The sequence below is a fragment of the Cnephaeus nilssonii genome, assembly GCF_951640355.1.
Source record: "Cnephaeus nilssonii genome assembly, chromosome: 1".
NCBI classification, from domain to species: domain Eukaryota; kingdom Metazoa; phylum Chordata; class Mammalia; order Chiroptera; family Vespertilionidae; genus Cnephaeus; species Cnephaeus nilssonii.
Window position 1 is genome coordinate 55,249,611 of NC_137072.1, and position 288,358 is coordinate 55,537,968.

Sequence of the window (288,358 nt, forward strand, 5' to 3'; positions counted from 1 at the left end):
CTAGTGTAACAGATAATATACCACATGAATTACAAAGAACATAGAAAAAATATGTTATTATAGACCCATGGGGCTTTATCCTTCATGGTTTAGTTTATTGAAAAAGGGAAATTATAAATATGTTTGCTTTCAATTACTGAATATGAAAATAATCATTTTTATATGATAAGGGTTTAGGTTGATACATACAAACTTCTAACTGAAATCTCAATTAACAAACCCAAATCTTCAATTAAGGTTTTATTAGTTTTAACTATAGGAAAAGCATTACAGTATATAATAAAATTAACCCATTAAAAACCCATTGCTTATTTATTAGCACAGATCTAATTAAATCTCTGAAATCTTTAGAACTGTTTGATTATAACGGATGTTTAGAGGACAGACCTTGAAAAACACAACCCATGAAACATTATGTTTACTTTTCATAATGAAGATGTAATATCAGGTTTTTTATAATAAAAAAAAAAGAGAGAATTGAGTGTTGACTTTCCAGTTCCCTAAAAATATGCATAGATGTCCTGGATTATGAAGGTTTCAATATGGTTGAAAATCTAACGTTCTTATTCTGCACCCAGACGTGCCAATTGTCAATTTATTTTATTTTATTTTTAATATATTTTATTGATTTTTTACAGAGAGGAAGAGAGAGGGACAGAGCCAGAAACATCGATGAGAAAGAAACATCGATCAGCTGCCTCTTGCACACCCCCTACTGGGGATGTGCCCGCAACCAAGGTACATGCCCTTGACCGGAATCGAACCTGGGACCCTTGAGTCCGCAGGCCGACGCTCTATCCACTGAGCCAAACCGGTTAGGGCCAATTGTCAATTTATTGATTTTCAGTTCCAAGTTTACCCTCGCTACCTGCTCTGTGACAATAAACTGGACTCCAAGCTTTTCTCCTTGGCAGTGTGTGACGCTTGTCAGCCATGAGCCGAGGGAAGTGAAGCAATGTTTCAGAAGTAAGATCCTCTCCTGGTCCCAGGTGCTGCACTTTGCTTTTTCTTGCTCCAGCTGTGTGGTCCACCCGTGGTGTGTGTGTGGGGACATCTGGTGGAGCTCTGCCCCGGAGTGCACGCAGAGTGCACACATCGGTGACTTCACATCCCCGGCCCGGGCCGGTGGCCACCTTGCTACAGCCCCTGGATGCGGATACCCTGTGTTCCAGGCCTCAGACCCACAGCAGCACCCCGACTCCCTTTGCACACCCACCCCCCTTGGCTTACCTGCATTCTGGAGGGTTGTTGCCTTGTTCCCAGCCCCAATCTCAGCAGAGAACTCTGCCCTTCGGTCCAGGAAACCACAGCCACTCTCTCCAACAAGGACTCCTTCTAAGGTTGTCCTTCCCTGGGTCAGCCCTTTGGAGTTCTCTCTCTATTTTCACAGTTATTTTCTTATCACGGCTTAGTAATTCTTCACATTAAACTTCTCCTAAGTTGCTGTGTGATTTCTGTCTCCTGATTGGACCCCGTCTGACCCCCCCAGGAGTAATCGAACACATTTTCCCAGGAAGCTCTGATTTACTCTCAACGTCTATACCACGTGGATATTGTTAAAGATCATCTAGAACTTCCTGGATATTCATGAATAAGCAAATTATAATAGATTCACAATACTGATTTATATCTTTTCTTGGGACAGAAGCACTGGGTTCACTTTAGTGCTTATTGAATTCACGCTTCATTTGAAGCACTGATAATGGTGCCAGAAAAAAAAATTATTCAGCAGCAGCAAAATCATTTATGCAGAGCAAAATGAATGGCGAGTCTCAGTTTGTAAAGCCAGAATTACTTTAACTTAGATTTCCGAGTTCATACTTGAAAAGCTCCATGCTTTCTTCTGCTCTCCATGTGGTCCAAAGAAGGAGGCCTGAGGGCTTCAGGATTCGCAAGCACACAGGGACGGAGCACGCTTCCCGGGTCACGTGACGTCTTTATCGCGTCACCGAAGCAAAGACTTTTATTTACATAAAAATTCATCCCTGCCCTGACCGGTTTGGCTCAGTGGATAGAGCGTCGGCCTGCGGACTGAAGGGTCCCAGGTTCGATTCTGGTCAAGGGCATGTACCTTGGTTGCGGGCACATCCCCAGTGGGGGGTGTGCAGGAGGCAGCTGATCGATGTTTCTCTCTCATCGATGTTTCTAACTCTCTATCCCTCTCTCTTCCTCTCTGTAAAAAATCAATAAAATATATACTTTTAAAAATTCATCCTTGTGTGGTAAGTCACTGGAGTTCAATCTACCGTCTTATTTATCAAGGGAACAGTTTGCCATATCAGTGATACACTAGGAAAAAAAATTAAGACACCTCTGAAGACATTATAGTCCATTGAAACACTTTAAACAATGGCATTTTTGAGTAAGTGCTTAGAATAGCACCAGCTGTGTGTGCTTTACAGGCGAGAGAAAAAAAAAGGAGAAAAAACAAACCTAAGTATATTTGAACTAGAGAGCCAATGTGACAATTGAGAGCATGATGATGAAAAACTCATTTGGAACCCAATTATTAAACAGAAACCTTGTCCCTTGAAACACTGGATGCATTAGAGACCATGTCAATCGGTTCAGGGACCTGGCACAGAAGTCATTTTCCTTGGGAACTCTATTTGCCTGAAGAGAAATTGAAAAATTATACTCTCGGTGAATGCTAAGTTGTTTTACTTTTCTCCCTGCGGTCAGTGATCGGTGGTTTTCTGACAAGGAAATGTTTTATCCTTATTCTTCTATGCTAAGCAACAGCTCCCGGCTTTATTGTATGTGATCACACACAGTTACCAACACAGGGGGGAAAATGCCCTCTTGGCAAATTCATTTACTAGGGCTTCCCCAGTGCTCTGCCCTTGGTGCCCATCACTGAACACACCTTGCTCTCCCCACGTGCGGCATCCAGGGTGTGGAAGCCACACCTTTCCCTTTAATCGTGGCTGTGATCTGGCCACCTCCTCGGACAGCTTCAAAATCATGGACTCAAGAGTCAAACTTCAGAAACACAATACGGCAGACAGACGGTGTGTTCTGCACTCTGTTCACAAAACAAGGAGTTGAGCGAATCAGACACTTGCCACATTCAAAATACTATGCGTATCTCCTGGGTATGATCACTACACAGCCCACGGCTGACTTTTGGGGGAGAAACGGGTTCTTTCACCAACTTCTGGGCCTGGTGCTTCCTGAGCTCAATGCTCTCATTCATAAGAACACCACCACACGGTGTGAGCCTGAGAGTCCTGTCGGGTAGCCCTGTGTCCTAGCCCCTTCCTCTTTTAAATTTTAAATAGTGCAAAGGAACCATTTTCCCCGCGAGGCTCCCACACTCGGGATGAAACCTCCTCTGCGGAATTTTGGCACCCTATTAATTAGCGGTTATGAGTGGGAGCTGCTCTCTCTCAGCAACTCCTATTCTGCCATCAGTCAAGTGTGATTCTGTAATAAATTCCCACAAAGCAAACTATTTCTGGTAATTCTCCCTAATTAACACCAGGCCCGCTAATAATACATCGGTACCTATGTGTTTCTGATATAACCAAGATCTTGTCTGAGACTACTCCAAAAGGGAAACCGCCAACCTAAATTAAGCTTTTGCAGGCAAAAAGGATTTTATATGTAGTTCTGTAAGAAAACCTTTGATAATCTTATATTGGGGACATTTGACCAGCAAACATTGAACGACAGGCAGGCTTGTTCTGGTTTGAGCACTGAATGGGGATTTATTGTGAACACACACTGTTGAGTCTTAAGCCTATAAATCTTGTACTGGATTACTGTTTCTTAACGAAGGAATGACAGATCTCTTATTTTGTCGGTGTATTTTAATGTGCAATGACGTGATTGATAGAAACCAAACAGCAGCTATTAAAATGTCAGATGCAGACTTGATGCCCTTATAAGTTTGGCTTCTGGAGTTTAATATACTGTGAGCAAATAGACTTGAATTTGTCTTTTATTCCCAATATACAGCCTGCGACAGAAACATTCCTCTTAACTTTACACAGTTGGGAGAAAAATTCTTACTCAAACCAATAAACAAATGAGGAATAGGTGAGCCTATCTAGTTATAGAAAAGTTAGCTAATGAGAGCGGGATGAGTTAAGCATGAAGGAAAGGACCCTAGTCAATGAAAAATGTGAAAATGTAGACTTCTGTTGTTTGAATATGATATATGACACAATAGAATGCTTGATAGGACATGCTGCTCCAATAAATTTCAGTAATAAATATTTTTAAAGGACAAAAAGCTTATTTATCAATAAATTCACAAATATTTGTGTATGTGTGTTACATGCAGAGTGTAAAAAAGGTTAAAGTGTCTGGCCAGTGTTGCTCAGTGGTTGAGCATCGACCTATGAACCAGAAGCTCACAGTTCGATCCCGATCAGGGCACATGCCTGGGTTTCAGGCTTGATCCCCAGTAGGGGGCAGCTGATCAATGATTCTCATCATTGATGTTTCTCTTTCTCTCTCCCTCTCCTTTCCTCTCTGAAATCAATAAAAATACATTTTTTTTAAAAAAGGGTTAAAGTAAAATAAATGTGACACTATTTTCAAATGTTTTGTTTATGGGAAATTTGATAAGCAAATTTCATAAGGGGATTCTCCTGAGAATTATTACATCTCTTCCTGTCCTTTGAACATGATTTTTCCCCACGATAACTTAATAGAAACTACTTGCCACCCCAAAAGAAAGACCAGGAGAGCTAGTCTACATCATTGCAGCCATTTATTTGTTATGTGCTCATTAAGGTATTTAATTTCTCATGTGATTTTTAATTAGAAAATACATCCAAAAGCAAAACAGCACAGACATGTATATATATATATAAACTTAAAAATGTAAAGAAACAGAAAATAGAGATTAATAGATAAGGCAAATGATACACTGAGAACCCAAACCCAAAACCTTAAAACACCTGGGGGATGAAGAGTGACAAACGGAAGCCACGCTGGATGTGTGTGTCATTACTCAGCACGTGTCCCCCTCCCTGCCTGCAAGCCTCTCCTTCAACGGGGACCACGAGTCTGCAAACATCACCGACAGGTTAACGTGCTGCTAGCAGGTTCACGCTTGATCAGGGACAGGAAGGCAGGATTCTCTATAGAAGTGACCCGAATAGAGTGCCCCTTGAAAATGGTACTACAAAGACATTTTTGTTGTAGATAATTTTTACACATAATGCTGGACTGATATTTTGAAGATTTAGACTCTTATTTCTGTTTGTCTTAATCCTGATCAAATGATTAGGTTTTAGCTTTAGACTCTAAATGTAACTTGAATCAACAGGAAGTATGCAAGCTACTGTAAGCATAAGCACAAGCACAAGCACAGCACAGGGGATTCTTGTTAGGCTGCTCCCTCAGGGGCAACGTTCTGTCCTTGTTATTCAAACTGGGAGGTCCTAATAGGGGGTGTTTTAAAAGTCCGGTACTATGATTTTAATCTGTATTGTACCAGGTACAGCTTTCCAAAATATACATCTAGAGAGATTAAAAGTAAATGCTCTACAATAAAGAGGTAATAATTTAAAAATGCTACTGACAGGGAACATTTATAATCAGAAAAATAAATATTCAGGGAGCTCACCAGAATAAGAAAGTGCTCTGCCTGAGTTTTTAAGAGATTAACGCTGGGGTGTTAAATATGGCATTCCCCACTGGAAAACAGAGATCCTTCTGGGTTATAATCAATATTTATTTCATAGAATTAACTGTTTTAGGAACCGACAGTAGAGAAGGATATAAAGCACAATGATGATGATAAATTAGGAAGTAATGTTACACACTCTTAGGAATAAAATTTAGAGAAATGCAACATTATGCTCTATGAATAACATGCAGAAAAAAAGTCTAATAAAATGATATATTAATGTAAGATAATTTTATAAGCAATCCAGGTCAAATAAAAATTTTTGAAGGAGATATCCAAATGCCATTGACTTATCAAATACTATCTTGGCATATAAGCTATAAAGGCAAAACTAAATAACAAAAAGAAACTTCTACCACACCACAACAAAACCACCAACTTCTTTATATTGTGTAAAGCAAAAGACTGACATTAAGATATGACAACGCATATTAGTCAGTATGTCTTCTATAGGTGGTTTCAGCAGCAACAAGAAATAATACACAATTCAGTTCCAGCACTTAAAACACACACACACAAACACATCCCGCTTCCCTACAAGATGCAGGGTGAGGAGATGGTTTGGGGTTGCTACTGGTGAGGCATTCCGTTTGCCATTTTGTGTCACTCTTCTCATTCTTCTATCCCCAGTTAATAATTATCTGCATATAATTTAAATCTGCTAGACCATAAATTAACAGCTTTCAGGACAGATGCCTTAAAAAGTTCTTAGGGAAGTTCAACAATTATCGTAGCCTAAAACTCCCCTCTACAACAAACATGTACACAATGGAAGTGAAGTCATTAGTAAGTGATAGGAGAGGAAGGACTTGGGGCTCCATCTCAAATTTAAAAGCACCTTGCTCCTAACAAATTTAAATTATAACTTAGTGGAATCATGAGCTTTCATCCATTCTGGAAACAAAGAGGAAAAACTACCAAACGCTGTAATTTCTTTTCTTATTTTTCCACAGTCCTCTGTCTTCATGTGGTAGCTACATATATTTTTCCCCCAAATGAAGAAAACAAATAATGGGCCAGCCTGAATAATTAACCACCAAACCTCTGTGCATAAAAGTTTTCAAACTTCGTGATCACATCTGGAAGTGGTTCATTTATTACTGAAAGAGAACTATCAAAATTTAAAAAAAAAAATCTAAATTTTATCATATGCTCAAAGCAATCTTTTATTTTTCTAATAGAGAATTCAAGAAAAAAATTATTCTGCAGAGTCTCAAACCTTCATCAGTCAGTAGTACAACTCTGAAACTAATTCACTGTCAAAAAAGGGGTAATTTTGAGAGGGGAATATACCATAATTCCCAACCACTTTCTTTCTATTCATTCTCTTTAAGAGAGAGAAAACTCTTACAGTCCCAAGTTACTCAATTAGCTCTTTACCAGAGCATGAAGGAAGAGAGAAAAAAAGAGTTTGACTACTATAAGTAATAAAACAATGAATAAAAATGGTAGTATTTTTAAAAAGGCAAAAATTTGAGACTTACAAGTTGTATGGTGGCATCTCATTGGCATTACACATTTTGATCAAAATCTCATTGACCTTTCCTACTGGAATGATCAACTGTAAAATTTAAAAATGCACATAGTTTTTAAAAAGGGACACCTAACTACTACTGATAAAACTCTGTTTAAACTCCTATTTACTGTTTGAAAGATGAACACTAATTTTTAAAAACACAATGTTTTGCTTATTGATAAAGTATAAGGCATTTTCATTGCCTTTTACAGATTTACTTTTAACTACCTAAGAAGAAGAGCATAATTATTTCAGCATAGAAGTTGTAGTTTTTATTCTAAAATTCAATTCTTCGCTAATTTATTCTAAGATGAATTTAATAGTCAACCAGGAAATTGGTTTTTATAAAAGTTACTTTATGGGCAGAAAATACAAGGAAAAAGTAATAACAAATGTCAAACTGTCTCTTTACATTACGAAGCCAAATATTTCCTCATAGATTTGGTTTTTAAAGCTAGAATTTATCCCTTCAGAGTTACTATTATTTTTCAAAAATCCATATAAATATTAAACCTAAAAATTAATTGGTAATTTTAATTCTTCTCTTTCTCTTCAAATTTCTTTCTCTTCTCCTGAACTGTCGACTTTCAAAAATTCACAGAATGAGCATGTTTCTTGCAAAGTGGCTTGTCCTTCTTGGAGAAAAAGGTCTGACCTTCCAAACTTTCACAACATACCTGCGGGGGAAAGCATTATATAAGAGAATATCATTAGTTTATCAAGTGTGCATGAAGGAGAAAATGATTTTTCACCCAATAGTTAATAAAAGCACTTTAGTTGGTTGTTAGACATCCTGACATTCACAATGACTATATTTCATGTAATCTTTCAAGAACAATGAAGAATGACTTTTTCTGGAATGCATTCTAATTTATTTAAATTATTTATCATTATTTCTCTTTATTGGGGGTGAAGCAATCGGCCCTAAAGAAAAACTAACACCTAAAGAGGTCACACTAAATATAATTCCTCTTCCCAAATTCTAATCAATGCTTTTAATCTGCCTCCTGTTGTAGAGAACCAAAGCATTCAAACAGAAAACACGATTGCTTTACCAAACATTCCCAAGCCCCCCAAAACACAGGCATAGAATATTTGAGAGTTCTTTTTAATACATCCCTTTGTTTTTTATAGTGAAAACCCTGGTCAACCATCTCACTGCTGGATGATTATGCAGTCAGTTAGCTATCCACGTATGTCTTCTTGTCTTTCCTAATGCCTTTGTTAATTATAATGCTCATGAAGACAAATCTGCTAAAAGTTTTCATTAATTGTTTAAAAATAGGTTTTTACTGATTTCAGAGAGAGAGAGAGAGAGAGAGAGAGAGAGAGAGAGAGAGAGAATCATTGATTTGCTACCTCCTACCCGTCCCCTACTGGTGATCAAGCCCATAACCCGGGCATGTGCCCTGACCAGGACGAGCATGACTTCCTGGTTCATGGGTTGATGCTCAACCACCTGCCGGGCTAAAAGTTGTTCTTTAAATAAATTTTATAACATCTAAGAGACAAATGAGGTAAACTAGAGAGATGAATGGTAACATTTGGAATAATCATTTGACTTCAATTAACATGACTTTTCTCCCTTCACCCAATAGGTAATAAAAGCTATTTAGATATATTAAAACTAATTTTCAAAAATCAAACATCTGAACAAAGTATCTTTATTGATATTTACTTGCTAAATTTCAAAAATATATCTTACGTTTATGTTAATCTCTGAATCTATGCTCATAAAAAATAAAATAAAAAATATGAAAATGTCAAATGCAATAGGTAAACATATTACTGTATGTTTATTATAGTCTCAAAAAATATTCATGGTCTATTGCTAATGGAAAAAATCACCCTATACTTTACTTCCAATGTTAATTCAATATATTTTTTATAATTATTTATTTCTATTTTAAGAAGTACCTGTGCTTCCAAAAATTACTAAAAACATTCCATTAAGAGGTGGTTGTTGTTTTTTTTAAGTAAAGGACTTTTAACTGTTTTTAAAAATATATAGCTTCTCCTTATAAACAAAAATGTATTAAAAATAGAATTTTCTCTAATGGGTAAGCATCTTATTCTATGCCAAATAATTTTTAAAAGTGCCAAAAAATTTTAATAAACAACTTTCAAAATCACTGTAAAAATATTTTTAGGTTTGAAGTATTGGAAGATATAATCACTGTTATTTCCAGTTAGTGTTTATGCTTGAATTGGCCATACTGTGCTCCTTTGTTTGGGGGACGAATTCACTTACTGAGCACACAAAGCAAGTGTCATGCCAGGTAAAGCCCAGGGCTTCCAGGAACATGTCGCCGGCTTCTATGGGAAATTCACATCCACGGCAGATAGTACCAAAGAGGGCATAATAATCTGTGTGGGGAGGAGGAGACGTAATTTAACATGACCGCTGTAGAATGACAGTTCCTAGAAAGCAGCAACAATATCTGAATTGAATGAGATGATGAAGATAAAGTCACTAGTAACCAGAAAACTGTCAGATGGCATATTTGGCTTGAGATACACTTGGTAAACATTATTTATACAACTTAACATCCTTTATTCTATTTTTCCATGTAATATCTTTCATTTCTCTCCAACTATTTCAATGCCCAAATATGTATAAAAAAGAACACATAAGTTATCGATAGACATGACTATCTCAATATAATACAACAGAACTTCTAATAACTAGCAATAATAAGACTAATGAATTTAAATCAAGAAGAAATACCTGGCATTAGCAAACTTTGTAGTATATCAGATTTGGTAAGGAAGAAAAAAGTCACAGAAGACTTCCATGAATAAACGCCACAACTGAGTTTCTAGCTGGACTACATTACAATATTAGCCACTAAGTTTTTTTTTGTTGCTATATTTTCCTTTCAATTTTATGACTTCATGCTTAAAATCATTAGCTAGAGAACACCATTTACTTGACAAAGGTTGTAGTTATAAAATATTAATAGGACTTCCTCCTGAAGAAAGCAGTTTTGACAAGATGTTTCTTCATTATTACTAAACTAGAGGCTCAGTGCATGGAATTTGTGCACAGGTGGGGTCCCTAGCGGCTGCCGGCTGCTGGCTGGGACCTCCCTTCCCACGGCTGCCTGCCGTCCCCCGGGGCCTCCCTTCCTGCGGTTGGCCCGCCAGCCCCACCCCCTGGTTCAACTCCCAGTCAAGGGGACAACTTGCATATTAGGCTTTTATTACACAGGATTAGATTTATTGGCATTTTAATTTTCTTTTGTATGTGTGTTTATTCATGGTTCACTTTTTGGTCTTTGATGTTTTTAATCCAATCTGGGTTGGAAGAGGATGTAGGCTATCTTGTGCAACTTGATTCACCTTTCTTAGCAATCTTTAATATTCCTTAGCACTATTTGTTCAACACAGCCACAGAGTTCTACTGTGTGCCAGGCACTGTTCTAGGCTCTGGTTGGAGGTATGGTGGTGAAGAAGATAGATGTGATTGCTCTCCTCATGGGGCTTATATTCTCCTTGGGAGAAGACTGTCCTAATTTATTGTGTTTTTAAAATAAATAACAAATAATTTCAGATTCTAAAAAGTACCATGAAGGAAAGAAAACGGTGATGTGATATAAAATAACTGAGGTATGTAAAATAACTGTTATATAATATAAAATTGTAGGTGGGTTAAAGAAGGCTCTCTGAGGAGGTAATAGTTATGTTGAAACTTGAAAAGGGAAAGAGGGACCACCACGGAAAAGCTGGGAAAAACATCCAGTCAGAAGAAAGAGCAATACAAAAGCTCTGAGGTGGGAAGGACCTTAAGATGCTCAGGAGCAACACAGGGGCAGGTATGGCCTGAGCTAGAGGCCAGTGACTGGAAGGAAGGTGGCAGGAGTGAGGTTGGCAAAGCCGGCCCTGGGAAGGAATCTAGTTTTTACTCTAATGGAAGCCACGAAGGTATTAAGCACTATCGGATTCACATTTAAACAAATGTTCCCATAACTGCTATTTGAGGACTGGGGAACAGAAGATATACCATTTAGTTGGCAATTACAATGCCCAGGCAAAGGGTGAGAATGCGTTGGATTTAATGTTTTGGCTGAAAGGAAGAGAAAGGAATGAATTCAGTATACAGATTGGGGGTATAAGTTAGAACTTATTAATTAAATTGGACACAGGGAGAAGACGGGGAAGAGCAGAATCCCAGATGGCTCCTAGGTGTTGGAATAGTGGCCTGGGTTAAGAACAGGTCTGGGAGGTTAAAGAAAAAGAACAAAAATAGACCAAGATGATTAGAAGTGACATTTAAATAAGACTTCAATAATGTTTTTTCCTTCCTGCAAGCAATTTCAGGGTTTTAAAAATATGACTTCTTAGACTATATTAAATATTATATTAAGGCTAGTTTTATATATGTTTTGACTAGATAGGAATTACCTGACAGTCAAATTGTCTTGCAAAGCTTTTAAAAGAAACAAACAGCTCTTTCTTCAGAAGAATTAAGTGCATTACAAAATGTGAAATATTCTGGTTGAATCAGGGCAGACAGCTTATAGCCAACCTGTCCCCCAAAAGCTCATGGGGTAGGTAGTTCACTGGAATTTCCACAGGGCTTCTGGCCTGACATAGATCAAGATTGGTCCTAACTAGGGAACTAAGAGAAAGGTGAAAACAAGAGGACAATGAGCGAGCAAAAATGGAGTGGTGTTGACCAGCCTCAAATTAGAAGCTGACTGCTCCTTTAACTTGACTCTGTGAAATAGTTCCTTCTTCTAGCACCACATTTTGATATTCAAGGTAGAACAACAATAAAACTCCATACTGGGAATGCAGTATAGTGAGTGAAGGCATGATAATATTTTATTTTTGAAAAAAATGTGTATGTAGTAGTAATATCTAGGTAAGGGTAATATTAATAAGTAAGCATTATGAAAGTCCACTTACAGCCTTTGGGAAGGAAAAGGAAGTGTCCAGAGTTAGTAGATTGGTCCTTAGAGCCTAGTTTATTAAAAATAACTTTACCAAGGGAGTAATCCAAGCCAGGATTACCCTCCTATTCAGTAAAAGTAACACAGGACTTCTAATTTATTGTCAAGGTAATTGTCTTAAAGAGAAAATCATTATCATATTCAAAAGTTGAACATCTGTCACGTTTATAACCAATCAAATTTTACTTACTGATGTTGAAGCTGTGGCTGTAAGCTACATGATTTGTTAGAATTTATAAACATAAATTATTGAAGATTCAAGAAAAATATTTTTCTCCTAAGTAATGCTTACATGCTCACATCTCTTAGGCTGGGAATATCTATTTTGACAGAGTCGGACAAAATTATATATAGATTTTTGCTATATATTTAGGGTAACATTAAATGTTCCTAAAATAATTGGGAAAATTATTTTGCCTAATATTTCCTTTCAGCTTTATAGCAATATAAGGGTTGATGTTTTACCTTCATTCAAAACTTAAGAAACTACCGGCTTCAGAAGCTTACCGGTCTCACAGTAAGGCTCGCCATCCTCCAAGTGGAAAACATTGTTACGAATGGGCTTTCCACAGGCCACACACACAAAACAGGAAACATGCCAAGTTTGTTTCAAAGCATTGATGACTTCCTGTTATAGAAAAATAATTGGATGTGAAAAAAGATGACAATATACAAATACTTATTCTACTAGCTAAACCAAGAGCCATTCTAAACTGACCCAAAGTAGACAGCTATATGTTGTCTTTGTCTTGAGCTTTCCTCCCAAGTAACAGGGGATACGTAAGGACAGACTTGAAAATCATCTCAACGAATGCACTTTTTGTGCATTTTTCACAAATACTACCAATAAACTTATTTAAAGAATAAGCTTATTGGTAGTATTAGTGTGTTAAACATTATACAAGTGGTGATTAAAGGAAGCATTTCATAAGCGCTTGCTATAATACATTCTGCTTTCTCTCAAAGGGTGTCAGGAAACATTAACTTATAAAGGTTTCATAAGATTATCTTGAAAATCTCATGGATGAAGGGCAAACATTTAAAAACTAAAACAAACCTATACTTTGGTGCATTACGAAAACAATAACCTAATCAGTGTGATCCAATCAGTTTAACACGTGTTTATAGTGTTTTGGGAATCAGCTGTGACTGTACTAAGCATACTCAAAAGAGTATCTAAAATTTGAACCATAAAGCATGGATTCTAGCCAACAATGGCCCTATGATTAAATATACCAAGTATAAAATATTTTAATTAGTAAAAGTCTTGGGCAGTTGGTTTTGCAAGGAATCATTTCTTTGGATTGAGAGAAAGAGATGGAGCCATTAAAAATCATTTTTGAAGAATAGTTAATAATATGGGAATTTACTCTTTCCATAATATTTATGACAAAAAGAAGATGCTATACATGAAGTATGGTTATTATTTTGTAAGTTATTTATTTATAAGGAGCAAACTGGAAGAAAATCCATCCTAAGGTTAACAGAAATTACCTGGGATTGGTAAATATATAGGTCATTTTAATTTCATTCTTTACCTTTTTTTTGTATTTTCTAATTGTTATAAGGAGAAATGTTTTCTTTTAATAAAAATATTATGAAAATAAAAGAAAATGATATAGAATACATTAGCCATAGAAAATGCCAGAGTTCACTATTGAAGGACAATGGAAAGAAATGACAGTTATTTAGATCCCAAAAGATTACCATGAACATGTACTACAAATGTGCAATCAACCAAATCATTTCCCAAGGCTTCAAGTATATCCTTCCCTTTATCTACTTGAGACAGGTTACTATTCCTTCTTTAGTAGGTATTCATGTAACAGTGGGGATTGTAACCCACCTCACCATTCTTTTGACATTGTTTCTGTCAATGCTGACTCTGATTAATATGTAGCTTATAGATAAACAGCATGTTTGTATAAGAATCCTAGGAACTAACTTCAGAAGATACAGACTCGGACCTTTGGTCATCCCAGTTCCGGGAGATTTGCTGACCTTCAACCATACAACCAGGATAACGCAGAACTGGATGACACCAGACCATCACCGGACCAGTTCAAGATCCTTATTGGAATGGACTGTGCTGGTCTGCACGTAGAGAACTTTTTAACCCAACCCCCTTGATTTCTTTGTTCTGCTTTCCCTCTCCCTCCTTATGAAAACCTCTGCTTTCACTGAGGTGGGGAAATGGGATTTACAACATGAGTCCCCCTGTCTTCTCAGGTGACTGGCACTTGAATAAGCTTCTTTCCTTTTTACCAGCATTTGTCTTGCGAGTTTGGCTTTCGAGTGGCAGGCAGTCGAACTTTGGTTTTGGTGACATTTGAACAAGTAAAACGCAATCCAGAGGCTCTGTCCTTTAGTGAAGGGCTGGCCCACCTCTGAAGCAATGAGCGTAAGGCTTCCATTTCCTAGAGCATCATTTGGTTCTAAGACTGTTACTTGACTTTGTTTTATTAATTATTCTAGACTCCTTAGGTTTATATACTAAAACAGTATTAATGTATTAATTTTCATTTGGGAAGGTACAGCCTGAATCATTCTATCCTTTTGTTCCAAAAATATTGTATAAATTAATAATATAGAAATATTTCATGTGGTATATTATTGATTTCTAAGTGTCCTCAAAATTTTAGGCATACTTAAAGATATATTCTAACACTAAGACTACTCTATAATTCATGCTCACTTTTCTCTTGATATTAATTTAGAGTTTCATTATTATATTTTCATACTGAGAATAGCAGAATTCAGCAATGCCATTTCCAAATTTTGTGTTACTGGTATGAGTTTCGTATGAGACCAGGCAACTTGGCTGCTTCTAAAGTAAAATTCCAACTCCTGGTCGCCCATAGGAAATGCCTGACTCTTACTTTGTAATTGCAAACTGGGTATTCCAGGGTAGGAAATTCATTCATTCATTATTATTCATTATGTAACTGACACCTAAATTACTCCTTTTTTTTTCAAAAAAAATTAAAAAGGTGTGGTTTTATTATTTTTCTATACTCTCATAAAACTGAGTTATATTTTTAAACATGATATGCATTCAAGAAAAATATATCATTTATAAGCCTGTTTTATATACTTCACGAGATCTGTGCCCTGTGCTTGAACCCTGACAAATAGGGAAATGCTGCTCTTATAAAAGCTATGGAATTTAATTTAAAACAGTGAAGGTGTCAGTTCTGAGAACTCTGATATGTGTGTGGTCCTGTACGACCTCTTCATTCCTGAGCAAACAGGGTCCTGTTGAGGTAGCACACCCACAGTAAATTACTTTTCCTCACAGTGGCTAGACTTTCACCAGACAAGCCAACACTCAGTAAGACAAAACCAAAGACAACTTACCACCCATAAGTCCTATCTACAGAGGTCTGTTTAGTGTTGCTTTACAATAATAAATAGTGGTGAAATAGAGAAGGTATCCAGCAAGAAGGAAAAAAAAATGTCACAATGATAGAAGGGGTTCATAACAAAAATTATTCTATTTTAAAATTCACTCAGAATGAAAAGATTTCCAATACTTACTCCAAGGATCTTCCTTTGGCATCGGCCACATTCCGGAGCAAAGAATTTCTCATAGCACAGCTCACAATACAGGGCTCCCTTTTCCTCCACAAATCCGATGTAGGCCATTGTATTTTTGCAGTGAGCACAGTTAAATTCTTCTGGGTGCCAGGATTTCCCCAGGGCCACTAGGAACGGTCCCCTGCCAGAAGTACAGAGATCAAGTTGGCTCAGGAATCAAAGTTTCTCAGGTTTGCCTGGATCGGACCTCTTTTATACAATGTCTAAACAATGAAAGATTTGCTCACTTCTCCTTCTCAAGGACTCAATGCATGGGTGCTGTAAAGTTACACAGGAACTCTGTGCATTTATGTGAAAAGAGGGGAGGGGTAAGAACACTGAAGGGCCATACTCCCGCCCCTTTATTCTATCTTCAAGAGATCTGGTAGTTATGTGTTTTGAGTTATAATGAGTGAGTCTGTCTGTGTCATGATTATGATTAAGAATGAAGATGTTAACTGTGATAGAAAATAAAATAACGAGAAAAAAATGTGGTTTAGGCAGAGATGAGAGTTTGGCATTTCTATAAAATAAACAATATAAAATTCTCAATTTGGTAATGTTAGGGTCTTAAAAATAGTACTGCCCGATAAGACATCCCAGTCAATTTCTCTTCCCCACACATAGTTTCATATTATTTCTCAACTTTATTAAACCCATCAAATCCTCACCCTCCAAAATGACTGCAGAAATTGTAAACTTGTATCGGAGATGGTTTGAAGCTACTTGGAAAGGTTTTATTTAATTGAAACATGACTTATTTTCAATGCACATGTATATCAAGGTAACAAATGTTTGTAAAGAGATTTTTCCCCTACAAAATGCCATACAGTCATGAACTGTTAGGATGGATTCCATTTGCTTGACAGGAATCCATTATGAAGCCTTATCTAGTCACGAAGCCTGTAGAGATTAACCATTTCAGCTTCTGCAACATTCTTTTCAGTAGCTGTATCACACTAATTTTTATTCATAGAGCAGCTTTACCTCCAAGGCACTTTTACATTTATCTAATTTGTCCGCACAACATCCCTGTGAGATAGTCCAGGGCAGTTATTAAAAACTCAGTTTAACAGATACAGGATGTTCAAAATATATGACAAATTCCGTAAAATCACTGATTGAGTGAAGGCCAGAAGCTGAATTTCCTGATTCCCAGTATAGCGCGCTAGTGAACTGACACTCTGCTTTTGATATCCGCACCGTCGGTTACCGTCACTGAGCCACCACAGGGCAGTTGTTATTAAGATCAAATACCTGACTTCTAGGCAGATTAATAGGAAAGTCACAGTAATAAGCATCATAAAGTCACACCATTTTTATTTTTTTAATGTTTTTAGTTTTAGCCTTATGTTATTTAGGCAATAATATAAACCCTGATATACAGTAACTATCTCCCATTAGGAATTCTTTGCGAATACATTGATGTTTACTAAGAACCAGCACTTAATTCTGCAAGAGTCAAGAAAGTAGAAGGGCTCTTGATAATGATTAAAATGTGTTCTGTGGGATATAAGAGGCTGTTTTCTCGTCCCACTTTTTGTTGCCTTGTATCTTTTTTAAAAAAGAACTTAAATTTTTATTTTTCAATTACAGTTTACATTCAATATTATTTTGTATTAGTTTCAGGCGCACAACATAGTGATTAGGACAATCAGATACTTTACAAAGTGTCCCCCCCTCTGAATATTTCCAGTATGCACCTGGCACCATACATAATTATTAAAATATTATTATTGACTATATTCCCTAGGCTGTACTTTACATCCCTTTGACTATATTGTAACTACCAATTTGTACTTCTTGATCCCCTCACCTTTTTCTTATTAATGTGCAATTTTGTATAAGCTAGTGCATGCAGTTCTCTTAGCACTTGAGACTAGTCCTTTATTATTTTTAAAAAAATGTTAGGGTACTATAGTTTTGTTAACACTAACAAGGAATGCCTTTGTTAACTAATTCCTGGGGTGGGGGAAGAAGGGCCACAGATCACCTACTATGTAACCAATTATGTTACTTTTGGTAGGTTGCCTCCCTCTCAATTTTGAACTGGTTTATAAGTAACAGTCCTGCTCAACAACTTCCTTCTTTCATTTTTTCAGTATATATTTGGCAAGTAGTTTTCCTTCAAAGACAAACCAAGAAGTCATAGTGTTCAAAGTTAGACAGAGTTTTTAAGAAGCTTAAGCTTTTCCACCAGGTGGGTATCTGGTTATATATGCCAGGCTAAATTTATTGTGACTGTAATGTAAGATATGGTAGAACTTTAGGGTTTCATGCTACCACTAGAGGCCCGGTGCAAGAAAATTCGTGCACTGGGAGAGGAAGTTCCCTCAGCCCGGCCTGCCCATTCTCACAGTCTGGGAGCCCTCAGGGGATGTCCTACTGATGGCTTAGGCCCGCTCCTCTGCAGGAGGTCACCAGGCTGATCAGGGGAAGGTGCCGCCTCCATCACCCCGCTTCTGCTGCCACTGCCGGCCCTCACAGCCTCCGCGGCTGCCGGCCCTCCTCGGCCCTCACAGCCGCTGTGGCTTTGTCCAGAAGATATCTGGTCTAATTAGCATATTCCCTTTTTATTAGTATTGATTGATTTGGACATTAAAGTAGTTCAAAACAATTTACCAGAGTGATTTTTTTATATACATACTAGTAGCCCTGCGCATGAATCTGTGTGCCAGTAGCTCTCTGCGGGGCCTGGCCGCTCCGTGCCCGCTGCCTAGAGGCTCTCGTGACCCAGAGGCCCATCCATGGCTGGGCGTGGAACACTTGCCTGGTCGCCAGGCTGCTCACGCTGCCTGCTCTCAGTATCCCCCCCTCCCCCGCCCCCCGGACTGGGGGAGCTGGTGGGGCTGAGAGGACTGGGCGCCGCCATATTGTGGTTATGGGTGCCGCCATCTTTGTGACTGAGTGACAGTTAATTTGCATATTACCCTTTTATTAGATAGGATGAGTACATCTTTAGTTCATCCACAAGCCTGGATGGCCCCATGAGACCAGTACCCTTAGGCTTCTCAGTTTGTAAAAGAAGTCAACCAACCTCAAACTCTGAATACTGTTAAAGCAAAGGGTTGGTATGCACTTGGAATAAAGTTTTACTTCTGGAACACATCTATCAGTGTTACCAAAGAGTTAACAACATGCATCTTAGGGGAAAAAAAAAAGAGATTTAAGAAAATTGGTTAAGAACAATAAAATCCATTTTCTAAAATATGTGTTGAGATCAACTCAAGTCCAGCAGAGAAACGGGTTCTGCAAATCAGAGACCCATTCCACAGAATTATTCCTTTAATGGCCAGTGTTCAGTGTGATGCCATCAGTCTGCACTGACACCTGCTACAGAACCCACCTCTGCTCTTCCTACTGTTCAGTGTTCTTCGTTAGACCACACAGGGCCATTTTCACAGGCTTCCTTGGAGAAATTCCTTTCAGATTTTTGCAATAAGAACAGTTTTGCTTCTTCTGAGTAATAGAAGTATTTATCTCACTGTATAGTAATTTGCAAAATTTAACTCCTTTTTTGTTGACTGTTAGAAGGCTTGAAGCCAAATTTAGTCTAACCATAGCAAGTCTGTGTGTCATTGTTGTAGGTCTTATCCAATCTCAATGACAAATTTCTGTCCAGTGTTCATTTTTAATAGTCCCATTCAAGACTTTTATTCTTCTTTTGATCCCTTTTGCAATTTAGAAGGTTTTCTTTATTACATGCATTCTTTTTTTTGGAAAGCTTTCTGGACTAGAGTCCACTACAAAAAAATAGATAAATAATATTGTCCATTGAAAGGGTAATTTTAAGATATGTCCTTAGTTTCTTTATCATATTTGAATAGTGAATGATCTTAACAACAATAAAGAAACTCCCTCTGCACCTTTAAAAAGTGAGTTGAAAATGACCCTTGTTCCTGCCAAATCTCCTTTCTTAAACAAACACGCTCTGTGCAGATTCTGACCTAACCTGATACTCCTTGGCTGCACTGAGAGTATCTTCCATCAATGCCCTTAAAGTTATGTAAAAATTAAACAATAACAACTTTTGCTTATAACGAAGTACTCTCTTCTCTGTGTCAGCAGAGACTAATTTAACAAATTCATTAACACAGGATTAGCACTGAAGCAGTTCTTCTAGTTCCGGGTAGGACTGGGTTTCCATCTGTAAACTGGAATGACAGGCTTGGATAACCGCAAAGTGGAATTAAGTATTCAGCTACCTCTTATGATACTCCGCACCTCATGAGCCCTTACTAAATACTTGTTGACTGACGAAGGGAGCGAGGGGAAAGAGTTAAAGCACTGATTGGCCGGGGGAAGAGCTTTGCATGAAACTTTTCTCCCTGTTTCTCTTCTGTGAGACTTATGCCAAAGAGCTAGGGAAAGAAGCTAAGAGAAGAGGTCAGAGAAAAAGAAAAGATTACAAATAGGTGAAAAGAATTGCAAATTCATTTTTTAAAAAGATTTTTTTAAAATTTGATTTTTAGAGAGAGAGACAAACATAGATCAGCCACCTTGACCAGGAATCAAACCGGCAACAGGATGACGCCAACCAAATGAGATACACCAAACTGGCACAATCTAACAGGGATTTAACTTAGAAATCAAATGCTTACTTCTTGCTTCCCTTTGTTATTTAGTTTTCACAATAACTCCCAATGACAGACATGAACTCTATAAACAGATGAAGCTAACATCTTAGAAGTTTGCTAACTTTCCTAAGATCTCGGTGAATGATGACTGTAAAGCTGGACCCTCCAAGGCCCAGCCACCATAGATTAAACATTGTATTTGACTAAAACTTTCTGCATCAATAAATGTTAAAAACAAAAGAAGTTTTTAAAAAAATGAAAAGTTAATCAACAAAAGTTTAAAACAAAGCACATAAAAAAGAACGCACATGCTCCAAACTAAATATGGAATCTAATGTTCTACTTAACTAGATATAATAAATAAGAAAAATGTATAAGCCAGTATGTATTATGCTCAACTTTTAGGGAGGGCCTACCATGAGCAAACAATCTTAGAAAAACAGAATGAAATAAAAAAGATTATTGGGAGAAAATGCACAGCACACACATACAGAGTCATAAATACACACAAACGCACATGCAGGAAAAGAGTAAAAGAAAATGAAACACAGAGATTATCTTTCAAGATTTATAATATTTCAAAGTAGAAATTCTAACAATCCTTCCAAAAATTTAGAAACATTGTATTTTGACACCCTTAATTCTTCATTCTCAGTGGGTTACGCCCAAACTTTCCAATTTGGAACACAAAAAAAATATATACTTCTTCTTTTATCGAGTACCATCTTTAACTTAATAGTCCTTTAAAATACTGCATTTAAAAGGTTGTAAGGCCTTTTTATTTTGAAAGACATGCTTGTTAAGAATAAATGCATAGGTAAAATGAGCCCCAATCATAATAATGAATCAAAAGAACAAGTTCTAAAAAATGGTAATATTGATAAGTTAAAAACAAGTTTATTGGAGGCAATTACAGTCAATTCTTTATGTTGAGGTTATTAGAAAATTAGAAAAGCAGGAGAAATGTGTGATTCCATATGAGACAAGTGGAATATAATTTTAATTTGGCAATACTAATATCATTCATTCCTCCAAATATTTTTAAGAAGTTCCTTCATCAACTGAACAAGTATTTACTAAAGGCAGTGATATGTGCCAGGCCTTGTTCTGGGAGCAGAGATCATAGCAAGAAACAAGGCCAGAAAAAGCCCTGCTTTCATGGACTTACATTCTAGTATGAGGGAGAGAGACAACAAAAGGGATAAATAAAATATACGGTATGTTAGATTTTAAATGCTGAAGATACAAATGAAGAGGGAGGGAAGATTGGGAGACTGTGTGTGTGTGTGTGTGTTTGTGTGTGAGGGGAGGGGTAGGCCAGGAATACCCTGATAATTGAGTAAAGACCTGAAGGAGAAAGTGAGCTAGGCAAATACCTAGGGGAAGAGAATTTAGGCAAAGGAAACAGTAATTTTTCAGTACAGTAACTCTGAAATTTTGGTCTATGTTTTGCTCATAAATCTTGGTCTGTGTCTTTGTTTCCTTAAATTCAGGGACTAACACATTAGGCCAAAAACCTTTTATTTTCAAGTAAAATCTTAACCGGAAGGGAAAACAAAACCTATTAATAAAGGAGTGCTCAGAGATTGGAATGGATGGTGAGGTAGCCAAAACACTCTGTTGGCCTCTCCTTGGGATAACTGAGATGGCTCTCCTTATGAAAATTACTGATCGAGAAACAATTCAGTAATTTAAAATTCTCTTTCTCACTGCAATCAACAATGGGTTGACTGAATGTGATTGTTCTGGTGCAGGCAAACACAGAACGATAATATTGGGGAAATTTTTTTAAAGCATTCCATATCTAAGAAGAAATTCAAGCACCATGAATCCCTTACTTCTTTCAGAAAGATGCTAAGAGGCTAAACATGAACGGCTCATTTAACTCCATGTAATGCATGCAAGTGGTCAACAGATTTTAATGCCACCAGATGTGACAGGCAAAGAATAAGCTAGAGTTTTCATAAGCCCGTTCGACCAGGGAAACTAAAATGTGGTTTTGGCTACATTAGTCTGATTTTCTGTTTCCCTATTACACCAGCACTCCAACAGTCAATCTATTCATGAGGTAAGAGTGGAAGAAATGGTACTCCTATCACAAATGGATTAGAACTGTTCCATAGCAAACTCAATCAAAGTTGCAGTAGAATTTCCTAAAATGTAACACCCTATCCATCTGTAAAAAGCAACTAATTAAAGTAATGCTGAAATAATACAATTTAGGCAAAAGATTCATAATCTTTTCTAGATTCAAATTAAACAAAATTTTAAATATTAGATACAAATAAAATGATGTATGGAATTTTAAGCTAAATATGGACTAAGAGATAACAGTTCAGCCCTTGCCAGTGTTCCCAGTGGTTAGAACATACCGAAGGTTCAATCTTGGCCTGGTCAGGGCGAGTGTGGAAGGCAATCAATCAATGTGTCTTTCTCACATCAAAGTTTCTCTCTCTCTCTCTCTCTCTCTCTCTCTCTCTCTCTCTCTCTCTCTCTCTCTCTCTCTCTCTCTCTCTCTCTCTCTCTCTCTCCCCTCTCTCTACCCCCATTACCCTCTATCTAAAACTCAATGGAAAAAGATTAACAAAAAAGAAACAAACAAAAAGATAACCACTTCAGCACTAACATTTAGTGATTGGGTTTCTGAGGTTTTAAAAAACAATTAACTTTGCTAAAAATAAAATAAAACAGCCCTAGCTGGTTTGGCTCAGTGGATAGAGCACCAGCCTGCAGACTGAAGGGTCCCGGGTTCGATTCCGGTCACGGGCACAAGCCCAGGTTGCAGGCTCAATTCCCCGCCCCCCGCCAGGGGGCATGCAGGAGGCAGCCAATCAATGATTCTCTCTCATCATTGATGTTTCTAACTCTTTCTCCCTTCCTCTCTGAAATAAAAATATAAATAAAAAAATAAAACACAAAATTTGCCTCAATCTGGCTTCATTAAAAAATGTTTTTGAAAATGTCAAATATTTAGAAAAGAAATATAAAATAAATAATATAAATTTAAAACAAACAAAATAAATTACACTGCGGTAAACAATATTACATATTGTAAACAAACAATATAAATTCTGAAATCTTAAACTTCTTAGAGTTTGCCAGGTTGCAATATCCTGTATGGAAAGTATCAAGCCTATAACTGCAGCTTGTTTTTAAAACAGGTGTACAAGAGAATGTCACTTGATCCAACGCCTCCTTGCTTTGGTAAGTGATACTGGCATTGAGGCCAAGAACTAGAATTATGCTTTGACTGGGCCTATGAACTGACACAATCTATTCAAGCTGCTTCAGCATTTGAGCACCAAGCAAATGTGCTGTGTTAGTTACTGTTAGAAGATCTTGACATGAAGTAATCCCGGGTCCTATTAACTTCCCTATAAACGAAGCGTTCAAGTTTAACTAATAACAAGTGCTAAGATAATTCAGAGCCATATAAAATTTAACAGATGGGGGAGCAATAAGCAATGGCCATTCATGTCATTAACATAATATATATTTATTTCACATGACAAGAAGATTGTGCATTAAAATCACATCCTGATCTAGCATTAAAACTGAAATAAACCAAGGTAGGAAGGGTGGGGAATATAATTTCTCTCCAGACTGTTTTTCAGATGTGCTGATGGTGGTGATTACAGGCTGCCACAGAATTTGATAATCAGACAGCATGAATCAGCAACTGATATAGTTTGACTTTTTGTTAACCCATCCAATTACATGCTTACAACAACACACAAATAGCAGCGACTCCTGCCTGCATGGAGGGTGTCTCTGCCCACCATGTAGTATCCCAAAATACCAGTCTACATAACCAAAGCACCATACTTAAAGAAGCAATGTGACAAGTTAGAATTTTTTATTTCATTCATATTAAACCTAATATAACTAAAAACTGTCTCATTTACTGGAGTAAAACAGTACCAAACTAGATTTTGTAATAGTTTAAATATTTCTGCAAGGCAATAACCCTATATGTAGTACTTGTAGAAAAATGAGTCTAGCTGAATTAATATTGCAGCCTGAACGATGAGTGGGTCTCGAGTCCTGCGTGCCCTGTTCCCGTCAAACATCCACTGAGTGCCTCTGTGTGCCGGATACTGCTCTGGACTGTGGGAACCTCTGATTTCTCCTCTTCCCATAACCACTGCCACTGCTACCACTGCTCCTGGCTAATTCCTAGTAAGCAGGCACTACTCACTATGGAAAATCCAAACAGCTTACAAAATATTGTATTATGATTCCATTTCTGTAAACAACATCGGTCCTGTGTTTGTTTTAAAAGTGTGAATTAAAATACTAACAGTGGCTATCTTAGGAAGTGGAATTAGGGGTGAATTTTTGCTTTCAGTTTTTCTATATTTTTGATATGTCACAATGAACATGGACTACCTTTAAAATATAAAAGCTATTTTATTTTTAATCACTTATTATTTAATAGTGGGTTCAGGAGAAGTATATTTATATTTGGTTCTTAAATAAAGTATTGAGGCTTCTTGGGCTCCCTTGTAAGTATTAATTAGACACATTATCCTAAGCAATAATTATGTAATAGAGGAAGGGAAAATACAAGTTAAGTCTCAACCTTAGGGAAACCATCGTTTCCACTATTTCAAAACAGGATAAATTAAAAACAAGGGGAGAGCATGAGCAGTCATTTCAACTGGTCATTTGCTACTACCAACAAGGCAACTCCCAAAGGCAACAGGTCCTGCTGGTGGGATCCCTGCAGTCAACATTCACACCTAAACCTCGGAATGTTTTAAAAGCCACTTATTAAGAAACTAGAGGCCCAGTGCATGATTGAATCATGCACATTTAGGGGGGGGAGCTGGGTGCCTGTCCGCTGGTGCACCAGGCCTTTCAGAAGCCTCCAGCGCTGTGGAGGCTTCTGAAAGGCCTGGTGCCTGAGCGGACAGGCACCCAGCTCCCCCGCTTTTGATGGTCTGCGGTGGGACGTGAGCTCGCTGCCCCAGAGGCCCCTTCTGTGCTGCAGCACAGCCATGGCGCAGACGCTGAGCTCGAGCCTCCGCTGGCGACTCGAGCTCAGCGTCCCGCCGGCGACGTGAGCTCAGCATCCCGCCGGCCCAATCGGCCACCCCAGCCACCCCGAGTCCTGCCCCCCCCCACGCCTCCTGGCCAATCACGGGCATAGCGAAGGTATGGTCAATTTGCATATTTGTCTATTATTAGGTAGGATGCTCAGAGTAATAAGTACCAGTACAGTGCACTCACTTAAGATCTCTGGGCCTTTTTTCCTACATAGAATTTAAAAGACAATAAGGTAAGATTTGGATAAAAATATTATAAAGAAGCAAGTTTTGACATAATCTAAAATTTAAAGCATTTATGTATATATAGACCTGGAGGTAATTATATCTTTCAGTGCTTAGGTCTTCAAAAACCCAATCTTTTTCCCTATAGGACTCAACGTTCTTTAGTTTATGTCACCAGTTATTTTTCATCTAAATGGAAGTCCTCACTTTTATGATTTGCAAAATAATGAAGTTCAGATAAATGATCTTCAGGGTCCCTTTGAGTCTTAACATTTTATTATTCCTTGAAAGGCCACATTAGTCATTATTTTTCCTTAGGAATAAATAACTGAAAAAAATAAAGGTATTTTTAGTTTTAATTTCAAAGGCCCAGAATTACTTTTCACTACAATAAATTTTAACAAATATATTCATATTTACCTACTTCAATAATAACATTTACATAGAAATGTGACAAGAGTATTTTCTCTAATAATATTGTGAATCTTTCAGAAAACAAAATATAAATAAAAATCAACGTTCTTATCAAGTACTCCCGAGAAATTCCCAAAACAACCAACCTGATGACCTGGTTGCAGTGAGCGCACATGGGAGTCCGTTTCCCTGCTGGGATGTGCTCCGCTCTTTGCACGAAGGTGTCCTGGTCGCCTGGCTGGGGCTGCCCCGCAGCGGAGTTGGGCGGGGCCACTGCTCCTGAGGAAGTGGAACTATTTGAGATTCTTCCAATGGAAGGTGCTAGGGGTTCAAACACAGAAAAATCAGAATGAGAATAAGCCAAATATAAACTTTCTCTAACAAATAATAATAGTACTTTTAAAAATAATCTACTCACTGTCTTATTCACTCACACACTCACTCACATTTTAGGGGAGGTTACGTACCAAACACTGGACTGTGATTACAGAGATTCATAGAAATGAAAATCAAGGATTACAACACAAAGAGTTATGACAGATGCATGCATAGCATGTTGCAGGAAACAGAGAAATACTTCTGTATCCAGGAGGAGATAGTTAAGGTACTGACAACGAGGTATTTCTAGTCATATAGACATCTCTGCTAAGCGTTAATTAGATTTCACTTGAACTATATCACAGGCACATTAAAACTCTCGGTGGGTTGAAAATAACACTTCTATATTGTTATCTATATTCTCCTCCTATATTCTCTAAGACTGTGCAGTCACCCAGTCATATAAGGTAAAGGTCCTACGAAAAATCGTCCTAGGACCTTCTTCTCCCTCATCTGTGGTTGTAATGGGTTCTGTTCATTTTATTTCACAATAATTCTCAGTTTTGCCCTCTCATCTCCATTCCTACAACATTGTTCTGGTTTAGGTCCTCAACGTCTGCCACCTGGACTAGCTACCAAATTGTCCTGTCCTCCACAAATGCATCCTCCCAACTGCCACCCAAGACTGAAATCTGGCCTGATCTCAGACCCACTGGCAGGATTTCCCTGTTCTCTGAGCACTGAGTGTAGTATCAACTTCTAATCACCGCATGCAGGTTCCACTAGCAGTCTCTGCCTGGTGCGCCACGTCATTTTTCACTACTGCCTTTCATTTTGTGCCACAGTAACACCTAACTGCCTCACTTTTTCTCGTGAATGGGTCTTCACTGTTGTTTCTCTATGATTCTTCCTTTTTACCTAGTAACTACTACTTATTAAGATTCAGCCCAAAAGCCAATTGCTCCAAAAATCCTCCTTGAATTATCTCTCCCTGTTGCCCCTTCCATGTTCGCATAGTTTTCTGTGAATTATTTTATTATTATAAAATTATTATTAAATAATTTTATTATTATTAAATAATTTTATTATTATTAAATAATTTTATTATTGCTTCTACTACACATATCTGTGTCTTTTGTTCTCCAACCAGCTAGTAAGCTCCCTGAAGGCAGGGACTACGTCTTATTCATTACCCTCACATCTAATACAGTGCCTGGAATAAATAAACAAATGAAGGAATGAACGAATAAACTGAAACCAATACCTAAGTGAATGAATGCAAAACTGTAAAGACTGACACCAACAGAAGGCCAGCTCGTTACCCACAGGCAATTAAAATGTAATGGAAGAAAAAAAAATACATTAAAAAGGTTTAAAAGGAATAACTTTTAAGAAAAGCATGCAGAGCCCTAGCCGGTTTGCCTCAGTGGTTGGAGTGTCAGCCAAGGACTGAAGGGTCTGGGATTCAATTCTGGTCAAGGGCATGTACCTCAACTGCAGGCTCAATCCCAGCCCAGGTCAGGGCATGTATGCGAGTCAACCAATCGATGTGTTTCTCTCACATCGATGTTTCTCTCTCTGTCTCTCCCCCTCCTTTCCATTCTCTCTAAAAATCAATGGAAAAACATCCTCAGGTGAGGATTAACAAAAAATAAGAAAGAAAGAAAAGCACGCACAATACAAATTAACATAGTAGTATATGTATATATACACGGGTGTGTCTATTGACAGGATCTATATTAAAGGTGTGGTCAAAACTGGACGAGACTAGTTAGGATAATTGAAAGGACAATTCTCCCTCCCGGAATAGAGCCTGTCAGCAATGACATGCAAGCACAGAGCCAGAAGCCATGCGTTTATAAACACTTCGCACGTCTCCTGCGGAGCTCCGCCTGGCACTCGAGCTGTGAAATGGCACTTTGCAGGCCAGGGAACTCGACTCCTGCCCATGTTCTAAATGAGTCCACTGGACTAGGAATATGTGTTCATTCCCTTAAACTCACACTCTCCCTTCTAGAAACGGGAAAGAAAATTACTATAACATTCACTGTGAACACTCTCTTCCTTGTGACCTCATTTACACACACAGTGAAACTGGGGGTCTTCCATTGCTGTGTCCGGTCTGATTTCTCTTGGAGCACCAGGTGAGCACTTAATGCCCCATCTTGCCTTTACGTTCCGGACATACAGTGTATTTCACCTTCTTGCACACATTGGCAGCTCTTCCCAAGAACTATGGTTTGAATTTTCCCACGTACTCAGACATGGCCCTCTGCCTCCCGGACACAGTCCCCAGATGCTAACAAGGGTTTCACTATAATTGTCTGCAAGGTCTGTCCCTTCTTGCTTATCCGAACCCATCCTCTATCCCTTGAGTCCTGGTTTGAATCCCTCCAGACCGGACCATTACAAGTCTCCTAAGCAGTGTCTCCGCTGCACTCTCTTCTGCAATCTCTTCTGCTAAGTTCTTTTCCCAAATACACTAGTCTGACTAAGCTTTTTTAGAAAGCTTTCAGTAATTCCCTGCTATGAACTATATGCAGTCCTGACAGTCCAGCCCCTTAGCGAGCTCACTCCAATCTTTCTTACAACCTGGTCTTTTATGATCACCCGCGTCCTTGCCATCATCATCATTCTTGATTTTATTTATTTAATATTTAACTTGTGCTGGCACTATTCTCAAATCCTTACAACAGCCCTATGATTTGGGCATAATCAGTACCACTCTTTTACTCTGAGGTCAAACACAGAACAAAAGGCAGTCCTGAATCCAGGCGGTCTGGCTTTGGAGTCTGTGCTCTTAACCACTGTGCTACAGTCTAGTCACTGTCCCTTGAACTTGCCATGTCATCCCCTGCTTCTATGATCCTCAGCCAATGAAAGGGCCCTTTCTGCTCTGCTACTCAGTTTTTCCATTCTGCGAGGCCACGAACGTTCCATTTTTGTCCCCAGTATTCCCTGAGCACTCCAGCTAGAAGTGCTCTCTTGCTCCCCTTAATGTCTATTAACACCCCCGCCTGTATAATTTATTTGTTATTAATCAGTAGGTCCTATAATGCCTTTTCCTTATTAATTAAGTCAATTACAAACTCTTAAAAGACAAACTATATATTCCTTTCTAGCCACTACCAGAAAACTGCCTTAAAAACTGAAGTCAAAAAATTAATACTTAAGTAAATGAAAAAGGGAAGGTTCTGAATCACTTTCATTTTGCCTTTTTAAAAGGACACTATAAAGAAAGAGGTTTTTAAAACATGTATTGGGTTCAGGATTTCAAACAGTGGGAAAGCTACCAATTGAAAAATCTGAAAATGAGACCTCAAAGAGAGTCCAACCCTTTCATCTACCATATGCCTTTATTTTATCACATTATCTATGCATAAGCCCTAAAGTCCCGAGTCACTGAGACAGTTTTAGCAATGAAAGCCTGTAGTAATTCTGCATCAGTCATTGTAAAATGGGACATAACCCATCTGGCCCATGCCTCAAGGAGAAGGTGCATGGGGAAATAACTTATTTAACATGAGAAGCCGTTCTTAAACTTGAAACATCTGACCATCTTAAACACATATAGAAAGGCTCTCAGCTCACTGCTGTTCCTTGCTTGTGAAGAAAGCCTCGCTTTCTGTGACTGCCCCATTTTCGCCACGTTGGATAAGACCAGAGTTCTCACACCTCCGTTTTGTTGCTGTGTTGCTAGCACACTGGCCCGCACACAAAGCTCCCCAAACCTGTTAATTACCAGGCCCTGAACATGCCCAAGCCCCAGTTATTTCCCATATGAATAAAGTGATGATGTTTCATTTCTTCAGATTGAATTTCTCACTACTCTCGCACAGGAATGGGCAACTTTTGAGCCATCCCGTGCCAGCCCGGCCTCTGCTCGCTTGGCTTACTGGGGACAGGGAGGTGTAAAGAGGTGAGGTCCTGGGCGTGGGGAACAGCACAAAGGAGCCCTGCTTCCCTTAGAATTCCGAGGAGCACTGAGCTGCCATATGGGGCAAACAGTCTTCCACGGTAACCGTGATAAAACGACTTCAAATTTAGAGAACCTGTTCTAAAAATCAACCACTTTAAGGTAGAAAATAAATACATTTCTTTAGAGATAGCAGCTTAAAGATGACAATCTACTTATTTGTAATAAAAGGGGTTTCTTTTCTTTTAAGTACTAGTAGAACTATTAAATAAGAACATGGAATTAGCCCATTTCATAAGCTAAGGATCTAAGTCACAAAAAACTTAAGTGACTTACGCTAACTGAATAATGAATGAGTCCGTAAAGGGTCACAGTGGGAACCTTAGGGAGTTCTTGACTCAAGTTTTCCTTTTTAACCTTAATCTTGAGGGACTTTTATTAAATTTGGCTTCTTTTGTGGCTAATCTCTACCCCATTAGGTTCTTGTTTTAAAAATATTTTTTTCCTTTTGTATCAGATACACTTCAGCACCACAAAACTCATCTAGAAATTGAGAGCCACTAGCTACTTTCCAAACCAATGTTGGTGAGAATACCTTCTATTCATTTTAGAATGGTTATTTGAGTTTTCTAAAGTTTTGAATGACATGCACTCATAATTATTCTATGCTTCTGTTTTTTAGCACTGACAGTCAAACCTAAAATTTCAAAGATTATCATTAAATAAGTAAACATAAATTAGTGGGAACATCCAGCAGCATAATAGACTACTTTCTTAGTGTATAATAAGTAAAGTTGTCAAATTAATGGGTAAAATATACCCCCTAGAAAAAACAAACTTAAGCAACAACAGATATTGCTCTTACTAGATGCAGTGCTTTTTAAATGCTGAACGTATCATTCAGTAGAACAAGTGTGGTGCTGGAACATGAACTGCTCACAATGCAAAAAATGCATAACTTGATGACTTCTTACCAGCTCCACAGTACATCCTGGTCCAAGCCACTATCATCTCGTTTGGCTTATTACAGTTACTGCCTCTAGATTTTACTTCCACACTTGCCAACAACACAGAGGCCAGATTATGCTGCTACTCTGCTCAAAACCCTCCAATTGTTCCCTCCTAAGTGAGAACTAAAACCAAAGCTCCTATAGAATCTGACTCCTGCTATCTCCCTGCCCTGATCTACCCCTCTCCTCTCTGCCCACTACGTATGAGCCGCACTGGCCTCCTTACTATTCCTCTCAATGGCCAGCATGCTCCTGGTTCAGGGCTTTTGTCCTTTCCATTCCTCTGTCTGGAAATCTTTCCCCAACTTTTGCACGGCTTGTTCCCACACTACCTTTAGGTCTCTGCTCAAAGGCCATTTTATCAATGTGGCTTTCTCTGACCATCCTATATAAACAGCATCGCCTCCCCACAAACCACATTCCCTATACTCCTTAACTGGTTTACCTTTCTCCGTAGCATTAATCTAACCTATTTTACACTATTTTTATTGCTTTTTACTATCTATCTCTTCACAATTTGAGGCCAAGGAGACTGTATTTTATTTGTTGCAGAGCAGTATTTGGCATATTGCTTAATAAATCTTTGTTTAGAGAGCGAATGACTCCAGCCCAAAATAACTGTCTTTCCACTAAAAGGAACCAGACTTCTTAGAGAAACTGCTGACTCGAGGACTGGGACAAAAAATGAACAAGGAATGTCTAGAATATCTTGTCAAATTAGAAAGCTATCAGGGAGTACTACAGTTGCATCAAATGGACTTGGCAAAGCAGATAAGACAGTTTCTGCATTAATAAGAATAACAACTCCAAAAGATCTAAATGCTTCCAATATGTTTAAACCCAGGAGCTCACAATTCTGGATTTTTTTTAAATTGCATTGGTCACCTTTAGAGGATGCTAAGGAACCAATTCTTTATTTTAAAAACCAGCAAAATTAATAGAGGGAAGAATCAAGCTTCAACAAAGTATCGCCTCATCATAGATCATGTGTCATCTATACTGAGTGGCCAGATTATTATGATCCCTGAATGCATAATAATCTGGCCACTCAGTGTGTGTGTGTGTGTGTGTGTGTGTGTGTGTGTGTGTGTGTGTGTGTGTATTAGAGGCCCGGTGCATGAATTCGTGCATGTGTGGGGTCCGGCCAGCCTGGCCAGGGGGAGGGGACATGGGCGGTTGGCCGGCCTGCCTGCTGGTCGAACTCCTGGTCGAGGGGACAATTTGCATATTAGCCTTTTATTATATAGGAATACACTGAGTGGCCAGATTATTATGCGTTCAGAGATCATAATAATCTGGCCACTCAGTGTATATCCCTCACTCCCTTGCATCTCTGAACTATTTTGAAGCAAATTCAAGATTTATCATTTAATACAGATTATTTCTGTATGATCTCTATGAGAACTCTTTTTTTAAAAAAAACCTAACCATAATACCATTATTGCACCTAAAATAACTCATCAATTTTCAATTTTTTTTCAGACTGCCCTCTGTATTAGTTTTCTACTGGATTGAGCTAGAAGAACTGATTCCAGAGTCGTCAGTACATTGCTAACATTTGAGGCTGTGGAAGTTAATGAGATGGCTCGAAGAGGAACATGAAAATAGAAGAGCTTCCAAGGCATAAAGCAAATAACAAATACAAAGAGAGAGGCAGTTGGAGGAAAACCAGCAGAGAGCACCATGGAAGCCAAAAGAGGAGAGTGGACAATTGGACAATTTGGGATCCAAGACCACATCTGCCTGACTCCTAAGCCTCTGTCCCTGTGCAATCATCCATGAAATACTTATCATGTGCCTACTGTCAGTCAATCGAAATATGAAGGCAGATCTCCATACATGTGATCTAACCCAGGAAGTACTAACTTCTGGACCAGTTTAGAAGGAGAGGATAATGGTAATTGAGACTATTAATTTCTCCTATTTTAATTTCTTTAATGAGCTTGGTAGGATAGATTAAGGAATAATAGATGAAAAAATTATTTTTTATTTGTCTTGATGCCTAGCATGCTTAGATATCACTTTTAAAACTTTCCTGTATTCTGTAAGAGATTAGTTTAGCGTCCTACAGAGATGTTTCTTTCTTTCCCTAAACCTGGCTGCCGATACTTTTCAGCCATTATAATCAATGGCTGCAAAGTTCTTTAACTAAAATATAAAAATATAAAGCTAGATTTTTCACATTTTGAGATCATTTAAGAGGCTTCATATAAACTGCTTCAGAAATGGAAATATAATTTATAGATCTAATACTACTTTTACTGAGGATAAAGAGGTTGAAACATTAGAATTCTGTGTCTATTTTGTTGTACACTCTATATTGGTCTAAATATTTCAAATACTACATTTGAATTAAGATACAGCAGCAGAAAATGTAAATTTAGGGATAACCATACTATATACTTTTAAAAACCCTATAATATTTCATTCTTATTAAGTCCGAAGTAAGGCTATCAAGAACACTAATGGCCCCCCACCCCGAAAAGAAGAGAGACAAATATTGACAGCCCTGAGAAGGCAGAGGTCACCTGTGAGGTTTTATGGTGTGAAAAACAACTGTTCAACTGCAAGGGGCACTCCTGTTATAAACGGAAGCTAATGCTGTCCTTATAGAAATAACTGGGCTACATCAAAGTGGCATTCTGGCACTCTTGGGGGGATAAAGTATTGTAATTCAACATCTCAGAGAATATGTGCGCAAAGGCATGGTAGAAATTTTACACATACTAAATTGGGTAGCAGCGATGGCAACACACTTGCACACCACCATGCTCAGCCAGCGCTTTCTTCTTCCTCCCATCCCCAGCCAGCTCAAACAGATGGTGCCGAGGGAGGCATAGAATCTGCGCATTTTTTCTGTCAAGCTCCTTATGTTGAAAGTATAAACAACAGTCTACTCTTCATAATCCAGGCATGAAACTGTATCCAGTACAAATAGAAAAGGTTTAAAGTTAAGCCAAGATCTAGGATCAGAGGGAAGTACATTCTGCAGAGGTTTCTGCAAATTTTATTAAATGGAATCAAGGAGTTTTTAATTCAATGATTAAAAGCAAAACTGGACAGATTAAACTATTATCATTTCTCTAAGTAGTGGAGAATGCTGGTATGTACGCCATAAAGAATTGGAACAGGTGCGCCCAAGACTAAGTATCAAATATTTCCGCAACTTCAGGAGGTTAGTTTCTTCCATTAGCAACCAGCCTTTGAACTCTAAGAACTCCGATTAAATTGGATCTAGAATGTCTTAATTAAAGTGAGTGTGGGGACTTGGATAAGGTTCCATTCTCTTCTTTTTTAATTTGTTGCATTACACATCATCAACATTCGGGAAACACAGACTTGCCTTTTTCTCTTCCTTACTGACCTGACAAAGAAAACTTGCATGTGGTTAGTTACAACTAAAAGAAACCCAGTCTGTATCTTGTAAAGAGATGAAATCATAAAATATCTAGTTTACCACTATTCATTTAAAAATAAATTATTTATCACTTATACATAGTAGTTTCTAAATAATCTCAGTATCATGTTCCAACTTCAAATTTTGTAACAGAAAGACAAATCCACGCTCTAACTGGCAGCGGCCAACGTGCTTCTGTGAAAGAGCAGGGAGAGAGGTAATGGGTAAGAAGGAAAAAAATAATCTCAGATAAAATATTTTTAAAAACTAAAACAAATATGAGGCATGGTTCACAACCTCAGGAATGCTGAAGAGAATCACTGCTGACTGCATAAAGACTGTGTAATCTAAGAAGTTATTTAACACTAGAGGCCCAGTGCACGAAATTCGTGCATGAGTAGCGTCCCTAGTGGCTGCTGGCTGGGGCCTCCCTTCCCATGGTTGGCCAGCCGGCCCCACCCCCTGTTTGAACTCTTGGTCAAACTCCTCGTTAAGGGGACAATTTGCATATTAGGCTTTTATTATACAGGATATTACATTTCTAGAATTTTGCTCATATTTGGAGTTCTGATATATCTTATTTCCAAAACAGTCTGAAACCCAAATTGGGCTTGGCTTTTACCATTTTCCTACTGATGTTCATCTACATAAGTGAGAAAGCAGCCTAACCTCATAAATAAAGGAGAAAAGTCCCTCAGGTTTGAACTGCTCATATACATAAAATTCTTCTAATGTGAGCAACAACAAAAACTGAAGCAGAAAAAGAAAGAATACTTAAGTAGATTTCCTCATGTCAAGTAATACCAATAACTGTAAAATTTAAAACCTGGGACACTTTTACATTTCTATCACCACTACGAATTCTCTAAGATATCTCTCTCAATTAAAGTCATTAAGTCCTGAAATAAATACAATTTTATTATCATTATCCAAAGTTATGTCTGAATTTCACATCTTTTACTAGTAAGAAAGCAGAGAACATTGCTGAGCTATCTTATGCTGGAGGAAGCAGTATATATAGCGAAAGACTGATGTTAAGATACCTTGTTCTGTTCATTTCTGGCTGTGTGAACTTAGAAATGTCATCATTCTGGGTCTTAGTTTCCTCAACTGTAAAACAGCAATCATAACAACTCCCTCCAAGTGTGAGAGAGTTAAATGAGGTAGTATAAGTAAAGGGATGACTTACAGTTCCTTGAATGTGTAAGATTTGCTTCATAATTGTCAATTATTACTGCACTCTCTTACCTGATTAAAAAAAAATAAAGTGTCCATGCACTCATTCAACAACTACTTACTAGTAGAGGATACATACAATAATTCAAATATAGGAACTCTTCTGGTATGAATGATACACCCAAGAATAAGATTTCTGTCCCAGAAGAGTTTAAAGAGACAACGAAGTGCCTTACTGCTCATTAGTATTGTCCAGAGTGCGCATGATGCCCAATACAGTTTTCATGTATTGTGCAGAATTATCAAGCATAATTTTTCTTATTCCTATGGTTTAATTTTGTTGGCAATTAATATGGTAGGCAAATTTTTTTCTGTAAATGACCAGAAAATAAATATTTTAGATTTTGTGGGCCATATGATTTCTGTTGAAACTACTCAGCTCTGCTATTGTAGCACGAAGGAGCCTTAGACAACATGCAAACAAATGAGCATGGCTGTGTTTCAATAAAGCTTTATTTAAAAAGCCAGGTGGTGGCCCAGATGTGACCAAGAGCCAGTCTGCTAACCTCTGGTTTAAACCATATGCATCAATTAATAAAAAGTATTAATTCTTTATTAAAAGCATATGTGAGTAGATCCAGGTATCTTCCCTTACAAAAGATGTAATATTTTAATCTCAGGTTGAACGGAAAATGGGGAGAAAGACGAGCTTTTACAATGTGCACTGGAAAGCTTCCAACATGGAAATAAACCCCAATAAGACGACATTTAGAAGAAAATAAAGAAGGCAGTTTATGGTTGTTACTTTTTTCTCCTGAGAGTCATGATTCTAAACAAAAATCTACTTGCTATATAAAGAGATACAGCATATCGACATGCTTCACACCAAGGTTTTGACAATGGACGGCTCCAGCCAGGCCTTTGTGGCCAGTGGACTGTTTAGTTTAATGATGTCAAAAAGCAGGGGAGCAGATGGCAATAAAACATTATTAGAAGAGATGAAACATAAGAAACTGGTAGCAGTTTACTTATTCATATAAAAATGGAACCAATAAATCTATCCATCTTAGCTAAGCAAATCTAGTTATCTCGATTTATTACTGCAGCGTAAAGCCTACAATGAAATTTGGGATGGTTGGAGAAACAGTAATTTCCTTTCTCACCCCTATCTCCTTTAGACTTCAAATAAAAGATAGAATTTATATCCACTTACAACTGAGATGCACATCATTCAGTTTTTGATCTAATCAGATCTCACAAATATATCTGAGTCTTCCTTGAAAAAAATCCCTACAAACAATATAAGGTCTCTCCAAAGCTCTTTCCGTAATGAACAAATAAGCTTTTCTTTATTTCTAAAATGCAGCACACATCAGAGACAGAGTATAATAAAGGGTCATGCTAACTAGAATCTTAGCTAAATTTAAAGAATGGACTTTAGATGCAAAGAAAATGTTACTTGAAACATCTTAATAGTTGTTAGTCACTAGTTTATCCTCCCTATGTAAGGCAATAATCCTTTCTACACTACCACTAAGAGATTCAGTTCCCCTTAAATATATTCATTGATGTTATCTTCTGACACAGGAGAATGAACTACTTAGTCAAAATAACTGGGTTCAAATCACTAAAAGACCCTGGAAAATGTTTTTGACTTCTCTTAGACTCTGTTATTAGCTCATTGGTACAATGATGTCCGTTTAAGTTTTTCAGTCTTATCTGATTGTACACTCTAAATAAAAAAGATACTTTTAAATTTTGAAAGAATTATATGCCCAGCCGGTGTGGCTCAGTGATTGAGTGTCGACCCAGGAATCAACAGGTCACCAGTTTGATTCCTGGTCAGGGCACATGCCTGAGTTGCAGGCTTGATCCCCAGTAGGGGGCATGCAGGAGGCAGCCAATTAATGATGCTTCTTTCTCATCAATGTTTCTATCTCTCTTTCCCTCTCTCTCTAAAAATCAATAAAAACATTAAAAATATTGAAAGAATTATAAAACCAATTATTACTACCTACCATTTTACTGTTAAATGAGGTTGGTTGCCCCCTTCAAGGCTACCCATTATATTTTTGAGTTCCAAATGCCCAAATAAGGATGGTAAGTAAAGTATTCATTTTAAAAAGTAATTCTGTGTTTTTTGTCATTGTTTACTTCATCCCTCAAAAAGTTCTGTGTCCCTAAAATACCTACAAATGATCTCAACTTTTCTGTTTACACATTACTTGTACTGAGCTTCTTCAAAACACAATTTATATTTTTAAAAGAATCACCAATTTTTACAAATCTGTCAATTAAGAGCTCTTGCCTTTACTACATATATTAAAACTGTTTCATAAAAAAGAAAAGCAATTCACTAATAAAAAGTTTATAAACCTATTACATGATACATATAAGGGGAATAATGCCCTAAGTAGAATACAGGGAAATTAATATTTGTTCAATATGGAGTATCAGAGGTTAAGCATGTCTACTACTAAATGATAAAATACTACGAGCGTACTGAGTATGTCACCATATCAGCTAAATGCGCCTGTACTTTCCTCAGTGGAATGTTTGCCTCCATGAACACATTTAACAATAAAAGTAAAATAAGATAAAATAAATCCATTACTTTCTTGCCAACATCACAGGACATAAGAATAAACAGGGAGTTATGTGTATATATGATTAAAGAAAACATGAAGGTAGCATTATTTTATCAGGCTATAAGTATAGCTAATGAAAACAGCTAAAAAGGAAAATATTTGAGCACAGCTAGGTAACACTAACTACAGTGAAAGAAAACATAACAAAGTTGTGTGTGTTTTTCCCAATGGCTCTATGAAATAGTCACTTTTCTCTATAGAAAACTGTGATTACAGTATTAGCCAATATTGTAAAGATTGCTCAAAGAGTTTTTGAGTAAAAAATCATATATTGTATACTAAACATTTATAATGGTAATACATTTAAGTATCATTACAAATGCTCTCAAAATCAACATATTTTAAAGGTGAAAAAGAAGAAAAAAACCTGTAATTAATGAAAAAAAAAATTAAGGCCTATCTACAGACAAAGCTTTCTGTGCTACATACAAATGATAAGCATTTAATTTTTGACCAAAAGGGTTTTACAGAATTTTTCTTCTTTTGTCTTGGAAGAATCAATCCTTTTTCTATCTCATCTTTGTTTCCATGGCAACAAGTAGTATAAGTGCTTTGTGCAAAGGCAAGCAGTACAAGGAGGATCATGCCAAAGTTACCAATCTCATATTTGCAGATAGAAAGAATGGAAAGAGTCAATATTTAGAAAACGCTAATTTCGAGGAAATAAATGCACTCCCCTGAAGAAATGCTATAAAACTGAAGAAATGCTATAAAAATAGACTAGTTATGTTATAAAAGTAAACTTTAACTTATTTCTCAAGTACAAGATGCAATCCACTCAGACTTAAATTTTGTAACTAGATACATTACATTTATAAAACTAAAGATGCATTCAACCAGTTTTCCTGCCATAATCAAAGACTTACTTAGAATGAAGTATAGTTTCTCCAAACTGAATATATTCTCTACCATTTTAATAGAAGATACATTATACTCTATAGGGAATAAGGCCCCCTGGAAGAGCAATGTCTAGAACGTGCATCCCAGTCAGGTGAGAGTGTAAGCACTTGCCATTCTCTTGCCCCTAGAATGCTCTCCACTGCCATTGCCACTGTCATTGCCCAGGCTGATACTCCTTATCATCCTGTATATGCTGGATTACCTCAGCACCTCTTAGAGCAAGCATGTCAAACTCGGGCCGCATGAAGCCCACAGCAAATATTTTTGTGGCCCAATCAATATAACGGTATGTAAGAAACATTTTCATAAAAATTTCGTAACTTAATTTTTACAATATCCTGTTATACATAATCATCATATAAAATAAAGAGCTTATACACAAATGGTCATCACACCCTCACACCATCATGCCATAACGGCTCAGACACTCAACACTGGGGAGAGAGGAATGGGGACCTGCCAGGCTGCATCCTGGGAGAGGGATGAGCTGCCCGCTCCGCGGTCCCGGGCGCCAGCGGCTGAGCCTGTGGCCTGGGAGAGGGACAAGCCATCCGCCCTGCGGTCCCGAGCGTCAGTGGTTGCATCTGCACCTGCGGCCCAGGAGTCCCAGGTGCCAATGGCTGCATCTACGCCTGCGGCCCAGGAGAGGGACAAGCCGCCCGCCCCATGGTCCCTGGCGCCAGCGCCTGTGGCCCGGGAGAGGGACAAGCCGCCCGCCCCATGGTCCCTGGCGCCAGCGCCTGTGGCCCGGGAGAGGGACAAGCCGCCCGCCCCATGGTCCCTGGCGCCAGCGCCTGTGGTCCGGGAGAGGGACAAGCTGCCCGCCCTGCAGTCCCGGGCGCCTGCAGCTATGGCCCGAGCGAGCCACCTGCCCACGGTCCCCTAGGGCTGTGGCTGGCCCAGGCAAAGCCGGCCCGGGTCCTGGGTGCCTGTGGCCGGCCAGAGGGAGGGAAGCCCAGGTCCCAGGTGCCTGCAACTGGCTGGAGGAAGGAATCCTAGGTCCCGGTGTAGGGAGAGGCAGAGGTGGTTAGGGATGATCAGGCCAGCAGGGGAGCAGTTATGGACGATCAGACCGGTAGGGGAGCAGTTAGGGGCGATCAGGCAGGCAGGCAGAGGTGGTTAGGGGCGATCAGGCAGGCAGGCAGAGGGGTTAGGGGCGATCAGGCAGGCAGGAAGGCGAGTGGTTAGAAGCCAGCGGTCCCAGATTGTGAGAGGCAGTCGTACATCCCCTGAGGGGTCCCGGACTGGAGAGGGTGCAGGCCGGGCTGAGGGACAACCCCCCCCCACCCCGTGCATGAATTTCATGCACCAGGCCTCTAGACTATATCATAAAAGGCCTGTGGTCATGATGCTATAACGGCAGAACAACCAAACAACTGGTCACCAGTTAGTGCTGGAGCACCTCTCGGGCCCTCCCCCCACCTCCACCCCCCCAGGGTGCTGGCAGTATCAACGGAGTGTCGCGGGGTGCCGGCAGCATCCCCAGAGCGTCACAGGGCGCTGGCAGTGTCCGCGGAGTCTGCGAGGCGTCACGGGACGGGGCACCGGCAGCGTCTGCAGAGCGTGCGAGGCATTGCGGGGCAGCAGACATGGCCCTGATGGCAGGCTAGGCCTAGGGGACCTACATGCGCACGATTTAATCGTGCGCTGGGCCTCCAGTTATTACTAACGAAATACAATGTTCACTAATGACTGATTACTATAATCGTGTTGAATTAATTTCCCTTACGCACCTTAAGGGCAGGTGCACCATTTCTCTCACTAATACTAGCAGTGAATATTTTAGCAGCCGACTGCCATGTCATTAGTCTTGTGCTGACTTGTTTGGTGTGCACAACAGGAAATATTTCACTTCAGAGAACAAGAAAAATAGGTTTGTGTTACGCTTATTAATTTGTGCAGTTATTCAGTGTCTGATAAGTTAATGTTCAAGAAAAAATATTAATTTTTATTAAAATGTTCTATTATTTTATGTTAACGATTACTCACTTATTTCAGGCCTTTGTATTCAGCATGTCTCTACAGAAATAAACCTATGTTTCTATGAAAATTGAAGCTTTTGTTTTTTACAGCCCAATTACTTAAACTTTATTTGGCCCGTGTTACCCTTTGAGTTTGACGTGCTTGTCTTAGAGAGTCTCCAGGACACCAATCTTAATCTTTTACACAGAGAGCATAATGATCTTTTAACAATGCAAATCTGATTTGTCATTCTCCAGTTTACAAATCTTTTAATAGCTTCCTTTCCACATTTCAAAGACCAGGCCCCAATAACCCATCCAACCTTCCTTCTGGCTACTATGCACTACTACACCAAACTACTTGCCCTTTTTCAGAAGCAAAGTTCTCTGTGAGCTTTTGCACATGCAGTTCCCTCTCCACCTTGGCCTCTTCCTAAAAATATTCACGGGGCATTGACTACATATGATTTTATTTCAGACACAAACATTAACACTTGATTCCTGCATAAAATTTGACTCCATCACAAAAAGGGACATATTCTACCTCGAGATTGTATCACTGAATTTTATTGGTCCTTTAGATTGATCCAGACCTCCATGCCTTCTGACCTGGGCTTTGTAATCTGATTTAACTCTTGGCACTGTTTTTGTGGATTTCTGTTATTTACTGATGCTTTGCATCCAAGTTAATTTTCCCACAGCGACAAAATGAGTGACCATTCCTAATACTTCCTCTGCACTCCACTGCTTGGTTCCTTATATGCCATAAATTTCCACAGTTTTGAGGGGGGGGGGGCGGGAAATGCTACCATAGAGCTTCAGATCTATTATTAATTATTTTTTTAATTAGTGAAAATTAATAGAGTTCTAGTACTGCCTATAGTCACAACTATTAAATCTTACAGGAGTTTAGTGCTTCAAGGAGAGTGAAGTCCCCTTGTCCTTAAGCAATCTGTGTATTTGTAATGGCAGCTTTTGGCAGACAGCATGTCCACCTTCGTTCAATGACTGTTGTAGCAATTTCAAGTCTGGTAGGAAAAAAAGAACAGTATCTTGGGAATCCCTCAAATTATATGAAGATGTACAAAACAAGACGAACTGACCTACCCACCCACTCATTTATTCCCTCATTGACACTTACTTAGGGTCTATAAACTGAGCCAGGTATTTATTGTTTTGATGCCGTAAAACAAAGACTAGTAAGACTTGGTCCCTGTCTTTAAGGGGGTCTAAAAAAAACAGCAGTAAAAGACACATATGTAAACAATTAAAATTGTCATTATGAATGCTATAATAAGGTCATCATCAAACAGAAAGGACCAGCAACTATTTATAGGGCTCAAGAAAGGTTCACGAAGGAGATAATGTCTGGTCATAAAGAGTGAATAGAAATGTTCAGGGGGAGAAGGGTGTAAAATGCAGAAGCATGTCGAATAAAAGGAGCCGCTGGTGCAAAGCACAGAGGTGTGTGCCCAAGGAATGGCAAGACCTGATGAAGCTGGAGAAGGCTGGCGCAGGTTGTAAAGGGACCGCCCTGTTAAGAAGCCAAACATTTAATGTGCGGGCAGCAGAGACCCCAAACATTTTCAAGCAGGAAGTCACATGAGAACTGTTTTGTTGGATGGTAACATCATAAATTATTGATGTTATTCCTAAAAAGAATAAAGGGGTGAAAACGTAACCTTTTTTGAGTATTCTCTATGTATCAAGCACTTTGTTCTATCACATGAGCTTCACAAGAAAGCTCTAAGGGACTTTGTTACCTTTATTTTAACAGATAAACAAATTGAAGGCTTAAAATGCTCCACTTGGGGAACATCCCTGGCCTTCTGAAATTCAACTCCAGGGGGTGGGCATTCCTGTTCTTCAGAACCTAGCAAACTGGGCTCAATGGACAATAGGCCTGATCTAGAAAAGCACTTATAGTCTAACAAATTGGTCATCCTCATTTTGTATACAATTAAACTAAAGTTGGAAAACTGATGTGCTTCCAACATATAATGGCTCTTTATGGCTTTAATACTGGGTTTGGGGAAAACACCTGACTAGATTGGGTAAGACAGTAATATTTTATACATATACTTGCATTGAATGAACTAATCTGGTATCCATAACCTAAACAGAATCTAGGAAAAACATTACATAGCAAATTAGGTCACCTACATAAATACAAGAACATATTTTTAAACTTACACCACTACATTTACAAAAGCCTTGAAAATATCTATCTAACCACTTATAATTATATATAATATGAAGTTTTCAAACATTACAAAATCTATTAGACATACAAACATAGTGAATTAAAATATAAGTTTAAAAAAGTATATATCCCCAATTCTGAAAAATGACAAGAAGAATCTCACCTATTTTTCTAGATCAAGTCAAATTTCTAAAGGGACTATTGCTTCTGAATTATGGAAGTCTAACTAACCAAAGACACAGGTGAGTGGAAAGTAGCTTTGTAAAATTCAAGCTTGGATTCTAAATTCTTTTGTATCTTAATTCTTTCATGCATACTATGAGCTTTTGGACATTTTGCATCCTAAACTATTTAGCGCTTTTTAAAAAAAAAAATGATTGCAGAGAGAGGAAGGGAGAGGAAGAGATAGGAACATCAATGATGAGAGAGAATCCTTGATGGGCTGCCTCCTGCACACCCCCTACTGGGATCGAGCAGGCAACTGCAAACCGGGCTCGTGCCCTGAACCAGGATTGAATAACTTCCTGGTTCATGGGTCAACGCTCAACCACTGAGCCACACCAGCCAGGCAAAATATTTAGCTTTTTGTCAGTCACCGGCAAGTTCAGTCACTTGTGTCAGTCACTTGTGTATGTGTGGTAGTGTATACTAAACTACATGCCTGAGGAAAAGGAGGTCCAATCTGAGCTATAACGCTGTTACTGGTATACACACACCTGGTTCCTAGTTATCAACTGGTATAGCAATGCTGTGTTCTGAAAGGCTTCTGGTACGCAGGCTATGTAACACCACAAGGGAAATGATCGAAGATTTAAAGTCAGAACTTCAGTGGAGGTAACAGAAACCCATGACAGGTTCAGAATATACTAGTAGGTCTTCAAATTCCAATTAGCCCTTTCAATGCAGTCTTTTTTTTTTTTTTCAAACTATCATTTCACAACTACATTAGTCATCACCTAACAAAGTATGACTAAAATACTACTTAAATAAATGACTCCCAAACTTTTAAACTATAAAACACAGTAGTAAATATACTTTATCTGCTGACCTAAAATGTTTGTATGAATATATATATATATATATATATATATATATATGTATAGTTACTTATATACACATTTAACTAACCACATTTTCACAACTTGATACTTCCCTTAATATATTAAAATATTCTTATATTTTCTATTCTATTTCATTTTTTAATGAAAATATTATCTATGATCCATTAAACTAATTTCAGGATCAACTAGTGGGTCACAGGCTGCAATTCTGTGATTTTGATACCATCCTTCTGTAGGAATTATTTTTAAATGACATCACTAGTAACAGTCACTCTTTGGTGATGGAGGGAGAGGAGGATAAAAAAATTTACTTTCCCTTTATTCACTCACACTAGTGCACAGCTGTGAATCATCGAGAGGAAGAGCCTGAAGTTCCCGTGTGAGAGGAGTAAGGCCACCTGCCTGATGCCTTACCTAAGTCCTCCCGGCCCAGCAACCTGCCTCTGTAGTTCTTTGGATGACAGTGCAGTTTTCACAGGTGAACTGTGAGGAACACAAGAACCCACGAGGCACCTATCACCTTCTAAATCAAAAGAACTTCTCATTTGCATTAGGAAGCTCTTGAAACTGTTTATAAGACTCAGCGTAGATTCTGAGGTGTTTTATTTTGTTTTAAAATATAGTACACTGTTAGGCAGAATAGAAGAATTCGAGGAGCAGGGAATTTTTTTACTTATTTCACAACTTTTACAAAATAGTGTAAAATAAGTAACATCTATAGTAATAAAAGCTTAACATGCTAATTAGACTGGACAGCTGAACGACCTTCCGGATGTCCTTCCAGACGACCTTCCGGACGAAGCCACGGTTGCGAGGGCCGAGGCAAGCTGCCTCAGCTGCGAGGGCTGAGCCCCTTGCACGAATTTCGTGCATCGGGCCTCTAGTTTACATGTAACATAATAACTCATTAAAGGTCAGTATGAAGCACCTAGAGCAAGATAAACAGCAGGTGTCCTGCAAATACTTTCTCATTTGAGCTGAGTAAGCATCATGATGAAATTCAACAGACTTCACAATGGCAAAACATTTTTTTTATAATATTAATGCTTTACAATGTGATAGAATGTTTAATGTTTTATATTGTTACAGTTTTGTTCAAATTAAATTCACTTATATGTTCGTAAAAACGTGTAACATTTTAAATACTGACCATGTGAGTCATGACTAATTATATTGCCTTCCTTGATTATTCAGAGAAGAAAGGATTCTGTCGCCCTCTTGTGGTAATTTTGCTGTAGTGTATTCTCCAGAAGTTCCACATCAAGTGAAATTTTTCCTTTTCACTTTAATAGGTGAAGTGTTATTTTGACCATAGTTTCTGAATTTCCAGGTTACATACGTTTTCTGCCCTCCACGGTACATATACTTTGTGCCCTCCTTCAGTTTCTATCTCAGAAATTTAGTCTTGTCCTTGCTCTTTTAGGACATATTCTCTGTCCCCTTCCAATTACCATACCAAATAAATCTTTGAGGTATTTTCTGTATTTTAATGCACATACAAAATATTTACAGCAAACCTCCATGGTCATGGATAAGCTTTAAGTAAATGGAAATAATTAAAAATGCATGGGCTGAGCTGTCGGCATTTTTCACCAAGGGAAAAGGTCTGGCTAAGTTAACTAATAGTCTAGAAATTTCAGAGGCTGATGATGTTAGTCTAAATATTTTAAGTTTTAAAAAGTAATAAAATTGTGTATTCTTTCAAATAGTTTAGATCATACCCAATTGGGAGCAGCCGGAGAGGAGCTTGAGGAAGGAGATGGCTGGGCCACAGTAAACAAGGTCTTAAATGGCAGGGTAAGCAAAGCACCTATAGCTGGACAGTGACGGGTAAGTTGGAGCTGCAGAGAGATCGCTGGCTGGAGACAGACAGGAGGGGGCAGGGAAATTAGTTACAAGTTGTTTGAAGGACAAGGCCTGAACCAACGCAGTGAAGAGAAGAACATAAATTTGAGAAAAACTAAGAAGTGGAATCATTAGATGTTAATTTCTTTGAGGATAGGTGTAGGGAGTGGGAGGTGGCAAGTTCACGTCCCAGCTTTGGTGACTGGGTGCGTGTACCATTCAGAGATAGGCAGTGACATTTTCGGCCATGCTGCATTTGAGGGGCTACCTGGAAACAGCAAGTAGGGTCAACATGGTTTGAGGAAATGAAGTCCGGGAGAGAGGACTGTATAAATCATCAGCGACTAATAGAAATCTGGATGGAAATTCGTCCAGGGAGAGTGCAAAGAATGGAAAGAGATGAAAGCTAAGTGTGGGGCTGGCAACCTTTACTAGTAAGTACAGTCCCATCTTCCTGTTGAAACAGTTACTTTAGTCCGACAGTCATAAACTTTGTTCACGTTGGAACAGGAGATCATTTAGTCTTCCTACATCCCGAAGATCGGGAAACAGGATCAAAGGGGTTGAGTGACTTTATGTAAAGCTACTTATCTATAGAAGAGACTGAAAGCTCAGGTTTCCAGACTGGCCCTACGCTGCTCCACCCTAACACCATTCAAATGCTCCCTTTCTAGTACTGGGTCCTCCTTCCACGCTGCCTTGTGAATCTTCAGAGGACAAGAAGTCAATGCTCCTTCCTTCAATAATGTCTGATGGCAATCAATGCTTCTGTTGTTATGTTTCACATATCATCAAAACTAAAATGTTATATTTACAAGGAAACCTCCCAACAATATAGTTCGTTAATAAGACCCCAAATTTCCAATTCTACACATGCTTCCTGAGTAACTGGGAAACAAGAAATTGCCCAATTCTGCAGTTATGCATAGCAAATGGCAATAATACCAAACACACAGAGAAAATGTTTATGAAACACTTCAGAGAGGAAAACAGCTGTAGCTGTTCTCTGCAGTCCTTTTAGATAGTCGAGAATGGGTTTCACCAATGGAATCTATCATATATCCCAGAACGCATTTTCATAATTACACTTAAGGAAAGCAAAAAGCTGGCGATTTCCTTGGCGTACCTGCTTGGCTTGGCCGCTGCCAGCTCGGTGACTTGATAGCGCTGGTGGACCCCAGAGGCTTAAAGGCAGCAGCAGTTGTGAGCCCGGCCACCCCTGGTCTGGCGAAGGCTGGGCTCTCCGGCCTCTCAGGCATACTCTGTGCTGACGCTGCTGATGGTGCCAAGTGTGGAGAAGGCTCCTGGGTGTTGCTGGAAGGAAAATAAGAAAACATTTTTGGTGAAGTGGTAGCAAGCTAACCTAGCACTGATCATTTGATTTTCTCAGCCTATTAAATATCTAAGGAAAACAAAAATAATCATCACTTAATTGATATTTTAAAATAAAATACTCTAAAACCATGACTCAGGGATTGCCTCTCTAAAACACACACACACACACACACACACACACACACACACACACACACACACAAAGATAAGAAAAAGAAAGGAACGGAGTCAGAATGCATTTGTCCAATACTTTAGAAATCCTCTTTTAAAGGTCTACCATGAGAAACTAGGCTATTAAAAAACTTACACAGCCAATCCTTTGATTTCCTATTCCTCTCTATCTCAACAATCATCTAGAATAAAATAAGCAATTATTAAAGAATCCCTGAAAAATCTCTATGAAACAGCACAGATGTTTTTTTACTGCTTCCCACATTCTTCTGGTATTTTATGAACTAAGTTTCTCTGACATCTCACCAGTCACTCTTTTGCTCACAGACTCAGTCACTCTTTCATTCAATAAATATTTAAGCACTTGCGATCTGCCAGACATTGTGCTTCACACTGTTCGCACAGTGGTAAACAGAGAGAACATCTCCCGTCTAATAGAACATCCACTCTTCTATGTTCATTGCACAGGCAAACAAGAGGCAAGACCACCACTGTCTGCTCTCAGAGTTATTTGCCTAACAGGGGGCCTTATCTGTGCTTGATTTAGAGGATCATGTGGCTTTTACCACCCAGTTATTTATTATTTATGATTATATGTCATTTCCAAAACAATTTTAGATAGCTCAGATGATAAAATATGCACTTTGGAATGACACAATACAATAACAGTTTTTCTCCATTGAAATAATAACAGTTGTTATAACAAGAAGAATACATCCTAACTTTTCAATAAAAATTGAGGTCCTGGTGACTTAGATAATTTCATGCACAGAAACTCAATTTCTTCACTATCTGAAAGCAACAGCTGGAGCAACCCACTGACAAAGATAGGCTACTATATTAAGGGACTTCAACAAAATAAATACTGCTTAATTATTTGGTTTGGTTGAGATCATTTCAAGGAAAATAAATTTCGAATTCCGTCGTGTCCGCTATGCTCACAAATGAAGAGGAATACCTGATTTCCCCGATGCCTCTTGAATCTGGGATAACACCTAACTAAGTAGGCCCGAGGCTGCCTCCCCTGAGGAAGGCCCACTTGCAAGGCTGGCCTTTGACTGGCCTTTGGGAGTTGGCTCGTAAATGGTTCCCCACAGTCATATAAAACTTTCCCTCAAAGATAAGAGCTGCTCACTGTGCCCAAACAATATATACAATATTGTTTATGCTGAATACTGCTTTCCTTCTGAGAGTCTGGAATTTCAGTAGGAATTAGGCACAGTGTGCCTACATAACGAGCCTCATTAAAAACCTTGTCTTAGGTACTCAGTTCCTAATGAGCTTCTGGTAGACAACACTTTGCACGTTTTGTTATAACTCATGGCTGAGGAATCAAGCACATCCTGTGTGGCTTCGCTAGGAGAGGGCTTTTGGAAACTTGAGTCTTATTTCTTCCAGCCTTGATCCCACAACTTTTCCCATTGCTGATTTTGCTTTGTATTTTTTTCACTGTAATAAATCTTAGTCATGAGTACAAGAGTTCTGTAATCCCTCTAGTGAATTGTCAAACCTGGGGGTGGTCTTGGGCACCTCTGACACTGAACAGTTTTGAAAAATCATACTAATTCTATTTTAACTTTCTTGAAATAGTGTTCTCCTAAATTCAGGTATAATAGAGCCACTACCTTCTTTTATAAGTTCTAATCAATTTTTAAAATATATTTTTTTATTGATTTCAGAGAGGAAGGGAGAGGGAGAGAAACATCAATGATGAGAGAGAACCCTCGATCGGCTGCCTCCTGCATGACCCCTACTGAGGATTGAGCCTGCAACCCAGACATGCACTCCGACTGGGAATCAAACTGTGGCCTCCTGATTCACAGGTCCATGCTCAACCTCTGAGCCACGCCGGCAGGGCATCTAATCAGTTTAATGAAAAACCAAAACCTGCTTGATGTTAAAGCATACTACACAATGAAAATTTTAAGCACTCTGATAATTTTCATAATAAATAAAAAGACAAAGATTGCTTACTTAATGGCAATGCTGGACATAATAACCAAAAAAGATGACAGAATAAGTAATATTAACAGAAACAGCTTAAGCATTATAGTATAACTAGAGGCCCAATGCACAAAATTCGTGCAAGAGTAGGCCTTCCTTCCCCCGGCTGCCGGCACCGGCTTCCCTCTCGCACCCGGGACCCGGGCTTCCCTCGCAGCCCCGGCTTCGTCTGGAAAGTCGCACAGAAGGGCGTTGGTCTAATTAGCATATTACGCTTTTATTATTATAGATGGCTATGAGCAGCTTTTAAAGCTGTGTGATGGACAAATTATTTTACGTCTCTAAGCCTCAGTTACTAAACTTTAAGTGGGGATAAAACTTTGATCAGTTGCCTCCCATACACACCCTGATGGGATCGAACCCACAACCTGGGCACATGCCCTGACCAGAAATCAAACTGGTGACCTTTTGGTGCAGGAGACAATGCTCAACCAACTGAGCCACACTGGTGAGGGAAATAGCGAAATACTTTTAAATTAATGACTAATTTATTAAGCTAGTATGTCATAATTATCTAAATTAGATTGGTATCTTATTTCTAAAGACTCATATTTTTTCTAAATTTAAATTATTTAAGGTATACCTAAATTCTAAACAAAATTAAAATGCTTTCTAAAAGATTCTAATGAGGAAACCAGAGTAAATCCACAAACACCCTTGATTCATGCCACAGAAGGTAAGAATCAAATATAGTCATGTTCACTAGTTTGCCAGATAAACAAACATTGAAATGAAATGTTAAATTAATATTACTTCCATATCAAGAATACCACAGTTTTGTTTCATATTTCAGAAACTGAAAGTGGAGAAAAATATACTAATAAAGCAAAGATTTCTTTTTAAAACTGAGCTAATGAGGAAAAACAGAAAAAGGGAGAAAAGTTTACTTTCAGTGTCAGCAACCTGATTTATCTTGAGTTTACATTCCTTTCCCACATTTGTTTAACTATTAAAACAAATAAATTTCAGCTGCAGATTGAGAACATTTGGAAATTTTAAGTCTATTTTCAAAGAAAAACTCTGTTTGAAGAATACCCTTGAGGAGACTTTACTCTAATTACATATCTAAATTTTTTAAAGGGCCAATTGTATAGCATGGGTTTAATTATCAATGTTTAAATTAAACAGTTTTTACTAAATCTTATAAAAATTTATATACTAATACACAGACTCTGAAGTGGTAGGGAAGGAATATTTCTAAAGGAGTCATAATTATAAGCAACTTTTTTATTTTATAGATTTCTCCAAGAGAATTCTGTAAATGAACATGGACATATATAGGAGTCACGAGTCTCCTTCCTTCCAGAATTCTGTTTACAAATTTTTTTTTTGTATTTTTCTAAGCAAAATTCTTTAAGTTAGACTTTTGTACCAAAATTCAAAGTGTTAAATACGCTATAGTGGGAAGAAACAAGTTTGGTATTCTACGATACTTTACTATAATTTTAAAGATTACTGTTACATAAAAGTAAACATCCAAGATAAAACATCTCTGACACCGTCCCTCCCAGCTGCTCTTCGGTCCCTTCTCACTGCGGTAGCAAGGCCTCCTCGGTATCCTGTGCTCCTGTTTTTAAGAATTCCAACTGGCTAACCTGGTACGGAACCACTTTCCTTTCCCAAATATCAAAATACATTTAGTTTGTGCCAATTGCTGTTAGTAAACAGTGGTGACAATGACTACTAACACTAGCTCAATCAGCCCATAACACCATTTTTTTTTTTAACAAAAAGTTTATTTAAGCAACAAGATGCTTGACTTGAAGGAAAAAGTATCTAGGATTTATTTCTTTTAGAGTAATTCATTGCTGCTTAAAGACAGATTGCCCTATATGTAGTAGCTATATACAAAAAAGTTATAAAACTGTTCTTAGCTTTACAATAATAAGTGAAAAGCATTAAAATTCTCCAATTGAACAAGGTATGCAAGAATTTTTATGTTGTCCTTTTTTTTGTTAAACAGTGAGAGCAAAATAACTTACTGGAATGCCAGAAGTGGAAAAAGGGAATATTTTCACAGAACCAGTATTTTTCCCTCCCCCATCTCCATTTGTTGTCAATCAAAACATACCACTGGCCATTTAGTGTGTATGGGGTTTTTTAAATGCACCAGGTGCTTTTCTGGAAAGACTATTCCAAATGTGGTCAGTAACCTGTCACTGTGCAGACTTAACCCTGACAATGAAAGAGGACTGCTCCTTTATTACTCATAACTCCACAAATATAACATAACTTCAGATGTTTCTTCTTAGAGCAAAATGGACAATGATCTCTCTCTCCTTGTTTAAACACCTCCTTAAAGTTACCCAGGATTATAATTAAGTATATCAAAAATCTCCATAACAGTGGGCAGGATACACACCCATGATCAATAGAGAGCCCATGTGATACCAGGCTTTTACTAACTATAGTCACAGTTGTTTACACTGCCATTAATTTATGTTCTGTCAGAAATCGTTTTATAGTTATTTCACTAAAATTATACCATTAGTAATGAATACTTGGGATATATTTACTTTTGATTATACACAATAATTTTTGCCATGATTGTTAAGTTTAGGAGAAAATTAATTTTGTTTCAGTATTTCCCAGATATGGCCCAAGTACAACCTTCATATTTGAGAACTGCAAGACAGTAGACAAACAAACCAATTATTCTATTATTGTTTACCATTTTTTCAGAAGGTGTAAAGGTATGTCTTATTAAACATTTAAATATTCTAGTATAGCTATACCCAAGAAATAAGAGACAGGGTTCTACTATGATTTAAATACTTGCACAATGACTCATACCTTCATACCAAACACAAAGTGTGCTCACAAAAGATGTCACAAAGGGTTAAAAGGCAAGTTAATAATCATACAAAACTGCATGCTGTGCATTAGCAGTGCATTGAACGTAGTTAAGTGAAAACTGGACACAAATCCTTTCTAGGAATTTCACATCTGGCCTGTTAATATGGTGGTTAAGTGTTACAGAAAGTGTCTTTTACAGCAAACCACCACTGTGACATCTGCTCCCATCGTACCTTGTTTTCTTAACCTGGATAGAGCCAGTCGATTTCCTCGAGGGCTGGAGATCTGAAAAAGCTAAAGGCTTGGCAACAGGGCTGATGCAAAGTGCATCCAGGAGTGAGTGATACTTTTCAGGACTGGAGAGCCTGGTGAGCAGTTAGAAAGACTTTTAAGTAGGAAAATCACACTACCATTAGCAAAAAGCAGTGAGAGATAGAGACAGACAGAACTAAGCAGTAGAAGAGGGTGAAAAGAGGGCTAAGAGTGTATTATAATATTATTTCACTCATTAATATAGAGTTGATTAAATTTTCACTATTTATCAATGCAATCTTAAAAGCATTTGATGCTATAAAAAGACACTAGAAATTATATATAAACAAAACCCCACAAAAACAAAAATCTTTTATTCTTTTACTGGGAGGAAGGGGTATTACAAAGAATAGTGATCACTCTCAAATATAATAAGTTTGTGGGACAAGATAAAACCAGTAAAAACTTAAAATACCTATTTGTACCTGATTCTGTTTAAGATATAAAAACTACAAATTATAAAATCCCCTAAGTCAGTGGTCAGCAAACCACGGCTCGCGAGCCACATGCGGCTCTTTGGCCCCTTGAGTGTGGCTCTTCCACAAAATACCATGTGCGGGCGCGCACGTACAGTGCGATTGAAACTTCGTGGCCCATGCGCAGAAGTCGGTTTTCGGCCTGGGCGAGTCTATTTTGAAGAAGTGGCATTATAGCACTCAAGGGGCCAGAGAGCTGCATGTGGCTCGTGAGCCGCGGTTTGCCTACCACTGCCCTAAGTCAACAGGCACACAACATGCAATAACCTACATAACTGAGAAGTATCATAGACAGATGGCAGTAAAAAGATATAAGGATGATTTAAAGCACAATCTGTCACACACATTGTGGAATGTATCTACAACCTAGACAATATGGTGATGATCTCATAACCAAAGGGATGTTTTCTCTGATGTGATGTGTAAGGCAGTGAAAAGTGTTGGCATCGCAGCAGACACACACTGTACACACAGCTCTACCTGGTTTTTGCAGCAAGAACAGCAGACACGTGAGCGGCTGTGCTGCTCAGAACCGCCACACTGTATCTAGCAGGAGAGGAGAAGGTAGGAAAGTTTTGAAAACCTTCCAAGGAACTTGTCACCACATTTCTTGTAGAGCTGCTTAAATTGATAGGTGGGGAAACAGAGAAAAACAGAGAAGAGGAACAAAAAGGAAAGTGAGAAGAGGCAGAATAATAAAGATAAGCGAGCAACCATCCTATATTAACAATTAGACATACACAGGTGTGACATGTCAGAAAGGCCATAGGAGTTCAGGTCATTTGTTGTTGCTGTGATTTTTTTCCCCCAGAAATTGACATTTGATACATTATAATCCTCCATAAAACTTGTTTTTGAGGTACAAACATTTACGAATGTATTTTCACTGTCTCTAATCCTATTTAAAATTAAATCAATAGCACATAACAGCAAACATTTGAAGACTGAGTTGTCAACAACTAAGCAGAAAATGAACTAAACGTGAAGTGTGAGTTTCTATAAGCAGAGAAAGAAGAAAGGCTATGTCGACCATTCCAAACTGTCTCTCCAGAAAGGGTTTAACCTTAGAGATGATATACTCCCAAAGCCTGACATTTTAATGAGACTTGTGTTTTCAGGGGCAGTAGGTACCATCAGCTGCCTATTCAGAAGCAGTAATACATAGTAATATGACCAAGAAATACTGTTTAAAATGTTGAGAGTAAAGCTGTTTGGGAAGGGCAAGCACCTTTGTAAAATAAAAAGTAAGTTATGACTAAAACAGCACCTTCTGTGTTGATGTTCTATAATTTATTTTCAATTTGCTCTGTAAAGATTAAAAATGCTGGTATGAAATTTTATCTTCAGGACATTTATTACTTAAAGTAATAATTATTTTCCTTTGGTCTTTGAAAAATGGTCAAACACCTGGACAGGAATGAACATCCCATCATCAGGACTGTAATGATTTCCAAATTCGATCATCAAATTGGAATTGAGAATTTCTTTTTTATTAAGAAGAAAGTCTAAAGTGCATAGTGTAAAACCTGTAACCTCTCTTCTTCATTTATGTCTACAAGCTATTAATGGATATCCTCACCAGACTATGACTACTTTTGTCAAAATTCATGACAGTGGCTACTTCCAACACAAAGTAATTACGTGCCAAACTCATCCCAGGTTAATGAGAGCTCAGATGTAGAAAACTGTGAGGTTGACATAAATCTCTTCTCCCTGTCAGAAGCTTTTGATAATCCATTATTCCTTATTCCATTGGCTACAACTTTATAAGCCATTAGTAGCCGAATTAAAGAAATGGTGGCAAGCCAGGTTTTTCTTTAAAAGTTATGAAGATTTAAGTGTAGGAATGAACTTTTTGGCAAGTCTGTACTTTAATTGAACTGTGAGGCCACGTTTTAACAACTGCTGTGCACGGCGAGGAGAGGAGGAATGGGGGCTGGAAACAGGAAAGAACGAGGCTGACAGGGACAGAGCAGGGTAGCATGCAAAGTGGAAGAATAAAGTTACCAAGTAATGCAACTTTGAGTTTCTCAATTACTCTGCATCTTTGAGGCAATGGCTACTATTTGGGAGAGGTAATGGTGAATAATAACCAGAAACGTAAGTCTATTTTAAAAAATCAGCTAAAAGAGAAATCAGATAAATTATCCTTCTCCTTTAAGAAGAAAAGGAATTTCTTTCATCTTACTGCATCACAATCCTTACTAATAAAAGCCTAAGTAGTCATCACGCTGTGATGCCCTTACACCATCACAGGTGGGCGGGGCGGGGCTTGACGCTACATGCTCTGCATGGAGCCTGCCTGGGAGTCCCGCCTCCTCCCAGCTCCACACACAGAGCCAGGAGGAGGTGGTTTCCCTGGCTCCGCACTGTGAACCCTGCCTGGGGGTCCTGGAGGTCCCGCCTCCCGGATCCGCATGGTGCAGAGGCGGGACCCCCAGCTCCAGCCTAACTCTTTGGGGCAATCCATTGAGGAGCCCCAGATGGGTGGGTGGGGCCTACCTCTTTGGGGCGATTGATTGCGGACTCCTGCACAGTGAGAGGGCACAGGCCAGGTTGGGGGGGGGGGGGGACCCCCGCCCCCAAGTGCATGAATTTCATGCACCAGGCCTCTAGTAATAACATAAAAGGACTTAGTATCAGCAGAGTCCAGCAAAATCTTATAAGAAGAATTAACCTGAATACCTTTAGAATATGTTTGGGTACCTGGAATGTATGATCTCTCTTGTTCCTTTTTTGTTTATTTATTTATTTTTTATTTTTTTGAAAAAATATTTTATTGATTTTTTACAGAGAGGAAGGAAGAGGGATAGAGAGTTAGAAACACCAATGAGAGGGAAACATCAATCAGCTGCATCCTGCACACACCCTCCTGGGGATGTGCCCGCAACCAAGGTACATGCCCTTGACCGGACTTGAACTTGTGACCCTTCAGTCCACAGGCCGACACTCTATCCACTGAGCCAAACCGGTTAGGGCTCGTCCATTTTTTAGAGGTGAATGCGTTTGTTAGTTAAAGTAGACTTATGACAAACTCAAGCAAGTTGACTTTCCAAATCACAGTGAATAAATAAAAGGCACAGCTTTCCTGACTCTACATTAGAACTTAAATCTAGACAAAAAGTGAAAAATATAAATGCGGTGTAAAGCGGTGTTCCAGGGCTGAGTGCCCAGCTTCCTTGTCTACATATTAATGATGTCAGTTCCGTACTCTATGAGCTCTTTTGCTTTTTAGTCAAACAGTTTTAGCATTTCATTTCACCACAAGCATTAAAATTTAGACACACCAGGAAGAAAAAAACTCTACCTAGAATGCGTAGTCACTTTAGAAAGTGTGGCTACTTGGCTACCTCTATGTAAAACCCGAGGGGTTGCAGGTGGGTGAGGCCCGCTCTTAGGTGGTTCTCCCAGAGAACTGTCAAACCTAAGTTTTCAGAAGTAAAATAAACAAGGCAAAGGAAATATTAATGAAAAGTGCAGGTATTTATCATCTATATTACCTTTTAAATGTACATTGCTTTTATTTTTGGAAACTGCTAGTTGTTGTTTTTTAACTTTATATCTGTATAATGTTAAAACCAAAACTAACACCCTCACCACTACCAAATAGAGGCCGTTTCCCCCCACAATTTTTCAACATGGTTACTTCCATCTGATCAAAGATTATGACTACAGGGGAAGAAAGGATGGGAATTCCCATAAACTATGTATTTTGCATGCATCAGGGAAACTTTGCCTCTAAGAAATTAGGTTGTCCAATATCACATACCTAGTAAGGATTAGATGGAATTTGTACCCGACCTGTCTGTACCATTTATACTCCAAAATGCTCTCCAGTACACCACAAAATAGTACACCACAAAAAGCAACTAGGGGTTTTCTTCCAACTCAGAATGCTGTGTTTGTAGAATTGGAATTATATGGATGTTGTTTGTTTTGCTGTAAATAAAACATTTTTTCCAGTCACACAAATTGTTTGCCTGCAATTGTGTTACTCTTAGTATTTTTTACTTTGTTTTTCTTTCAAATGCCAGAATTAAATTTTAGGAGAACTATTACCAAGAATGAAAAAGATGAAAATTCAGTGTGAGGTTTGAAAGAAGAAAGCACCAAGTATAACACTTTGGGAAGAAATAAATGAACAGGAAACATACAATATTACCCATTACTAACAAATAAAAAATAGAATGGGTCAGTCATGTTAAACTGATTTTCAAATGGAAAATGTAATAATAATGTAAAGAAATTAAAAAAAGGGGTTATAGGGTGGGGTGGGGTGGGGCTGGGCCTCCTGGTGCTTACCACAGGCTGTGTGCTTACACTGACTGTACAGAAATAGGAGGCAGAGTAAACCCACCCCATATACACCTCAGCTCAGGCTCTTTGTCTGGTCTGAATTGTGAATGGGGAGTCATTGAGTCAAGGAGGTTTGGGATCTGACTTGTTTTCACTTCCTCTGGGCAAGGAGTAGATGGTGACTATAGCTTTATTTGATACGTGGCAGTTCAACCAGGGAGTGATTGTTGCTCTTTGCAGAAAAATAAATAAATAAATAAAATAAAAAAATAAAAAAAGGGGTTATGTTCCCATTTTTTATTTGGCATTGATCAAACCTTTACCAGTGCTGAAAAAAAAATGTAGACAACTTAAAGTAAAATTTTGTGGTAGAACTAAAATATCATTTAAGAGGCAAAGCAGAATAAGTTAAAAGGGGTCAGAAAACCTGGCTCTCAGGCCAAATTCAGCCGCCACCTGGCTTTGCATGTCCTGGGATCTAGGAGTGATTTATGGTTTAAAAAAATAAAAAGAAGATTTCATAACTCATGGAAATATATGAAATTCAAATGTCAGCATCCATAAATAAAGTTTGATGGAACACAGCCAACTTCATTCACGTCCATACGTCTATGGCTACTTTCACACCATGCACAGAGCTGAGGAACTGCGACAGAATTTATGGCTCCCAAAGCCTAATATATTTACTATCTGGATCTTACAGAAAACGTGTGCTGACCCCTGTCCGAGAGAATAACATCTCCACACAGCTAGCAGAGTACACTTTTAACAGTACAAATCTGATCCTTCCAGCACAGCTCCGCGGACAACTGTGATCGTGGGTTACCTGTTATATTCTCCAGCCACATCTGTCCGAGCTCTGCCTCGCCCTCTGGCCTGCTCCATCCACCTGGTATCCATTTCTCCTTAAACAGGCCAAGCTTCTTCCCACGTGAAGCCTCTGCATAGTCTAATACATCTCACTTTCTACACCCATCTCTCTACCATACCTTCACTGGGCTAATTCCCAAGTGGCCTCAGTTTAAATGTCACCTTCTCAGGAAGGCCTCCCCATTTCCCCAAATCCCCATAGGTTGCCCATGTCATATGCTTTCAGAGAACCCTGTACATTTCCCCCCTCCCTCCACAGATTATTGTGCTTGTAATTATACAATTTGTGTGGTTATCTGTTTCGATCTGGACTTCCTCACTAGATCAGAAGCTCTCTGAGGTCAGGGACCACCATGTTTAGAATATAAACAAAGTGCTTACCACAAAGTGAATGATAAATAAGTATCTTTTGAATCAATGCATGAATGAAATTTATTATTTTTAAGTACAGAACTTACAATTATACATATATCTCTTTTTCTTTTTTTAGGTAGATTTGCTTTATTTATTTATTTATTTATTTATTTATTAAATTGAACTTACTGGGGTGACATTAGTTCCTAAAACCATAGAGGCAATTCAATGAAACATCATCTGCACACTGCATCGTGCATCCATTGCCCCAAGCAAAGTCTCTTTCCATCCCCATTTTCCCCCAACTTTGCCCACCCCCACCTACACCAGTACCCTTCCCTCTCATATCACCACACTGTTGTCTATGTGTTTTATATATATGTACTAGACACCCGGTGCACGAAATTCGTGCACAGGTGGGGGGAGCGGTGTCCCTCAGCCCAGCCTGCACCCTCTCCAATCTGGGACCCCTTGAGGGATGTCCAACTGCCCTCCCCTGCTGGCCCGGTAACCCCTAACTTCCCTCCCTTGCCAGCCTGGTCGCCCCTAACTGCCCTTCCTGCTGGCCTGATCGCCCCCACCTGCCCTCTGCTGCAGGCCTGGTCTTCCCACCTGCCCTCCCCTGCAGACTTGGTCCCCCCCAACTCTCTCCCCTGCAGGCCTGGTACACCCCAACTGCCCTCCCCTGCAGGCTTGGTCCCCCCAACTGCCCTCCCATGCAGGCTTGGTTCCCCCCCCCCCCCAACTGCCCTCTCCTGCAGGCCTGGTCCCCCCCAACTGCCCTCCCCTGCAGGCCTGGTCACCCCCAACTGTCCTCCCCTGCAGGCCTGGTCCCTCCCTAACTGCCCTCTCTTGCAGGCCTGGTCCCCCCCAACTGTCCTCCCCTGCAGGCCTAGTCGCCCCCAACTTCCCTCCTCTGCTGGCCCGGTCACCCCTAACTGCCCTCCTCTGCCAGCCTGGTCCCTCTCCCAACTGCCCTCCCCTGCTGGCCTGATCGCCCAACTGCCCTCCCCTGCTGGCCATCTTGTGGCGGCCACCTTGTGTCCATATGGGGGTGGCCATATTTGACCACATGGGGGCAGCCATCGTGTGTGCTAGAGTGATGGTCAATTTGCATATTACCTCTTTATTATATAGGATACTAGTGACCCAGCACGGGAAATCGCGTGAGACCTGGGACCCTAGACTCCGCGTGCCACAGGACTCCCCTAAGTCCCGCTGTACCGTGGGACCCAGAGTCAAGTCCCCGCCCACCCGCGCACACCTCGCCGTGCATGCAGCCTCCTGGTGACCAGTCTTTGGTCATTACGGTGTTAGGGCCACTGGGTTTTTATAATATAGATGTTTTTTGCTTAATCCTTTCACCTATTTGTACCTTCTAGAGACTGTATCGCAATTCAGGTTAAATAGTTATTGCTGCCTAAGAAGGGACACATTATCGACCTCAAGGAAACAACCAGAACTCCAAAAACACCATTAAAATGTCCTTTATGATATAAAGAATTATCAATAATCTAGGAAAAAGAAAATACAGTTATAAAGAATTATCAATGTCTACATTATTATTATACAACTAGAGGCCCAGTGCACGAAATTTGTGCATGGGGGTGGGTTTCCCTCAGCCCAACCTGCACCCTCTCCAATCCGGGACCCCTCAGGGGATGTTGACTGCCAGATATCCCCGAGATCGGGCCTAAACCAGCAGTCGGACATCCCTCTCACAATCCGGGACTGCTGGCTCCTAACTGCTCACCTACCTGCCTGCCTGCCTGATCGCCCTTAACTGCCCCCCCCCCGCCTGCCAGCCTGATCACCCCTAACCACCTCTGCCTGCCGGCCTGATCACCCCTAACTGCCCCCCCGCCAGCCTGGTCGCCCCCAACTGTCCCCCCGCCAGCCTGGTCGCCCCTCACTGCCCCCCCCTGCCAGCCTGGTCGCGCCTAACTGCCCCCCCCGCTGGCCTGGTCACCCCCAACTGCCCCTCCCCCCCTGCCGGCCTGGTCGCCCCTCACCGCCCCCCTCTGCTGGCCTGGTTGCCCCTCACGGCACCCCCCGCCAGCCTGGTTGCCCCCAACTGCCCCCCCTGCTGGTCTGGTCACCCCTTACTGCCCCCCTCTGCCAGCCTGGTCACCCTCACTGCTCCCCCCTGCCAGCCTGGTTGCCACCAACTGCCCGCCCTGCTGGCTTGGTTGCTCCTCACTGCCTCCCTCTGACGGCCTGGTCGCCTCTCACTGCTCCCCCTGCCAGCCTGGTCGCCCCACACAGCCTGCTGTTCAGTCATTTGGTCGTCCCTCACTAACTACCCTGCCGGCCTGGTCACCCCAAGCAGCCTGCTGTTAGGTCATTACTGTGAGGGTGTCCTGACCAATTTGCCTATTACCCTTTTATTAGTATAGATGAGAACAGGTAAGAAAAGGGAATTGAAGTTGAGTTTGCTAACTCCTCCAGGAACTATGTTGACTGGAAAAATGAGAGCTACTTGAGAATAAAGCCAGATTTCCAATTTCTAAACAAATGCACTTGGGAGGTTTCCCACGTGTGACACACTTATCACCTATTCCTTTGCTTAGCCAATCTTTAAAAATACTAGGCTTAAGAAAATCTTAAAACTACCTCATTTAATATGGAACAGACATCAATATAGACTCTCATTCCCTAACATTTATTCTTTTTAGGGTTGGAGGAAGCTCTGGTTAATAGCACCTCTACAGCAAACAGACTTTTTGCTTTGTCTGTTATATAAGTGAGTTTTCATTTCTCACCAGAGAGGTATGAAGGCTTTCTCCTTCCCAGATACGTCTGGAGATTTGGGCTTGCAGCCTTTTGGCCTGCGTTTCTCAGGAAAAATGAACAAAGAGCTATTTTGGCATTATCTTTCTCTGTACTGTGCCTTTCTATGCTTTTCAGTGGAGAACCATGTGAGCAATCTGTCCAGGTTAAAAGCAGCATGAAGTTGCTCATCTCACTACCTTACTGTCCTGACCACTCTGCAGGGCCAGTGAGAGGAACTGTCCTTCAGCTCCACAGTCCCAACAACAGTCAGATAGCAACATCCTTATGCTGTGTACTCCATCTCCTCTTTTTTCTCAAAGGCCTCAATTAGTCTATCTCCATTTTCCTTGCATTTCCCATCTCTCCTTCTCCACTGCATGCTTTGCATCTGTATTAAAAAATGCTCTCGTTTCTCTTAAAAACAAAAAGAGCAAAACTGCCATTGCTTTCTACTTCCCTATTCTGCTTAACATCCAAACTCTGTTAAACAGTAATTTACTCATGTAGTCTCCATTTCCTCACCTGCCTGTCACTCTTCAACCTCATCCCCCAACCTCTAAAAAAACATATTCTTGCTGAGGTCACTAATGGTTTCTTTGTGGCTAAATTCAATGGCATTTTCTTTTTATTATGGTAAAAAAATATATACAACAAAAATTTTCCCTCTTAACCATTATTATTAAGTGTACAGTTCAGTAGTATTCACATTGTTGTACAACAAATCTCCAGAACTTTTTCATCTTGCAAGTCTGAAACTCTGTATCCACTAAACAACTCCCATTTCTTCCTCCCCACAAGCCTCTGGAAACCATCATTCTACTTTCTGTTTCTATAAATGTGACCACTTTGGTTGCCTCATATTAAGTGGAATCATAGTGTTGTCATTTTGTGTGCATTCCTCATGAACTTAGTGTCTGTATCTGGCCCAGTAGACCCCTCCTCTTCTCCTGTCTTCTGTGACTCAGCCCTATCCACTTGCCTGTGTTTAGTACTATTTCACTGGCTATGCCTGGTTGCAGGGTGTTTAAGCTCTCCATTGGTAATAAAATTGCAAAATGTTAATCTGGCTCATCCATATTCTGATGAAATGATATGTAAACTATATAAGCATAACTTCTTCACAAGCTGATCTTTAAAATACCTGAAAAAGGATGCAGAAATTTTCTTTTGAGCATGAAAACATCAATGAAAAATTTCAATGTCTCCTTAACTCTCCATACAAACATCATAAAATAATCAAACAGTGTGACTTATTATACCCCCACATGGCAAGTTTTCCATTAGAGGAGAAATTCAGAAACCTTAAAAAAATGTCTTTTATAGTAAGTAAAGCAAAAAAACTATAAAATTGTCCTTGGTGTCTTCACTCTTCCACAAAGCAAACATTCATACAGTAATCCTGCTCAACAGAGAGTGGAATATATCCGGGTCATATCTGCATTCTAAACTTTTGGGAGTCATTGGCATAGCAAAGCTATTTATTTCTGCCAAGGAAACCTCTAATCATCTGGAAAAATGAGTATCTTCCACTGGCTTCCTGACAATAAATACGGTGAGTGTGTTCACCTGCAACCATAATTTATTTCCCTTCTAGAAAATAAACTAAATGAAACCGCAGCTGGAAATTTCTGGCACTCTTAATCACAAGCTAATTGATTGATTTCAACAGCTTTTGTTTCCTTAGCAGTCTAAAGTTTATTTGAACCTCCATAATCCATTTATTATGCAGGGCATCTTGAAGAGAATTTAAAAATCAGCAAGTAGGGGCATCCTTGCTCCATACAGACGGGAGCAGAGAACGCTGACTGGCAGAGGTTAAAGATCATGAAGTAAACATGAAAATACCACCCAAAATGAGGTTTAACTTTTGTGAGAGCAAAGAAAAAGGACTGACTCAAAGAAATTCTTTTTCTTGGAGTTTTCAACTTTACTGAAGCAAGGAAAAGAGGGGAACAAAAGTGAGATTTCTAAAGGAAGTTGAACTTAGTATTTGTGTTGGAGTAAGAGTTTGCTCTTGGTTGATATATCCCATTTTCTTCACTATCAAATGCTGCCTTAACTCTGACATGCTTCTCGGATGCTGCTTTCCCTAATGATTTCACCATTATTAAATGTCTGGTCTTAATATTATGTGAACTCTTAAGTCATCTATACTGTTTCTTGATCTCTTCAGGAAAAATGTAATATGGGTTCTAAAGATAAGATAGAAAATAAGCATGTATTATACTATGCCTATCTAAAATACCAATATAATGTAAGGATTTTAAGGTATAATATCAACTTAAAAATCACATGGAACAATGCCCTGATAATAGCCTGACACCCTCAGTAACTTGCAGGGAACTTCCCACTAACCCTAGCCCCTCTCACTTTGCATCATCAATTTCTTCCCTGGATCATTCCTGTAAGTGATTTCAGCAATTTCTAGCAGTTAGGAATAGCTTCTTTTATGGGGAAAAAAATCTGCCATTTTATAGTATTAACATAAGCCTAATGTTATCAAAAGAATTTATGTCTGATAAAGGTAGATTTTCAGATTCAGAATAAAAGGATGCATTATTCAATAAACAATGTTGAGTCAATCTGTTACCTATTCGAAAATATAAATGAATCTGTCTGAATGCCACTGTGAGTCCAGGGGTCTTAATAAAGCCACCATAGCACCTCATGCTGCAGCGAGAGTGTCCTGCCAATGTTAAAGAACAAAAGCCAAGGGCCACATACGTACTCTTTAACTGAATATTTTGGGTCATGTATCCTGAGTTCTGCCATTCAGTCAAACCCTGCATTCACTGATTCATTCAACAATATTAGTTGAACTGCCACTTCATACTAGGCATTCTCACATACTCTATGCCCACTTTAATTCCCTGCCCTCATGGAGCTTACAGTCCAGTGCCCACTTTCTTCAAACGGACCATGATGCTCAAGCCCATCCTAGTTCCCATCCTGCTTACCCGCCACAACCAGAGATGCAAACCCCTTGAGTCACCCATCATTCCTGGACTCTAATTTCTTCACTGTTTTGTGCATCTCCTAATCTGATCAATATCGCATTCCTCTCAGCCCTCAAAAACCCTCTATCATTCTACATCTTCCTTGCAATTCCTTCAGAGATTCCTTTTCTCCCATATCACACACGTTTATAAACCTGGAGGTGATACGAGCTCCTCCTCATTACTGTTTCTAACATTATGAGTCATCTTTGACTCTCTAAAATCCCAAGTCCATTGAGGCTTCTGTCATCAGACTATCTAACTCACTAGCTACATATGCATTTTCTTGCCTCTACCTCACCTATTTGCTTTAGCCCCTGGCTCACTGCCTTTCTCTTTACTCAATTCCAATCATCTATCTTGCTGACTTCAATGTTATCACGTTGAATCACTGAATAGCCAGACTGCTAAATTCTTTGATTTCTTCACCTCAATCATAATTCCTAGGTTATCTTAATTCTGCAATACCTCGGCCATGAACTCCAGAATTCATAATCTTAACTTTCTTATCAACAAGTATAACATGTCTAAGATCTGTACTTTGAGAACCTTCTTTTTTTCTAACTCACTCGTTCCTCTACCTCTTGATTCTATTAGCTTTTTTACTATAATGAATTGACTCTTACCAATTTTATTGACTGGATTAATTCTTACCAAATTTGCTGACTCAGCAATATCCCATTATCTACCCCCACAACCCCTGATATTGCCACACTCCTGCAAAATACAAACCCATCCAATTCTCTCTCTACATCTCCACAGCCTAACCCACTATCCTTTCTTGCCTGAACTAAGGGAATACATAGAACTACTCTCCAGCTTTCATTATTTCTCCCTTACAATCAATTTTCCATAGTATTCAGAGTGACCTTTTAAAAACATACACCAGATGTTACTCCCATGATTAAAATCCTATATTTGGCTTCCTATTTAATTGGGACAAGAATCTGAATCCCTTAACACAACCTACAAGGCAATTATTGGATTTATTTATCTATTATGTATAATATATTGATATGTAATAAACATGAACAGAGACCACTGCTAATCTCTGAGGCCTGAGGCAAAAGGAGAATGTTTGGGGAAGAAGAAGACATGGTTATGAATTCAGGTCCAGAAACTAGCCCATATAAACAGCTAAAATCAATTACTCATATAACTTCTCTGACCAGAGACAGCTTAATTATTCCATGATTTTTCAGTTTATTTTATTGGGATTATTTATGTAATTGTCAGAGATTAATGCCAAGGATTAAACATAATATGTGCCAGATGAGATTTTCCCAGTGCTAGTGTGGAATAGAACTATGGCTTGCCTTATAATTTTAGGAGGCATATTATACAACTAACTCATATTGGGTTTATTTTATTCTAAAATCTACAATTAAAAAAAAAAATCTGTGTTTGCTAACTTTATCTTCGCCCCCCTCCTTATGTCTCACAAAAGTTAGAATGATTTGATACAAACTGCATATAACCATATCAAACTTTTCTTTTTCTTTCTTTCACTTTCTCTGTTTTTAAAAAAACTAGATATGGTCCACTGTCCTAGACTTCCAATATACAGGTTATGAAACATGTATGCTATTCCTTCCTGCTTCACGATACCACAAATGTAGGCAGTAAGCGGCAGGGCTCCTCATTCAAGTCACTGACTGAACCTTTAAACCATATCCTTTGGTTACATTTCCTCAACCTGATAAGAATCTACACCTGACAGTCATTAGCCTCATTTCATTTTTAAATTCAACTAAACTTAAAAGTCTTTCTTTGGTAACTTGTTAAAATTAGCACTTCCCCCAATCTATCCTAAATGTGTTAATGAAGTTGGAAGTGATTTATTTCGTGAGGACTTAATTCTAGGTCTTGGCCATTCTGCCTTCTGTTCTTAGTGCTCCCTAGCCGTGCTTCTAAGAATGCCTTCTAAACTTTTTTCCAGGTGACCTCAAGTTCAAATTATAGTTTGAAAGTTAACCTTTTGCTTTCTTTGAAAATCAGTACTATATTTACCTGTTCCCAGTCTTCTATTTTCTTTCCCATTCTCCAGGATTGCTTTTTTTTTTTTTTTTAATGCACATACTGTTACTTAGCAAATCTCACTTGTAAGTTCTCTAAATCGTTGAGAAAAACAGACTACAGAGAGTTCATTTCAAAACACTTTTTATCTGGGGCTTCAATTCCCTCCAGAATGTAAATAAAGCAAAGTCTTTTCAGTTTTGGGTGATTTTTATTTGCTTAGTTATAGCTTTCACAATGAACATTTATTAATTTCGTAACAACCCTGGACATCACTACTTTAGTGTATTACTTTTTATCTCCTGAGTTAACGTTATCTGGTTTTATTTTCCACATTTAAATGTGTGTGTGTGGTTTGTTTTTGTTTTTTTTGTATGTGTGGATGTACATTTTCTAACATTCATGTGGTATTGCTTCAATATCCCTGCTAAGAGATTTGCTGATTTTAATGAGATTTTTTATTCCAGTGCTCTAGGCCAGTGGTCAGCAAACCGCAGCTCGTGAGCCACATGCGGTTCTTTGGCCCCTTGAGTGTTCTAACGCCACTTCTTCAAAATAGACTCGCCCAGGCCGAAAACCGACTTCTGCGCATGGGCCACGAAGTTTCAATCGCACTATACGTGCGCACCCGCACGTGGTATTTTGTGGAAGAGCCACACTCAAGGGGCCAAAGAGCCGCATGTGGCTCACGAGCCGCGGTTTGCTGACCACTGCTCTAGGCAAATGCTCAGTTTGAGTCTAAAAGTGTTGCTTCTTTGTGTTAAAACCTCAAATGCATCCATTATCTAAGTAGTGATATACAACTACTTGAAGCCATTAAAATCTTTCAGAAATATTCTCAAACATTTTTTTCTTATGAACTACTTAGGATATTGGGATAAAAAATTAAAGGGCCTAGCTGGTTTGGCTCAGTGGATAGAGCCGTGGTCGGCAAACTGCGGCTCGCGAGCCACATGCGGCTCTTTAGCCCCTTGAGTGTGGCTCTTCCGCAAAATACCACGGCCTGGGTGAGTCTATTTTGAAGAAGTGGCGTTAGACGAAATTTAAGTTTAAAAAATTTGGCTCTCAAAAGAAATTTCAATCGTTGTACTGTTGATATTTGGCTCTGTTGACTAATGAGTTTGCCGACCACTGGGATAGAGCATCGGCCTGAGGACTGAAGGGTCCCGAGTTTGATTCCGGTCAAAGGCACATGCCCAGGTTGCGGGCTTGATCCCCAGTCAGGGGCGTGCAGGAGGCAGCTGATCAATGATTCTCTCTCATCATTGATGTTTCTATCTCTCTCTCTCTCCTCCCTTCCTCTCTGAAATCAATGAAAAAAATAAAAATAAATTAAAGTATGTTAAGACAAAATAAATGTGTGCCACTAACTCAAAAATTGCAGAAGTGTCATCCTAGCTTTAACACAGTCTTCTGGTTAAAGAAATAAATACAGACATTTCAGGAGTAATTAATTAGTTGCATCTGGGAAATGAACACCCATCAATAAAGTTGGACATAGAAGAGGCACCCAGCATATAGTTGTTAATAGATATAAAAATAGAGAAATACAAAAGAGGAGACATGGAAAGTTGAGAATGTTTTTAAGATTAATTTAATTTGAAAGTAGTTCCTTAATTTGACTAAGAAAAATAAAGATGCCAAAATATACATACCTGCCATAGGTTTTATACTATATTATGTAAAATAATTTTAATTTTTTTATAATAATCTTAACATTATTATAACACATTTTCACATAACATAAAGGTAGAAAAACGTGGGTTTCTGAAACTTTCAATGTGGTTGAAGCAGTAAAATTGAACAGTGGCAAAAAGGAGAAAATTAAGCCTTCCATCATTGTAGAAATTGCCTAATATCAGTGCTCCTAATTCATTTTAAGTTATGATTTTCTTTTGAATTTAAAAAAGTAAACTGCAGGAGGTGTCTTCAATATTGAGTTCTAGTCAAGAAGGAGAGTTTTTTATTTTCTGGTTTAATTCAATAAAATAATTTTGTTGTGTTATTTATCTCTCTAGAGGTAAAGTGGACAGAATTTATCCAAACAGCATTATAAAAGAAGTGTTGCTGATCTGATAAAACTGCTAAGAAACTTAATGCATATTCTGGACTATGAAAGTCAATTTTTGCATATTACAAACACAGATTTTTGTGAAAAAATCTTCATGTGATAGTATTCCCAGTGTAATTTGAGAAACGTACACGAGTGTTTCCATAATTAAGCAGAGAATTAAACAACTGCTGTGTGAAAATATACTGTATATGGTAAACAAGAACTATGTTTCTTGCTTCAATAATTTTAAAGTACTACTCTCACAAGGAAGTAAAGTGTAGTAATTATTTATGTTCAATAGATGGCGACCTCTACATGATAGTCACAAAACCAGCATTTGCATAGTGTAATCCAACAGAAAAAAAATGAAAGGAGGTAAATTATAAATATTCCACATTTTACAATAGACAAAATTATTACTTGGTTATATACCCATTTTTATTTTGTCGTGTGGTCTTTTTTCCAGGTTGGTGAACATACTTTGCAGGACTGTGCTTTATAATACCAGCTAAGAGATTCTATTTGGCTAATATTGTTTTATTTTTATTTTTAAAAATTAAACTATGCACCCTGGACAGTTTGGCTCAGTGGATAGAACACTGGTCCATGGACTAAAGGGTTCAGAGTTTGACTCCAGCCAAATCGAACTCGGTTGCAGGCTTGATCCGGCTCTGGTCAGAGCACATGGGGGAGGCAACCATGTGTCTCTCTTACATTAATGTTTCTTTCTCTCTCTCTCTCCCCCTCCCTTCTCTGTCTAAAAATCAATGGAAAAATATCCTCAGGTGAGGATTAACAAAAAAATAAATAAAATAAAATTATCCTGTGGAAGGATTGGTGTTTTTTTGTTTTGGGACTAATTCATTTGTTAAATTCTTACCTCATGAAAATATGTAAGAATATGAGATTAGGGAATGATTTGTGATTTCTTTACATAGCTTATAAAGGATAGTAGTTTTAGGTAATTTACTCAAATGGCATGAGTCTTAATAAGGGTATGCAGCAAGAGTCCAGTACATTTGTGAAACACAACAATAACAAAGACATGGCACAGGTCAGCAAACTGTGTCTTCATTAACCTATTTTATGTGGGTTGTATGATATCTGTGAACAAGCCACAAATTTTTAAAAACTTACTGTAAAAAAGAATATGTTTAGAAATATTTATGTAGTTTCTGTTCAAGAAGTCACTTAAGATCTGTTCTGACAGCCTTCAGCTAGAAATCATGCGGGCATTATTTAGTGCTATGGGACAGCCTGTAAGAGGATATTTTTTCCCCATAACTGTTTCAGTTTTGTGTAATGTAACTGGTGACTGGATTAGAACCATTTTCCTACTGAAAGGATAGGCAGTCACTTTTCCCTTGATAAGTATTTTAAATGTTTGAAAACTGCAAGTCCATATCATATACTAGTATTAATTCTTAATCATATAAAAAATCAGAACCTATCATTTTTTTTTTCTTTCACAATATATGTAGAACCTATTATTTCTTAAGCAAGATTTAGAAGACTGATAAAAAGTATGTTTTCATCATGATAACTAATATACATTTTTGCTAAATAAAATTACTACCACATACTTATTTATATAGACCTAAGCATGAAAAAAATTAATCTGCTTATTAGATAAATATTCCCTACATAGTAAAAACTCTTAATAGGGTGAGATAAAAAAATCACCATTTAATTTAAAATAAATTGTATGATGTTTGACAATGATGTATTTTATTTTAAATATATTTTTATTGATTTCAGAGAGGAAGGAAGAGGGAGAGATAGAAGCATCAATGGTGAGAGAGAATCATTGATTGGCTGCCTCCTGCACACCCCCTTTTCGAGATCGAGCCTGCAACCCGGGCATGTGCCCTTGACCGGAATCGAACCGAACCCTTCAGTCCCCAGGCTGACACTGTACTCACTGCGCCAAATTGGCTAGGGCATAATGTATTTTTAGTATATATGTTTTTTTAACCCTCACCTGAGAATATGTTTTATTTTTTATTTTATTGATTTTTTTAAAGAGGGAGAAAGAAAAACATCAATATGAGAGAGAAACATCGATCAGTTGCCTCCTTCACACACCCTGACTGGAGACTGAACAGGGCCTAAGTATATATGTTTTTAAAAGAATTATCTTTTAATGAAATTTTCTATGGCTTCCCATAATTCTCTATGCTGATAAGCCATATATTATTAATTAGCTTTCCATTATTAGTAAAATAGACTCAACTTCAAACATTTCCTTGAAATGATAAAATTATTTGTATTGGTTTATCCAATCAGAGCACTAAGCTTCTCATATACTTGTTTCTAAAATTAGTCCTGTATTGTCTCCTCTCAGGAGTCACTGGGCTATTCATGTTGAAACAGACAAAAACACAAAGAAAGATGAATCCAAAAACAAAATTTCATTTAATTTTTTAAAAAGTCTTCCATGCCTATTTAACAAACAGATATCATCAGGGGAAATGTGTCAACTTTTGCCAATTAGAGTGCACAAAGCACAGCAATTCTCCTTTTAAACAACGTAGGTTTTGTTCCACTTTACTTTCAGTGTAGATATTAATGTGTTGGCATTTTAATGAAAATCTGACCTTATACTGAATTTATATTCAATTAAAAGTTGTGTATACCGTGCTGTAAACAATTTCCTTAAAATTCAACAATTAAGGAATTGGAGAAATATGCAATTATGCACCAGTAGAAACCATTTTTTAATGCTAGCTAGTGCCCCATATGGTGGGATACTAAAATCCTTGTGTTCAAAGGGCTTATATACTCTAGTTAGGAAGACAAATACGCCACCCAAAGTAGAAAAAGAGGCACCAGAGCAGAGGAACAATGCTTCCAACTAGGACCAAGTCAGTGATACTACTTAAGAAAAACTTGTTTACATGCTAATCCATCAAACTGAGTATTAGTATGGAAAGCCAGCTGGTGTTAGGAACTGAATTGTGTGCAATACCCAACCTCCCAATTCATATGCTGAAAGCCTAACCCCAATGTGACAGTATGTTGAGAGAGGGCCTCAAAGGAGGTAACTAAAGGTAACTGAGGTCATAGCAGGAGGCCTCTAATCCAGTAAGGCTGCTATCCTTGTAAAAAAAAAAAAAAAAAAAAAGGCAGAGACACCAGAGCTCTTCTGTGTGCACAGAGGAAAGGCCACGTGAGGACACGGCGGGAGAAGGTTGCCATCTGCAAGCCAGACAGGCCTCACATAGCACCTCTGCTAACATCTTAATCTTGGACTTCTACCTTTTAGAACTGTGAGAAAATGAGTTTCTGTTGTTTAAGCCACCAAATCTGTGGTGTCTTGTTATGGCAGCCTAAGCTTATACAGTACATTTCTAATTTAAGAAGTAGTTCACCAGAAATGAACCTTACAATCCTAACACCCACTTTCAAATTGAATTTGTATATATTTGTATATTATCCTATATAATAAAAGGCTAATATGCAAATCGACTGAATGGTGGAACGACCGGTTGCAATAATGCACACTGACCACCATGGGGCAGATGCTCAATGTAGGAGCTGCCCCCTGGTGGTCAGTGTGCTCCCACAGGGGGAGTGCCGCTCAGCCAGAAATTGGGCTCATGGCTGGCAAGTGCAGCGGCACTGGTGGGAGCCTCTCCCACCTCCATGGCAGCGCTAAGGATGCCTGCAGGGAGTGGGCCTAAGCCATCAGTCGGACATCTCCTGAGGGCTCCTGGACTATGAGAGGGCACAGGCCAGGCTGAGGGGACCCCCCCTCCCCACCCCAGTGCATGAATTTCGTGCACCGGGCCCCTAGTATTTATATATACATTTCTAATAAATTTCCATTTATATACATGGAATTATATGTTCAATGTACAGAGCTTTACTTACATAACTGTAGTTGCACCCAGGAAGAAATACCATGCCTATTAGAATGCCTTTTCCTCCCAGTTTATACTATTACACAAATATCCATAATACAAATTAGAAAAGGAGGTGCCAAAAAAGGATGACAATAATATAGTATGTAACTTCAGAAGTAAACAGATTTCTACTGCTGAGGGTGGTGCACTGTGGGTAACAGTGCGTGGTTGGCATTTCAGGAAGGAACAAGGAAACCTTTGGACGAGGGAGCACTCGCACTCAGTGCCGTTCTCAGTGGCACACCCCTGGCATTTTGAGCAGCATGGTGCTCCCATCTGTTGGATGACTCAGAGCATTACACTTAGCGTCCCCAGTCCCTCAGGAGCACTCTCCTGGCCTCGTCGTATCTGTGTTATCTACATGTTCTCAAAGGCTACTCAGCACCAGCATCTCCTCCCAGAGAACAAGAGGTAAACTTTAAAGGATGTGAAGAAAACAGCAGAGATGATCAAATGAAATGTTTTAAGTGACGATTAAATGACTAATACATTTGATTCTAAAATGCTGCATATGGAAAATTATAACGTACAAAATCATAATATTTTATTAAGTGCTGCCTTCCAGTTACAAGTGTTCATTACATTTACTCAGAGTAAATCCTAATGTTCTATTTTAAAGCTTCCCATTTCCCTGACTCATTCATATAGCCCTGACTCTATTTGATTTCTAAATACCTTTACATACTCATTACTCCAGGATACTTCCGATGCAGTCAACAAATATGTTTTCCTTTTGACTTCCATACAACTTTCAGGCTGACTTACCTGGTATCGTCTCTTTCACTTAATTATTTCCCTAATGGTGTTTGCGATCTGAGTTGAAGATTTAAGGAGAGGGGCTGGTGACCAAGGCAGAGCGAATGATGAGAAGATGAAGACAAGAACCACACTGAAGAGAACCCGCGCAACCCAGGTCCCAAGGGGGATCTAAAAGCTTATGATTCTGTTGCAGATCAGGTTCTCCAGAAAGCAAACATCAGGACAGAGTTCAGCATGGAGGGTGCTTATTAAGTGCCCGTAGGGTCAACAGGGAAAGGAAAAGAAAGCAAGCGCTGGATCTAGAATGACCCTTCTAATTTGTCCCTACCTGGGCTGAAATGACCAGGCTTTTAACCTCCTTCTCTCTCCAATCAGGTCACTGCCGTTGGACAGCTCCATGAAGGCTCCAGTATTGCAGGAGGTGCTATGTGAAGGTGCTGACCCTTGAAGGCTATCATGCCCCCCTACTCACCCAGCAGGAGTGGTGTCAAGTCCTCAACTGAAGCAGTATCTGCATCACAGTGTCCACCACGGATCCTAACCTCATATTTTAAAGTGGAAACTCAGGGGCAGAAAGGAGTCAGTCAGTTACAAACCTGAGTCTAAAACCCTGAATTTATCACTCCCTGTTTTGTTTTGGTGTTGTTTTTTTCCACTATTTTAACCAGAAAAATATAAAATAAAATGTGACTGTTTTGGAAAGGGTGAGCAAGGAAGTACCATATTTACTTGGTTTAAGGAATATTCTTTAATGGCATAAACAAAGGAGACCAAACAATGGTAGGAAAGTTTATAAAGAGTACTAATTGTATGCCCTAACCGGTTTGGCTGGGTGGATAGAGTGTTGGTCTGCGGACCCAAGGGTCCTTCCTGGGTTTGATTCCAGTCAAGGGCACATACCTCAGTTGCTGGCTCCTCCCCAGCCCAGGCCCTGGTTGGGACTCATGCAGGAGGCAACCAATCGATGTGTTTCTCTCACATCGATATTTCTCTGTCTTTCCCTCTCTCTAATCAATGGAAAAATATCCTTGGGTGAGGATTAAAAAAAAAAAAGAGAGAGAGTACTAATTGTCAAATTCACCATTTAATTATGAATATAGCATTATATATCAAATTTCTATACATGAATGTTTTGTTTTTGAATGGCTTTATATACACTTCTGTTCCCTACATACATGTTACCAACATATACTGTATTAAATGCCTGCTTTTTCCAGGACTTTAATGGATCTCAATGGGAAAAGCATTAAAATGATTACTATGCTCAGGGATGACACCACCCAGGTGAGTATATGTAGTTTATTTAGCAAACTGGTTAATCTGCTTGGTTCTTCATTTTCTAATTTTACCTGAAAGTGGCTGGAAATGATAAAACAACTTCAAATTTATAAATAAATGAAGTAAAATGCCATGGTTAGTAATGAGAATAAAAATTATTTGCTATGTGCATAAATATCATGCTTTTATATCATGCTTCCTCTCATATGCCGCATTTTGGGCACACTGTCCTTTCTGTTTTGTACACTGATCCCCAATATATCACATGACCGACCCCTTTTCCTCTCTCAGGTGATGGCACTAAGGTGATCTCCTCAGAGGCCCACACAATCTAAGTACTCCCTCCCTGCCTAAGCCAAATTTCTTTTATGTTAACTTATTTTATTATCTTGGTAGCACAATTATCTCCTATTATCTTGTTCATATATTTATCTATTATTCACTACTGAATCCCAGGCACATATCAGTGCTTGGTATTTAAATATTTAATAATTACTCATGTGGGGAAATGAATGCAGACAATGAATGTTTATGATTTATAGAATTTTAAATACACATCAGAAATATAACAATTGCAAAATTATTTGTCTAGAGGAAATCAATTCATTCTATATTTCTGAATAAATTTGAATTAAAAAAAGGAACTGCTACTATTTTAATAGCAATATTTTCTTAAGCTTAGATATTTTTAATCTGAATCTTCTTAAAAGTCATAATGTTGCACAAAATGGTATGTTTGTTTCCACAAATAATGTATTTTTTAAAATATATTTTATTGATTTTTTACAGAGAGGAAGGGAGAGGAATAGAGAGTCAGAAACATCAATGAGAGAGAAACATCAATCAGCTGCCTCCTGCACACTCCCTACTGGGTATGTGCCCGCAACCAAGGTACATGCCCTTGACCGGAATCGAACCTGGGACCTTTGAGTCCGCAGGCCGACGCTCTATCCACTGAACCAAACCGGTTAGGGCAATAATGTATTTTTTGAGGTAACAAAACTACTGTGTGGGAGACATTCCATCTTCTGACTGTTAAAAATTTTTTAAGGAAAAAAATGTTGAAAATTCTTAAGAGTAACTTCCCAATTTTACATTAAACAACAAGCCTATGATAAAGAAAGTCTGTACAAGAGAGACAAACAAAAACAAGCTATAAATTAGGCCACTAGACTTACAATAATATTTTTGCAAGAAGCTTTTATAACTGTTGGCTAGTTTCTAAGCTAGGAATATAAGATGTCCCAGAAGATTAACTGAGTTTCGGAATTCACCCTCTGACAGGGTCAAGAGGAATGTCCTTTGTGATCTTGGCTAAACATTTACCCTAACACTCAAATACAGACCATTCCATTTATCTAAGTTTATACTTTCAGTGCGACATTAAAAATACTTAATTTTCAGCTGGACAAGGTATTAAATTCTTATTTTCATCTGCACCAATTTCAAGTTATAAAGTTCTATACACAATTCTCTTCTCTTGATTAGGGAAACATTCTTTTATTTACTTAAAAACTCTCCTAATAGTTCTTTCTCTCAATTCTGTAGTTATTCTAGAAGTTTAGTTCTTACTGGAAAATACTATGTTCACTTTACCCACACAATTAATTTTCATGAGAATTTGATTCTATCTTTTTGCAAATGTCATCTTTTGAGATCAATAAGTCATTATTAGGTATAGGAAAATCTACACCTAATTTCTTATAGAGGTCAGGCACGCAGTCATAAATGGGATTGATGTCAGAATGATAAAATCACCACGGTATATGAAGAAGAACTGAAGCAGTAAAAGAAAGACATTTTAATATCTTATGAAGTAGAGCAGATATGAGCAGGGATAAGTACTAGAATTATTTTTTAAATGCATTAAGCAGGCCAAATTTTAGATAGTAATCAATCACTAACTGAAATTAATGTTAGTTTCTCTAAATTATCAGGCAGTTGTCCTAGTCAATGGTAACATTAAAGTAACATGGAAAAATTAAAATAGAACCTTGAATTCAGTCAAGATCCTTCAGTAATCATTTCTACACAAAGAGTAATTCTAGGTTGTGCCATAGTCTATGATACTTAAGGTATGCTAAATAATGTAACAATTCGGGGGGGGGGGGAGGAGGGAGCGTTAAATAGGGGCCTTTATCATATTCCACCCTCACATTTTAGTAACCTCACAGAATTAAAAAGGGTTCCCAAATGAAATGTCATGATAATTCTTTATTTTACCCCAGTAACATTGTAACAAATCTTGGCTGGCATTGTTATCAGCTTAAAGGAAACAGAAAACAAGGTACAAAGCTAAGTTAAAAGCAACTTTATTACAATACTTTTCCAAACTTCAAAATGCATTTAGAATTGCATTTAGACCTAATAATATTATACATTATATTACAAAACAGAAAGCATTTCTGGTCAGATATTTAGCTTGAATGTATTGCAAAACAGAGCTTACTAGGAATAGCAGCACACACAATAGTTTATATCACTAAGTGAAATGTTTCTCAGATATCTCAGGAAGAATCACTCATATTTCAATTTATTTTATATTTACTCCTCTGATTTAGAAACAAAGCAAAGCTATATTTTCTATCACTTACTAGTTAATGCCTAGAAGTTGTCTATATCCTAATTATATCCACCAGCTTAGAAATATTTCCTTTGGTAGAAAATATGATTTTTTAAATTAACCAAACCAAACAGTGTATTTTTTCCCCATTGCAAACAGCGGCAGAAATCTTGTCTTTCCTTTTTTGGGGAGCCAAATCTTGGCTTCCTCCTCTTCATGTAGCCATCCTATATTATAATTAACTGCTTTAAAAGATACCCAAATCTATAATGAAATCTATTCTAATAAAGTCTTCTAATTTTAATTCACAAACCACTCTGAACATTATGTAATAATGAACTTAAAAGTAATCTTAGGAAAGGTAGTACCATAAGGAACTATTTTCCAAATTAGACAAGGACATATTTGCTCACCCACCTCTGCTTCAAATGACTAACCCAATTCACCTTACGAAAATAATTCTTTTTCCAAGGTTACTACTCTGATAACAGTAAATCCACTAAACAGCTCTAGTCCTTTAATATACTCTGTTGGTTTAACATCTGTGAGCTACCGACTAGCACAATACATGTTCATCCTCCTTATTTTCACAATAGCAGGAAATGGTTAGAAAAGTATAGAAAAGGTCCTATTGTTTTCTTATGGCAAATTTAATACAGATTTTGTTCTGAAGTTGGAGAAAAGAAAAAGTGAATGAAAAGGTATGTGCTGGCTGCTTGAAGGGGCAAGGCTCATAAATCACTGTACGTTAAGAGCACGTGCTGAAACTTCATGGTGCCAGTCACGTAATTTTGTGTATTTGGGGCTAAACACGTGAAGGGGTATCTTTTCCCTGTGGAAATAGAAGAGAAGAAAAAAGAAAAAAAGAAAAGTGATAGAAGAGTCATAAGAAAGAGCAAGAAAAAGTTTCTACACTTCGTTCATCATGCAGAAAACATGCCTTCTAAAGCTTAATTGCACAAAGCTGTGTTATTTAAGAGCAAAAGATTTTAAGGGTAGAGAGCATTTTTTAAATATGAAAATTAACTATTAGAGCCCTCTTGGAAACTTCCATTTTTATGCCCAAAATAAAGTGACTGCAAGATCACATGAATTCATTCATAGACTACAGCGTTAAATAAGCACTCCAAACACACCCTTCCGCCTACTTATTTCAATACTAAAGAAAAGAAACTTTAGACATAAAATCCAGACAATATCTACTAATTATGAAATCTGTAAGTTGTACATTTAAGTTCCACAAAAGGCACCACAGTTAAATGCTTAGCTTCTGGTTGCAAAAACAAAACGCCATACCATTACACTTGCAAATGCAAATGACAAACTGAGACCATTCATGAAAGGAAACCATTCATTCAATTTACAAAAAAAAAAAAAAAATGGACAACTTACTTTGCCTTCTTTGTATTATCAGTTTCAGCTTCTTTCACTGAAATATAATAAGCAATATCCAATATTAGTTTGTTTTCTAAACTTTAAAATCACTTAAGCCAGTGATCTTCAACCGGTGTGCCACAAGAATTTTTAAAACATGAAATACCTGACTACTTTAGTCAGGGGCACTGGCCTCTTTTCCCTTAGATTGTCAAATAAAAAAATGACAACAGCCAACACAATAAATAGTCATCAGATGTAAATGAATCAAAATTATACCTATTATTTTTGTCAGATCAGCAAAAAACATACTTTTTGGTGTGCCATAGAATTTTACTAGTTTGTGTGTGTCATCAGATGAAAAGGGTTGAAAATTGCTGATTTAAGCAATTACATGCACCAATCAATACCAAATGGCCAAGTTGCATAGAGCCACTAAAAAAAAAATTCTATATCATCTTGTCACCGGGTCATAGACTACAATCAGTACTACTATTACTGCTGCTTCTACACTTTTCAATGAAACGCTCCTGGGCTGATTTCTTATTTACAATAGCCATATTATGTATGGCATAATTTAAAAGCAAACTGCCTCAAGAAAACTACCGTTTCCTAATAACTGTTTAACTGTCTAAATGCTACTTCTCTGTAGCAAAGAACATTCACCTACTAGAGTCCCTAGGTATTCACTTACGATTTTCAGTCCCAGTGATCTGGGCCAGGATTCGGAAGGAGCGAGACTGAGTCGTGCCCGTCCTCGGGTGCCAGTCTTCAGTATCCTCAATCAGTCTCTTCTTACTGGCATCACTGTGAGTAGGTATGTGATAAAACTCTGTGTTACGCTCCACAATGTGTTTTCTCGGTGGGCTAGGATTAGGAAGGAAAAATGAATGAAAAATTTATAATTACATTAAGGATAAATATTCTCTGCCAAATTATTTATAATGCATATATTAATCCTTAGTGTTCCTTTTATGTATTTTGCTTTTGCAAGCATGCACAGCTTCAATTTTTTTAAGAGCACCCTTCTAAAATAAAGTAGATGGAATTGTTTTTTAAGTAGAAAAAAGGTACATATATGCTAATATAAAATAATAGTATAAGTAACTATTCAACAGGAAGGTTACCGTTTAGGTGGGGTTTTCCTTTTTAAGTGACAGAAGAAGGCAGCAGAAGAGAGAATCCCAACATGAAAAGGAAAAGAGAAGATTAAGAAAAGAAGGAAACAAAGAGAAATCTAAATATCCATAGAAGTAAAAATAAAGCAATTTAAAATTATGTACTTATATTGTTCATCTATTGCCTAACAAAACACAGATATGCACTACATTCACAACCACTGCTAAACACCGATATGCTGCTAAAATGTATTAGCTTTCACAAAATTAAATGATCATGTCTTCACTAGACCCAGGAAACAAGAATGGTTTAGTACAAGCTAAACCAGCAATTCCAAACGCAATTTTGGAAAGGGACAGAAGTGTCATTTTCTCATTCATGTGTACAGATAGATATCCCTCATCCCTATTAAGACTGTGTACAGAATCAGCATAGTAAAGAAGAGCTATGGTATATGATAAACCAATGAAATATTTATCAAAGGACCCACATATAAATCTTAGCTCTATGATTTTTCAGAGGTGGGATTTTGGACAAGTCAATCTCACTAGGACTCACTGTTTTCATTGATAAGACAAGAATATCACATACAAAGTCACATTGTTCTGAGGATTACATGAAATAATAAATGAGTAAGGGATCTGTAAACTACAGAGTTTGCTAAGAACATTTATTTTTCTCTTAATAAAGCATAAATATTGGGGAATTTACAAAGTCCACTTTACCACTTTACCCTAAGGTACCTTATCAAAACTGTCTCAGTACACTAGAAGTGTTTTTGTCCATCGAAGAACATGATAGAATTAACGTTAACACTGGCTTTAGAATCAGAAAGATAAAAGCTCAGGTACTACATCCTCCACTCAGTGTGTGTTTAATACAAGTCATTTAATTTCCCCAAGTCTAGATTTTTCCCATCTGAGAAATGGGGACTACATCTATCTTAATGGGTTGTTTTGAGGAATAAATAATGTATGTAAAGTGCCTAACAGTAATGATTTCATATTGTTTTCTTTTATTATTACCAAAATAACTATTTGTTATGCATGCTCTAAAACTATGGATCATCTGCATATACAATGAACAGCATCAAAAGTATTTATAATACAAAATTAGTAATACCTACTAAAATTTATGGTAAGTTTTTAATATACCAGAAGTGAAATCTCTAAAACACCTTTTACTAATATTGAACAAAATCAAATCCTTTTTAAAACAGACAAAATTTTTAAAAATTAAAAAATAATAGGCATAGATAACTTCATAACAACATTCTTTGGCAAATATAAATTCCTAAGCAGACAATACTTAATCTTATGCAATTACCTGAATAACTTTATTTTAGTATTAAACTTATAGCTTTAAATTTCTCTGTAACTAGTGATTGCAGTTTATGCTTAAATGTCACCAATTTCAGTATAAGACTATTGTATAATCTATAAAAGGTTTGTTCTATAAAAATATAAAACAGCAGTGTAAAATTAAGACACCAAGAATTGTAAAATGACACCACTTAAGAATGATTTTAGCTGCGATTCACTTGTGATACTCTGTGACATTCACCACAGCAGAGGTCTTGTGTTAAAATATGATTCATTTAGTTTTTTTCAAGCTTTGAAACTCTAGACTCTGATTACTATGATTAAAAAAGAGAATAATCTCAATGATTTTTTTAAAGTATTTGGGATAGAATATAAACTTAACTAGCAAGAGCAAATTATTTCAAAATACAGACATTAAAAATCAGCAAGTTTGTTCAAATCTTTTAAAAAAAAACACTAAATGGCAGAGGCTGAACTACAACTCTCACAATATACATGGTGTATAATATTTATCTACCTCCTTAAGGGTTAACTGAAGTGTGGGTGCTGTAAACATACCCCTGATTCATATGAAGTTCTCTAGCAGGAAAAACATGTTCCTGGGCTCCTTAACATATTTGAAAATTCTTGCAATGAGAAGATATTATCAAAATTTGCTGGTGTTAAGTTGAAAGCAAGATGGCAAGTTACAGAGACAATGATGAAAATGACAAAGGGAACCACTGATTAGGTACTTACACGGTGCCGGGGTTACTGAAAGAGAAATAATACACACACACACACAAATGTGATAGAGTAGAGAAGACATTGATGTTCCCAGGATGATGTAAAATCGACAAAGATGAGGCCAGAAAAAGAAGAAAAGGAAAAAATGAAATAACGAAATTCAAAACAATGAATTTACATAAAGATGTTACACAAGCATCATGCGTCAAAATAACCATGTAACACAGACAAATAAAAATGAACAAATGTTAGTCAAAACTTTGTTACACTGTTATTATTGGGACAACAGTCTTATCTGCGTTTTTGTTTGTTTCCCAAAACACTGAAAAATACTTTATATATCATTGCTAATTCAAGTCTCAAGTTACTAATACCAAGAGAGAAAGATTCATTATTTTAAAAAATTTTTCTAGGTTTTTATAAATTTCATTTCAGTATGAATCCAAATTCCTACTATGTTCCTAACAAAAGGCACAGAATAAAACAATTATTAGATGTAAGATGTGAAATCAAATTGTTTTAGAATCATTTTTTAAATCAGAGAGATTAGGAGAAAAACACTTTTACATAATATAAGTAGTATATAGTAATAGCAACTGTAATCACACATAAATTATCCTGAATTAGCAATTATGCACTATTTGAAAATTTTAACATTTTTAATGTGGTAATTATGATGAAAAATACAGAAAGCACAGGTCAAAAATAATGGGCTATTATTCAATCTTCATACTCTCCCCTGTCCACCACTACTACTACTCTCAATCACAAGCAAATCCCAGGGAGTTTAGAACTGAATTTCAGAAACTCCATAGTTCTGTTTTACCAACGACCTAATTTACCCAGAAAGGCATGTCTGATATTATATAGTAAAGGACCTAGATTAATAACATCTAAAGAGGGAAAATCTCAAAACATAATTCACTCACATAGCCTATTAGTTAACAGAATCATTAAAAAAATATAACCCTTGAACAATGTGAGGGTTAGGTGTGCTGACCAACCCCCCACCCCACCCCACCCTACCCGACCCCGCTGCAGTTGAAAATCCAAATATAACTTTTGAGTCCCCCAAAATAGTGTTGTTCCCTGGTATCCTCCAGGGACTGGTTCCAGGACCCCTTTGGGTACCCAAACCCACAGGTGTTCAAGTTCCTTATATAAAATGCATGGAACAATACATGCAGTCATCCTTCCGCATCCGTGGTTCCCAAAAATAAGGATAAAGAGAGTCGACTGTATATTTACTGAAAAAATTCTGCATGTAAGTGGATCTGTGCAGTTCACACCCATGTTGTTCAAGGGTCAACTGTATATTCATATTCCATTAAGGACAGAAAAGATAAAGTATAAACTCTAGCTTTTCTACACTGTTTAATCAATCGTTCCACAATAGAGTTTTAGTCAGAGTAACTAATAATTCATTATAAACATAGTGAGAATAACTTCCTACCAGTTTTAATACTAAGACTGTGAAAGTGCCTATATTCCTAAACATCAAAGTCAGTTTTATAAGTTCAAGAGAGGTTGAGTTTCACTGAATGGGGTGGGATGTAGGAGTAAGTTTATCTCAATAGTTTATCAATATTTATTCTTCTCTAGCCCCAGTGCAAAGCATTCCCTCCTCTGCCTTGCTGTTTTAAGTAGTAGGGAAATAGTTTTTCAAAATAGTCTCCCCTCAACAGAGTAGAATTTTAGATACATAATTAATCATTATAAAGTTTTGGGAAACAGTTGTATGTCAACATGAAGTTGGGGAGGATGTTCTATAGTATGGTGAGGAGCAGCAAATGGAGGGTTGATTGCTTTCAACATAAAGATGCCAACTTGAATATGCCAAGTATTTTCATGCATTTTAGAAAATTTGCCCAAGTGGAACAGCCCATCATACACCACAGTGCCAATGTGGCAGTCAGATGACTTAGCTTTTTGCCCTGCCTGTACTGCCCACTTCCCCTCTGCCCTGGGCAAGCTGCAATCTACAGAAAGAAGCCTCTTTTTCCTCAACAGTGAAATGGACTGCAATTTCTCTCTCTCTCAGTCTCGTTGTAAGGGCATATGTTTAACATATTTATTTTAAGGCACTCTGAAACTATACAAATACAGGTGTGTTCTTAGGATAGATACCTCAAATGCTCATTATTAAAAAGTAATAGCAAACCCAACTGGAGTTTATGCACGTTATGTACTCATATAGCCTCAATTCACTCAATTTAGCCTGAAGTCTATAATCATTAAAAACAAGTATGAATTCAAAGTAACAGAAATAAGCCCAGTTCACAAACAGGTGATATAGAAGGTACACCAAAATTTGCCTTCAAAGGAAGTAGGCTCCAATCTTAGCTCTATCACTTACAAGCTGCCAGATTTGAGAAACTTGAGTAACTTCTCAGAATTCAGTTTAAATGAGAATTAAATCACATAATGCATTTAGAAACACCTAGCACAATGCACAGTAATACCTAATAAATTAATTCATCTGAATCTGAATCTTAAATACATATTTAACCTAAATGCTTAAATTTCTTTTTCCAAGTACCATTCTCCCCCCCCTCCTTTAAAGTCAAACTGTTTCATTGGAATCTAGTAACTAATCAAAGTCTTTGTGCATAAGAATTTAACTTTAAATAGACAAACAAAAAATCAGGGTTTGGGGATTTTTCACCAGCACATTGGTGTGCAATATTTCTTGTGTATATAATATGAAACTATTCAGTTAGCAAGACCAAAGCCACACTGGAATATAGTTGCTCTAATAATTCAATAGTTAATTCTTGAGTATGGCTAAGATATTCCATATTTCCAATTCTACTCTCTTAGAGTAATGATAAAGAAATTTCAGCACAACTCAGAATAGTCATAACTTAAAACGAAATTATTTTAAATTCTAATCTAATATGATTGTAATCTATTTTAAAGCTAGTAATCACAGGCAGTTTACTATCAATACCAACAAACAATAGCAAGGTTTTTTCAAGTTATACTACAGTGATTTCCAATGTTTATGCCAACTACCTGTGACATTTAATAAATTGATTATTATTTCTCTTAACTAATTTAAAAGGTGTATAGACTTTCTATCATCCAGGGACACATAACTGCACATATAGAGGTTTAAATCTTTCAGCCTTATTGTTTGAAAAATCAAAAATGTTCTTAGAGACTTTACCTGGAAAATACTTGTTTTGTTATATGAATTTGGAAATCAACTCAGTATTACATATGCCAATACTAGTGGTATATGTTTTCTGCTTTCTCCACTACCTTTACTTTGTCTTCTAGTAGTCTAGACTGATATACATTCCATTCCCCAAAGCATTACTTTTTTTTAAAAAAGCCATTACACAGCAAACCCCACATATATTTTAAAACAAAAGTCAAACACTAATATTTATTACTATAAAACAATTCACCACCACATAGCAATGCAAACCAAACTCACTGAAAAGACTAAATGTGGTTATTCTAAATTATAGCTGTTTTGCAAAATTTAACTTAATTTTGCAAAAATCGGGCATTCATGCTGTTTACTCATATATAAATCACCATATTTCCTCTCCAGTAATGTAGATACTAACTTTGTCACTTGTGTTTTCTGCAAAGAGAAAAGCATTTAAAAATATTACTACCATATCATTATTATATGTTGTATCTCCCAAGGCCAGGTTCTTCAAAATACCACATAGGAACTGTTAGGAAAAATTACAGTCCAAAGAAATTGAAATTAATAAGGATACATGAAAGACTTACCTTGAAAGCAGTGGCCATTATAATGCAAGGGCATATGGAAGGGGAAAAGGTAAATCACTTACACTACTTGATGCAAAACAGCTTATCTTCCAGTTTGGAATATAAGTCCCATTTTGCTCTAAGTAGAGTACAGAGAGTGGTAAAAAAAAAAAGTAGCAAGCCAAGACCAATAATTTTTATATGTTAAAGAAAGATTAAAAATTTCTTCAAGTGCCTTGTTCACTATTATTTATAAGAAACAGGAATGCTGACATCATATTATTAAGAAATATTCTGAAACTATCAACATAATCATAGATTTCATATTATTAGATAGGATGAATAACTATTTCTCAGTTATGGTACATAATTAATAGGCACTTGTTTGTACCTTATGTTGACTAATCCTATATAAAATTGGATGAGATGTCTATCAAATTGGCAAAGTAACTAATATATATATATATTGATTTCAGAGAGGAAGGGAGAGGGAGAGAGAGATAGAAACATCCATGATGAGAGAGAATCATGGGTCGGCTGCCTCCTGCACGCCCCCTACTAAGGATCGAGCCCACAACCTGGGCATGTGCCCTTGACCAGAATAGAACCCGGGACCCTTCGGTCTGCAGGCCAACGCTCTATTCACTGAGCCAAACCGGCTAGGGCACTAGTTACTTTAAATCACTTAAGAACTAAGACATCTTGCTTTGAGGAAAAAGATAACATGAATTGAGCTTTACAACCTTCTAAACTCTTAAATTTTTGATTATTGGTATATCTTATCTTTTAAATAAAAAGAAAGTAACAATTCTCAACTTTGAAAATGTTTTGTTGCAAATCTCTTGTAACATTATAAAAATATGGAAAATTTAATAATCACATAATTAGTAAAATATCTGACAGTAATTTAAAAAACAAACAAACTGTTTGGCACCTGATGCAGGAAATGCATTGATCAATATCACAAAACACCTACCCTTCAAAATGACACATCACAGACAAGTGTGTGATTTATTTTCTTTTATTTCTTTAATCTTACATGTAGTAAGAGAAAGGGCGCTGCAAATTTGTTTTAGAATTTCAGACACCACATTTGTTTTCAGAATAATCAAATTTTCATTGCCCTAACATCTGGACAACATTTGAAATCAAGCTATTTTTAAATACACCCATTTGCCAATGATGCCTGTTAAAGATGCAAAATGCATAATGATCCCTTTTCTCCTGAATCTTGCACAGTGCTGGACACCAGGCCTGTGCTCAATAATCACATGGCGATGGACTAAGAAGCCACCATAAAGGTCCTATAACTATACCACTGCCTACAGTTTCAGTTTGAAAATAATACGCTTTCAATCATTTCAAGTTTGATCATCCAAGCTATACTTATAAACCACAAAATTTAAAGCTTGGTATTTTCATATACTTTAAAGGTAGTACTTTTCCATAACCTCAATTTGCTTTTAACTCTACAACTTTCCATTAAGAAGACTTTCATTTAAAATTTCAAGATGTGTTAATAAGGAGAAAAGATTTTAGTTCAAACAGTTCCTTCAATGGACTTTTTCCTAGTGAACCTGGAATTTAATAAACGTAGTAAATTTCTGCTTTTAGTTTTCTGAGGGGCTAGCATTTGAAAGGCAGCATCTGTCTTTTCAGAATATGTACTCTGATGACTCTAGAATCTATAGTTTTAAATCAAACAGAAAAAACAGACAACCAAACACACCTCAACACTACATACTATTCTTCTTCCTCACATGAAAGAATGACATTCTTAGAAGGACACTAATTTTCTGCAATATATATATATATATATATATGAAAACTTTACAAAGCCACCCACAACCACAGAACCACATGCAGGGCCCGGTAGCTGTTCCTTCAGACCTCTCCTTCTCTCTCAGCAGCAGCCTGGAACCCTGCCACCTCTTTCTCAAAGCCCCACGGTTGCCATGGTGGCAGTGCTACCCAAAGCACAGTCCCTTCATTACATGAATTACCATTCGGAAGGGATTATCTCAGAAAGAACCTATCTACACAATTATTTTAATTATATTTTCCTGGGAACTGGCATTGGTAAAACCAATCAGGCATGCAGATTATTTCCCTTTGTTTTCCTTTTTAAAGTAAATTTTTGCCACAATAAATCTGATCAGATAAATTACTGGCTTAAAGTATGATCAATGAATTCAAAGAATAAAATGACCATCTATAAATAAAGACTGTTGAAAACAAACTTCAAAAGGGAAAAATTGTAAGAAATAGATTTTCAAAAACATCTAACATTATATATTTAGCGCCTATTAATTTAAATCCATTCATTTTAGAAAAATCTTTACAATGAAAGTATCTCCTAATTTGCTTCTAAAGTTTTACATGCATCCCTGGACATTATTGTTTTGTCATTACTGTTTGCTTTTAAAGACTAAATTCTAGCATGAGCTTACCTGAAAAGAACAATGCTTGCATTTTAACCTAAGCTAATGCATCAGGCACAGACATGAGTCAAAACTTTGATTTCTATCTTTGTAAGACTTAATTCCTAGAAAAAAAGCTTCTTACAAACTCCTCATTTCCTCTCTACTTAGGGTATGATACATAAGCTGATAAACTGATAGAACTGCAACCACTGTTTAAACTTTTGGTGACTAATAAAGGAATGGAAATTTTGAGGAAGAAAGATATAAGATTTGCCTTGCATTATAAGTGCCAGCTGCTCAATGCTGTGCCAGGACTTGGACAAAAAGAGTTACAGCGTATGTTACATGGTTCATAACATGTCAAAATGCATAATTAGGTTTTGATTAACCTATCATTGCCTTGCAGAAAGTGCAGTATGTATATAATATAAAGCTACATGCTAACGAAGCAAATAAAACCTCATCTCCCTTCTTTCAAAGAACAGCTGATTTTGAGGGGATTTAGATTGTTGCCTGAAAGAAGAGTTTTGATAAGAGCAGAAAGCACCCTTGGCCACCTACCCATTTTGCTGTTTACTGTCACCCTGGGATCCTCTTCTCTGTCCCTCTGCTAGCTCCTGAGCAGTCTCGGAACACACGCTGGTGACTGTGGGCTGCCGTGGGACATTAACTGCAGGTTTACCAGCGCTCAGTGCAGGTGAACGCTGGTCAGCGCTAAGATTGGCATTAGCATGCAGTCCAGATGCAGCGAATGGGGGAGAAGTGACAGCAGCCACGGGTGGAGGGGAAGCATGTGATGAAGTGGTGGCATGGGCTGGGGTGAAGGCAGACGATGGTGATGGGATGGATGTGACTTTTGGTGAAGACACAGAACCAAAGGGCCGTGGTGCCTTATTGTAGGCCATGTTGGTTGTGGAAGTGACTTTGGACACAGCAGGAGATGTAATGGGCACAGGTTTAACTACTTCTTTAGGTTCTCCCTATGTAAAATAAAAATAAACATATACAAAAACACACCAGATACATGCAAACCAGATTCTCTTAAAAGAACAAAGCTTGTTTTTAAAAAAGACAAACACAATCATGTTAGCAGCTCAAACTTTACAGGTTTCCAGATAAAAACAATTAAGTTGATATAGCATAACATGCATGCTAACTGCTCCCAACATGCATAACACAGATGCACACACTGAGTACATTTTTAAAAATAAAAATGAAAGGAGTTTCAAAATATTTAGAAAATGGAGCAGGAAAGCTATCAAAAAGCCTAAAGGCCATCATAAGTGTCAATTTAGACATATTCCAAAGGAAAAATTTTCAAATTCCTCACAATAAATAATACATTGCTAACCAAAATGTTTATTTTAAAATATCCAGAGTCTCAATTATAATTCCATCTTTCAAACACATTTAATTAACTCTCCAGAGTACAACCATTTGATTCATGCAGAAGCAGCAGCATATTTCTAACCCTACAAGTAAAACAAAAGGAATAGGACTATTTTCAACTAACTCAGAAATGTGCACATTCTAGTTAATTATTTTGAATCAAGAAATTGCTTTTTAAAAATCAACATAAAAACAAACAAGTGAACAAACAAAATCAATCCTTTTCTTGTCCTGCAATCCACCAGTTTCTCTCTCTGGAATGTTTTGAGATATCATTCAGGAAATAAAAAGGAATAAAATTCTTTTCCTTTTCCCAAAAAAAAAAAAAAATGTTTAATAGTTACATGAGGAAAAAAAATAATCTTAGATGTTTCTTCACTGCTATCAGCTAAAGAAAAAATAACTAGTAAGAAAGATCAATTCTTTCTAAAATTAACAGAATTTGTGCTTACAAATCCCTATTCCAAAGCAAGTATAAAGTTTAAAAAAAAAATTAAAGACATCCCTACTCATCCTACCATCCTGAAAAAAAAAAAAAATTTTAAAAGCATACAATGGCAACTCTATTTACTTAATTTTAAGAAAGCAAAGGTAATCTAAAAAAATCTTATAAAAATTATAAATCTAACTGATGGGTAAAAGTAGCTTGTTACCTCAGTAAATCAATACAATAAGTATTTGATAGTAAGGTAAAAGTAAAATTAAAGAGAAATCCCCAAACAGCATAAAGCAGATGTATACGAATAATGGTTTGGAACAATTGGAGGATATAGATGAGAGAAAAAAAGGCATTTGCCAGTAACCTAATGCAAGAATACTCAGCATATGTAACTTAAAACTTATTAATAGTATGAATAAAATAAGATTAAAGACTTATAATATTAATTTTTAGTAAACACTTATTATCTTTAGAATATATGAATAAAAACTGGCAAGTTAAAAGTAATGTAAAAATTTTGTATATAAGTTATTAAAAATACATGATACTGGAAAAATGTTTTAAAATATAAGTATAATTAGAAAGATGGTAATTCTGTGTGTGTTGACTTCCATTTTCCCGTCATCTTTAAAGGAAAAGAACTGTAAGGAAAACTGTATTGAAACTGTACATTGTCAGTATGGCCTGAGAAAGGAATGGAAATTATAGTAGCTCAGGAGGGACTATCAAAATGGTACCTTAATGACAGTAGGTTAGAAACATACCTTTTGAACAGGTACTGGTTCCGGCCTGGATGTAGCAGATGCTCTGGGGGGAAAAAGGAGAGAAAAAATAAAAAACATGAACTTTTACAAACTTATTAATGGAATTTATGTTATTATATACCTTAATATACTAAATCATCAAAATTTACAGTTTTATAACTCATTATTTTTGACTATTCACAATCTACTAATTAGTTTATGGAAGTCAAATGCTGCAAGATCCAATAATACCCCTACATTCATTTGTTCTCTACACACTCAAAGGAGGAAAGACAAATACCAATCATGTTTACTACTGCACTCAAGTTTAATCTTTAAAGGGCAAGGATAATAAACGTGACTTTTTGATCCTTGAGTGGCTCCTGAAACATCATCTGAATCATCTCCAATAGTATCTGCCTTTTCCCCTCGCATCCATGAAACCATCCATAGGATATTGGCCTCTTTGTGAAGATACTGAATAAGCTCAGGTTGAACTGAGTCACCAAATGAATATTTATTTTGCATTCAGATTCTCATCTGCTTGTGCAAGTTTACTCATTATGTTGATGCTAAACTGTAAATTCTTCCTTTAAGCTATAATTTCAGCGAAGGTGATGACCATGTACCATTTGTTTCTATCAGTACTGTGCCTGCCATGAAAGAGTATTGAGTGTTAAAAAGAGAGAGCAAGAAAGCAGGACAAAAACCCATGTACACTATAGACTTGACCATTTCTAAATCCAAATTAATTATTTTTAATATATGCTTTCTGTATTATTACCGTTCCTTTGGTTAGTGTGGATTAATAGTAGCAATAATTGATTTATAGGAATTATCTCATACAATCATAAAAAATAACCAAGTGGAAACTGTCATTATCCTGACATTTTAGATGAGGGACTTCAAAGTTAGAGTGAATAAATTACTTATTAGGATGGAGCTGAGGCCACCAGTTCTTATATATTATAATACACTGGCTGTAGTCAAGGAAAGTAACTAAATGATTGGGAAAGCTTCTAGTGGTTTAAAGGCTATTTACCCAGCATTAAGGTACATGTTATGTTTAATAAGCAGTTGGGCTCTTCTTACATCACACAAGCCTGAGGACAAGCCATGAAGTGCAAAATTCAAGAAAAGTAACTATAGTAAGTAAATGAGTGATCATTTTAAACTACAAACTACGAGATTGTTTTACTTACAGAGAAAGAAGATGCCAGTGAAGGATATTTGGTCTCTATGAGCATAACCTAGTAACGAACTCCAAACATTTTAGCAGCAACTGATTTTTCCAATATCTAATTTGGTTAGCTAGGGTAAGCACTGACTGAATAATTGGCTAACCTAAGGAGAGGCCAGAATAGATGCTAACACTTGGTTACGGTTATATAGAATTATATACAATTGCATAACTTTCCATGTGTACTCTCAGGCAGACTTTCCATTCATACTCTCAAGTTTCTCTTTTAGCTCATAGGGTCATTATAACAAGCAAAGGAAACAAGTTCAGTACAGAACAATGGAATCTTCCTTTCACCGAAATTTCACAATAGGCTGCAAATCACAAAGGATCTATATTAAAAACACCCAAGGCATTACTGACAGTTTGCTATAATAGAGAAGATGGTATCCCATTTTTACTTCTGGACACTTAAATTCTTCTAGCAACATAAAAACTATGAAAAAGAACATGTTTACAAATAGAATAAAATGCACAGATCTATATATATATATATGAAAACCAAAACCTTATTTTTTTCCAGATGTTTCTTCTTTTAAAAAAAAAATGTTTGATCTCAGAGAGGAAGGGAGAGGGAGAGATAGAAATATCAATGATGAGAAAGACTCATTGATTGGCTGCTTCCTGTATTCCCCGTACTGGGAATCAAGCCCACAACCTAGGCATGTGCCCTGACCAGAAATCGAACTGTTTTCCGGGGTTTGTAGGTCCACGCTCAACCATTGAGCCATGCTGGCTGGACCAGATGTTTCTTCTTATTTAAACAGTGTTAGCAACAGCAGCAAAAGCCACATAATGGTTAGTTTTCATTAATTTTTTTGAAAAAGCATACAATAAGTCCTGATATACTTTGTGCCTTGAAAGTTCCACAAAAATACTGTTTGAAATTTTAAATTCACAAAAAATTTATAAATCAGAGGCTTAAATCTGTTTTCCCTTCTTGCCTTCTAATAAGGTTTTACTAGTGTAGTGACATGAACTAAGACAAGTAATCAGAGAAAAGAAGGGCAACATGCCCTGAAAACCCCAGGATTGAGTCCATTACACATTAAAAACACAACCGTTTAATAGAAAAAACATAAGCTGACTTACAATTAAATGTAAAATAAAATGGTTGACACCCGATGCAATAAAAATTAGTTCTGTTGGTTTAAATTTTTAAATAACCACAAAATTAGTCATAGAATCATTGAAACCTGGAAGGTTCTTTAGTGCTACTTTATCACATGCCAATCAGGTACTCATCTGACTTCAGCTTGAATGTTTGCAGGAGCTCACAATTTAAGCCATGTATTTTCTGAACACTTCTATTTAACCTGGCCTTCATTTTTGTGTGTTGTTTTGCTTCTTGGAGTAAACAGAATAAGTCAATCTGTCCACATTAAAAATATTTGGAAAAACATTTTTTTAAAATATATTTTATTGATTTTTTTACAGAGAGGAAGGGAGAGGGATAGAGAGTTAGAAACATTGATCAGCTGCCTCCTGCACATCCCCTACTGGGGGATGTGTCCGCAACCAAAGTACATGCCCTTGACCAGAATCGAACCTGGGACCCTTCAGTCCGCAGGCTGACGCTCTATCCACTGAGCCAAAATGGTTAGAGCTGGAAAAACATTTTGACACGCAGATTATGTACATAAAATCTATAACATACATTAATTATATTTTAAAAGATCAGTCGGCTACAAAAATCTTATAAATGTATTTACATACTCTTATGACACAAACTATTGTGGTTAAGGAAATTAAGAATATAGGACAAGTGAAATCTGCCAAACTAAATTGTAATAACACTAGTATTTTTTTAAAAAACTTTACTAATGGAGCTCCAGTGGCACAATCGGTTAGCGCGCGGTACTTATAAAAAACTTTACTAATTATCACAGAATAAAAAAATAAAAAGATTTTTACTTTCAAATATGTAAAGACTAGAGGCCCAACGCACAAAATTCATGCAAGAGTAGGCCTTCCTTCCCCCGGCTGCCGGCACCAGTTTCCCTCTGGCACCCAGGACCCAGGCTTCCCTCACAGTCCCAGCTTCATCTAGAAGGTCATCTTGAAGGGCGTCCAGTCTAATTAGCATATTACACTTTTATTATTATAGATTGGTTTTAATGTTAATACACAATGCTTGTGCGAATAACGCTAAAAGTTGCTGGAAGAAGTATTATCTTACGGTTCTTTTGAAAACTAATTTGGCATTTATTTACAAAAATACTCATGACTTTTGATATAATAATCAACTTCTGGGAATCTATCATAAGGAAATAATCTGAAATATGGAAATACTTATGTATAAAAATATTTGATCCTACAATGCAACTTTTACGAGTGAAAAATTGAAAACAACTGATTACACAATGAGAAAATGGTTAACTTAATAAAAACACATGATGAATCAGTATGCAATGACTAAAGTCATTTTCAGAAAGAATTCTGAATTATGATAACATGGCTTTCTTTATAATGTCAAGTGAAAAAAGGAAGATATAGCACATACAGCATGAATAGTGCATGGGGAAAAGGGGATGGAAACACATCAACATTTTAACAGAGGCTCCCTTTGAATAATATTTGTTTTTTCTCTTTTGTGTGTGTTTTCCATATTTTATACAATACACATGTGCTACTTTTTATAAGTAAGACTATTTCTCTAAGCATGCTTAGCAGAAAACTACTTTCCAAAACACAAAATAAACAAAAAGTTTCTGTTTTCAAAGATGTTTGGAAAACTTGAAGTTAAAGTTACAAAAGCATCTAAGCAACATGACTTCTCAGAGCCTTTAAATGCCTACAGAAGAAAATACTGTGGATTGTTGTCCATACCCATTTGAAGTATGGAATGCTTATTTATTTAGAATACTCATTCAAGAAACCCTTTACAAGAATGAAGTTAGGAAGTTAAAAAAAAAACTCTCTAGGAAATGTTAGTTAAGAGAAAATAAATCTATGTAAGTCTGAACTGTTTACTCAGGTCTTCTAGAAGGGGATAAAATTAAGGGAAAGAAATATTACAACCCATAAAATCCTAGAATATCATTCTTATCCAACTAGTACTTTCTCAAACTTTAATAAGATACCCAAACACTGTGTGCATAATTTAATCAATGTTTAAGAAGGAAAGTCCCATTTCCTTCATCAAACTAAAATATATACTTTCTATAGTCCCTGAGAAAATCGTAATGTATGAATAAAGAAAACTATTTCTCAAAATTAAAATTTTTATAGTTGTCTTTCTTTCTAGAAAAATATATTGAGCATCTGCTCCTTTACTTAAATGTCATAGATTACTTAAAAGCAAACACTTTTTGTGACCTGATTTTATAATAATTTTGCCAACTCAACACCAACAGGAATCTCCAATTTGGGGTGCGGTGAAGAATGAAATTTTACTCAGTGCAAAACAGCTCAATTGTGATATAGCATGGTTGTGGCTATGATGCCCCTCTCTGGCTAGACAACTCTGCTCTGCTCCTCACAAGTCTGCTTTATTGTGCACTGGTCTGCTCCACTTTGCTCTGGTCTGCTCCATTCTGTGCCAGTCTACTCTTGCCTGTACTGGTCTGCTCTGCTCTGTTCCAGCGAGCCATGTTTGGTGTTTCAGCTCCAGCCTGGGAAACACAGTCTTCAGTGGAAAGGGAAAGTGCACTCTCAAACCCAGAGGGGCACTGACTTAACATAGACAGAAGTCCCCACCCCTGGTCCCCGCTTGGTCTGTCATTGTGCAAATGAGGACTTCAAATCCTTGCCATTTGATTGGTCGAAAGGCACTGACCTGATTGGTCATAATGGAGCCACTCTCATTGGCTAGCGAAGATGCTGATGGGGGACATAGCTAAGCAGCTCTGACTGGATGGGGAAAGCCTCAGTCCTATTAGTTGAAATAGGATCCTAGGAACTCCTTTATAAGGACTGGCTCAGATGGCAGAAACACAGTGCAGGCAGGCAGTTTAGTGCAGAGGCAAGTACTAGTAGTTCAATGCAGACTTTTCTCTGAAGTGCAGTTTGTATGAGAGGCCTCTGTGTAGAAATGGCTGCTAAGTTCTGTGTGTGTGTTTTAAATTTGAGCCCAGTTAGCCACGAGGAGCCCTTCTTAGTAGTTGTCTTCTTTCTTAGGGTCCACATTTAATAAAGACTTTTAAATAAATAAAGTTTGAAAACTAAGGTATAATTGTTAAAAAGTATTCCTACATTTTTCTCTTCAAATCCTGGGAATTATGTAATGGGATAATATATCTTCCTTTCAACCACAGTGATCATCACAAGTCACTTTTGTGTAGTGTGTGTTTCAAACCAGCAGAGATCCTGGCCATGGCTTAGTGCCATGCACTCAACAATTTGCTCATTGTTCTCTCTTCCTTAGTGTGAAGCCACTGTACAGGAGTAAGCCATAATGGTGAGAGCCTACTGCCTTGGCTCAGGACTATCCTCAGCTCATGGAATTCAAAGAACAAAGACGTCACTGTGGCTAGAACAATCTATTTTGAAAGTTGATTGATTTTTATAAGAATGGTATCCAAAATAAAAAATCCCTGATACATTACAACCAGTTTCAGAACTTCTAGCTGAACAGTTGAAAGGAGTTCTAAGTTATAAAAGATCATATTAAAAACTAGAATTGTGATGCCCTGGTTAGAATAATGTATAGGAAAAATGATGCCATAAATAAGCAATAGTTCTATCAAGGACAAGATTCAAAGGAACCGAACACCCAATGAATGTTTTTATATTTAAGTTATATTTTTCATTAATAAATGCATTTTAATACTGCTTTATAAAGTAACATGTTTTAGTTAATAAAGTAGCCAATGAATGGCCACATTAGTCTTTAAGAATGAGGAATTAAGCAACAAAACTAGACTGATAAAGGTTATTCACATTACTCATTATGTCTTCGTAACTCCTTCAACCATATCTAATATGCTTAACTCATAAACAATTGTACAGAAAAGAGGAGGATTTTTGTTCATCTTCTGTGAGATGAGCTCTATCTAAGTTTCCCACAGTATGGCCATCTTTGGGCTCAGTGACCTCAGGACCCATAAACACTAGGGTACATCATTAATCACTTTAATTGCAAAGTTGTCAATTTGCAATAACAAAGCAACTCCAGAGGGGGAAAAAGTGAGCACTCAAGTGTGCAGAGGGATGTCTCTTTATACAATTTTCCCATATTTTATTGTACTTCCAGTCAGTCTACTTTCCTAAAAACTTAAACCTTAAACATTTAAATCATATGTCAAAGTACCAGTGGCTTTTTTCTATATAATTTGAGAATATGTGAAGATTATGTTTTCTATAAGCAAAAGTACAAAATAGTTATGTATCAGCACCTTTCAGCTTATAAAAAATTATACTCATCACATACACATGCACTCATACACAGAGTCTCTCTTTCTCTTTCACTGTTTGCATCTTTCCTGTCTTACAATGGGAACTAATGAAGTATATATTTTTTTCCCACCAGAGAGAAAGAAATAAGCCAAACTGGACAGACTTTGAAGAGTGGGATAAAGACTGTAAGAGGACAGAGCAAGGGAATTACTTAAGCCCATCTCTGCGTGGGCTTGGCTGGAAACTGCGTGTGGATCTGCTATATCCAGAGCAGGCAGTTGCTACTTGATAATTACTTCCCTTGGTAAGGGCAAGGGCTTCTGTTATAAAGATCCTTTTCAGGTTAATGGGGTTTGAGGAGAAATTTTCATCAACCAGTTCTAAAAGCCAGAGAGGGTGAGAGGGAAGAAAGAAGAAAGACACCTATGAGCTTCCCTAATCCACATGGTTACACTATTTTCAAGGAGGGGGTGGGGGGGATTGCAGAGGGGAGGAAGGGTGAGTAGACAAGGGAACATTAGGCAAAATTTAAAATAAAGTATTTCCCATTATACAAATAATGACAGCATCAGCATTATAGCTACCATTTATTGGGGTCTTACTAGAGGCTCAATACTGAATTAAAGGTCTTATGCATAATATATCACTTACATTTCAGAAATAAAGCCTAGAAGTGTTAAATAACTTGACCACTAAAAAATTTAACACTAATGTCTACATAATCCTCCCTCTAATATATCCATCTCACCCAACAAGAGCCAACAAATTAACAAACATTTTTCCCTCTCGTGATATACTGTTTTATTTTCTACTAGAGGCCCAATGCATGAAATTCGTGCAAGGGGTTTCATCCGGAAGGAGGTCCAGAAGGTCATTCGGCTGTCAGGTCTAATTAGCATATTATATTTTTATTATTATAGATAGTTGAAATTCACCAATTCAATGCTATTAAGATCTTCAGAAATGTACACTGAATACTGGTCAATTTAAATAACTAGTTTTGGTGACAGTTTTATACACTGAGTGGCCTGATTATTATGATCTCTGAACACATAATAATCTGGCCACTCAGTGTGTGTGTGTGTATATATATATATATAAATATATATATAAATATATATATATTTATACACACACACACACACACACACACACACACACACACACATATACACACACACATACATATAAATTTAGAGGCCTGGTGCATGAATTCGTGCATGAGTGGGGTCCGGCCAGCCTGGCCAGGGGGAGGGGGCATGGGTGGTTGGCCGGCCTGCCTGCTGGTCGAACTCCTGGTCGAGGGGACAATTTGCATATTAGCCTTTTATTATATAGGATGTACACTGAGTGGCCAGATTATTATGCATTCAGAGATCATAATAATTTGGCCACTCAGTGTATATTACTTGGCATCCTTCACTTGAGATCATCCTTCCATCTATACAGTCATCAATATTTGTTGATCCATGGGCCCTGTTCCAGGGTTTAGGAATACTCTGGTAGACAAGTCAAAAAAGGTCCCTGCCTGAATCTGTATTCTAATGGAGGAGACAGATAATAAGCCAATAAGTAAGATAGTTTCAATAGTGATAAATGCAAAATTTCACATTATTCTACTTGATTTTAGAACTTTATTTTTACTCAACATTTATGTCCAGAAGAACATTTTTATCAGGGAAGAAAGTTTCATCTGTCAATTATGTCTCATGTCCACATTCAAAATAAGCTCAGAATCATTTAAGAGGGTGGGGGAAAGCATTTTTAGAACTAGTATTTATAAAATAATTTCTATAAAAAATGTTGAAGCAATTAGATAATATTTTAGATGTGTTCAAGATTAAATAAAAGGAAATTCAAAGTTCAAGATAATTTATTCTTATCTGGGTAAAGTTCCTCTACAATGAAAATACTATTTTAATAAAGGGTGTTATAAGGAATCTATTTTATATGTCCCATTGTTAAGAAATGGCTAACTTTACTGTAGAAGTCCAGATAGTCAATATTTTAGGCTTTGTGGGTCTCAGGATCTTGATTCAACTACTCAGCTCTGCCATTCTAACAAGAAAAATAACAGACAAATTCTAAATAGGTGAGCATGGTTATATTCCAACAAAACTATTTATGAAAATAGTTGGGAGGCTAGGTTTGTCCTGTAGGTCCTAATTTGCCAATCCTTGGTTTAGGTCATTTTATAGTGTTGACTATAACAAACTTTCTGGGAAATAGTCCAACATGACCACGGCTCTTTTGGACTCTAAACCTCATAATCATTTTGCATAATGAAAAACCCCTAATTATAATTTGTTCAGAAATGAGTTTAACTTCCCATTATTCTTTCTGTGGTTGCATGACAGAACCTTTCAATTCCTCTTAACTCCTCTACCTCAGACTTTCATATACTACTTCCAAGTGAATGATCCATCTAAACTTCCAAACTACCCAGCACTGACACCGAAACTTGGTAAAGGGGGAGATTTAATATTATTGGTTTAAGGATGACATTTAAGCACTATTTTTAACTCTTCTACTCAGCACCTCACTTCACTTCCTAATAATGATAAAGGCTACTGAAAAGCTTCACATCTTCTGCTTCTATGTATTAGAAATAGAACTATTAGTTAGTTATGTAACTGAGGTTTCTTAAATCCTAAAAATAACAACTAAAAGGGATACACATGCATTCTGTAAAGGAAGCTGTAAAGTATAACAAAGTCTTTCCCTTTCTTTTTGACCAAAACTATATACTTTAGTTCACATTAGACATGGATTATAATACTTGAATTGCATTTTCTGAATAGTACTTCATTACTAATATGAAAATAATAGTTTGCAAAGCAAATAAACTGCCTGTGAAAAATTAGGAGTTCCATTTATAGATATACAATTTTCTGGCTCTTTCATGATACTATTAAAAATGCCATTGAGCAACAAATGTGGTACAGATTCATATTAGGAGAGTAGGCATCAATAACAAAACAAATACATAGGTGGATTTTCAGACTTCTAGCAATGCATATAAAACTAACTGCTTCAGGAAAACCTTAATAAGGGTCAAATGCTAGAGAATAGGATAAAAATAGTATATGCAAAAAAAACTGGCATATGCAGGCACAATTCATAACCTGATGTTTGTCTACTTTTTTCTTCTTCTTCATTTTAGGAAAAGTATAGAATCTTAAAGAACAGAGCCTACTTTTCATATTCAGGTTTTCTCTTATCCTGTCTTTTGTTGATAGAGGAATTCTTAAGAAATAGGAGAAATAGCTATTTGGAGGTTGCAATTCTAGGTTAACAACAAAATAACTTAGCTACTCTAAAGTTTTCTTTGTTGTTACAATGAGGATAGTATTCCCTCTTTTGCAGAATTGTTTTGAGGATGCAATGAGGTCTTGGATACAACACACCTAGCAGAGTGACGGGAACAAAATAAGCAATGGCAGACATTATTTTCCGACCCCTTATGTAGATGTGGCCCTGGAGTTCTGGAAATTATTCTGTTTCTAATTATATACTGTTATATTCAAACCAAATTATCCACCAAGCTAAGTTTCAAGAGAAAATAACAACAAACTCAAAATTGACGAGAAAATATTCTTCCTGAGAATGTAGTATTGTTGTCATTTTATATATAGGAAAGAAAAGCTAAAATAGGTCAAATAATTTGACCACAACTTAGAATCTGAAAATGGCAGAACCAGGATTTAAACCCAAGCCCCCCAGATGCTTTATATGCACTCTGCCTTCTAGGAATAATATCAAACTGAAAGTCACAAAAGTAACTTTGGTAAGAAACTTGAGAGATAAATGGTTTCAAACAGTTAATAATTAACTTTCTGTTAACTAATAACTATTTGTTTTCTATCACATTATTTATAGAATGCCATCTTAGATTTGATTCCTGTAAACACAGAAGTTAGTGTAATACATACATATAGGTATATATGTAGTTAATATAGATATATAGAGAGCTAGGTAATATATGTAGATATCTGTCTACCTGTTTCTTTAGCTATAGAAAGGCATATTTTACAGCTTGAGTGATATATTCATAAATAAGTTTAAGCTCTTCAGAAAATTCCCAATTAAAGCTTAATATACATGCAAAAACACAAAAAAACAAGAGCCTTCAATCCATCCTTCCTTATTTTTCCAAAGAAGAGGAGGATTTTCCCCCATAGCAACAGGAATTCTCTAATAACTTCACTTCCCAGCAGGATGGGGCTTGTGGTTCCTTAAGGAACATCATCTGTGTACAAAACGCGATGTTCTGTACAAACTAACAACCAGCTTCTGATATTAGTGGCAATGCAGATCCCAAGATACCATGTCACAGGATATTGTTGTGGGTATATGTCAAGAACCTTATATTTATATCTCCTCTTCCTTGAGGTCTTGAGGAAAATAAATAAACTGTAATCATAGTCCCCTATTACAACTACTGATGGGATGTGCTACCAATAGGCCAGACTAAATCAGACAGCAGGCTGATGAATGCCCTGTGATACAGGGGTTATACTGAGCATGTAAAATTACAGAAATATCTGTGATGGCATATTTTCTATTTGGTTTTGGCTATATATTCACATATACCTAGTCACTGAATATATATCTACATACATAAATATACATACATATATACCTGGTCATTGAATAATACATTTTTATAATATTCAATTCATTTTTAAACACTGTACTTTATAAACAATCACACACTTTTAACTTATGGTCAGAATCTATCTACTGTTAACCACCAGATTTGTTATGACTTGGCTTTCTCTATTACCATAAATTATTTTATCCAAGTACCTTCTCATTCTGACCAATATGTATTTTTTTTTATTGATTGATGTGTTCTTGAGAGAGAGAGAGAGAGAGAGAGAGAGAGAGAGAGAGAGAGAGGGAGGAAGGGAGAGAGAGAGAAACATCAATTTGTTATTCCACTTTATGCATTCTTTGGTTGATTCTTGTATGTGCCCTGACTGGGGATCAAACCTGCAACCTTGGCATATCAAGGACAATGCTGTAACCAACTGAGTTACCGGGCCAGGGCTCTGACCAATATCTATTATACCCAATGTCACTTCCTTCAAGTTCAAGGGCACTCTGTGCTTCATATGTTTTCATTAAATTAATTTATCTAATTAATTTGTTCATTAATTCCCCAAATATTTATTAAGCCCCTAACAAAGCAGGCTCTATTGTAGGAGGTGGGGCAACAGTAGTGAATAAAACAGACAAAATCCCTACTGGGAAGGTGTTTACATTCTACTTGGGAGAGGCAGACTAAAAACAAATAAGCAAAGTATGTCACATGGTAATGAGTACAATAAGTATAATATAGCAGGACACAGGCAGGAATATATTATTTTATATAAAGGAGTGAGAGAAGCCTCCACAGTAAGATGAAATCGGAGCAGAGATCTGAAGTAGAGAATTCCAGGCCGACCACAGCAAGTGTAAAATCTCCAAGACAGGAATGTGCCAACTGGGCTAGAATGGGAGTGAAAGCTGGGGGAACACAGAGATGAAGCCAGAGAGATAAATGGGAGCCAGAACACATAAGCTACATTTTGCCACATAAAGACCTTGTGTTTTACTCCTAAGTGAGATGGAAAAGTATTCCTAAACACAGTATTTCATTTTGCAAGAAAGTTAAATCCAAATATCAAATTAAAGAAGATAAAATCTAAATGCAGTGTTGAGCAATAAATTGCCCTGTATACATGTTTGAACTGTATAAGCCTATTTAATAATTAGGAAGGGGAAGAGAGGGACGAAAACTTGCCCCAAACCTTAAATATGTAACAAGGCAAACAACTATGTATGAAAAAAGCAAAATGTCTATCTAGTTTGTTCTTCATATACCCAAAGTGTAAGATAATGCTCTTTGAGTTTCACATTTATAAATGCTCTCTTGCTAATGTTGTAGGCAAACTTTGCTACTAACTGTTTCCAAATACACTTCTTTTTCTATTCTTGCCTAGGCTAAACACATTAAATTGGAAACATTTTTTGTAAAATGGGTATTTTTAGGTATTTCAAGTCAGGCATTCCAGAATTTAGCACAGCCTTATTAGGAAAATCAAGTCAGTCTGTTGTCTTGTGGAGAGCACAGAAATGAAAAACTTTTCATTCTTCATAGTCTGAACTTAGGTCTTTCCATTTATTTAACCTTTGGGTAGGTTTAAGTTTTTCTTAAAATTTGGAGACTCAGAGTCAAGGAATATAAAAATTAATGATCAAATATGGCTATATTAGCCATAGATAAAGCCAGATCTACCTTTGCTTAATATTGAGCCCCTGACTTCACATTTAACGTTTAGAAGTATAATCTTGAGTATCATCCTCAATTCTGAATCTCATTTAATTTAATGAGAACTAATTTGAACTATAATCTGTTCTAAGTATTCAGTATGATAGTAGTATCTAAATCAAGGAAGGAAAATTTAAAGTCAGCAAATGTTCAAATACTTATTCATTTTTAAAAGTTTTCATTATTTGTGATTAACTTCACATTTATACTATCACAGAGAAAGGACTAAAACACATTCAATTGTTTCTTTTATTCATTAAGAATCTTTATTTTTGTTTATAGAAACTAATTTTTTTTTTCTAAGACAGTATTGTTTATATTTCTGATTGCTAATTTCATGGATTTTGTTGTAAAATTTAAGCCACATTAGAATTCCATAGTGTTTCAATGTTTAAAAAGTACGGCTTTTTACAAAATAAATTATATCCTCTAATACCTCTGTCATTTCAGGAAGAAAATCTGAACTGCAGCAAATTAGCAACACATTCCACCTATTTTACCAAAAGGTAAGCTTATTATCCTGAAAGAACTAATTCTCTCCACCACTGTTTGAATCTAATATATTAGAAAATGACCTTGGAATAGTGCTTCTTAACAGTACACAACTCACAACATATATGACTCATCACACAAGTTCAACACCACCCAAACTGGTCTACAACACCTTTCAATGGGACAAATACACTGATTAGATGCTTGAAAATTGTGGCTATGTCAAGTTGCTACAAAAATTTCTAAATGCTTATTCTCAATTTCAGCACTTATTTCGTTGTAGATCAGGATCAAACAGTTCAAACTGGCATCATGTCCAGAGACAACAAATTGTGTAACACTGACACAGACCCCTATTTTCAAACTTTTTATCACAATATATAGTCAGAAATGTATTTTACTACAGGCCTGGTGCATGAAATTCATGCACTTGGGGGGGGGAGGGAGAAGGTTTCCTCAGCCCGGCACACGCCCTCTCACAGCCCACAGGGAGCATACCTAAACCCTCAGTCAGACATCCTTAGCGCTGCTGTGGAGGCAGAAGAGGCTCCTGCCACTGCTGCTTCGCTCACCAGCTGTGAGCCCGGCTTCTGGCTGAGCGGCACTCCCCCTGTGGGAGCACACTGACCACCAGGGGGCAGCTCCATGCGTTGAGCATCTGCCCCCTGGTGGTCAGTGTGCATCATAGCGACCAGTTGTTCTGCCATTTGGTCGATTTGCATATTAGCCTTTTATTATATAGGATATCATGAACTACCTAATGCAAATATGAACTAATAAAACACTCTTTTTATGCATAATCTATTAAAATATATTCTGTTCTAGCCCACTTCATTTACAAAACAAAAAAGGGGGGATGCTCTCCTGACTCAAACTGAATGTACAATAAACCTCAGTTTGATATACACTAACCTTGACTTAAAGGCAGAGATCAGAAGGGTCTAGAAGCCTAATAGGTCCGTAATAAACATGATGGCTGGCTAAGAGTGGTCCTATAATAAATGCTCACTAAACTGAAACAGCCCACTCATAAAACAATATAAACTAGTTTTAACTTTTGAAAAGTACTGCATTCTATAATATTCTCAAAGGCACAAAATAAAGAGACCTAGCAACAATAACAGTTAACATGGGGTTTTGGCTAGGACACATTTGTAAAACTCAACCTCACCAAGTTTGTTTTTGACAGAATTATCATCACTGAGAAGAACAAAAGTGCTCATCATAGGTTACTATTAGCATGATTCTAACAATGATATCCTCTAGGCAAGTACTTATAAACTGACAGAGATTTTCCCTATTTGATAATGTGTGAAAATTAGAGAAGCCAAACACTAGTTCCTAACTCTTAAGACAAATAATCTGAAAGGTATTAGATTCCTTAGTGGGAGAAAAACACATCCTTTTATCTGATGGCTCCCTTACGTTAGTGCTAAGCATCCCTAAGAGATCTCTAGAGAATGGGAATAGAAGATTCTTCCCACATTTAATTTCTCTTTTATTAGATTCAAAGAAGGGCCTGAAACCTCACAAAGAATTAGAACTATTTCATAGAAAAACACACAATGTGCTCTATACTGTGATCTTAAAAAACAAACAAACAAACAAACAGAAACACCAATTATTTAAATGAAAAAGTATTTATGTAACTTTGGCATCAAAGTTCCTAATTCCTTTCAAGATAACTGCAATTCTTTTCTTCTGTAACTATTCTGATATTTAGCTCTTTTGGATGCTTTTCTAAAATGTTCTTGCTGAATACCAACAGTGACATCCTAATTAAAAGGACTTTCTCTTAATTAGAGTTGTAGATCAGGATCAAACAGTTCCAAATGTGTTGATACTTGGAATGGGTGATCCAGGGAAATGTTCACACAGGAGCTGTAACAGTGTTTCAGGGATTTTTTTCATAGGAGAAGGCTAGACCAATTGGCTCATAAGTTCCCTTCAAGCTCAGGGGAGCATATACACCTCTAACAGTTTATATCATATCATGCAGTATTCTTTTTCATTCTCAAAATCTGTCTATATTAGCTAATTCTTTCATTTCTCTTAGGAATGCATTACCTATAACAAGGTAGAAGAGAGTCAGAACAGACTGGCAAATAAGCCAGGTACTAACACTGGCCACAAGAACATGGAACATGGAACACATAGATACATTTTAAAAATTCTCCTAAGTCTTAGCTTGGCCACTTTGATAAACAGTGCAGCTGCTGGAATGTTCCGTATCTTACAGAGTTAAGAGCAGATTGTCCAGCCCTTACCGGTTTGGCTCAGTGGATAGAGCATCGGCCTGTGGACTGAAAGGTCCCAGGTTCGATTCTGGTCAAGGGCATGTACCTTGGTTGTGGGCACATCCCCAGTAAGAGGTGTGCAGGAGGCAGCTGATCGAAGTTTCTCTCTCATCGATGTTTCTAACTCTCTATCCCTCTCCCTTCCTCTCTGTAAAAAATCAATAAAATATATATTTTTTTTTTTTAAAAAAAAGAGCAGATTATCCAGATTCTATCCTAGCTCCTCCATTAGTTATTCAATGTAGGGCAAGTGACTTAAGCTCTCTCCCCCTTAGTTTCTTAACATGTAAGATAAGAATAACAATACTTATCTTATTGGGTTACTGTGAAAACTAGGTGAAAAAAAGTCCCTAGGTGCTTGCCATATAAATAGACCCTATTACAGTGTCTGACATGCTCCATGACATAAAAACCGAACATAAATGGCAGTTATAATCTTCTAGGCTCTAGCATTAAACAAGATATAGTTCTGTGAAAGCCACCTCAGCAGTCTCATTTCAGAAAATGCAGTTCTTAGCTGCCATAATAAATAGGGGAGAAATGGGGATGATGGGAAATGGGAGAGATAACCCAGTTGCAAATCATTCATAATATACAAAATCACCCCTTAGTCCCCAGAGTGAAACTAAACTTGACTTGACTTTGTTTTAAACAGGCTTTCAAATAGCAATCCGGGGCTTCGTTCATTTCTCAAAAGTGAGATGGAGGAAAAAGCAGTATGTATTGAATCTCCAAGGTAAAGTCAATGATTCTCTCCATCTGAATTTCCCTCAAGCACTTCACCGAATCTAAGTTACAAGAACAATACTTAGGCTCACCATGGCATGCAATTATGGGCATTTCACTCACAGGTAACAATTAGGGAACAGTGTGAGTCTTGGATGCCTCTGAAACGATCCCATTGATTGGTGACAGTCTACAAGGATAATAAACTATCAAAAACTGGCCAGAGAACTAGCTCTGTTCCCAATCACTATGTGAAAATCCAGCATATTAAAACTTTCTCCAAAAGTACCTCTAAGTACTATTGGGGGGGGGGGGGGGGGGGGGGGGGGGTAATGATGACACAAATAGCCAAAGCTAAAAACATGTATGTTACCATAATCCAACATGTTTCCTTCTCTCTCATTTTGCATCAATGGTTATAATGCAAAGGCCCAGTTAAACATGGCAATAAAATATAATAATTACAAATCAGAGTTAGCAGCTGTGTTCACGGGCCACATCCAAGGCTGTGGGTGAGCAGCATACTTCAATTAATGTTGGGATCCATATTTGCGGAAATTAAACTGGCATTATAACTTTTGTTCCCGTTTTGACATGCACAAGGTTTAAGAGTTTGGCTGATTGCACACATGGCCTTACTTTCTGCTGTCTGTCACATAAAATTGCAATTTAGCATCTCACTGAACTCCTGTTTTCTAGGGAAGCCTGCCCCAAAGCAAACACTGGCATATGCTTCTGCTTTGGTGCTCCTATAAAAGCAAGATGTGGTACGACTCACTGCTCTTCCTGTTGAATTGTGTTTATGTGAGTTCTGAGAAAGAAGCCAGCAGTTAAATATGCGGAAATATTGATGAGCATGGCTATAAGAAACCAGTTATTTAAAAGGAGCATTTGTAGAGATAGAGCAACCTTGTAAAAAATAGCACTAGATAGAAGGTCTGGTTCAGATAATTACAGCTCTCCATTTCAGAGTCACCAAAAATATTTGCTGTAACCTAGATATCTGCTCAATAAAGTTGAATACTAAGAAAATTAGAACAGTTTCTGAAAATTGACATAATTCTCAATAAAGGCTTGAGGAATGAAACAATCACATAGATCTTCACAGATCATCTAATTTTACACAAGATCAACATCAAAATCATAATAATTTTTCTTTTTAGTTTTTCAGATTTCCTGACAGGCAAATAATAATGACTTAGTCTATGTCAAACTATCACAATTTTCTACTAGTCTCATCAAAACCCCTTTCTATAATGTAAGTTTATTTTATTTAGTTTATCAAAAATAGTGAGCATGACTATCTCTCTGTACATAGCTCAAATATCATTGCTCTAGACCCAAAAAAATTCATAACTACTTGCAGAGGAAACCCAACACAGGGTTCTATTAAAACACTCATCAAGATTTTTATTCCCAAACTAGGTTAGCATTGTAATTCCTGGTTACACTTGAATATATTTCAAAATCCAACATATAAAACCAAATAAAATGCAGCCTCTCTAGCTGAAGTACAAATATAGGTAGAAATTCAGGACGCACTCCACTGGCCTCCTGGTCTCACCACTCTAGGACCCTTCAGGAGCGAGTTCGATAGACAGGAAAACTGAAGTTCAGAAAGAATAGGCTGACTACTCTTTCACTGTCTTTTCTACTACATGAAATCTTTGTCTTTTCTATGCCTCACTTTTCTCATTTGATAAATGGGTAAAATAATTCCCATCATCTATCTCATCATTACAAGGAGGGAGTATAATATCAAAAAAATTAAAAGCATGAATTTTATTTGGAGCCAGCCGCCCCCCCCCCAAAAAAAACCACCATTTCATACTATCCTCACAACAGTCAGTTTGTCTAAGTTAATTAACTTCTCTGAATTACTTTCCTCATCTGTAAGAGGGGAGGGAGGGAAGGAAAAAAGGAGAAAGAAGGAGAAGGCAGGGGAGGGGAGGGGAGAGGTGGGGAGGGGAAAGGGGGAAAAGCCGCTCTCTCCCTATTCCTATAAGAACCATGAGCTTGAGCAGGAAGAGGAGATGGTCTTTGAGAAGGGATTCCACCATTTTCCCAAGTCACCGCACCTAAATAAACCTCTTTTCTTTAGCACCAGCACCTGTTTCACAAATTTGGTTTTCATTGTGGCAGCTAAACTTGTTGGTTTCAGGAAGATTTGGCTAAAAGGACAGATGGCCCAGCAGTTTTGGTGCAAATTATTATCTGCTAACAGACCCTTGTTATAGCACTTTTTAAATAGTATGCCTAGATACTAATGACTGACAGGGCAAAGGAACAAAGAATGCAATAGTGCCAGGGGCCATACCTCCTGGTGGTTTTATGATAGACAATTGTTTGTAATAAATACTATCACTGGTTTGATATTTACCTGGGTTGTCATGCCATTCTGACTGCTACTAACAAAAATATTTATGGCTACATTTTAAGGAACACAGATAATTATGAACTAGAAATCTTTGATATGCTTGCTAAGGACAGTGAAGTTGACCAAAGGTCACAGCATGAAACTTAAATCCAGGACACAGAGATGGAGTTGATTTTGTTCATATCTACATCTAGACACATGATTATCTGGTTCACCTCTGTATTCTTAAAGTCTGTGTTGAAAGAATGAATCATCTGTGTGGATATTTGTGGTAAGGCTAGAAGAACATATAACAAAATATGTTTGTTTTCCCTGGAGGGCACATAAATTTCTTATTTTCAGTATCTTCCAAATGTTCTTCAATATAAAGATAAAAATTCTCTAAATAAAAATAACAGAGAAAAAGGAAAACAACAGCATTGATTTGAAAGTCACTTATACTCAAATAATTTGTAATCCTTTGATGGAAGATGGCCTCTTAAAGGGACTATGACATGTACTCAGGAAAAGGGACCAAAGAAAAACAATTAGTTACTTTCAAATAATAAAACAATAAAAATTGTATAAAAACAATAGAAAGATTAGAAGTTCAATGACAAAAGGAAAGATGAATGTTTTATTCCTGGCAATCCATTCATCTTCCAATGCCTCTGAAATGCTGAATTTCTTCATACACAAGATGGGGCAAAATTAACCCAACCAAGATGGCTTCGGCCACAGAGAGAGCAGGAGGCTTGGGTTGCCCCCGGCAATGGAGGAAGCCAAGCTTTCCGCCTGCCCTGGCAGGCCCAGGCCTCCGCTCAAGGCTACAAAGTTTCAATTATAGAAGATAAATAAATCCCTACAAAAATTGCGGCAGCCACGGAGCTGGAGAGAGCAGGAGGCTTGAGTTGGCCCCAGCGAAGGAAGAAGCCAAGCTTCCAAAGCCCTGGCCTGCCTTGGCCTCCTCCATTCAAGGCTACAAAGTTTCAATTATATAAGATAAATAAATCCCAACAAAAATGGCTGCGGCCACGGAGCGAGCAGGAGGCTTGGCTCCACTCAAGGCTACAAAGTTTCAATTATAGAAGATAAATAAATCCCAGATACCAGGGCCTCCACTTGGGTCGCCAGGGGGTGTGGCCAGCCTACAAACCACCACAGGCCCCTCACCCAGGCAGCCCCACGGGAACCTCCACCCTGATCCAGGACACCCTTCAGGGCAAACCAGCCGGCCCCCACCCATGCACCATGCCTCTATCCTATCTAATCCTATCTAATAAAATGATAATATGCAAATTGACCATCACTCCAACACACAAGATAGCTGCCCCCATGTGGTCAAAGATGAATGCCCCATGTGATCACAAGATGGCCGTCACAAGATGGCCAGCAGGGGAGGGCAGTTGTGGGAGATCGGGCCAGCAGGGGAGGGCAGTTGGGAGGGACCAGGCCTGCAAGGGAGGGCAGTTGGGGGCGATCAAGCCTGCAAGGGAGGGCAGTTAGGGGTGACCAGGCCGGCAGAGGAGGGAAGTTGGGGGTGACCTGGCCTGCAGGGAAGGGCAGTTGGGGGGAACCCAGGCCTGCAGGGGAGAGCAGTTGGGGGGGACCAGGTCTGCAGGGGAGGGCAGTTATGGGTGACCAGGCCTGCAGGGGAGGGCAGTTAGGGGTGATCAGGCCTGCAGGGGAGGGCAGTTTGGGGCAAACAGGCTGGTAGGGGAGTGGTTAGGGGGTTATCAGGCTGGCAGGCAGAAACGGTTAGGGGCAATCAGGAAGGCAGGCAGGTGAGCAGTTGGGAGCCAGCAGTCCTGGATTGTGAGAGGGATGTCTGACTGCCCATTTAGGCCCGATATTGCCATAAGAATGAAAAGACTGAATATAGATTTCAAAAATTTATTAAGTAAATTTTTGAAATTTCCCAACAGGATGACACTGACAAAATGGTAACAGAAGTAGAGCTATTAATTTTCACCTGCCAAATAGGGAGCCAGTGAATAATAGCCAAAACTGGTGATTAAAAAATTTTCACCTGCCAAACAGGGAGCCAGTGAATAATAGCCAAAACTGGTGATTAAAAAATTAGCAGATGATTATTATTTAGAAATATGAAGGAAAATACCAGAGTAAATAACTGGTTGCCTCTGATGAAAGAGACAAGGTAAGGGGAGGCACGAAAAAGGGACTGCTGGGGTTTTTTGGCATACAATCCTTTTAATTTCTTATACTATTTGCAAAATATATTTTGATAAAAATAAAACTAACTTTTAAAAAGCACATTTGGTGATTTAAAGTATGAAATAAGTATCTACACTAATAAAAGAGTAAGATGCAAATTAACTGTACCTTTGCAACGCCCACCAGCCAATCAGGAGTGAGTATGCAAATTAACCCAACAAATATGGCGGGTTAATTTGCATGCACCGATGCCGAACATCCAGGGGCAGGGCGGGACGCTTGCATCGCCACCCCCAGCCGCTCTGGGCCTCTGGGTAGCATGTGAAGGCAGAAAGGTGGCTCCAGGCCGGAGCAAAGGCGGTGCCGGCAGCCAGGGGAAGGAAGGCCCATTCTTGCACGAATCTTCATGCATCGGGCCTCTAGTATATATATAAAAAGAGAGTCTATATGGCTAATAATTTCAAATATCATATACAAAAATAAGATTTACTAAAAAAAAAGAAAAAAAGAAAAAAGAAAACCCACAAAAATGTACATATCTATCAACATCTGTTTGAAATAAACAAACAGATGAAATAAACAAACAGATGAAATAAACTCCCCTCCTACTTCAGTTGCACTAATCAAACTAAACAAACTAAAATCACCAATCTAGCCCTGCTTTTTCCAGGCTCCATGACCACGTACGTCACAGATGTGCCTGGTGTGTTCCCCTGATCTGCCTTTTTTCCTATTGCAACCTTATGAAACTAGATCAATCTTTTTTTTAGCCAATATCAAATATTTTTCCCTTAGCCCGGCCAGTGTGGCTCAGTGGTTGAGCATAGACCTATGAACCAGGAGGTCACGGTTCGATTCCCGATCAGGGCACATGTCCCCATTTTGGGCTCAATCCCCAGTGTGGGACATGCAGGAGGTAGTCAATCAATGATTCTTACTCATCATTGATATTTCTATCTCTCTCTCCCTCTCCCTTCCTCTCTGAAATCAATAACTATATATATATATATATATATATATATATATATATATATATATATATGTTAAATAAGACCTTTAAAATATTTTTCCCTTATATTTTGTTTTATATTTTCCTCCTCTGTGATTCTATTCTATCTTAAATTTTTTTTTCTTATGGAAAATTTCATATTCTGACATATTTGTATAATATTAGTAGTATATACTAAGACAAAATTTTATCTAGAGTAAATTTTGATATACTTAAGAGATTTTTGTATCTATTTTTTATTCAATTAGTCAACAGTCTACTGAGCACAGAAAGCATTATCAGAAATTAATTTTAATACTGTCTCTTTAAGAGACTTCTATTTAAATAATATTTACAGAATTAGAATTTAGACTGTTTTCATTTTGAAAAAGACTCTAAATCTCAGCTATAAGCCATTTCATAATACAAGCTTTTAAAAAATCTTTTAAACAATACTTTCATTTTCTCCCTATTTTTTCCGACCCCAAGAATGTTGCCCACATTTCTTTAAACAAATCTCTCAGCCACTCAACCTGACAACTTGTGGATATTTTAAAATTATACTACAGTATATATTACACTGACAAGGAACAGTTGTTACTAAATGGAATAAATGACTTATAAAGGAGATTAAAGGCCTCAGATTCTGAAAATAGTTAACCGTAATGACGCATAAAAATTAATCACCAAAGTGTTTGTTTTACAACTGCAGGAAAACACATGGGCATATTATCTACAGGTCATCTCAGCGAGAGAAGCACTCTCTCGCTGGGCATTAGATAGCTACGAGGACAGTGATTAAGCCAGCTTTAAAATTGTTGGCCAGGGTTAAAGGCTTACCTCAATTAAGTAAACTTTACTATACAGTGTCTTTGCCTATTTAATGTATAAGAAATAATCAGTCCTTATATAAGGAAAAAAGTCAACCAGTCCTTCTGTAGAGAAGGAGTAACATTATTTTCTAAAGCGGTAAGAAAGGACACTTCCTCCACAGCTCCATTTTCTGCTGGAGAACAATTTATACTCACTCAGCTGCCCAGGAAGACTTCCCTTTCTGAGCTAACCTCAGTTGTTACCATTTTTTCCTTCATGGGTCAGATACTGGATATAGTGGCTAGTGAGGTAAATCACTATGTTGCCTGGATTTAATTCTTGTTTATGCATATTTCAGTGTGGTAAGAACATTTATGGGTATTGTAGGAGATATCACATAGCTGAATAAAAAATTAATCTCTCCTTCAAAGATCTTAACATTTATTTGGGGAGATGAAATAAACAAACAGTAAGAGCCAGTGGCTAAATATTTGGGCTGTGGAGTGAGAAAGACTTGTCTTAGAATCAAAATCTCTGGGGATAGTACCCAGTAACCTGCTTCAAGCATTTTTAAAGTCAATATAATTTCAGGGCCTTGATTTTGGAGAATCTAAGGGAAACCCTTGGATTTACTGAACACTCCTAAATTCATTAGGATCCAGTTTTAACACAAGAAGTTTACGGAAGCCCTTGCAAACAGTAAATCCAACACTCTTCAGTCAGATTACTAATTTTTCTATCCTTAGCATTTGGCAGAATGGTTATCATAAAACAGGTACACAACAGTTTACTAAATAAATGCTAGTCGATAAATTAAATAATTTTAATTTAAAAAAACTGTGGGCTTAACTAAGCTGGAAACAGACTAGCTTGAAACCTCTGAGATGGAATGATCTTTTCTAGTGGAAGTATTAAAATTATTCTACAGTGTCATATCACCAAGTCTGCACTGCCCTTAGCTTTACATTGTGATACATGGTACAGTAATCCTCTCATCTTATTCTTCAAAATTTTCTAAACTCTTCTGAGTGTCTGCTCTTCCATGTGGATTTTTAAATCCAAGTGTGTTAAGTTCAAGCTTTTATTCTTTTTCTTTTTTTTCTTTTCCGTTGGCATTTCTCATTCTCTTCTTTCTGTATCTAATTTTATTCAAAGAAGGACTTCAACCTCATAGCTCAAATAGTGTCTACTTCTAAGAAAAGTTACACACTATTTTCAAAGATTTCTTACTAGTAATGCTTGTGCAAATAAGATGGGTAATTTTTAATAAGAGAAACAATAAAAGCATCATTAATTATAAATATCAGAACTATTCCCTTTTCCTCTTAAATGAGAAAACTGCTATCAAACACTGTAAAATATCAAAAGTAGAGTTTTAGCATTCAAACTTTTTTCCAGAAGTGGACATTTATGGAACTGCAAGTCAAAACTTAAGTCAATCTGTTGTGTGTCTGATGGATAAGCTAAAACACCACTGAAGATAATACAGGAAAGTTATTCTGAGAAGTGATAAGCTCTAGCCAAAGTCACATTGTTTCCTGCATCTTCCAGTGTGTGACAACAGACAGAGCTTAAAATAACTTTACAAGGACAATAGCACATGTTAAACACTTGGTAACAAGTCTTAAATTCCTCATCTTCAGTGATTCATTTAGTTTTTACATATTAGAAAGTAATTGGAAGGTTTCTACTAAATAATGCAGATATTTTTCTGAAACAACTTAATTTTGAATACAAAAAGGGTAAAATGGATTTTATATAGAATAATTCATATGCAATAATCATTGATTAGGACAAGAATGATAAGTTTAACACTACAGAGATATCTTAAATCAAACTTTATTTAAAAAGCAAAGAAAATGTATCAGTTTACAATTCTATTGAATCATTACATAATCATGTATACTACATGATAATATAATTAATTCCCATATAATTAATATGTGTGCATATATTTTATGTATGTTGGATAATGTATCACTGACTTCAGCAAGGAAACATATAAAAAGCTTTATCTACAAATTATCATGCAAATATGAGCTAATGGTATCATTATCATTTCATTGGAGATTTATATTCCTGAAGATTTACTGAAAAATTTTAGAATCAAGGCATGTATAAGACCTCTCAAGACTCCAAGCCTTCTGTTCATGGTACAATTAACCAATCTCAATTTTCCTAGCAATTATAAAGAATTTGGCCCAAGAGATACTTAATAAGTATTTAAGAGTTAGCATGTAAAGTAGCTAGCAAAAACTCCTCCTTCAAGTTTTAATAATAAAACTCCTCCTCTGATAACCAGAGCTATTAAATATAGCTGAGAAAAGTGATTGCTCCATTCACTGGGCCAAAAGAGAGAAGTGCTCTAATGGATTTACAGCCTCAGTACAATACTCGTAAGTAACAGGTGTTAAAGATTTAAAAAAGAATTCAAAAAGAAGAACAATACTTGGAAGGTAATAAACCACATTGACAGTGACAAGAGACAGTGTGGCAAAAACACCACCACCACCAGGCATTCACTGCAGAAAAAATAACAGAGAATAAAAAAGTGAGTGAAAGTACAAATCTAAATTTAGTACCACAATAGTACTTTGGCCATAGGGCATTTGTGCAGAGCCTGTGTTTGCGCAAGACAGAGGGAGGGGAGAGCACGCAGGTAGAGATAGGCAATAGGAGGAAGCTGACAGCCATTTAGATTTCAGGAGTCCTTAAGAGCACCAAACTACCACTTTAAAAATGCATCTGCTAAATAAAGGTAGTGTACTATAGGGACTACGGACTCCATAGCTAGGCTGCCTGGGTTCAAAGTAAGGTGCTGCCATTTACTAAAGGGGTAACCTCAGCCAAGTTACCTAATCTTTCTGTGCTTTACTATGCTCATATATTAAGGGGGGAGGGAATATCATTTACTTCACAGGGAAGATGCTGTATTATATGAATTTCTCTATATAAATTAGTTAGAACAATGATTTAGCTATTATTAATTATGTGACAGGTATTCCAGAACATGGTTCTTGTTTTCGTTTTTACCATCTTCCTATAAACCCAGCAGCAAGGTGTGCCTCAGACAATGGATGTTACCAGAAAAGTTCATTCATACAGGTGAAATACAAAACTCTCAGACTATTATAACATGTTAATGGGCCTAATATCAAGAATTCAATTCAAACTAGAAAATAAAAATTTTGCAAATGCTCAACATTTTTGTGATATGGTCATATGTCAAAAGCAGAAGAAGTGCATCTTCTGAAGCCTGAGGAAAATTTGCAAGCACTGGAATCAATAAAGGTGAGCCTAAATTCTTATGCTCATCAAGATTGCACTCCAAGAAAACTCACATTGCAAGTAAAACAGAGTATGGGTTATAGGAAAGTACCTGCTTTCCACCGTGATAGCGAGATTTTAAAAACATCAAAGATAGTGTTTTCAGTCTTGGCATGATACGATCACATGTCAAAGGACATAATGTAACTTCAAAGAATTAATTATTTTTAAGGAGAAAGCTATTTTGGAAATGTTTGCTTCTGTCTCTGAAACACGAACTACTTCTAGAGGAGAGCAACCACATAACCAAATCCAAAGGGCTCATTCTATGAGTAGGGGCATATTAAAAGCCACAACAATGCGGACATTCATGACTTCTCAAAAAGCTGGACTCAACTTGTGTTCAGCTGACCCATGCCCCACAATATCCTGTGCTTGCTACAGGAGGGACAAAAGAGAAGCAATGTTATTTGAGCACACAAAACACTATCCAGACAGCACTCTGATGTCTGCAGGGTCTGTTCCCTTCTAAAGATGAAGGATGGACATACCCTCTGACCTCCCAATTCCATTTCTAGATATTTACCCCATTGATATACTTGCACATGTATGAAATGAAGCATAAAGTAAACCATTAAAGCACTGTTAAAAGCAAAATGAATGTTTATAATAGGAAACCAGTTCAATGTATGTTGGTAGATCCATATAACAGAACATTATGTACCTATTTTTTAAATGAGCAAGTTTTTATTATTAATACTAGAGTCCCAGTGCACGAATTCGTGCACGGGTGTGGTCTGGCCAGCCCAGCCCCAATTGGGGTGGATCGGGGCTGGGCCTGTCAGGAGGAGGAGATCGCGGAAGGTTGGCCTGTCAGCCCACTCTGACTGGGGCCGATCAGGGCCGGGCCAGCTGGGGGAAGGGGCCAAGGGTGATTGGCCAGTGGACCCCACCCCCGATTGGGGTTGGGGGACCAATTGGGGGTGGGGCCAGCCATGGGGAGGGGCTGTGGGTAGTGGGTCAGCCGGCCCCACCCCCGAATGGGGTCAGGGGAGGGGCCATGGAAGGTTTGCCAGCCAGCCCCACCCCTGATTGGTGTGGGAGAGTATGATCAGAGGCAGGCCAGCAAGGCAGAGGGGCCACGAGGTTGACCGGCCAGCCCCACCCTCTGACCGGCCGGTTCAGAGGGCATCATAGCGACCAGTTGTTATGGTCGTTATGGCTGTTATGGTCACTGGCTTTTTATATATACAGATAGAAAGAGGCCCAAGATAAGCTATGTTTAAAAAGTTTAAAAATATATAAGACAGTATGCAGAGTATCTACCATTTGTAGGAAAAGAGAAGAAATACACATATGTATTATTCTTATATGCATAAATTATTTGCAAAGAGATAACTGCATAGTGTTTCAATATATGGTTGTATCAAAATATACTTAACTGTCTCCTATTGTTTGCTCTAAAGGTAAGAAATGAATGACTAAGGGACAAGAGGGAGGAGAATTTTCATTTAAAAAGCTTTGTATCTTTTGGGTTTTGAAGAGTATGAATATACTACTCATTCAAAAATAAATTAACAAAATTTTGCCTTTTAAAAAAGAAGAAAAAAAAATTTCCTAAGGTCCCACAGCTAGTAAAGGGCAGAACAGAGAACTAAATCTTGGACTTACAGCCAGATGAAAATTTTTCATTATACCATGCTGCCATCTACAACTGTATCTTTGGCACCTTATAATACATGTTACTTATATAACTCTCTGTCAGAAATGTTAAACCATGCACGTTCTAATATAGAAATCAAGTCAATGTTACCAGAATATACTTTCGGCTCTGACACTGAAGCCCATGTTCTTTCTATTGTATCATGTGTTCTCCTTCAGCTAAAAAGAATAATTCATTTATCCAGGAGACGCTGAGAGTAATAATTTGCTATAGCCAAGAAGTTTTCTTAGGTTTTAATTGAATTTTCTAAGCCCCGAATTATCATATATATTTTTTCAAAACACTTGCTAGAGGCAGTAGCTACTTGCAGGATATTGACTTGAATAGTTTAGACCAGTCAGATGCCAAACCTCTGTAACTTCAGTCACTGTTATGGTTTAACCAATGAGGTATAAAAGATTTCTAGATCTCTCTGAAAGAGTTGTCAAAAAAAGCGAAGAACAAGAATCCTAATTTCTAATACAGTTTCCTATTTAAAGAATTTTTTTTTTATTGATTTCAGAGAGGAAGGGAGAAGGAAAGAGATAGAAACATCAATGATGAGAGAGAATCACTGATCAGTTGCCTCCTACTCACTCATACTGGGGATTGAGCTCGCAACCCAGCATGTGCCCTGACCAGGAATTGAACCATGACCTCCTGGTTCATAGGTTGACACTCAACCACTGAGCCACACCAGCCAGGCGAGAATATTTTTTTACATATTCTCTTCTACAAAAAGAAAAATTCTCAACTAAAGTAATGTAAATATGTTAAAATATAAGTTCCCATTGTCTAAACTCATATTCATCAAGTGTCTTTTCTGAGAATATATACAAATAGGAGAATGAAAATGCATATAGTAAGATAGAGATAAAAGAGTATAATAGATGTGATTTAGCAACTAACCATATATTACTCAATAAAAAAATCCCCGCACTGTATGCACATAAGAATATGAAGCTTGCAGGCACAATGCCCCAGAGTACTGGCATACAAATAAAGTGTCCTAAACTTTAGGACAGAACAAATATGTATAAAAGGTATGTTTTCTGCAAATAATTATTTGTGAAAACCAAGAATGTAGAAAACTAAGAAGAGCAGCCAATTAAAGAAAAACATGAATTAAAGGACAAAATGAGCACCATTATATACTTAGTACCTTTGATGGCTTTTTCAGCTCACAGAAACATTGCTAAGGCAATGGAAAGTTTGGGATTTGGTGAAATATTTGTTAGTCAGGCACTATTTGTATAAGGAAGAAACTGAGAACAGGAAGAATTTGGCCAGTAGCAGGACATCAAATCACCGCTGGCAAGGTGACTGCATAGCAAAAGTGGTGAGAGGAGTAAGACCACTTTATCCATGAACTATACTAGGCTTACAAGGAAGTGGGTGTGCCACGAAGAAGATTAGATGAATTCCTAACGTGTTTTTAAAGCAGAATAATGTGAGTGACTCACAGGGAGTAAACAGGCACTTTAAATCCTGATGTCTTTTGGTTCACCCTTCCATTTCCTCTCTTATCTTCCCTTAGAAGGTCATGAAAACAGCCCAATTCCTTATCTCCTCCTAAAATGAAAATCGGGTGTATGTGAACTGTTTCTACTGCATCTACTAAAACAGGCATTATCCCTTGGACTCCCTCTAAAGGGGTCCTGCAGAGTGAAAAGTATTCCATTTTACTATCTTCCTGGCATTAATGTAATTTACATTCAATGTAAGGGTCTCCCTTCCAGTTGAAAAGGCCTCTTTATTAAAATGTTAAAATAAATGGATTTCAAAAGAAAAGGCTCAGGGCTTGAAATGAATGTTAGATAGCAATTCAGTCGAGTGATAAGCATGGGCTCTCCTGGATTAAGTAACCTGGGTTCAACTCCTAAAACAGCCACTGATGAATAACCTTGTGTAGTTGCTCAAACTTCCATTTCTTCATCTTAAAAAAAAAAAAAAAAAAAAAAAAAAAGTACTCTTGTGTAAAGAAAAAGGTGTGAAGAATGAAGGGTGGTGCAGCAAACATCAAAAAGACTAGGGCAAGACCAGAATCTAATTAAGGTGAGATGTTTCAAAAAACTGTCACCCTAAGTGACCAGGAGTCGGACATATCAACTGTGGTAATAGTGAGAGATCTAAGATGGGAAGAGCCTTTTTTTAGGTAATAAAGACAGCAAACAGCTAAAAGATGACTTCTCAGGAGTGAAAATCGGTGTCAAACACTGATCTTCATCCCAACAATAGCCCTTAATGACTCTGGTATAGAAAATCTCTACTGTGTTTGTAGAAGTATAGTAACCTACAAAAAATACAAGAGAGCCACAAAGAAGGCCCACCAAACACGCCGAGGGGAAACCCTGAAGTGACATTTAATTTCACTCCTGGGTAATATATGGTGATAAAGTAAGTCCTCCTATCTCATGCAATCTACATAGCTGCAGTCAGTTCAGTATATATAATTCAACGCTTTAAGAAGGCAAAGTGTGGTAGGCAGAATAATGGTCTCCCAAAGATGTCCCTGTCCTAATCTCCAGACTTATAAATAATGCTAAATTATATGGCAGTGCGAAATTAAGGTACTTTAAAATGGAATTTAAACTGCTAATCAGATGACCTTAAAATCGGGAGGTTATCCTGGGTTATCCAGTGGGCCCAATGTAATGACAAGGGTCCTAAAATGTTAGAATGATGTGATGTGACAGACTCCCTAGCATCTGCCACCTTTGAAGATGAAAAGAAGGGGAGCCAAAGGAAGCAGGCAGTCTCTGGCAGGTGAGAAAGGCAGAACAGATTCTCCCAGGGAGTCTCCAGAAAGGAAGACAACCCTGCAGACACCTTAATTTCAGCTCACTGAGACCCTTTTTGGACTTCTGACCTCCAGAATTATAGGATAATACATTTGTGAGGGGTTTTCTGCTACCACATGTGCAGTAATTTGTTATAGCAGCAATGGGAAACTAATACCAAAAAAAATTTTTGAAAGACTTTTATGAAAATGTTAAAGAATTGAGTAATGATTTTAAAGAATTGAGGTATACAATGATTATTTAATTAGAAATTTCAGGTATTCAGAATTAGCCATGCCCTGAAGTTTTCGGGATAACAAGTTTCACCACCAACTTTAGATAAATGCTTTTACTTCTTAAGCCTAAAATCACTAACAGTTAACTATATACCTAGATGGTATTATGCTAACTGAGATAACAACAGAATAACCCAGATGTGATTTCTAATAACTTAAATCCACTAAATTTTTTTAAAAGAATGGCCTGTTGCCAAAAGGAATATTAGAGTTGAATATATTAAGTAAAAATTATAATATGTACACTAACATATTAAAGTTTAAAAATTTGACATGGCTGATGTTTTCATACCTCTTACTATAGATTAAAATTAGCTTTATATTTTAAAAGTTACTTCAAATTATACCTGGGATGTTATAAAAATCAAGAACACCTACATATACATATGTCTCAAAGCATCTATTAATTACCTATTAATTGTTTATATTTAGTATAATATAAACAAACACAGTATTTCCCTAAAGAGTAAGAGTATCAGGAAACAGAACATGTCTGGGACCTTTTCACAGAGCCTTCCAAAGATTTCCAAATAGCTTTTGTTTGATATAAAATAAAATAGCCCTAGCTGGTTTGGCTCAATGGATAGAGCGTCAGCCTGTGAACTAAAGGGTGCAAGGTTCGATTCCTGTCAAGGGCACATGCCCAGGTTGCGGGCTCGATTCCCAGTAGGGAGTGTGCAGGAGGCAGCCGATCAATGATTCTCTCTCATCATTGATGTTTCTATTGCTCACTCCCTCTCCCTTCCTCTCTGAAATCAATAAAAATATATTTTAAAAAAAATAAATAAAAATAAATAAATAAATAAAATAAAAGTAAATACAAAGAGGAAAAATACTACTTACTAGTATATGTACTTCTCTAGGTAAAGTTTATCTTCTTTTTTCTACATTGTTATTTTCAATTTTCAATTATTCTTCTTTGAATAGAAATGTGAGTATATGCACATGGATATGGAGGTCCTGGTGTTTAAATGGGTTGTTGTAGAAATAAATCATTTTCTACTCCAGGAGGAAGTTAATAGTAAGTGGCAGTTAGTAATGCAATATCATTTGGGTCAGGATACTTTTAAAAATCCATCACTGTATTCACTTCTGTGACAATATATTCTTCTTAAAACATCATAAATGCCAATGAACAAAGCAAATTTTGCATCCATCATTTGTATTATATGTGCAAAAGGAGAAAACAAATATCTATAAATACTACTGAATTGGGCTTACAACTTCACAGGCTTTTGCATTATGTAACCAACAGCTCCATTTAAAATAAATTACATTAACTCCAAAACTTACAGAGAACTCATACAACTTATCAAAAGGAAGATAAACAATCCAATAAAAAAAATGGGCAGCCCTGGCCGGTTTGGCTCAGTGGATAGAGCGTCAGCCTGAAGACTCAAGGATCCCAGGTTCGATTCCGGTCAAGGGCATGTACCTTGGTTGTGGGCACATCCCCAGTAGGGGGTGTGCAGGAGGCAGCTGATCGATGATTCTCTCTCATCGATGTTTCTAACTCTCTATTCCTCTCCCTTCCTCTCTGTAAAAAATCAATAAAATATATTTTTTAAAAAAAAGTGCTCTAATTTGCATCAGTCTCAGGTCTGATGTCCCTCTGACGAGTCAAAAAAAAAAAAAAAAAAAAGGGCAAAGGACCTAAATAGACACTTTTCGAAAGTGGACATACAGAAGGCCAAGAGACATATGAAAATATGCTCAAAGTCACTAATCATCTGAGAGATGCAAATCAAAACAACAATGAGGTACCATCTCACACTTGTCAGAATGGCTATCATCAAAAACAACAAGTGCTGGCAAGGATGCAGAGAAAAAGGAACCCACATGCACTGCTGGTGGGAATGCAGACTGGTGCCGCCACTGTGGAAAACAGTATGGAATTTCCTCAGAAAATTAAAAATGGAACTCCCATTTGACCCAGTGATCCCACCTCTAGGACTATATCCCAAGAAACAAGAAACACCAATCAGAAAGGATATATGTACCCCTATGTTCATAACAGCACAGTTTACAATAGCTAAGATTTGGAAACAGCCTAAGTGCCCATCAGCAGATGAGTGGATTAAAAAACAGTGGTACATCTATACAATGGAATACTATGCTGCTGTAAAAAAGAAAGAACTCTTACCATTCACAACAGCATGGATGGACCCGAAGAGAAAAAAAATATATCATATGATCTCACTCGTTTGTGGAATACAATGAACAACATAAACTGATGGACAAAAATAGATCCAGAAGTATAGAAGCATCAAACAGCCCATCAAACCTCAGTGGGAAGGTGGGGGTGGGGAGATTAGAGATCAACCAAAGGACTTGTATGCATGCATATAAGCATAACCAACAGACACAGACAGTAGGAGGGTGAGGGCATGTGCTGGGGGGTGGCAGTGACCAAGGAAAGGCCAATGGGGGAAAAGGAGATATATGTAATACTTTAAACAATAAAGAATTTAAATTAAAAAAAAAAAGTGAGACAAAAAAAAGAAAATAATCTATAATAATAAAAGCCCAGGTTGCGAGGGAAGCCCAGGTCCCAGGTGCCTGCCTGTGGCTAGTGCCAGCAGTCGGGGGAAGGAAGGCCTACTCTTGCACGAATTTCATGCATCAGGCCTTTAGTCCTATATAATAAAAGCCGAATATGCTAAGTGTCCAACTGTTCATTTGACTGTTTGACCAGTCACTATGATGCACACTGATCACCCGGGGGCAGATGCTCCGACTGGTAGGTTAGCTTGCTGCTGGGTTCCAGCCGATCGGGATGGGCGAGACGGCTGGACACGCCCTGGAGCCCTCCCGCAGTCCCTCCCCTGCCCTGATCATGCACTGGTGGGGTCTCTCGGCCTAGCCTGGGCCCTCTCACAATCCGGGACCCCTCAGGGGATGTTGGAGAGCCGATTTCGGCCCGATCCCCAAAGGCCAGGCCAAGGGACCCCACTGATGCATGAATCCGTGCACCAGGCCTCTAGTACAATAAATAATAATACAAGAATAAATTCTATCTTCCGTGTACTCAAAAATAAAATAAATTACATTAAGATGAGTCTTAAGAGTTTTTATTAAATGCCAAGAAATGACATATTACAAAAAAGTTTTCTAAAACATACATTTTTTATTTTTTTCACTTGACAGTAATTTAATAGGATAAGAGAAAACAATATGTGTGTGTGGGGGGCGGGGGGAAGAGGAATCAGGCCTTCCATTAAAAAGTAGATGATAATACCTGGAAAGTATTATGCTAAGCAAAATAAGTCAGTCAGAAAAAGATAGGTATCACATGATCTCATTCATGTGTGGAATCCTATGAACAAAATAAACTGATGAACAAAACAGATCCCGAGACATAGAAGCATGCAACAGACTGTCAAATCACAAAGGGAAGGTGGCAGGGGTCGGGGGATATATGTACGGTAATACTTTCAACAATAAAGATAAATTTTTTAAAAGATGGTAGATTTCTCAATAATGTCAAATTCACTTCCTAATAATAAAAATATATTCAAATGTCAAAAAAAAAAAAAAGATGAAACTATATCCGACTACCATCACGTTATCCAATAGGCATATGCAACCATGAAAGACAAACAAGAATAAGTAAGAACAACTAGACTGGGGCAATTTGTTTTATCAACATCCAGTTCTCTCTACAAACATCTGCTATAAAGGACAATAAAATGAAGGATGGTCACGTTTCCTGTCTAGAAAATACTATTCAGAATCGGAACACAATGCTCTTTAAAAGAAACAGTGACCAACCTTAATTAGAATGTCTCCTTAAAAAGGAGCTATGTATCACTGACAAATTCTGGAACTATGATGATGAGATATAACATTCTTTCGGATAATTTTTCCCTGTTTGGTATATGTGTATGGCACTTGGTAAAAGGAGTGATCCTTTTTAAAAAAAAAAAAATACACAAACAATAAAACCAATGTGTGTTGAAGGAGATAACACAGACAGGCAAAGTAAATATTATTTGAGCTTTAAAAAGATACCATATATGTACATGGATAATGAAAGATGCTGACCGATAAATTTTTTAAAGGAACAAGCTTCATCATTTGTGATATGAGAATTGTTTTAAAAGTATAACTTTTATTACTAGTTAAAGATGCCAAAATAAGCCTGAAGAAATTCATAGACATAGGAATTATTTTTTAACTTACTTATTAAATGTTCAGATTTAACATTTTCAAGTAATCTAACTGCTCTACAAATTAGGGATCCCTAATTTATCAGTAAATAAACAGAAGTTCTAAGAATTGAAATAACTTGCTCATACTCCTAGAGCCAGTAAATGATGAAGTAAGGATTAGAACTCTGATGTTTCTGGTTGGTTCCACTGACCCAGAAAACAAGACCACCCTCTGTCAAAGCAGTGAGCTGCCTTTTCTTCTACTGGAGTTAACCACGGCCAAGTAATGCCTGTGTGTGCACCAAGAAAATTCATCAATGAATCCCATGCATATCCTTCCCAACACACACACTATGCAGTAAGTAGAAAAAACTTAGCAGGTGTGAGTCCATTCCTAGTGAAATGACTAAATATACAAGTAATTCCTCAAAACAGACCATTTACAAATAGAGCTGAATAAATCAGCATGACATCACAGAGTGGTGGTAGAGAGGCACAGCTCCTGTACTTAAGATTCGCCACTTAATGTCTCCCTGGAAAATGGGGGTGATGAGTATGTACTTGTAGTGGGTTGAATAGTGCTCCCCAAAAAGATATGTTCATGACCTAATACCCAAATCCTGTGAATATTACCTATTAGTTAAAGATCTTGAGATGAGATCATCCTGGATATAGAGTAGACCCTAAAGCCAAGGACCAATCTCCTTAAAGAGACAGAAGTGGAGAAGACACAGACACTCATGAAGAGGAGATAAAGTGACCATGAAGGCTAATCCTGGAGTGACACAGCTTCGAGGAATGCCCACAGCATTTTACAGCCACCAGAAGCTGGAAGGGGAAAGGAAGGATTATTCCTTAGAGCTTCCAAAGGAGTGCAGCCTTTCTGCCACCTTGAGTTCAGACTTCTGGCCTCCCAAACTGAGAGAGAATAAATTTCCATTGTTTTAAGTAATCCAGTTTGCCGGTAGTTTGTTACATCTTACACAGGAAATGCTTACGTACCAAAACAGCGTTGAAAGGATTTGACGAGTGTATTCAAAGCACTTTGATATCTATCTATAATAATAAAAGCATAATTTGCTAATTAGACCAGGCAGCCGAATGACCTTCCGGACATCCTTCCGGACAACCTTCCTGACGAAACTGCAGCTGCGAGAGCCGAGCCCCTTGTAAAAATTTTGTGCATCGGGCCTCTAGTATACAGATATTAGCAATAACTATTAATGAATATATGTGGGGCAGCCATTCTACAAGCAAATGTCTGTTTTTGCATTTTCCCAATGTGGAAAATATCACCTATTTCTTTCTTCACAGTGACATGAACTGCCAAACTGTACCTTGTGCCCCAGTAAATACAATATAAAATTAGAACTTGTCACCATTAAGCTTTGTTTCTAAGAAAGACAAATAGTTTTTCCTCTTTTAATGATTTTTCTCATTTATTTCACTAACTTAGACTAAAATTAAAATTACAGTAGCCTCAGAAAAGGTACCATTCACTCTTAACCTATTAAATACACAAAATAAAGATATTTTATACCATTGGAAATAGTTGGAATTATAAAATTAGGGTAGTGATTTAACAAAAGAAAGGAAAAAGACTCATTACCCAACAAGTGAAATATTGCTTTAGTCCAGTGATGGGCAACCTTTTTGAGCTTGGTGTGTCAAACTTCGCCAAAAAACTGAGCATAACTCGGGTAGTGTGTCACTTTGAGGAAAAAACATTATTTCGCAAATGTTTCATCCTCAGGAGCAGCAAATGTTTCATCCTCGGCATGCGGCCGCCTCAGCGGCCGCGTGTCATCAGAAATGGCTACGCGTGTAAGTGCTGGCATGCGTGTCATAGGTTCGCCATCACTGCTTTAGTCAGTGTGTAACTATCGAAGCACAACGATTTCTTCTTTAACCCAAAGAGACACATCAGCCCCAAACCTCCTCTCACCTAGAAGGTAGGTGTGTCACCAAAATCTCCTCTGAAGGGCTACGACCTACCAAAGACTGGTTGGTAAGTGAGAAGTAAATGTAAGACCTTTATAAGTGCAAGCCCCCTTTAAGGCCCAAAATGCAGGGCTTCTGTTTTGTGTTGGAGCAAAGAAAGGACTCTCTTGTTTTAAATTCCATCTCCTTGACTCCATTCACTTATCAAAACAATAGATAAAAAAAGAAACAGGAAGTGAGAGAGAACAGCAGGCCTCTCCCCTGCCCAGGCACCTGCCACACCTGAAGAGAGAAGGTGGAAAAGTGGAATTCAAGAGACTATAACCCTACTATGAAACAGTTTATTCCCTCGTTGGTAAATGTGGCCAACTGACTATCAAATTAGGACCAATGAGGCACAGACTCCAACTCCCAGGAGAGGAGCTGATCTGGATGGGCAGAAGTTGTATTGTACATCAGCCCCTCTCAGGTGGGCAGAGAAGCTATGAATGAAGTACTGTTCTCACAATGCACAGAGGCAGTAGGAAAGAGAATAAATTACCTCACTCCCCAGCTAGTAATCCTATCTAATCCTACCTAATAATAGACAAATATGCAAATTGACCGTACCTTCGCTATGCCCATAATTGGCCAGGAGGCGCGGGGGGGCGGGACTCGGGGGGGCTGGGGTAGCTGATTGGGCCGGCGGGACGCTGAGCTGCGTCGCCAGCAGGGGCATGAGCTCAGCGTCTGCGCCATGGCTGTGCTGCGGCACAGAAGGGGCCTCTGGGGCAGCGAGCTGACGTCCCGCCCGCGGACCATCAAAAGCGGGGGAGCTGAGTGCCTGCTGCCTGAGTGGACAGGCACTCAGCTCCCCCGCAATCGAAAGCAAAAGTGTGGGAGCTGGGTGCCTGTCCGCTCAGGCAGCAGGCCTTTCAGAAGCCTCCGCCACACCGGAGGCTTCTGAAAGGCCTGGTGCACCAGCGATCGAAAGGGAAAGCGTGGGAGCTGGGTGCCTGTCCGCTCAGGCTGCAGGCCTTTCAGAAGCCTCCGCCATGCCTGAGGCTTCTGAAAGGCCTGGTGCACCAGCGATCGAAAGCAAAAGCGTGGGAGCTGGATGCCTTTCCGCTCAGGCACCAGGCCTTTCAGAAGCCTCCGGCGCCTGGTGCACCAGCGGACAGGCACCCAGCTCCCCGTGATCGAAAGCGAAAGCGTGTAGGGGACCCTACACGTGCATGATTCAATCATGCACTGGGCCTCTAGTAAAAGAGTAATATGCAAACTGACTGTCACTCCAACACACAAGATGGCTGCCCCTATGTGGTCAAAGATCCTGCCCCCATGTGGACACAAGATGGCCACCACAAGATGGCCAACAGGGGAGGGCAGTTGGAAGGGACCAGGCCTGCAAGGGAGGGCAGTTCTGGGCGACCAGGCCAGCAGGGGAGGGCAGTTGGGAGGGACCAGGCCTGAAAGGGAGGGCAGTTGGGGGCGATCAAGCCTGCAGGGGAGGGCAGTTAGGGGTGACCAGGCCAGCAGGGAGGGGTAGTTGGGGGGGACCCAGGCTGCAGGGGAGAGCAGTTGGGGATGACCAGGCCTGCAGGGGAGGGCAGTTAGGGGCAAACAGGCTGGCAGGGGAGTGGTTAGGGGGTGATCAGGCTGGCAGGCAGAAGCGATTAGGGGCAATCAGGAAGGTAGGCAGGTGAGCAGTTGGGAGCCAGCAGTCCTGGATTGGAGAGGATGCAGGCTGGGCTGAGGGACACCGCCCCCCCCCCCCCCGTGCACGAATTTCGTGCACCAGGCCACTAGTGGACATATAATCAAGGTCTAAAAATGTAGGCATTTAAGTACAGCTCCCCAGAGAGGGACATGGCATGTGGGGCGGCCCCACAAAGCTGTTCTTACCAATCAGCAGCTATGACTTAGTGTAGTATTTATTATTTAGCATCACAAACTTGTGTTCAAAGCCTAACTCATTTCTGAACTTTTGTGTGCTTTCATGTCCTAATTATTGGTACAAGTATTTAAGTAAACTTTCACTCTCAGATGCAGTTTTCAACAAAAAGTTTTGCACACACCCTGAGGCAAGGCTATAGAAAAGGTCAGGACATACTACTGTACATAGATAGGTATGGCCTTTGCCCTTAGGAATTTATAGACCAGCAGCAAATGTGAGTGACATTTTACATTAATGAGATTTTTTTTCTCTTAAGGCCACAATGTTGGGGAATCTGGAAGGGGTATGTGGTGTGTGTGTTAGAGAACACTGGGGGACCCAGCTCCAACCTTTAGGAGCGGTAAATCTCAACGGCCCAGCTGAATTACCTCAAATAGCTTTAGAAATACAAATGGAAGATGAAGTATACGGTCAAATGAACACAGCTCTCCCAGAAGCTTGTATCGTTTCTCTGACCTCTCTCACGCTGACTTGAATTACAGGTTCTATATTTAATCTTACTCGTCATACTACATCAAATCTCTCCTTTAAGGCAAGAACTATGTCTTTTTTTTTTCTTCTGTAATTACACTAATGCAGACTCACACCAACTAAAAACCAGATAAATATGTGTTAAAAGAATGTGTAAATAAGTGTTACTAATAGGAGAGGAGGAGAGAGAAAAACTAAACAAAAGGAAAGGACAGAGTTTTCAATGGAGATAAGCAATAGAAAGGAGGGAATAAGACATGGATCAGCACAGCTGCTCAACAGAAAGTTACTCAACCAGTTTTGGAACCTTCAGCCTTCATCAGAACTCTCACTCCTCCACCCCAACTCTGTCCTAGCCCAGGGCTTCCTCAGTTCCCACGTACAGTTGTGAAATGTCTCCTGTCTCCGCCCTACACACAGTAGCTCAGCCAGAATACCTGGGCTCGTCATCCAGGTGGGTGACCTTAGGTATTGTTTCCCTTCACTTCCTTATCTTTATCTTTCATAGGAGACTGGTAAAAGCATCCATACTTCACAGAGTTCTTGAAAGGATTAAATGAGTCATATGTAAAGCATTTAAAAGAGTGTCTGACACCTACTACCTGTTCCATAAATATGAACTATTGTTATTATTAAATCTGTTAATATATATGCTAATAAAAGGGTAATATGCTAATTAGACTGGATAGACCACAAAGCTGCCCGGAGGTCCCAGTGCCTCGGCCCCTTCCACAGAGGTGGTGGGAGAGGGGGTGCCACAGCCCCTTCTGCAGAGGCGGCGGGAGAGGGGGCTGTGCGGTCCCGCTCCATCGGTAGAGGCAGCCATAGAGGCAGTGGTGCGGGGCCCGGTCCTGGCGCCATGCCTCCGCAGAGGTGGGGGCGGGGAAGACAGGGGGCAGCACGGTGCTGGAGCCTCCACAGAGGCTGGACAGGGTTCAACCATGGTGTCTCAACCTCCCATAGCCCCTCCCCCAGCTGGCCTGGCCCCAGATCGCCCCCACACACACACACACCAGTGGGCGGGGGGCGGGGCCAGCACTAAGAAGCAGTGAGCCTGGTTTCTGGTTGAGCCACAATCTCCCCCTACCCCCCGCCCCTGCTCAGCCAGAAGCCGGGCTCATGGCTGGCGAGCACAGCGGAGGTGGCGTGAGCCTCTCCCGCCTCCACGGTAGGCGGTAGGTAAGGAGCAAGAGGTCCTGGACTGCGAGAGCCCCAGACTGCGAGAGGGATGTCTGAGTTCCTGCTTAGGCCGGATCCCTGGGGGGTCCCGGAGTGTGAGAGGTCACAGGCCGAATTTCGTGCATCGGGCCTCTAGTCATAATAATAAAAGGCCAAGAGGCGTCACAACCAAAACGATCAAACGACCGGTCATCAGGAGGTGCATGGAGCACCTCTCGGCCATAACGACCTAACAACCAGTCGCTATGACACCCACTGTGGCCGGTGAACCAGCCCGATCAGGGGATGGGGCCAACGGCCAACCTTGCGGCCCCTCCCCCCTGCCAGCCTGCCCCTGATCAGACTTTCCCATCCCAATCAAGAGCCAGGACTGGCCGAAAACGGCTTGTCTCAGTGGATAGAGCATTGGCCTGCGGACTGAAAGGTCCCAGGTTCGATTCCGGTCAAGGGCATGTACCTTGGTTGCGGGCACATCCCCAGTAGGGGGTGTGCAAGAGGCAGCTGATCGGTGTTTCTCTCTCATCGATGTTTCTAACTCTCTATCCCTCTCCCTTCCTCTCTCTAAAAAATCAATAAAATATATTTAAAAAAAAAAAAAGAAGAGCCAAGACTGCAAAAAAAAAAAAAAAAAAAAAAAAAGAGCCGGGCCTGCCGGCCAAACGCTCCCTTCCTTCCTCCCCGCCAGCTGCGCCCCCATCAGCCCGCCCCACCATGATAGGCCCGCAGCCCCTCCCCCTGGCCGGCCCACCCCTGATCGCAATAGGAAGCAGGGCTGGGCAGCGAACCTCCTGCAGTCCCTCTCCCTGGCCGGCCCACCCCTGATCACACCCCCACCCCAATAGGGCGCAGGGCTGGCCAGCCAATCTCCTGCAGCACCTCCCCCCGCCAGCCACGCCCCTGATGGGCCCCCACCATCCTGATCCGCCTGCAGCCCCTCCCCCTGGCCACCCACCTCAATAGGGGGCAGGGCTGGCCGGCCAACCTCCTGCAGCCCCTCTCCCTGCCCGGTCCCACCCCAGATCAGCCCCCCCACCCTGATCAGGGGCAGGGTCAGCTGACCAACCACCCATGGCCTCTCCCCCAGGCCGCTGGCCCCCAATCACCACCCGCCCCACACGCCATTTGGGGGTGGGGCCAGCCAGCCAGCCCACCACCCACAGCCCCTCCCCATGGCCAGCCCTGCCCCCAATAGGACCCCCAACCCCAACTGGGGACAGGGCCCACCATCCAATCACCCGCAGCCCCTTCTCCCAGCCAACCTGGCCCTGATCGGGGGCCCTGATCCAGGCCGGCTAACCTCCCGGCATCTCCTCCTCCTGACAGGCCCAGCCCCGATCCTCCCTGATTGGGGCCAAGCCAGCCGACCCCACCTATGCATGAATTTGTGCACTGGGCCTCTAGTATATATATAAAAGGCTAATATGCTAAGTGTCTGACCATCCGACTGGTCGCTATGACGTGCACTGACCACCAGGAGGCTGACGCTCAATGCAGGAGCTGCCAAGCTGCAGTGACTTGGCAGTGGCGGTTCTTGGGTGATGCACCCCAAAACCAGAGAGGAAGGAGCATGATTCTCGTGGGCCCGCACGATTCCATCTTCAGCCGTGGGTTATGTTGTTGCTGGGGCACTGTCGACCCCGAATCTGGTTTGCAGCACACTTGTGTTTACGTTCCACATCCTGTATGACAGCAACTTTGCAGAGTGCCCTCTCACACTCCGGGAACCCTCGGGGGATGTTGGAGAGCCGGTTTCGGCCCGATCCCCACAGGCCAGGCCGAGGCACCCATGTGCCAGAGGGACCGCGGGAGGTTGGCTCCAGGATGTGTCCAGTCCCGCCCCACCAGCCACCTTCTAATTAATTTCCTTTCAATGTGCACAAATCCTTGCACCAGGTCACTAGTGTTATTATAATACAGCTCTTCAGTAGTTTCCCATCAACTAAGAACCAAAATTCACATTTCTATTTATGGTAGCTGAGATGCTTTATAATAATCTGAATCATCTCTCACTGTTCCTGTTCTCTCAAAAACTACAGTTCAGCCACAGTGAACTACTGACAGGTACTCAGAACAGAGTTGTGCTTTTGCTAATCTGTCCCTCTGCCTAGAATGCCCTTTCCTCATACTTTTGAGCACCTGGCAAGCTCCCATTCAATAGTCAAGCTTCTTTTTTGCCTCCTTCGTCTACACTCTAGATGCATACCCATATTCTAATAATCATGAACCTGTACTATAAAAATGTATGCTTCTTCCCTGGCCAGTGTGGCTCAGTGGACAGAGCATCGACCTTCGCACCAAAGGGTCTCAGTTTCAATTCTCAGTCAAGGGAACAAACCTGGGTTGCAGGTTTGATCCCCAGCCTCATTTGGGGCAAGTGCGGGAGGCAACCAATTGATGTGTCTCTCTCACATCATTGTTTCTCTCTCTCTCTTTTCCTTCCTTCCCTCCATTCCACTCTCTCTAAAAATCAATGGGAAAATATCCTCAGGTGAGGATTAACAACAAGAAAAAAGTAAATAAAAATAAATAAATGAAAATGTCTGTTTCTTCCCATTAGATGCTTATTCCCTGGTCCTAGCACAGTTACTGGCACACCAGTACAGTTAAACTAGAGGCCAGCGCACGAAATTCGTGCCCGGGTACGGTCCCTAGGCCTAGCCTGCGATAAGGGCCATCTTTCCTGGGTGCCAGCAGCCAGCCCCATCCACCACCACCACCCACCCAGGTTCCCAGTTTGCCATCAGTGATCGGAGCCTGACAGCCGAGCGGGGGGAGAAGGAACCGAGAGGTCGGCCAGTCCCGCCCGCTCGTGGCCCCCGTCCCCGCCATGGGTCGCTCTCTGTGTATGGGGTGACGAGTGGAGTGGGGGCCTTGGCCTGGCGGCACCCACATCCCCCGCAACCCACCCCCGGGTCCCTGTTTGCCATCAGGCCATTGGAGCCTGCCAGCCAGGGGGAGGGACCAAGAGGTCGGCTGGTCCTGCCTGCTTGCTGGCCCCACCCCCGCTGCAGGTTGCCCTCTGTGTGTGGGGTGACCAGCAGTGCAGGGGCCTTGGCCTGGCACCGCCCGCATCCCCCACCCCTGGGTCCCTGTTTGCCATCAGGTGATGGGAGCCTGCTGGCTGGGGAAAGGGACCAAGAGGTTGGCTGGTCCCGCCCACTTGCTGGCCCCACCCCCACCGCGGGACGCCCTCTGTGTGTGACTGGTCGAGGGGTTGTACTGTCATTATGGTGGCTGGGCTTTTGTTATATAGGATAATTCCTTTTCAGAAGGAATTATAAAGGAAATTGGGGGATATGAATTATATATATATATATATATATTCACAGAAAATTCAGTACCTCTTGTAACTCATTTATATATTGCCAAGGTTTTTACAGTACTTTCAATCTTCTTAATTTGTGCTTTATCCCAACCTCCAGCCCAGCTCATCTCATTTGATTCTTGGGAAAACTGAGTACTTTCTGTACTAACTTTTAACTTGCTGTGGATGTAAGCATGGGATCATTCTGAACTAGGCTCTCCCTTCTCTCAGATCCTGACAAATTTTCTCACTAGCCTTAGTCTAAAAAAGTCTTCCTTTTTAGAACTTCAAACTTCAGGTGACTGAACAATGCTACTCTACTCCTTCCTGCCACCACATTCATCCCACCTGTGTATGTTTGGGGGAAATGAGAGGAGGGATGGCTGTACTTCATATTTTTAAGGTCTCTAGGTCTCTATGTTCACTGAAATTAACAAATATTTTTTCTATTATATGTAAATCAATTACATATGGTTTATTCAAGCTCCAGACATGTATCATTTGGAGAGGACATTTTTGAGACTTCAAAGTGGAAGGGTTTCAATGCTCTAAAGAAAGAAAGAAAGGTATAAAGGAAAATGAGCAACTTAAAGAAAGTAGGAGAAGGTAAGAGAAAACATATTGGTTTAACATTCACGGTATTTGCTAGAAACCAATTTACCACTAAATCCAGCATATTTCGCACTCTCAGCATAAGATACCTAAAAGAACATTGTAATTAGACCACCAATAGATGAAGAAGAGTACAGCTCGCATGTAGGAGTAGGCTGGCATGGCTCAGTGGTTGAGCATCCATCTATGGACCAGGAGGTCAAGGTTCAATTCCCAGTCAGGGCACATGCCCATGTTGTGGGCTCGATCCCCAGTGTGGGGCGTGCAGGAGGCAGCCAATCAATGATTCTCTCTCATCACTGATGTTTCTATCTCTCTTTCCCTTTCTCTCCCTCTCTGAAATCAATAAAAATATATCAAAAAAAATATTGAGAGAGAGAGAGGGGGGAGAGAGAGAGAGAGAGAGAGAGAGAGAGAGAGAGAGAGAGAGAAGAATACAGCAGGGAGCACGCATGTCAGGTGAGAAGGTTAATAAACTCGTAGGGTAATATCTGTCTGTTCTGCCTTTTCTCCTCTGCTGCACAACTCCAGTCCCGGTGTCACTACGGTCACAGAGCTGTCACTGTCAGTATGTTTTTACTCAGGTCAAGAAGAAATTTCCAAGTATAAATACAGACAAATGGCATAGATGGATGGACTAAGAGCTCTACTGGTTGATAGTTGGAGTTGCTTCAAACTCTAAAATGCTATGAAAATATGAAGTCTGTTCTCTATACTTGAATTTGGCCATGCATTTTAATTCAACTGCAAAACAGTTTTACAGATGAAGTTACTTTTAAAGCTGCTTTAATTTACCCAGAGAATGCATACATTGGCGCTGCTAAAGGAATGAATGAGGTAATATTACTGCTGGAATATTTTGTGAGCTTTGAAAACAGCAAATTTTTCAGAGCATTCATTGCCTTCTTGCTAGTATTTTCCATGGCATTTGAAATTACTGGAATAGCAAACAAATGTCTCCATAGCTGCCTCTTGCTCTGCCTCCTATGGAACAAACTTAATGGTAAAAATTCTTTTGTGGTGTATTAGGAAGAGCAAAATGAACTTTTAGACAAAGGCATTACAATGACTACACAATAAAAATATTTTTAATTCCTTTATTTAAAGAGACAATGTGATATTGTAGAAAAACCATTATGTTAGGAGGGAAGCAGACCTGAGCTTGAATTCTGGCTCACTTACTTGCAAGTTGTATGACTCTGAAGTACTTACTTGACCTCTCTGTGAAGTGGGGTGATAATTTCTGCCACAATAATTGCTATGAAGGTTAAATGACTAAAGAATATAAAGTTCCTAGCTCAGTAACTTGTTAGAGTAAGAATTTAAAATGCTAATTTATTTTTAATATGCTTTACTTACTGAATTCCTACTATGTGTATTAAGAAACAAGACAAAAATAGCTTCCCTAGCAACTGTAACACTTTTTCCATCAGATATCTCAGAAGAAAAACTATTATCTAAATTTCTTGGAAACATGAGTATTTTCATAACCAATATAAGCTTCTTTAAATAAATAAAAAGGACCTCTTTTCTGCAATTACTGAAATAATCTCAAAAAAATATACAACAACAGCAAAAATTAAAAACATCACAGCAAAGTTTCAATAGAGGAACAATTCACTTTGATCCCTTGGAGATAATACTTTGCCTCACTAGAGTGAACAGACTTCTCATTAGAAAATGAAATCTAAATGAACATTAGAGAATTTATGAATCTGGAAAAGAGATATTGCTCTATAATCCAGGGTGGCAAGAGATTAAAATGCTACTTTGAAAAAAAGCAGTTAACTAGCCTATTTTTCGAATACAAAAAATGTTTTCTTACTTTTAAGGATAATTTGGTAACCAAACATATTCTCAGGATAATAAAAATATTCTGAACTAATGGATAATCCATTGTTTCCAAGCACAATCCATATAACATAATTCCAGTAAAACAAAAGAATCTGGAAAGTCCCTCATGTCCATTGTAACAGGATGAATTACATGGGAAAACAGGACTATACACTTCAGCCAAAACAATCAAGATAAAGGCAGACTCAACTGTAAGGGAGGTCATTGAATTCAGGATTATCATAGATTTTTGTTGTAATGCAGAAATGAATCCTTGATGTACTACCCAAGAAACTAAAATTCATACATACCCAAAAAACAGATGAACAAAAGACTATTTTTCATATCCATTTAAATTTCAGAGGAAAACTGCTCATGGCTGGTAAAAGAAATTATTGGGACTAGTGACATTGAGAAACCTGTTTATAAAGCTGGCTTACCATGAAAATGCAGGCTTTAAAATACATTAAAGAAAAAGTAAGCTGCAAAGTTTGACAGTGTAAATACTCTGCCACATATGTGCTTTATACAATCACTCCCATTTACTTTTAAACTCATATAAAGCCTAAGCTATTTCAGTCTCTGAAACCCTTAATAGCAACAACAGCCACTGGAAACAGTTGGGAATGACTTGAATTTCAATCCTTTCAAAAGCTCTGAACAAAATTTTTTATTTGGAACTCCAAGGAGACTGCTGTCGTTAAATACACAAGAATGACCAGTCTGTCACTCTATCTCACTAATAAACTGCTTGTGAATTATTTCTAAATTTCTCAGGCAAAAGCAGAAATACTTTGTTTTTAAATGCTCTACAAATCAAGGTAATGAATATTTATTATCTTCTATGTCCAAGCCATGGTGGTAGGCACTGGAGAATGTAATAAATAGAACGTTATTTCTACCCTTCAGGAGTTACGCGTGACCTTCTTGCCACTTAATCAGTGTTCACATTACATCGTACTCAGCTATTCCTTTTCATACAAAGACACACTGCATGCTTCTCATTTTAAATCTCTGAAATTTAACTTTTTTTCTTTCTTAAAATGATAATGAAGGTTAATTTGGTATAATTCGATGCGTGGAATCATGGTCCTTTTAATCTATTAAGCAGGCGTGACCAGGAGAATCTTCTCGTGTTACTCTCCTCCTCCAGCTGTCCTGCTGTCTGTGTCCAGCTCCGGTTGGTTCCCTCCACACCCTCAGGCTGTCTCTCCTCAGTCTCACCTTCCCTGTGGCTGTCTCTGCTTCCCTGTCTACTTTCAGATGGCTTACAATGTTTTTGGCTAGTGGTTCCCAATCGGTGAACCACACCTGAAGCAGGTAACATAGTTTTAAGTTTTCACAAGTGATCCACAAATTTATCTCTGTAGCAAACTCTGTTTAAAATCTGCTTAAATCATGCATATATTTGGATTTTTTAATAAAAGCAGATTCCTGTACGTAGATGTAAAAAATCTTCCTCTTCATTTAAAATGGCAGTATTTGTAAAATCTGCAGTTACTAAAAATGCAATTATTAATGTGGTGGGGGAAGGCTTGCCCAAGAAATATTTGACTTTTTTTTTTTAAAGGTCCTTATTGAAGGTTAGAAACTAGGGGGGGTCCACTCTGTGGGCTCCCTGACGGCAAGAGTGAGGACTTCCTTTCTATCCCCATGGATGAATCAGCTCAGCAAGTATTCAATTAGTAAATGCTAACAAATTAATCTTAAACATTTCTGTTTAAGATATAGGCATTATGACTACGAGCTGTGTCTCTCCCCACCACCACAGCCTGAAGCCATGCTAATTTATTCTACTCTATTCACAGTCTGCTTTAAGACATATACAAGCTACCTAACAGGTGGTTAGAGATGAATGTGGGAGGTTCAGGCAAGGAATGGGTGTTTCTGATCTTGGTTAATGGGGTGGCTGGTGGGCCATTCACCAAGATAAATTCAGCAGGAGGTGCAAATTGGTGATTCAAGGTGTTGAGCTCAGTTCTGACCTTGTTGAGTTTGAAGAATTTGTGAGACATGCAAGTGTGAAGTAGTTCCAGTGACAAGACAGGAGGAGAAGCCAGACACTGGTAAGTAGAAGAGCAGGGGAGAGTGAAAGAACAGCCTGAGTCTAGCAGCTAAAACCTGCACGACCTTTGGCTCTTCCCTCGTATCCACACTGTGGCTTTTAGAATTCCTGTTCACCAGTTCTAATTTTTCTCATTTCTCCTGTTTTCCATTTCAAGCCCACACTGAGCCAAGTCACTGGCATACTTGCCTGACCAGCCTCCCTGTCTCCAGGGTCTCTCTACCTTCTTCCAAAGTCTCTCTAAATATCATCCTAAAAATGCCACTTTTCTGATCAAAATCTTTATTACTTCAGTGTCCAAGACCCTGCAAAGCACTATTCTAACCTAACTTTCCTTTTATTCTTGTCTCTATTCCCAACTGGTCAATATCAACATGCTCAATCCAACATATGCTGGGGAGTGGCCACCTCCACACTCCCTCAGCGGTATTCTCCATCTGAGATGTCCTCCTCATCTTTCAAAGATGAACCAAGTTTCAGCACCCCCAGGAAACCTTTCCATTGGAATGGAGTGTTGCCCTCTTGGATGGCCCTGTAGTACTTTCTGTCTGTGCTAATCCCAATGAATAGATATAAATTCCTAAAAGGCAGAAATCATAAATCATGCTCATTATATCTACCCTTTATGATTGCTAGTCATAAGGTAAATCTAGAGGAAAAGTCCAATTTTTAAAAATTTGGAACATTGTGAGATTTTTCAACTCAAGTAATTACTGTAAGTGCTGATGAAAGATGGAGAGAAATTTCTAAAAGTATTAAAAACACAGTCCAAAAGTCCATATTTTAACTTGATTTTAATGTTACTCTGGGAATTAAAGGGAAAAGACATGAATTTGGATGAAAGAGTAAGAGAGAAAACTTTTTTTTTGCGGGGGGGGGGTGTCTTTCTGAATCAACTAACCTCAGTTAAAGAGAATTACATCTGCCTGGTTCCTCTGAGAACAAGAGGAATCAGCAAAACAAACAAGACTAGGTGTGTCCTGGTTTCTCTTTGCTGCCATAAATCACTGGATAAGACAATAACTTTAAAGGAAAGCAGCAGTTAGCAGGCAGTAAACATAATGTTTGTAACCACTCTTTTAAAAAGCTTTAATTACAATTGTATGATCAAAATCACTCACTAAACACACCTTTCTTCTAACACTTGCATCATCATCTGACTTTCTCAGATAACTACTTACCACACTGCCCTCTCATTTTCTATTTCCCTCTAGTCACACCCATTTTGTTGCTAAGAAACAAAATAAATATGGTCTTCCGGAAGTAACTTGACGATGCATACTCTTATTAATACTCACTTATCAATTAAGGAGAGAAGTAGGAGGAAAGGAGAGAAAACTTATCTTTATTATGTCCTAGGTTCTTTACATGTGCTATTTCACTTTATCTTTATAATAGCCCTACAAGGTAATTATTACTATACAAATGGCTAACTGAAGGTCAGCTACATAACTTGCCTAAGGTCACACAGCTAAAAAGTGGTATAATCAAGGTTTGCACCAAGTTTGCCTTATTTCAAAGCCAGTGTTATTACCATTCTCCTTCCTTATATTTCCATTTTGGGGCCTTACTTAAAAATTCTGCACATACGAAAAAAATTGTGCATGTTAATATTTTACAATAAAGCTTTAAAAATAAACAGGTTTTTTAATGCTTCCTAGGATTGTTTCCCCAAAGATTACACATTGAAATAATTTTTCCTTCAGAGGAATAAGACTTTTATGTTAAAAAATAACCAAACACTTTCAAGATGCAAAGTTCAAAAGGAAAAATTTCAAAATGTAAAGTCCACCTTGACAACCTATGTTTGCCAAATCTGCAATGTTCAAATTACTACAGACTATCAAAAAAGATGAACTAGCATGAGCCTTCAAGTTCTTTTTAAAAATTTTTATCCACACTGAATAAAAGAAAAAGAGATATCAGATAAATACTTCTACACATGCTGATTGATTTGTTGATTGACAATCTCTTTTCTACAGTGTCATATTGAGCAAAAATTCCTGAATCCTTAATTACTCATGGAACCCAATGATAGAAGCCTACTGAAAAACTAAGTCTTTAAACTTTAAATTTGAAAATAAATTAGCAAATATAGTCAATAGGCTTATAAATTTGGGATGGAAAAATAAAAAATGACATTATGATAAAGGTCAGCAGCCATATACATAAGTCAGTATCCAAATGAATGTTCCTATCTGGTGGCCCACAAGCCTATTAAGCCTCCTTTTTTTCTCTTACTTTCATTCTAATATATAGGGTCTATGAAGCACATAGAAAATAATTTAGGTATAATATTTATTATAGAATACTGACAGGTAAGGCTGAAAATGTAAAGTGTGTTTTGAACAGAGATGCTGTTGCTTACAAGTACAAGAGTCAAAGAGTCTATCTTATCAAATTTTATTAAGAAACTACAGTCACTAAGGCCCTTGCTACACAGGAAAAGTAGGAAGGGCATAGGTTTTGAACTGTTCTGGGTTTGTTAGGCAAATAACATAAATTCTCAAAGCCATAATGTACTCATCTGAAAAATGGGCATGTTAACTCCTTCCTGAATGAACTGATATAAGAATTAAATGATATATGTGAAAAGTCTTGCACAAAAGAGATGTCAGTGTGTGCTTGTCTTCTTCTCCTTTCCTAAGCAGCACTTCTAATTTTAATAATGGGGAGGATGCAATCAAACTCAATCCTACTGAAAAATAATCATCCTCCAACTGAAGAATTAAAAACCAAAACTAAAACTAAAAAAACAAACAAGCAAACAAAAAACAGTAAAACCTAAACTGTAGAGCAGACATTTAGAAAAGCATGTAAAATACCCTGGGGGGAAAGTAACTTGAAAAGGGATAACATCCAACTCCAATGAAAAGAAAACTGAACTAAACATCTTTTAATTCACATGAATTGAAATATCACAGATATAACTGAAAACTTTGACTAAAAAAAAAAAAATACTTTCTGAAGTCTAGCCTCTATGCTATTAGTGAAAGAACACAGTTGAACTCATAAAGCTAACAGCAATAGAATGTTAAGCAATCATTAAAATGAAACAAAAGATGGCTAAGAGCCTCAGTCGGTACAATGGCTACTTTTTCTTTTTTATCATAACGAAATGTACCTATTAAATTATTCCAAGTTGTCATTCATTAGTAGTAGTTATTGGACCTCTGACAATTTTCTCTGTTGTTGTTTGAAGGATAAGGGAAAAGGGGGAGTACATCAATATTTTTTAAAACTCAATCCTTCTAGATCTTTCATTTCCAATCATAGCAAGGTACACACTAAATGAATTCTAAGGAACAAAAACAAAACAAAACACATATATGCCAATACCAATAATGTAAAAAACAAGGAAGATTAGAAAAGCTATATTCATTCTCTGTGATACTAACAGAGTTAATTTAAAAATATAAAATAAGAGCAATTATATAAAGTATTTTTAAATGATTACATGCTTTTTGAATATCCATATGACCAAGCTTTCATCTTAAAGTCAGCAGAATAGTACAAGTCACTTTGCTAACCTGGCACAGTTTAAGATAACTACAATGAAGCAAGTCCAATTTCCTGATTCTCTCAGCCAAAATAAGCAAACTTAAGTTAGTTTGATCTAATACCAAGCTCTAGGGAACTTATCATTTTACAGCTAAGAAACCAGAACAAGAATCCGAATTTAAAGGAAGTTAGAAATCACCCATGACCTCATTTTATGGTCAAGAAAATTAAGGCCCTGAAGTTTAGCAACTTGCCCCAATTCATAGAGTAAGTTAGTAGCAAGTTTATCTGTCATGTGGAGAATTATGGAAATAGATTGAAATAGTAAAAAATCTTACTCATAGATTCAAACTCTAATATATATTTAACAGAGTTGTTGGACATCAAAGTTTTAAAAAGGTGCCCTCGCTAGTTTGGCTCAGAGGATAGAATGTCTGCCTGCAGACTGAAGGGTCCTGGGTTCGATTCTGGTCAAGGGCACATACCTCAGTTGCAGGCTTAATCCCCAGACCTGGTCAGGGTGTGTGCGGGAGGCAAACAATCCATATGTCTTTCTCTAATCCATTTCTCTCTCTCTCTGTCTCTCCTACTACCTTCCACTCTCTCTAAAAGTCAATGGAAAAATATTCCCGGGTGAGGATTAACAAAACAAACAAACAAACAAAAATGAAAGATGGAAGGAAGGAAAAGAAGGAAGGAAGGAGAAAGAGGCAGAGAAACAGAGAAAGGGGGAAAGAAAGAAAAGCTTTAAAAAGTTATTTTCTTCTTTTTATTAGCCAAAATAATATAGTTTTTTAAATGATCCAATTTGATTCAAATCAAAAGCATAGGTAAAATGAGTTTCAATATTTAAAAATAAACACATTGCTATTTGCCTAATTTGCACAGGAGGAAAAATAATTCCAAATAGAATTTTTCATTGTCAACTGTAGTAGTCTTAATCAGTTCCAGCCTGGCCCAAGTGGCTCAGTTGGTTGGAGCATCGTCCCTGATCAGGAGCACATACCTGGGTTGCAGGTCCAAACCCGGGTCGGGGCACATACAGAAGGCAACAGTTCAATGTTTCGCTCGCTCTCTCTCCCTTTCCCTCCCTCTCCCTCTCTCCCCCAGCATGTCCTCAGGTGAGGACTAAAAAAAAAAAGAATCAGTACCAGTTGCAGAAATTTTTTTTTTTTTCGAATCCTTTTCAAGGATAAAGGACAAATCAAAATGAAAACTTCTAAACCTCTGCATTCATTAGCTATCCAGAGTATAGTGAGTCAGTCTTATTGTTTTAGGATATCACAGAGAGATAATGTTTGGTTTATTACATATCCCTAAATTAAACTAGATAGAAAAAAACGTTACAAATAACCTTAATCAAGTATCTTTATTTTACTTTTTCCCTCTTAAATTCTATTTAGGATGCTGAGATTGGACCTAAAGCAGAGACAGGTTTTTAATTTTTATTGAATTTATTGGGGTGACACTGGTTAAAAATATATATATAGGTTTCAGGTGTACAATTCTATAATACATTATCTGTTTTTATGTTGTGTGTCCACCACCCCAAGTCAAGTCTCCTTCCATCACCATTTATCACCCCTTTACCCTTTTCTACCACACCCCACCCCTTTTCCCTCTGGTAATCACCTTTATTTTTTTAATAGATACATAACAATATTTATGTCAAAAAAAATCACAAAACAAACTTGCTGGCAGTGTTCATTTCAAAAAACAAAACTGGGTTTTCTCTCTTATATTCTCCCCCTGGGATTCTTGGGTGGAGGTGAGCAGGAATGCCGCAGAAGTGGTTTCTACAGGAAAAGGCAGAGCTGCCACTACAAGACTGGGACAGGCTTAGTCTGCTCCTTCTTCGAGCCCCTCTTTCCAATAATGAAGTCATTTCTCTCCCAAACCCTGTCCAAGCACGGCAACTCTCCAAGTCTTTCTCACAATTGTTTTATAAGCCCAGGAACACTGAAATTTGATTACAATAGTCAGTAACCCACAGGCCCTACACATTGTCCCACCCATTTCCTGCCACCTCTCTGGCCTCACTTCTTACCAGTCTGCCCTCACCTGCTCCGCTCCAGGCCACTGGCCTCCCTGACAAGGCCACTGCTGCACAGGCTCTTCCATCCGCCTGGGACACTTAGGACCCAGATATCCAATCACCTTCTCACTGAGGCTTTCCTGACCACTCCGTTCTCCATTGCAATTCCCTACCCTGGCATCTCCTATCTCTATTACGGGCTTTATTTTTCCCCATAGCACTTATCTCCACGTGACATACTTACTATACGTTTCTACTTCTTGTATGCCTCTGCTCACTAAAAAGTCAGCACTAAGAGGGCAGGAATTTTTATCTGTTCTGTTCAATGGTGTGTCCCCAGCATCTGTAACAATGCCTGGCACTTAGCAAGAGCTCAAAAAATATTTGTGGAATAAATAAATGATTCCAATTTGGGGGAAAAACCTATAAAATATTTATTGGACATTAAAAACACAAAACCTATACAAATAATGCAAAAAGCATGTTCTTTGCTTTCAAGATGTCTGGTTGGAGAAATAGAACTAATACACAGGGAGTAATTAGTTAATTAATAGGCAATATTAGGTATGACTATTAACTAATTAGGTTTATTTGTATATAAATCATGGAATCTGCCTTGTTATTCCTAGTGTATATTTAAATACTGAATGAAATGGTATAAACTTGTCACAGGAGTTCAGAGGCAAAAAAATAACTAAGGCTGACATTACCTAACACAAGAAGCATTCAAAAACTTGAGAAGAATTACAATGAATTACAACAGGATTCTAAAATTCTTGTATTTTGGGTCCATGGATATTCAGAAATATGAAGACAAAATTAATGTATTTAAGTAGCTTAAAAGAATCTTTATAAGAGGCAGCAGCAGATTACTCATCAAACTTGAAATGTATCCAAACAGGGTAACCTCTGGTTTTCATCTTATGGGACCTAGAAATGGTTTCAACCCTATATAATAAAAAGCTAATATGCAAATCAACCAAACGGCAGAATGACAGGTTGCTATGATATGCACTGACCACCAAGGGGTAGACGCTCAACGCAGGAGCTGGCTCCTAGCTGTCAGTGCGCTCCCATGGGGGAATGCCGTTCAGCCAGAAGCCGGGCTCATGGCTGGCGAGCACAGTGGCGGTGGTGGGAGCCTGCAGCCCTAAGGATGTCCGACTGTCCAACTGCCAGCAGTCGGACATCCCCCAAGGGCTCCCGGACTGAGAGAGGGTGCATGCCGGGCTGAGGGACCCACCCCAAGTGCACGAATTTTGTGCACCAGGCCTCTAGTAGAAAATAAAATACTGGGTCCTGGGTCATAAAATAGGGAGCACAATATGAAAACAAGTAGGCTGGTTTGAAAGAAATGATACACAGCCCAAGAAAAGAGCTTATACTCTACATAAACCTTCAACTTTAGAATTTGAGAAACAGACCATCATCATCTGTATTTGTTTTGCTTTGTTGATATCTCACACAAGTTAAGCTTCTTGACTTCTTGATTCCCTTTCAAAATCATACTTAGTAAAAATACCCATAAATAAAAATGAGTACTTTCATTTATGGGCAGAAAGGATACTATCAAAATATAACTTTTTAGCAAGGTTATATTTCACATTGATTACTTTTATATGCATTAAAATGTATAATTAATAGTTATCAAAATTTAAATTTACACAACCTTTGACTCAACAGTCCCACTGAAAGGAATTTCTCTCAAGGGGAAAAAAAAGAAACTGGTTAGAAAATCATGATACAGCAAAGTAAATCTGTAAGTCTAAGTTCATAAAAAATTTTACTATTCAGTTTTAAGACCAAATTGATACTCCAGACAAGTACATATAATTTACCCTGTATATATCCTTTAAATAGTCCCAGGAGAGATTAAAAAAAGCGGCCATAGCTAAATACATTTGGAAGGCACCACATGTTATTCCCCTCTTAAAAGATTTACAATACACAAGATAATTTATGGAAGACTTTGAGATGTTAGGGGGAGAAAGGGTGTTTTCCAAATTTTATAGAATAGAAACACTTTTGCAATCATTAAAAACAAGACCTGTTTAAAACTTTCCATAGCCACATGGTAAATGACAGCCACCTTCCTTATAAACCTAAAGGTTCAAAGCTACACTCAATCACCCTCTCTTCATTCCTTCTTTCTCCTCCCCATAGCCAAGATACTGCAGTGGTTCTAACTTTATAATTCATAATAATCACAGCGAATTTATTGAAGTACTAGAGGAGGCCTGGTGCACGGATTTGTGCACCGGTGGGGTCCCTCGGCCTGGCCTGCGCCCTCTTGCAATCCGGGACCCCTTGGGGGATGTCAGACTGCCGGTTTCAACACAATCCCTGCAGGCCAGGCCGAGGAACCCCACTGGTGCACGAATCCGTGCACCAGGCCTGCAGTATGCATATAAGATCTTTGGTTAATCTTTTCCCACCCTCCCCCCTCCCCCCTTCCCTCTGAGATTCATCATAGTTTGTTCCAAGTTTCCATGCCTGTGCATTGAGCATCTTCCCCCTGGTGGTCATTGCGCATCATAGCTACCAGTCGAACGGTCGGACAGCTGGGTGGTCGCTTAGGCTTTTATATATAGAGATAGTTCTTGGCCCTGGCTGGTGTGGCTTAGTTGGTTGGAGCAACATCCCGTATACCAAAAGGCTGCAGGTTCGATTCCCAGGCAGGGCACATATGTAGGTTGTGGGTTTGGTCCCAGTCGGGGAGCATACAGAAGGCAACTATTCGATGTTCTCTCTCACATTGATGTTTCTCTTTCTCTCTCGGGTGAGGATTGATTGATAAAACTTAATGAATATATATAAAATTCTTGGTTCTTTCTTGCAGATAGTCTGAATCCCATCAGTATTTTTAACAAGCAATCCAGGTGATTTCAATGTAGGTCAAATGTTGAGATATTCAAAATGCCTCACACATTATCATCATTATCATCAGCTATTTTATACTTAAGGACAGGTAACTTTAAAAAACAAAAGGAAGTTCAGAAAATCTGAACCTCATATGAGTATATTAAAATTTTATTTTTCTACCCAGGAAACAAAGAGAAAAGACATACTAAGAAAAGTCAAATCATACCTTAAAAGAATACTCTCAAATATAATAAAGATTCTTAGCCTGTGCTCCACTGAGAAATGTCAGGAATTCTTAAACTTACTGAGCTATACACACAATTTTTGTCAGTATAAGAATACATGCCTTCTTATGGAGAAATAATCCAAAGCTTTTACCAATTCTTATACTGCTCGATAACTCAATTTAAGAGCCATCATATTTCTTATTTAACTGAAAAAAGGCTAGTAAAAAGTGCTTTTTAATTAACACTATGAATCAGATACACGAACACACATTCCTGAGTTGCTTTCTGTCTCAGAGCCAAACAAAAAGCAACTTACCTTTGCAGAGTCATATTCAAAGAGCCTGTACAACCCTTAATCTTGTTCTGGGCTTCAAGGTGAGTCATTCCATGGGCACTTATTCCATCAATGCTAAGAAGCACGTCGCCTATTCTCACATTTGCCTGAGATGCTTTGCCACCATCTTTTAACTGTAATAAATAAATTTAATTAAAATTTAATTAAGAAATAATAAACAGATGAAAATTATACTTTTGCTTACATCAAAATAAATATATATTAATATACTATTAGGCAAAGTAAAAATTATCTTAACAGGTAAAGTTAAAAATTAAATAACATTCATGTTTATGTTCTTAAATTTTATCTGCTCTATAAAACTAAAATCATTTTATGAGAAAGGTTCCCTGATAATTTCTCCATTTCTTTATTGTGTAACAGTAGAGTGTGATTGTTACAAATGAGGAAGAGAAGTAGTGAAGGAAACTACATATTAGCAAAATAAAAATACTGTAAGCTTAATAAGGTATTTAATATTAGCTTTTAAAAGTAATTTTAAAATTCTTTAGACGGCTGCATTTTTGTTTGAGCACAAAAAGTAATACAAATGGAAGATCTACTGAATAATCTTTCCTGTTGAGTCCAATTCACATCCAGTGTTGGGGGAGTTGAATTCTTTTAGATCACAGGCCCAAATTATCTTTTCTAGTGATGTGTTTCCTGCTCCAGGCACTTAGGCGGGGAAGGAAACAAGTGTGTCTGAGACTGTCAGACTTTTTTTTGTGTACCACAGTCTTTAATCTCCAATCTTTCTGCCTTTCTCTGTAAAATTTTTTACTAGAAAAAAATATCTATTTGAGCAAGGATATGTAAAATCTAACAGATATAAGAAATATTTCAAACCTTTTAAATGAAACATTCTTTCATATACATGGTATAGTGATTTTATTTTCCTCTTTGTACTAATAGAAAAAAAACAATTCATTTCAGCTGCCCAGATATTTGAAGGTCAAGAAAAATTAATGAAATGTTGGCACTAAAGAAATAAAATTTCCAGACTAACAAAACAGATCAAAATTTAACTCATTACAACTTACCAACTTTAATATATATATATATATATATATATATATATATATATATATATATGATGTATACATATACACACTTTTATTACATATATTGTATGGCTGTCAAAGTAGTTTTGAAATTTAATGAAAATTAAATGAATTGGACTTCAGGATCACAGGATCAAGAATAAAATAATTAAGATAGAACTTTATTATATATTTTTAAAAATAGTTTATCAGCAGTATTTTTAAAATATAAAAGGAATATGTGCATGTCTATTTTGGATTTAGGAAAAAGTCTTTTAAACTAACAAGTACATTAAGTGATATGGTTTTACTACAGTCATGCACTGCATAAGGATATTTCTGTCAACAACAACAACTTTTATACAGTAGTGGTCCTATCTATACTAATAAAAGGGTAATATGCTAATTAGACCGGACGTCTTCCGGACATCCTTCCAGACATAGCCATGGTGGCGGGGGCTGAAGCAGAGATGGTTAGGGGTGACCAGGCCAGCAGGGGAGGGCAGATAGGGGTGACCAGGCCGGCAGAGGAGGGTAGTTAGGGGCAACCAGGCCGGCAGGGGAGGGCAGTTAGGGGCAATGAGGCAGGCAGGCAGGTAAATGGTTATGAGCCAGCGGTCCCGGATTGCGAAAGGGATCCCAAATTAGAGAGGGTGCAGGCAGGGCTGAGGGAACTCCCCCCCATGCACAAATTTCGTGCACCAGGCCTCTAGTAAGATTATAATGAAACTATAAAGTTCTTACCACCTAGTAACATCATTGCTATAGTAACATTGTAGCCCAACCATTATTCATGTGTTGGTGGTGATGCTGGTGAAAACAAACCTACTGTGCAGCCAGTCTTATAAAAGTACAGCACATACAATTATGTACTGTACATAATACTTGATAATCATAATAAATAACTATGTTACTGGTTTATGTATTTACTATACTACACTTTTATTGTTAGATTCTATTCTTTGTATTTATTAAAAAAGTTCGTTGTAAAATATTATGCCATGTTAGGCTGGTAGCTGCTTCATATATCTCATATTTACCAGTGTCTTGACTGCATGTATCTCTTTCTTTTGTGCTTGATTTAACTTAACCTTGTGTTGTTTTGTACAGTAACATGCTGTAAAGCAAGCATGTCAAACTCAATGTTCGCTAATGACTGATTACTATAATCATGTTGCATTCATTTCCCTTACGCAAAGGTGCACCATTTCTCTCCACTAATACTAGCAGCAAATATTTTAGCAGCCAATTGCCATGTCATTAGTCTTGTACTGATTTGTTTGGTGTGCGCAACAAGAAATATTTCGCTTTTGAAGAACAAGAAAAATAGGTTTATTTGCACTATGCTTATTAATTTGTGCAATTATTCAGTGTCTGGTAAGTTAATGTTCAAGAAAAAAATATTAATTTTTATTAAAATGTTCTATTATTTTATGTTAACAATTACTCATTTATTTCAGCCCTTTGTATTCAGCATGTCTCTATGGAAATAAACCTACGTTTCTATGAAAATTGAAGCTTTTGGTTTTTTTGCAGCCCACATAAACTTAAACCTTGTTTATTTGGCCCGTCTTAGTCTTTGAGTTTGACATACTTGCTGTAAAGGCTTGTAGCCTAGGAGCAATAGGTTATACCATAGAGCCTAGGTGTGTAGTAGGCTATATCATATGGGTTTGTGCACTCTATGGTATTCTCCCCACCAATGAAATCACCTAACAAAGCATTTTTTAGAATGGATGCCAGTCGTTAAGCAGCGCATGGCTGTATATATTAAATAATAGATATGGCCCATCATTTAATAATTAGCATTTCTTTTTATTAATTTAAATATCTTAAAATTATGTAAAATCTAACAAATATAAGATTTTAATTTAACACAGAAATAATAATTGCTCTTCTCTAATGTACGGAACTAAAATAATTCCTGAAGTCAATAGTTTTCTATTGGACTTATTCATATGATTATTATAATGACTATGTGAGATTACAACTCAATAAATGTTGGCATTATTACTATTCTCTTGACCTCAGATTACTAATCTGAGAAACATGGTTGCTGTACTAGATGGGCTCAAAGGCCCTCCTAGGGTCCCTTCCAGTTTTACGAGTTTACCTATTTGTCAGCTCTCTGCATGCACAAAGGTGTATAGATCTAATCCCCAAATAGGAGTCAAATTTGAAAGACTTTGATGACAGTACAAAGGAACATCTATTCCCTATTAAAATCAACAAATGAATTAAAATTGAATACTGAAAAGAAAAAGTATAAATATAATTTATCCTAGATTTTATTTTAGCCAAGAAAGGCAAGCATAAAAATAATAAAAATAAAAAACAGAACATAGCTAAATTACATGACCATTTTTAATATAAAGTAGCCTTAATATAGAAACATTGAAACCTATGGAACATTTTTCTAAATGTACCCAACAAGAGCAATTTAAATACTCCCTCCTGTAATAATATAAAGACAATGAACAATGTAGAAAGAAAATTATCAAATCTAGTGTCATTACTAGATAAAACTTTTCTTACCCCTTTGTTCTAGTTGCCTCACTCGATTCTAAGATCCTATGACCTCAAGATGTTCAAAACCAACTTCTCAAAGTTACCTTTTTAGGGCTGCTTTTAATCTGCCACCGTCTTATTTGCAGATAGTAGAGCACAGAAATCCTATAACTCCTATGAATTCTGCCTCTTCCAAGTACCACATCTAGGGAAGCTACTAAATTTTGTATATCCTTCCATTCCCCTCCCGTGCTAGTCCACACCATGATCATCTGTCACCTTGATCTTGCCTACAGCCTACTGCAAGAAGCTCTGTATTCCTCCCCTCTCCTCCATCATCACATTTCATAATGGTGGCCCTACTACTATTTCACACTGGGACTACAATCATGTTAAAATAAGGGTAAAACATCTCCAAATATCTTCTTCCTACAATGCAGAATAAAACCGTAGCCTGAAATACATGCCATCTATAATCTGTCACCACGGGTTTCTAATTTCGAAACAAGCACCAGAAGGTCGGGAATCATGCTTTAAAATAAGTTGCTTTTCTCCAAGAACCTTGATTACTGCAGATATTAGAAAATATCTGATTAAATCGTAATAAAGGAGAAATCAATAAATCAGTACATCAGTTTAATATACTAAATTCTAGAAGGATACTTAATTCACCAAAGAGCCAAAATATATTCTAATCTGAAAATGATCATCTTCAATTAATTAGGCTGAACTGACTTAGTAAGGTAAAAAATCAAACCACATTTCCAACAGGACAAAGTAAATCCAGTTTGGATAGTAACGTATTTTTCCTAGGACCTCCAAAGTGATATCACAATCCCCCTTGGTAATTTTATTGAACAAGTATTAGAAAGAGCTTAATTATATTTCATCTCAACCCTTTCTCAATAAATTATCAGACATGGAAACAAATACCCATCACCATCTGTGTCATCTTTCATTATTATTTAAACTGTCAAACTCATTTTTGTCTACAGTTCTTTTAACTTAGTAATATTATCTTGGCTTTTTCACATTAACTTTTTTTCTTAATCTCGAACTATCTTTATTATTAAATACTCAGGTTTTGTATCACATGATTTAAACTAAGGATCATGAAGAGCCTGAACTAATGCTGTATGTATAGTGCAGTGATGGGCAACCTTTTGAGCTTGGTGTGTCAAACTTCGCCAAAAAACTGAGCATAACTCGGGTAGTGTGTCACTTTGAGGAAAAAACATTATTTCGCAAATGTTTCATCCTCAGGAGCAGCAAATGTTTCATCCTCGGCATGCGGCCGCCTCAGCGGCCGCGTGTCATCAGAAATGGCTACGCGTGTCAGTGCTGACACGCGTGTCATAGGTTCGCCATCACTGGTATAGTGGGAAAGGACCAATGCCTAGAGACAAACTTAAGCCTTGTATGGGTCGCATATCCTTGAATACTCCTGAACTTCACTTATCCTCAGAACCACTTCCCCAAGCCATGCACTCATTACAAAGACAAATCCCCGCCCCCCTTAATTGGGGATTATGCAGCATTATTATGAGTTGTGAGCAGCTAAGGAAAAATGACAAGGTCACTCATTATTTGCATAATTCATTTTTCCTTTGTTTGTACAAGTCTAAATAGCTTGCATTTGTTTGAAGCAGTAACAAGTTCCTGTCATCAGTAAATCTTATACATGTTATATGACAGCCATAAGGGGGTGTGTGTTTCATAAATGCACAATTTGTAGGAAGGAAACAGTTGTGGGAAGCTCCTGGGTCAAGCCCAGTATAAATCAAACTAATCAGAAGCAAATGCTTCTCTTTTGATCTTTAAATGCATTTTTCAGTGCTGCTGTCCAATTTTCCATAAACTTAACTAGAGCTGTATGCTTCTTTAAAAGCATTGCTTTGTGGTCTCACTTTAAGTTGCAAGCATACATGTTGGAACTACTGCTGAGCTTCTGTTTATTGATGCAGATGGGTAGACTCTGTGTGGGGGGGTGAGACGGGGTGCAGGGAAGAATATAAGGGAAAAAATATATCATAGACTTACGCTTCTCCCACTTTACTCTAACTAGAAAATGCCCAAAGATAAATTTTCTTCGGTTATTTTAGGGGGGGGGGGGGTGTCCTCTCACATAGTCTTTTTCTGCCCCGAGAAAGAAATGACCCGGAGAAAGTAAACTGGACTATTTACAGAGCACCAACAGTACATCAGGGACTTTGGAGGCCCTTTATCATTCTTTATACCGCTATCAAAATTTTTACAGGACGGGGAAAGGGAGCTTCAAAGAGATTAAATGACTTGCCTACATCCACATAGCAAGTAAAAACACAGTACTGAGCAGAGGCTTTGAAGTTAGGCAAACATGAGTTCATATTCATGCTCTGCCTATTAACTGTGTGACATGAATTTAATAGGCCTAAACTTCAGCTATCTCTCCTTGAAAATGGGGACTATAATCCCATCTGCCTCGAAGTGCTGTTGAGCAGATTAAATAAAATACCAGCACAGCACATATCATACAATGCACAGGAACTGTTTTATTATTATTATTATTATTATCTATCAGGCGTCCTCAAACTACGGCCCACGGGCCACATGCGGGTGTTTTTGCTGTTTTGTTTTTTTACTTCAAAATAAGATATTGCAGTGTGCATAGGAATTTGTTCATAGTTTTTTTTAAACAATAATCCGGCCCTCCAACGGTCTGAGGGACAGTGAACTGGCCCCCTGTTTAAAAAGTTTGAGGACCCCTGATCTATATATATAAAAGCCAAGTGACCGGAACGACAGAATGACCAGAATGACCGGTCGCTATGATGCTCACCGCGGCAGTCAATTGCCCTGATCGGGGCCCCAACTGGACCCCCAACCTCCCACGACTCCTCCCCCCGGCCAACCCCGACCCCGGTCAGCCCTCCATACCTCGATTGAGGGTGGGGCTGGCCAGCCAACCTCCTGTGTCCCCTTCCCCCCCACCACTGGCCCAGCCCCAATCGGCCCCCATTGGGACAGGCGGCCAGACCCCACCAGTGCACAAATTCGTGCACTGGGCCTCTAGTTAATTATAGAATGCCACCAATTCACACAGGCTGGACACCTGCTTCAAGGACCTAAGGGACAGGAAGACAGTTTTTCAAACTGACCAGTCAGACCTTCTGGCTTTTCCCTTCTCTCCTTAAAGGAAGAGCAAATATTCCTCTTCATTCTCTTCTCTCTAACTCTCTAAGCCTAAATCTTCCCCTCACTCGGCAATAGAGTTCAATATGCCACAGAATTAGGAAACCAGCTGACTGTGTCCTCCTTCCCTGTCTACCACTATCCAAGTCTGAATTTTCCAAACTCAATTCCCACAGAATGGTGACCTCATATCACCACTTCCCAGGAGTTAGGTGTTGACATTGTACTAAGAGCCAAAGGATAAGAATCAATAAGGTGATGCTCATGAAGAGACTTGAATTTGGGGGTCAGGGAAGGACAGGAAGGAAAGAAAACAAGAGAACATACAACAAGGGGAACATAAGAGGATACTGGTATAGGGAGGAAGTGGAACAGGGAACAAGATCATGAGGGCAGAAAGGGTCAGGAGGTATCCCAGGCTTGGTAAGCTGGATTCTGGCCTTATCTCTAGGTGTGTTAATCCATCCGTGTGCATATACACAAAATAATATTTAAATTGAACAGAACATCAAAACAATAACTCATTACAGAAGAAAGATGTTGCATTTTGATTTGAATAACTAAAATAATCTAAATGACTATAATTAATAACTATAATTTAGAACTAATTAACTCACAGTAATACTTATGTGTATCATTAAACACGTCAGTAACTTGATTGTACTTAAATAAAATTATAATTAAACTTTCCCCGAATGCTTAGCCTGCATACAAATGTGTGGTTCCAGCAGCATTCCATTAAATTTTTTATTTATTTATTGATGAGAGAGAGAGAGAGAGAGAGAGAGAGAGAGAGAGAGAGAGAGATCCATTTGTTGTTCTACTTATTTATGCATTCATTGGTGGATTCTTGTATGTGGCCTGACTGGGGATCAAACCCGCAATCTTGGCATATCTGGACAATGCTCCAAACAACTGAGCTACCGGCTAGGGCTCTTCTTAAGACTTTTTAATAAGAGAAAAGTAGCACTGCATACTTATAACACTGCTCGGAAAAGAAAATATTAGTACCTCAAGATAGCATCCCACTTAGACAAAGATCTAAAAATTGTACTAAATAAAAAATGTACCTTATCTTCAAAGAAGTATGCTATTTGGGATTCGTAAGGAGTTAGATATATACCTACTAGATTAACCCTTCCTGTAACTATTACCTCTTGACAACACGTCACATAAACAAACCAATCACTGAACTCAGCAAAACAAACAAACAATAAAATCAATGAAAGCACTATGGAGTTTCATTTTTAAAAGAACCCAATGTGGCAGGTATTATTTTAAATAACTCAAACTGCCTAATATTTCTCTTTAAAATAACTATTTAAAACAGCTGCTATATCGCCCTAAGCTTTTTCAAAAGGCAAAATGTTTAGCTATAGCAGCAACTACAACACTGTTTTAGCATTCTCTAATAAAATGTATCCTTCCAAATCATAGGAAATTCTCAATATACACCCCAAACCTTCTATTTTCCCTCCCTTGGAAATGAACCAGCAGTTACAAATTTCAAAAAGTAGGTATCAGCAATAGAAATGATTTATTGAAGATAAACATGCCCAAGTATATTACAGAGATCATTTTATAATGTAGATAATACCATTTTAATAGTTAGATGTTCACTAAGAATGATCTATGCTGGCTGAAAAGAAACTGACTCTAGTACTTATCTGTTCACATACTATGGGTAGCAAGTAGGAGACAAATACCTATAAAATGAGCCACTACCAGTGTACAAGTTTTCAACCTTCTGCATGTTTTCAACAAATATGGACTGCTTGGAAATGTATGACCCTAACAACATGGGCATGTCAGGAATGCTATCAGACTTAGTAAATGTGAAAAAAGAATATATAAATATGACATCTACAGAAGGAAACACTAACAGAAATTTCCCATGTCCGAAAACCATGGGAACTAAACCATGGGAAAATAAAGGCTATTGTTTTTCTAACAGTGATGTTACTAAAATTTGGAGAAATATACTAATAAAATTATACCACTCTGACCAACAGAATTTTCTTGAGACAGAGGAAGCACTGAGAAAAATCTTATTTTAAAAAACACCTGATTAATGGTCAATCTTTAATTTTGCTTTAGAATGTTATTTTGTAATACCTACTTAAGAATAAAAATTTGAATCCAAACATATGAGCCTATGGTTGAAAGTCTCCAGGGGTTTATCTCCCACATACTTCCCAGAAAACCATGAGTGTGACTTTTTGCACACACCCACCCCCCAAAAAAAACACACAAGAACTTTGGAGTATTACACCAAAATAGAGAACTCACAGATCTTGCTTTCCTGCTGAATGATGAGTGCTACTCAATCACTACCAAATATCACAAATGAACAAAAGTGGTGAAGGTTTTAGCCACTAAAGTGAGAAGTAAAAAAACATTTGCAAAGTGCTGAATTTCTGCCCCCTACCCTCAAACATATCCTTTAAGGTTTTTTTCAAATCCCAATTTATTTACTATCATTCTGGTGCTTATTAATCGGCCCTACAATGTTATTTAGCTCTTAAAGTTGTTCTGTCTTGAACTATTTATTGCTATATAATGTTGGTGCCTTGACTGGAAATGCTACTTAACTATATATAAAATGCCAATCTCTTGCTTGGATGTCTAATGTGAACATGCCCCTTAAAAACTTGAGGCTACATTGGCTCAGTTGGTTGGAGCATTGTCCTGGACACCAAAAAGGTTGTGGGTTCAAATCCAGGTCAGGGTACATCCCCATTCAGGGTGCATACAGAAGGCAACTGATAGATGTTTCTCTCTCACATCAAAGTTTCTCTCTCTCTCTCTCTCTCTCTCTCTCTCTCTCTCTCTCTTTCTCTCTCTCTCTCTCAAATCAATAAACATATCCTCGGGTAAGGATAAAAATAAATAAAATAAAATTGGAGGCTACTCTGCATTCATTTTAATACCCTTTTCTGTGAAATAAAATGATTTGGCGTTTTGGAGGTTAAAATGGTGAGTTAACACAAGCGATTACTGATGTCTGTCTGTGAGTAAAATCCTGACTCATGTAAGCACTGATTACTTTAACTAAGGGCCTTATTTTTTGGCTTATGAGTCAAACTGTAGTCAGTTTTACCCAAAAGTCTGAGCATATACCTTATATGGTAGCAATGGAGCAAATACCTCAAAGTATATGTCATTGTGCCCTACAAAACCAAAGGAAGTAAGCCAATGATTATGCTCTTTCCCTATATACCCACTGGGCTACCTAATTTAAACACAGGGCTTCTGCTTAGAGTTTGTCCCAGTTGTCTAAATGCATTTCCCAAGATGAGTCCTTCTTTTTTGAAATAACATCTTTATTTTTCTCTACCACCATCCTACCAAAATTGACACATGCCTTCTTAAACTGTAATTCACTACTAGGATACCACATAACACATTCATTTGATAGCTAATCCATGTGTTTAAGGCAAAGATTTAATGTGCTTTTCAGTTAATGTTTGACTATAATTCTACCAGAAATGTAAAAAGTAAAAAGTATGGTGGTTAGTTTAAGAAAAAAAAAAAGAGCACATCTACAAACATCTCAAAATCAAGCAAACTTGTTAATGAAAGAGAAATTAGTGTTTCTTTGTATTCACTCCATAAAAATAAGGAAAATGGTAAAGAAAAAAATTAGATAGCTACAATGGTTAAAAATGAATTAGTGAACTCTCGTTTACCTGGGAAGAGATTAACACTGAAATCCACATATTTCAACCCTCCCTGTTCATTCGGTTCTGTTCAATGATGAGATGAATTCCTTGAAATTATGTATATGTATGCATAGCTTTCCCCAAATTCTCTAAGGCATCTATGACCAAAAAATATTAAGAACTAATGATTTAATGAAACCTTAGAACAGTGTTTCTCAAAATGTGGTTTCTAAACTACTATTGCAGCACACTTCTAGCAAAATAAATAAATTTTAAAAAAATCACAAACCCTTCAATATCCACAAGAGTAAGATGTTCCAAAACAAACAAAAATCCATTAACATCCAGAAAATTTAAGAACTCAAAGCAAAATTAATATTTATTCAAAATGGCACAAAATCATGATTTCACATGTTAGTGGGAGATAAGTGTAGCTTAAAAAAAATTACTTGCTTTTAAAAGAAACTTTCAAAATATTCATAGTGTGATTCATTAACATTTAATAGCCTATTGTAGAGATTTTCAACTGGTATGCCACAAGAATTTTTAAAGCATGCAATACCTGACTATTAAGTCAGGGGCACTGACCTCTTTGTCAAATAAAAAAATGACAACAGTCAACATAATAAAAGCTGTCTGGTATGAATGATCAAAATTATACCTATTTTTGTTCAACAGGCAAAAAATATAGTTTTTGGTGTGCAGCAGAAGTTTAGTAATTACTTTGTGTGTGCCATGAGATGAAAAAGTTTGAAAATCACTGGCCTATTCTAATAAGGCACTAGCTTCGATAGTGAGTCTTAGAAAAGCCTAAAAGAATGGGACTGGGCCTTTCCCTCATCTACTGTTTTACACTATTTAACCTTTCACATGTGCATGCAACTCTCCATAAAGTGGAGTTCCTCAAGCCATCTGTGGTGGAAGACACTATCTGTGGTGAAAAGTCACCCACCCCCTGACTCTGCCACGTATCAACTGTTCTGGAACCTATAATAACGATAAATTACTGGAAAAACAAAATTTAAATTAGTCAGACAAAATATAAGATCAAATTTTTTATTATCAGATTCAGTAGACATAAAATTACTCTGTCAAACTACAAAAGTGTCTAGATACTTATTCATTTCGTCTGTCCTTATTTCATCTCAAACTATAACCATTAGACCAACAAGGATGCTCCTTCTAGGCAATGACTATATTTCTCTTTAGGTTCATTGTACATGGACTGAAACATAATACAAAATATAAATATTTGATGAATTACCACACTGGAAATGAAGGGTATTTAATATATAGGCTATTATTTAGTAATTTAACTCATTTCCAATTTGTTTTACTCTTATGTTAAACATAACGTGATTAATTATATTATACATTTATTTTGGCACACTTATCTGACTTTTCTTTGGGAGTTGTTTTTTAAAAGGTATGCACATTAAGTTTTGATTCATGACACTAGACTGCCACAGGGATATCTGTGGCCATTAATAATTCTGCAAACTGTGTAAGAAAGTGTCTGTTATCCATAACCTTGCAACTTAGTATTATAAAAGAAACCTGAGGGTAATTCTAGCTTTACCACTAATAAATCCTGTGACCTTGGGCAACTCATTTACATCTCTGGCCTCATTCTGCTCAGCTATACAAGAAAGTTAGATCAAATGTTCTAGGGTCCCTTTAAACTCTAAACCAGGGGTGGGGAACGTCCGGCCCTGCCAAGGCATTAGGGCTGAGTTAATTAAATGTTTGACCAAATATAGGAGACTAATTTTTAAGATGATAATTTTGTATAGCCCACGAATTATGTTATAAATATCTAAATGGCCCCTGGAAACATAGCAGAAAAAAAGGTTCCCCACCCCTGCTCTAGCCCAATAAACCAGTGCATAGTTGGCTTTTGTCTAGTAGATGACTTCTAGCATTCTGGTCCCTGGTTACAAAACACTGATTTATTCTAGGTGTTTCACTTCCTCCACAGACAGCAATTGCACAATCACAAAGGGCAGCTAGAAATGGAAAGGAAATGTTCTTACGTCAGTGCCATTGTTTTGGTGTTTCTTTTCATTTTTTAAATTAAAAGAGACTGGAGCAACACTAATGAGTCTTGTTCTGGTGCAGTTGGTACACCTGTTACTTCTGAACTCAGGGTAACAGGGACATGACAGGGGGCAGGGTGCTGACGGCAGTTAGGGAAGTATCAAGCAATGTCCCTGCTCCCAATTGTCCAGTCAGCACAGGGGTGGGAGTGAGGCAGCGGAGGGGGCTAAGATTTTGATCTGCCTGGTAGAATATGCCTGATGCATACTGCCTGCTGTTTCATTTCACTCTGTTTCCACTCATGACATTGCCACTTTGATTAATCAAACCACCTCTTCCCATCAGAGTAAGAGCCCAGAGTCACTTACATATAAAGAGAAGACTAAATCCACTATTGTTAGAGAAAACAAGAAATTTACTAGCAGAAGTAAATCTAGGATCTATAAAGAGCTTTTCTAATGTCAATCAAAAACTATCAATACTGATCAGTTTATAACTGATCATTATTGAATGATGAGAGATCAGTTTTGCTTAAAGTATCTGAATTATGTTAGAGTAGCTGACATGAGATCCAGTCTTTCAGAAAATGGTTAATGAATACATGATATACACCAGCACATAACGTATCTTCTGGGGATTTGGGGCATGGAGGGGGTTATACTTTTAATTGTTAAAAATATGTGTAATTAAAAACTAATATTTAGCTCAGCTGGCATGGCTCAGTGGTTGAATGTCACCTTATGAACCAGGAGGTCATGGTTCGACTCCCAGTCAGGGCACATGCCAGGGTTTCAGACTCAATCCCCAGTGTGGGGAATGCAGGAGGCAGCCAATCAATGATTTCCTCTCATCAATGATGTTTCCCTCTCTCTCTCCCTCTCCCTTCCTCTCTAAAATCAATATATATATATTTTTTTAACTAATATTTATAAGACTACCTACCATTTATTGAGTACTCACTAAAAGCCAGGCACTATGCTAGACATACTTTTCAACTTTTTCTTTTCACAAAATCTTCCATTTCTACATGTAAAATGACAAAGTTCAAATAGCAGAAAAAAAATGATGCTTTTGTTCTTCTATCTCACAGGTTAACATTTCGCCTTGATATTTTGATGTATGCAAACATCGATTCAAAAGGTTAAACATTAAGAATATATTAACAAGAAAATCTAGCAAGCCCTTGTTAGCTATTATTCTCTGCTGCCAATTATTATAAGCCATTTCCTCAACTTTCAAACAAGGTGGAAAATAGTATACAATATTATTTGAGTTAGAAAACTCTGACTCCAGGAGAAAAATCTTCTAATTAGTCTATGAATTCTCCAGCTCCACTGTCCATAAACTAGAGAACAATGTGCTCACATGTAATGTCTAATCTCTCAGAAACTCATTCCTTGCAACAGGTAAGAAATACACTCCTTGCACTAGATCCTTTATCCACAGGCACACGTCGTGGACTAAAAATTGTTCTGGCACTAAACCAATGGAATAAAAACATAATATTTTTACTGAGAATTCTCTAAACAGTTATATAGCTAGTTCCAAGAGTAAAGATTTTTTCAAATAAGTATTATTTTTCTTTTGTTATATATATTTTGTTTGGAAGAAACAAGAAAGGAAGAAGGGACACTAGGCATTTTGCCTTACCAAAATGATTTGCAAACCAAAAACTTTTTCCCTTAAAGCAATAAAAAAGAAAGAAAGAAAGAAAGAAAGAAAGAAAGAAAGAAAGAAAGAAAGAAAGAACAAAAAAACTGGCAGACATGACTGAAATGGATTTTTTATTATATTTACCTTTTTCACTCTGAAGTCTAAAACTGTATTTGGGTATTGATTAAATGTATGAAATCTCCCTTCTTGATTTTTACTTAATAATCACTCTGTAATCATTACAAATCATTTCTTAGAGCTGATTCAATATGTTTCCAGCAACATGTTATAGACTTAGAAGGTATGTATATGAATTTGTAGGTACCAAAAAGCAGGGTAGAAAAGAGAGTAGTGTATTGGGCTGTGGAAGAAGGGCTTAAAAGCTTTTTACTGACTTGAAGATACATAAAATATTTAAGGTTAAATCTATAAACCAGTATTTGAACTCAAAAGCAAGAAATTTAAAAAATTCAAATTCAATAGAAGGCTGGCCACGAAGTCCACAAAAATAAAATCAGGGACATTTTAGAAGGCTATGTTATCTCCATGAGTCAACAGTAAACAGTCTACTGGTGGTTGTTGTTTTTTAATACTTTTAGGTAGTAATATAGCCTTAGACTGCATTTAAAAAAAAAAAAAAGCTGTATCTACATCAGGAAAAGTGTTGGTCCCACTGTATTCTATGTTTTGACAAGATCAGGAATATTATGTGTAATTCAGTACCAGAGGAACAACCACAGAACAGTAAAAGACCCAGAAGCTATATCATACCAGGAATTACTTAGTAAAAATGGATGATGTTGAAAAGACTGAGTGTATAATATAAGAGTGGACTAGAAGTATTATGTTTTACAAAGCAGCAATTCATATACCTGGTTGATCAAAATCTCTCAGGAAACTTTTCAAAAGTATAGACTACGGAGACTTATTACAAGAGATTCTGATTTAGAAACTCTGAGTTGAAGACAAAGGAATATAATAATCCTATAGGCAGGAACTAGGATCCATGGGTACAAATTCCAGAAAGAAAGATTTTCTCAGCACAGTTAAGGACTTGAAAACATTCAGAACATTCCAGAAATAGAATGGTTTCCTTGCAAAGTAATGAGATTACTATTTCTGGGTATGTCTAAGCAGAAGGCAGACAGCCATGTGCCATGGGTACTGTACAGGGATTTATCTGAATCTGAAAATGAGAAGTATTGTAATTATTCAATAAATTATTGGTGAGTAAACAACCAGACATAAGAATATCATTACCCAATTTTAGTTACATGCTGTAAATGGTCTTTCACCATGACAGTAACAAAACCATAAAGCTCTGATTCTCGTTACACATCATAGTCATTTCAATCATATCGCAGATATTTTTGCTTTCCTATAGCAAACGCTATATGTTTCAATCTAGCTAAAGTTCAGAGTACCTGGATTCATATTATTAAAATAAATAATAAACACAGCTTTAAAAGAGAACACTAAATTAACTTTCTGATAAACTGTGATGATACTGGTAAATAGAAGAAACAAGAGAATAGATCATCTCCTAGGCCAGATAGAATTCTAATTATTCAGGGTTTTGTAAATTATCTCTACACAGGATATTTAAATTGTCCCATAAAGATGTAATAGCCATCACTCCAAACAGGAATAAAAAGATGTTATGTGAGCTAAATACAGTCAATTTCCCTATTGTTCTGTATATAATAAACTGTCATGTTAAAGAAGTTGATGCTAACAGCCCATATTACAACTTGCAGTTTAGGAGTCAAAAGAAATCAGCAGAACAAAGTGAGAATAGAAAAGAGGGAAAACTCCAAGTCATCTGGAGTTAGATGTCCCAATGACCTTTCTTGCATATTTGGTAGATAAAAAAGCAAGTCTTGCCCTGGCCAGGTGGCTCAGTTGGTTGTAGCATCATTCTGAACACCAAAAAAAGGTTACAGGTTCAATTCCCAGTCAGGGCACATACCTAGATTTCAGGTTTGGTCCCTGGTAGGGGCACGTACAGGAGGCAATGGATCGATGTTTCTCTCTCACCTCTCTCTCTCTCTCTCTCTCTCTCTCTCTCTCTCTCCCCCTCCCTCCCTCCCTCTCCTCTTCCTCTCTCTCTAAAATCAATAAAAGCATATCCTCGAGTGAGGATTATTAAAAAAAAAAAAAAAAAGCAAGTCTCAGTTAACATCAGAGATTGGGTGGTTTAATTGGTAACAAAAGAATAACTTCTGGTGGTCAAGTGACAGATACAAGTGGCTGATCTCTAAAATAAATTCACATATGACCTGGCCAATATCACTGCTATTCTTGTCCCAATGAGAAGTTGCACCATCTAAACATCTTCCTCCTACATGATGAAAGGCTATTATGACACAACTAGAGGCCCGGTGCACGAATTTCGTGCACTGGGGGGCGGGGGGGGGGGTGGGGAGAGAAGGTCCCCTCAGCCCAGGGGATCGGGCCTAAACCGGCAGTCGGACATCCTTCCAATAATCCTGAACCGCAGGCTCCTAATTGCTCGCCTGCCTGCCTGCCTGGTCGCCCCTAACTGTCCACCCCTGCCAACCTGGTCACCCCCTACTGCCCCCCGCGCTGGCCTAGTCGCCCCTCACTGCCCCCCCTACCATCCTAATTGCCCCCAACTGTCCCCCCCGCCAGCCTGGTCGCCTCTTACTGCCCCCCCCCCGTCAGCCTGGTCACCCCCAACTGTCCCCCTCTGCTGGCCTGGTCGCTCCTAACTGCCCACCCCACCCCCCCACCCCCGCTGGCTTGGTCGCCCCCAACTGCTCCCCCATGCTGGCTTGGTCACCCTCAACATCCCCCTCCCCCCACCGGCCTGGTCGCCCAACACAGCCTTGCTGTTCAGTCATTTAGTCATCCCTCACTAACCCCCCCCTGCTGGCCTGGTCGCCCCACGCAGCCTGCTTGTTCAATTGTTTGGTCGCCCCTCACTAACCCCCCTGCCAGCCTGGTCATAGGCAGCCATCTTGTGAGAGCATGAGGGTCAATTTGCATATTACCTCTTTATTATATAGGCTATTATTTTGGGAGAAGTCGGTGAAAAATCCCCATATTACTCAAAATGTACTGGCTAAAGAGAGGTCAAGGAATCCTCCTGCAATGATAATTTAAATACTGAATTAACATTAAATAAAGTTATTTTTAAAACTAGGTATACCTGTCAGTGAACTCAGCTGTCTGGAGCTTTTTCAGCTGTTCAGAAAAAGTGGTGGTGAAGGAGAGGCAGTTTTGACTATATAATCCAGGCTGTCTTGCCACTCTACCAATTTATCTTTCCATGTCTCTGTTTTGTGATGATCAGTTCTATGGAGATATGAGATATAATTTTAGAAATATCCAACAGCTGCCCTAGTCAGTTTGGTTCAGTGGATAGAGCATCGGCCTGTGGACTGAAGGGTCCAGGGTTCGATTCCAGCCAAGGACACATACCTTGGTTGCAGACTGGATCCCTGGCCCTGGTCAGGGCACATATGGAAGGCAACCAATCGATGTGTCTCTCTCACATCGATGTTTCTCTCTCTCTCTCTCTGTCTCTCCCCCTCCCTTCTACTCTTTCTAAAAATCAATGGGAATATATCCTTGGGGGAGAATTAATAAAAGTAATAAATAAATAAACAAACAAACAAGGCAAACCCACCTTAAAAAAAGAGAGAAACACCCAATAGTTAATATCTCCAATCTTGAAAACAAAAAGATAGTCACTAGCACAAGGTTCTGTTTGCTGATTTAAAAAGCAATAAAAGTTCCAAAATGGCAAACTAGAAAGCAGGGGTCCTCAAACTTTTTAAACAGGGGGCCAGTTCACTGTCCCTCAGACCGTTGGAGGGCCAGACTATAGTTTTAAAAAAACTATGAACAAATTCCTATGCACACTGGACATATCTTATTTTGAAGTAAAAAAACAAAACGGCAAAAACACCTGCATGTGGCCCGCGGGCCATAGTTTGAGGACACCTGCTAGAAAGGAAGAAACCTCACCATGTGCCCATCCTGTAATATATTTGGCTGGGACCTACACCAGTGGCAACACCCACAAAGATATCTATTTCAACATGAGAGCTAGTACAGACAGGCTTGATGCCAATAACAGGGAAGTAGAGGAAGGAAGGGAAAACAACATTGCAGCATATCAATATTTTGCATGTATTAACTCATTTAACCTCAACAAAACACTGCAGAGTAAGTACCAGCATTCCCAGTTTACAAGTGAGGAAACTAAGGCAGAGAGAGTTTATATTACAAGCCTAAAGCCCCAGAGCTAGAAGTCATAGTGCTGTGCTGGGGTTAGAATCCAGGAAGTATGATTCCAAAGTCCGTCTCATGACCACCAGATGGGCTGCCCTCCCACAGGGCACATCACCTGACACTCTCCCTCCTAAGATAACACATCAGACATCCAGCCAAATGCATTGTTTATCTTTGAACAGTTTATTCCCTAAATCCCAGTAATCTGTTCCTCCCACTTAGATAAACTAGACTGGATAAAGCAAGAGGGAAATATCTCTCACTTTAAGCTTCCCTCTAAATTGCTAACCTGGTTAACTCTCTCTAAGCCTCATCTAGCTTCCAGCAGGAACACAGGTATCTAACATCACACAAGTTTATAAAAAGAGTTCCTCAGTCAAAATTTCTAACCACCCAAACCAAAAAGAAAGAGAAACAGAGGAAGTTGAAGAAGAAGAAAAGGGAGGCGGAAGAAGGAGGAGAAATAAAGAGAAAGTGAAGGAAGACAGGGAAAGTGGCAGAAAATAATGGAGCTCCCGAAATCTTTATTCATTTTAAAATCCCTGAATTAACCTTACTGCCAAATCTAACTGATAGGCTCCTCTGGTGAAGAGAGAAGTCAGCCTGCACAGTTCTACCTCCCAGAATGGGGCATTACCTCCCAGCATTTTTATGTTGGTGAGCGGATCTTCCCTGGCAGGTCCTTGAATGATGATGAAAGCCTTTCTCTGAGGAGTCCAGTGGAGGAATAAGACCAGCTCAAATATGATAAATCAATGACATAATATAGAGTATGGCTTCTCAAAGTATCTAAGAAGAACTATTTTTTTTAACAAAATGTCACATCTGTTTCAGACCAATATTTTAGTAAATATACAGCAAAAAAATATTTATTCAAAAAATTAATTTAAAAATATATATATAAGCCCCAATTTTTATTATTTGATTCCACAAACATGAAATTATTGGGTCAAATTGCCATAAAAATTTGTAAATACTCTCAATTTCTGAACTTACGTTAGCACAAATTGACAACTCCATGGACAACACTTTGAATAACACTGTATTAAAACATCAAAGACCACTTTCCATGCCCTAAATATAATATTTTGAAAGAGCTAAAATGTTTTTAGAAATTTCAAAAAAAATATTTTTTTCTCACTGTTAATAGAAATTAACAGAAGGGTAGTGTAGTTATGGGCAAATTTAAAATTTTTATTCTTTATCCTCTATATTTTAAAAATTAGAAGTAAAAAATGTTTAAATATCATTTCAGTTGCTACAACTTATTTTATTTATGGCATATTAAAGCATGAATAGAAAAACATCATTTCTGATTTTGTATCTTTTTTTATATTCTCCTTCCTTTCTTTACCCAGCCTTCAATTCCCCAATGTAAAGAATACATACACACACACACACACATATATATATATATATATATATATATATATATATATATATATATACATAACTTATGTAAAATTTCCCGAGGCTGGATATTAATCCCCAACTTTGGAAGATCTATTAAAAAGTTAACTGTGTTTACACATATCCCTTTGGCTAAAAATTAATGAAAGAATTCTCACGTTAATAAAATTCATGACTTCAAATAGTCTTTCAAGGTTTTAGGTACTCTAAAAGGAGTTACTTTTGCTGACAGGCACAGTAACTTATTCAGAGAAAAAAATGATACTTTTCAATTATTCAGATGCAAATAGTCACCACTGTCAAAGTAATATAGTTTTAGATTCTCAACTATGTATAAGGTTTTTATATTAAAAGACATTGCCCCACAAAAGAAAACATATACAGTTCTTAAAACATAAAATGTATGTAAAAACTAAGAATATTTTTCACCTATCAGAAAGCTAACCTGTAAATGTGGTAACTGCATGCTGCCAGGGTATAAGGAAACAGGCACATTCACACATTACTAGTGGGCAATTTGGCAACATGTTAAAACTACAAATGTGTATATATACTTTTTGATGTAGCCATTCTACCTCTGGGAATTTATACTACAAATACCTTCACACATGAGTGAAATCATGTATAATCATTCCTGCTACTATGCAAAATATGTGTTCCTAAAAGTCATTGTGCATAATCATGCTATAAGAGCCTTATGGGGGAAATGTGGCTAATGAGACAATAGGGTTAAAGGCACAACACTCTGAGACTGCACCTTGAAAAAGACTAGAAGTTTACTAGTATACGTGGGCTATTGCTTGGGAGTTGGTGATTGTGATGAGATGTGATGGAAGGAGGGTTGGCTGAAATCAGATGGAACGTTGTAACAGCAGATATTGATGGAGGTGGCTCATAACCATTCAATGAGCTCAGTATATGTCTGAGGTGTGTGTGTTTTATGTATTCCTAAGTGGTTCGGTTCAGCTGGGTGCACGTTTCTATGTTCACCTAGTGTTTTTCTTCCAGACTAAATCACACATAAGCAAATGCAAAATTAACATTATGCTCAAATTGTTCCCTGATATGTCAATTGTGTTGATAAATTCATGTTTTTCAAAACAACATGATAGTAGAACCAATGGCCTATAATAGTTGATAAGTTACATGACATCTACACAGTAGAATTCTTGTCAATTGTAGGGAAAAATGAGAAATTGTCAATTATATCTCAATAAAGCTGAAAAATGAGGGAGCTTTTAAGTAATGACAAGGCAGAATCTATACATAGCACAGATTACATTTTTTAAAAATGAGGCACAGAACAGTGTCTGCAAAATACTGCCATTTGTATGAGAAAAAGGGAAAATAAACATAAATTCATATCTGTACCTAAAAAAATTTCTGAACTAATCCCAAAAAACTATTAACCACAGTTACTCATCTGTGTGCCTTTTCAGGCACACAGGAGACAGAAAGAGAGGTAAGAGGTCACTCATTTGGAACAGAGCAGAGCAGACAGTGGTATCAAAGAAATTATTATGTACCATACCTGTCTGTATACTGTTTTTTTTTAATATGAACCACATAAATGTATTACTTATTCAATAAACAAATAAATGAATTAAAGTTTAAGTTTACTGTTAAGAAAGGGGAAGAAAAGATATGAATAATTATTTTCTTCCTGTTTTATGTTTTATCTCCTATAACTGAATAAAGATTTATGCTGCCTTAGCTGGTTTGGCTCAGTGGATAGAGTGGATAGACTGAAGGGTCCTGGGTTCGATTACAATCAGGGGCATGTACCTCGGTTGCAGGCTCGATCTCTGGTCTGGGCTCATGTGGGAGGCAACCAATCAATGTGTCTCTTCCACATCGACGTTTTTCTCTCTCTGTCTCCACCCTGTCCCTTCCACTCTCTCTAAAAATCAATGGAAATCCTTGGATGAGGATTAACAACAATAAAAGACTTGTGATCATAGCAATAACAAAAAGATAATAATTTATATACTTCTTGACCATAAGAAATATCTGCTACAGAGATGGCTTTACTTTTTTCAGAAACATCTATTAACACAAAGTATATTGTGGTGAACATTTGGTCTAATCAATCTTAATCAATCAAATTATTTTAAAGTGTTCAAGATTATTTTTAAATTGTTTAAGCGCTCATTCATATATGATCCATTTACTAAAGTACACCACAATGCCCAGCCCTCAGGGATTTTTCCAGGAAAAATAATTTGCAATAAAAACCTATGGACTCAAATAAATAAAATCAGAAATAAAAGAGATGTTACAACTGATACCATAGAAACACAAAGGGTCATGAGAGACTACTATGAACAATTATATAACAAATTGAACAAGCTAGAAGAAATGGGTAAATTCCTAGAAACATACAACCTACCAAGACAAACTCATAATGAAATAGAAAATCTGAACAGGCTGTTAATAATGAGGAGATTGAATCAATAATCAAAAAGTGTGTAACTCAGACAGAGAAAGACAATTACCATGTGTTCTCTTTATTCATGGAATCTAAAGAAAAAAACGAAAAGAAAAAAAAAAACAACCCAGAAGCTCATAGATAGAGAACAAACTGGATTTGCCAATGGAGGGGGGTGGGGAGTGGAGTGGAAGAAATGAGTGAACTGTTTCTTTGCTTAACTAAACTGTTTAAATTTTTTAAAATACAACCTTTGGGTAAAGTTTCTTCTCCCTGTATTTATACCACCAACAGATTTTATACCTATTGTTTGAGCTATCAGACAGTTATAATTATGAAGTCACATAATGAAGGGAAAACAGCTTTGATCAAAAACACATAATTACTTCGTGAAAAGTCACACATTAAGGATTTAAGAACTTATTTCCAAACACAGCTATAAGATAAAAAGAACCTCAAAACCTTATATATTATTCAGAGATCTTCCCTCCTAATTCAGTTTCACCTTCCTCATCTTACAATGGATGCATGCATGTATTCATTCATCCTGTATGTATCCTTTAAGCACAAGTCGGCAATGAGAAATGGGCAATACAGCAGTGAACAACAAAAATACAGTTTCTATATTTGTGTAGTACAGACAGTAGACTATATAATTAGCAAAATTATGGTACTTCAATACAACTCTCATAAATGTACTACCTTTTTAAATATAAAGTATCATGAGAATAAATAATATGGGTATCTCATCCACTCTAGGTGTCAACCAGGTGACAAAGTCTAGGTGTTAGCCAGGCAGAGAGAATTTCAAAAAGATCAGTATGGCCCTGGCCAGTGTTGCTCAGTTGGTTGGGCGTCATCTGAGCATCAAAGGTTGCAGATTCAATTCCTAGTCAGATTCCTGGTCAGAGCACATGCCCAGAGGGTATGGGGGGCATTCAGGAGGCAGTCAATTGATGTTGTGCTCTCACCTCCCTCTCCCTCTCCCTCTCCCTCTCTCTCTCTCTCTCTCTCTCTCTCTCTCTCTCTCTCTCTCTCTCTCCCCCCCCCTTCCTCTCTCTATAAAAATCAATAAGCTCTTCTTTTTAAAAAAAAAAAAAAAAAGAAGAAGAAGATCATTATGTATGAAGATTCTGAGTTGGGAATATATCATTACAATAGCAAAATATATTAAAAGTCAATGAAATATATGAAAACACAAAAGCATCTGTTGATTTAGCCACTGAATTTGAGTGGAGAATAAATGTGAAAGTAATATTTTTCTGCAGGTACAATCCAAATGAGCCTATTTTTAAAGGACACACATTTGGTTTCTCAAGGCTTAGCCCTGATCTCAAAGCCCAAGTCACTCTTCAATTGGATTACTGGCTGGACATGTAGGTTTAGCTAAGCAATGGCAAAATAACCATTTTAGTTCTCCAAGAAGGAGTCTTGGATAATTTCCTCTCAGGCTATCTAGCAAGTTAAAACTCCCTCAGTGCATGTAGCTACACACTTAGTCTGGCAGCTTTGAAGAGAAAAGTGCTGGTGCTAACAGTGGTCCAAATTCTATGATTTGAAATTGAAGGCCAGCACTCTAGATTCATATTCTTCGATGTGGCAATAACATATATAGTTAACACAAAACAGATTTCCATTTTATTAAATGAAGTTGTTTCATGTCTTTGTGATATGTAGACCAGAGAAGCTACACTATAAGCAAGCTTTAAGCTGAACTCCAAAATCATTCACAAAGATGTTTTTCCACTTTATCTGAGAGGAACATCAAAGTAATCACACACACAAAAATAAATCTTAAATGAACACAGTAGATAAATTCATTATCTTTCCAAAATGAATTTTGTATCGTACAACTGGTAACCATTTATCTATCATGATCATATCATGTTTTATACAGTTCACTAGGTATCAGATGTTCCTTTACCTTTTTTCCTATATTAGGATACTGATGTTATATGTCTGGATTATTTTCACTTCTTTAAATAAAAGGCAATTGCTACTAGTAGGATAAAAAAAATCAATTATCTTCGCAACTTTAAAATACAAAGAGAAGATTTTATTGACAGTAAATATGTGGATGTTAAGACATGCCTACATATGTTCAGCAATATCACTAGGAAGACAATGACATCACAGGATTTAATTCAATTAAATCCATTGACAATGCCTTCCTTTGAGAAAAATAATATCTATGGCAAAGAATCATACACAAAGTAGTCTTCAGGGGGTAAAAAACCTGCATCAGTGTATAAAGTCTTAAGCAAATTTTAAATCACAATTCACTAATTTAGTATGAGCTTGGAAGTATCACACCTGCTGGGCTTCTGAAATCAGAAAGCCTCAAATGTAAATGCTTTTTATTTAACCATCAGTGAAAATTTACAGAGGAACTACAATGAGATATAATTTTAGATAAATCTGACTTTTCTGAAACTAACTGAATTTGTAGGCTGTTACCTATTTATGCTGTAGTGTTTAGGATTAAGTCAAATGGAACCTTAAATTGGCAGTGAGTGGATGGTTGGTTTTGCCTTCATTAGGTCAGATGTGCATCTGGCAAGCCATCAGCCCAGACATTTTCTGGGCATCGCTGTGTTGGCCAAAGAAACCCCAGAATACTTCAACTGCTGCATTAGTGTTGTTCAAGTTGCAAAAATAAAACATTTCCCCAGACTTTACTGGAAAACAGCTTGTACTGATCTTCATAAAAATGTCCTCTTACATATTCCTCAATTCAGTAAGACTACCACAAATATTCTATTACTGGCAATAGAATAGTCATTTCTGTTTTTACCTACACAGCAAGTAAGACAACTACTTCGTAATTTCCACTTAACAGTCAAAAGACTCTAATTTTTTAATAATATCCTAGATGGTTCATTATATGAAAATTATGTTTTCACTGCTTGATGGATAAGTCTGTAAGCCTATCGGAGATAGACAAATAACTACAATGCCGAACCTTTAAAAACAAACAAAACTAAGTTCTATTTTAATTTTTGCCAAGCTACGTAACAGAAGATGTTGTTAAGGTCAACTTATAACACACCCTTAATTAAACCATAATTATAGGTTACCATAACTTAATAGAAAATCTTAAACTTAAAGTTTAACAAAATATTTTATTCTATAATCCTAAATAGTAAAATAAGACTATGTTTATACAGTTGGGTCACTTGAGATTATAAAAAAATATTTTAATATATGTGTTGATGTCATCTACATTCTCAAACCGAAGTGGGATCTTTAGTATAATGTTAGTAGTTAGGGACATAATTACATCAATTATCTTTGAACATAGCATTAATACAAACTGTAGAATATAATATAGATAATAAACCTGATTTGATCCAGGCATAATTTAACTAATCAGCATTGAGGAAAACCATTTATATATGCCAAGCATGATGGCAGCTTCTGGAATTCAAAAATAAATATTTAAAATGTAGTGCATGCTTAGAATAAACTTATACTATGAGACTGAAACTGAGAAAGAATTCATTGAGGAGGGCCACATTAGTTTCAGCACTAAAAAATGTGTGGGGATATTTAGGCATACAGAGCAGAAAAGCACACAGAGATGTAGCTATAAAAGTCTTAACAATATATAAAAAGATACATATCAGAGGGAGAAAAGTTTCAATGACCTGGAGACAAGAAAGTCAAGATCTATTGTGTAGAATGAGAAGGTAGATTATGATATTCTATGATCAATGCATGCTTCTAATGGCTTTTCTGCTCCTCTCAAATGCTTCCACTGTTGGAGTAAAAGTTTTCTTGAGGAAAATTTGTCAATAATTATTGAAAACCTTAAAATTACATAAACTGTGGCCACAGTAATAAGACCTCTAAGTGCTTACTCTCATCAAATAAGAGTGCAAAATGTTTATTTTATTTTATTTTTTTAATATATTTTATTGATTTTTTACAGAGAGGAAGAGAGAGGGATAGAGAGTTAGAAACATCGATGAGAGAGAAACATCGATCAGCTGCCTCCTGCACACCTCCTATTGGGGAATGTGCCTGCAACCAAGGTACATGCCCTTGACCAGAATCGAACCTGGGACCTTTCAGTCAGCAGGCTGATGCTCTATCCACTAAGCCAAACCAGTTAGGGCCAAAATTTTTATTTTAGAACAGCAGCTTTTATAATAGTAAATGGCCATCTTTAAGATTTGGATTTTTTAAAAATTGTAATGCAGTCATGAAATTAAATACTATTCCGTAATTAAAATAATTATGGAATTATATCTCTTTCTATGTCAATAAATATATGATCTTTATTCTTAAATCTTAATCCATGGAATATTAAATGAAAAAGTAGAAGACACATCACTAAAGAAAATACACAAATAGCAAAAAAGCAAATGAAAATGCTCAATCTAGTTATAAGATGAATAGATTCGGATGACTTAATATACAGCATGGTGACTATAGTTAATACTATGTTATATACAATGGAAAGTTGCTATGAGAGATCTTAATTATTCTCACCACAGAAAAAAAAACCAAAAACTACAATTATGTGAGGTGCGATGTGTTAACTAACCTTATTCTGGTGATCATCTTACAATATGTACGTGTATACCGTAGTATGATTAGCAGACAGTTGGTCCTGACCGAAATGTCCACAGAGACATTTGGTCCATGCCAATGGTCTACCTTCTTCTGGGTAGAATTCAAATAATTTACTCAGTTACTTATTCCTACAACATTGTTATTCATAAAAATGGTAGTCTAAAAGAATCATTTATCTTCTTGAATCATCACTTCTTGAATCATCTCTCAAACGTTCACATATGGATTATATGATTAGCAGACCAGTCACAACTTTTCCTTAATCCTAAATTGGCTTTGGTTGCCATTTACCATGTGTACAATTACAAGAAACACTGACATTTTAATATCAGCCTACATAAAATAGGATTATAAATATCAAAATGTTATAGAGAGAAATTTTAGAAAGATAATATACAATGTGTCCGTAATAAATTAATTTTGATCATCTACTCCTTTGGGTCATCTCACCAATTCTTTATCTACTGTTATATGGAAGGACATGGTCAGGAATTTTAAGTACTATAAATAAATAATATATAGCATATGGGGTTATAATTCTAGCTATTATACTTATAAATTTTTAAATAAACATTTTTATTGAGATATAACTGACATAACATTGTATCAGTTACATATTTTTAATTTTTAAAAAAACTGAATAGAAGGTATATATAAATGTCAAAGTTTTAAAATATTTAAAATACAATCTACATCATTCATATATTATTTTACACAAAATGAAGTACATAGAAAAATATCATAAACAAAGTTTACAATAAAATTTTAATACATTATTTACAAAGATGTTTAAGTAATTTTTCAAATTCTTAATTAACTTTAATTGAAATGTGCATATAACTCAACATAAGACTCATTAATAAAATTACCCACAATCTGTGTTTTATTTTTTTGTCATTCACAGCCACATAAACATATGTATTAGGAAATAAATAAGCAAACATTTGTTTTAAAAAAAACTTCTGGATCAAAAAAATAATTACAACATCAAACACTTTGATACATAAATTATGTACATCAATGATAAATGTCTATATGTACTAACCTGGAAACATATTCATGGTATGTATTTTTTTTTAAAGGAAAGTTGCTGAACAACATATATTTGTGGAAGGAAACTTTGTGGAAGGAAACTATTTAGAACACAGAAAGGAAGACTGAAAGTTGAAAATGTTACATCTGGGAAGAAAGGAGATTGGAATTGGCTGGGGAAATTTTATTTTATACTAGAGGCCCGGTGCATGAAATCCATGTATGGGTGGGGTCCCTAGGCCTGGCCGGGGATCAGGACCAATTGAGGCCGTCTCGCCTAGTCATCAGGACCTGCCGGCCAGGGGGAGGGACCACGGGAGGTTGGCTAGCTGTGGAGAGGGACTGGGGGAGGTTGGCTGTGGGAGCACACTGACCACCAGGAGGCAGCTCCTGTGTTGAGCATCTGCCCCCTGGCGGTCAGTACATGTCATAGCAACTGGTCAACTGGTCGTTATGGTCATTCAGTGGTTACGGTCACTTAGGCTTTTATACATAGAAATTTTGTACATTTTTATATTATTTGAATATTGTACAAGTATCATTAAACTTTAATTTTTAGATTAAAAAATTGGTGTTTTAAAAGATGTTCCCAGATACCTAGTCAATATTCTTGGTATTCTACATCTAACTAGTAAGGATCATATTATGACCAAAACCATAAAAGCAATAAATTTTAAAAACTTGATAGCCAAACTCAAGAATGAATTCATAATTTATATATTTATCATTCATATACAAATGTCTGTCCAGAGTATGAATAATATACATGTATATGCATTCATAGAAACTGTATGTTATGTAACCTAAGATGATCATACATTCCCAATCAGCCTGTAAGTACTAGAACCTGGGACAGGGTGTCCCAGACTGATGTGTGTCTGGTTCACAGCTGCTAGAACAACCACTTGTCTCAATTGTCTATCCTATTCCCCCATGACTAAAGAGAGCCCGCATACTATCTGAGACTAAAGAACTGCCAAATCTTCTAGGACTACTTTTATTTCGTCAACAGGTGGAAACACACCTTTAAGACCACTCCAAAAGTGACATCTTCTGAAATGCCTGACTCTCAATGGGAGGTGTACAAAGTAACTTCCTGCAAAATTGTTTTCCATAAAAGGAGATGAGCTGTATTCTCTTGTTTATTTCACTTCCTTATACTCTTACAATGGAGAGATAACTGCCCTTAAGGCAAATTCTTTATGGCATTTGGATTAGTAAAAGGCAAGGCATTTTATGATGACTGAAACAGCCCAATAAAGAGGGAGAATGCAAAACACATGCTTAACCAGGAGGCCTCAAAAATGCTACTAGCTAAACTGAAATTGGCATTGCTAAAGAACTGACTCAAAAAGTACAAAAACTTTAAAATGTGCACGTGTTCTATTTTAAAGATGTCTAAATTCACTTTCATATAAAGGTCTGTTTACTTATGTCTTTTACTTGGAAGTGTGCCGTTCGCCATCCGTCTTAGTTGCTATGTCTTTTAAGACATGGTCAGGCTGCAAGAGGTAAGAAAGTTGCAAGCAACTCACAGAAACCAAACTGCAAGAACTTAATCTGGATCCTAAATTTTCAATTTATTATTCAGGAGAACAGTCTTGTATCATTATTCTTGGAGATATAGTATATTCAAATTACATGCCATTATGTATGTGTTTTCCTTACAACTTCTTCATCTGAGCTGATCAGGTTCTACACTGCTCCAAGTTCACTAACAAAATATTTGTGAGGTATTAAAAGCTTTTTGTAACAAAGGCTCTGAATGAGATAAAACGAAATGTTTCTTATGCAGCCAAGTTTGAACTATATTCAGCTGCACATACCCAAAAATCCTTCTACAGTAGTTTTAATGAAAAGGAAATTATTTCTTCATAAAGAGAAGTACACAGATAGGCAGGCAGTCTGAGGCCGCTCCACAATAACATCACTACCCCAGGCTCCTTCAATCTTTACCCTCAGTAACCCATATACATAGATTTCTTATACTTTTTAATTGTCACAAGTTAGCAAGAAAGTGCAAGCACCATATCCATTTTCCTGATAAGGACAAAAAGAAAATTAATAGGGAATGGGGTTGGGCAGGGGGGGACGGTGCTTCTGACTCAGGTTAAAATATAGAAATACCAGAGGCCCGGTGCACGAATTTGCGCACAGGTGGGATCCCTAGGCCTGGCCAGTGATCACGGCCCATCGGGGCCAGGCCCATCGGAGCTGGATGGATCGGGGCAGGGCCGATCGGGGCATGCCGGCCAGAGGGAGGAAGCGGGTAGGGACCAAGGGAGGTTGGCTGGCCGGGGGGAATGGGGGAACGCGGGCAGTTGGCCGGCCGCAGGAGGTTGGCTGTGGGAGCTCATTGACTACCAGGGGGAGCTCCTGCATTGAGCATCTGCCCCCTGGTGGTCAGTGCACGTCATAGCAACTGGTCAATTGGTCGTTCCGGTCGTTCCAACTGTTCAGTCGTAACAATCACTTAGGCTTTTAGATAGATAGATAGATAGATAGATAGATAGATAGATAGATAGATAGCCTAGCAAGCATGTACTTAGACTATACTGCAATGAGTCTACAAAGACAATCTCTTAGCTGGGCTTATTGTTATTCCCCCTCCCAAAAAGAGGGTACTGGTAGTAATAAAAAAGAAGTATGAAAAGTACTGAATAGGAAAATTGCAGTGTTTGTCACCCAAAACTTTCTCGTAAGAAAAGTCATCTCAGCACTTTAGTCTAGAGAGCTTACTCACAGTCTAACATTCAATATACCCTACTCACAAAAGATCTTCCTTTGATCTCCTAGAGCCTCAACCCTATAAATAAGTATAGCATTTTTATCTATAGGCCACATATAAAACGTTACATAATTTATCAAAAGCTAAAGGATCTGCCCTAGCCAGTTTGGCTCAGTGGATAGAGCATCAGCCTGCAGACTGAAGGGTGCTAGGTTCAATTCCGGTCAAGGACACATGCCTGGATTGTGGGCTCGATTCCCTGTGTGGGGTGTGCAGGAGGCAGCTGATCAATGATTCTCTCTCATCACTGATGTTTCTATCTCTCTCTCCCTCTCCCTTCCTCTCTGAAAATCAATAAAAATATATTAAAAAATAAATAAAGGATCCTTATCTAATAGAATCATTTATTATCTGATTACTAGAATCCCGGTGCAAGAAATTTGTGCCCCGGAGGGGGGGGGTCTCTCAGCCCAGCCTGCACCCTCTCCAATCTGGGATCCTTCTCACAATCCAGGACCACTGGCTCCTAATCGCTCACCTGCCTGCCTGATCTCCCCTAACCACTCTGCCTGCCTGCCTGATGCCCCCTAACTGCTCTCTTCTGCCAGCCTGATTGCCCCTAACTGCTCTCCCCTGCCGACCTGATTACCCCTAATCGCCTCTGGCTGCCTGCCTGATCGTCCCTAACCGCCTCTGCCTGCTTGCCTGATCACCCCTAACCCTGCTGCCTGCCTGCCTGATCGCCCCTAACCACCTCTGCTTGCCGGCCTGATGCTAACTGCTCCCCTGCCAGCATGATCATCCCTAACTGCTTTCCCCTGCCAGCCTGATTGCTCCTAACTGCTCTCCCCTACCAGCCTGATCGCCCCTAACCACTCTCCCCTGCCAGCCTGATCACCCCTAACTGCTCTCCCCTGCTGGCCTGATCGCCCCTAACCACTCTACCTCGGCCCTCGCCACCATGGCTTTGTCTGGAAGGATGTCCAGAAGACATCTGGTCTATCCGGTCTAATTAGCATATTACCTTTTTATTAGTATAGATGTGTTTCAAAATACAAAAGAAGTAAAAATTAAGACTATTTTAAGGAACGAAATGCTTGCATTAAGCTAGATATTTACAGGCAATAATCTATAGATCTGTACTGAGTGACTGGAACATAGAAATATACAAGAATTTAGTTGTATAGTATTTGAGAGGTGAATCAAAGGGATCTCACTGAAACACACTGACACCCAGTTCTGCATTCCTGATCCTGAGGAGGACCTTTGAGACCTCCTAAACACCCTTTGCCCAGATTCATAACCTTTTGGCCTTTCACCACACAGATGTCACATGATTTGTTTTTTAAGAGGTAGAAGAGCCGTTGGAGGTTATAATATTCCTTAAGCATAAGACTTACGTACTAATTCACTTCAACCACATAATTTCCCAACTGCATTATACAGGTGGGGCAAAAGTCAGTTTACAGTTGTTCATATGGAAAATAACACAGTAATTAATAAATAATAATATAAGAATAAACTCTGTGTTTCACACAGTCACAACTGTTAACCTACTTTGGTTCCATCCTGTACATTGGCCAAGCAGTATGTGAAACAAATGCTTTTATTTATAGAACATTTTTATCATATCACTTAATGGCATAGCTCTGGTACAGTAACACATAACCAAAGGGAGATATATTACAGTTAGAATTCTAGAGTGCTAACATGACTAAATGAATACACCTAAGAGAAATAACTTTGAAAACTAGCAAAGATGGATAGCAGGAGAGAAACAAGATTTAGCTAGAGTCAAACAGACAAAAGTACAGATTTATACTTTCTTCTGTCCTGCTATAAAATAACAGATGTCCATTAAGCATGTATTCACCTGTGACTCCACTCTCAAAACATTAGTTTCTTTCCCTTCCATTCCTTTACTTCACAAAGCACCCTCCTCTCAATAGCTGAGACACACCTTGTGGGGGAAGACCCCTGACACTCAAGTGAACTCCCTCGTATCTATCCCTTTTATCTTCCACAAAGCCACCCAGGATAACCCATTGTCCAACAGCCCCACATGGGCATAATCTCCGGTCTAGGTAAACATTAGGTATATGAGTCTTCTCCTATACATAATATCATACAGTCATAATTGATCTTGCCCCAATACACTTGTGGCACACTCTGATCCCCTAATAAAGCATTTGCATGCTCTGCTGAAATTCACTTGCTCCTTTAAGTCTGTATCTCCCACATGACTATGATCTCTTCAAGGAAATAAAGTATATCTTACTCATTTTGTATCCCCAGAGCCTATCAAAATTCACCAACTGAATGAAAACACATTAAACTTCCCAGTTATAGAAAAAGAGCTACATAGAAAGCAAATTGTGATAGAAAACATATAGAAATGCCTTCCAGTTAGTTTTATTAGATTCCTACGAAAACTTTTTTTTAAAAAGCAATGAATCTTTATTTCTAAGTATTTATTAAAGATTATGTTACTAAAATGAATAAAATGATATTAATATGAACTTTCAAGAGAACTTATTTTGTAATTTTTTTTAATTTCACATTGTTTTACTGACACATTATCTAATTTCATTCTCAAGAAAGTTCTGCAGCAAGTTATTCTAACTTACAATGAGAATGATTGCTGTTTAGTTACTTGAAATAAGTTCCCCAAGCTTATACAGCTTAGCTAATAAATAGCAATGGATCCAAAACATCTGACTTAAAGTCCAGTGTCTTCACTATGGTATAAAACAAGTCTCTACATAGTTCTTATCAACTTTGACTAGCTGTGTGTCTATGGGCAAGTCACATGATTTCTTTGAGCTTCCCTAAGCTTCCTAGTTTATAAAATAAGAATGATAACTCCTTTATAGAATAACAAGATACAATTAAGAATGTATATAAAAGAGCTTTGTAAGTCATTTATAGCAAATTTATTTAGATATAGGAACAAGAATATTTCTTACATATAAAACCTAGTTAAACATATTAATCTACACAAAGTAAATTAATAAATCCCATTTTCTCTGAAGTTCATATTTTTAAACAAGTTATTTTATTGAAATGCCTTCTCGACAAATTTTGAGACACTTAAATAAAATCACTGTTTTCTTAACCTACAATCTTCAAATGGAACTTTCCCTAAAAGTTCATTCCTATTCAATAGAAAGAGAAATGTCTTCAGTCATTTATCAAAATAAATTGAAGATTTCAATGACAATTCAGAATCAGGTTTCTAGTGTGTGTGTTTCTTCCTTCCACTATAAAATTACATGTCACACGTAATGGAATCTGAACCTGAAAGATTAATATTGCTGAGCTGGCTAGACCATGATCTCAGATTGGTAACACACCTCACTAGCAGTGTACTAGTAAAATCATACTGTGCACAAAACGTACTATGTTTGTGGAGACATGCAGAAAATATATCTAAGGTTTCAAATTGGTCCCTCTTGGGGTAACATTAGATTTCAACACAGGAGATGAGTGGAGGGAATAAGGAGAAGCATTAATATTAAAGCAGTGTTTTCCTAGTACGTGGTATTCAAGATGATTTTAAATGGTACACAAATAAAGAGGTTTGTCCTAATAAATTCATTTTGACATATATTTTAAAATACAGAAAGACACAAATCCATGATTTCATTAATGTAAATAATTAGAATGATAATAAAGTATGAATTCTGGTTTTAAAGTAGGACAATAACCATGAAGATACTAAGCAAAAAACAAATCTAGGATATGGCGAAAATCATGAACATAGTAAGCAAATTATAAATCTAGAAAACATATGTTAAACTATATTTCTGTAGCAAAGTTTTCCTTCAAGTAAAATGTTTTTTATATAACAAAAATGATCTAATTTCTTTAACATAAAATTTTAAGAAATACAGGCCTGTGGAAGAGGAGGTTATAGATTTAAGAAATGTATAGGCCCTGGCCAGGTAGCTCAGTTGGTTGGAGCATCGTCCCAACACTCCAAGGTTGCATTGCAGGTTCAATTCCCCGGTCAGGGCACATACAGGAGGCAACCAAGTACATAGATAGATGAGAAAGAAAACTAATGATTCTCTTTCCCTCTGTCTCTTACAAACCAATAAATAAAATAACCATCCTATCATTGTACAAATACTTTATAATGATGTACTACATTTCAGAAGCAAATAAAATAAAATAAAAAGTGATGACCTCTCTATTTAGAGATTTTCAGAATTCCAATATCCTCAATACAAGTCAAGAAATTGACCAATGAAAAAGGTAAGGAGTTAAGAATTAAGTAATCTAGCCTTACTTACTCTTCACATTTTGACTTTTATCTGTCTACTAAATTTAGACAATGTTCCATACCACAATTACCAGATTAATAGGATTACAGCAACTGATTTTAAAAGGCCAAGTTCAAAATACATTAGACACTCATTACTCAACATGGTCACCTTACTCTCCCACAACTGAAGTAAATTTAAAACATAAAAAAGACTGCCATGGCTGTCTTTTCTGGACCTGCACATAAAAAGCAATAAACAGAGATGCATGCATAAATACTGAACTCGTACCAATTTGTTAGTTAATATCCAAAGGTATTAAAATTAACCCAAATCACATGACATCCTAAACTTTTCATCTCACTCATTTGTGGAATGTAATGAACAATATAAACTGATGAACAAAAACAGATCCAGAGACAGAGAGCATCAATCAGACCATCAAACCTCAGAGGGAAGGTGGGGGTAAGGGGGAGAGATCAACCAAAGGACTTGTATACATGCATATAAGCCTAACCAATGGACACAGACACGGGGGGTGGGGGGGGAGGCAAGGGCATGAGTGGGGGGGCGGGGGGAGGCAATGGGGGAATAAGAACACATATGTAATACCTCAATCAATCAATCAATCAATCAACTCTTCTTTTTTCTTGAGCATGGTGGCCTGGTATATCAGCCATACTCTGAGAAAGGCATGGTGACCAGGAGCTCACAACTCTCAGTATTGTACACTTAAAAAAATTTTAGGAGGGTAGATCTTATGTTAAGTATGCTTAACAGAATAAATTTTTTAAAATTAAAAAAAATAAAATGCATAGTTTTGCGGTCTTAGAATCATGGGGAATGGGGGGGGGGCAAGGGGGTAAAATGCATTTAAACAGTCACTTTGAACATGTTTTAAAATGGAAGTACAGCCCTAGGCAGTTTGGCTCAGTGGGTAGAGCATCGGCCTGTGGACCAAAGGGTCCTGGGTTCGATTCCAGTCAAGGGCATGTACCTTGGTTGCAAGCTCCTCCCCGGCCCGGGCCCTGATTGGGGCTCGTGCAGGAGGCAACCAATCAATGTGTTCGACTCACATTAATGTTTCTCTCTATCTTTCTCTTTTCCACTCTCCCTAAAAATCAATGAAAAAATATCCTCGGGTGAGGATTAACAAAAAGAAAAAAAAAATGGAAGTACATTTTAGTCAATAAGTTAAGGAATTAGCAAAAATGATACTTCAAGTAAAATTTGAAATATTACTATGTATCACTATCTACTAAATTTAAAGAAATCTAACATAGACAAGGCAATTAAAAACGAAAAGATAAAGATTCTCAAAGCATCAGTAATCATTAAAAATTGACTGTCTCTAAAATAACGCATCAACCCAAACCAAAATTAATTCCAGATGGATTAAGAGTTTAAAATGTTGAAATGCTAGAAAAAGCAGATGACAGGACAGAATACTTATTAAATATCTCAAGGGAACTGACTTTCTTATCTGTGAGGAAATGTTAAAAAAATAAAGGAAAAAATCTGAACAAATGAAAAGGATACACTTTGTGTGTCCAAAATAAACAAAAATGAAAAGAGACTGGCAAAGTGTATGCGGCAAATGTAGTAACAGTTTAATTCCATTAAATATAAATGGTTCCTGAAAACTGAGACCACATACATCATAATTATTTCCATCTTTTACAGGGATTTGGAGGAGGAGGAGTGTCTTAGAATAAAATATGAAAGCACTAATAATACCTGTTTCCAGGAGGAAAAAATCAGCATGTTTTGTATTGTTTGTGCTGGTCATTTATCTATCTGCTCTCAGTTCAAGTCCCTGCCCTTCACTGTCCTCTCTGTACGGCAAGAAACTCTATTCCCCATGCTCCCTTGCTCTGGCTATCTGGATAGGTTCCAGCAGTAAGGGACACAATGGCAGAGGTCTGGAGGGTAGAAAGAGGAGAAAAGGCTTGGTATTTCCCCCGCTTTCTACATCTTCTGTGATTTCACACCTAGTGAGTTGGTCCCCTGCTCCAAGGTCCCAGCTCTGGACCAGGATCCTCTCTAAGGTTTTAGCTCTTGTCGGAGAGCCCCTCTGTCCAGGCTCTAGTAACACCACATCTTCCTACTCTCTCTTGGTCCTAATGATGACAATGGGTTCCTGCTGTTGCTCATCTTTAGACTGCCCTGCCATACCCGGTTTGACTTCTCTTCTCTACCAAAACTTGTTCACCAATTCCTTGTATTAAAATTTCCTGCTTAAAACACCTGAAGTGTTTCATTTAGTTCCTAAAGTCATTCTTTTCCTAAAATCAAGGCCTTAATGGGATGGGATATTTCAACAAAGGAGGTAGGTAATTCAAAATAAAACTTATTGTATCTTACTTTTTATGTGCATTAAAACAGAAAATTATGATGTATAAATTACCCATGATCCAGAATTACTTAACACTAATGACCCTCTGTGGCCCACATTTATCTAAAACATCATCATGATGAGTAAAGGAAGTAGTGTTTAGAAAATGTTTAAAGAATAAATTAAATTAAAAGATGGTTGCTGATTTAATGACCAACTAGCTCTAGCCTCCTCTAAAACTCTCAACTTTTTTCTTCTTCCCCCTCTCACACACCGCCCCCCCCCCCCCCCACAGTGACATTTTCTCCAAGAGCAGGAAAAATTCAAAAGCTGGTGAAAGGCAGTGGAAAATTTTATACAGTAGCTTAAAACTTAGACTTATAACAACCTTTGCCAATATATTTCTGCCAGGATTAAAAAATCAGAACCAAAGCAAAGATCATCACCATAAATGATGACAACATGGATTGAAATAAACAGTATGTATGTGAAAAATTTCACAAGATATAACAGAATATTTTATCTATATCATATATATATATATATATATATATATATATATATATATATATCTTAATATAAGATAGAATAATCTAAGAATAATTTAGCTACTCATCATGGTTTACCTTGAAAACAATCCAATATACTTTGTATATCTCCTCATCAAACTCCTTTAAAGAGCCATTTTGGGAAAGAATCAAGAAAAATGTTAAAAAAAAAAAAAGTATACTTTCTTTCTGTTTGGTATGTTTTACAAAATGAAACACACCAATGTCTCTAGAAATCACCGACACCATAAATTTCAACCAGTGGCCTGACACTCCCCGCCAGACTGAACTTCACTAGGACCTGCATTAGTTGTATTAGTACACTAATCCATCTTCTACTGGTCTTTAATTTCGTATGTGCCTGACTTAATGATCAAAAGTGGAACATATATAAAAATTAGTAGTCAGAAATCAAACATTATTTTACATGTATACTTACAAGAAAATGAAACTATGACAAGTAGAAAATAAGTTCATTTGATTAATAACTTTTCACTGACTTTAAGGAGATTCACAGAAAACTATACCAAAATAAAATGTTACAAATACATGTAATCACAGGCCAAATATTCTTAAATATTTTGTTTCATTGCATGTATTCTATTCCAAGCCATTTTTTAAAAACCACCTTAAAGTTTAAAACTAAAAGTCACAGCTTCTCTCCTTTCCTCTAAATTTCAACTTAAAAAAAAAAAACTATAAAAATGGAGAAGTCGAAAAGGCCATTTCCAAAAAAGGAAGTGTCTCTCAAATAACACAGCCCACTATTAATGCTTTAAGAATGCTTAAACACACAAATCAAGTAAAGTTCAGTAAGGTTACAGAGTGCATCTCCAGGCTAGACTGCATGCCAAAATTCACTAACTCATATTAACTAAATTGCCTTTTACTGGCCCTGGGTTGAGAACCTTTATAGCAATTCCCTAGATTCTAGGATATAGCAGGGCTGGTTCTACTTAGAGCAGTTCTAGTCAAAGGCCACCCATGATATGCCAAAGGCGATATGGCCAGAAAAGCATGGATAATTGCCAACAGTAACTCTACCCAGGGCTCTGAAATCCAAAATTTCCTTTCTACCATCCTCCTCTCACTCTACCTCCATCCAATAGACACAAAATAATGTGCAGAAAATTTTGAACAGACAGGGAACTAACTTGCAAAGAATATACATGGATGCTTAGACTAAAACCTAATCATTTGAAACACACCTCTGTCCTAAAATATTAGCAACCACAACTCCATAGTAACAACAAAAATGGTTTATACTGATATTGCATGCACTCTTTTTTAAGTATTTCAAGTATTTAAAAAATACAAACTAAATCTTCACAGCAATCTTATAATGTAAGTATACTATTAATAACTCCATTTTACAGATGAGAAAGCAGAGTCCCAGAGAAGTTTTATAACTTGCTCAAGGTCACAGAGAAATAAAGTGTTGGTATTAGGATTTGAACACCTGACAGGCAGCTGGCTCCAAAGTACATACTCCTTCCTAAGCACTGTGATATCCTCCGCCTCTGTATTTGTTACACTGCTTCTAAACCATCCTATCTAATAAAAGAGTAATATGCAAATTGACCTTACCTCCGCTACACCCACAAGCCACACCCACCAGCCAATCAGGAGCGAGTATGCAAAATAACCCAACCAAGATGGCTGCAGCCACGGAGCAAGCAGGAGGCTTGTGTTTCCCCAGCAATGGAGGAAGCCAAGCTTCCCGCACACCCTGGCCAGCCCAGGCCTGCTCTCAAGGCTACAAAGTTTCAATTATAGAAGGTAAATAAATCCCAACAAAAATGGCGGCAGCCACAGAGCTGGAGAGAGCAGGAGGCTTGAGTTGCCCCCAGCGATGGAGGAAGCCAAGCTCCTGCAGCCCTGGCCTTTGCTCAAGGCTACAAAGTTTCAATTATAGAAGATAAATAAATCCCAGATACCAGGGCTTCCACTTGGGTCGCCAGGGGGCGTGGCTGGCCTGCAAACCACCACAAGCCCCTCACCCAGGCTGCCCCACGCCCCAAGGGAACCCCTATCCTGATCCGGGACACCCTTCAGGGCAAACCAGCCGGCTCCCACCCGTGCACCAGGCCTCTATCCTATCTAATAAAAGAATAATATGCAAATTGACTATCACTACAACACACAAGATGGCTGCCCCCATGTGGTCAAAGATGACTGCCCCCATGTAGACACAAGATGGCCACCACAAGATGGCCAGCAGGAGAGGGCAGTTGGGAGGGACCAGGTCTGCAAGGGAGGGCAGTTGTGGGTGATCAGGCCAGCAGGGCAGGGCAGTTGGGAGGGACCAGGCCTGCAAGGGAGGGCAGTTGGGGGGGCGACCGGGCCTGCAGGGAAGGGCAGTTGGGGGGGTACCCAGGCCTGCAGGGGAGAGCAACTGGGGGGGACCAGGCCTGCAGGGAAGGGCAATTAGGGGCAAACAGGCTGGCAGGGGAGTTTTTAGGCATCTATCATGCTGGCAGGGGAGTGGTTAGGGGGTGATCAGGCTGGCAGGCAGAAGCGGTTAGGGGCAATCAGGAAGGCAGGCAGGTGAGCAGTTGGGAGCCAGCAGTCCTGGATTGTGAGAGGGATGTCCGACTGCGGGTTTAGGTCCGATCCTACCTGGATCGGGCCTAAACGGGCAGTTGGACATCCCTCCAGGGGTCCCAGATTGGAGAGGGTGCAGGCTGGGCTGAGGGACACACACACCCCCATGCACGAATTTCATGCACCGGGCCTCTAATCAATACATAAACTAAAAATATTTAAGTATGAAACCAACAGAGTAAAACAATATAAAACAAACAAAACAAAAAAAGATGATAAAGGTATTTTTATACTAATGATACAAGAAGATCCAAGATGCGTTGCTATATAAAGAAAGTCAGTGAATGGCTGTTCTTAAGGATATTCATGAAAATGTCCACAGTAGTTTTCTGGGTAATTGGATTTCAAGTTTTGTTTTTAGCTTTTTATTGTCATTGTTCCTACACAGTTTCAAATGGAATGTGTGTATATATATATTTTCTAATAAAATTTTTCAAATTTTTATACTCAAAGTAAATAAGTTGTTTCCTCCTGAAATTTATAGTTATCAATTACTACTTACAAAAAAGAGAGAACAACCCTTAATTAAAAAATAGCAATTCTTCATAATTCTACAGACTGTATTTTAGGTGGAAAGAGAGATTTGAGTTATGTAAAAACTGAAGTGAAATATCTTATCCACCCAAGCTAAAACATTCAAAATATTGAAATTGTAAAATACATCCAATCAGAAATACTGCTATAAAACTATAAAAGAAACAAAGGGGATGGCTCCAAATGGTTATAAGTAAAACACAACACTGGCTTCCTCATGTATGTGTATGCTATGTGAAGAACCATAAATATGTGAAGAACCAGGTTTTCAGTGTGTTCACCAGTAATAGTAAATTGTCAGGTAAATCCACAGTTCACACTCATGCAATATGTGACTATATTTATGACATTTTTTTTAGTTTAGATATCATACAACTTCAAGAGCTACCTAATAGTTTAAAAGATCTAGGAGCAATATATATGCAACGTTTGTGGTACATATGTGTGTTTAAAGAGAAGGCAGAATTGAATTGCCTTAAAGTTACTGAACTGAGAGGCAGTTTGCCAATTCTGCCAAACTTTCCACTGTCTTTAGAGGCTATTCCCTAGTAACAGTGGTCGGCAAACTCATTAGTCAACAGAGCCAAATATCAACAGTACAACAGATTGAAATTTCTTTTGAGAGTCAAATTTTTTAAACTTAAACTCCTTCTAACGCCACTTCTTCAAAATAGACTCGCCCAGGCCGTGGTATTTTGTGGAAGAGCCACACTCAAGGGGCCAAAGAGCCGTATGTGGCTCACGAGCCGCAGTTTGCCGACCACGGCCCTAGTAAATCTGTTCAACTTAGTTAAGAAATTACATTACCAGTTATACCAATACCTACAGTTAAATTTTAGTTTCTACAACTTCAAGTAAAAGTCAATAATAGCCTGGCTGGGGTGGTGCAGTGGTTGAGCGTTAACCCATGAGCCAGGAGGTCACAGGCTCCATTCCTGGTCAGCAGTGCACATGCCTGGATTGCAGATTCCATCACCAGTGGGGGTGGTGCAGGAGGCAGCCAATTGATGTTTCTCTCTCATCAATGTTTCTGTCTGTCCCTCCCCTTTCCATCAATAAAAATATATTTTTTAAAGTCAATAATAATTTGCTCTCTGTTCATTCTATCTAAATGCTATTAAAATCTTTGGCAAATTGAAGAAAAAATATTTTTCTAAAATGTGTATCTATAATGCATATAAGAAATAACAAAGGTTTATAAGCTGATAATGTTCTGTTGACCAAAATAAAGTCACATAACTTGTGTAGTTCTGTATATGATATTTATGATGAATTTTTTAATCATCAGAGCAGTTCAATATGCCACTATTTTTTCTCCAATTTTTTAAGCCATCTTAACCAGTTTTAAGTCTGCAGTTCAGTACTGGTAAAATATATTCACATTGTTGGGCAACAGAGCTGCAGAACTTTTTCATCTTGCAAGACTAAAACCCAATCCCATTAAATAATTCCCCATATCCATCTCCCACTAATGCCCCATTGCCACCATTCTACTTTTATCCTATTGGTTATTTTTATTTTCCTTCTTAAAGAAACACTATTAACTTTATTAAGGTTACAAAAATTAACCCCAATGCAAGTAATCATCCTCATTTCCAGTGAAGGCCAAATTTGATCATGAAACTCGAGCCAGCTACATTTGCAAAAAAACTGAATTATCAAAAACTGAACAAGCACAAACCTTATTTAACCAGCCTAAATCAACTTCCAAATTTTTTGAAGAAACTACTTGTTTCACAAAATCACTGAAAAAATAAGTTTTAAAACTGTAACCAACTCTAGAGGGGCATATCATCTATATTACAAACAAAACTTTACCATTAGGCTGAATTTAGAAAGAAGCTCTCCATTAAATAAATCTGTCCTTTACATAGCCATTTCCCTTGATAAGAAAATTTGTTTATAACATTTCTTACCTCTCCTTCAGGCAAATAAAAAGGGTAGGGCTTCAATGACACAAAAGGTAATTCAGCTGATTATGAAACTTTGAATTAGGATAACTTAGATAACCGTCTAGTGACAATAAAACTTAAGCCTTAAAAAGAATGAAGATTAATGATGATGATAAAATAAAAACACTTTGAAAACCTGCCCCTCCCCAAGAAAATATTTAGCTATTTTTATTTAGAAATTGAACAGAAACACAATCCCAACGACTGTAAAAGAAGCCAAGAAGGTTAGACTATGGTTACCAGATCACCTGATAAGTTAGTTGACTTCAAAAGGTCATTCCTGCCAGGTTTAAATGAAATGTTTTAATGATCATCCATTGTATTGAGACCAAAGTTTCCCAGAAAATGTTTCTGAAAACAAACCTTAAAAGGGTATTTCAAATATTATTTGACAAATCCCTAAATATAACTAATCACTTCACCTTTTAATATGCCTCAACAGTGTACACGTTACTTCAGTGATTATGCAAAGATATTAAAATTTTTCAATCTCTGTTATAAAGCTGAAAAATAAGGGTTAAGCCAAAATCTTGGAATAAGGACAAAAATAATTTTTGTTTCACTTTACCATGAAAGTGAATATTATTGAAAGGGTGATGGCAATAAAATTAAATAAGTACTCACCATCCCATAAAACTTATCATCACTGAACATTATATTTAATCTGATCCCACCTCTCATTATAACCAGTTACTCTTCCTACAAAAATAACCATAGTAAGAATACGAAGACCCATTATTTATAACATGTTAAACCGTAAATACTATTAAAATTAACATCAGTCAGTCCTGAATGAAATAACACTGGAATGATTTTTCAGTCTTCAGAGAAAATAACTGCCTGTACCACAGTACCCTGGTACTGTGTTCCAAAAACAAACAAAAAACTCTACGTTGACAAGGCCTTATTTTAATTTCAAGGCAAAACTTTTCTGTCCTATCAACTAATCTGCTGTAAATGTTAATATTGGGAAATAACTACCCTTAACTCTCTAAAAACATCTCCCACCACTCTTCCCCTCCATCTTCTTTAGGCACTTGAAACTTGCTCTTCCTCAAACATGCCACACAAATGCTCATCTCAGGGTTTTCACCCTCTGCACCAAAAGTTCTTCCCCCACTTCATCCAAGTCTCTGCTCAAATGTCACCTTATCTGTGACACCTTGTTTGCTCATCTTCTATAAACCAATAACCCCTATTCAACCACCACTCCCTTTCCCTGTACTTTTTTGTTTTGCCCCTTACCATTTATCACCAGCTATTTTTGTTTGTTTACTTCTTCACTCACCTAAAATACAGGTCTGAGAGAGCATAGACTGTTTCATCACACTACTATATCCCCAGTGCCTTAGCACAGTGCCTGGCATATAAAAGATGTTCGATAAATGTTTGTGGAATAAACAAACAAATCAATGAGTGAACAATTTACATTTATTTGTATCACTCAAGTTCTTGAGTAGTTAAATTTTATATTTCATAAAAATTACAGAGTTTGTAAATAGTGATCACATACAGATCTGCTGCTAACTTTGTATACAAATGACTATATTTGGGTCAGGCAGCCATCCCAGGTCCAGTTGGCTATGGCCAGAGAAGCATGAGTGCAAGATAAGGAGCACTCAGACCTACACATAAAGGCTGTTGATGTTACAATAATTCCTAGAAAGAGACAGTTCAAATGACAGACACAGTGCCTGGTTTGTCTCCTCTACATTCCACTTATATTTTCTCTTATAATCACACTTGTGGCCCAGTGCACGAAATTCATGCACATTAAAAGGGAATTAATTAGAGGAAATATTTAATATTGCTATTTGCCCTTTCTCTATAATAGAAGTGTCAGAGATGAAAGAAAATTAGTAAAATGTATATAAAAATCTTCCTCTTGTAAGAGTCTGGGGCATGCCGGGGGACCCAGAGTCAAGTCCCCACCCACCCGTGTGCACCTCGAAATCACGCGAAACCCAGACCCGGCTGGCTCCACCCACATTGGGCAAGATCCAGACCCAGCCAGCCCCACCCCTGTCAAACCCCGCCAGGTGGGGGGCACAGCCTCAGGTCCCCTGTCAAGCCCCGCTGGGCAGGGGGCATGGCTTGAGGTCCCCCATCAAGCCCCGCTGGGCCAGGGGCGCAGCCTCAGGTCCCCCAGCCTGGCACCAGGGCGCAGCCTGAGGTCCCCCGTCAAGCCCCACCAGGCAGAAAGGGCAGCCTCAGGTCCCACACCCAGGCCCGGCACCATGCAGCCTCAGGTCCCTGCTGATCACTCATTATGGCTCATTACGGGAACCCCGGCTCCGCTGTGGGCACAGCCATCTTGTGTAATGGGAACCCTGCCTCGGCTGTGGGCGCAGCCATCTTGTGATGGTGTGACAGAGTGAGAATCAATTTGCATATTACCTCTTTATTATATAGGATGTGTCCTTCAATGGAGAAGAAAATTGTTCCCTAGAGCAAGTGTCTCTCACCAGCAATATAGTTTATCATGTCACTTTAAAAACGTTTAAAAAAAAAAAACACATAGTGAATGGCAATTAGAGGTACTACTGGTACCAACCCACCTTTCAAATCGTTTCAAATTTATGCCAGGTCATGACAGGTGGGAGAAGAAAATACCCCGTACATTCAACAAATATTTATTATATATCTTCTATTAAAAAAAAGATGCTTAGTGAAATAATTCTAACTGCAGAGTCTGTGTATGTTATGTGTGTGTGCATGTGTGTGCACACACACTGAAGGATGTTTCAAAAGAATCCTATATAAAAACCTACAAAAATGAAAACCAGAATTGTATTTTGAAGACCAAGTTATCTAACAAGGGACAGATCTTAAAATATATTTTTACAGGGGGTGAGGGCATGTATGGGTGTGGGGTGGGGCGGGGGGGTGGGGCAATGGTAAGATATGTACACACATAATACCTCAATAAAAAAAATAAAAAATAAAAAAATATATATTTTTTTTTACAATACTTATTACTATAAAGTAACCTTTATTATTAGGTAAACTTCACTGAGTACTTACTATGTGCCAGGTACTTTATATGTGTCAATTTATTTAAATCAACAATACTATGTTGTAAATATTTTTTTTACCTTCATTTGGCAGTTGAAGAACCTGGGGCATATTTGAGTAATTTGTCTAAATATACAAGTAACTAGTAAATTACAGAGCCAGGATTCACACCAAGGTATTGAGCTCCAGACTTATACTTATAATAACTACAAAAAAACAGCACATAGAATCGTGTCCATTAAAATCGTAATCTTAAAATGGTATGTTGGGAGAAAATAACCCAAAAGAATCACTGTAAAAAAATAAAAACAAATATTAATATATTAGCTTTAGTAATACAGTGTTCACAGATGTTTGACCACTTATAATTTTATAATCACAAGGACCTGAAGAGTTTTTTTAAGGCTAGAAGTTAATTGCTATTAGATTATTTTAAATCTTAAGATAATATCATTAGGAAAACTGTATCTGTATAATAACTATTCATGGTGTCAGGTGATAGATTTATTGAAGTGATCACTTTCTAAGTTATATAAATGTCTAATCGCTAGGTTGTACACCTGAAACTAATATAACATTATACATAAACTATAAATGAAAAATAGTAATTTAAAAAGAAAATTAATCCAAAAAAAAGAAATAAACTACAGCTAAAGTAACATTACTTTTATACTAGTATATTATTTTATAATCCTTAATATAATATAGATAATTCTTAAATTGGTTATAAATCATTATTTTGCAACCATACCCCCAAAATCATAGGCAACCTCTTTTCTCCCCCTGAATTTAGAAAAAGCTGACCTTAAATCTGAAGTTACATCATTTGCTATGGCATTATGATTTATTACAGCAGACCTGCAGCTATAAGATATTGATGACTTTTATCCATTAATAGGTTCAGGCATGAAAATCTGAATTTATGTGTCAACTGTCAGCCTTCCCTTATTAGATAGTAATCTGTTCAAATGACCTCTCTGAAAAGTTCAGAAATGAAAAACATTAAATCTCATAAACTCCCTCCACTTGAAATAATAAGAAGAGGATTATGAACATTACTTTTGGCAATGAGTGCACTAACCAACCAATAGGCTAGAACATTCATTTTAAGAATAGACACATTTTAAAACCTTTTCAGCTCAACTTATCTGAACTAGAATAAACATCCTAACACATCATCTTTGAGGCAGACTCAAACAAAAGTGCTACCAGCATAATTTGTAAACATTCCTGAATGTGTACACAACATTTCTTTATTAAAGTAGAAAAGGTCATGACATCACAAGGAAATGAAAACAGAAGCCATCTGGGACACAAGCTGCTTCGTAGAGCGATAATAAAAAATTTTGAGGAGTACAAAATAGAAAAAATGTAAGTAGTGGATAAATAACAATAAAAAATAATCATGTGTGTGATTTAACTATATATAACTTTTTAAAACAAACATACAATATTAAAATGGGTAAGTTATTTCCAAGTAGCCATCTTGGAAGGCTATATGGTTATTCCTTTGCTCAAAAATTTTTTTTAATTCTTCCCCTGAAATGCCTACCAAAACTAATTTAAAAACACACCAGTTTGCAGATATGGTAAAATCACAATAGCAACCCACTCTCTCTAGAGTAGTGATGGGTAACATCCAGCTTGCGGGCCTGCAATCATTTGGTCTGGCCCTGCCAAGCCATTAGAGGTGAGTTAATTAAATGTTTGACCAAATATTGCAGGCTAATTTTTCAGTTGATAATTTTGTATGGCCCGAGAATGATGTTATAAATATCCAAACAGCCCTTGGCAGCAGAAAGGTTCCCCATGCCTGCTCTAGAGGAAGCAAAAGCTCTCTCAAATCCCAAGAGTTGTCCCACCATCACCCCAATGTTATCTTCCTCACTACCTCGAACCTCCTTCTCTCTCATTCTGGAACCAGATATACTTCCCTTCCCTAATGTCACTCTGTTTTCCTCCTTGCTCACTGCACTCCTGCCACACTGGCCTCCCTTTATTCCTTGAACACACTAAACTCTTACCTATCTCAAGGCCTCTGCCCTGACTGTTCCCTATGCCAGCAATGCTATTCTCCTTGCTCTTTCCCTGACCAGCTTCTTAATCTTGTTAAATCAATGTTGCCTCCTCGGCCAGAACAGCCTGTCTGAACCACCCAATCTAACTAAAGCCTCTATACAGGCAGTCCTCGGGTTACGTCGTTTCGTGGTTATGTCGCCATCTCCCATTTATTTATATTATAAAAAAAAAAAGTTCCGTCATTTTGACATATGTACATATGTGCTTTGTTTATTATTATTTATTTACCACAAGTAAAGGTCAAAAATTGTTATCTTGCCCTAACTGGTTTGGCTCAGTGGATAGAGTGTCGGCCTGCGGACTCAAGGGTCCCAGGTTCAATTCTGGTTAAGGGCATGTACTTTGGTTGCAGGCACATCCCCAGTAGGGGATGTGCAGGAGGCAGCTGATCGATGTTTCTCTCTCATCGATGTTTCTAAATCTCTCTCTCCCTTCCTCTCTGTAAAAAATCAATAAAATATATATTTTTTTAAAATTGTTATCTTTCTTTTAATTTTTTTTTTACTGTTTCACTTCATTATTGCTGTTGTATGTGCTCCATGTGAGTTACGTAGGTGCTTATGTAGGTGGGTTCCAACTTAAGGCGAAAATCGTGTTACGTTGCGCCATAGGAACAGATCTCCGACGTAACCTGAGGACTGCCTGTATCCCCAATACACTGATCTTCTTACCCCAATTATTCCCTTGCACATTACCTTATTAAGCTGCATTGCTTATTTATTTATATACTAGAGGCCCGGTGCACAAAATTCATGCACAGGAGAGGGGGCGGTCCCTCAGCCCGGCCCGTACCCTCTCCCAATCCAGGACCACTAGCTCCTAACCGCTCACCTGCCTGCCTGCCTGATCGCCCCTAACTGCTCTCATGCCTGCCTGATCACACCTCACCACTCTGCCTGCCTGCCTGATTGCCCCTAACTGATTCTGCCTCGGCCCCTGCCACCGCGGCTTCATCCAGAAGGACATCCAGAATGATGTCCGGAAGGTCGTCCTGCTGTCCGGTTTAATTAGCATATTACGCTTTTATTATTATAGATTTGTAAGTCATTAGTCCTTATTACTAGAATATAAGGTCCATAACACTAAGAACTTGTTTTGCTTACCTCTGTATTATCAGTGCCTAGACCAATATTGAGCATATAGTAGGTGCTCAATAATGATACCAAATAAATGAGTCTATGCCCAGATTAAGTATAGAAAATTCTGTCGGCCACTGCTACTTGTGTCTCCACCATGGATTCTATAGAGCTAGTCTAGAAACTTCCTGCTATCCTTAAAAGGCCTGAATGATAGAAGTACACATTACCTTATGGTATTTTCCCAGATCTGAATACTTATATGTCCTCTCCTACTACCAAGCTCCTTCCTATACACCATATCATTTCCCATGTGCCTCTGTGTCAGAAAATAGAGAACCACCCTCAAGGCCTAACACACAGTAAGAGATCAATAAATATATGTCGACTAACACCTTCTCCTCTCAGGTCTCTGGCATAAGTGATTCAGAAGGGTAGCTGTCCCAAGAATTTACCTATCACTCCTAAAATAATGATAGTAAAATCTCCAAGGACTAACCTTGACTATACCTCAATTATGTTTCCTGAATTTCTTCCCATGAGGTTCCTTGATCTTTCATGCATACAATGCAAACACAAGCACACCCGCGCATACACACACACACACACACACACACACACACACACACGCTCCTCTTAGGCTCTACTACCATAAATGTCCAGACAAGCCTGAGTTGGCACATGTATAAAGCTTAGGCTAGTTTTCGTTTTCTTTCTCTTTTTAAATAAAAGACATACATACTGCAAAAATTTCAAACAGTACAAAAGTATACAGAGAAAATAATGAAAGTTCCATCAAGCTCATTGCACAGAGCAGATTCTAAATCCTGTACTTCAGTCACACACAAAAATTAGTTTCCTTACTATAAACTGTATTTCTGCATTGGGCTTAATATGTCTAACATTTCAGTTCTAGGAGTCATAAAGAGACATTTAAAAACTGACTTTGGTACTTTTAAAGGCAAATGCTCAGGGGCACATTCATATAATGTGTCATGATTGAAACACTTAAAGAAATGGCTTCCGACAGAATATCCACAGGACTCAAATGAAAACATAGCTCAGTCACCTATTTGAAAAGTTACCATGTGACAGGGTCATTCTTTGTTGTGCATGACACTAAAGGACAGAAGTAGGACCCTTGGGTCAAACATACAGAAAACAAATTCTAGCTGACCTGTGGAAGGCTATACCTTGGAAGCAGGGAGCTATCACACAATGTAATCTGTGGGGAATTTTTCCTAGAAACTTAAACTCTCAATGAAATTAAAAAACAAAGAAAACCAAAATGTTTCATCAGCTAATTCTAACTATCAATCAGGTAAATTAACAAATCAAATGTAGAAGACACTTGATTGCAATTGCCACCAGTTATTCTCCATTTTCATTATGATAATCGGTCAACACTTACTGAAGAGTTACTAGGAATTCTAATATGATCTTGATTGAGTAAATAAGACCCAGGATGTAGGGTCTTTTTATTCCTGGTGAGACATTCATGATTTAACAAAGTATATAACCTATTTACTAGGTGTACTGCTTAATAATGTGGATTGTTTTTTAATAGATGGAGTTACACATATGTTGATATATATGCGATTTGATATGTATGCTATTTTGTTGTACTGACAAGCTTCAAAACTTCATATGTCGAATTTGCTGAAGGTGTTAAGATCATAGAAATTTTTACACTTAAAAATGTCAAATTTCGTGTAAAAAAAAAGCATTTGCGGGAAGTTATAATTCATTACTTTATTTTGAAGAAAAGTGCTGCTGAATACTTCAGGAAGCTTATGGTGAGAACATGCTCCATCTCAAGATACTTGTGAACACTCATTTAAACGCTTTAAAAGTGATGATTTCGATGTGAAAGACAAAGAACGTCCAGGTCAACCGAAAAAGTTTGAAGACCACCAATTACAAGCATTATTGGATGAAGATGCGTGTCAAACTCAAAAACAACTTGCAGAAAGATTAAACGTTGTTCAGCAAACAATTTCCGATTGTTTATAAGCAATGGGAAAGATTTTAAAGGAAGGAAAATTGGTGCCACATCAACCGAACAAAAGACAAATGGAAAACCGAAAAGTCATCAGTAAAGTGTTGCTTCAACGACACGAAAAAAAGTCTTTTTTTGCATCGAAATGTGACTGGCAATGAAAAGTGGATTTAATTTGAGAATCCCAAATGCACAAAATCATGGGTTGATCCAGGTCAACCATCAACATCGACTGCAAGGCCAAATCGCTTTGAAAAGAAGACAATGCTCGCCGAAACCGGTTTGGCTCAGTGGATAGAGCGTCGGTCTGCGGACTGAAAGGTCCCAGGTTCGATTTCGGTCAAGGGCATGTACATTGGTTGCGGGCACATCCCCGGTAGGGGGTGTGCAGGAGGCAGCTGGTCGATGTTTCTCTCTCATCTATGTTTCTAGCTCTCTATCCCTCTCCCTTCCTCTCTGTAAAAAATCAATAAAATATATTAAAAAAAAAAAAAAGAAGACAATGCTCTGCGTTTGGTGGGATCAGGAAGGTGTGGTGTATAACGAGCTTCTAAAACCAGGTGAAACCATTACTACTGATGGCTACTGACAACAAATAATCAATTTGAACCACGCTTTGATCATGAAACGACCAGAATGTTCTAGAAGAGACGGCAAAGTAATTTTGCTTCATAATGACGCACTATCACACACTTCAAAACCAGTTAAAGACACGTTAAAAGTTCTTGCCTGGGAAGTATTAACCCACCCACCATATTCACCAGACCTTGATCCTTCAGATTACCACTTGTTCCGACTGATGGCACACACACTTTCTGAGCAGCACTTCAAAACGTACAAAGTGGAAAATTTGGTCTCTAAATGGTTTGCCTCAAAACAAGAAAAGTTCTATTGGGACGGTATCCACAAATTACCTGAAAGATGGGGAAATGTGTAGCTAGTGATGGACATTACTTTGAATAAAGCACTTTTGATGTTTCTCTTGAAATTATCGTGTTTTCTTTGATTACAAAATCCGCGATTATTAACCGGTACACCTAGTATATGTATCTGTATGTATTTAAGCTGCATTGCTGTGAAAGCTAATATGAAGACCAAAAATTTTAACTGATCCCTGGTTCATGGACTTAAAAAAGACTGTTAACTAGTTCTTTTTAACTTAAGTGTTATCAATTTAGTCTAGTAATGAGGTATGCCCTAGCTGGTTTCGCTCAATGGATAGAGCATAGGTCTGTGGACTAAAAGATCCCAAGTTCGATTCTGGTCATGAGCACATTCCTGGGTTATGGGCTCAATCCCCAGTGGGGGTCGTGCAGGAAGCAGGCAATCAATGATTTTCTATCATCACTGATGTTTCTATCTCCCTCTCCCTGTCACTTCATCTCTGAAATCAATAAAAATATTTAAAAATAATAATAATAATGAGGTGTGAAACAAAACATAGTATAGTCAAAGATTTCTCCAGAAGTCTTTGGTAAATTTAACATTCATTATTAAATGACTAGAGGCCTGGTGCATGAAAATTCATGCACTGGAGAGGGGGGGGTCCCTCAGCCCGGCCTGCCCCCTCTCACAGTCTGGGAGCCCTCAGGGGCAGGAGATCCAGCAATCAGGAGAAGGCGACTCCCCATCACACATCTGCTGCTGCCACTGCCAGCAGCGCAAGCCTCGGCCGGCCCTGGTTACCTGAGCCTCAGGCGACCCTGGGCGGCTGGGCAGCCACCATCCGAGGCTTGCCTGTGCCTTGGGCTGGCCCTGGGCGGCTGGGGGATCTGAGGGGACTGGGGGACTCCGGAGGCAGGTGCGTGGAGAGGCTGGGTCCGCCTGGGGGCCGGCCCGGTGGGGCTGAGGAAACTGGGCGCCACCATGTTTGAGAGCATGGCAGTCAATTAGCATATTCCCTCCTTATTGGCTGTGGGTGCTGCCATCTTTGAGGGTGGGACAGTCAATTAGCATATTCCCTCATTGGCTGTGGGCGCTACCATCTTTGCGGGCGGGGCAGTCAATTAGCATATTCCCTCCTTATTGACTGTGGGCACCGCCATCTTTGAGGGCAGAACAGTCAATTAGCATACTCCCTCCTTGGTGGCTGTGGGTGCCAACATCTCTGTGATGGCATGAGGGTCAATTAGCATATTCCCTCTTTATTAGATAGGCTATAGTATTACCAACTTCAAAGTCCTCTAAATTTTTTATCACAAAAAATACAGTACTGTAAATAGACTAAAGCCTGATATCGCATACAGTAGGTCCTCAGGTTACTTATGTTGGAGATCCGTTCCTATGGTGCAACGTAATGCGATTTTCGCCGTAAGTTGGAACCCACCTACGTCACTCACATGGAACACATACACAGCAGTAATGAAGTGAAACGGTAAAAAAAATTTAAAAGAAAGATAACAATTCCTGACCTTTACTTGTGGTAAATAAATAAATAATAAAAAAACATAAAGCACATACGTACATACATCAAAATGACGGAATTTTTTTTTTTTTAATAAATAAACTACTGGCCCAGTGCATGAAATTCATGCACAGGGGGGTGAGGGGGTGTCCCTCAGCCCAGCCTGCACCCTCTCCAATATGGGACCCCTTGAGGGATGTCCGACTGCCGGTTTAGGCCCTGTGGGATCAGGCCTAAACCGGCAGTCGGACATCCCTCTCACAATCCAGGACCGCTGGCTCTTAACCGCTCACCTGCCTGCCTGATCGCCCCTAACCATTCTGCCTGCCAGCCTGCTCGCCCCCAACTGCCCCCCCCTTGCTGGCCTGATCATCCCCAACTGCCCCCCCTGCCGGCCTGCTCACCCCCAACTGCCACCCCCCCCCCGCCGGCCTGCTCACCCTCAACTGACCTCCCTGTCAGCCTGCTCACCCCCAATTGCCCACCCCCCGCCAGCCTGCTCAACCCCAACTGCTCTCCCCTCCTGGCCTAATTGCCCCTAACCACCTCTGCCTCAGCCCCGCCACCATGGCTTTGTCTGGAAGGACGTCCGGAAGGTCTCCCAGTCTAATTAGCATATTACCTTTTTATTAGTATAGATGGGAGATGGTGACAACCACAAAACAACATACGTCAAGTCTGACATGACCCGAGGACTGCCTGTATAATTAACACTGATATTTATTTCCTTAAAAGATTCTACCTACAGTGACTGAACAATGAGAAATAGGAAAGATTGGTGGTTGGAGCCAGCAGATCTGTCACATTTAGTCAATGACAGTTCCATTGCAACTTAGCCTTAATCATTTTGCTGAAATGATCTAAGTAACAAAGATCCATAATAAAAATATTTTTTTGAATCAAAGCTACATATGGTTCCAAAACCTTACTGTACAAATGGAACTCAAATGGTACATAAGAAACATCTAGAAATCATGTCAGAATCCCTAAACATACTGCATTCAAAGTGTGGAGCCTGGAATCTACATTTTTTAAAATCTCATTGATGATACCGATGATTAGCTTGGAACTCAGTCATATTTTTTTCTTAATAACCCCAATTATTTCCATTCCTACAAGTCTTTGATTCTACAGCATGTGTTCCCTCTTTAAGAAACATACACACAAACCTGGCTGTCAGCAGTGAAAACACTCATCTATTCCCAGAAAACACAGTGTACTGGTTAAAAGCATTATTTATTACTAGGGGCCCAGTGCACAAATTCGTGCACCTTGAAAGAAACTGTGGGCCGCGAGGCTGTGGTAGGCACAGGGGTAGGTCTCGGCCCATCCTCCGCGCCCCTACCCGGCCCCTCCTGCCACGCCCCCCACCCATTCACCTGTCTGCCGGAAGCCCCGCTCCCGCACCGCCGCCCCCACGCACAGACAGCGCCGGCACCGCTCACACCCGCTGAAGGCACAAAGCAACTGGGGCCAGCGCCAGCAGTGGGTGCGAGCGGGGCCAGCGCCATCAGCGGGTGCAAGCGACAACTGCTGCCTCAATCGCCCCTCAGGAGCGGGGGCTGGGGGGGTGGAGAAGCCCTCAGGGGCGATCAGGGCTGGCATCCACCACTCACATCCACTGATGGCGCCAAGTGATTGGGACTGGCGCCAGGCACCGGCAGCAGGTGTGAGCGGCAGCTCCGGCACTGGCAGTGGGTGTAAGTGGCAGCTCCAGCACCAGCAGCAGGTGCAAGTGCCGGGTGGGACCGTGGCGCACGGGAGCAAAGAATTTTCAGTAACCATCAGAAGCTCGCCTGGATGACAGCGACTGGCACCCCGCCTTGGTCTGGCACCCCGTTCACCTGCTCCACCATCCTGCCACGGCTGACACCTGCCATGTTCCGTGCACATCCCCTGGTGGTCAACACACATCATAGCAACCGGTTGTTCAGTTGTTCTGGTTGCTCCGGTTGTTCCGCCATTCAGTCTATTTGCATATTAGTCTTTTATTATATAGAACAGTGATGGCGAACCTATGACACGCGTGTCAGCACTGACACACGTAGCCATTTCTGATGACATGCGGCCACATGCCGAGGATGAAACATTTGCTGCTCCTGAGGATGAAACATTTGCGACTAGAGTCTTGGAGTTAGTTTTTTCCTCAAAGTGACACACTACTCGAGTTATGCTCAGTTTTTTGGCGAAGTTTGACACACCAAGCTCAAAAGGTTGCCCATCATTGATATAGAATATACAGGATTACTCAGTTTGACTGGTTTTGAACCCTAAGCTTAACCAATTACTAGTTGTGTACAACTTCAGACATGTTTCTTAACTTCTGTTTCTCAATCCTCATCTGTAAATCAGAGATTTAAAATCTTACTTCCTCAGAGGGGTGTTATGAGGATTTAATCAAACATGTGAAAAACACCTAGAGCAGAGCCTAGACAATAACAAGGGCTCAATAAATGTTAGCATATTTCCATTTTTATTATTTAACATAGGAAAGAAAGGAGATCTAAGTGAGCCAGAGCAGTCAAACATTACAAAGAGTACCTGGTATATGAACGTGCCTTGAAAGATGGACAGGGCTTCAGAGATAATAGGAAATAAAGGTACTCTGCATAAGAATAAAGAGATAAGAACTTCAGGGTTCAAAATGGGCATTTTAGACTAAAATTCAGTTGTATTAAGTAGGCCCATTTATATGCAGCCCAAATGCCAGACAGAGAAGTTAAGCAATAACTCAACATATAACAGGAAGCCCTTATAATCCTATCTAATAAAGAGGGAATATGCAAATTAACCATCACTTCGCAACAAAGATGGCAGCGCCCATAACGGTCGTGCGGGATGCTGGCGTAGTCACCAGGGCAACGAGGTCGATAGTTTGCCCGCTGTATCTGCCTCCCAGGGGTGCGCCTGCGCCAGCGGATCCTACACGTGGTTCCAACCACTGAGGAGTGGTCAGACCCCAGGGCCACCATCTCTGCCAAGAACCAGGAGGTCGCTGCCCCGAGGCCCAGGTGAGAGCACGGCTCTGCCTCCTGCTTTTCAGACCCACCAGGACACAGGAGCAGAGCCCAGCCTTCACCGTCTCTCTGGAAGCAGCCTCCTGGGGCAGGTGAGCGGGATGGAGATCATGCCTCAGGCTCTGCGCCTTCTGGCAGGCGGGGAAGAGGCAGCTCCGCTCCTCCTCCTCTCCCCAACCCCCTCCCTTTCTAACCAGGGGCCTCACTGGGAACTTAACTTTCTTTGTTAAACAAGGGAATTCTGGACAACGATTGTCCGACCTCTACGAACCCAGCAGGAGAACATGTCCGGGCCGGGGTGCCCCCGCCAGCCCAGGACCGGGGTGCCCCCGCCAGCCCGGGACCGGGCAGTGACTGTGCACAAGCACACACGTTTCTTCCCGCGGAAGATGGACGGATGCTCAGAGAACTCTGTGGAACAGCAGGGATCCGCTAAGCAGTTCCCGGGCATCCGGCAACCAGTCCGCCTGCAAAGAGGTTACGGGAGAAGGGTGTCTCTCTGCCACGGGCGCTCCGGGCCAACCCCTCTGACACTCCCAACGGCGAGGTTTCCCACGGAAACTGCAACGCAGAACGAGACCTGCATTTCCTCACCACCAAGCTCTCTGAGAAACTAAGGAAGAGGCTTCCAAAGCTGTAACTGTGAGCACTTCACGCAAACCCACACAATCGCCTCCCCAGCCAACACCCGGCGCCTGCTATCAGCCAGGGGTCTTCCATGTTCCATTCACCCAAACCTATGACAGCACACCTCCATCACTGTGAGTTTAGGGGACCGCGATAGAAGAAGGCATCATGACTGCTCCGGGGATGCAACAGTGGGGCGACTCAGGGTGCAGAGAACTGGCTGCATTCCCAATGCCTGGATCTGGTTATTGTGAGGGATTAAGGCTCCGACTCCCCAGGCCGTGCCTTCCCCGTAAGCTACGCACAGCCCCGACGGGCACTGCACTGCTGGGCAGCACGGAGCAGATGCATGAAACCCCCCAGCCCAGGAACAAGCCAGTCTCAGGCAGCTGGTCATGAACTGGCCACTGCAGGGATGGCCCTGCTGGCCTCCCCGCACTCAATTGCCTGCTGACGTCCTGACCCTATGATTTGGTTCACTCCTCTTCCTCCCCAGCCCCCTCTAGAGACCCAAACTTGTATATATATAATCATCTGAAGAAAGAATGATTCAAAAATTTCCAAATTTAGCAAAATATAGTAAAAAATATAAACCCACAGATCAAAGAAGCTCAGTGAATAGCAAGCACAGCACATAAAGAAAGCTACATCAAGACACATAAAAATCACATTGTTCAACACCAATGATGAAAAGAAAAATCTTTTAAGTAGTCAGAAAAAAAAAAGACACACTATACACAGGAATAAACATAAGGATTACAAAAGATTTCTCATCAGAAACAGTGTAAGGGAGAAGATAGTAGAGCAACATCATTAAAGTACTCACAAGGGGGGGAAAAATCCTCTCAATTTATAATTCTACACTGAGTGAAAATATTTTTTTAAATAGTTAAAATATATTTTTCATGTATAAAAGATTGATTTTTTTTTTCTCACCAGCAGATTTGTAGTGTAAGAAATGTTAAAAAAAAAAAAAAGTCCTGCAAGCAGAAATAAAATTTTGCCAGATACAAATAATGATCTATGCCAAGAAATGGAAAACACCAAAGATAGTAAATGCATAGGAAAAAATATAATAGAAGTTTCTTATTATTTAAATATATTTAAAGATAATTAACTATTTAAACAAATAATAATGTAATGTCAGTTTTATAACATCTGTGAAAGTAAAATACATGACAACAATAGCACAAAGATTGCCCAGGAAAAATTAAATTTTGTTACAGTGAAGTTTCTATACAAGATGTGAAGTGGTATAATATCCACCTGAAGACAGACCATGACAAGTTAAAATCCTATATAATAAAGACCTAATATGCAAATAGTCGTCACGCCCTCATGCCATCATGCAATAATGAACTCAGACATTCAACACTGGGGAGAGAGGAATGGGGACCAACCAGGCTGCGGCCTGGGAGAGGGACAAGCCACCCGCCCCAGGGTCCCGGGTGCCAGCAGCTGCGCCTGCGCCTCTGGCCCAGGAGAGGGACAAGCCGCATGTCCTGTGGTTCTGGGTGCCTGCGGCTATAGCCTGGGAGAAGCCGCCACCCACAGTCCCCTGCGGCTACAGCTGGCCTGGGTGAAGCCGGCCCAGGTCCTAGGTGCCTGTGGCTGGCCAGAGGGAGGGAAGCCCAGGTCCTGGGTGCGGGGTGAGGCAGAGGCAGTTAGGGGCAATCAGGCCAGCAGGGGAGCAGTTAGGGACGATCAGGCAGGCAGGCAGAGGTGGTTAGGGTTGATCAGGCAGGCAGAGGTGGTTAGGGGCGATCAGGCAGGCAGGCTGGTGAGTGGTTAGGAGCCAGCGGTCCCGGATTGCAAGAGGGATGTTCGACTGACGGTTTAGGCCCGATCCCACTGCCGATTTAGGCCCAATCCCACAAGCAGTCGGACATCCCCGAAGGGGTTCCCGATTGGATAGGGTGCAGGCTGAGCTGAGGGAACCCCCCTCCATGCACGAATTTCGTGCACCGGGCCACTAGTTCTTAAATAGGGCAGTAGTGTATTAAATGTAGGATTTTATAATCCCTGCCTAGGCAAGGTGCCGAGGATGAGGAACCAGCCTAAGGAGGGGATAAGCCATTGAGGAAGTTTAAAGACACCTTTGTTTGTTAAAATATCAAAGTATCACACTGAGAATTAGATGCCAACTAACTAGAATATTCCAGAATAGATAAAGGTACATATAAACAGAAATTCAAAAAGATCAAAAGAACCATCTGTAGACTACCTGGAAGTTAGTAACGTAGATATCCCAAGAGAATGTCCAAAATCATGAAAATTACATATGTAACAATACTTGTATTTATAAACTTCTCTCTCCAGAACATCCCTGAAGGTTCCTAGGTAAAGGATAAAGCATTTTTTTCCTAAAGGACATTTGCCCTCCAGCACCTTTTCTCAAAAAGAAAAATACTTTCAGAACTCATCTATAATCTCTTCCAGCTACCATTATACAACCTTACTATTTTTTTTATTTTTACCATCTCTAAATGATAATATCTCAAAAATGGTTTTAGAAATACTGTGCTAATAATTAAGATTCTCAATGGAACCAAATCACAGCTAAATCCCTGATGGAATCAAAATGGCATTCAATTGTTAATTCATTAAAATAACCACTTCTTCTTTTGATAAATCAAAATTTCCCCAAGACAATTATCCTGAACAGCGACTACTGGTAAAACAAGGTAAAAATTCTTATTTAGTTCCAAACTCTTCTCACATATTTAAAAATTTATAGCAACACTACAGGAAAATTCCTCCATTTTTTTAAGATTATGTGCTCATCCTATATAATAAAAGCTTAATATGCAAACTGCCCCCTTGGCCAGGAGTTCGACCAGGGGGTGGCGCAGTCCGTCCCCTCAGCCAGCCCCCCTCAATCGCCCCCCCCCACCCCGATCGGGGCCAGGGCCGGCCAGCCAACCTCCCACGTCTCCTCCCCCTGGCTGGCCTGGCCCGATCGGCCCCAATCAGGGAGGGCCAGCCAGACCCCACCCATGCATGAATTCATACACTGGGCCTCTAATAGATATATACATATAGATATATATATAGATATAGATATAGATATATACGTGTGTGTGAGTGTGTGTGTGTGTGTGTATATATCTATAGATATATATAGATATCCTTATATATAAAAGCCTAAGCGACTGTTACGACCAAACAACCAGAACAACTGGTTGATCAGTTGCTATGACGCACACTGACCACCAGGGGGCAAATGCTCAACACAGGAGCTGCCCCTTGGTGGTCAGAGCGTTCCCACAGCCAACCTCCCATGGCCCCTGCTCCTGGCTGGGCAGCCCCCATTGGCCCCTGGTGCTAAACCATTCGAAGAGACCTGCTTCTGTGTCCAGGTTTCGTACGTAGCAGAGCAGCTCCCTCGTTGTGATCTATTCAAAACAGTCCTCGACACAAGGGTTTGTCTCGCTCCTGTCCTTCCCCTTCCCCGGGGGCCGCCCACCACCCACGGTGGCAATGCAGTGGCGAGGAAAGGAGGAGGGGGGAGGCGAGGAAACACATGGTGGCGGGATGCCAACGGCGGCATCGGCATCCGGCGTTCGTTCCTTCCGCACCCGGCCTGGTGACCATCGCCTCCTCTCCCGACCCCACCGGGGCCATCAGGCCCAGGCTGGGACAGGGAACCGGAGGTGGGTGGTGGCAGACACAGCCCCTTACCCAGGGGGGCCGAGGGCCAGCTCCATCCTTGGAGCTGGCAGCCAACCTCCCACAGTCCCTCCCCCTGCCGGCCAGCCTCCCACGGTCCCTACCCATCCCCTCCATGCACGAATTCATGCACCAGGCCTCTAGTGTGTGTGTGTGTGTGTGTGTGTGTGTGTGTGTGTGTGTGTATGTATATTATTGATTTCAGAGAGGAAAGGAGAGAAATAGAAACATCAATGATAAGAGAGAATCACTGATCAGCTACCTCCTGCACGCCCCCCACTGGGGATCAAGCCCGCAACCCAGGCATGTGCCCTTGACCAGAATTAAACCAGGGAACCTTCAGTCCACAGGCTGACACTCTATCCACTGAGCCAAACGGCTCGGGCCTCCTTCATTTTTAAGCACATAATATACAAATATCCCTGGTATTCTCACTCTTTTTGTCGCCAAAGTTAACAACATATACCTCTGCTGCTTACACCCAGGTGAAATGAAGAAATATATTGTGCCACACTTTAGTATACCTTCACAATGTGTGACTCACTATGCTATAGAACACTATACAAACCTTTGTGATTTCATTTAAGCTCCACTGACTAATTAAGTTTGATATGAAAACACAGTGAGGCTTCTAAGGGTGAATTTCACTGTCTCAGGACCATGCCTCACCATGGCCAGTCTTCTTGCCACATCACTGAGAGGGAACTAGAGAAGAGTGGGATTCGAAGTTACACACAAATCAATTTATTAAATGTAATTTGCTTAATTTTTCAGAAAATCTACAACAGGGCAGTATGCCAAAAACTGTTCTTAAAAAAAACACAAAAAAGTCTTTCACCATGTTATTGAAAGTAATACATTAACAGAGAGAAAAAAAATCCATTTTGAAATAGAAACAAATTATAGAGATAATTATTAACCAAAGCTTTGGGTGAAAAGTTCAAATAATAGCATCCCTAGAAATTAGTAAAATCATTTAAAGGCCATCACACTTTTATTTTGTATATTCTCATGCAAAATGGAAAACAATGAACCACTTAAAAACATGAGTCTTCGGTAGACTACCTGTGACTAAGACCTACAAAAAGGAGAAAGGTGGAAATAGGCCCATCTGATTGGAAAAGATCAAAGTCTGTCGAAATGTGTGCTAGCACAGGTATGAGGAAACCAGCACTCTCATATTGTGGGTAGGAGTGTCTCTATAGAGTTATTTGGCAATATCAATCAAAATTACAAATGCAAACAACCCTTTAAGCAATTCCATTTCTAGGAATATATCTGACAGATATCTCACATACATGTAAAATATATACTAGTATATGTGCAAAAATCACACATATATATAATTGCTCATCAATAGAAACTGGTTAAATAAATCATGATAAAGCCAAATATAATGTAGCTATACAAAAAAAAAGATATATTTACTGATTTTGAGTTAGTGAAAAAAGCAAAATGCAAAAATATAAGTATATTTTTGTTGAAAAGCTGGGTGGTGAGAACATATATGTATTTACATATATCTATACAAATTATTTCTGCAAGTACACACAAGAAGCTGATAACATGGGTTCTTCCAGGAAGAGGAAGTGAATGGCAGGGCAATAGGAGACCTGTTCCTGTAAACCATGTTATATCTTTTGAATTTTTCAAACCATATGAATGTCTTACCTAAAGAAAAAAATAAATTAACCAAACTTTAAAAGGGAAAAAGGAGAAGGGTTAAGATTTCTTAAGTACAAAATCTGACCTAGCAAGTAACTGTTCCCATTTTGACCTTTTTTAAATTGCCTCTTTCTCTTCTCCTTCCGTCTAACTTGTTCTTTTTCATTCCCTCCTGTCAACTGTCCCAGGTAATTTTACTCTTCTCCATTCAGACCTATCAGGAACATTTGCTGCCACTGTTTAGCCCAGCTGGGAGTACTATTTGCCAACAAGGTTGATGAACTTTGTTCCAGTAATTCTAACACAAAATGGGCAACAACATCAGCTGTAAAAGAGATCTGAGTATTTACAGAAGGCTAGATAACTCCACTTATGCAACAGAAAAAAAAATAATAATAAGCTGAGGGAAGAAGGGAAAGTGACTAAGATTTGAGCGATTTATTTTTTAGATATATATATTTTATTATTATTATTATTATTGATTTCAGAGAGGAAGGGAGAGGGATAGAGAGATAGAAACATCAATGATGAGAGAGAATCTTTGATTGGCTGCCTCCTGCACACCCCCTACTGGCAATCAGGCCTGCAACCTGGGCATGTGCTCATGACCAGAATCGAACCTGGGATCCTTCAGTCTGCAGGCCAACACTCTATCCACTGAGCCAAACCAGCTAGGGCTAAGAGATTTAGTTTTAACAATTTTTTAAAAATTCTTTCAAAACTAATTTTAAACACTCATTCAACATTATCAAGTCCACTCATAAATATTACCTAAAAAAAACTTAATGAAAACAGAGTATCTGTCCTAGAAAAGTGGCTTTTCTACTCTGTAATTAAAATCCAAACTTACATTCCCAGTAGGGCTATAGAGTGGCGGCTCCGCATCTAGAATACCTAAATCAAGGGTCATCATGGTCACAACTCATTAGCTGCTTAAACCAATGTTTTCTCTTTTCATTTCCATTTTTATGTCTCTTGTTTGCAAAGTATACACAAGGGATGGGCAAAAGTAGGTTTACAGTTATATTATAATACAATAAATAATAATACAAGTCTAAACTGTTTCATGTACTCACAACTGTATACCTACTTTTGCCAACCTCTATATATTATTTCACATGCTAGGGTCTTGTTTTGTCATTGTATATTATATACTCATTATTTCTCATCTCTTCCTTGTCCAGAGCAATGTTTGCCTCTAGATTAACTAACCCATATCAGATTTCTCCTCCATGCAGTTGTAACTGGGAGAAAAGGTCATGACTGGTCCTGTAGAAAGGGGAATCTGGGTAAGATCTACTGCAAACATGATGTTGTGGACAGTCACCTGGTTAACTATATAGTCACACTGCAGCCTGACCAACAACCATTATTTAAAAAAAAAAAAAAAGCTTTTTGCCTTGAAAGTTCTGAAAAATAACTGATAAAAAAGTAAGTCCATAGGCTTCAGTATTTTGTTTTAGTAACTAAATATTATACCTAACTTATGAGTAGATGAATAGGTTATATGAAACTCTCCTTTGCAAAAACAAAAAGAACAATTAAAATAAATAAAATCTCCTTTGTTTAAGTCTAAAATGTTATTACTTCTTTATCTTTATTATTGAAAGTATTACTTATGTCCCCTTTTTTAAAGTGCTATTCTTACTTCACCCAATCTCTATAATATTGTTTCCTTTAGTACTTACAAAAGTCCTGCATGCTAGTAAAATTCCTCTCATTTTAACAAATAACTTTAAAAAATGCTCAAAATTCATTAAAATCTATAAAAGCCCCTTTTCTACCTGAAACTATTAATTTACAATAAACATAGTGAGATTTTCATTTCTTTACAAATAACAGACCAGAAAAAATCTTCAGAATTATCTTGACATTCCTGACCTTTTTGATCAAATGATAGAAAACTGCCACACAAAAGGTAATTAGTATTTTAAAAGCAGAGAATGAGCACAATTGTGAAATATATATTATGAAGTTACACAAACTAAATTATTAACTTTCCAACTTGGCATAATGACAGGGTAGTTGGGAGGGAATGTAAAGGAAAATACTCAACAGCTTAAAATTAACAATGGGCTCATTTATTCAAGGTAGGATGGTTCTCCCATTTCAGCATGAGAGGACTGAAAGTCTCTTTCTATCCTCCTCTAGGAGGGAAACTTTGCAGCTGGCCCAGCTGGAGAATCACTCAACTACATTCACAGCTTCACTCAGTCAAGGAATAGCAAGAAAAGTCTTCTTCAATTTGCACTGAACCAACACAGAGAAATGTTGACTTTGAAGTGTTCAAATTTCATCCTTCAAGGACCAGTTCAATTCATTTCTCCTATAATAAACTGGCCCCCACAAATACAAAAGATCTATGCCCACAGAAAATGAGGAATACTTATCTGTATCTTTGCCATTTCATTAAACACTGTCTTGTGATAGGTCTTATGACACTGTCTAGTACTGTACGTATTTCTTTTCTCTCCAACCTTTGTATACTCCATTACTCTGTATCTTCTTCAATGGCTTCTAGGAAGTATTCCTTTAACTGCTGGATAAATGAATTCACAGCAAAGTATTTCACAGCTGTGTCTTTCTCTGTTCTATGTCACACTGCCAAACAGGAATCCAAACTCCAGGAAACAGTAACTATCTCCTGCTTTTCAAATCCAACTAAAATCAAGTCTGAGCTGGTAACAAGTGATGCTCCCCTAACTCTTGATAATCAGTTATTATTTGGGTATTAAAATGCCTGTCCTCTCTGTACAGAAAAAAAAAAATCAACAAAGTGAAAAGAGAGCCCATTGCGTGGGAGAACATATTTGCCAATGATACACCCAATAAGGGGTTAATTTCCAAAATATATAAGGAATTCATACAACTTAACAAAAGAAAGACATACAATCCAATTTAAAAAATGAGAAAAGAACCTAAACGGACACTTCTCCAAAATGGACATACAAGAAGAAGGCCAAGAGACATGTGAAAAAATGCTCAAAGTCACGAATCATCCAAGAGATGCAAATTTATACGACAATGCGGTACCATCTCACACCTGTCAGAATGGCTATCATCAACAAACAAGTGTTGGATGTGGAGAAAAGGGAACCCTAGGACACTGCTGATGGGAATGCAGACTGGTGCAGCCACTGTGGAAAACAGTATGGAGTTTCCTCAAAAAACTAAAAATGGAACTCCCATTTGACCCAGTGATCCCACTTCTAGGAATATATCCTAAGAAACCTGAAACACCAATCAGAAAGAACATATGCACTCTTGTTCACAGCAGCGCAACTTACTACAGCTAAGATCTGAAAACAGTCCAAGTGCCAATCAGCAGGTTAGTGGATTAAAAAAAAAAAAAATTGTGGTACATTTACACAATGGAATAATTCGGGGTGGTAAAAAAGAAGAAACTTTTACCATTTGCAACAGCATGGATGGACCTAGAGAGTATTATGCTAAGCAGAATAAGTCAGTCGGAGAAAGATAAGTATCACATGATCTCACTCATTTGCGGAATCTAATGAACAAAATAAACTGATGAACAAAATAGATCCAGAGACACAGAACCATGAACAGGCTGATGAATTTCAGAGGGGGAGGGAGAGACTAACCGGGAATATTATATGCATATACACATAGACCAAGGACACAGACAATAGTGTGGCAAAGGCTTGTGAGGGGTGGGTACGGAGGGGCGGGTATAAAGGGGGGGGGGGGGGGACAACAACACAGGGGACATCTGTAATGCTTTCAACAATAAAATTTTTAAAAATAATAATAAAAATAAAATGCCTGACCTCATTCTTATGTACTAAAGAAACATTGTAGATGTTTTTATGAAAAAATGGGAGATCCTCAGAAAATCCAAATACTGACATTTAAGTAAAATACTCTAACATCATACATCAGAAAATAACATGCAGCAGAGTACTTCAAGTCTTGGATACTGTATTAAAAAGATGTTATTCACAAAAATGTTATCCTTCTTATATTTCCATCATGAGAAACATCAATTTGCCAAAATATGGTCTTCAATTGTGCAACAGGTCTCCTATTTCTTCTTATAAAATATACTGGCAAAGACCAACAAACCCACACAGCTACAATAAAACCCATCCTCACATTCCATGGTTTCAAGGCAATTCCATAAATACAGGGTCATAAAAAGAGCCTGCAAACTCCTGTAGCCAGCACTCCATTTTAAGAATAGGAAACTGAAGACAATGGCTCGTGATGATGCAGTTAATGGCAATCTGAGACTCTCTTAAGAGTTTGCAGAAATTACCAATCTTATCTTAGAAATCAACATACTAAAAGGGAATACAAAATCCATATAATATAGGTGATGAACAAATTTGGGTGAAATATTAAAATTTTTACAGTTCAGATGCTTTAAGATACAAGTAATGTTTAGCATATTCATATGCTGGTAACAACAAAATCTCAAGAAAACAGAATGTTCAAGTCCCAGCCAATGGCTTATTTATCTCAAATACATTCCATATCATAGAGTTCAAATGTTATAAGGGAACATAAATAGCCCTTTGTAGTTCAAAATAATAACTGACCCAAGGAAAAGCTGTATACCTTTGAACTCTAAAGATGGCAGCATCCTGTCTAACCACAAACTTGTGATTTTTCTTTTTAGTTCCAACAGACTATAAGGTAAAAAAAATCATAACTGCTATGTTTCCTACAATTATTGGAGATTTGATGTTTCAAGTTTCTAAATAATTTTTTCTTTTTAATTTTATAATAATGAGAGTTAAGTGAGAGAATACTATGTTCCAGAACTTGCTAAGAATTTCATACACACTATTAAAATAAAAGAATCACTAAATTACATGTTTTAAGGCATGCGTTCAGGTTTTAATTGCTTCTTGATAACTATTAATCTGGTGACCACTAAAATATATTACATAAAAGGCAGAATAAATATAACTATAGAAGTAATTAAGATGAGGTGCAACATTAATAACCTTACTACAATATAAATTAGTTACTAGGCATACATCTTTATTAGGCAATCTTACTAGGCATGTTTGAACCACACAAGGGGTTAAAAATAACTACAATGAAAAGCCAACAGCTTAGCAGCACAGTTGAGCCAACATTCCCTTCTCTCCTCCCCCTCCCCTCCCCATCCTCTCCAATCCAGAATGAACTGCATGCCCCACTGCACAAGGCCCAAAAAGGTCACAGGAGATGGCAGAGACTTTTGTAAGAGAACAGAAATAACTCAGCAGCTTTGTTACCGTGCTTTCTCTGAATCAGTATGTTCAAAATCCTTTAATTAGCACTCTGTCTACACAAGGAAAGCATTTCTTCTGTGCCAAGGGAGGGCACATATATACGTAACACAGTGTTCTGTTTTATCAGCATCACAACGTGGAGCTAGTGCCTCAAACTGTCTGCCAGAAAACTGAAGCACAGAAAACTTTTTAAAAGACACAGTACCACATATTTACATACCATTTGCATTTCCATTACCAAACAACAAAGTGATGATTAAATTTGTTTCATTTAGGCTTCAATTATTTCTGGATTTTTTTTTTCCAGCACAAATGGAAGTATTGTTAACTAAAAAATGTTTTTTTAGTCCATTATCTTAAAGTAGGATATTCGATCTTAATATAAAATAATGTTAATAGTACCTAAAAACACACAGTATTCAAATATTGTTCCTTTCCTCATAATAGATCTTCAGTAGGGGAAAAAAAATTGCCTCACTCAAACAGGAATAAGTCAAAAGACCCATTTCTACACAGATACTACACATTTAAAATTTCATCCAACCACAAAGTCTTAAAACTTGCAGGCTGGATTATATGTATATATTTCCTTGTAAAATCTGAAAAACTGAAATCAAGACAGAAATTAGTGATAAATCAATGACAAGTATTTAAAAATCCACAGCCAAGAAACAAGAAATGATAGCTATTTAAAAATCCACAGCCAAGAACACTTCATTAGTAAGCTGGGATTTGAAGTATTTTAATAGGGATATGTAAGTGTTACAAACTTATTTTTAATCTTTCAAAATCAAGTTGAATATATATTGTAAGAAGCAGCATGTACATATATGTATACTTATATATATGTAATTAAGTAAAACAATAATCTTCTAAATATCTGATTATAGAAACAATCTACTTAAGTTTAAGGTAAAGTTTATTATTAGGGAGAAGCATAACATAATTGCTTGAAAGCCAACTCTTCCACACATGTCTATTCGTCATGTGAACTAATAGACAGTTCTGGACAATGGAAATAATACCACTATTTCGCAGGTTGGTATGAAAATTAAACGAGATGATGCATGTAAAGCACATGGCAAAAATCCCCAAGTTTGCTGGCAAGGCTATGAAAGGGCGGGAAAGGTATTTTTATGCACTGCACAGAAGTGTAAATTATACAACCTATCATACTAGAGACCCAGAGCACAAAATTCGTGCATGGGGGGGGGGGGTGTCCCCTCAGCCCAGCTTGCACCCTCTCCAATCCGGGACCCCTTGGGGGATGTCCAACTGCTGGATCGGGCCTAAACTGGCAGTTGGACATCCCTCTCACAATCCTGGACTGCTGGCTCCTAATTGCTCACCTGCCTGCCTGCCTGATCACCCCTAACTGCCCCCCCTGCCGGCCTGGTTGCCCTTAACTGCCCCCTGCTGCCATCCAGGTCACCCCCAACTGCCCCTTCCCTGCCAGCCTGGCCACGCCCAACTGCCCCTGTCCCCCCACCAGCCTGGTCGCCCCACGCAGCCTGCTGTTCAGTCGTTTGGTCATCCCTCACTAACCCCCCTGCCAGCCTGGTCGCCCCACGCAGCCTGCTTGTGCAGTCGTTTGGTCATCCCTCACTAACCCCCCTGCCAGCCTGGTCGCCCCATGCAGCCTGCTTGTTCAGTAGTTTGGTCATCCCTCACTAACCCCCCTGCCGGCCTGGTTGTAGGCAGCCATCTTGTGAGGGTGTGAGGGTCAATTTGCATATTACCTCTTTATTATATAGAAATCTATGCAAAACTACACATATATGGTATCTGCTGCAGCACTGTTTGTGATTGCAATATTGGAAACAATATAAATACCCTTCCACCGGGGATGGTTAAATAAATGTTACTCCCCTACAAGAGAATTCTATATAGTTGTTTAAAAAACACACACACAACAAAAAACCCTATTAATAGGGGAAAATCCTATATTAATAGGGAAAGTTCTCCAAGGTAAACTGTTTAGAAAAAAACAAGGTATGGAACAGTGTGTACAATACGCTACCATATAAGTAAAAGGGGAGATGTTCACATTTATTTGCATATACAAAAAAAAACCCTCTGGAAATTTATACAAGTAATTAATAGCAATAATTACCTACAGATGATGAAATTGAAACAGTACCTGCCACAGTCAAGCCCTAATAAATGAAAGCTATCATTACTCCCCTCATCATCATCAGGAAAACATATCCTTAAAATGTATATACAGAATTCATTCATACTGAGGTAAGCAGCCAAATCTCAAATATTCATAGACTATCTAGTTGGAGATCCAAGTCTTTCATTTCTTCCTCAAAGGTAAGTAGCTTTGGGCCATTTTACTGTTGGCCATCACCTTCACCAGAAAGTAAGCTGAGGAAATAACACCAAAAATAGTCATTTCATTAATACTGATCAACAGTTTTTAATAAATAGCTTTGGAACTGAAAGGAACATGAAAAATTCCATTAATACAATCTTTGAATATTACATCTGAAGAAACTAAGATCCAGAAAATTCCCCAAATTAGTTACAGTTCAAAGATCTGAAGTCTACCCCCTAGATAAATGCTTTGCATTTTCTTTAAGGTGATGAAGGAAAACTGAAAATAAACAAAAATTGAAATCAATTATCCTTGTTAACTTCCCTCCCACCATATCCTTTATTTCAGGTAACTAAGTCTGTTGAGATCAAATCCCATATGCAATTGTAGTAAGTAGAGAACAGGTCATCCAGAGAATTAGTCCTGAGGTTTCCAGGATTAAGCATTGAATAAACATCTGTAATAAAATCTGTAAAGTTTGCTTACACTAGAGATTGTCAGAGGCATGTTGAAATCCTTGCCACCTTGCAGCCGGAAACCCCAAGGAGCTGGGCCAACCAAGGACACACTGTAGTTGCTCATGGTTTTAGTGGTTCAAAGTCCAATCCCAGAGTGTGAAACTGTGAAAAGAAAATCAGATGGTTAAAAAAATATTTACTTGAAGCCCTATTACATATTTAAATGTATTTAATATAAACCCAACTAAATTATGTTCAGTATTTTGTTTTGGGGGTTTGAGAGACTATAGAGCATAAGTCTACATTAAGTTCTCATTTCAATATAAGAAAAGGAATATATGACCTAACATACAATTTCTAAACTCACGCCAATTTCCATAGTATAAAAATTCCACATCAGAATATATTTCTAGACACTTGATCAGTTTTACAACTTGCTACAATCTGTGGTTTCTTACAAACTTTAACTCAAAGTACTTTACAACACTGTTATATATAGAAGAACAAGATTTCATTTCATATTTAATTCAATATGATTTTCTCCTTCCCTCTACCTCATGCATTCTTTTGCCTGCAGCTGGCAAAAGATCTTCAATTTCACTTACTTAAATTCTAAATTACTCTAACATATGAAAAGGACTGCTAATTCATAGACTCATTCATGCTTACTAAATTCTTTAAAATTAGTGTTTTTTCATGTACAAAACTATTCTCTCCATTCATAAACTATAACTTGAATTTCCTCTTATAAGGATGTGATATATCCCACACTTGGAGTAACATTTACTTTTTCTTCAGACAGGCCATGATAGGCAATACTCTAGCACAGTGATATTTCAATCAGAACCTTTTTGTTTATACACACACCTCATCAGGCAAAGTAGAGGGTGAGCATTTAACACATAGTGAGACTGACTAAATGTGGTAGGGCTATAATCTTAATGAATGAAAGGGAATAAAAGCTATAGAAAAGAAACAGAACTTCATTGCCTTCTTTTTTGTTTTGCTGTAAGTGCACTTATAAGGACTCTCATGGTAGCACATTTTAAAATATATTTTTATTGATTTGAGAGAGGAAAAGAGAGGGAGAGATAGAAACATCAATGAGGAGAATCACTGATCAGCTGCCTCCTGCACGCCCCCTACTGGGATCCAGCCTGAAACCTGATTATGTGCCCTGACTGGGAATCGGACCCTCACCTCCTGGGTCATAGGTCGATGCTCAACTACTGAACCACACTGGCCAGGCATGCTAGCACTTTTACATAACAAAAAACTTAAGTAAAAAAAGTATGAGTTGGAGTCTGGGGTTGGTTGTTATGGTGGTTACATGTGGGTGGGAGAAATGGAGATTTTCTAAGATGTAATACTAAGAAACATAATATTTCCCTCTTTCTTTAAAAATGTTAAAAATATAGCACATGTATAATTTAATAATTTTAAAACTACATTTTCAAAAAAGCTTTTAAGACACACTTCCTTAGAAAATCTATGCTGTTTAACCAAATCATCACCTTGTACTACCTGTCTTACAATATTTCTTTAACCCATTCAAAATTTCTATGCCATCACACCAAATTGACAGTAGCTGATGTAGATATTAGAACCACTGGGTATATTAAAAGCAAATACATTCCATCTTTTCATAAGAAGAAAATGAGGCAATGCTTTTAAATAAGTCTGGTTCTTGAAAAATTAAATTCGTGAAAAATCCACGTGGCATCTACCTAGAAACTAAATGTGTAGTATACTGAAGTACTGCGTAAAAAATATATTACTTCAATACTGATGTATAGGCACAGGGCATTAAAAAGACCAAAGGCCAAACCAGAAGCAAAACTGTTAAATACACATGAAAACCAATAGTAGGGAGATAATAAAGAGCCACATGTAATTTAAATCCTTCCCCCTATAATAATGAAGATTTTCACAGAACTAGAAAAGACTCCTTTGATACAGACACATTATGCAAATCAGAGGTTTATGACGCCAACAGGTATTTCACAGTCAGCCTGTCCTTCCTTCTTTTTTTCATCTTTAATTTTTGTCAAGAGAAGCGTGTTTAAGTTAGGTTCCACTTCTCCTGGGCCCACCGCTCCCTACAAGAAAATGTCCTTATGTATCCACCCGTGTACATGCACCCTTTTTTTACTTGGAAGTTCCCTTCCTGACTTACCCCATTTACTAAAATTTCTAGCACTGGCAAAGTCATAACCACACTACCCTTCTAGTCAGTGCAGTTTCTAGCCTTCTCCCTCTGCTAGTTTCATTTGTCTTTGAAATAGTCTAACCCCCTAAGCAATGGTAATATTTCTGGCCTTTTCCAGATCTCCTTCATCTGGCTTATTAGTGCCCAAACTCTTCCTAAAATACCAAGCAGGCAGGAAATAGCAGCCTATTCTGCTTTCGAACTCGTAGAAAATGCTGGCACTTCTGTATAGCTCTGGAGTTTCCTCTTAGGGAAAGGCTAAACAATGTATTCGCCCTGGTACTTGGGAGGGGGAGCTTGGTTATTTCCCACACCCCGATCCTAGTCTCTCCGGCGGGTGGGAATGGGGGGGGGGGGGGAGAGAGAATTCCTGATGAACTAACTGCTCAGGGTATCAAGAATGTCTGGGTCTGACATGAAAGAGCAGTATCTTGAGATTCTCTTTTTCCCCAGACTGGGAGACAGCGGAGAGGTAGAGCTGAAGAACCAAGGCCACAGGCACGGGATGAGAGCCGCCAACGAGACAGTGTTCCAGCAGATGTTCTCGCCTAGCCCCGCTTGCCAAATAAGGCTCCGAGCCGGCTGTTTCCGCAGCAGGCGCGTTCCGACGTCCCCGCGGTCAGGGAGGCGGACTTGGGATAGGATCCGGCGATCACACCCTAGACCTGCCCTGCCCAGCGCAACCACGGATTTTCTTTCCAAGCTCTGCCCCTCCTTTTTCCACTGATTGTCAAACGCACTGAAGGCAGAGTCCCAGAAAAGCCCCAACAGGCACACGCGTATTAATAAATCTGGCGTTCTCGACAGATCTGTTCTTTAAACGAGCTTTATTTCGGGACGCGCAGAAGTTTTCCCCAAACAGGTTACAAAATCCTAAATATCTGGGGGGGGGGGGGGGGGGAATAAATGCTTCTCCGCAGCGAGAGAGGAAACAAAAAAGTAACACGCCATTCCCACCGAGTCCCGCTTCCTCTCCGCACCCCCCCGCACCCCCCGCACCCCGAGAGAGATTCGCGCAGGACGGGGGTGGACGCGGACGCCAAGGTGGGTGCCTGGAAACGCCCGGAGCAAGCCGGCGGGTCGGTGCGGGGCGCCCGGGGGCCTCTCCGCGCCCACCCTCGCCGTCCAGGGCGCTCCGCTCCCGCGTCCGCGCCTTGGCCGCGCTCGTCCCGGCCGGCCGGACTCCAGGGACGCCCAAGGCTCGTCCACTGGCCTCGCGCCCGCGCCCGCGCCACCCGTCCCCGGGCGCTCCTCTTCCCACGCCGCTCTCCCACCGCCGCCGCTCCGCGCCCAGAAGGCACCTGAGAAACCGCCCCGCGCAAGATGCGCCCCCTCTGCCTTCCCAGCTGGGCTGCCCTCGCGCTCGGGGGCGCCAACCAGCCGCTAACTTGCCCTCCTCCAGCCGGGGAATCACAGCCGCGCATCCCCTGCGGGTGGCCACTCACCTCGGGTCCCGCGCGGCGTTGCCTCCGCCTCAGACGAGCGCTGACAAATGATTCGCGGTGCGTGCGCCGCCCTCACCAGCCGCGGGAACTTCCGCCTCCTCGCGCGGCAGGCCCCGCCCCCGCTCCTGGGCACGCCCCCTTCGCTTCAGGACACGCCCCTCTCGCCCCCGGCCTCGCCCTGGGGCTGGGCTGGGCCGCGCCGCGCGGGGCGGGGAAGGTACCGCGGAGCCCAGTGCTCGGGCTTGCTGGGGCGAGCTGAAGCCTCCGCGGAAAACAATTGCGCTGCAAACCGAGTTTTGGTGAGAGTAGTCTTCGGGGTTTCCGAGCAGTGCCTAGCAAAGGTCTGCTCGGCGAGTTCATTTTGCATTGGATGCGTTTCTCTCCGCAGAAACTGAGTTGGCAAGCAGTTGCTCTGGCTAAAAATAGAAGGGGACTTGGGATAAATCCCTATCTGCGCAAGTTCTGCGGCTACTGCCTGTTTGTTGTTGTTTTGAGAGAGACCTTTCTATGCCCTGAGAAATGCAAACCCTCAAGTTTGCTTGACAGGAAAGTGAAAATCAGTCACTTTGATATCTCGAAGTTAAATCCTGTGATCACACCAGAAGGCAGTGCTCAAAGTTCAATTACTACAGCCTTAGCTTATTTTTCTAAATCCAAATCAATAATAGTCCACTTTCAATAGTTTTAATAGTCCAGTTTCTATAAAGTTGCTTGAGTTAGCTTAAGGAATTTTTTCGTAAACTAGTGGCCCAGTGCACGAAATTCATGCACATTAAAAGGGAATTAAATTAAGGAAATATTTTAATATTGCTATTCACGTCCCCCGGGCCTGGCCCTGGGCAGGGAGGCAGCCTCACATCCCAGGCCCGGGCAAGTCCCCGCCCACCGACACTGCAAGTCCCCACCCACCGGCACCTGCCTCACACGCAGCCTCCTACTGTTCAGTTGTTACAGTGTCATGGCGTGATGACCATTTGCATATTAGCCTTTGATTATGATGATGATATCTGGCCCAACTTTGTGATTATTATGTGTGATAAATTCCTGGAAATGTAATCATCCAGCCCAGGAGCCTGAATATTTGCTACATCCTGTCAAACTGTTTCCAGAAATGCTGTCCCCTATACTCCAGAGCAGTGCTATCAGGTGTCTGTCTCATCACACCCGCTCCAGTACTGAATATTGTGATTTTTTAAATGTTCCAGTTATCTTTCTTTGCAATTACTTGATTACCTTTGAAGTTAACTTTTCTCATGTATATTAGTTACTTTATTTATTCTTTAGTTCAAGGTCTTTGCTCAGACATATTCTTCTTTGAGTAATCCTATTTCGTTTGAGTTCACGGGAAGCAATGGCAGCTTCCATGGAGGAAGGTAGGTGGTTCGAGGGGGGAGAGTGGTGCTGGACCAGATGTGGTTGGCAATGGCTCCTGTAAAAGGTTAGATTGGAGGTGAGGGGGTTAAGGGAGGTGTTGGGTTCTGAGACTGAAATGTTACAGTGAGGACGCACAGTCAAAGGTCACCATTTGGGAGGTTGGGCCCCTGGGTCTGGTGGGGAAGTTGAGGGTCAGACCCGAGTTTGGTGAGGGATGCAGGAGGGGAGCGGTCTAGCTGGGAAGGCCCGTGGGTCTGGGCGGCTCCCCAGATTCAGGCGCCCAGCACTCACCGCCAGTGCCAGGGCCACCGCACTGTCCACGCCCCACGACAGCCAGACGGACCTGCAGCTTCAGCTCCCGCCACGCTGCAGAGGCTATGGGAGGTCGCGTGGCCTCCAAGCCTGTACCTCCTCGCCTCTGAGCTGGGCATGCGCCCCTCTTCAGGGAAACCCCCTGAACAGCCCCTCTAGGTGACGTCACCTGGTGACCAGCGGGCTAACGCCACACAGCCTGCTGCTGCGCGGGCTGGGGGAGACTTTATGGGAGGAGGTCCTCTGTCCCCTAACCCCGCCACCGCAGGCCCGGAGCCCTCATCCCTGTGCACATGGTCGTCTGTAACCGGCACCCACAGGCCGGGGTGGGGGCCCGGGGTTCCCCCGGCGTCAGAAACCGCTCATCCCAAGGTTCCCCCATCTCAGTGTTGCCACATGACTGCATGGCCTTGGTGTTATGCCACTACTTTCTGATGCCAGTGTTGCACCTTACACTCTTAAATTAACTGCAAGGACAGCTTTCCTCTTCACCCTCCCAGGACTCACAGTTCTGTTGCATACGCTCCTTTCAAAGGGCAGTTTCTAGTTCTCGGCCATGTGGGGTGTCGCTGACTTTTCATTCTAGGTTGGCACATGGGGCATCCTGAATTCGGTGAGGATGGTGACTCTGTCTGTTCTACAGCACGCCTGTGAGTGAATAAATATGATCCCCGTTTTACATCTACTCTCAGACTGTAGTAACATTCCCCCAAGTGGGACTGGATCCTATAAACCAATTCCCACGCTCCACTACACTGAATAAGAATGAGGATCCGAGCTCACCTTTCACATGAGGAGCCAATGAGGCAGCCTCAAGTCCCCGGCCAGGCGCCAGGCTGGGAGGCAGCCTCATGTCCTGGTGGCGCAAGTCCCCGCCCCCGTCCTCAATGCTGCAAGTCCCCGCCCACCCGCTCCTGCTGTGCATGCAGCCTGCTGATCAGTTGTTATGTGACGGTGTCCCAACCAATTTGCATATTACCCTATTATAAATATAGATAAACGTGAATAATATTTATTTGCATATTACCCTATTATAAGTATAGATAAACTTGAATAATATTTATTTGCATATTACCCTGTTATAAGTATAGATAAACTTGAATAATATTTATTTGCATATTACCCTATTATAAGTATAGATAAACTTGAATAATATTACTAGAAGCCTGGTGCATGAAATGTGTGCACAGGTAGGGTACCTAGGCCTGGCCAGTGATCAGGGCCATCAGGTTCTCCACCTCCCTACCTCCTTGCCTCCTCCTTCCCTCGTTCCCTCAGCACCCCGCCACTGCTGGCCATCTCCCATATTCTGTGATGCCCCCTGGTGGTCAGCGCAGGTCATAGCAAGCAATCAAACTTCCGGTCTCCTGGTCAAACTCCCAAGGGGACAATTTGCATATTAGCCTTTTATTATATAGGATGGAAAGTCACTTGACTTTTTTAAACTCTGAGTTAGCTTATAAAATGTGAAAAGGACAATTCCTAACCAAGGCACACATAAAGCAAGGGTCAACTTCAAGGAGTCTGTGTGTTCCTTAGAAGTACAAACAAAATTCTAGAGAAGGTCCAAAACTGCTCTGTCCAAAATGGTAGCCCGTGAGCCACATGTGGCTATTGAATATTTCAAATGTTGCTACTGCAACTGAGGCACTGAATGTTTGGTTTTAAATAACTTCCATTAATTTGAATTTAAAAACAGAAGCAGAGTAATCTATTTCCATTAAACACAACTTTATAGCCTGGGTAGACTACATTTCACTTTACCATTGAAATTTAGTGCCTAAACTGACATGTGATGGAAGTGTAAAAATGCACACTAGATTTTGAAGACTTGATATGAAAAATATAAAGTACTTCATTAATATTTTATATTAATTACATGTTAAAATTATCAGATTTATATACTTGGTTGAATATATTATTAAATTAATTTCAACTTTTTTATTGTGAATACTAAAAAATTTAAAATTACATATGTGACTAGCATTATATTTTCACTGGATAGTGCTGGTCCATAGCTTTCATCACATTCTCCAAAAGATTATGTTGGAGGGAAGGATTTCCTAGTGTGAGGGGGGCGTTACATAGTGCTTAAAATATGTTATCATGTTTGACATCTCGCCCAAATTAAATAAACAATAACAGTAGCTGCCTTTTACAAATACCTACCATGTTTGCAGGACAACGGCCACAGTTACATCTCTGCTCCTTCCCCTCTGTTTGCTGCTGATACAGTCAATTTGAGCTGTATCAACAAAAGTTGACTAAGGACATCAATAATCAGGTGGGCCTGGCCAGTGTGGCTCAGTGGTTGAGCTTCGACCTATGAACCAGGAGGTTATGGTTCAATTCCCAGTCAGAGCACATGCCCAGGTTGTGGGCTCGAAGCCCAGTGTGGGATGTGCAGGAGGCAGCCGATCCATGGTGCTCTCTCATCACTGATGTTTCTATCTTTCTCTCTCTCTTCCTTCCTCTCTGAAATCAATAAAATATATTTTTTTTAAATAATAATAATCGCAGGTGGTGTGTGAAGGTACTACCAGAGGGTAAGCATCTTGAGGTGATGAAGAAGAGTTAAGAGTGAGGGAAGTGTGGCTTACTTAGGCAAACTCAGTTTTAGCCTACAGATGCTTACCTGCCTCTGAATACTCCTCCTCCTACTACAGTTTAAAGCTTGGGGTATAGAATAAACTAATCAAATTAAGGTGTGATGTATAGACCAATATTTACCCAAGTATTCTCCAAAAAACCAACTACATGAAAGGACATGGGCAGCTTGTTAAAATTGCATTTTCCTGGCCCCACCCAGACCCAGGATCCTTGTAACAAACACTCCATTCCCCCCTCCCCAACTCCACCCCTAGGTAACTATTAAACTACAATATTTAAAAACCAGTTCCCTAGAAATATTTCTATGTCCCCAATTTACTGTGTATTGTGCTTAGGTGAGAACCATGCATCCCAGATAGCAGCAACTTATTTCAGTGTCTTCATCTTAAAAACAAAACAAAAAGATAATTATAAATAACCTTTTGAGGCTAAAATGAAGGGTAGAGATAATATATGTAAAGTACCACACAACATACTTGGCCCCAAGTAGATTTTAAATAAATGGTATCCAAATGAAACTTTACTAACCAATTGATTAGATTTATTCATGTATCACAAAAGACAACTTCCACATTCATTATGCATGCACTTTGCTTTTAGTGACTTATGTACATTATCTTATTTAATTCTTACAACAATATAAAGTAGGTATTTTTTTTTTTTCAAAGGAAGAAAGAGAGACTTGGAGATTAAGCAATTTAACCAAGGCCACACAACTGATGAGTGATAGGAGAGCAGAGGGTCTGACTCCAAAAACCATGTCCTTTTCATTTCAACACACTGCCTCTCGGTAAACTCAATAAGCCATCCAGCTTTAAAGACCGGAGAAAGCTATAACAACACTGCTGAAGGCCAAAGAGGTAGAATGTATAGCAGATTAAAGAAATTCAACAAATGCTGAGTTATTTGTATAAGAGTAAGGATGAGACTGCTGAACCACTTCTGGTAGGGGCATGTGCCTTAACTTGTTTAGAATGAATCTCCACGGAGCCATTCTGACTTCCCTTCTCTGTTTCACTCTTGACTAACATCTTTGAAATGGTTGTCCATATTTTCAAGGACAGTCTGTGAGTACAGACCAACAGGAAGATAACCGATCCATTGGGAAATCAGAGCGATGTCCTTAGCCTCGTTAACTCTGCCTGCCATAAAGAAAACCATATTAAAGTCTTCACTTTATACCTCAATAAAAAAAAAGAAGTAAAAAAAAAAAAGGTCTTCACTTTATCATAACCAGAGCACAAAAAACTAAAATAGAAAAGAAAAAGCATATCAAAATATTAACTGATTTAGCAGGAATATTTTTAAAGAATATTCCATCTAAACAGTATTTACCTAAGTGTATAAATGTTTGCTCTAACATTTTACTATCCAATGCATGACTCAGAATCCTCTTGCAATACTTCAAAAATAACAGAAACTTTTAATTGCAAAATGGTATGCTGTGACAAGTTTTTTCAGTTTCACCCAATAAACTATAAAGTACCAGTCTTTAAAAAGTCCCTACATTACTCTAAGTCAATTTATCTTTTAAGTCCTAATCCCGAAAGGTAAATAAACCACTCATAGGTATGATTATTTAATGTTTCAAATCTAGAATGGAGAGGAAGTATTAACTATTCTAACACCTAAAGAAACATTTGGTAATCTAGGGAGAAAGAGACTGAAGGCATGGTGTCATTTTAAAAGTTTAGTACAGAATTCTGGGAGAAGCCCAGAACTAAAGCAGGCAAAGACTGCAAAGAAATAAATGGATGAGAATGGTTCTAAGAACAGATCCATGAAGCCTAGGCAAATGTGTGATTGAGGAAAAAGTTAAGAAGTCTAAACTTTTTAAAATTAGATTCAAGCCCAGCTGGTGTGGCTCAGTGGTTGAGCGTTGACCTGTGGACCAGGAGGTCACGGTTCAATTCCCAGTCAGGGGATATGCCCAGGTTTCGGGCTTGATCCCCAGATGGGGGCATGCAGGAGGCAGCCGATCCATCAATGATTCTCTGCCATCATTGATGTTTCTATCTGTCTCCCCCTCTCTCTTCCTCCTTGAAATCAATAAAAATATATTTTAAGAAAATAAAATTAGGTTCAAAGTTTCAACTTCAGTTTTTTGTGGGTGGTATTAATGACTGGTACTGAAGAAAGAGGAGCAAGTTTGAAGGGGCTATGCATTTCACTGGAAGTTTCTAGTAAGAAAAAAAAAAAAAGCTAATTGGTAAGTGAGGGATATGAATAGAAAGAGTAGAGAGTAACTGAAAAAAAGTACAGGGAAGCTCCAAGTTTGAGATTTCAGAAGGGAGGACTATTACCCATAATAAGATCCAGGTTTTGCCAGACTTATGTTTTACTTAGATTGAATCATTGTGGGTAGTTACTAAGACAGAGACTATGTGAATTTAGAGATGAGATAGAAACAAATATGTAGGTCAGTCATTGCAAAAGTTTAGTATATGAAGAAAGTGAAGAAAGTAAGAAATAGGCCTGGGCACTGCTTCCTAATTACTTGGCCAAGAAATTAATCTCCTCAGCCTGGGAGTCAGGACTGGCTGGAAAGAAGCTTTTTCCATTTTCTTCAGTTTCCAAGTTTGCCTTCATGTAAAAAGAGTTGAGAAGCACTGGGATAGGAAACCATAAAGAGATAAAGTAAGAAAGTGTCAGCTTTTCATGTACTCATTATAATGTCTTGTACATTTACAGTAAACTAGAGGCCCAGTGCATGAAATTCAGGGGGTCCCTCAGCCCAGCCTGCACCCTTTCACAGTCCGGGAGCCCTCGGGGGATGTCCAACTGCCGTGGAGGCGGGAGAGGCTCCTGCCACTGCTGCTGTGCTCGCCAGCTGTGAGCCTGGCTTCTGGCTGAGTGGCACTCCCCCTGTGGGAGCGCACTGAACACCAGGGGGCAGCTCCTGTGTTGAGCATCTGCCCCCTGGTGGTCAGTGCGCATCATAGCAACCGGTTGTTCCTCCATTCGGTCAATTTGCATATTAGCCTTTTGTTATATAGGATAAGTTAAGGGAAATGGGACAAAAGATGATATAGAATGCTCACTGTGAAAATGGTCACTTAGAATCATCAATACCTCAGCATAAATCATTAAGATGCTATGCGTACTTCTTTTTTGAGCGCTTACCATGCCTCAACTCTGTTGATAATGAGTGATTTTAAAAGCAAATTCCTTTTCTGGGGAAAAAAATTGAATTTTTACTTTTTGAATTTCTAAAATTGATGACTTTTTAAGTTAGGCATTTTACAAGCATTTCCATTAGATTAACCCTTTGCACTCGCTTGCTTTTTTCTCGATTCCTGCTACCGATGCTAACCGTGTCGAGTCACACTCGACATCTGAGTGCAAAAGGTTAAAGTGTTGTAGTATCACCCACCATCTCTTAGAACCTGGAAACAAATGTTTTCTTTTCGTATTGCCTACTTTATAACCAATGAAGGAGTTAGTAAAAATTGTGATTATTCTGAATCACAAATAAAATATGTCTTACATCAAGACCTTGGATATGTATATAAAGTTTTTTTTTAAAGATCATTAGAGTCTTTTTTAAAAAATATTTTTATTGGTTTCAGAGAGGAAGGAAGAGGTAGAGAGAGACACATCAATGATGAGAATCATTGATTATAGTAAAGTAGTAGTAGCAGTTATCTCTGGGAGATGGATTATGAAGCCGTTAATTTTTCACTTTATAAAGTTTTCCATATTTCTAATTTTTAGAAAATGTGTATGATATCTATAATAAGAATAAAGCAACACAAATTTGTTTTTTTTTTTTTAAACAATATGAACCCTGACTGGGTGACTCAGTCGGTTGAAGCATCCTCCAGTACACCAAAAGGTTGCAGGTTCGATTCCCAGTCAGGATGCACAGGAGGCAGCTGATTGATGTATCTCTCTCTCTCTCTCTCTCTCTCTCTCTCTCTCTCTCTCTCTTCCTCTCTCTTTCAAGTCAATAAACATATCCTCAGATAAGGATTAAAAACACACACACACAATTATATGAATTGACTAAATTCATCATGGTAACATAAATTTATATTAATCTCACATTAACTTTAAATTAATTGATTGTTAAATCTCAATTTCTTTAAGCATGGTTTTCTCCCATATGATTGATTAATCTCTACTGATCCATTAGGTGGTCTTTTGCATTGTCTGGGTTTAGAATTTTTAAAACATATATATTTTTTATTGATTTCAGAGAGGAACAGAGAGGGAGAGAGGGATAAGAAATACTGAGGATCAAGGCCACAACCCGGGCATGTGCCCTGACCGGGAGTCAACTGTGACCTCCTATTTCATAGGCTGATGCTCAACCACTGAGCCATACCCGCTGGACTGGGTTTAGAATTTTTAATGATTTTTTTACGTATCTCCCCATCAGTGCTGGAACTATGAAGACATAATTATTAATGAAACAAGTGTACAAATAAGGAAATTTAAACAAGTGGTATTTGGGATTGGAACGATCCTTGGGGGACTAACCTTAACATGCTTTATTTTCAATAAAATCTCTCCACCCAAAAGACAGTACCTCTACTAAGTGTTTATAAAATTTTTGTACATACTCTGGGAAAAGCAAGGAAACTAATATTTTCATTGGAAGTTATCCACATGTGTAGACATAGTGGAATGCATTAAGGCATGTCACTCCTAGCCAAAATGTAAGGGATGTAGTACGAAGAGTGATGAATCGATTCATAAAATATCCGATTAAAGTGTACAATTGTTTTTAAGATAAGGAGTGATTTAAAGGAATGAATATAGATGAATAACATAAACCAAAACAATACTTAATTTTACACACCACATCCAATTCTGCCAGTGTGTAATATGCACCTACCTATTGGTATTTAGTTTCATAAAATTAATTATGGGAAATTCCTCAAATTCACTTTCTGCCAGCTGTGAAAGGTTAACTAATGAAGAAAGTAAGCAAGACTTTTTTAAAAAAAACTATGAGATATGAAACTGGAATTTTTAAATATTTTCATAATCTGATTATTTCACATAACAGCATATTTTTGTACTACAGTTTAGCCAAAGTTTTATGCCTTCATCTTCTCAGAATTTAAAAGCTTTAACAAAATAACTACAGTTTTGTGATACATAAATAACAAAATTCTTCTATTTTTACTTACATATTAGTACTTTAAATGTTAAAATTTGCATTTTAAAATTCATGAAAAAAGTCTAGTATAAATGTTATTATTTTTTAAGGTATAAATGTTATTAATGGTTGCTTCTGGGTAGTGAAACTTGGTGTAATTTTTATAATTCACTTTTATAATAAATTGAAAATCAGGAGTAGCATTTTTAGTACATATTAGTGCACATAATGTTATATACACATAATGTTATATATATTGGCATGTACACATAAATACTTTTGGAACAAATTGAAATTATAAATAATAATCATTACTTATTAACCACTAATAACTAGATACACTTCTGACTCCTTTATATGTATTTATATATATTATCCTCAGCAATCTTAGGCTCTAGGTACTATTGCTTTCAGATGAGGAAATGAAAGGACAGTTAATACAACTGAAGCACTAGGCCAAGGACACGAGAGTAAATGGTTGCACTTCTCCTCCCCAGCCAGAGGGTAAAAACCTTAAATCACCCTACTCAAGGAGACAGATAACAGAAATCCAATTAGTGCCATTCACCAACCACACCCAAGGACAGATGAAGTTAAGAGAATAAATCTTATTTTGGAACATCAGCATAAAACTGATAAATATTCATTGGTCCTCCTTTAAAAGCCCTCAAAACAACCTACCTGTCATGGTTCAGTGGTTGAGCATCAACCTATGAATGAGGAGGTCTCAGTCCCCAATGGGAGACATGTGGGAGGCAGCTGATATATAACTCTCTATCTTTGATGTGTCTATCTTTCTCTCCCTTGCCCTTCTTCTCTTAAATCAATAAGAAAAAATTTTTAATAAAAATAAAAAAATATTTTAAAAAATAAGCCATCAAAACAAAGGCCCCAGTATGGTGCGCTCTTCCTCCCAGGAGCATGCCTACATCTTCCCCCAACCCTTCTTTTCCCACAGGCATGCATCTTCTAAACTCTCAGGGACCCACAAGGCTTGCAACCAGGGCAGCAATGGGCAGTGGCTGTACATCCCAAGCAAACCCCCGAACCTGTCTGAAGACCCCATTTTTTCTGACTTCTTACTGAGCCAAAGCAGACCAGCCTAGGCCAATTTCCCCAGCCCTTCCCCTTTCATTGTCCCCAGCTTTAATAAACATTCTCTAAAATAAATTTAAAAAATTTTTAAACAAAGAACAAAAGATTAAAGACAAAAGGAGAATATTAAAGGTAGTGAAAAAGAAACAGTTATGCACATGGAGTTCCCATAAGGCTGTCAGCTAATTTTTCAACAGAAACACTTCAGGCCAGAAGGGATTGACATGAAGTATTCAAAGTATCGAGAAGAAAGGACCTAAAACCAAGACTACTTCATCCAGCAAGCTATCATTTATAATTGAAGGTGAAAGAAAAAGCTTCCCAGACAAAAAAAAGGCTAAAGGAATTCATTACCAGCAAACCAATATTGCAAGAAATGTTAAAGGGTCTTCCTTAAAAAGAAGAAAGATTAAAAAGAGGAATATAGTTATAAAGAATAAAGGAGCAATAAACACATACCTATCAATAATCACTTTAAATGTAAGTGGCTTAAGTGCTCCAATCAAAAGTCATAGGGTAGCTAAATGGATAAAAAAACAAGACCCACATATATGCTATCTCCAAGAGACCCATCTCATAGTAAGATACATACAGACTGAAAATAAAGAGATGAAAAAAGATATTTCATACACATGGAAATTAAAAAGAAAAAGCTGAGGTAGCAATACTTATATCAGATAAAATAGACTTTAAAACATCCTAACTAATAGAGGGGATATGCAAATTGACCATCACACCATCACAAATATGATAGTGCCCACAGCGGAGGTGGGGTTTCCGTAACACAAGATGGCTGCATCCACAGCAGAGGCTGAGTTCCCGTAACAAGCCTTAAGGAGCAATCAGCAGGGACCTGAGGCGCTGGGCCAGGGCAGGGGACCTGAGCCTGCACCCCCTGCCCGGTGGGCTTGACAGGGGACCTCAGGCCATGCCCCCCTCCCAGCAGGGCTTAATGGGGGACCTCAGGCCACAACCCACGCCCCGGTGCTGGGCTGGGGGACCTCAGGCCGCGTCCCCCACCCAGCGGGGCTTGATGGGGGATCTCAAGGTGTGCCCCCCACCCAGCGGGGCTTGACGGGGGACCTCAAGGTGCACCTCCCACCCCGCTGCTGGGTGAGGGGACCTCAGGCTGCTCCCCCCGCCCTGAGCCAGGGGACCTCAGGCCACGCCCCCCACCCCAGGAGACCTGAGGCTGTGCCCCCTGCCCGGTGTGCACTGGGGAACCTGAGGCTGTGCTCCCCACCCAGCAGGGCTTGACGGGGGTGGGGCTGGCCAGGTCTGGATCTTGCCAATGCAAGTGGGGCCGGCTGGGTCTGGGTCTCACGCAATTTTGAGGTGCCGCGGGTGGGCAGGGACTTGACTCTGGGTCCCACAGTGCACCCCAGACTCTGACTGGAGGAAGGTTTTCATATACATTTTACTAATTTTCTTTCATCCCTGCCACTTCTATTATAGAGAAAGGGCAAATAGCAATATTAAAATATTTCCTCTAATTAATCTCCTTTTAATGTGCACGAATTTCGTGCACTGGGCCACTAGTGTTATAATAAGAGACAAAGAATGACATTACATAATAATACCATAAAGGGATCAAACTAACAAGAGGATATAACCCTTGTAAACAATTGTGCACTCAACATAGGAGCACCTAAATACATAAAGCAAATTTTGATGGACATAAAGGAAGAGATCAACAGTAATGCAGTCATAGTAGGGAAGCTTAACATCCCATTGACATCAGTGGATAGGCCTTCCAGACAAGGAAATCAACAAGAATAGATCAGCCTTAAAGAACATACTAGACAGATGGATTTAATTGATATTTTCAGAGCATTTCACCCCAAAGCAGAAGAATATATGTTCTTTTTAAGTGCACATGGAACATTTTCTAGGATAGATTACATGTTAGGACACAAAATAGGTCTCAATAAATTTAAGAAGATTGAAATCATATTAAGCAATTTCTCTGACCACAGTAGTATGAAACTAGAAATATGAAAAACACACAAACACATGGAGGCTAATTAAAATGTTACTAAAGAATGAATGGGTTAACAATGAGATCAAGGAAGAAATCAAAAGTTACCTTGAGACAAATGAAAATGAACACAGAACAATACAAAATCTATGGGTCATAGCAAAAGCTAAGAAGGAAATTCATAGCAACACAGGCCTACCTCAAGAGACAAGAAAAATCTGAATAATCCAACCTTATACCTATAGGAACTAGAAAAATAACAACAAACAAAGCCTAATGTAAATAGAAGGAAGGAAATAATAAAGATCAGAGTAGAAATAAATGAAATAGAGTCTAAAAATAAACAATACAAAAAAGATAAATGAAGATGAAAGAGCTGGTTTTGTGAAAAGATAAACAAGTTTGATAAACACTTAACCGGACTCATCCAGAAAAAAAGAGAGAGGACCCAAATAAATAAAAATTAAATAAAAAGAAAGAGGACAAATGACAACTGACACCACAGAAATACAAAAAAAAAAAAGAGTTATAAGAAAATATAGTGAACAATTATATGCCAACAAGTTGGGCAATCAGGAAGAAATTTATACATTTATAGAAACATCCTATATAATAAAAGGCTAATATGCACATCAATCAAATGGTGGAATGACTGGTCGCTATGACGCACACTGACCACCAGGGGGCAGATGCTCAACGCAGGAGCTGCCCCTGGTGGTCAGTGCGCTCCCACAGGGGCAGCGCTGCTCAGCCAGAAGCCGGCTCACGGCTGGCGAGCACAGTGGTGGTGGCAGGAGCCTCTCCTGCCTCTACGGCAGCGCTAAGGATGTCCAACCAGGGGAGTGGGCCTAAGCCATCAGTCGGACATCCTCCGAGGGCTCCTGGATTGCAAGAGGGCGCAGGCCGGACTGAGGGACCCCCCTCCACCAAGTGCATGAATTTCATGCATTGGGCCTTGAGTACAATCTTATAAGACTGAATCAAGGAGCTGATAACCAGAGCCGTGAGCTGAGGTTTTTCCCGTGGGTCCTGTCCCTCAACATCGAAAAATGAGCTCTGAGGATGAGAAGATTTAAGCAAAAGTGTGGAAATTTATTACAAGCAGTAATAAATATCTAATTTTTTTGTATTGTATTTTTTATTTTTACAAGGAACTTGATATAGACATGCCTTAATCAATCTTAGTATAGTAATCTTAATAAAGGCTATATTAAATGTTAAAAGAAAATTTTGATTATTTTTTAACCAAATACTAGTACATTTGACCCACCAGTTAAAGTAATATGATGGAAAAACTAAAAAAAAAAAAAAAAAACACCTGAAAAACTAAAAAGAAAAAAAAAAAAGTAATATGATGAAAAGTAGTGTGAAAAGCAGGCAAGATTCGGGCTGCCCCCTCAAGCCTTGTAGTCCAGGTGTATATATTTGCTACAAGCCTGCTTCTATATTTATCTCTGTGGTCATCTGATTGATTCCCTCATTGTTTTTGCCCAGGAAAGGACCTGAACTTTCCCTGTTTCTATGTGTTCTTTCTCTGTTCCTATGCTGAACTTTCTCTGTTTCTATGTGTTCGTACACCTGGTGACTGCAGGCTCTCCCTTGTTTTCCCATGCCTCCTGCTTTGAGTCCAGGAACATTGTATTAGTTCTGCTTGATTGGTTCCTGTGGTTAGGCTGCTCAAACTGCCATGCCTGCCCCTGCCTATGTTCCACCTGCCTTTGTTTTCCACCGGACCCCTGCCCTGTCTGCCTGCGCTTCACGTTAACCCTCTCAAAGACACAGAAAATCAGACTGATTACAAACCATAAAAATGAAGGAATAATAAAAAATTTCCCAAGAAACAAAAGTCCTGGGATAGATGGCTTCACAAGTGAATTTTACCAAACATTCAAAGAAGAATTGAAACCTATTCTTCTCAAACTAATCCAAAAAATTCAAGAGGAGGGAAGACTCCCAAACTTATTTTATGAGGCCAGCATTATCCTGATTCCAAAACCAGATAAAGACACTACAAAGAAAGAAAATTCTAGGCCAATATCTCTGATGAACATAGATCCAAAAATTCTCAACAAAATATTAGCAAACTGAATCCAACAATACATTAAAAAGATCATACAGCTCTAGCCAGTCTGGCTCAGCAGATAGAGCATTGGCCCATGTACTGAATGAAGGGTCCTGGGATCAATTCTGGTCGAGGGGATGTACCTTGGTTGCAGGCTCAAATGCCAGCCATGGTTGGAATGTGCAGAAGGCAACCAATCAATGTGTCTCTCTCACATTGATGTTTCTCTCTCTGCCTCTCCCCTTCCCTTCTATTCTCTCTCAAAAAAAAAAAATCAATGGAAAAAATATCCTCGGGTGAGGAATAACAATCAAACAAAAAATATATTAGAACTGATAAATGAATTCAGTAAATTAGCAGGATACAAAATGAATATACAATAGTGAAATATCAGAAAGAGAAACTAAGAAATAATTCCACTTACAATTATATGAAAAGAAAAGAAAATACCCAGGATACATTTAACCAAGGCGGTAAAAAAAAACAACAAACCTATACTCAGAAAATTATTAGGCATTTAAAAAAAAATTTGAAGAAGATACAAATAAATGAAAAGCATATACTGGGCTCTTGGATAGGAAGAATTAACATCATTAAAATGTTCATACTACCCAAAGCAATATATAGATTCAGTGCAACACCTAAAAAAAATACCTATGGCTTATTTCACAGAACTAGAACAAATAATCCCAAAATTTATATGAAACAACAAAAGACCACAATAAGACACAATAATCTTGAGAAAGAAGAACAAAGTTGGTGATATCACCCTACCTGGTATCAAACTATTCTATGAGGTTATAGTAATCAAAACAGCATGGTACTGGCATAAAAATACACACTTAGATCAATGGAACAGAACAGAGAGCTCAGAAATAAACCCACACTATACAGTCAATTAATTTATGACAAAGGAAGCAAGAATATACAATAGGATAAAAATAGTCTATTAAAGAAATGGTTTGGAAAAATTAGACAGATACAAGCAAAAAATGAAATTAGACCAACTTCTTACAGTGAAGTAAATGAGACACATTTTCCAAACTAAAATCACCTGAACATCTCATTGAAGGAAATATATTAGGCTAAATCTTTCTATAAAGGATTTAATCATTAGGGGAAAAACCGAGGGCATCCATAGTTTTCTTTATATCTATCTAGTAGGATTCCTTGACAAAATTCCCATAGTCTTGTTATATTTAATATAACTTTATATTACTTATAAGTTATTTATTCTATTTATTAAATATATAACATTTAATAATTTTTTTAAATTTAATATAAGATATATAAATTATATATAAGAATTAAATTGGTGTGTTATCATTTTAGAATTTAGCCTCTGTAACACTAAAGTGTTTCTGGCCCCCAAACAGGAATATATATAAATTTTAATCAAGAGATCCTGCTTGTATAAGGGGACAGAGACCTTGAAGAACAAGGAGAACTTCTACTTTTACCAAGAAAGCAGAAACACCCCTAGGAAAACTAAAGTCTTATCTATTTCACATATATTTTAATTTGATCAACTGGGGTAAGCAAGTATCAATCCCTCCTAAAAAAGAAATGAGTTGATTCATTACAACTTGAGCCAAAGTATCAACTGTTACCCATAGATCCAAATATAGTGCCTCCTGGCAAAGAAAGAGCACACAGCAAAAGGCGAGCTGGTGGAGAGACACCTGATAGCATTGCCCGAGTAACCTGAGCTACAGTTTTGCTTGTTGTGGAGACTAATACACTGAAAATCCAGGCAGCAAAGAAATCACATTACCTCAATTTTAGAAAGTTCTTGAAGATAGATTTTAAATCTCCTGACATGCCTTTTGTTTGCTTTTTGTTTTACCTTTTATTGTAGAATTTTCAACCATTCACAAAAGAGAAAGAATAATGTAATGAACTCCCAATGCATCCATCAACCCAGCCTTAACAATTACCATCATTAATATAATTTTAAAGTTTTATGCATAGTTTTAAACAAAGGTAAGTTTTATATATGGCAAGACTTCACAAACTATTTTTCAAGTTACATGAAGGAGTATGGGTTTTTGTTCATCCATGTTGCCCTTAGGGATATGTGATAAGAGCCTGGCCAGCTTGGCTCATTGGTTGGTCATTGACCTATGACCCAAGAGGTCATGGTTCAATTCCTGGTCAGGGCACATGCCTGGGTTGGGGGCTCGATCCCCAGTGTGGGGTGTGCAGGAGGCAGTGGATCAATGATTCTCTCTCATCATTGACGTTTCTATCTCTTTCTCCCTCACCCTTGCTCCCTGAAAGCAATAAAAATATATATTTTTAAAAAGATATGGCAAGAGAGAAAGGGAGAGATTGGGAACTTGGCGGTTTTGTGTGTGTGTTATTTTTCAGATAGAAACTCTCAGGGCACAATAAGTGTTTATGAGGACTCCATCAATTAAAACTGAGAATGTTCAGAAAACCACTTTTATTATTTCAACTACAGAATAGACAGACTCTTGGAGACTCATTCATGCTAACAATAAAGCTTGCTAGAAGCTAATGGAAAACCCAGAAGTTATTGTTAATTTATAATAAAGAAAGCAATCTGGAGTGATCAGATCATTTTATTTTTGGGAAGAATCTAATAGAAAAATAAAATGTAGGTTAGACGTTTGCTTATTAAGAATAGAATCAGAGTATAAAGAGAGGGATAAAGTTAAGAAGAGCCTTACCCTATTGGAATATTCAGGTGGGCCCTTCCCTTGTTGGGTGCTTACTTTATTCAATAGGTGACTTAGGGTGCTCATAACACACCTCCCCAGGCCAGCGTTGGAGAGCACTAATAAGAACTTACTTTCAAACTCTTTCTTGTTAAAGTTCCTTAACTCCTTTTTTTTTCCCCTATTTCTAAAACACTTCACATGAAGATGTATACTTTCTAAGATTATAGTTTACCTACCTGAGTAGCATTTTAAATTAGTTTCTTCCATTTGGAGGGAAAACTCCTAGGCCCCTTGCTGAAGTTTCTAAGCAGACTACTTAGAAACTATTGACTCCAGATGTGCTATCTACCACCCCTCAGGTCATGGAGACTTGAATACTGGCAAAACAAACTGCGTACAGATTTGTCCTGTTTTTACAGCTTTCGGAGAAAGGACTTTGACTTTTTCCCCTGGGTTTGTTAAGGGAGACTAGCCTAGAACCCAATCTCTACAGGAGGACTTCTAAAACGTCCAAGTTCTCGCTTAGATTTTCAACCAGAACATCAGAATAGTTTTTTCTGTCTTTTTTCAAGCTTGTTGATTCTTTTAAAATTTGTTTCTCTATAAGATTAATCAGAGTCTTTCTCCTTTGTGCATCATGCACATGCTACCAATATATTATTACTGTTAGCTTTTCTTTATCAAAGGATTGCAACAATTTCAAGAGTTCTCAGATTATAGAATTCAAATTTGTTTCGTTAGCTCACTCTCATACTAAGTAACAGAAGAGTAAATGAGACACTTTAGTCAACAGAGCCAGACGTTTCATGATTTCCTTCATTTGTTCTAAGTGGCTTCCTTTTTAACCCAACCCTAGCCTATCATTAAGAAGTTGACTTAATCAAACTGTCTGTCTACTGATATAAATTCTTAAAAATTATTTTCAACCAAAAAGAGTTATATTGGAGGGCACTTGACTCCTGATAATAATAAAGTTCACTAGAAACTAATGGAAAACCCATTGTACCCTTGAAGATTGCCAACACATTCTGATTCTGGGGTTTGTAAAGAGCAGTTTCCTCCTCTGTTAGTTTGTCCCAAGATGGTTGACCAGTAGACCATATAGTGATAAATAGTGGGATGCTAAGGAATTTCCTTGCTGTAGCATTTAGGTATCAGTAACATCTCTGAAGTAATGACACTTAGTTATTTTATATACAAATATAATGTTGGGTATAAATCACGTTATCAAAATAATTTACTTTTAGTTTCAAAGTTAAAAAAAAATTCTCTGTCCGGCCGGTGTGGCTCAGTGGTTGAGCACCAACCTGTGAACCAGGAGGTCGAGGTTTGGTTCCTGGTCAGGGCACATGCCTAGGTTGAGGGCTGGACCCCAGTGCGGGGCATGCAGGAGACAGCCAGTGGATGATTCTCTCTCATCATTGATGTTTCTGTCTCTCTCTCTCCCTCTCCCTTCCTTTCTTAATTCAATAAAAACATATTTTTAAAATTCCCTCATTAGTTCCACAAAAGCTAATACAATTTATTTGTTTCCTTCAGATTTATTTACTTGTTTTTATTTTCTCATCTATTAATTGCAACCAGTATGGATTGACAAGTGATTTATTTGAAGACCTCAGCTGTAAAATTACAATAAAATTATCTGACAATATAAGAACATACTAGCTTTAGCTCAGATGGCCTACACATTGAGCATAAATACAATGCTTTCCATTCTTCACATTTTTTCCTTAAAAACCAGTAAGTGCCACATTGTGAGTGGTAGCATATGACTTTCTTGTAAATGGAACCTTGCAAGTAGAACTGGGGGACATGAGGAATGACCTTTAGGTATAATTTGTTGACAAGTTTATTATACTATGGAATTATAACAACTGATAATATTTTTTCAGGCTTTTATTGATATGCACCTCTGCTTTGGTTACTAAGAGTGTATGTTTGTGTGTGTGTGTGTGTGTGTGTGTGTGTGTGTGTGTGTGTGTTAATACTCACCCAAGGTTATTTTTCCATTGATTTTTAGAGTTGAATGGGAGTGGGAGAGACAGAGAGAGAGAGAAACATCGATGTGAGAGAGACACATCAATTAGTTGCCTCCTGCTCGAGCCCCAACCCAGGCCAGGGATTGAACCTGCAATCCATGTACATGCCCTTGACCAAAATCAAAACCATCAGCTTTCAGTCCACAGGTGGACACTCCAACCACTAAGCCAAACCAGCTAGGGCAGTTACTAAGGCCTAACTAATGATTGTGTTATTGTGGGATGAAGCAATAGAAAGGAAGTAAAAAGTAGGGGGAAAGAATACAAGAGAGAAGGAACACAAAGGAGAAAAGACAAAGAATTTAAAAAAGAAAATATAGAACAGGAGAAGGCAGAATGTTCTTTAGAAAGAAGAGTGAATTAGTCCTCTTGTCAGTTTCTGGGTGTGTGAAGGGGACATATGTCTCCAGGAGGAGGAGGAGGAGGAGGAGGAGGAGGAGGAGGAGGAGGAGAAATTCTGAGAGGAACAGTTGGGTTGGTTCTCATAGCAGTGTGGTTGTTTCTGGCAACAGGACCCCAAGCAGCACTCCGCAGATAAAAGACTCACATGTCCTGCGGTGATAAATATTCAGTTTTCAACATGTCTTTTTTATGCTCAAGTTAACTTTGGCTCCTATTAGTTATTTGTTCTTTTTCTGTTACCAAAAGCTGTTCATCTCTTCTTTTTTTTTCTCTGCCTTCCCTTTCAATCTTAAAGTAGTGAGACTCCTGTTCCTCTACTGTCATAAAGCCAGAAAGAGGAGCAAGCAGATGTTTAGGTGAAAGAATAATGAGGTTTCAGGAACCCTTTGACCCATCACGTCATCTCCTGAGTTAACAGCGCTCCTCTGCTAAGCTTCTGTAATGCAGGGATTATAAGCAATGTCCCCTTTCACAAGAGAGGAAGCTGTAGTCTAAATGCCTTGCCTATGGCTCCCCAGTGAGTGAATAGAAGTCAGAAATAGAACCCAGACCTCCTGACGTCAGATTCAATGTTCTTTCCACTTCACGATGCCTAAAAATACAAACAAATGAAAAACTCCCTAAAGCAAATAAAACCTTATCCATTTCCATGTTGTAAGTCACATCTTGGAAGCCCGAAGTTAAATAAGATTGATTTTTTAAAATTCTAGCTTCTAAAATATACAACACCTGATTTTGGAACAAATTGATCCATTTAAATGTATTTTGCTAAACAAAATTTTCTTAATTTTCATATTGAGTCTAATAATCTAGTAATGCCTTATAATAATAATTTCAAAGGGTATAGCCCCTTAGAAAATTTTCTTCTATCATCTTAAAAAAAAAAAGTCTTCAAAATGAGAATTTTTGTGGTTTTATTTATACATTTGACTTACTTCACTACATTCCCTTAGTGCCACTTCTACAAATGTGTCTTGTTGACTCTGGATCTCAGTTTAAATGTCATGTCCCCAGGGCAGGCTTCTGTGACTCTTCAGAGTAAGGTATCCACCCCCACACACTGTATTTATACTTTTATAGCACCTGCACTTTTCCCTCATAGTCCTTGTTATGATAGTAATTATATAGTAATTTGAGTAAATTACAGGGTGGGGCAACAGTACATTTACAGTTGTTGGTATGGAAAATAATACAACAATTAATGAATAATAATACAAGAATAAACTGTGTGTTGAGTACTCACAACTGCAAACCTACTTTTGCCCCACCCTGTATTGTTGAATGTCACTATTGCCTTCCAGACCAGAAGCACCATAGGGCAGAATTTGTTTACCTTGTTCACTAACATATCCCCAGCACCTACCACAGTGACTGGCACATATTAGGTGTTCAACAATTATTTATTTAATAATTGAATAGATACGTTTCTCAGGATGACCACGTAAGTTTTTGCTTATCTGACTTAAGAAGAATCACAAATAATAATGGCTCTCTTTATTGTGTGCCTACTGTGTACAGTGTACTAGGTTAGGTGATGTACATGCATATTCTCACAAACAACCCTATGAAGTGGCTACAATTTTAAATCACACTGCAGTGAGGAGGACACTGAAGTTTAGAAAGGTTAAGTAACTTGCCCAAGGTTACCTGGTTAGTGGTTGACGTTTGGGTGATATAGAAATTTAGGAAATAAAAAAATGCGAGGAAAATATTGTGTCACTTTTCCCCCAAAGAGTAATCTCTCCTGATTTTTAATTAATGTTATACCAACACTAGGAGAAGTGGGAAAGGGAAACCCTCACTTTGACAAAAAACCGTTCAGAGTCAGATTCTTTCACTTTGATTCCTGCTTAACAGATCCCGATTATAGCATTTTGGCTTTTACGTCTATGGGTTAAATGAAAACATTTCAGACTTTTTATTTCCATGCCCATGTATTACCTACATAGCTATTTAATATGATATCTGAATTTCCCTGGGTACAAAGAGACAAATGATATTTTTGCTTTTTTTTGTTTGTTTGTTTGTTTTGTTTTTCCTAAGCGTACAAAGAAAACCAGAAATAATAGCAAAAGAGGTTAGAGAGAAGAGCCAAGAAGGCCCCATGCAACCGAGCAAAGTGCTGTATGTTTGTAACAGTACTATATCAAGATGTATCAAAATCTGTAATTTCTGGAACATCAGCATTCCCCTCAGGAAGATAGTGCCATTTATCATTTTTGAAAAATGGTTTTGAAAATATTATTTCTGTTTAATTTGAAATCATTTTGGTTAGGAACCCAGGGGTCTCCCATAACTATTTTATAGGCTGAGAGGCTAGAACGTTGTCTCTATAAAGTTACTCTCTTACTAATAGTGCATTTTGTGGAGAGGCTTATCTCATACTCTTGATTCTTTATTATCAAAGTCTTCACAGTAAGATCTGCAACGTTCATATTATTCAGCCTTTATTTCCTGAAATCTGTTGTAGGGGGTTAAGACTATTAAGCAAGATATGATATCATTGAATCACTTTATTATGCTACTAGAGGCCCGGTGCACGAAATTCGTGCATGGGGGGCGGGGGTGTCCCTCAGCCCAGCCTGCACCCTCTCCAATCTGGGACCCCTTGAGGGATGTCCGACCGCCTGTTTAGGTCCAGTAGGATCGGGCCTAAATGGGCAGTTGGACATCCCTCTCATAATCTAGGACTGCTGGCTCCCAACCGCTCGCCTGCCTCTGCCTGATTGCCCCTAACTGCTTCTGCCTGCCAGCCTGATCACCCCCTAACCACTCCCCTGCCAGCCTGATCGATGCCTAACTGCTCCCCGGCTGGCCCGATTGCCCCTAACTGCCCTCCTCTGCCAACCTGGTCACCCCTAACTGCCCTCCCCTGCCAGTCTGGTCACCCATAACTGTCCTCCCCTGCAGGCCTGGTTGCCCCAAACTGCCCTCCCCTTGAGGCCTGGTCACCCCAAACTGCCCTCCCTTGCCAGCCTGGTTGCCCCTATCTGCCCTCCCTTGTTGGCCTGGTTGCCCTTATCTGCCCTCCCTTGCCAGCCTGGTCGCTCCTAACTGCCCTCCCCTGCTGGCTTGGTCACCCCCAACTGCCCTCCCCTGCAGGCCTGGTTGCCCCCATCTGCCCTCCCCTGCTGGCCAGGTCACCCCTAACTGCCTTCCCCTGCCGGCCTGGTTCCCCCCAACTGCCCTCCCCTGCCAGCCCGGTCACCCCTAACTGCCCTCCCCTGCCGGCCTGGTTGCCCCTAACTGCTCTCCCTTGCAGGCCTGGTCCCTCCCAACTGCCCTCCCCTGCTGGCCTGATCACCCACAACTGCCCTCCCCAGCCGGCCATCTTGTGTCCACATGGGATATCCATCTTTGACCACATGGGGGCGGCCATCTTGTGTATTAGAGTGATGGTCAATTTGCATATTACTCTTTTATTAGATAGGATATCTTCACATTATATTGAAGTCGCACTGCTATTTTTCAGAGGTTCTGCTAGAAAACAAGCTAGTTGATATTTTTACAGAAATTCTTTAGGTAGTTATGCAACTAAGCCCTTTTAAAACAGGGCTCAAGATAAATCTTATTCCCCACAAAATGTAATCTCCACAAGGCTTGAAAGGGTATCTGCTATATAAGTGGGTGGGTACTCAATAAATACACGTTGACTTAATTAAAAAACCTTTATATTGAATCATGATTTAAGGTCATGATTTTTTTCAAAGCTTAGTGATGATTGGTTTATAAAATTAATATATAGAGTAATTGCATTTGCTCACATAGAGGAAGAAGCCATTTTCATATTTGCCCATAGGTCCTTAAATAAATAATAAACAATACAATCATGGATCAACTAAACTAAACTCTTTTTCCTTCAGAATAATTCCTTATTTTGAGGCCTGCCTAAGAGTTCAAAGTAGTACCCACTACTTGATCTCTATAAACCATGAAATACCTTGAGATAAGAAGAACGGTAGAATCCTATTGAAGAAGAGGTCACCTTCTATATAGTGGAAAGTAACTATTTATTTGGCCAAAATTGAGGGTTTTTTTTCTAATGGAATGTTTTTTTCTGTTCTTCAAAATAACATTGCTAAGAACTTTTCATTGTAACTTCACCACTCCACTACTCACTGAGTAAATTTACCTTTTATTTTCTGTGAAAGCTATTAGTAAGTTTTGAATCACATATCCCATTTGTTTAATTGGGGAACATAAGAAGTGTTTAAAGTTTTCCATTTTTAATTATGTAGTCATTCCTGTACATATAAATAGATTGAAACCATCTATTAACAATGCTGTTCAACGTTAAGAAAAATCATCATCTCTATCATGAAGAACACAAGCTCTCAGAGAACAAGGTTTCACCCTGGAATTTTAAAAAGGCCTTTGAAGGTGTCCATAGCTTTTGGCAGTGTTCCAGAACCAGCTGCATCAGAGTGATCCAGCTGACTAGAGAACACTGCAGCCCTGAAGAATTGTGAAATCCACTATAATGTCTGGAGCAAAGGAATGTGATTATCACTTATGAACCCAACCTTCCACTGGGAGGCATCTGTTGAGATTTTCTGAGGAATGGGAGATTGTGCATCTAGAAAGAATACATCAATAGTTTATGAAATATACAAAAATTAATACTATTTTCCTTATTTTTTTTCTTTATCTACTTTGAAGCGAAGATTCTAACTTATAATTAATCACCCAGTCTAATGTGTTAAATTATTGATAATATATTAAAAATCAGTGCTGAACTTCAGTTATTTTTGGTTAACTTTTTCTTTACATCTCTGATGGAGAAAAACAACAGATATTTCCAGTGGAGCTGTGCTGGGTGATCACAGTTAAATGAAGTAGGAAGCACTTCATTAAACTATCTAGATAGCTAAAGATGCTAAAGGTTCATTCATTCATTCAGAAAGTATTTATTGAGTGCATGCTCCATGACAGGCACTGTTCTAAGGACAGTGTTCTAAGGCCTGTAACTATTGAGATAAATACACTAAGTTTGTGCCCTCACGGAGTTAATGTTTTAGTGTGTCAGACAGGCAATAAAACAGGTAAAGACATTATTTTCAAGTGGTGATAAATGCTATAAAGACTGATAAAGCAGGATAAGGGGACTGTGAGAAATGGTGTGATGGATTGGGTGATATTTTAGGGCAAGAGCTTTTTGAGGAGGTAACGTTTAAGGAGTCTACTGTGTGCCACACAAATATCTGAGAAAGAATATTTCATGTAGAATAAAAAGCAAGAATAAACAAAAACAAAAAACAGAACAGATCTTGAGAAGGAAATGCATTCAATTTGCTTTCAGAACAGCAAGGAGGCAAGTTTTGCAGGAGTAAAAAGAACTTGAGGGAGAGACGCCTGATATGAGATCAGAGAAGTAGCCAAAGGCCAGATGTCAGGCTTTGTGACCCATGAAGAAGTCTGGATTTCATTCCAGTTTCCAGAAAGTCATTGGAAGAGGATATAATTCCACAAACACAGACTTTTAAAGGTAAAAGTGGATCAGGGAAACCATTAGAAGAGGGTGGGTAGCTTGAATCTAGGCACAGCAGTAATAGATATGTTTAGAAGTTGTGGAATATTACAAGCACTTTGGGAGTGGATCTGAAAATATTTGCTGGCGACTTAGATATGGAGTTTAATATTTTTTTAAAAGAGGAATCAAGACTATTCCAACATTTTGCCATGAGCATATGAATGAATGAGGGTGCTACTTACTGAGATGTGAAGAGAGGTCAAGGGAAATGGGAGAGCAAAGGTTTTTAAAAGGAAAATCAGAGTGATGCTTGATGATATAAATATGTTTAAGAATTAGAAATAAGAATTCTTCAGATCTTAGGCACTACATCATAAAGATCACATTTATTCAAAAGTCTGCCGAAACCGGTTTGGCTCAGTGGATAGAGCGTCGGTCTGCAGACTGAAGGGTCCCAGGTTCGATTCCGGTCAAGGGCATGTGCATTGGTTGCGGGCGCATCCCCGGTGGGGGGTGTGCAGGAGGCAGTTGGTCGATGTTTCTCTCTCATCGATGTTTCTAGCTCTCTGTCCCTCTCCCTTCCTCTCTGTAAAAAATCAATAAAATATATTTTAAAAAAAAAGTCTGGAGACTTTTGAATGTGACATGTTTCTAAAAGAAAATAGGCAAGGGTATTGGGAAGAGACACTTTCAATTTTCTTTTTTATACATTCCTGTGCTTGTTCAAAGCTTTTTAGAAAAATCTTGTTCGTGTATTACTTTTATTGTAAAAAATTTTAATATACCAATAAGTTAATAAGAAGTAATTCATTAAATTAGAGGTTATATAGTAAAAAGGTAGAAGAAAAAGTAAACTGCGTTTACCTACAATAAATCTATCCAACCTCTAAACCCTTTAATGAGCTTTTGGCACTAATATCAACTTGTTTCTTAGTTTAAAGTTTGCTTTCTTTCCCCAGTGATGCCTTATGCTGCTCCATTTGTAGTATGATATGCCCTGCCTCAGGCTTTAAAATGGTTTATGTCCATCTATCTCAAAAGCATTTGCCATTTGTCCTAATCCAGTGACTGCTTAAGACCAAACCAAATGGCCTCAGTTAGCTAAATGAGCCCTGTTTGTTTGCTCTGTGGACTAGGTAGCAAATACAAGTATATTCCGACTTGCTTTATTACCTGATGCTTTGGACATGAAATCAGTTAGCATACGAGCTGTCATGAAGTCATTCTGTTTAGATAAGAGCGTAGCCAAAGCTCCCAGGCATATTTTAATAGACTCCTATAGAGAAGGGATTAGGATCTCTATTAATACACTCAGTCCCAGGATTCCTGGAACATGGGCTATTCTACTGATCTTTTCCCTTCACATTCTTCCAATGAGTTACCCTTCTCTCCACACTGGGGTCTTATTTCAAGGGCGTTCACTAGCTCACTTATAAGGTCAACTTGCTATTTTTAAAATGTGATTGTCAAATTATTAATTCATTGTAATGTAAGCTTTATTGAGGGGTAATTTTAAATGTACAATTCAACAAGTCTTACAAATCTCTATGGTTGTATAACCACAATCACAATCAAGATAAGGAAGTTCCTTCATTGCCCCTCTGGAGTCAATCCTCTCCTTGACCATGGACCTGCTTTCTTTTGCTGTAGTTTTGTCTTTTCTAGAAATGCATATAAATGGAATAATATAGTATGTAGTTTTTCCTGGGTGGCTTCATTCCCTTTGCATAATACTTTTGAGATTCATCCATGTCGTTAGATGTATAGGTAGTTTGTTCCTTTTTATTGCTGTAAAGTATTTTATTAAATGAATACTAGAGGCCTGATGCACGAAATTCGTGCAAGGGGCTCGGCCCTTGCAGCCCCGCCTGCCTCAGCCCTCACAGCCCCGGCTTTGTCCAGAAGGTGGTCCAGAAGGTCGTCCGGACCGTTGTTCCACTGTTTGGCCATTCGGTCTAACTAGCATATTATGCTTTTATTATTACAGATAGCATATTATATTTATTCATTCAGCAGTTGACAGATACTTCAGTAAGTTTATGTATGGCTTACATAAACTTATGAAAAGTTTATAAGGGGTGGGAGGCAGTGGTGGGCTATAAGGGGTCAGTGGAGAAAAAAGGGGACATATGTAATACTTTCAACAAAGATTTAAAAAAATAAAAGTTTCTAAACTTGGTTATAAGTTTTTGTGCGAACATATGTTTCATTTAATTTGAGTAAATACCAAGAGGTAGGATGGCCAAGTTGGGTTTTAATCTGCCCTTTTACTATTTGTTTTTTATTTGTACCATTTGTTTCCTGTTCTTCCCCCACACTCCCTCTTTCCCCGCATTCTTTTGTATTAATTATTTTTAACATTCCATTTTATCTTCACATTTGTTTATTAGCTTCAGCTTTTCTTTAATGGTTTCTCAGAGGATCAACAATACACATGTTTTTTAACTTAGCACAGTATTTATTAAAATAATATACTGCTTGCCACATAAGAAACTTACAATAGTATTCTTCCATTTTGTTTCCTCCTTTGTGCTGTATTTATCGTACTTCTTATTTCTACATATATTATATATTCACTTTATAATACACCATTATTTTTGCTCTAAATAATAAATATTCTTTTAAAGAGATTTAAAATAAAAGAAAAATGCTTGCTATAATTTGTCATCTTTTAACCCTTTCTGGGATCCTTATTCTTTGTCTGGATCCAAGTTTCCATCTGGTATTTTTTTTCTTTTGTTCTTATTTTGACCTTTATGGTAGTGTTAGGTATGCTTGCAATGAATTTTCTTGGCTTTTATTTGCTTGAAAATGTCTTCAGTTCACTTTTATTTTGAAAGAGATTTTCACTGAGTATCAGTCTTAGGTTGGTAGGTTTTGTCTGTTTGCCTTTTTTTCCCTTCCAGTACTTTAAAGATGTTGTTTCATGTCTTTTGGTTTGCATAGTTTCTGACAAATTTCTGTTGTCCTTCTTATCTTTGTTTCCCTGTGTTTTCTTTTTATTTCTCGTTTAGGCGATCTTCAAGATTTTTGTTTTCATCAGGACATTGAAGCAATGCAATTTTGATATGCTGTGGAGTGGTTTTTTTTGTGTTTCTTTTGCTTGGGGTTTGTTGATGTTCTGTGATCCATGGGTTTATAATTTCAATGAACTTTGGAAATCTCTCAGGCACTGCTTCTTCAGTTTTCTGTGCTTCACTCCACGTTCTCAGACTCATGTTTACAGTGTTTACATGTATATCAGAACACTCAATAGATACTGTCCTTTATGTCATGATGCTCTGCTCATTATTTTCTGCCCCCCCCCCATTCATCATCATTTTGTGTATTATTACATCTTCATGTTTACTTATCTTCTCTGTGGTGTCTAATTTGTTCTTAATCACATGGAGTATAATTTTTATTTCAGATAGTATGTATCTAATCTCTAGAAGTTTCATGTGGATCTTTTAAAATATCTTTAATTTCTCTTTGCACCATGTTCATGTTTTCCTTTACCTTCTTGAGCAGATAAGGAAATATTTATAATAGCTCCTTGATGTTCTTATCTCCTAATTTTATCATCTCTGTCATTTATGGGTCTGTTTCTATTGATTGAAAATTTCTCCTGCTATGGGTCATATCTTCCTGCTTCTTTGCATGCCTAGTAATTTTTGATTGACTGATGAACATTGTGGATTTTACACTGATGGATGCCATATTTTGTTGTATCCCTTTAAGTAATATAGGAATTGTTATCAGGCACAGTTAAATTACTTAGAATTCATTTAATCCTCACAAGCTTGTTTTTAAAGCTTTGTTAGCATGTGTTTAGAGTAGTCTATCATCTAAGTGTAAGTTATCTCCACCATTGAGGTGATGTTTATCCAATGCCTGTGTATTAGAAGTTGTCCCATTCAGGCTGGTGGGAACACAAACTGTTACCACCTCTGTCTGAACCACAAGAATTATTTGGTTTACAGCTTTCTGATAGGCTTTCCCAAGCCATGAGTAAGTAGTTTCTTCTCACACATATGCAGATCAGTACTCAGCCAAAGCGTTCAGGAGAGCCTTCTGTAAACCCCTGGGGCTCTCTCTGTGCAGCTGGCTCCTGCCTTACACATTTAACTATCTTGGTCTCCCAGAACATTGATCTCTTCTCATTCACTGACAACTCTGAACTCTTATTGGGTTTCATTTCCCTGAGCCGTGGCTTGGAAAATGCCTCCAGACATTAAACTGGAGCAATTATAAAGGCTCATCTTATTTGTTTCCTTCTATCGGGAATGACAGTCCTATGTTGTCATTGTCCAGTGTTGAAAGGCATTGTTTTGTATATATTGTCTAGTGTTTTGTTAAGAAGAAAAGCAAATGTTGGCCCTGTTGTTCTATCATATTTGGAAGAATAAGTTCCATTCATTCTTTTATTGCTATAAAACAACTCAATACATTTACAATTAACATATTTGTACGCCATGTGAAAAAGAAAAAACCTGCAATAATCAAAACACAAACAGGTCTTAATATGATTCACGCAACTCTGACAAATTCAAATTCACAAGCATGCATTCATATACACAGCCCTTGTGCATTTTGATATTTTGAAATTAGTTTGTGGCTCCCTCTCCGTACCTAAAAAGTAAAAATTAAATACTGAAAAAGAGGTGAACATTAGCAAGAATAAGTAAAGAGAATTAAAGATAACGTCGGCTTCACTCTGCAAGTGGTCAATAGTTTTTCTTTACCACTCCCAAATTACGGTTTATATTCCAGAACAGCAAGCCATAGCACCAAACTTGGTCTTTTAAAAAATTTTTGTGACCACATAAATAGACTGTCAGCCTTCCTTGGAGTTATAGGTAACAAAGAGACTGAATTTCTGCCAGTGGAAAATCAGCAGAAGAGACATGTGCCACTATCGGGCCTGGACCATGCAAAGCTCCATTCACAACCCACTGTGCTTTTCCATCCACTGAGGTGCCCTTGACTACCACATATTGAAAATGGCAAAGTAGCGAGAAGGAAGGAACTGAGTTACCACTTGCAGTAAAGCTGTCCACTTGTCAGGAATCCCTGTTTTGACTTTATGTAAGCGAGACAATAAACACAAACCATTATGTTAAAGCCACTGGTTTGGGGGAATTTGTCTGGTACTTAAGTTAGTGCTACCTTAGTATGCTGTTCTTCCCTCAAACAATTTCTCATTTCTTTATAGCCACTCAAACAAATGAGCTGTATTTCAAAACTGCAAAGTTTTGCATTCTTTCTGTTATATCTGTTTATTTATACAACTGATGTTGAGAACATTTAATGTGATAAGGCAGATCAGGGTACAGTTACAAGCATAGGCTTGGGAGTCAATCAGACCTTAGTGGGAGTCCCTGATTGACCTTGTACTTACTGTGTGACCAGATATTTTCTTATCTGTACAATCAGAATATTAGCTCTACCTCGGAGGTTTTTTATGAGGCTGCTATAAGGTGCTACATAGAGAATGCTTTGCTCAGTGTCTGACACAGTAAGCATAAAAAGTTGCATGTGCTATCATTCCGTCTTCTATATATTGTTAATGTAGTCCATTTAATCACTTAAAAAGTGTTCTATCATAACTCAGATATGCCACCACTGAAGAGTTCATCATAGTTTATAACTTTTTATTAATCATTTCTTTGTGAAAAGATACCAGAATATTTTCTACACAGATTGTAACAAGGTTAATTTTAGATGAGTCACTAATAAAGTAAAGGAATAAAATCTTCCTTTCATAGAAATCCCTAGGTATCATCCATTTTAAAATGAAGAGGGAAGTTCCGATGTCACATTAACCCTGTGGTTAGCGCTCTGAGTTGTGGTTCAATTCGAAGGCTCACTTGGGCCCCCAAAGGCCCACTTAATCTTGTCAGAGAAGAGATAGCCAGAGCGAGGGAGTGTTTCTTTGCTCTCGCCTTCAAGTTATAATAATATTAATGGGTCTTATCTTAGAAAGTGTCTGCCAAAGTGCCTAAGTTGTTAAGACTAAAGTCCAATGGGATGTTTGAAAACCCCATAGTTATAGTTAAACTGTCCTAATATTTTTCCAAACTATCTCTATATGAGCTCTATAGGACTGTGTCTAGGCCTCCATTCCTACATTTAAAATGTGTTTGTAATAGTCAAGCTTATCACTCTGTTCCTATTAATCATATTAAAACATTCATTTCATTTCCAATACTGGATCCATTCCTCTGTGACTTAAGAAGGCATCCAATTCTAAGCTAATGAACCAGAGTAATGATTTAAAGCATGTTCTTTTAAAAATTTTTATCTTTATTGTTGAAAGTTATACAGATGTGCCTTTTTTTTCCCCATTGACCCCTTCTAGCCCGTACTCTTCCACCACCCCACCCCACCCCACCCCACCCGACCCCCGCAAGGCCTTTACCACACTGTTGTCTGTGTCCATGAGTTATGTATATATGCATGTAAGTTCCTTGGTTAATCTCTTCCCACTGACCCACCCCTGCCTTCCTTCTCAGATTCTGTATTCTTTCTTATGCTTCTATGTCTCTGGATCTATATTGTTCATCAGTTTACTTTGTTCATTGGATTCTACATACGAGTGAGATCATGTGACACTTGTCTTTTTCTGACTGGCTTATTTCGCTTAGCATAATACTCTTCAGGTCTGTCCATGCTGTCTCAAAGGGTAAGAACTCTTTCTTTCTTTCTTTCTTTCTTTCTTTCTTTCTTTCTTTCTTTCTTTCTTTCTTTCTTTCTTTCTTTCTTCCTTTTTTTAGATGCATGATGCTGTTTTACTTTATTTCACATTTTTCTTCTTAAAATAGGGGAAAGGGAGCTTTTTGGTAGGGAGTCAGCCTTTTATAAAAGGTCATTTGTTAAAATCTTACCCAAACATTTACTAACATTCCCTTACAATGGTTTTAGGAGAAAAGACATCAAAATTTCAACTGTTAGAACTCTATGGTACACCTACACAATGGAATACTATGCTGCTGTAAAAAAGAAGGAATTCTTATCATTTGCAACAGCATGGATGGAACTGGAGAGCATCATGCTTAGTGAAATAAGCCAGTCAGAGAAAGATAAATATCACATGATCTCACTCATTTGTGGAATATGATGAACAACATAAACTGATGAACAAAAATATAATCAGAGTCAAAGAAGCATTGAACAGACTGTCCAACCTATGAGGGAAGGCAGAGGGTGAGGGGGTAAGAGATCAACCAAAGGACTTGTATGCATGCATATAAGCCTAACCAATGGACACAGATGGGGGGGGGGCATGTGCTGGGGGGTGGGGGTGGCTGGGGAGAGGTCAATGGGGGAAAAAGAAGACCCATGTAATACTTTAAAGAATAAAGAATTTAAGTTAAAAAAAAAAAAAGAAATGGAAAAAAAATTTAACATTTACAGGTGTGATTATGGGTTTTCTCCCAATTTTTATACTTTCCACACTGTGTATCAGCATATTCTGTGATAATGAGATTGGGGCACAAACTTGAACATGTTGAAAGAAAAATCTTATTTTCACTTTTCCAGATTAAAATAAACTATATAGCAAAATAAAAGTGTAAAGATACAAATGATAAAAAAAAAATTTTTTTTCCACCTGAACATTAACCCTATTCCCTGAATGCTGCATTCTGAACTGGCTGTAGTAGAAGTCACTCAGGCCTAGAACCTCTTTATCCAGCAGCTGATATCCAGTATTATGGGGCTTCTAAAGACAGGATTTGTTTATTTTATTAATTCTGAAAGCCTCCAGATCTACAACAGCAAATTCTTTGATGTCTAAAGTTAATACTGCACTGTCAGGGAAGACCCGCCAGGGAAGGACAGGGGCGCTGAGAGAGGGCTGGCAACACTACAGCACATCCTCAACTATCTCAATGACCGCTTTCAAACTTCATTTCACCTGTTGTGGGAAGGTACACAATTTGATCTATCCCCAGACAACCAATTCCCTAAGCCCAGGGTTTGCTGGCCCTATCAAGGAAATTCTACATAAATGATTTTTAGCCTTTAGCTATTTTACCAGTCAGTGTACCCAAATATGTTTATATAGCGGTGACTTCCAGAAAATTGAAGTTCTCTCAGCACGTAAGGTGACAACAAAACTGTGACACAATGGACCTATAATAAATAGTTCATTTTCTGCTCTTCAGTGCAAACACATGGAACACCACCTAATTTCAGTTCAAACTCATTTCCTTTTTATTAAAATTCAAATTACCATTAACATGGTTTGGTACTCAATAAAGGGAAACTTGTTCAAATAAGGTAATATGTTCTCATCGGTATTTCCAGGTGATTGTTTACACGCAAGTAGTATTATCAGTAAATCCCCTGGAAGCCTATCGATGGGGTTTATACTTTGTCAAGGCCCAGTTCCTCAGGAGTGGAGATTCCCAGTTCATTTAAAGTTGGTCTAAGTTCCTGGATGACATAAGGGTAGATTTCCTTATGGGGTCCTGCTTTGTCCTTAACAACCTCTGGGATGCGAACAGCATTAGCAAAATCTTTTGACCGTCTGCATGCCCGCAAAGCAGCATCAATGATTGTGGGTTCTGGAACCAGATCATAGCCAACAAGCATGTTCATCCCTTTACGCAATTCCCAGGCATCAATATCTGGCTTGTTGAAGTATGTCACCCAGCAAGCATCAAATTCCTCATCTGTCTCATGTGATCCATGGGAGTAGCAGCGAACTGACTGAATACCCGCTGTGGGGCCAGGGGCCCGTGAGGTGCAGGAGGCCTTGAGAGCTGGCTCGGGAGGCTGCGGCCGCTGCCACAGCGGCGGAAAGTGGCACCCAGAATAATGGCGATGGTGGCTGCAGGCTCAGAAATCTTTTCTTTTTTACAGCTGCATAGTATTCCATGGTGTAAATGTACCACAGCTTTTTTATCCACGCATCTACTATGGGCACTTGGACTGTTTCCAGATCTTAGCTATTGCATACCACTTTCTTAAACTGAACACCACACAAAACAACTTAGAAGAAAAATTACAGCTGTATCCTTAGCACACACATACATGTACATGAGTGTTTTTAATATTGCTATAAAGTTTTTATCTAGCTATTACATGGGACCTGCAAATGAAAAACAACTTAGTTATATAGGTTATGAAGTAGACAGATTGCACCAGAAGGAAAATGATGGATTGAAAAGATATGCTCCTCAGAGAAGGTAAAGTTCAGGATGTAGCTTTTTTGGTGTGTTTGTATGTATAGGGCGGCAGAGGCTGGAGGAAGAAAGAGGGGTAGAGAATATGAATGAATTATAAAGGAATCATATCTTTAAAAATTGTGACTGAAAGAAAATAAGAGCACACTGAAGATTGTGTGCTTGATATTGAACACACATTTTCTATAACTTTTATATGGAGAACTGAAATACTAAAGTAATCAACTAGTAACAATAAACATTTATATAATTTGGATTTCTTTATGTAATTAGCAAGGCTTCATAAAAGTCTACCCTAACTTCTGTAGATATTCTTCCCTCCAAATAATTGGGGAGTCATTCAAATAACTCAGCAGTTAAGTGGGAGGGATACTTTTTACTTTTAATAATTACTTTTTTTTTAGATTAGATCTCATAATATTCAACTATCAGTTAATCAGTTATATGTGTTTACAATTTTATGAAGTTGTTCAGACAGGTAAATATAAGGTAAAAAGCTCACAAATCCAGGGTGAGGCCAACCAACTGTACAGAATGTTGCTGTTTATTATCATAGAAGCAGGATGTTTTTTCTTTCTACTTTTTCTAATATTAAGGTGATTAGAGCAATTCCACTGACTGACCCTAGTTGTTTTAACGTGGACTTTATACAGTCAAGCAAACCCTTCACTTTGAACTACTTCTGTTATTAAGGGAGGTGGTGATCTAAATGTTTCAAAATATAAGAAAGACTTTCATTTAACTTTAAAAACACAAAAATGAGAGTAATCAGAACTAAGAGGCTTCCAGTTCATACTAAGTATTCAAGAAATAAAAATGTTAGGAAACCATAAACATATTGGTTTATATTCCTAAAGAGTTCCAACTTTGGCGTTTTTGATTGGGACTTATCTAGTCTTCATGTTTCAAATAGCAATTTTTAAGAGGCCATAAAGTAAAGGAAATACTCGTCTTTTATCTAATGTAGACTTCAAGCGGCTAACCATGAAAAACAAGTTCCATGTCAAGACTTACTTATCAATAGGAGGAACCTATTATCTTAAAATTGCTGTATAAGGAACTAAATCACAGGTTGTTGAAACTGGAGGTGTTATTTCAATGCGAGACTATATACTTAATTACTTTCATGAATGCACACCTCCCACATTTAAGATTTCTAACTTGAAAAATTAACTAGAAAAACTCATATGCGATCAAACCTACAATTAAAAACTGCAAAGTAAGTGGGAATAATTGAGACATGCTTAAGAAGAAAAAAATGAGTGTAATATTTCCATTTGGGACTAAGAGCAAAATCAAAGTAGAGAAAAGTAGATTCAAAGGTTTAGAGGAAGGACATAGTGAATAAAAACAACAACAACTTTTCCCATGAAAATGAACTGCTATAAATTGACAGCTAAAATCCCTAAATTATTTCCACATTTTAGTGGTTTTAAACAGGTCACAACAAGTCAGTACTAAAATTGGGTTACTGGAGTATTTATTATGTGACTAAATCGAGATATGAGTATCCATTGTTGAGCTCCTAAACATTTAAGTGGATCCCTTGAAAATTAAAGTTCAAAGTCACTTTTCATGTGAACATCTAAGACCATTAATCTCAAGCAGTAAGTTATAACAGAAGGTATTGTAAATAATGTCTTCATGTATTATGGAAATAATAATGAAAAGTTTTCTCATTTTCCTTAAGAGAAAATCCAAGGATCTCAAAAAAGAACCTTTTTTTTTTTATGGAATCACACAGATGAAGTATTATATTAGTTAGGGTTCTGTAGAGAAATAGAACTGTGTGTGTGTGTGTGTGTGTGTGTGTGTGTGTATGTGTGTGTACTTATTATATGAAATTGATTTACATGATTTTGGAGGCTGATTAAGTCCTAATATCTACAGGGTGAGTCCATAGCTAGAGACCCAGGGTGTTGGAGGTGTTGTTCCAGTCCAGAGGGGAGCAGGCTGGAGAGGCAGGAAGATCTGCTGTCCCAGTCACACCGGAGGAATTCTTTCTTACTTGGAAGAGGATCAGCTATTGTGTTTTTTTCCCAATATTTAAACCTTTGATTGGATGAAGCCCATTCAGATTAGGAAGGGTAATCTGCTTTACTCCGTCCACCTATTTAAATGGTAAAATTATCCAAAAATACCCTCACAGAAACACCCAGAATATTGTTTGACCACATATCTGGGTACTCTGTGACCCAGCCAAGTTGACACATAACATTAAGCATCATAAGAATAATGAATGGAGTTTTTGGTCACATTTTCTCCAGCCAAGTGTCCCTGCATTGACGTGGCAGTGCGGTGGGGCAGTTATAAGATGAGCTAAGTGTGAAAATGTCTGTGTTAGAATCCTGTCTCCCTAACTTATTCCCCGGGTGACCTTGAACAAGCTATTACTACATGTTTTGATTCTTGAGTAGTAAATTAGCAATAATAACAGTGCCTACCTCATACTGTTGTTATTGTTGTGAAGAAAAAAAAAAAGAATAAATGAGATATTACATGTAAAGCACCTAGAAAAATAACCAGCTCATAGCAAGAACCCCCCAGTAATGCACTACATTACATAAAATTCTTGGAAATAAAATTATTTTTTTATAATAATTGTTTTACATATTTTTCTTTTACACCTGACTTTTTATATAATAGTTTTTAAATAAGTTTCATATAATAGTCCACTATTTTTCACTTGCTCCAACTGTTTTTTCCTGCCAAGTGTTCAGTAGTACATATAGTAAAACCCCTCTAAACAGGTTGACACATTTATAACACCAATATATCTTACAGGTACGTTGATCAAGTAGCTTTAAGTGGCTGTTATTGGCCATCAAGAGAATACAAAGAAAAGTAAGAAGAGTTAGACGTTCTTCTTTCTCAAAAATGTTTGGTTCAGTTGAGGAAGTAAATTAATATACAGGACTTGAAACAAGAATTAGAAACAATTCAAGACAGTATAGTACAGTACAGTAGGGACACAAAATCCTGACCTTCCCTGCTACTCTACAGAGCTGAGGATTTGTTAAACTGGATGTTGGGTTTTGTTTTTGTTGAATTAGGAGAATGGGCAAAGTAAACCGAAAGCTTAAAAACAAAAACTACAAAGCCAGACCAGCTAGTAGATCAACATAATAAAGAGGAGGGAGAGAGAGAAAGAAAGAAAGGAGGTGGGGAAACAAAATTTTTTGAATTAATCATCCAGGGTGAGTGGGTGGTAGTAAAACAAAGGTCTAGAGAAGCCACAAAAGTGTAGGGTATTCCAATGGGTGGGCTGGCCCTATTCTTTTACAAGTCATCCCCTCTCTCCTGTTTTATGGCTCACCCACCCCTTGCTTCGTCTTATTCTGATTTTGCTGAATCCTGTTGAGGCCTCGCTCTACTTGTATTTGTCCCCTCGTTTCTTTGAGCAGACTCCTGGGTTGACTTCCTCCGGGCTCAGTGCAGTCACTAACCTGTGTTATGGAGTGAATTTTTGGTGTGACCTCAGGAATGACCTTCCTCATAGGGCTCCTCAACTGGGGCCAGCCCAGGCTGGGCAGGAAGCTAAGTGCCCAGACTTTTACCTTCCAAGCCCTGGCCCCAGGTGTGTTGGGTGTCAGAGAGTAAGAACAAAGGTTAATGTTAATTACTTAATATTGTACAGTAAATTATACCTTACATTTATTGTTGCTGTGGCATAGTTACAATTGTTTTCTTACATATTACGATAAGACATAGAGCAATTTAGGATGATTCCAGGTGAGTGAAGCCGAAGGGCAAAAGATTATGATAGTCAGTTGGTGAATCACTAAGGCTTGTGAAAGGAACTGGTCTGCATGGAAATTGGTGCGCGTCAGAGAGATGCCTACAGAGAGAACCAGCAAGCTCTGGTAGCCACAACGGTAACAGAACGAGGGGCAGTCAGGTGACTTAGAGGTTTTGTAACAGAACAGGTAATGGCTGGACGGTTTTATAACAGGTCAAATGTGATGGGGGGACTAAAGCTGATGCAGTCAAGTTGGTGCTCCCCATGGCGGAATTGGGATTATGTTGGAGATAGAAAACAAGACAAGCAGATTTATTTGAATATCTTTCTAAACATTTGCTGATACCACGGGATGAGCACTGCTCCCTCCATTGAGGGAAAGTGAAAACAATGATACTGCATCGACGCAATGCCTCTAGAGAGACATCCAAACAATTCCTGACTTTTAAAAAAATATACGATGGTTTCTAAAATTCCCCCAAAGGGAAGACAGTAAATTCTAAGCTGACCTTTTGCAGGTACTGTCACTTAAAGATGTTTCTGGACTTCTTGGAGGAGGACAGTTTGTTTCTATAAGGGAAATGACTATGGATCCTCACCTACTGGGTGAGTGAATGTTTATTTTTTATTCAGATTGCAGGAATTAATTGCCTAAGAATGTCTCTTACAAAGTACAATAAGCTAGGTCAAGGGAGAATTAATTTCACGAACTAGGAAAAGCCAGAAGTTCTGCCAAACCAGGACTGACTTTCCTGACATGCTGACATTGATTTCGTGCATTAGAGGACTAAGGAACGTGTATGCTAATTAACGTAAAATCTTTAAGAGTTTAAATATTGCACTCAGGTTCCAGGGCTGTGCGACAGCAGCAATGTTATAATGAAATGCCATTTGCTGGGTTTGACTGGAAGTTACTTCTTTTCACGATCAAAGAAATTCATTTTAAAATCTATTTTAAAAGATTTCAGAGTGACATTTATGACATGCTCCTGTGTGAAAGGCTCTCTGTTGGGTACTTTGGCTGAGGGCTATGGGTTTTTTTTAATGCCATTCTTCTGCAGTGTAAACAGGAAAGGCTTGGAGTGGGTGGATTAGTCAGAGGATGGAACAGGGCAAGCGTTTGGGGATGGAGACTTGTTATGAAAGTCCAAGTGAGAGAAATAACATTTCTTGGCCCCGTTCCCAGTATTGTTTGCTGGACACAATTTGCGTGTGAACTGAGCTGCGTTCACACCCGACAATTCCGTTTTTTTTCTGATCAACTGGTGGTGCATTTAAGTTTCTCTGTGGCCGTGCTTTGGAAATTAAAACTTCAAAGGGCTGTCTTAGCCTTTGGTATGCTTGCCTAAAGAGCAGACACCCCGCTGAAGAGCCTCACTCTTTTCCCTCCTGTCATCTGTATAAAATGAATAGGTTTTGCCAAGAGCAAACCGGCAACGTTTCCTTATTCTGCCTTGAAGACTAACATAGTTCACTCTAAGGGACCCAGTGTGTCCCAGAATAATTGGCAGGGAGTTGTGAAATGGTCTTCTTCTACCGAGTACATGTAACTTGAGTAGTGTTTCCAGATCCTAAGGCCAATTTTCCGTGTGCCGGAACCTCAATCTCACTAAGTTAGGCTACAGAAAAAAAAATGGGGAAAATAAATTACATCCAGCTGTGATCATGCTACATGCCTCTCCATAACCCTAGGGATGTCTAGGAGGCTCAGAGGTTTCAGAGAACATGTGAAAATCAGTGCAAACGCCTTCTTGTTTACATTGACATTCCCAGTGAGAATTTGACACGGCAACAACTGGGAGAAAAACAGGAAACACTTAACCTCTTTTGTCGCTTTCAGTGGCAGAGTAGCAGAAGACATGACATGGGTCATTTGTTGGAAGACTTTTGGGAAAGATGTTTTTACATGTAAATTTAATGTAGTCTTTAACATTGCTAGCTAAGATTAGCTCTATTGGAGTATGGTAAAGACCTGTGAGTGTGGAGGCCTAAAGACAATTGGAACAGAAGGAGAACTTGCAAGTTTAATAGATTAAATATTCTATTAGCAAGGACAAGAATGTACACCTCAGGACATGGGAGAATATTGGCTGTGTCTAAAGAAAATATAAATGAGGTAGCTTTCAAACACCAAGAAGACTGGAAAGATGACTCAAGCTAGTCCCTGATCCTGCTTCTGAGCTCTGGCCCTCCTCCTCTTCCTGCTCCTTGCTTTTTCCTGAACTTGGGTATAAATGAAGGGCTGAAGTCACTCCTCTAAATTTATCAGAGGAGGGAGTTAAAGAAGCTTTTCTTTTCTTTTTTAAAATATGTTTTTATTGATTTCAGAGAGGAAGGGAGAGGGAGAGAGGGATAGAAACATCAATGATGAGAGAGAATCATTGATCGGCTACCTCCTGCATGTCCCACACTGGGGATCGAGCCTGCAACCTGGGCAAGTGCACTTGGCTAGAATTGAACCCAGGACCCTTCAGTCCACAGGCCCATGCTCTATCCACTGAGCCAAACTGGCCAGGGCAAAGCTTTTCAATTTTTAAGTTTATAATCAGCTAAGTCATTGTCCAATTAATTGTTTTTCATGTACACAAATATTTGTCTTTCTTAATAAGTTAGGAGTCACCATGATCAGACTATCATTCAATGTGTTGACTAAAGTCATAGTTTCTTTTTAGTTCTTTCTCAGATTAATGTGGGAGAAGGCTATTTGAGAGAGGTTGCAAAGCCTCCTCCTCATGATCAGACATGCTATTGAATTAGGAAAAGCTGCCATGACCAAGTACCACATTTCTTTTTTTTTTTTTCCTTGTTAATCCTCACCTGAGGATAATTTTTCATTGATTTTTAGAGATAGTGGAAGGGAGGGGGAGAGACACAGAGAAAGAAACATCAGTGTAAAAGAGACACATCGATTGGTTGCCTCCCACACGAACCTGGACCAGGGCCAGGGATTGACCCTGCAACCGAGGTACCTGCCCTTGACCTGAATCGAACCCAGGACCCTTCAGTCCGCAGGACGACAAACCGGCTAGAGCCCAAGTACCATGTTTTTTATATGGACTTGAGGAGAGCACTCTTCAAAGACCTGTGCTTGGTGGCACTGTGTCAGCTCAGTACTGGCTGTTCTCAAGGGAAAAAATTGTGAAACTTCACAAACCTGAGTTAGGATTAGACATCACAGATGCCAAGTCATAGTTCATGGCTGACACTCAGGAGAGCCTATATCAGGATGAAGGATATCTTATTGAGATGGATTACCAGTGTCAGGAGGTGAAGTTCTCTCTCTCAACCCACGTCACCTATTTAAATGTTCTTTTCCTTAATAAGAAATTGGCAGTGAACATTTGAAATGCAGAAGAGAATATTTCCAGAATAAGGTGAAAATATCCCACACTTTGGAACAGAAAAGAAATAGTATACTTAAAACAATGATGAATAAAAATAAAGTTTGGGGGTGAAGAAAATCATAGACTCTGGAAATGGGAAAGAAACAATAGAAAAAAATTTGAAAAATACCAAACACAACACAAAATATTTCTACAAACAAATATTGCTATAATTCAGTTATTATTTTTGCCTTTTGAGTGTTAACTAAATTAGAAATATTTCTAATGATGGTTAATATATACTTTTACTGGCAATTTAAGTTTTTGGCTAAACTTAATAGAACTATTTATGGACATTTTCCCTCGCCTGCCTGTAAAAATACATCACTGGGGTATTTTTAACAGCAAAGCCTGGATGAGATAGTCTACTTTCTTGACCTGTCAAACACTTGCGGCTGCTCTGCTTCTAAGTAGCCTCATTTGTAAGCCCTTGCTTCTGGGTTTTTCCCTTCAAAATTGGCATCATTTTTTATTTTTTAAAAAATGAAGTAGCATGTATATTAAAATAAACTACACATAGCTAAAATGTCACTTTACATAATTTCATGTCTCTGCAGGCATTTTGGTTACTTCTAGAAATAATTTTCAGATCCAGGTGATCCTGGAAAAGGATCTACTTTCTCTTTCATACAAACCAGGGCAGCTATGTCCTTTTTCTCCAAGCTTCAGCATGTTTCACTGGAGAGCAAAGAAAAGAAATATAACCATACCATTTTTATAAAATGAGCAACAGTGGAGGAGGTATTCAGAGAGGTTATAAAATACTGTTCGCTACTTCTGAGCAGGCATCTACTCACACCATATAGATCAGGAATGACAAATATGTTTCATTGCACGTGCCGATCAATTCTCATGGATCAGTTGCTAGCGGCTGCATAGAGAATCACATTGACAAGGCTTCAGAGGTTTGGTGAATGACTCCACAAGAAAGAGTGTTTGATTTTGAAATCTTCAAGCATTTTTTTTTAATGTTAATGAATTTAGGGAAGTTCCAGTTATATTTGGCGAAAAGAAATGTTCTAGTGGATAAGCTGCACAGAGGTGCGTATCTGCACCCCCTAAATAGTATTCATTTGGATAAATAAACAGATTTTTTAAAAGTAGAAGGTCGCTAAGACATTTGGAAGATGTTACATCAGTCACTCATGGTTTAGTGGTAATTAATTACTAATCTAACTGCTGGGTGAGATCAGTGGAGCGCTGGGAATGAAACGATGCTCGATTATGGGAGAAGAGGAATAGTGATTCGTGGGCGGGAGACACTAGAAGGCTTCCTAAAATGTAAAATTCTTTTGAGAGATTTGGACACTCTAGGTTGCCAATGTGTTATCTAGGTCACTGACGAAAATATCAAACAGAACCAGGCCTTGATCTGACACCTGCTAAACATTATTTATGACTTGAGTCTGACATCAAACCATTTGTAACCGTTCTATTTTCATTTCCTGAGCGCCCTTCTGTGTTTCCAGATCAGGAGAGTAGCAGTGCTCTCGGCACTTAGCTGATAGATTTGCCTGACTATATAGTACTCTGAATTAGCATAGGGATTTTCTTTCAATGACTCTCTGTACCTTTATCTATACTGCTGACATAGTGGAAATTGTGTGAGACAAAGGTGAAGAGACTTGCATTTTAGTTCTAGCTGACCCTAGTGAATGGTGTCATTTTGTACAAATTGCTTCATCTCAATGGACCTCAGAAGATGAAGGTTAGCCTAGATCAGCATTTCACAATCAGTGGCCCTCAAATTCCAGAGAGGCCTGTCCACTGCTAAGGGCCTGCAAATGCAACCCAGAATTGTCTGACTGTGTGCCAGCACTGCAGGTGAAATATTGTGGAGGTATAATGTTCCAAAGAGGACTGTTGAAAAGGAGAGAAACTCTGGCATAGGTTATGGGTGAGCTTCTATGTCTGTTATCTTTTGACTCATAGACCCCTCATCTACATTTGACAAAAGTAAGAATATTTGACAAGAGCAAGAATAATCGCCCTAGCCGGTAGCTCAGTGGTTAGAGTGTCGGCCCTCAGACTAACAGATCCCGGGTTCAATTCTGGTCAAGGGCATGTGTCTTCATTGCAGATTCCCTGGCTCTGGTCGGGGTGTGTGCAGGAGGCAACCAACCAATGTGTCTCTCTCACATTGATGTTTCTCTCTCTCTCCCTCTCCCCCCACTTTCTTTAAAAATCAATGGAAAAATATCCTTGGGTGAGGATTAACAAAACAAAAAAAGAAAAAGAAAAAAAAAGAATAATCACTTCTATTTACAGTAATATAACCTTAAGGCCTAGAAAAGTATAGCCAATTAATTTCCTTCATATTATAGAATGGCTTCTTAATGATATCTTACGAGTAAGTCTGTTTTCTTCAGTTTAGTACGATATATAATTTTTATTATATTTGGTACCTTTCCCTGATAATAGTTAAACTACCATGGATGTGTAATTATGTATTTGACTTAATTAAAATGTTGTTCTTTGGTTGACAAATTCCAATGAAAAGCAGGAGCAAACTGTACAATAAGTTTACTTTTGTAAAACATGCGATTTGACTTATCCCAGCACTGAGCGGTGGAGTTTCACTGTCAGCTAACATGAGCTGTGGCATCCTGGCTCTCTGCAGAGCTACCTGATGCCAGATACTCTTTTAATAGTGCCAGGAGATATTTCATCCATGATGTCAAAACTCGCAGAACATTTGAGCTAAGAATGCATGTTATGTACTCAGCAGGCACCAAAGAAAGTTGCTCAGGTCAAACAGACAAACTGTATTTGGAATTGACGTCTTTGAGAGATCAAGCTTCCATTGTTATTTTTAAAACTTTAACCTTGGTAAAAAAAATCACAGGTAGAGCCCTAACTGGTTTGGCTCAGTGGATAGAGAGTCAGCCTGCAGACTGAAGGGTCCTGGGTTCGATTCCGTGGTGGGCTTGATCCCCAGTGGGGGGACGTGCAGGAGGCAGCCAATCAATGATTCTCTCTTATCATTGATGTTTCTATCTCTCTTTCCCTCTCCTTTCCTCTCTGAAATCAATAAAGATATAGTTTAAAAAATAAAAAAGTAAAAAATATATATTTGTATTTTTAAAAAATCACAGGTAGAACACATATGGGGAACTATATACACACTGATGTCAGGTGTGTATGGCATTTCTTAGTGGGATGCAGAAAGAGTTGGTGAAGTTTAAAAAAATATCTAACCAGAAAATATGATGTTTCCATCTTAAAAGTGGAGGTTGAGTGATATAACACGTAATTTCAATGATTCTCTTTTTTCAGATCCAAGACCTTATGTTGTAGGTAAGGGGTATATTATGGGTTTATTTTAAGGGGTTCATGAACTTATTTAGGCAAAGAGCCTTAACTGTTGACTGACTGAATAATATACTTTGTATATTTATACCGATATCTTTTAAATGTACATTATTGTGGCTAATACAATATTAATTCATTAAAACATGTCAGTGAAGTTATGGTGTCTTTTCACAGTATCTTTATGATATATATATATATATATATACTGGCCTTAAAAGTTCAAGAATTATCACATGGGGGATGGCCTATGAAATTGTGTTTGTAAAGGGCCCCCACTTTGAAAGGTTGGGAACCAGTATCTAAATGGATTTCAGGTAGAGTGACAGCCTGGTGGAGAGCTATTTTTGGCAAAGGGGCTCTCTTGCAGCTGCCTGTGTGCTGTGATAAAAGACAAAATGTGCCTTGAGAAGAAGCAATCTTAATTACCATTCAAAAGGTCAGACCAGATTTTAGTTGTAAGAATAGTGTTTGGTGTGAAAAATGATTTTTCTACCAAATTCAAGGTGTCACCTTATTTTTGAGTTACTAGACCAAAATAACAATAAAAACAACATATTCTAGATCAGGGGTCCTCAAACTTTTTAAACAGGGGCCCAGTTCACTGTCCCTCAGACCGCTGGAGGGCCGGACTATAGTTTAAAAAAAACTATGAACAAATTCCTATGCACACTGCACATATCTTATTTTGAAGTAAAAAAACAAAACGGCAAAAACACCCGCATGTGGCCCGTGGGCCGTAGTTTGAGGACGCCTGTTCTAGATGTTTTATTTGATCTTACACCTTTAAATTACTAGGATTTCAACCGAAACCGGTTTGGCTAGAGCGTCGGCCTGAGGACTCAAGGGTCCCAGGTTCGATTTCGGTCAAGGGCATGTACCTTGGTTGCGGGCACATCCCCAGTAGGGGGTGTGCAAGAGGCAGCTGATCGATGTTTCTCTCTCATCGATGTTTCTAACTCTCTATCCCTCTCTCTTCCTCTCTGTAAAAAATCAATAAAATATATTTAAAAAAAGATTTAAAAATAATAATAATAATAAATAAATTACTAGGATTTCAAAGCTAGTGAAACTACATAACATATATTGCTGTGAGAGGAAGAAAATTATCAAGTATTAGCTGGAAGAAATATTAAACAGCTATATGAATAAGTTATTCTTAAGTGAAACTTTAGTTATGCAAGTGAGGGGACTACCGCCCTCTAGTGGTGCCCTCTCTCTCACCTCAAGCACCTCAGCCCTTTCCCTGAGAAGTTTCCTCTTATTCAGAGCACAATCATTTAAAAAAAAAACAAAAAAAACACAAAACAACAACAACAACAAAAGCTTGCCAACATAATCTTTCATAAAAAATTATTTTTATTTTACAATTACAACTGACGCACCATATCTTAGTTTCAGGTGTACATTCAGCATAGTGGTTAGACATTTATATACTTACAAGGTTATCACCCTATACCTAATTACTACAATATTGTCTATATTCCCTATGCTGCATTTTACATCCCTGTGACTGCTTTTATAACTGGCAATTTGCACATCTTCATCCCTTCCCCTTTATCACCCATTCCCCTAACCCCCTTCCCATCTGGAAACCATCAGTTTGTTCTCTGTATCTAGGAGTTTGTTTCTGTTTTCCTTGTTTATTTTGTTTTGTGTTTTGTTTTTTACATTCCACATATAAATTCAATGACATGGTATTTCTCTTACTCCGTCTGAGTTATTTTATTCAGTATAATATCCTCTAGCTCAATCCATGTTGCACAAATGGCAAGATTTCATTCTTTTTTATGGCTGAGTAATATTCCATTATGAGTGTGGGGCTTGTCTGTTCTGTGTCTCTGACCCTCCTACCAGACTCAATGTGGCTTCCTCTGTATATCCTTAGTTTTAGGAGTCCTGTTCCGCTAGTCTTCAGGTGGTTCTCAGTGATGGTTGTTCTATAATTTAGTTGTAATTTTGATGTGGTGTTAGGAGCAGGTGAGCACAGCATTTACCTACTTCACCATCTTGACTGGAAGTCTCCCAATATAATTTTCATATTCTAAAGGTTTCATCTCCCTTGCTGAAAGGCACACAGTCATACATATTTTTACATAATAGTGAGTTTTGTTGCTATTGTAGATTTTGACATTTAACAAAAAGTATTTGTTGAGTATCTGTTATGAAACCACCTATATGCAACTATTCATAAAACAAGTACAAGATCATTCTTTTTTTAAAATATATTTTTATGGATTTCAGAGAGGAAAGGGAGAGGGAGAGAGAGATAGAAGCATCAATGATGAGAGAGAATCATTGATCGGCTGCCTCCTGCATGCCCCCTACTGGGGATGGAGCCCGAAACCCAGGCATGTGCCCTTGACCGGAATTGAACCCAGGACCCTTCAGTCCACAGGCCGATGCTCTATCCACTGAGCAAAACCAGCTAGGGCTACAAGATCATTCTTACTCCTGAAGAAACTTTTTTCTGATTCTTTTTTAAATTTTATTTTATTGTTTAAAGTATTACAAATAGTAGTACATATGTCTCCTTTTTTCCCCCATTGACCTTCCCCCGGCCTCCCCTACCCCCGGCACATGCCCTCATCCCCCCCCCCCCCCCAGTGTCTTGCATCCATTGGTTATGCTTATATGCATGCATACAAGTCATTCAGTTGATCTCTCAAACCACCCCCACCACCACCACCACCAACAACAACCTTCCCCAGCCTTCCCGCTGTAATTTGACAGTCTGTTTGATGCTTCTCTGCCTCTGTATGTATCTTTTTGTTCATCAGGTTATAATGTTCTTTATTATCCATAAATGAGTGAGATCATGTGGTATTTTTCTTTCACTGACTGGCTTATTTCACTTAGCATAATGCTCTCCAGTTCCATCCATGCTGCTGCAAATGGTAAGAATTCCTTCTTTTTTATAGCGGCGTAGTATTCCATTGTGTAGATGTACCATAGTTTTCTAATCCACTCATCTGCTGATGGGCATGTAGGCTGTTTCCAAATCTTAGCTATTGTAAATTGTGCTGCTATGAACATAGGGGTGCATATATCCTTTCTGATTGGTGTTTCTGTTTTCTTGGGATCTATTCCTAGAAGTGGTATTTTTGGGTCAAATGGCAGTTCCATTTTTAAATTTTTGAGGAAACGCCATACTGTTTTCCACAGTGGCTGCGCCAGTCTGCATTCCCACCAACAGTGAAGGAGGGTTCCTTTTTCTCTGCATCCTCTCCAGCACTAGTCCTTTGTTGATTTGTTGATGATAGCCATTCTGACAGGTGTGAGGTAGTACCTCCTTGTTGTTTGATTTGCATCTCTCAGATGATTAGTGACTTTGAACATGTTTTCATATGTCTCTTGGCTTTCTGAAAAGTGTCTTTCAAAAAGTGTCTATTTAGGTCCTTTGCCCATTTTTTGATTGGATTGTTTATCTTCTTTTTGTTAAGTTGTATGAGTTCCCTGTAAATGTTGGTGATTAAACCCTTATCGGAGATAACATTGGCAAATATGTTCTCCCATGCAGTGGGCTTTCTTGTGGTTTTGTTGATGGTTTCTTTTGCTGTGCAGAAGCTTTTTATTTTGATGTAGTCCCATTTGTTTATTTTCTTCTTAGTCTCCCTTGCCCCAGGATCTGTGTCTGTAAAGATATTGCTATGATATATGTCTGCAATTTTGCTGCCTATGGAGTCTTGTAGGATTTTTATGGTTTCCCATCTTATTTTAAGTCCTTTAGCCATTTTGAGTTTGTTTTTGTGTATGGTGTAAGTTGGTGATCTAGTTTCATTTTTTTGCATGTATCTGACCAAATTTCCCAGCACCATTTATTAAAGACACTGTTTTGACTCCATTGTATGCTCTCTCCTCCTTTGTCAAATATTAATTGAGTATAATGTCTTGGGTCAATTTCTGGGTTCTCTATTCTGTTCCATTGGTCTATATGTCTATTCTTGTGCCAGTACCAGGCAGTTTTGAGAACTGTGGCTTGGCAATATAGCTTGATATCTGGTATTGTGATCCCTCCAACTTTGTTCTTCTTTCTCAGGATAGCTGTGGCTATTCGGGGTCTTTTTTTTATTCCAGATAAATTTTTGGAGAGTTTGTTCTAGATCTTTGAAATATGCCATTGGTATTTTAACAGGAATTGCATTGAATCTATAGATTGCTTTAGGTAGTATGGACATTTTAATGATATTGATTCTACCAATCCATGAATATGGTATGTTCTTCCATTTGTTTAAGTCTTCGTCTATCTCTTTTTTCAATGTCCTGTAGTTTTCTGAGTACAGGTCTTTTACGTCCTTAGTTAAGTTTAGGTATCTTAATTTTTTTGGTGCAATGGTAAATGGGATTGTTTTTTTTTTTTTCATTTCTCTTTCTGTGAGTTCATTATTGGCATATAAAAAGGCCATAGATTTCTGGGTGTTAATCCTGGGAGGTATCCGAGTTCTTCCCAGTTGAAGGTAAGGCTAGGCCTCCAATCACAGCCACTCTCCCCTTCAAGATGGCGCGGTCTCTGCAGCAGAACAGGCCGCTCCGGGAGAGATTTTAGCAGCAGTAGAGGCTGCCCGGTCAGGGGAGCCCTGTCCGGCAGTCCCCAACAGTCCCTTGGAATATAGCTGTCCCTCACTCACAAACACAGACACTCCCCGCACGTCCACGCACTCTCCTTTAGCTCTCTCACTCACATACTATCTTGCAGCCTGCCTTCCTGTTGGCAGCCATCTTCCAAAACCTCTGAAGAAACTTTTAATACAGAAGAGGATATGTACTAAGATGAAATTTATAGTAAAATTTATTTTTACCATAAAGAACATTTAATAATGTTTTATTTATTAGAAAAATAATTCTTTGATCTTATGTGCTTGACTCATTGGTCATTGAAATGAGATGATTTTCAGTGTTTAGCAAATTTATTGAAAAGAAGATTATAATGCTAGAAGAGTTACAATGTTAAATAAAATTGGAATAGGTGTATGATGGGGGATGATGAGGTCGGGGAAGGAATATATCCCTGTCTTAGCTGTGTCTTGTTTTATTCCTGACCTTAAACTGTCATATTTACTTGTTTCCTGTCTTGGTAGAAGATGAAAGGCTGGTAGCCATTCCTGATAGTTTCCTTTCCCAGGCCATTAAGAAAACATTAAAGGCCACATTGTCATTGTAATGCCATATTTAGCACATTGTCTTGCACATGAGTGTCTAGAAAATGTCTGGCTTCCCAGTGAAATTATACCTCATGACTTCAGATTCCTTGCTCTCTAGGGATAAAGTTGTATGGTAGGAACCAGAATAGAGGATTTGGAATTGTTTCTATAATCATGTTCAGTAAATTCTTACCATGCAAATAAAAGAATATAATTTGTACTAAATCATGCATGTTAATGTGGGCCCACACATTAATTTTTCATCTCATGGCATACATAAACTAATTTCTAAAGCTCTGTAGCTGATCTGACCAAAAAAAAAAGGCATGATTTTGATTCATTCACATTGGACGGCTGTTGTGGTGTGAGTTGTCTTTTTTTACAATCTAAGGGAAAAGAGGTCAGTGTCCCGGACTAAACAGTCAGAGATTGAATGTTTTAAAAACTCTTGTGGCACACCAGTGTGCCCGGTGTGGCACACCAGTCCAGTTGAAAATTGCTGGATTCTAGGACCATGTAATGGCAGTCAAATAATACTTTAAAAAGGCACTTTTACAGATTTGAAAATAACCCTAAATATTTTTAAAAGTTTGCCCATGTCTATGAGTTTCCTTTGAATTTTGAATAGGCATAATTTAAAAATATTTTTGGAGCATAATGTGTAAAAACATTTGAAAGAAAATTGTTCAGAAGATAGCCTGACTTTGAATAACCTCATGGAAAATTTAGTTGATTTTACAGGATAAATAGGAACTAATCATGTGATATCACAGGAAAAATATGTAATGTAGACATCAACTGCATTAATATAAGTATAATATTGAAATCATACTGCACTCTGTCCCAGTCAGGCATGTATGAGGTATTGCGTCCTAGTGTGGGTATCAGAATTTAATGATATCAACAAATTAAAATTCCACCATTTTCTATATAAAATATATCTCAAATTTGTACCTCTCTTTCTTTTCATTTAATGTCTCCTAGGTTTGTCCCAGACTCTGTATTCTCAATGTTAGTACTTTATTTGGGATTATTCTAATAAATATTTATCTTGTTTTTACTGCTCACCGCTGACCTCAACTATTTTAATGCTGTTACTAAATATTTCTATTTAAAGCATTGTTGATGTCATGGAGATACAACAATTCTGAATATGGCTAACCTTTAGCGCTCCCATTTATAATTTATGCTGATTTTACCCTTTAATATTGTATTCTACTATTTCTGATGGGCCATCTACTCAATTTAAGTTGTTTCTTCACTATCCAACATACATGTCACGTTCCTTGTCAGTTCCATGCCTTTTCCTGAGTTATATCTCTCACTTACCCACTCCTAACCCTCTATTTGTAACCAGATGCGTTGAATTCCTATCCATTCTTTGAGAGTCATTACATGCCATTCTTTCCTTGAAGGTATTCTTAAACTATTCTAGCACAATAATCCTACCTAATAATAGACAAATATGCAAATTGACCATACCTCCAACACACCCACAAGCCATGCCCACAAGCCATGCCCACCATCCGATCAGAGTGAGTATGCAAATTAATCCAACCAAGATGGCTACAGCCACAGAGAGCAAGGTTTCCTAGGTAACAGAGAAAGCCAAGCTTTCTGCCTGCCCTTGCCAGGCCTAAGCCTCCACTCAAGCTACAAAGTTTCAATTATAGAAGGTAAACAAATTCAAAGAGAAATGGCGGCAGAATGGAGCTTGAGAGAGCAGGCCAGGGTTGTCCCCGACAACAGGGGAAGCAAAGCTTTCTGCACACCCTGGCTGGGCTCACCCGCTTAAGGCTACAAAGTTTCAATTATAACCCCAACAGAAATGGCTGCCGGCCGCGGAGGGAGCCCCAGGCTTGGCTCCGCTCCAGGCTACAAAGTTTCAATTGTAGAAGGAGAATAAATTCCAGATACCAGGGCCTCTGCTTGGGTTGCCAGGGGGCGTGGCCAGCCTGCAAACCACCACAGGCCCCTCGTTCAGGCTGCCCCATGCCTCAAGGGAACCCCACCCTGATCAGGGACACCCTTCAGGGCAAACCAGCTGGCCCCCACCCCTGTACCAGGCCTCTATCCTATCTAATAAAAGAGTAATATGCAGATTGATCATCACTGCAACACACAATATAGCTGCCCCCATGTGGTCAAAGATCCTTCCCCCATGTGGACACAAGATGGCCACCACAAGATGGCCAGCAGGAGAGGGCAGTTAGGAGGCACCCAGCCTGCAAGGGAGGGCAGTTGAGAGGGACCAGGCTTGCAAGGGAGGGCAGTTGGAGGTGATCAACCCTGCAGGAGAGGGCAGTTAGGGGTGACCAGGCTGGCAGAGGAGGGAAGTTGGGGGCAAACAGGCTGGCAGCGGAGTGGTTAGGGGGTGATCAGGCTGGCAGGCAGAAGCGGTTAGGGGCAATCAGGAAGGCAGGCAGGCAAGCAGTTGGGAGCCAGCAGTCCTGGATTGTGAGAGGGATGTCCCAGATTGGAGAGGGTATAGGCTGGGCTGAGGGACAACTCCCCCTCCATGCATGAATTTCATGCACCGGGCCTCTAGTAGGAGAATAATTCAACAAAAATACTAGTACTAAATTTACTACTAATAAGTACATATATACATATATGTAGTAATACAATTACAACTGATAAGTGTATAGTGAGAGGAAATGGGGGAAGAGATAGAAAGAAAACAGGTATGGCAAAATGCTAAGAATCTGGTGACTCTTAGGTGAAGAGAAATAGGGGACTCATTATACTATCCTTATACTTTTTAAAATATATTTGGAATTTTTGTTTAAAATAGAAAGTAAGAAAAAAAAGGTAAGAGCCACTACTCACCAATTAAACATTTTAATTTATGAAAGATGTAGGTCACTTGTTTAAAATGGAAAGTCTGTTGGACACTAAGAATGAGCTTCCAGTTACTCTATCAACTCTGCTGTCATCATTCATTTTCTTCAGGAATTTGTTCTTTAGTCCATGATGAAAGACTGGGGGAGGGAAAATGGGAAGTGTTCAATGAATGTGGTAGACTGAGGGGCCAGAAAAAATGCTTGGGAATCTTCAGGCTTGCCAGTTCTTCTAATGTATACAAAATTTACAAGAACAAATTACTTCAATTTTTTTTTTCTAAAAATAGTGTAGCGCTGACCTGTTATCCCACCCTAGGAGCCTCACTGCAGTGGAGAGCTGTTTACTTTGCAATTAGTAACTGATGAAAGAGGAGAGAGGTTGCACTGCTATTTTTTCCTTTGGGTGAGAGATCCAGAACTGAAACCTAAATCGTTCAGTGACCTTCTATATGTTCAGAGTACTTTATTCTGCAGACTGAGCTATGGGATCCTCAGGAATTTAGCACAGTGACCCTAGTTAAAATTTCTCTGAAATTCCCTGACTTCTTTTTTTTTAAAGTATGTTTTTATTGATTTCAGAGAGGGAGAGAGTGATAGAAACATCGATGATGAGAGAGAATCCCCGACTTCTTTACCACTGTAATGTGTACAAATAAGCAAAACCAGCAATTTCTGGAAAAACTCTGGATTGCTACAGAAAAATGTGAGACATTTATTATTTCAGAAAAAATTTTCACAGCAGGCAATTTAATAATTAGTTACAAGATGTTAAAGATTCGATTTCATTAAAATGCACAACTATAACAAGCAAAACAGTCTGAAAAACTCCAAATGCTTAGTTCCAAATACTGTAAGAGGATGAATACTCTAGGCAGTTTTGGTATCGACTTCAACATCTTGTTTCAAAGTATTGAGTTTGGTAAGAAGTGCAGCTTTACAAGGTGAATTAATTTTATGCATATGATAGGTTGGACTCAGTTAAAATCATGGCTCTCTTCCTAGATATTCTTAAATGAAAGCATTGAATTCAAGATAGAGATGTAAAGCTTTGCTAATAAAATTATTGGTTAAATAAAGTTCAAAGATAACATTCTAGTTGAAATAGAACTTTCTTTAAAGGTATGCTATGCTTTCCATTGCTGATGGAAAACTTGGCCACAGAGAAGATAAAATCTTCCTGTGCCTTCTCTATCTATCCAGTGCGCTAAGTGCAAAGGCAAATAGCTCTAAAAGTGCTGTTAACTGTTACTCAGCATCAGTTAACAAAATCATGATCAGAGCACATTTGCGTGAGAACTCTCTTACCAAAAACAAGAGCAAAGCATGTAGCTCTAGTAAATATAACATAGAGTTATTATACAAAGTACACAAAGTATACAAAGGTCTCTTTAAAAACAAAAAAAAGTTTCTGAATTAGATTTAAAAATATTTATACTGTAATTTAAACTTGGGTAGAGGAAGGAAATGTTTCTCTTGAAATTCTCAAAAATCTGACTTTTTTTGTGTGTTTCTGTGATTTTTTTTCTTGTGTAAATGAGATAACTGAGTCATAATGATTCTTATTTTAAAATACGTTTTACCCTTTCTGACTGAGCCCAGATGCCTTACAATTAACTGTCCCTGGTTCAGCTCCATTCCTTAGCACTCCAGACTGTCACTGGTTGGAAGTGATGAAGTATGTCTTGGTTTCTTCCTATTTATAGAACAGAGGTGATGACCAAAAACGACAGATGGGGCTTATACCAATTAGGTTTTAAGTGAAAGTCTTAAACTTCAAGCTTGCATTAGCATCCCCTTCTTCTTTGCTAATCAATTTTTATTAATCAACCATCTATAATAATCCTCTCTAATAAAATGGTAATATGCAAATTAACCATCACTCCGCTACATAAGCCATGCCCACCAGCCAAGCCACGCCCGCCAGCCAATCAGGGTGTGTATGCAAATTAACCCCAATCCAAGATGGCTACAGCCACAGAGAGCAAGGTTTCCCAGGTAACAAAGGAAGCCAAGCTTTCCATAGCCATTGCAGGCCTAAGCCTCCACTCAAGCCACAAAGTTTCAATTATAGAAGGTAAACAAATTCAAACAAATGGCGGCAGAATGGAGCTTGAGAGAGCAAGCCAGGGTTGCCGGCGGCAACAGGGGAAGCAAAGCTTTCCACACACCCTGGCCGGGCTCACCCGCTTAAGGCTACAAAGTTTCAATTGTAGAAGGTGAATTAACTGCCACAGAAATGGCTGCCACCCCGGAGGGAGCAGCAGGCTTGGCTCCACCCCAGGCTACAAAGTTTCAATTGTACAAGGAAAATAAATTCCAGATACCAGGGCCTCCCCTTGGGTTGCCAGGGGGCATGACCGGCCTGCAAACCACCACAGGCCCCTCGCTCAGGCCGCCCCACACCCCAAGGGAACCCCCACCCTTATCTGTGACACCCTTCAGGGCAAACCAGCTGGCCCCCACCTGTGCACCAGGCCTCTATCCTATCTAATAAAAGAGTAATATACAGATTGATCATCACTGCAACACACAATATAGCTGCCCCCATGTGGTCAAAGATCCTGCCCCCATGTGGACACAAGATGGCCACTACAAAATGGCCAGCAGGAGAGGGCAGTTGGGAGGCACCCGGCCTGCAAGGGAGGGCAGTTGTGAGGGACCAGGCTTGCAAGGGAGGGCAGTTGGAGGTGATCAACCTTGCAGGAGAGGGCAGTTAGGGGTGACCAGGCTGGCAGAGGAGGGAAGTTGGGGGCAAACAGGCTGGCAGGGGAGCAGTTAAGCATCAACCAGGTTGGCAGCGGAGTGGTTAGGGGGTGACCAGGCTGGCAGGCAGAAGCGGTTAGGGGCAATCAGGAAGGCAGGCAGGCAAGCAGTTGGGAGCCAGCAGTCCTGGATTGTGAGAGGGATGTCCCAGATTGGAGAGGGTACAGGCTGGGCTGAGGGACAACCCCCCCCACCCCCCCGTGCACGAATTTCGTGCACCGGGTTTCTAGTAAAAGCATAATATACTAATTAGACCAGACATCCCTCCGGACGAAGCTGGGGCCATAAGGGAAGCCTGGGTCCTAGGTGCTTCCTGGTGGCTGGAGGGAAGCCAGTGCCAGCAGCAGAGCGGGGGGCGGGGGGGGGGGGGGGAAGAAAGGCCTACTCTTGCATGAATTTTGTGCATCGGGCCTCTAGTGTATATATATACTTAGGAACTGGGAAAGGCAAATTATCTTCTCTTACCTACTAAATAAGAACTTGTAAATAATTATAAACCTCTAAATAAATGAAGCTTAGTATATCCTTGTATCTATTAGGGAGATTTTTTTCCCCCCTATGCAGCCTGAAACATTATGCTTTAATATTTTATATTTACTTAAGAAGAAAGAAGCAATTCATTATCCCATTTACATTTGTTCACATCTTATACCACCCTTTAAATGAAAGAATATGAGTTCTATTAATCTCAATAGGTTGAATTTTATAAAGGTCAAGATTAAGTACAAGGTGCTATAAAAGCATGTAGAAGAGCCACACAACTCAACCTTTGGAACAAGGAAATTTCCCAGAGAAAGTAATATCTGAGCTAAGAACCGATGGACAGTAGGAATAAGGAACTGAAAACCAGAAGTGAGCGGGGGAAGAAGGAGCAAGGAAAAGATGGAAAAGTATTTTAGTGAGAGGTACCAGCATGAGAAAGACCCCAAAGATTAGAGACAGCATGATGTGAGCCAAGACACTAGGGTGGAGTGAGAAGAGATGAGCTTGCCGATGTCAAATACTGAAGGCAACGCCCATCCTTGTTAGAATTTGGAGCTTTATGCTGAAGGCAATGAGGAGCCATTATAGATTTTTATCAGTAGGGGCAGACAAAATTGAAATCACTCTGTCTGCATTTGGAAATGGATCAGAGCAATGAAATGTTGTTAGAAATACAGTTGACCCTTGAACAACACGGGGGTTAGGGGCGCCAACCGCTCCACCCCCACAGCGGAAAATCCACATATAACTTTTGACTCCCTAAAAACTTAACTGTACCTGCAAGGAGTTGGTTCCAGGACCCACACAGGTACCAAACTCCACAGATGCTCAAGCCTTGTCTATAAAATGGTGAGGAACAATGCATACAATTGTTCCTCCGCATCGTGGGTTCCCAACCACAGATCAAAACTACTGTTTTCCATCTGCGGTTGGTTGAATTGGGAAGATGTGAAACCTGGATGTATGGAGGGTTGGCTGTATATTTATTGGAAAAAAAAAAATCCACCTACCAATGCAGTTCAAGCCCCTATTGTTCAAGGGTCAGCTGTATAGTTAAGAAGCTATTGCCCTAGCTGGTTTGGCTCAGTGAATAGAGCATCAGCCTGTGGACTGAAGGGTCCCAGGTTCAATTCCAGTCAAGGGCACATGCCCAGTTTGCAGGCTCCATCCCCAGTAGGGGGCATGCAGGAAGCAGTCAGTCAATGATTCTCTCTCATCATTGATGTTTCCAAATCTCTCTCCCTCTCGATTCCTCTCTGAAATCAATAAAAAAATATGTTTGTTTGTTTTTTAAAGAATCTGTTGCAATGATCCAAACAAGAATGATGAAGATTTAAATCAAGGGATGAAGAGAAGTTGAGAGATATGAAAGAGATTTAAGAAGTGGTTTGGATCCAGAGAGAGAGAGAGAGAGAGAGAGAGAGAGATTAAAAGCTGATGTCTACAATTCTAACCAGGGCAACTGGTGGATGGTAGAAATATTAATAGTTATATATGTGGATATGGAGAGAATTCATGTTCCAGATAAAGATTTGAGAGTCATCAGCATATACTGTAATTAAAATCCTGAGCATGCATGAAACTATCTGGGGTGTATGTAAGTGACTAGAAGGATAGGCCTGAACCATGAAGAAAACCAACATTCAAAGAGTGAATTAAGCAAGATAAACTTGCAAAACAAACTGAGGTGGAATGTCCAAAGAAATAGAGACTTGGAAGCATAGACTTGGTTGGAAAGTCTGTAAGGAGGAATCTCTGAAAGGCTGGAGGCCTCTGGGGGACCTTGCCGAAGGCGGCAGCCCCTGCCTTGACTTTTTCAAACAAAGTCTGAGCCCCCAGGTATTTACTTAGACACGTCCTTACTTAAAGGACACTCCAGATGCATGTGCTTTCTCAAAGATGCTTACCCTGCTGGTAGTATCTAATAGGTAATTTTAGTTCAAGCTGTTGTTACAATAAAAGCCTAAGGAGACAGGCAATTGAGGCCGTTTGCTCCTATAGCTAAACAGTCCCTTAGCCTCTCTTTCATAGAAACGTGTGTCACAGTAATCCATTCATCGGTCGCGCAGGGTCTGCTGGTCAGTTTCCAGCATCACTTAACCACTCTCCTTTGTTCATCAAAAACTTTGGCATCAGACTCACAGTCTTTGCTTTGCTCCAATTCCTGGCATCATTGCAGGTGGCTTCAATATTCAGTGTCCTTTCAACACTCTGGCCTCTCATTTTCTTACCCTCCTCATCTCCATGACCGTTTCTACTCCACCTTAGCTACTTCTTGCCGCAGGCACACTCCGGATCTTTTAATCATCAAAATAAGTGATTTTCCAGATTAATGGCTTAGCATTGAGCATTCTCACCACCATCTCTCATCTTTCTGGCTTGCTTCTTCAATGACTTCCATCTTAACAATTCTTTGACCTTTTTGGACCCTCCAATGGAGGACCAGTCTCCATGTCTATATCTTCCCCTTTATGTTTAACTTTCCTTCAATTCAGTTTCTTTTTCATGGTCTATAATTTTAAGAACAATTTTGTCAATGCCATAAACTCTGACAAAAAAAATAGGTATAATTTTGATTCATTCACAATAGATGGCTATTGTTGTATTGTCTGTTGTCATATTTTTATGTGACAATGTAAGGGAAACAGGTACATGCCCCTGACTAAATAGTCAGGTATTGCTTTTTAAAAAAATTCTTGTGGCACACCAGTTGAAAATCACTGCCTTAGATGATTATCCCATCTTCTCTCTCAGCCAGATAAAATCAAAATAATCAATTCCCCATTTTCTTCAACTCCCACCTACTCTCCCCATCCTTGCCTGATGCATCTGAGGGTCCTCTTCTCTCATATCGACTGATTTCCCATCTGTGCTCAGGAATCCTTCTCTTGCCTTTCAAGAACCTTCAAATTTGCTTCTCCCTCCTCCTCACTGTACCTTTATCCCCTCTGCTCTTAATGAGCTTTTCCTGTGAACATTTCCATTTGATTAATCATTCTCAGCTTTAAAATAATGCCCTTGCCTCAAAAACATAGCACAAATTTAACATCAACATATTCAATTTCATTAACAGTCTTACTATCAATGAAATCTATAAACCATTCTGAGGAACAGCCTCATCAACGGTGCTTTTTCTGTACACATGAATGTAATTGCATGGTAAAATATTTTCAAGGTTAACTCTCTACTGCCAGCAGGTGGCTCTGTGTCAAAAAGGAATAAAGGAAACAGACAAGCATAAAAAGCAATCTAAGACTAGGACCCAGATTCCTGTCATTACTACTTATTTTGTTTATACCTTAATAGTTACCACCTGAAAGCTGTTTATTCTCCAGCGATGAAGAGAATACCCATGAAGAAACAAATAAGTAAAACATGAAAATAAATCAATAATTCTTTCAAGGACATTTCAAATGAGCTTTAGACTTATAATGAGAAGTGGGTTTTTAAATTTTTATTTTTATTTTATTTATTTTTACTTATTTTATTTATTTATTTATTTATTTATTTAGCCAGAAAGATAAGTGGGGAAGAAAATGACAAGCTCATTAAAAGGAACTATTGTTTTACATTGATTTTCTGGGACTAGGGCAGAAAGGCTTTGAATATCACTCAGTGTCCAACAAATATATGTATTATAAAATATTAATAACACAAACATTTGTGCACACCACCCATCTCAACAAATAGAACATTATGTAGTTCTTGAAGGCTATGTGAACACATTTTTGTTTTTTCTCAGAGGTAACACTGCTCGGAAGTTGATGTTTATAATTTTTTTCATTTAATTCTTCTCACTATAGTTTTACTACACATATTACCCCTAGATATGTATAGTTTAGTTTAATATAAATGATGTGAATTCTTCTTTATCATCAAAATTTACATCTGTGATGTTCATTCATTTTGAGAGTTATATTCCACTGTATAAATATACCACAGTGTATTATTGAGCCATCACATTTGATGAATGCAAACAAGGGCAAAAAGAATGCAAAATGGATGGTAGAAAAAGAAGCTATAAGTACAAATTTTGGCCTTTGATCAGTTGTAAAAATGGGGATTGTAGTAGTTATCCATATTTCATCTTGTCTTATCATGTATACATCATGTATGTATATAACCAATTAAGTTTTCTTCTTTTGTCCCTTCCCTCTATTGTTTCATATGATGTGGTTGGGAATGGTTAATTTTAAAAATTAGCCTATATGAAATAGGGTATCCATATGTTATTGTGACTAAAACTAGTGGAGGAATGGTCCATCAAAAGCTGCAAAGCATATAAGATATAACCTACTTGCAAGTTAACCTGCCAAAGTTTCACGGATGCTGGTACAAGAAATAAGACTCCTGGGTCAAAGATGAAGGCCAGTGCATTACTGACATCAATAGCAGTAGCCAGAGAATTGTCATTTAGGGGGCTGGTTCCCTGAGCCCCAATTGCTACAGGGCAACTCAAAAAGGGCCAGATTACACCTGCACATGCAATGGTTTGTGTTCCAGGAAAGGAACCTGAATCTTTTTCCCCTCCTGTTAATCCTCACCTGAGGATATTTTTCTATTGATTCTTAGAGAGTGGAAAGGAGGGGGAGAGACACAGAGAGAGAGAAATATCGATGAAACATCGATGTGAGAGAGACACATCGCTTGGTTGCCTCCTGAACCGCCCCTATCGGGGATGGAGCCCACAACTGAGGTACATGCCCTGGCAGGAATCGAACCACGACCCTTCAGTCCGCTGGCCGATGCTCTATCCACTGAGCCAAACCGATCAGAGCCTGAATCATTTATAAAGCAAACCTGTCCCTTTGATCTAAAAGAGACCCTATCTTTGTATTCCAAGGCTGTTCACTTTATAAACATTCCTGAAAAGAGTGGACAGTAAAGGTTAGAGACATTGTGCTAAATTCTGACCCCTCCTCGTTGCACATAGTAGAGGTACTTCTAAGTATGAATTACTAATGTATACTTGGATGCTAGTGTATCTATATCCACTAAGAACCTCTTTCCCTCTTAAGACATCAAAACACTTTAACTTAATAATGTCATTTACAGTAAAAAAAAAAAAAAAATGCAGTCCGGAATCATAAATTGCATTGGTTGTATGTCTCTCTACTTTCTTTTAACCTGGAACTGTCCTCAGTCTTTCCTTTGCTTTCATGGTCTCCACACTTTTGAATATTATGGTCAGTCATTTTGTAGAACATCCCACACTTAAAGAAAAGTCTTTCCTCATGATTAGGTTTAGGTGTCCTTGGCAGACTCGGGACAGAATGATGCTATGATCTTCTGACTGGAAGAGAAGGGGAGGACAAGGGAAGAGGAAGAGGCAAGCATTCATTTTGTCAAGGTTGGTGGGTAGAAAATGTGTTCCCTGAGACAGGAGTTCTAGGTAAACTTCCACCGCAGTTTCCGAGATCTAGTTCTGACCTCTCCAATTACTAAACATGTGACCTTGGGCAAATGATTTGACTTATTTGGGAAATACTTTATAAAATAGCAACTTATTAAGTTCTCAAAGACATTAATAAGGTAATAGGTAATGGGAAGTTCTTATAGCCAATATTAAACATGACATTTTTGTATAGGTATAAAAAAGCCCCACATTGATGTCATAAAGTATATAAAAACTCACTTGTTAAACAGTAACAACTGCCGAAACCGGTTTGGCTCAGTGGATAGAGCGTCGGCCTGCGGACTCAAGGGTCCCAGGTTCGATTCCGGTCAAGGGCATGTACCTTGGTTGCGGGCACATCCCCAGTGGGGGGTGTGCAAGAGGCAGCTGATCGATGTTTCTAACTCTATCCCTCTCTCTTCCTCTCTGTAAAAAATCAATAAAATATATTTAAAAAAAATAAAAAATAAACAGTAACAACTATAGCCAATATATATATATATATACTAGAGGCCTGATGCATGAAATGCATGCAAGAGTAGGCCTTCCTTCCCCCTCTGGCACCCGGGACCTGGGCAGGCTTCCCTCCAGCCCAGGCTTCATCCGGAAGAACTTCTGGTCTAATTAGCATATTACCCTTTTATTATTATAGATTGCCTCCTTAAAAAATTAAGAATTGGACATTAAATGTTTAATTTTTCCTGCATACACATGCATGAACAATAAGCCTCATATTTACCTTATCTGACTTACTCAGATAAGAAAAGCAGATATACAGAGCTAAAATCTTTTGCCCAGGGACCTAAAATAGTTATCTTTTCTTCTTTCAAATGAGAAAGGTTAAATACATGCAAACTGAAGATCACATCCCATCTTCCTATGATGTTGTGAGTCACTCTCAAGCCTCTGTTTTATTGGCATTGACATATCCCCACCAAGTGAAAATAGACTGATCCAGGGTTTCCTAGAAGCAGTGCTGTAGCTCTCCGTAGTGTGATAACAACACTGGGGCAAAAACTGTCAGCTCTCACAACACCTCCTCTTGCGTGATGGATAAGGCAGTATTCAATTGTCTGAAAGTCCTACAAGGCTGAAGTACTTTTAGAGATCGGTGAAAATGAGCCACACATATTTTTAAATGAAGTACTGTACAAGGAAATGTATTTAACTTTCATAGAAGATGTACTGGTGTGAGTAAAATTCTCAACCACCATAACATCACTTCTCAAACAAAACCAAAAATCCCCCAGACCAAAATACGTGAAAATCTGTTTGGGTGGAAATATCACATTGGATTATATTAACTCATAAAGACAGGATTCTGAGTTACTGCCTATCCCTGCAACTCTACAGCGCACTCATTGCCCGCAGATGGTAAAGCGATTTGTGTCCTGAAGAGCTATCCGGGGAAGGAGATTCTATAATGCCACTAGGAATTCACTTAGCACTTTATGACCCTTGCTGTCAGGAAACTATTCTTCATATTTAACCTAAATCCCACAAGCCAAAGTTTAGACTCGTTTCCTTTGGTTCAGTCCTCAGCGGACATGGAGAACAGCTGGTCACCATCTGCATAATATTCCTTTATAAATTAGAAGGCTGAGGTCATCCCACAGTCTTCTCTTCTACTGGATAATGATCCCATTCATTTAACCTGTCCTCTTACCACCTATTTGCAAGCCCTTAATCATTTAAATTCATGCCTGTGAATTCTAAGTTTTTCATGTCTCTCATAAATTGTGTACAAGACACTTTAATATTTGTAGCAGAGCTGAAAGTAATTCTTTTCTTTTGACAACTATGTCCTTAAAATCCCAATATTATATGCACTTTTAAATAATATTGTGCATTTCTAATAGGCTATTATTTGTGTTCGCTGTGATTACTGTCTTCTCTTTAGCTGAGCCACGCATTCTTGAATTTAATTAGTGTATTTTTCTTCTTCCATATTTGGATCACTTTATGAATATAAATATCTATTTTTATTTTTCAATGCAGTTTACACTCAATATTATTTTCTATTCATTTATTAAAATGCCTCTTAGTGGTTAGAGAGTCATATACTTTACAAAGTGTTCCCCCCAATATTTCTAGTACCCAGCTGGCACCATACATAGTTATTACAATATTATTGACTATATTGCCTATACTATACTTTTACATCCTCATGACTATTTTGTAACTATTTATGAATATTTAAACTGAATTTCTTTTTTTTTTCTGATTAGGACAAAATATCTGATTAAAGTGGCAAATATCTTATTCTACTTTGAAATTACCTACGATTTTAAATTACATGCTCTATATTCCAGCATGATCATCACGTAATACGAAAATATAACATAAACTCTACAAAATAAGTGGCTTATAGGTTAATATACCTTTGAGGATTTCCCTCCCCCAGCCCCCGGGAAATGTTTCCATTGAATAATAACATCAGCTAAGCAATCTTTGGGGGCAACACAAACACATACTCTGTTTGGGGTATTGATCTGTATTGCTGTTGCACTGAGTTCATTCTTCAAGCATCATTATCTTTGCTTGTAGACAGACCAGAAAAGCCCCACTGTGAGCTTGTGCCATTTGGCTGCAGTGTCTGCTGGCCTGTTGTGCAGCATGGTTTTATCAGAATACCTCACTCCTGTGTGTGCCACCAAACAGTGGCTATGAGCCACAAAATTCTTACCATAACCACAAAAGCAGTGTGTGCAGAAAGCTCCCTTACAGTCTGCCTAGAAACTGACGGAAAGGAAGGGCTGACACTCATGCCAGACTGTATTTTTCTAGGGTCATGATTTCCATTCCTGAAGTGACCCTATTCCGAGATAAATTGTATCTATTCTAACCAGTTCTGTCATTCTGCAGATTAGCTAGATTGGTCCCACAGGATATTTTCTTCACAAAGCCATGCTGCTTATTATTCTGTTGTTCTGGAAGTATTTAACAAATATTTTGTAATGATTAAATTTAACTAATTGGAGGGAATAGTTGTTGAACTTTTAAGCCTACAATTTCTAAGGGTCATTGGAAGGAAGAGGTATTAACTCTGAAGTTTATAATTTCTAAAGCACCATTTCTTTTTTAAAAAATGTCAAGCAATGCATTGGCCCCTACTAATAGAATTTACATTACCAAAGAAATACTAAAATTGACACTTAAAAAACTAAGGTAATGAATCAATTCTTGATTTTGTCTTTTTAAAAAATATATAGCCACATAATATGAAAGTTTCCAAAGTAGTTCTCCATTCTTTTTCAGAAGTAGACTTACAGAGAATATCCCATTTTAAGTTGGTCATGAATTAGGTAATGCTTCCTCATTGCTCTGAGTTGAAAAACAATCTGTATCTTTCAGTGTTCATTCAGAACTACACTTCACAAAATGATTTAAAAGTTTCTAATTTAGCACTGTTGAATTAAAGAACTGAAACCATAATTTAAAGTTCAAAGGTTTTCATTTAGATGTATTTGAACTTATAGTTTCCTTATGAAATTGGAAATTATTCATATCAATGGTTTTCAAAATTGTTTGCTGTGTAGTCCCTAAAGGACTTTTATTCAAGAAATATTTTTTGAGCACCTTCCATGGACGGTGCTATTCTATGTTCTTGTGATACATCAATAAATAAAATAAACCAAGATTCTCAAGCACCTTATTGTCTAGAAACAGGTGATAAGCATAATAATTAAATTAAATAATATGTTAGAATGTGACATGTGCCATGGAAAAAAGAAAAAGAAATAGGAGAGAAAAAGGGAGGTCAGGAATATGAAAGTAGAAGGAAAGAATTGGGTAGTTTGTAGTAATAATAAGGCTTGAGCAATGCCTTAAAAGAGGGGAGAAGATGGCAAAGTGAGGGAACAACATTCCAGACAAAGGGAATAGCTGATGCATGCTCATGGATGCCAATGTTTCTGAAGTATGGTAAGGGCTGGGGGCTGGGGTTAGTAGAATGGGAATTCAGAGAGGCAATGGGGAAGCCAGATCCTGAGGGGACCTGGCAGTCATTAAAAGGACTTTGGTTTTAACTCTGAGTAAGATGAGAAAAGAGGATACTGGAAAAAATTTAAGCATAGAAATAATATGATATGAACTACATTTTTGAAGGATTATGCTGGTTGCTTTGTTGAGAATAGACTGTTCAGCAGTAAAGATAGAAATATGGAGACCCTCTAAGGAGGCTACTGAATAACTCAAGTAAAAAAACGATGGGGCCTCAGAACAAGCTAAGTGGTCTGATTATGGATTTCTTTTGAAGGTGAGACAAGATTTCTAGATGCATTGGATAAGCAACATGAGAGAAAGAAGAGTAAAGGATGGCTCAGGACTTTATTTATATACACAGGGTGTCCCCCAAAATATAAACACACTAACAGCTGATAGCTCAATTTTGAAAATGAAATGTATTTTAATAAACACTGCCTTTATAATTATTTAAAGTGCGTGTATATATTTTTTGAAATATATGCCTGGAGTTCGGAAAAGTGGACTGGGATAGAAATATACATTTGAGAGTTATAGACTATGTTATTTAAAGCCACTAGGTTGAATGAGATCACAAAGCACTAGGTTGAATGAGATCACAAAGGGAATGAGTGTTGAGAATGGTGGAGCACCAAGCTGGAGCCCTGTGGTAGACCAATATTTTGAGGTCGGGGTGAAGAGGAATTAAAAACAAAGGAGATTGAGAAAGAGAGACTAGTGAGGGAAGAGGAAACACCATGAGTGAAAAATTTTGTATCATTATTTATATCAAGAAGGAAAGACTAATTAACTAACTATATTAAATCCTGCTGATAGATCAAGTAAGATTTGATCATCGAATTTAGTAACTTGAAAGACATTAACAAACTTGTAATAAACTTGTGATGTAATGACGGGTGAAAGTCTAATTTTGTAGCACTTAAAGAGAGAATGGGAGGAGGCAGAAAAGCAAATATGGACAATCCTTTTGAGGATTTTTGTTAGAAATGAGAGCAAAAAAAGGATGGTGGTTAAAAGAGGGTATTTTTAAGATAGGAAAAATAACACCATGTTGGACACTGATAGGAGATATGTGGTAGAGAGTAAAAGATGGAGATGTAGGAAGGGGTGGAATAGCTCTTCTCAGTGCTTGCGTAAGGAGAGAAAGGATGGGCTTTTCATCCAAGTAGAGGAGTTGGCTTTCTACCATAGCATG

The 288,358-nt window shown here is 38.6% G+C and overlaps 1 protein-coding gene and 1 pseudogene across 4 annotated transcripts; both read right to left on the reverse strand.

The window, feature by feature from the left end:
* Nucleotides 1-4,703: 4,703 nt before the first annotated feature.
* PDLIM5 (PDZ and LIM domain 5) lies at nt 4,704-221,959 on the reverse strand. 3 transcript variants are annotated; one of them, XM_079773447.1, is made up of 16 exons: nt 221,821-221,959; nt 218,195-218,328; nt 147,829-147,980; nt 90,632-90,674; nt 88,601-89,019; nt 79,415-79,587; nt 78,739-78,775; nt 56,792-56,908; nt 53,965-54,105; nt 52,930-53,061; nt 47,517-47,704; nt 26,102-26,276; nt 15,653-15,833; nt 12,623-12,743; nt 9,412-9,527; nt 4,704-7,837 (listed from the first exon to the last, which is right to left on the reverse strand). In XM_079773447.1, exons 2-16 carry the CDS (start codon nt 218,288-218,290, stop codon nt 7,748-7,750), a joined length of 2,181 nt encoding a protein of 726 aa, XP_079629573.1. In that variant the 5' UTR covers nt 218,291-218,328; nt 221,821-221,959; the 3' UTR covers nt 4,704-7,747. The 3 variants fall into 3 exon arrangements, with proteins under 3 accessions (XP_079629573.1, XP_079629572.1, XP_079629571.1); XM_079773446.1 differs by lacking the exons at nt 52,930-53,061; nt 53,965-54,105; nt 56,792-56,908 and having other exon boundaries at nt 88,601-88,692; XM_079773445.1 differs by lacking the exons at nt 52,930-53,061; nt 53,965-54,105; nt 56,792-56,908.
* Nucleotides 221,960-255,251: 33,292 nt separating this feature from the next.
* LOC307116357 (cytochrome c oxidase subunit 5A, mitochondrial-like) lies at nt 255,252-265,918 on the reverse strand (annotated as a pseudogene). Its single transcript has 2 exons — nt 265,872-265,918; nt 255,252-255,800 (listed from the first exon to the last, which is right to left on the reverse strand). The product of its transcript is annotated as a cytochrome c oxidase subunit 5A, mitochondrial-like (transcript).
* Between the last annotated feature and the right edge of the window lie 22,440 nt (nt 265,919-288,358).

Coding starts and splice junctions, on each gene's coding strand:
- PDLIM5 (XM_079773447.1), bottom strand. CDS start 218,290: ATGAGCAACTACAGTGTGTCCTTGGTTGGCCCAGCTCCTTGGGGTTTC. Junction 89,020..90,631: donor AACCAGTACCTGTTCAAAAG/GTATGTTTCTAA, acceptor TATTTTACATAG/GGAGAACCTAAAGAAGTAGT. Junction 78,776..79,414: donor GATCACTGGGACTGAAAATC/GTAAGTGAATAC, acceptor ATTATATTTCAG/TGAAAGAAGCTGAAACTGAT.